This window comes from Meriones unguiculatus, chromosome 3, assembly GCF_030254825.1.
Source record: "Meriones unguiculatus strain TT.TT164.6M chromosome 3, Bangor_MerUng_6.1, whole genome shotgun sequence".
Taxonomy (NCBI): Eukaryota; Metazoa; Chordata; class Mammalia; order Rodentia; family Muridae; genus Meriones; species Meriones unguiculatus.
In genome coordinates this window covers 32,945,687-33,234,044 of record NC_083351.1, presented here as the reverse complement: position 1 = coordinate 33,234,044, position 288,358 = coordinate 32,945,687, and the positions used below count along the sequence as shown (strand labels likewise).

At 41.0% G+C, this 288,358-nt stretch overlaps 3 protein-coding genes and 1 non-coding gene across 15 annotated transcripts; 2 read left to right on the top strand and 2 right to left on the bottom strand.

The window, feature by feature from the left end:
* The first annotated feature begins 2,800 nt into the window (after positions 1 to 2,800).
* P3r3urf (PIK3R3 upstream open reading frame) lies at positions 2,801 to 3,693 on the top strand. Its single transcript, XM_060379801.1, has 2 exons — positions 2,801 to 3,032; positions 3,650 to 3,693. Exons 1-2 carry the CDS (start codon positions 2,801 to 2,803, stop codon positions 3,691 to 3,693), a joined length of 276 nt encoding a protein of 91 aa, XP_060235784.1.
* A 44,872-nt stretch (positions 3,694 to 48,565) lies between these two features.
* Pik3r3 (phosphoinositide-3-kinase regulatory subunit 3) lies at positions 48,566 to 129,557 on the top strand. Of its 2 annotated transcripts, XM_021660605.2 has the most exons (11): positions 48,566 to 49,205; positions 49,495 to 49,604; positions 83,654 to 83,762; positions 87,004 to 87,102; positions 97,800 to 97,980; positions 99,654 to 99,779; positions 113,243 to 113,385; positions 115,243 to 115,419; positions 118,641 to 118,715; positions 119,081 to 119,251; positions 126,102 to 129,557. In XM_021660605.2, the coding sequence occupies exons 2-11, from the start codon at positions 49,499 to 49,501 to the stop codon at positions 126,298 to 126,300; spliced, it is 1,386 nt and encodes a 461-aa protein (XP_021516280.1). In that variant the 5' UTR covers positions 48,566 to 49,205; positions 49,495 to 49,498; the 3' UTR covers positions 126,301 to 129,557. The 2 variants fall into 2 exon arrangements, with proteins under 2 accessions (XP_021516280.1, XP_060235783.1); XM_060379800.1 differs by lacking the exons at positions 48,566 to 49,205; positions 49,495 to 49,604; positions 83,654 to 83,762; positions 87,004 to 87,102 and adding an exon at positions 97,245 to 97,618.
* Mast2 (microtubule associated serine/threonine kinase 2) lies at positions 128,766 to 286,517 on the bottom strand. Of its 11 annotated transcripts, none has more exons than XM_060379797.1 (32): positions 286,344 to 286,517; positions 262,115 to 262,262; positions 258,221 to 258,363; positions 219,680 to 219,711; positions 198,275 to 198,469; positions 179,043 to 179,134; positions 165,231 to 165,306; positions 161,394 to 161,414; positions 158,289 to 158,367; positions 154,840 to 154,994; positions 153,080 to 153,155; positions 149,953 to 150,162; positions 147,420 to 147,521; positions 144,794 to 144,926; positions 144,004 to 144,065; positions 143,428 to 143,513; positions 142,789 to 142,997; positions 141,766 to 141,904; positions 140,283 to 140,415; positions 139,458 to 139,623; positions 138,842 to 138,943; positions 138,521 to 138,643; positions 138,309 to 138,418; positions 137,835 to 137,989; positions 137,463 to 137,737; positions 137,170 to 137,364; positions 136,171 to 136,397; positions 135,889 to 136,011; positions 135,321 to 135,457; positions 135,037 to 135,230; positions 134,472 to 134,756; positions 128,766 to 128,998 (listed from the first exon to the last, which is right to left on the bottom strand). In XM_060379797.1, exons 1-32 carry the CDS (start codon positions 286,515 to 286,517, stop codon positions 128,919 to 128,921), a joined length of 4,437 nt encoding a protein of 1,478 aa, XP_060235780.1. In that variant the 3' UTR covers positions 128,766 to 128,918. The 11 variants fall into 11 exon arrangements, with proteins under 11 accessions (XP_060235780.1, XP_060235782.1, XP_060235771.1 ...); XM_060379798.1 differs by lacking the exon at positions 128,766 to 128,998 and adding an exon at positions 134,186 to 134,320; XM_060379799.1 differs by lacking the exon at positions 134,472 to 134,756.
* Positions 271,280 to 271,419, bottom strand: LOC132653335 (small nucleolar RNA SNORA48). Its single transcript, XR_009591103.1, has one exon. It is a non-coding gene; the product is annotated as a small nucleolar RNA SNORA48 (small nucleolar RNA).
* Positions 286,518 to 288,358: the final 1,841 nt, after the last annotated feature.

Below are 288,358 nucleotides of genomic sequence, written 5' to 3'. Positions count from 1 at the left end.
GTGTGTGTGTGTGTGTGTGTGTTCATATGTACGCAGAGGCCAGAAGAAAGCAGCAGCAGATCACCTGAGGCTGGAGTTACAAATGTTTGGGATCATCACCCCAGTGTGGGTCCTGGGTGTCTTCTGCAAAAGCAGGAAGCATTCTCAACTGCTGAGCCATCTCTCTAGTCTAGAAGCAGATTTTTTAGTTGGTTATTTTTGGGTGGAAGAGAGGTGCCTGAAGAGATAGAGCACGGATGATAATATTGCAGGTAATAAGTCTGTGGGACATACCTGTATCAGCAGCTATTCTGGAGGCTGAAGAAAGAGGATCATTCAATTCTTCAAGTTTGATTCCTTCTCAGAACTGAAACAGATGATGGACTGAGCTTGGCAATTAATGCCTATTATCCCAGCACTCAGGAGGCAAAGGCATGTGGATCTCTGTGAGTTCCAGGCTAGCCAGAGCTACAACCAGACTATATTAATAAAATGTGCCTTTAATATGTAGCATTTTGTTTTGTTTTTCTTTTTCTGTACACCAGTCCTGTGACTTAGACTTTCTTTTTGTTTGTTTGTTTGTTCTAGGATGTTTTTGTCTGTTTATTGTGGGTTTGGGTTTTTTGTTGTTGTAGGTCCCAAGTAGGCCAGCATGGCCCACTGACTCTCTGTGCCGCTTAAGACGTCCTTGAACCCTTGATCCTCCTGGCCTCCACCTCCCACACGCTAGGATTATAGGTGTAGGCTGCCACACCCATTTGAGACTTTCTTTAAGATCCTTATTTTAAATATGAGGAGAAACAGAAGCCCGGGAAGCTTGAGGGCTTGTTAGGGTCGCGTAACTTACGAGTGGTAGATCCAGCGCTCACCCTGTCAGTCTATCTTAAACGTTACTGGAGTCTCTAAGGAGGCAGGCAGTGTGACTTCCGGAGAGCCGGGGAGGAGGCTTTGGCCCAGAGCCTGAGTAAGGACAGAGAGGCTCACAAATACAGTGGCTAAAAGTTAAGGGGGGCAAAGTGGGGGATGTTGGGGCCTCAGCTTTACTAGTTCCTTAGAGACTGAAGGCACAGGAAGGGTGACAGAAGGGAGAGAGAGGGGGCAAATCCAAAGCTCCTCAGCTCCACGAAGGGCAGGGTAGACAGGATCTCTCCTGTCTGCTTCCGACAGGTGAAGCTGGAGTTAGCTCCTCTCGCCCCTTATCCATGGGGCATTTTCTTTCATCTCAGAACTCTGGGAATTCATATTCTTCCATATTCCTGGTTGTTAGTGAATATCTTGAATAAACAAATAAATGGGCATAGAATAGCAAAAGAGAAAGACTCTGGGCTTTCTTGTTTGTTTGTTTGTCTTTTTTTTAAGATTTATTTATTTCATTATGTATACAACGTTCTGCCTGCATATACATCTGAACACCAGAAGAAGGCATTAGATCTCATTATAGATGGTTGTGAGCTTCCATGTGGTTGCTGGGAACTGAACTCATGACCTCTGGAAGAGCAAGCAGGGTTCTTAACCTCCGAGCCATCTCTCCAGCCCCCGACTCTGGGCTTTCAATCTTCCAAGTTATCAGACTTGAACCCAGACCTGCCTCTAATTCTATGACTACAGCTCACCAAGGTGGCTTCCTTGTATAGTCAGATTCGGTCTCTGTGAGTTCACCTACTCATCACATTCCTTTGTAACCACAAGACCAATTCGTGTGTCACTTTTGCAATTATTCGCAGAGGATGCTCACAGAAGTAGACGTTCCAAGTGCCTTACATTTTCAGCTGTGGTCTGTCGAACAGGAGGACTTTCTGCCCTCACAAACATATTTTAACTCTTGTAAACAAGTTTTTTCCAGCAGTCTAATGGCAATCAATATATTTTGCAAAAGATTATGTATTATTTATACAGTGTTCTGTCTGCATGTACACCTGCACGCCAGAAGAAGGCACCAGATCTCATTCTAGATGGTTGTGAGCCACCATGTGGTTGCTGGGAATTATTTCAGGACCTCTGGAAGAGAAGCCGATGCTCTTAACCTCTGAGCCATCTCTCCAGCCCACAATCAATATTTTTTATTTGAATTTTTTAGGTTTTGTTGTTGATGATTATGATGTTGCTGCGCTGAATATTATCTAATCTTCCTAAGCACAAGAAAGCTGTGATATACGTTAGAGGAAATGCTTGTGTTAAATGTTAAATACCCCACTCCCCTCCTTTTTTGTTTGTTTGTTGGTTGGTTAGTTTTGTTTTGAAACAAGGTTTCTCTGTACGGCTCTGGCTGTCCTGGAACACACCAGGCAGACCAGGCTGGCCTTAGACCCTGAGATCCTCCAGCCTCTGCTTCCCAAGTGCCGGTATTAAAGGCCTGTGCCACTATGCCCTGCTTCAGTATTTGTAAATTCAATGTTCAATGTAAACCCTCAACTACCGGGAAGAACAAGAATTGACTTCTATAAATAAGATTAACATTAGACTCTCTGCATAGGTCTGTGGTGGGATTCACTGACATCATGTTTGTAAAGTACTAAGCTTAAGGTCTGTCACGAAGTAAGTGCTCAATAAACATGTGAGTATTGTTAATGTGGATGATTTTTTAAATGATTTCCCGCCTGCCAGCGTTTCCTCCGCACCCCACCCCCTACCAAGGGGCCGTGCTGTGGTTGTCTGGCTTTTGATTGGACTCCAGGATGGGGATTGTGAGGAAGTTTGAGTTCTGTCCGGGTGGGGGTAGGACAAAACTGTCACAAAGAGCACCACCCTTCGGCAGGCTCCATATGTCATAGAGATGTCGGTTGGCTTGGCCAGCAGGACCACTCGGAAGCTCTTTGCAGTCATGGGGCCCTCTCAGCTAGTCCGTGCCCCGCGTCCCCCAGGCATGAGCTCTCCCTACCAGAGGCCAAGTATGGGTGGGACCCGACGCCGGTCTTCCAAGATGTTCAAATGCAGCCGCAGAACATACCGGCAGAAACCCCGAGGCCTAGCTGCCACCAACCTTTCCACGGTGGCCTCAAGCATCGGCGACACCCACACTAACACCACCAGCGTTTGGATCCTCTCGCCTCAAGGTTAGCGGGGAGGGCGGAGCTTTGTAGAGCGGGGGCACTCTCCTGCCCCTGTACTCCAAAGAGCGGTCTGTGAAAGTCCACCCCAAGGGCGCGGCTGGGCTTTGAGGGCACGTGACCAAAAGATGAGAGCTTTAACGAGAAATGATGTGACTCGGGCTGAAATAGAGGGCTTGAGGGAGATGGGTGAGTCCAAGGGGCAGTGGGGTTTTCACCAGTGCAGACTTTCTTTGTGTTTGTGTGTGCGTGCATGTATACATGTACACATGTATGTTTGCATGCAGGTGTAGGCCAAGAAACAGACCACTTTGCATGTCAGGGCCTTCTTTTCTGGAGACAGAGCCTCTCAGTAGCCTGGAATTTGCCAAGTAGGCTAGGCTGGCTGGCCATAGGACAAAAAGGATCCATGGGTCTCTGCCTTCCCAGTGCTGGCATTATCGGCACGCGCCACCATGCCCAGATGTTTTTACGTGGATTCTAAGATCCACCTCAGGTCCTTGGGAGACTAACACCTTACTGAGTTATGTCCACAAATGTGGGATGTTTTTGTTTTGTTTTGTTTTGTTTTTGTGTGTGTGTGTTTTGTTTTTAATATTCTTCCTTCTTTTTTCTCTCTCCAGTTCTCAGACACCTCTGTCAACCTGGGGGCTTTCTGATCCTCTAGACACGCACAGAAGCTTGGCTTGCACTGGACTTGCTGCTCTAGAGGGCTCTTGGTGGTGAACAACAAATACAGTCATTCTGCTGAGGCTGTCTTACCCCATTTCAAAGTGTCTTAACTATGCAGGACATGAGGGTAGGGTTGGGGCTGGATACTCTTAGGGATAAACTTTAGAGACAGCAACAAGGATCACTGTGGACCACAGTGGAAGGACAGGACAAGGTCAGCCAGACAAACCCATCTTTGTCCTCAGCATTTTGATCCACCCTGTGATAAGGGGCTCTCCTGCCTTACACTCCCATAGGCACAAGGCATCTTGGAAAGAATAAGAACCCACAGATAAGAGAGACCGGATGACAGAACCCCACAAGTGCTCTAGTATGAGGTACGCTGGTGCTGGTCAGTGCATAGGTGTGGCTGCTCCTAAGTGACAGGAGAATGGGAACTTAAAGGCAGGTGTGACTAGGGATGCCTTTGTGACTGAATGTTCTTCTGAGAGTGGAGGAGCGCCTGTGAGGCAGAGGCAAACCGAAGAGCTTTTGGCTTCATGAAGAATGAAGGTCAGGAGGGGGAGGGGCAGCCTGCAGGAAGGGGGTGTGTGTGCAGAACGGTTAGTGTATGAGGAGGACATGTCACCTTCAGCCCCCAGCCATCCTCTGAGGTCAGCGTTTTCCAGGACTGCCAGCTGAGCTGGGGCACTCGGGGGTGGGGCAAGGCTGAGTTTGAGCCCAGGAGCAGGGGAGGGAGTTGCACTCTGTCTGGCCTGGGGATTTTCCATTTGGATTTCTGAACGCGTGCCCACGTGTTTAACCAGGTTTAACCACATTTCCGTGGGGCTGCGCCTAGGAGTGGTAACGACATTGTGAGGGTCTTTGGTGTTGATTTGTGCGTGGGCTAGGGTGAGGGTTGGGGGAGTGTGGGTCTTAGTGGGTAATCCCTAAGACCTTTAGTGGCTTATCCCCTGGGCTTTAAGAAGTCTGGCTAGCATCATTACCTCTTGTGAGTGAAAAGTGAGTTAAGTACATGGTCTATAAGCTGGCCAGAGCGTGGGATCCTGAGGGGAGAGCTGGGGCAGATAATTCCCAGTTACACCAGGTCTAGAGAGCCCTGGGCTCCCCGGTGTGCAGACAAGCTGCTGGACCTTAAGATCAGCTAGAAGGTGGCTGGACTGGTGGCCAAGGCTCACGAAGGGGTCTGTACATAGAAACACATGCCATAGTCCACAGGCAAATGTAAACATGTGAATATAAGTGACTCACAGATATACAACGTAATAAGCAAATGCATGTGTCCAGGCGCATGGTAAAAACCGAGACTGCACCAACAAGAATGCCACAGATACCCACCCACCCATTTGCAGGAAACAAACACAGACACAAACATACACCCAGACACAAGTTCACAAGCACATAGACACAGACACACACACACACACACTCACACTCACCAGACTTCCCTACCCTTTCATCCCTGAGGCCAATATCACTCCCCAGTATCACTGTGTGTGCTGTGTGTGTACATGCTCTGCTTATGTCTCTGTGTGTCCGTGTCTTTGAGCGCATGTGTTTCTATGTATGAGGGGGGTGATAAGCAGAGGCAACTCGATGACATCATCTCTTCTGGCTATTTTTAGCTCCATCCGCAATGACTTCTCCTCCATTACCCCTCCCCCTCCAGATTTCTAATTCTCCTCCCACTCCAGCCTCTCGGAGATAGCAGCAGCCAGAGGGTGCCCACTCCTTCGGGTTAGGTGGCCCCTGAATGACTGGGTACGATTCACCTGCTGTCACCCCACTAGAGTTCTTTGGAGGCCGAGAACACCGGGCTCATTCCCAGAAGAGAGGGAGGGGGCTTGAGCTGTGGGGCGACGGGAGCAGGTTAGACCCGGCTGGTCTGCGACTCCTCGACTCCCCGGGCGCCTGTGCTTCTCAGCCTGTAGCTCTGTCAGTGCTTGCTGCGTCGAAGGGAGATGAGACGGGTGAAGACAATGAAAGGGTTTCCTCAGTGAGAGATAGGACGCTGGGAACCCAGCAGCTTCGAGGATGACGTCTGTCTCTTCCACACTCTCTTCTCTCCCCACCTCTCAAAGGTTAGATAACATAAGGGCTCCTGAGGGAGCACACTCCGATTACCTCACACCCTTCCCTCCAGCAATTCCCTCTAGAGATTTCCAGAAGCAGTGCTTCCTTCTCCCTCCCTAGCTGAGTTCCCACTCCACACCAACCCACCAAGCAAACCACGGGCCCTCTGCTCTTCACTTCCACTTTTAGACCCCTCCCTCTGAGTTGCTCTGTGGGAAGGCCACTGTTCTCCATCTGGAGACTGAAGATGGAAGCCCACTGGCCGACACCTTATGGTGCTGGGGGAAGTGGCCCAGGGGAGACGGCGAGCAGGTGGAGGAGGAAGTGTGGCACACTGGGGCAGCTGGCACAGGTGCAGAAGGCACAGCCCAGGCAGGGAATCAGGTGAGGGGGAGGAGAATGGCAGCCTGAGGGGTCCATGCCAGGAGGAGGGCTTCCTGCTCTAGCCAGCCTTGGGCAGCCACCGGAAAATCGGGTTTGGCAGCTTCAGTCCTGGGCTGTGCTGAACTGCTCTACCGGAAGGGTTGGAGGAGGGGGGTCCAGATTGCTCCTGGGAGGTGGCCTCAGGCACGCCATCCTCTTCTGGAACTATGAAGTTCAGGGAACATTCTGAGATCTTTTGGAATGTAGGAAGAATAGTCCTCGGCTGGAAGCACCCTTGTTTTACCCTGAACCCTACTGTGATGCTTTAACAGCCCTGGTTCCTCTCTTTCTTGGCCAGAGAGCTCCCACAGGAAGGGGCTTTTTTTCTGGGAGTCTGACTCAGGCAGGGGGACAAACAGTCAAAGGACAAGGTCTGGCTGAACCAGACAGTCCCTAGGGCATGAGGCTGGAGTTCCCTTGTCACTAGTGGGTCAATCACAGGAAACCCAGCTCCAGGCCCACAATGCAATACTGGTCACCCCACCCTTACCAGCGCCCTGACCCACAACCCCCACTTCCGGCCTCTGTTCCTTCCTCATCTCTGGGGAAGACTGCAGAGCTCCCCAGAGAGTCACCGTGTTCCCTCCCCTGGCACCCTGCCCTCTGCTTAACCCTCCCTCTCCTGTTACCCATTCAGCAACATTAGTCTCCCACTAAACTCTCTTCCAGTGGACTGTGGGGCAAGCCGGGGAGAGGGGACTGTAAAGGAACCCGCTTCTCCTGCAGACGTTGGGTTCCGAAGCATGAAGCGTAAATGGAGCAAGAGCTAGGGTAAACTGAGTGCTGATGTTGAACTTTGGGCTGCCCCATAGCCCCAGGAGAAATGAAAAGCCCTGTGTCTCCCAGCCATCTTCTTCTGGCTTTAGTGGAACCCACAGAAGGAAGTCCAGAGCTGAGACTTGTAACCTGTAGAAAAATAAACACGACAACTCCGGCCAAGTGGGCACTGGTTGTTGTTACCATGTCAACAACAAAATTTCATTAAACACACACAAAGTCATGAAACTCTGGATTCATAGAGTCCACAGTCACAGGATCTTGACACCACAGAAGTTTTACTGTAAAATTTTAGAAGCTAAGGAATCTCCAATGAGGCATCCACTGAATCCCAGACCACACACACACACACACAAAAGTTAGAATGTGCTTAAATTAGAAGTTTGAGGTGTCAGCGAACTTCCACGTTCCACATTTTCTGCTGCAGCTCGTGCATGCGCTCAGTGGCAAAGGCAGACAGCCTTGGGTGCACGAGGTTAGACTGAAATAATAACCCAATAAACTGGACAGGGACAGACCTTGTCCATGAAGACATGTTCCTGAGCACAGGGAAGGGAGTTGCAGGTGGAGACAGAGTGGAACTATACAAACAATGAAACAGCCTAAAGAAAGAATCATGCTTGGGTGTGGTGGACACAGCTCCTGTAGTCCCGGGACTCAGGAGGCTTGAGGAGGAAACCACTTGAATTCATGAGTCTAACGCCAGCCTGAGCTACGCAGTAAGACCTTCGTCTGAAAAAACAAAAAGAAAAAGGAGTGGGGGTCTCAACAAGTACTTTACATTCCAGTTAGTATCCATAGCTAGTATCTCCAGTCTCCCATGAGTGGGGTCAACCTCAGCCAAGAACATTTCTGAAAGTTAGCAGGGTGCTGTGAATTAAAAGTTCAAGGCCAGCCTCCGCTACATACTGAATTTGAGGCAAGCCTGGGCTATAGGAGAGCCTACCTCAAAAACATAAATAAATAATGAAAAGCAAGCCTGGTGTGATGGCACACTCCTGAAATCCCAGTACTCAGAGGGCATAGTTTGAAGTCTAGTCTGTGTAACAAGTTTCAAGCCTGGCAGGGCCAAATACTGAGACCCTGTCTCAAAACAAAACAAATCCATCAAAGCAGGATAAAAAGCATTTCCTAAGGTTAGTTGGAGACCCCTTACTACATGGCAGGTCAACAACCTGTGTCAGGTTGCTTTCTTTGAAAATATACCCGATAAAACATTCTTCAGGCTTAGCGTCTCTGCTAGAAGCAGACATTATTCAGAGATGCTGATCATTGACCTACACGACCCCCACATGTACCCCAAGCAACAAAGTTCGGAGTCCCCACAGCAAGGTCCTGAGAGAGAATCTTGTTGATGGCATCTGTCTGAGGTGGTTCTTGGAGGAGCTGGGCATCAGAAGAAGGAGCGAGCCAACCTGAGGCTCAGAATATATACAGCTCAAGTAGTTCAACGTTTGAGCCTCGGAGCCACAAAAATAATAAATTGATGTTAAGCAAGAATGGAGAATTTTATGTGTTTAATTGATTTTTGAGACACGTTCTCGGTATGTAGCCCTGATTGGCCTGGAACACATTGTGTAGACCAGGCTGGCCTCAGACTCATAGAGATCTGCCTGCCTCTGCCTCTCAATTACTGGGTTAAAGGCCTGTGCCACCACACTCAGTTAATCTTGGAAGAAAAGTTGTATGGGGACCCTTGCAGAGCTTGGGGCTGGTTACTAGTTAACAACAGACACATTTGCCCAGTGTTTCTGGGAAGCTACTGTAAACTCAAGAAGCCAGGAGGAGCAGTTCCAAAGGCAGGCAAATGCCAGGCCCTGCTGGACATGAGAAACGGGCAATGCCAGCTGAAGGTCCTCATAGTCAGCTGCCTGTCTGGGCATTCAGCTCAGTGTCCCTGCTCTGACCTCTGCTCACACTCCCACTTCATACCCTGCCCTTGCTTGTCTGCCACACTACATATTTACACCTGCAGCGTGACCTTTGGCGAAACCTGTCACTTTTCTCTGTAGCACTCGTTTTGAAAACTCTATTTGGTGTGTTTAGACCTCCCTTCCCACCTTCCAACCCTAAGTAGAAAAGAGAAGCTTAGTGGGGAAAGAGGGCCCCTTTGCTTCTCCCGGCTGTTATCAGCTGGCAAAAGCCATGCCCGGCAAGAAACAATTAACAGGTGTGGACAAACTAGAGCCCAACCAAAATCCCAAGCTTGGGATTGAAACAAAAACATAGCATAACAAAGAAACCAAAACTTCTGTTACATCTCTCTGGGCCTATGGTTGGGTCCGTAGGGCAGCATTTATTAAATACGTGTGTGTGTGTGTGTGTGTGTGTGTGTGTCACTATGTAGCTCTGGCTGTCCTGAACTCACTTTGTAGACCAGGCTGGCCTCAAACTCACAGAGATCTGTCTGCCTCTGCCTCCCAAGGGCTGGGATTAAAGGTGTGCACCAGTAATATTATTTAGTGCATTTAATATTATTTAGTCCTGGTTTTGTTTAGAGAAATCCTGCCTCAGAGATCTCTGTGCCTATTCAAAGAACACATTAAACAGCTTCCTGAGAGAATGAAGGCAAACAGCAAGCAGAAATAATGACATTCTTGCATTGATGTGTGTTTTCATAAATCTTATGAAACATCCACAACCGTCACTCTGGTGTTTGGTTTGCTTTGTTCTATAGGTTGGACCCAGGGCCTCTTGAACATGCTAAGTGTACACTTTGCAGGGATTTGCCCCTCCCCCCCTTGAGCAGGCCCTCACTGCTCTGTTAATAGACTAATGGGCTGAAGCTCAAGGAGGGTAAATAGCATGTCTAAGATTACCTGCCTAGAGCGTAACAGAACTGGAATTGCAAGTCAGAGACTATCTGAATTCGAGGACCTTGGCTTCAGATTAGCATTAATTCCATGTGGCTTCAGTAGCTAATGAGAGCCTAAGGATGGGAGCCTCAGGGGGCAGTGGTCCAAGTGGCCAGCTTGAAAGGTGAAGAGCCTCAGCCCAGGTTTGTGATAGGGACTCGGGTTCTTGTGCTGGGGGAGGGGGATGAACTGTTTATTGGAGGTGGCTGGAGACTGGAGTAGGAAACAGGGTGATCCTGAGCTGGTCCTCTGGTATTCATAAGACAGTTGGATACGTGTTGAAGAGAGGCTGTAAGGGAGGCTTCCAGGCTCCTGAACCTGTCTGGTTCTCAGTAGCTAGCCTGGGGCAGCGGGACTTCCCCACTGGGGTGGTATCGTGTTGTGATGAATCTAGATCTTTCACTTTTTTCCGAGGATTCCAGGAATTCTCCATTCCATCAACTCTAAACTTCAAACCTTCAAATTTTCCCTACCAAAAACCTGTCACAGACCTCTAGACCAGTATCCTGCCTGCTCATTGTATCTGTCACTCCTAATTGACTCTGAGCCCAAAGGGTTTGCTAGATACTAGGTTTCTTCTTCTAGCCCAGCACCCCCACATTAATTATCCCACCAAGGAGTTCCCACGTTCTGTCCTACCCCCAAACCCTGGCTGGAGCGGAGGGATTCCTAAGGAAGAGGGAACTCCCATCTCAGGCCCAGGCGCCCTTAGGTCAGGGCCAGCGAGGAGAAGCACTCCCAGCCAGGAACTGGCGCCTGAGCGCCTGCTTCGCCTGCCTCGCGGAAAGAACGCCTTTCACGAATCCGGAACGGATTTGCATCACTGCAGCAAGGGAAGGGCTCAGGGATCTTACAAAGCTCCAAAGCTGAGCTGAGGGAGCGTCCATCCCACCCCAAGCCCACACTGCGTGACCTGCTGAAAGGCCTTGAAACGTGTGCTGTGATGGTTGCTAGTCGCCGCTGCCTGTGATTCAGCCAGACCTCAAGCTGGGCCCAGGGGAGGAAAAAGATTGAGAAGTATGTGTGTGCGCGCGCACGCGCGCGTCCGTGCGCGCACGCTAGCTCAGCACCCCCACACTAGCTCAATGAAGAATCTTCTAGAGTGGTGGAGCACACCTTTAATCCCAGAACATCTAGCTGTGTGGTCTTCTGGGGCATGGGGCATTCGTCTTCGTGACTATCACTGCGCTCCCAAAGCAAAGACGGTGCCGATGCCAAGTCAGCCTCAGCTCTCTGCATGCCTGCCTCAGAATTCTACTCTGCCCATGCCGTTTCTTAGAAAAGTCTTTTCCGCACTGCATCAGCTAAACTTTTGCCAGTTCTTTAAGCTTATCCTCAAAGCTGCCTCTGCTCTGGACTTGGTGGCACACACCTATAATCCTAGCACTTGAAGGAGTGAGGTAGGAGGATTTGCGTTCAATACCTAATTGGGTTTATATAGAACCTGGCAAGTTCCAGGCCAGCCATGAGTACATAGTAAGACCTTGTCTCAAAGGCGGGGGTGGAGTGGGGGAAGAGCAGAATCCTTTCCTGTGGAGTGCCTGGCAGGTGATGGAGGTGGCAGTGGCTGCTGTGAGCCTTTGTCAGGTCCTATTCCGTCTGTAGACCTTGAACTCCTCACTCTTAGAGGCATCTGGATGAGATGACCCCCAGTGCTGCCTCCAGCCCCAACCCTGTAAAACTAGTGAGTTCTTGGGCCTCTCAGTCTCTTTGATGACACAACCTTAGGCGGGTGTCAGAGTATATCAGATGTCTTCCCAGCTCAATCAGCTAATGGAGGCAACTGTGAAGTGAGTTTGGCTACAGAGAACCAACTCAACCCATTCCTGTTCTGAGGACTTCCTCATTTCTCACAGGGGGCCTGCTGGGAGCTGGAAGAAGGGACTACATGGCGCTCCAGTTTCAGGAAACAGAACTGCCAGAACTGTGTACCAGTCTGTGATGAAGGGTGCTTATAAGTACAGGCAGGGAGACACAAGTATTGTCTCCAGCGTGCCAGACCAAGCTTTGTAGCCAGGGACACAGCAGGTGAGCAGTGGTGTCCACAACTGCTCTGGAGGCTGAGGCTAAGGACAGATTATTTGAGCCCGGGAGTTTAAGGGGCAGTCTGGGCAACGTGGTGAAACTCTTTCACAAGCAAACAAGAGATAAGAAAAGAAAGATAGGACAGGAGAGATGGCTCAGCAGTTAAGAGTACTAGCTGCTCTTCCAGAGAAGCCAAGTTCAATTCCCAGCACCCATATGGCAGCTCACAGTCATCTGTAATTCCAGCTCCAGGGGAGCCAATGCCCTCTTCTGTCCTTAGATGTCTGGTGCACAGACATACATGCAAGCAAAATATTTATACACAGAGAATAAAACAATACAGTTCTTTTCATTAACAAAAATTAAGCCGACTTGGTTTTCAGCTCTGCTCTAGCCACTGACTGTTTAGCCTTGGACATTTTTTCAACTTTGACAAATCTCATTTTTTTTATCATAAAATAAAAATAATAGGAATAGGTATACACAGGTTTGTTGTGAGGGAGAAAGGAGTTTAAGACAATATTTACTCAGGGAGGCAGAAGCAGGCAAAGCGCTGTGAGTTTGAGGCCAACCTGGTCTACAAAGCAAATCCAGGATGGCCAAGGCTACACAGAGAAATACTGTCTCAAAAACAAACAAACAAACAAACAAACCCACAACCACCACCAAACAAACAAACAGAACTCCCCCCCAAATACAAATACCAATCAACAAACAAAAGAACAGGATTTTAAAACCATGTTTCCAAAGTAGTAATGAGAACACTTAAAGCCTCCTTTGGGGAATGGTATAGCAAAAGCTCTGGCAGGGCAGAAATCCCAGCCTACCCTAAACACATGATTAGATGCCAGTCTGGAAAACTGGGAAGGACAAGAAGGATGTTAGTGACAGCGGGAATGGCGTGGGCAAAAGGACAGGGGCCGGAGGAAACGGTAACATGTGGGGCGTGGCGTGAAAGGTGAAGCTAGAAAGCCGAGCGGGGACGGTAAAACAGGGTCTCCACATTACCAAGGGTGGTTTTTATTCCAACAGCCCTTGAAGGTCTTTTAGTAGAAGCAAAAGTTGGGCTCCGTGAGAGACCTTGTGAAGGAGGGTGGCATGGCAGTGTCATAGGGAAGGGGGGTAATGGAAAGAATGACAGTGGAGACCTCTGGATGAAGAGAAATGGATAGAGCCAAGAGAGTGACAGATCTCAGTGATGCACTGAATGGACACAGTGAGGAGATACCTTAGTCAGCTTTTTGTCACTGTGACACAATGCCCAAGGTGATAAAATTAAAAGGAGGAAAGATTTGGATCACAGCTTTAGAGTTTTCAGTACAGGGGGCTTGGGGGCTTGGTCCTGCTGCTTTGTATTTGTGGTGGCTCAGTGGAAGGCTGTTTACCTAAAGGCTGCAGGAAGCAAGTGAGAGAAAGGGGATTAGGGACTGAGGTCCTAATCTCTTCGAGAGCACGCCTCCTGTGATGTAAGTGGTCATTGCCAGTAGTGTTACAGGCAGGAAACCAAGCCTTTAACACAGGCATCTTTGGGGGACCTTTAAGACCCAAACTCTGGAGTGTGAGAATGTTGTGCTTATTTCCAGCTTGGGCCTCTGGTGGTGCTATTTTTGGAGATAGGAAGCAGGAAGAGTAACACATTTGGTGGGAAGCTGAGTTAGGTTTTGAACATGTGTGTGGCCATACCAGCAGACAGATCCTTAATAGTCAGGGTCTTCCAGTCTCACCTAGGCAGTTACTGGGTCCAGAGATGGGGTGGAGTGTCCTTGCCTATTGCTGATTAGTTATTCCCTGGCTTTGGCTGACTGGAAGTCTGAAAGGGAATGCCGTCTGTGGTGAGGCTGATGTCACCGTGGGCAGGGCCAGATAGGTGTGTCTGCATGTATTGTTTCTGAGTGCCAGGCTGTTTCTTTGGCTGCGGTCATATTAGCTCAAGGATTGGGTTGTCAGGAGAGGGTGACAACACTCTATACCACCTAATAGCTGAGAGAACTGAGGCTCAGATTCAAGTACAGATATGATGGTTGTGAGATGTGGATAAAGCTCTGTGTATTAGATGACAGGGAAAGTACTAGGGGTAGGGATAGTACTAGGACCAAGGTTCCAAGGTAGAACAGTTAGTCTGGAGGGTAAGTGAAGACCAGGGAAGAAAACGGAGAAAGCATCCTGGACAGAGGTGACACCATTTGTATAACCCTAGAAGCACGGTCTCATTCTTGGACTCCTGGCCAGCAATAACTGGCAAACAGCCACTGCCTGCAGCAAGGAAAAATCTCATCATCTAAGGGGCACGTAGGCAGAATGTGCCCACAGAGCCTCTACAAGGGCAGGCTGGGTTCCTTCAGACAAGCTACAGGCCACACTTTTAGGCATTGGCACCTCAGGATTTGGTCACACAGTTGCAACATTGACAGTTGGAAGCTGGTGCTTATTTATTTCTATATCAGGGTTCAGCACAAGATTATGTTCATTTTCTAGGTTTGATTTTACTTTAAAAGTTGTGTGAGCCTGGCGCCCTGGCACACACCTGTAATCCCAGCACTCAGGAGGCAGAGGCAGGCAGATTGCTGTGAGTTCAAGGCTCTAGAAAGTGAGTCCAGGACAGCCAAGGTTACATAGAGAAAGCCTTTCTTGAAAAACAAAACAAAAAAATAAAACATAAAATAAAAACATTTTGAAAAAGCTGTGTGTGTGTGTGTGTGTGTGTGTGTGTGTGTGTGTGTGTTGGGGTAGGGATTGGGGGCTGGAGAGATGGTTCAGAGGTTAAGAGCACTGGCTGCTTTTCCAGAGGTTCTGAGTTCAATTCCCAGCAACCACATGGTGGCTTAAAACCATTTATAATGAGATCTGGTGCCCTCTTCTGGCCTGCAAGCAGAACACTGTATACACAATAAATAAATCTTAAAAATGGATATAAAAAAAAAACACAATAAGAAAGGTATGGGAGGGGGCGGTGACGACAAGATGACTTAGCAGGTGGGGGCACTTGGAGTTTGATCCCTGGAACTCATATTAGTGGAAACAGACCAGGCTAGCCTTGAACTCACAGTGATCTCCCAGTCTTTGCCTCCTGAGCACTAGGATTAGGTGTGTGCCACCCTTCTCAGTCTCATAAACACATTTTTAAAGGACTGACCTGAACTCTGAGTCTACCTCTGACCTCTAGGTGTGTCTTAGCACTTGAACAACTCCTCTCCCACCGATAAACAAATAAATGTTTTTTTTAAAAAGGCATCATGACATGAAGTGACAGAGTCTGAGAAAGACTGGCACTCTAGGCTTGGTGGTGTGCATCTTTAATCACAGCGCTTGGAGGCAGAGGCAGCTGGATCTCTGATCAAGGTTAGGTAAAGGCCAGATATAGTGAGACTCTGTCTGAAAAAAGGAAGGGATGTGAGTGTGTGTGTGTGTGCACATACCTGCACATGTGCAACAGCCAGAAGAAGACACTGGTGGTCCTTTGTCTTTCTCTGTCTCTCAGTGAATGTCGAGCTAGACCGAGAGCCAGTGATACAACTACCTCTGTTTCCCTCTTCCCCACGGTGCTGGGGTTACAGGTGAGCATTCAACTGTGCCTGGCTACTTATGTAGGTTCTGGGAGTTTGGACTCAGGTCCCCATACTTGCTTATGTACCCATTTTCCCAGCTCTGGGAGGAAGCTTTTTAGGACATAAAAAGTGTTGTTGCTCGTTAGAAATAAACGAGTTCAATGTCCAGCCTCCAAGGCAAAGCTGAACTTGAGGTTGTGATTTGTAATCCAAGCAATAGAGAGGCAGAGGCAGGACTCACTCACTTATTAGCCTAGCCAATCAGCAACTTCAAGGTCCTTTAAAAATTTATTTATCAGGCTGAGAGGAGTGGCGTACATCTTTAATCCTAGCACTCAGGAGGCAGAGGCAGGTAAATCACTGTGAGTTCAGGGATAGCCTGGTCTACATAGTGAGTTCCAGGACATCCAGGGCTACACAGTAGACTGTGTCTAAAAAAAAAATTAAAATTTAAAAATTTTAAATTATTTCTTTTGTGCGCATGTGTAATTTGCCTGCTGTATGTCTGTGCACCGCTTGCAGAGGCCAGATGACATCATTGGAGCTCCTGAAACAGGAGTTGCAAATGGTTGAGAGCCACCATATGGGTTCTGGGGATCAAACCCTGGTCCTCTGGAAGAGCAGCCAGTGCTCCTAACTCTTGAACCATTTCTCCAGCCTCCAAGCCCCAAGTCCTAATGGGAAATATTACTACCTCAAGAAAGTAGGTGGATCCCAGAGCTTTTGAGGCAAACCATGAGTTTGAAGCTGTTCTGGTCTACATAGTGAGTTTCAGGACAGCCAGAGTTATGTAATGAAACCTTGTTTCTATTTTTCTTTTTGCCTGTGTCAGAAGTAGGATTTGAAGAGACCCTATATCATAGATAGATAGATAGATAGATAGATAGATAGATAGATAGATAGATAGGAAGGTGGATGGTTGTTTTATTCTGAAGAACACCTGAAACTGACCTCTGGCCTTCATATGCATGGACACACACACACACACACACACACACACAAAGATTTTAATCAATGCTAGTTAAAAGCAAGCCAAAAAAAAAAAAAAAGGACCCTTTAAAAGATAATGTTGGGTGGGTGTGGTGGCAAAGTCCTTTTATCTCAGCACTTTGAAGGCAGACTCAGGTGGATCTCTGAGTTCAAGGCCAGTCTACATAGCAAGTTTCAGGATAGCCAGAACTACCTAGTGGAGCTACCCTATCTCAGTAATAGTAATAGTAATAGTAATAGTAATAGTAATAGTAATAGTAATAGTAATAATAATAGCGTTCTTTAAAAAATTCTCGTTTATTTGGCATGTTTAGGCCTCTACTTCCCTTCCACCAAGCCCCCAACCTTAAGTAGGAGAGAGAAATGTTAGTCCCCACTAAGAGGGGGCCCAGACCCCTTTGCTTCTCCCTGCTAGTCAGGGTCAAGGGATTCTTTTAGGGCTCCATACCAATCTCCATCAACCGTAGACAGCTGGCAGTTTCCTCCACGCCGCTGTGCCTCAAAGCATTTCTCTCTGTCTGTTCCTCTCTGTCTGTCTGTTCCAAACTACCCCACACCATCTCTAGTCTCTGGCCACATCATCTCTAGTCTCTGGGCTCTGACCACACTGTCTCTGGGCTCTCAAAGTGCTATATGCCACACACCACATGCCAACACCGAACACCACATGGAACCACACGCCAACACTGAACACCACACCTTCTCTTTCTCCACTCTCATATTTATACTTTCAGAGTCCTAGATCACACCCCTATCAGCCACACAAAAGCCATTACAGCTGGCAAAAGCCAGGCTCTGCAAGAGTCAATTAACAGGTGTGGACAAACTATAGCATAACTAAAATCCCACACTTGGGACTAAAACAAAAGCATTTTTATATAACATGCAAAGAAACCAACACTCCCATCACAAATAATAATAAGGAGGCTGATAAAAACAACATCAGCAGTAATATTAGTGATAGTAATAATAATAAAAAAATTCTATCTTTTCATTTCTGGAATTATGGTATGTAACACACACATATAATACATAGTTTTGTGCCTTTTTTTCTTATTGAAAAAAATCATAAAAGCTGTGTGATAAGTGGGTGATGGTATATGCCTCTAATCTTAGCCTTCAGAGGCAGAGGCAGGTGGATCTTTGTGAGTTCGAGGCCAGCCTGGTCTACAGCGCTAGTTCCAGGGCAGCCAACGCTACATAGTAAAAGTCTGTCTGGAAAAACAAAACAAAAAAAGCTATCTAATACTATTTAAAATTCTTTTTCAAAGTCCTAATGACTTCTACTCTATGTAATTATCATGCATTTTTAAAAATCAGATTCTTACTCTTGTTTAGTTTTTGCTATTATAAAAATGTGGATGAAGATCCAGGCATAGTGGTCCATATTTATAATCCCAAAACTTGGAAGGATAAGGCAGATGATTTTGAATTCCAAGTTAGCCTAGGACACTTAAGATAGTAAGCTCTTATCCCAAAGAGAAAAAGAAAAAGAAAAAGCCAGGCAGTGGGTGGCACATGCCTTTAATCCCAGCACTTGGGAGGCAGAGCAGGCAGATCTCTGTGAAATCAAGACCAGTCTGGTCTACAGAGTGAGTTCTAGGACAGCCAAGGTTACACAGAAAAACCCCATCTCAGCAACAACAACAAGAGAGAGAGAGAGAGAGAGAGAGAGAGAGAGAGAGAGAGAGAGAGAGAGATGGCTCAACAGTTAGGACTTGCTGTTCCTGCAAAAGACCGAGGTTCAGTTTCTAGCACCAAAATGGTGGCTAACAACCATCTTTAATACAGTTCTAGGTGATCCAGCATCCTTTCTTGTTCTCTGTGGTACCAATCACACATACAGTGCACATTTATACATGCAGGAAAAACATTCATACACATAAAACAAAAATAAAATCTTGAAGGCTGGAGAGATGTCTCAGCAGTTAAGAGCACTGGCTGCTCTTGTAGAGTACTTGGGTTCAATTCCCAGCCCCTCCCCGACCCATGGCAGCTAACAACCATCTGTAACTCCAGTCCTGGGGGATACAGCACCCTCTTCTGGTTTCTACAAGGCATTGCACACACAGGCAATGCACAGACATACATGTAGGCAGAACATCCATACACTTAAAATAAAAATAGAGGTTAAAGTTGGGCATAGTGGCACAGGCTGGTAATCCCAGCACTCAGGAGGAAGAGGTAGGCAGATTAATTAGAGTCCAGGACAGCTACACAGGTTTGTTTGCTTTTTTTTTTTTAAGAGATTAAAAAATTAAAATATGTTGGGCATGGTGGTGCACACCTTTAGTTTCAGCACCCAGGAAGCAGAGGCAGGTGAATCTCTGGGTCCAGGACAGCCAGGAATACACAGAAAAACCTGTTCTGAAAAAAACAATAAATAAATAATTTGTGTGTTTGGGGCACTGGCTTTTAATCCTAGTACTCAGGAGGCAGAGGCAGACAGGTCTCTGGGAACTTGAAGCCATCCTGTCTACCTAGCTAGTTCCAGGCAGCCTGGGATATTCAGTGAGATCTTGTTTCAAATAATAATAATAACAATAATAGAACAAAAGAAAGAAAGATTCTACAATGAAGAGACACCTATGGTTGGAACTACATGGTTATAGTTCAATTTTTATGAGGATGAAGCAGCAGGATTCCATAAGAGAAGGAATTCAAGGCTAATTTAGAAAACAAAGAGTTTCCTCATCTCAGAAAAGCAAAAAGTTCAGACTGGTGAGATTGCAAGTTTGATCCCTGAAACCTATACAAAAAGAAAAGAAAGAAAGAAAGAAAGAAAGAAAGAAAGAAAGAAAGAAAGAAAGAAGAGAAAAAAAGAAAGAAAGGGAAAAGCATTCATGACTGCACTGGCAAAACAGAGAGATCTTGCCTCAAAAACACCTGACTCCTCCAAATGTTCTGATGTCCACATGTGTGCCACAGCAAACCCATGCCCCCTTCCTTAAATAAATTAAAACAAACAAAGAAAAAACACATTACTACACTGCAGAAATGGCCCAGCACTTAAAAGTGGTCCCAGCACCCACATGGCAGCTCACAACTATCGGTAACTCCAGTCCCAGGTGATGCGATGCTCAATTCTGGTCTTTGTAGGCACTCATGCATGTGGTGTGTGGTCCATCTCCATACATGTGCACAAAACTCTCATGTACAGGTGAACATGGTAGCACGCCTTTAAACTCAGCAATGAGGAAACAGAGGCAGGCAGAGGCAAGCAGAGCTGCGTGAATCGGAGAGCCTAACTCCACTTAGTGAGTTCCAGGCCAGCCAGGATTACACAATAAGACCTGTCTCAAAACACACAAAAACCCAACAAACCACTACCAAACACCAAAACCCAAACATCTACAAAACAGAAAGTAAAAATAAAGCTTAAAAACTGGGCAGCGGTAATCCATGTTTTTTATCTCAGCACTAGGGAGGCAGAGGCAGGCAGATCTCTGAGTTTGAGGCCAGCCTGGTCTACAGAGTGAGTTCCAGGACAACCAGAGCTACTCAGAGAGAAAAAACTTAATTAAAAAAAAATTTTTGTTTATGGGCTGGAGAGGTGGCTCAGAGGTTAAGAGCACCGGCTGCTCTTCCAAAGGTCCTGAGTTCGATTCCCAGCACCCACATGGTGGCTCACAAACACCTATAATGCGATCTGATCTGGTGCCCCATCTGGTGAGCAAGGATATATATATATAAGGCAGAATACTGTACACATAATAAATAAATCTTAAAAAAAAGATTTACTTAAAAAATTGTTTATGATGGTGGCTGGTGAGATGGCTCATCAGGCAAATGCCTTTACCTGATGACTTGTATTCAATCTACAGAACCCACAGGGCATAATGAAAGAAATATTTCTACAAAGCTGTTCTCTGACTCCCACACATAGATATGCAGGCACACACATAAACAAATACATGGAAAAGGCAATGAAAATTTGTGTGTACATATCTTTGTTTATGTTTTATATTATTTTCTACTTTTTTTCTGGAAGTGGAATTACAGATGGAAGGCTAGTAAAAAAAAATATTCCTTTTGTTGTTGTTGTTCCTGTAGACAGGATCCTAGCTGGCATGAAAATTATTGTGTAAATCAGGTTGGCCTTGAACTCGTAGAGATCTGCCTGCTTCTGCTTCCTTGAATACTGTGCCAGTATGCTTGGCTAAAGTGTTGTTTGTCTGTTGGAGACAGTTTTCTTTGTGTAATGGCCCTGGCTGTCCTGGAACTTGCTTTATAGACCATTCTGACCTCAAACTCACAAAGATCCATTTGCCTCTGCCTCCCAAATACTGGAATTAAGGCGTGCACCACCACAGCCAGCATCTAGAATGTTCTGAAGATGCTGGTTGTCTGTGGGGAAAAAAAAAAATCTGTGCATCAATAGTCACCATATAAAGCAGGGTAGGCCCAAGGGAATAACAAGCAGAGTGTTCCGGGAGCCCAGTGGTGAGCTTGCTGGAAGAGGTCACACCTTTGCGGAGAGGCTTTTTTTGAAAAGTTGGACCTGGGTCCTCTGGAATAGCGGCCAGTGCTCTTAAGTGCTGAACCATCCTTCCAGCCACGAGGAAAGGCTGGACACAGTGTGAGCTGGGCACTGGCGCTCACAAATCCAAGTCGTGGCGGAGGGAATGGGAGCAGCCTGAGACGGTCGGCAAGTTAGGCAGTTCGGCTTTACTTTGTTGGTGCCACCAAACCCTCTCAGGCAGGAAGCAAGGGCGTCATAATTATGTCTTCCAGTGATCCCTCCGGCTGCAGCTGGGTTGGGGGAGGGGGAGGGTTGGAGTGGGACAATCCAGGAACCGTAAGAGCTGCCTGAGTGACAGCTGATGGGGCCTTAGGAATGCAAATGGAAAGGATGACAGGATGCAGGGGAAAGGGATGCTGCAGCTATTCCCCTCAGATACTCAGGGAGCACAGAAGAACCGTTCAAACGTGGCCCAATGAAACCGGGCTTTGAACTAGAGGTCAGCTGTTTTCAATTGTGCCCCGAGGATGTGCCTCATAGGAGAGGGGAGGCAGACAAGCAGGGACATGCGTTTGTCTCGGGCGCCCTTCTGTTCTGACCCTGGACAAACTGCAGGAAATGTCTGCAGGTTTGGGCATTTTAGCCATCAGGACCCCCCTCGGAGCTTAGCTTTCCAGAGAGAGGTTTCTTACGGCTCTCAGAACTTGGACTGGAGAGATGGTGGACGGGGTGTTAGCACGTCTGGGACTGCACAGCAGAAAAGGAGGGTGATTCCCACAGAATCCTATCAAAATGCTGGCTGACATTGTAAAGGATATGTTTACCTCAAAAAAGAAGTCAAAGCTCATCCAAAGTTTGATAATTTGGGGAAAGTGCCGAATCTGTTAAGCTGTTTGTTAAATTACTTTCTTTTTTTTTTTTTTAAATCACATTACTTATTTACTGGGTGTGTCCGTGTCACAGAACCAGGTGGAGGACAGAGGACAACCGCAAAAGTTGGTATCAGACTCTGGGTGGTCAAGCTTGCTCTATTCACTGAGCCATCTCACGGGTCCCTTGTACAGTTTTCTGATTCAGAGACTGAGGGGAAGTCTTGTGGGCAGGCTATGGAGAGGAATTGCTGGGAGGGGGCCCAGGAGCTTGTTATTATAACAGTCTAGCTGAGCTTTCTTTCTTTCTTTCTTTCTTTTTTTTTTTCCTTTCAGCTTCAGACATTTTTATTCACATTAGCTAGCTAACTGACAGTTTATCCAAGTGGAGATGAGGGATGGTGGGGGACAGCAAGCTCGTGCCTTATCACACTTCCAGAGGCTGGAGGAGGCTGATAATGTGACTGCGGTGCCAGAGCCAGAGTGTTTGTGTGTTTGGACAGGGCTAACAAACGAACAGGAGCTAATTGATAGGCTCTTGGGCCCTGTGCATGACGGTCAGCTGATCTATTTATAACAGTGTGATAAATGCCCCATTCAGTCCAGGGGCAGTCACGGCTCAGAGACCCAGTCAGACCTTGTTGCCGATCTGATGACAAGTGCATGGGGCAGTAGCTGCGTTACCACAGATGTCTTCTCTGGAGAGGAGTCTCTATTCCAGGAGACAGAGTGTGGTTCTCCACGGCCAGAAAATGTCACATAGGATTCCTTTTTCCATGGAGGAAATCTTCACATTGAGATAGAGCAAGCAATGAATTCTTGCTATTGTCAATTTTTTTAAAATGAAAATGTAAAAAGACAGCAAGCATGATGGCTCATGCTTATAAGCCCAGCACTTGGAAAATGAGGCAGGAGGATTGCCAGAAGTTTAAAGTCAGTAAGTTTCAAGTCAATCTGGGCTACAGAATGAGACCTTGTCTTAAAACAAAACAAAACAAAACAAAACAAAACAAAACAAAACAAAACAAAACAAAACAATAAAACAGGGGCTGGGGAGATTGCTTAGTGGTTAAGAGCACTTGCTTCTGCAGAAGTTCAGTTTCATTCCCAACACCCCCAAGGTGGTTCAGAACCACCCAAAACTACAGGAGCACTTGTGGCCTTTGCACATCTGCCACCATCATGTACACACAGGTACACACTAATAAAGAAATGACTTTGCTTAAGTGAAAGCAAAATCAATGTAATATCTTGGCTTTCTTTCTTTAGAATCCAACCATCTAAGAAGCTTATTTTCTTTACAGTTGTTTGTGTGTGTGTGACATGTGCACACACTGGCCCCTCCCAATCATTTAAGGAAAACCAAAAGAAAATGTGGGCTGGTCAGATGGCTCAGGTGCTATAGGCATTTGCTGCCAAGCCTGGTGGACCTGATTTGATCCTGTAGATCCACATGATCGAAGGACATGGCAGGAGGAGAGAACCAACTCAGGGCATCTTAACCTGAACACATGAACCATACGTGTGTCCCCACAAAAGAAATAGGTAGAGTTACTAAAGACAAAACAAAATAAAACCCTAAACTCAAGTATTGATGAAACTTATTATCAAAGTTGAAGGGCAACACTGATGAGATGCTGAAAGAACACTGAGCCACAAACAACAGGTTGTATTCTTCAAGTATATGCAATTCTGGTTTTGCTTTGTTTGGTTTTTTGAGGCAGGATCTTGATATATTGCTCGAGATTCCCCCAAACTTGTTCTGTGGCCAGACTAGCCTTGAACTCTTTTTCTTTTTCTTCCTCTTCCTTTTCTTCCTCTTCTTCCTCTTCCTTTTCTTCTTCTTCTTCTTCTTTTGGTTTTTTGAGACAGAGTTTCTTTGTGTAGCCTTGGCTGTCCTGGACTCACTTTGTAGACCAGGCTGGCCTCGAACTCACATAGATGTAGGCAAAACACTCATACACATAAAAAAATTTAAAACAACATTAACAATAACAGAAAATGGACAAGTCCAGGCATGGTGGTGCATACCTTTAATCCCAGCACTTAAGAGGCAGGAGGCAAGTGGATCTCTGTGAGTTTGAGTACAGCCTGGTCTACATAATGAGTTCCTGTCCAGCCAGGGCTACACAGTGAGATCCCGTGACAGAAAAAAAGCAAAAACAAGATAGATGGGGCTGGCAAGAGGGCTCAGTGGGTAAAAGCCTTTGTCATACAGGCTGGATACCTTAAGTGTTGTCACATAAAGCTGAAAGGAAGGAAATAATTCCATAAGGCTATCCTCTGACTTCCTGCATGTGCACATGCACACACACACAATAATAATAATAACAATAATAATAAAGTTAGAATATTTTTAATTAAAAAAAGATAGAGAGCAAGAGAAGGAGGCACCTGACATTGACCTTTGGCCATATGTGCACACTTACTCACCTGTATCTCCCCACAGGACGTACCATAGGCTGACACTGCCCATCAATTAACATAGGATACCACAGCCTGGTGAAACAAAACAGTAGTTAGAAGCACTTGCTGCCCTTGCAGAGGACCTGGATTCAGTTCCCAAATCTTACGTGGCAGAGAGCTCATGACTGTCTGTAACTCCAGTTCCAGGGTATCTGATCCTGTTTTCTGGACTCTTGAGAGCACCAAGCAGGACTGTGCTACACACACACACACATGCAGGAGAAACACTCATACTCATAAATAAGAAAATCTTAAAAAAAAAAAAAAAAAGAGGATCCTGGCTGGGTGGTGGTGGTGCGGCATGCCTTTAACCCCAGCACTCACTCACTCAGGAGGCAGAGGCAGACTGGTCTACTTGGGGAGTTCTTGGACAGCCAGAGCTACATAGCAAGGCCCTGTCTCAGCAACCACAAAAGGATCCCTCAGTAAAAGTTGGTGTGGAGTGCAGCGCGTTGGCTAGCAATGTGAGGAAAGACCATTTTGAGGACCTGACATTTGAGCTGAGATTCGAAGGAAAGGAAGGTGGTAGATAAAGGAGCATTTTAGGTAGAGCAGGGCAGATAGCTAAAGGTCCTGAGGCCTCTCTGACCCTGTTCTCTGATGAAGGGCAGAGGCAGAGGTAGAAGGATGGGTGTGTGCTGAGAGTGGTTAGAAGGAGGTGAAAGGAGAGGCTCGGAGACCTTTATGATCAGGCCTCCACTCACCTCTCCTCATTTTCTGACACTTTCAGCTGCTTACACTCTATATTTTGGGCAAATGTGAACTCTTTTGTTCTTCAAACAAGCTGTTCTCTTTTTATAGGAATGAGTTTTGTTCAAACTGTTCCCTCAAGCTGGGATTCATGGCTATAACCATTCTCTCCTTTTTTTTTTTTTTTTTCTTTCAGCAATAGAATTTTGCAGTCGGGCATGGTAGCGGACACCTTTGATTTGCAGCAAAGCAGGAGGGTCTCTATGATTCTGAGGTCAGCTTCAGGTTGACATCAAGCTCTCTTGACCCTCTTGAATGATTGCAAGTGTGTAACCATATGTTTAGTTTGCACTGCTATTAACAGGCCTCCTTTCTTTTGGCTGGTAAATTCCTTCTTCTTTCCTCCATTTCTTTCCTTCTTTTAGTTTCTTTTTCAGACAGGGTCTTACTCTGTATCCTAGGCTGGCCTTGAATTCTGATTGCCCAGCCTCATGAGTGCTGTGATTACAAGTAGGTATTTTGTTTGCCTTGTGAATTCTTATTTATTTGTTTGTTTATTTTCGAGACAGGGTTTCTCTGCCTTGGTTCTCCTTAGCTATAGCTCTGTAGGCCAGGCTGGCCTCGAACTCACAGAGCTCCACCTGCTTCTGCCTCCCTGAGCACTGGGACAGGTGTGCTCCACCATGCCCAGCTGCCTTGTGAATTCTTATTTTTATCTGCTAAAACCAGTCTCTAAGTACCACTTTTCTTATGCTAAGGGGAGTGTCTGCCCTGCATTCGACTCTCACGCAAATTTCTCCAGCAGATGAGCTTTTCCGTCTTTACTTTGTATGTATAGCTGTCCTAGTAGTACTCAATGACCATTGGCTAGGAGGCTAATAAAATGTCACTCTGTGGTAACTGAAGAATCTGTCGTCTACAAGGAGAGACAGACATGGGGTAAAATAATTGTGTGGTGGTCATAAGCCATTCTCTGTGAGAAGTGAGCTGGAGATCAGCACAGCCAGCCATCTTTCATTCTTAATTCCTTCTCAACACCCACATGCAGTTCTATGAAAATAACAAGGAATGGAGAAGTCTGAGTAAACCAGATTTGAGAAACTAACACAGTGGGAAAAAGGAAGTGTAGCAGGACAATGGTCATGGTCACACTCACCTGAAAGAGGCACTTTCCAGCCTCACAAGGACAAAAGACATTATTGCTCCTGGAAGCCAACATCATTTGCTGCATGTGGTCACTGTTGGAGACGGGACAAGGTCTTTAGAGCTTCTGCCACAGAAGATGAAAAGTGGGGCTGCAAGACGACTAACCACTGGACTTCTTGACTTGAGAATCCTTGGACAGTTCATTCCTACAAGTAGTCACAGAAAAACGGGCCAATGATATGTAGGCTATACATCAGAAGTTCTATCTGGAATTAAAAAAAACTTATTTATGTTAATTATTACTTGGAGTATGTGCACATGAATGCTTGTAGAGGCCAGAGGAGTGTATTGGATCCTCTGGAGTTGGAGTTATGGGCCATTTTGAGCTCCTGTACATATTCTTAAGGTCTGAGCCATCTCATCTGGCATTATTAGAAGATGGTTGAAGATTACATTTGGTCCTTAAACTCCTTACTACCTCTAGAAAGAAAGCATGTCATCACTGGGCATGGTAGTGCTCCTTTTTTTTCTTTTTTAGTTATTTGGGACAGGATTTCTCTGTGTAATAGCCCTGGCTGTCGTGGAATTCTCTTTGAAGACCAGGCTGGCCTCAAATCACAGAGATCTGCCTGCTTCTGCCTCCCTAGTGCTGGGATTAAAGGCCTAAGCCACCACACTTGCTGGTAGTGCAAGCTTTTAATACCAACAGAGGTCGGTGGATCTCTGTGAGTTCAAGGCTAGCCTAGTCTGTAAAGCAAGTTCCAGGACAGCCAGAGCTACACAGAGAAATCCTGCCTTGAAAAAAAACAAAAACAAAAACAAAACAAAATTAAAAATAAATAACGAAGGAAAGAAAGAAAGAGAAAAGAAAGAAAATATATCAATATTGAATACAATAACCAAGATAATACTGGGTAATTTGCACATGTAGATGTAAAGACTTACAGTAGCCTTTATGAATTGAGCCAAGAGAACTGTAAGAAACAAAAGACACTGAAAACTTGGGCTATAGATAAAGAGAACTCAGGAGGGAAGGCAGTGCAGCCTCACTCAAGTTTACTAAGCATGCTAACTAGTCTGCAGTTCAAGGAAGTGTGACAAGGAACAGAGATGCCAGTGTTGGATGAGGATTAGAGCTTCTCCCATTAGTAAGGATGCTTTGTTTCATTGTTCATTAGGCACCTTCAGACACTTTGAAGTCATCAGTTCTGGCACTTTACAACTTTGATACAAGATTTTCATCAAAATATGAGTTTTGTGTTTTAAAAATATACTCTACTCCCAGAGTCAGGTGGTGGTGGTGCATGCCTTTAATCCCAGCCCTAGAGAGGCAGAGGCAGGCAGATGTCTGAGTTCAAGGCCAACCTGGTCTACAGAGCAAGTCCACGACAGCCAAGGCTACCCAGAGAAAACTTGTCTTAACCCCCCCCCCACACACACACACAAAGACCGGCTAGAGAGATGGCTCAGAGGTTAAGAGCACTGGGTGGCCTTCCTAAAGGTCCTGAGTTCAACTCCCAGCAACCACACTGTGGCTCACAACCATCTAGAATGAGATCTGGTGCCCTCTTCTGGTATGTAGGTGTACATGCAGACAGAACACTGTATATATAATAAATAAATCTTAAAAACAAACAAAAAATATTCTAGCCAGGCAGTGGTGGCACACACCTTTAATACCAGCACTCAGGAGGTAGAGGCAGGTGGATCTCTGAGTTTGAGGCCAGCCTGGTCTACAGATTGAGTTACAGGACAGCCAGGGCTACAGAGACATTGTCTGAAAAACAACAACAAAAATAATATTCTTGTTTGAATATAAGTTAAGGGTTTATTACAAAACACAAAATGTTAGTTTCTCGTTGTCAGTGGTACAAGAAAACAAAGCTGTGAACTCTTGGTGGATCTGGGTTCCGAAACCCTGTGTGCAGGCCTGGTGGTCAAGAGTGAGACTCAGGAGCACCTGACAGACATTAACTGGCAACCTTTAGCAGATGGTGAAATAACATTGTTATTTTTTAATAAATAACAATGTTATTTCAAGTTTTCAATCTGTATTTTATATGTATTGGTGTTTTGCTTAAAGTATGTCTGTGCAGTGCCTACAGAGGCCAGAAGAGGGCGTTGGATCCCCTAGGACTGCAGTTACAGACAGTTGTCAGCTGTCATGTGGGTGCTAGAGATGGATTTTAGGTCATCTGGAAGGGCAACCCTTAACCACTGAGCTCTCTCACCAGTCCCTCATGGGACGAAAAGATTTGGTCTTCTTTTTAAAATTTTTTGGTTTTTCAAGACAGGATTTCTCTGTGGTCTGGCTGTCCTGGAACTCACACTCCATAGACCAGACTAGCCTCAAATTCAGAGATCTGCCTGCCTCTGTCTCCCACGTGCTGAAATTAAAGGTGTGAGCTACCACCGCCCATATATTCTTGAACGTGCTCAGCATGCCAAAACCACACAGCAGCCCCAGACAAGAAGCCATTGGTCTAATTGCTGAGGACAGGTGAGAGGAAAGACCAGTCAGTTAACCTAGAGACTTGGGAGGACTTGAAAGTTGATGGTATGTGGAAGAAAAGTCACTAGAGTATGAGGAAAAAGATTCCTTGCTCGAGGCCTTCTACGTGAGAGGCTAAGAGATGAGTACCAGATATGCAGTGTGATGGAGGAGCTTGTTAGCATGGCAAGGGGAAGTTCCAAGGTCTCAGGGTTAGTTGGCGAAGGGCTGAATGCTCTGACAGAGGTAACCACAGGGCTGTTCATATACTCTGCTCTGTCAGAGAGGTGAGGAGAAGTACACCTTCATATGAGCTGGGCCTGGACACATCCTCATAGAAGGTCCAGTAGTCAGAGGTCCAATCAATAGGAATTAGATCCTGCATGTAACAAACAGTGTTAGATCTGTTCTAGGATAACTTTTGGACGAAATTCCAGCTGCCAGGATGGTTGTCTAAACAAGCTAATTGTTGAAAATAATACGAGCAAAGAAGGGAAGTCCAGTCAGACCACCAAGTAAAGAAAACTCAGTCCATGCTGTGTGCCCATAGTCTCTGCTGCTCAGGAGGCTGAGGCCATAGGTTCTCTTGAGCCTCGGAGTTCGGGACCAGCCTGGTCAACACAGTGAGACACCAGCTCTTAAAAATATTAAGAAAAAGAAAGATGAAATCATTCAACAGAAGTGACTGTAGATGCCCATCAAGAATTCTGATGATTCACAACTTTCATGTGTGAGAATGAGACAAAAGGAAGATCTAACAGTGGATCTTTCCCAACATTTAATCTTATTACTTTATTTATGTGTATGTCTGCATGCATATATGCATACATATGTGTGCAGCTGCCTGCAGAGTCCAGCAGAAAGCTTCAGATCCCTTGAGTCTGGAGTTGTAGGCATTTGCGAAATGTTAAAATCTGAGTCCTCTGATAGGGCAATAAGCACTCTTAACCAATGAGCTATCTCTCTTGCCCCAGTGGTGGATCTAATAGTAGATCTTTAAGTTCTGGGGAGAGAAGGATGAGGAAGAATAGAAACTAAAAGACAGAACACAGGGGCTGGTGATGTAGCTTAATTGGTAGACTACTTACTATGAAGGAAGCCATGGGCTCTGTCCTCCAGTACTGCATAAAATCAAGCACGGGGAATAGAGATAGCATCATTGGCAAAGTGCTTGCCTCACAAACATGATGACTCCAGTACCCATGTAAAAGCTGGGTGCAGCAGCACAGTTTATAACCCCAGTGCTGGAAGCAGATGGCTAGGGACAGGGGGAGTCTTGGAGCTCATGAGTCAGACAGTCTAGCAGAACTGGTGAGCTCCAGGTTCAGGAGAGACACTGTCTCAAAAACAAAGGTAGGGGCTGGAGAGATGGCTCAGAGGTTAAGAGCACTGGCTGCTCTTCCAAAGGTCCTGAGTTCAATTCCCAGCAACCACATGGTGGCTCACAACCATCTATAGTGAGATATGATGCCCTCTTCTGGCATTCAGGTATACATGCAGAAAGAACATCGTATACATAATAAAATAAATAAATCTTTGGGAGGAAAAAAAAGGATTTACCTAAAATGTTATAAAAAAAAAAAAGGTAGAAACTGGGTGCAGTGGCACATGCCTGTAATCCCAGTATTCTGGGATTAGAGAGGCAGGCAGATTTCTGCGATTTCGAGGCTAGACTGATCTACAAAGTGAGTCCAGGACAGCCAAGGCTACACAGAGAAACCCTGTCTCAAACAAACAAAACAAAAGAATAACACAAAAAATAAGGCAGAGAGCAACCCAGGAACACCTCAGATGTCAACCTCTGGACTTCATTGACATGCGTAGCTACATGTGCAAGTACATATACAAATAGGCATACATACACACATACTAACAACAACAACATTAGGCGCAGGGTCATATGCCTATTATCCCAGTACTTCAGAGATGGGAGCAAGAAGCTCAGAAATTTAAGATCGTCTTTGGCTACATAGCAAGTTCCACAGTAGCTCAGGATGCCTGAGAGCCCACCTTCTAAAACAACAACAAACCCCCCCCAAAAAAAAAAAAAAGCACTGAAAGAGGCTGTGGGTAAGCAGGACTACTAGCTAAAAAGAGATTGTAGCTCTAGCATTCAAGGTTGAAGCACAACAAAGAAAAAGGGCAAGGAATGGGCCTGGAGCTTTAGCTATGTTTAGCTCTCACAAGGGGAGGCTGCAGTCAGGAAGAGCTCACCTTTGTCTGGTGCAGGGAGAATCCTGGGAAGAGGGGTGGCAGCCAGAAAATTGCCAGCTCCTACGAGGCTGTCATTGTTGTCACTACTTTAAAGACAGGAGTCTTGCTACATGGCTCCAGACTGCTTCAAATGTGCAATCTTCCTTCTCCACTTTCTCCACTGCTGAGATTATAAGCATGTTATCACTAAATCCATTTTCCTGAGGTTTCTAACGGAAAAATTCATACATAGAAAGCACCCACGCCATCTCCCATCACACAGGGCCAGATTTAAGCTTCGCACTGATTATGAGCCTTGGGTGAAACTTCTGTGGTATAGACCTTGGTGGCATTCAGGAGAGATAGACACACTGTTGGGGATCAAAGCCAAACTGTAAAGTGTTTAAAGAATACAGGGGCAGAGTATTTGAACGTTCTATCTTCATCTGGTGTAGAAGCCTCAGAAAAAAAAAATAATTGAAGAAAGGCAGGGAAGAGGCAAACACTTCCATTTTCTATTCTTCTACTCAGGGTCCTCCAACTTAAAGGTTTAGTTTGGTGAATCATCCAAAGTTCAAAATGTACAGAGAAGCTATTGCTTACAAAAAGGCTAAGGCAACAGTTTCCTTCCTTCCTTCTTTCTTCCTTTCTTTTTTTGTTGCTCCAAGAATGGAATGTGACTTAAGATAATAGACTTAGGGTAAGCAAAAGCTATAGTTTGAAAATCAAAACTCTATGAAATAACCCAGGAAGTCAGTATTAACTGAGAGGAATGGATTTTGAAATCACCTTAAAGACCCATTGCTTAACTTTATTGTCTCTGGGTTCTCTACATCATAGATTTTATTTTTATTTTATGTGTATGAATGTTTTGCCTGCATGTATGTATGTGTGCCTGGTGCCTGCAGAGGTCAGAAAAGAGCATCAGTAAATCCCACCCACAACTGTATTTAAGGATAGTTGTGAGCCACTATGTGGGTGCTGGGGTTTGAACCTGGGTCCTCTGTAATAGCAACAAGTACTATAAAGTGCCAAGCCTTCCCTTCAGGCCCTTACAGCCCCATTTATTGTGTATGGTTACATGCTGTGGCGCTGTTTCAGGGTTAGAAGACAACTCGAGTTGTTTTTGGTCTTCTGCCGTGTGAGTTCAGGGATTGAACTCGGGTTGCCAGGCTTCACAGCATGTGCCTTTGCCAGCTAAGTCACCTTACCAGCCCCCACATTATTGCTATTTTTATTATTGTTATTATTATTTGTTAACGTAAATGGATTGAAAGAAAAAGAAAACAGTTGGGTTCTAAAGAAAGAAAGAAAAACACATGCCTTTAATGGGAGGCAGAGGCAGGAGAATCTCTGAGTTCGAGGCCAGCCTGGTCTACAAAGTGAGTTCCAGGACAGCCAGGGTTACACAGAGAAACCCTGTCTCAAAAAAACAAACAAAAAACAAACCAGAATAAAACAAACATTCTCTTTAACTAGACTCATTGATTTGTTCCAGAGTGATTATGGTGACCCAATGAGACAAACGTGTCTCCCAGAATTTCTCTGTTACTATAATGGCAAAATTTACATTCTGCTTTGGAAGTGCTTCTTGGGTGGAGCGGAAACCTGATCTGCTAGATCTATCCTTGGGGAAGCATCTAAGGGAAAGAAGACCAAGAATGAGTCAGATTTTTGCTAACACTGTGTTGCTGTGGTAAACACTGACGAAAAGCAACTTGGGGAGGGAAGGGTTTATTTCATTTTACAGGTTACAGGCCAACCAGAAGGAAAGCCAGGGCAGAAACTCAAGCATGAACTGAACAGAAACCATGCAGGAATGCTGCTTCCTGGCTTGCTCCAAAACTTAACTTTCAATTACCTTTCTTACACAGCCTATACCTATCTGCCTAGGGATAGTACTGCCCACAGTGGACTGGGCGCCCCTACATCAATCACCACTCAAGAAGGTGCCCCACAGATATGTACATAGAGTAATATAATAAGGAAACTCTTCAGATGAGGCTCCCTTTTCCCAGACATGTTGACAGCCAAGATTATATGTCATATGTGGTTTGAGCACCTCTACCGCTCTTCCTGAAGTAAACATTTGGCTTTATTTGGCTTAAACTGGGTTTTAGTCACAACTGAAGTCATGTTGTGACAACGATGATACCGGGCCCTATGAGAGACTCAAGCTTGGAAGTGTCCCTTTATAACGTCAACAGTTTTGCTTCATCTCCATAAAAGCTGATGACATGAAATATTACATAGAACATAAACACAGACTATGAAATGATCTATATCGCTGTTGTTGTTTGTACTGTTAGTTCTAGAGGTGAGCCCGCAGCCTGAGGCATGGTAAGTGTGTAGTCTGCATCTGAGCTATACCTGCAGGCCCAGAAGACCCCTAGATAACCACTCCAATTTATGAACCGCCGGAAATTAAAAACCATTCCAACGTTAATGAGCAATCCTTCCAGGCTCCTAAAAGTCTTTAGTGTTCTAACTTTGTATTTGACATTGTCAGGGCCAATCCAGGATACCAAATCAGAAGCTTAAGATACAGAAGGAAGTGACTTCGCCAGCCTATAATAAGAAAGAAATCAGAGCCGGGCCTGGTGGTGGCATACACCTGTAATCCCAGCAATCAGGAGGCAGAGGCAGGTAGATCTCTGTGAGTTTGAGGCCAGCCTGGTCTACAAAGCGGGTCCAGGACAACCAAAGCCACATAGAGAAACCCTGACTTGAAAAAACAAAAAAGAAGGCTGGAGAGATGGCTCAGGGGCTAAGAGTGCTTCTTCTAGCTGCTCTTCCAGAGGTTCTGAGTTCAATTCCCAGCACCCACATAGTGGCTCACAACCGTCTACAATGGGATCTGATACCCTTTGTCATGCAGGCATATATGCAAATAGAGCACTAATTTAAATAAATAAATAAAATGCTTCTTTTAAAAAGTGGGAAATCACAAGTAAATTCTGAGAGAACAGATACGTCGGGTTTTAGACTGTACCCTACTTTTTCTTGTGCTTCCTGGAGCCTGCCTGATTGTTTTTGTACTGATTGTTTTTGTAGGTCTGTTTTGATGTTGTCTTTCCCTCATCTCTCCTCCCTTTTCTTCCTTCCTCTCTTCCTTAACCCCCATCCCTCTCTCTTTCTTAAAGAGGCATCACTGTGTTGTCCAGGCTCATTCCCAACCATTGGGTTAGGGTGGTCTTCCTACTTCCTGCTGCAGAGCAGCTGGGAGCCCAGACATCACCACAAGTTGTTTTGTGAGCACGGATGATGCATTCGCTTCACTAGATACACTCACAGGCTCTTGAGAGTCAGGCTGTGAGGCAGGTCTAGCTGGAAGTTCCTGCCTGTCTTAGATAGCATGCTTATGGTGGCAGTTGACTGTATAGTCCAGAAAGATTGTTATTAGTCAATCTGTGAATGCGAAGTTGGATGGAGTGATAGACAGGACTCACAGCAAGTATGCATACATCACCTCCCCTCCCCCTGGGGAAAGTACTAAAGGCTTTCCAAGGAAGAGGACCAGAATTCAAGACCTGATGGATGGGATTACAGAGGACAGTCTTTGTTGCCTAATATCTGAAATACTGTTCTCATTTTGGAGTACTTCCAAGTTAGATGAGAGGCAGAACCAATGAACTCTGATATGATATTGAATATAGTACCAGAAATAAAGTAATATTTTAGGATTTGGGCTATTAAGCCCGAAATCTCTAATTAGAGATATAGTATACAAACTTAAGTGGAGAGAGTAAAGTCAAAATGATTAATCAAAATAGTTTTCCACAGATGATAGAATTTACAGCAAAAAACACCTCCTTGCTTCTGGCACATTTGTTAGGCATTAGGGCTTGTACCAGGCCTTACACTAGTTCACTAAGGGAACAGAGAATAAAAACTAGACAGTGGTTCATAGTGTAAAGTCAGGGGCTTTGGGATTTTTGAGTTGCAAGTAAAGGAATATATAGTTGGATCATAGTTTATATAAATATTTATATAAACAGTTTCTATTAGGTCTGAAAGAAAAGCAGCCCCGGTTTGGACCCTGTGCCTAGAGGGTCTTGCTTGGGTCCCTTTCTTTAGGAACCATGGGGACAAGGGAAATTATTTACCCAAAGTCTTTGCCTCTCACTTTTGGACCATCCTCAATATCTGGAATTTCTTGCCCTCAAAACCTCTGCTACTTCCAAGAAGTGTACAGGCCCTTCCCCTGGTTGTGTTCTTCCTCTCTCTCTCTCTCTCTCTCTCTCTCTCTCTCTCTCTCTCTCTCTGCTTTTTTGAGACAGGGTTTCTCTGGTTAGCCCCAGCTCTCCTGGAACTCATTCTGTATACCAGGCTGGCCTCAAACTCACAGAAAGCATAGCGTCAGCACCTTAAGGTTGGGAAGGTTAGAAAGAGCTTGGACATATGCACAAAGTCTACTCTTACAGTACAGGATGAAGCCGGAGTAAGAATACAAGAGGTCATCTCTCTGTCTTCTCCATGTCTGCAAGTGTCAGAATTCACAGATCCTTGATTTTTAAATTTGAACTTAGTCTTCTGGGTTTTCATAAAGATGTATTTGATATGATAAGGGGACTCAATCTTTAATTTTATGTTTTTGACATATGGCATGTGGGTCTCCATTAATACTCTTGCCCCAGGTCCTACCAGTGTTACTATAAGAATACAGTCAGGTGTCAGGAAGCTCTAAGCTGATGTCATAAAATTATATTGCTATAACAAAATACCCAAGGGTGAGCACTTTATAAAGAAGATTTACCTTGCCTCCTAGTTTTTAAGGCTGAAAAGCTCAAGCTCAGGCAGTCACATCTGATAAAGATCTATTTTTTAAAGTTTTTAATTAGCATATTTTAATTATACATAATAATGGGTTACACTGTGTCATTTTCATGAATGTATATAATGTATTTTGATCATATTCACCTCTCATTATCCTCTCTTATGCCTCTTACACTCTTACCAACCTCCTCAACTAGTTCTCTTTCTACTTTCAGGTATCTCTGTGTGTACTAGGGTTTTATGCAGGAGGAAGGGTTATTTATAGGAGCACGGGCATTCTACCAGTGGGCACATCACCGAAGAAAACATCTCTCCCACCACAGCAACACTGACCGCTTATAGATCCTCCAGGAGGGGTGAGTCACTGCCTATAAATCCTTAAAGAGGGGTGGGGCCTCAAGAGCCCCTCCCACCTTCATGACAGAGCGTTGGCCAGCTAAAGCTTGTGCAGGTTTTATTCTTGTAGTCACAACTGCCAAGAGTTCAAGAGGGCAACGGCCACGCCATGCCTGGAAGACAGTATTCTGCAACCCTCCATCCCTTCCCTGGGCTCTTACGTCTGTTTTGCGACCACTTCTGAACCTTGGAGTAAAACAGATGTTCCATTCTTTGGACTGAACATCCAACGATCACTTTTTCTCAGAATTTTGACCAGTTACGAGTCTCTGTGGTAACTACTGCTCACTAAAAAAGAAATCTGACCAAAGCAGCACTACTAGACTGCGAAGATCCTTATAGAGTATAACACGACAGAAGGCGTCACGTGGTGGAAGTGTGTATGAGAGCAGCAAGCCTTTGAGAGAGAAAGCAAGAGAGTAAACTGCTTTTATTGCTGAGGAAGCTGTACTCACGATGCATCAACTTATACTTAATCCAGTCTCTTGATATCTAATGGACTCTCTGGAGATGGGCCTCAACCCCTTCCTCGTAGTGCCTCATGACCTAGTTCCCTTCTGCTGGGCCTTACTTTTAAAGGTTCCACCACCTCTCAGTTACATTGTGGATCAACTTTGCAGCACATGAGTTTGTTTCATTATGACATTTTTGTACAAGTGTATACTATACTCAATCATATCCATCTCCCCATAACTCTTTCCCTTTTTCTCTCCTGATGATTCCCTTTTTAATTTTCATGTCTTTTTGTAAAACTCTATATTCCATATATGAGAAAGGAAAAAAATATCCTAGTATTTTTCTTTCTCATTCTGGATTATTTCACTTAACAATATAATAGCAAGACCCGTCCATTAAAAAATATTTATTTATTATTTATACAGTATTATGTACTGCATGGCAGAAGAGGGCACCATATCTCACTGTAGATGGTCATGAGCCACCATGTGGTTGCTGGGAATTGAACTCATGACCTTTGGAAGAACAGCCAGTGCTCTTAACCTCTCAGTCATCTCTCCAACGCCCCTGTCCATTTTTTAAAATTATTTTAAAGGAGATTGGGGACACGGTGATATATGCCTTTAATGCCAGCCCCAGGGAGGGGGAGGCAGATCTCTGTTTGACACCAGGTGGGGCTACATAGTGAGACCCTGTCTCAAAAACTTTAATGTAGGATTTATTTTTATTCTATGTGCACGAGTGCTAGCCTGCATGTATGTCTGTACTTTACAATGTCTGTGTGGCACCTGCAGAATCCAGAAGAGAGATTGGGACCTCCTGGAACTGGAGGTAAGTTGACTATCAATATTATCATAGGCATCTAGGCTGATTCCATAATTTGGCTATTGAGAAGAGTGTCATAATAAATATGGATTCCAGCAGGAGAACTTTGAAGAAACAGACATATTCAAATTAGAGCAACTCAGGAAATTGATTATTCTTTGAATTCATTCTATCCTTTAACAATATCCCATTAGGGTTATTTCCTTCCCTTCCTTCCTTCCTTCCTTCCTTCCTTCCTTCCTTCCTTCCTTCCTTCCTTCCTTCCTTCCATCTTTCCTTCCTTCCTTCCCTCCTTCCCTCCATTTTCAGCATTGGGGATTGAACCCAAGGCCTAATGGGTGCTAGATAAACACTCTGTCATAGAAATATATATATATCCCTAGCACTTTTTTCTATGTACCCTGGCTGGCATGGAACTCTGTGTAGACCAGGATGATCCTGAACTCCTAAAGATCTTGCCTCCCAGGCTTCTACTTTTTTTTTTTTTTTTTTTAATTTTTATTTTGAGACATTTTCTCACTGGACCAGACTGACCTTGAGTTTACTCTGTAGCCCAGGAAGTCCTTGACCTTGTGATCTCTGTGTCTGGAAATGTAGGTGTACTACCAAGTTCTGCCTTCTTTGGTTTCCTTAAGAGTAGTTTCCTTTGAAATTCAGTGTTAGGGGAACATTACCCAGAGCCAACTCCAGGAGCTGACTCTTCTTACAAGTCCAAACCTTTAAAAAGTCTAAATTTTGGGGGTTAGTATTTCCAAATATTTATGAAAGGAACATTAATTAACTTGGGTGGGGTTACTTATGGCTAGGAGCAAAGTCCTGTACAAACCGAGGAGGGACATTTCATGATGAAGTCACCAGAGGTATTAGATGGCCCCCTCTACAATGGCCCCATTGACTCACCAGCCTGGGACAATGGTCTTTACACACTGTCAGGCCATAACCCATAAGCAATGCTCTTTGGGCTACCTGCTCTAGGCAGTAGGGTCCTCGAAATGAACCAATCATTCAGATACACGGAAGAAAATGAATTAAAACATTCTCCAATAAAAGTAAGCCCCTCCCCACAAGGATCTCACTATTAGACTCATTAGACCAAGCTGGCCTACAACTCACAGAGATCCACCTGCTTCTGATTCCCCAGTACTGGAATTAAAGGTGTGCACTAGCTTTCCCAGACCATCAAACCTTTTAAAAATAAATGGGAAAATATTAAAAGAAACACCATGGAGCTGGATATGATGGTTCACTCAGCACTTGGAAGATGGATACAGGGAGATTAGAGTGAGTTTGAGCCAGTCTAGAGTTCTAGGGCCAGCCATCTAGGGTTCCAGAGTAAGAACTTGTCTCAAAACATTAAAAAGGGGGGGGGAGAAGAAGGCCTTGTATTTGTGGTATTGTTTTCCTAGGATTTTGATAGTGTGTTACCACAACTGGCTGGCTTAAAATAATAGAAATTTATTCTTTCATAACATTGGGGGGCTGAAATCCAAAGGTTCAAAGTCAAGATATCAGCAGGATTAGTGCTTTCTGGAGACTCAGAGGGAGAATCCACACCTTCCTCCTAGACTCGGGGTTGCATGTAATTCTTGGTGTTACCTCTACCTTGTGGAGGCATTATGCCAATCTCTGCCATTGTCTTCAAACAACTTTCCAAGTATGGGTGTCTCAGATCTATCTGTCTTATAAGGACATTTGTCATTGGATCTAGAACTCACCTTAAATCTAGAATGAGCTCATTGAAAGATCTTTAATTATACCTTTGAAGACTTCTTTTCCAAGTAAGGTCATATTTAGAGCTTTTTGGCTTAAGGCTTGTATAGATTCTCAGCTAGAACTGGCTGAATTGGTATTGGGGTATAATCATTTTCCTCAATATATTACATGGTCAAAAGAAAAAAATAAAACAAGACAAGACAAGAGAAGTTCTAGTGGTCTGTTATAGAGTTAAAACATTTCAGAGATGAAACAATTCATGGGTGAGATGGGTACTGCCTGATTCTTATTTGCAGGGTCCTAGGAGAGCACTGCAGAAACAGAAACCACAAAGCCAGATATCAAGCTAGGATGCTGGGCTCAATTCCTCTATTGTCTTGGAAAAGAAGACATAATCCAAGGGATGAGTTTCAGTTGTGGTTGGGGAATAAAGCCTGCAGTGAATTCCACAAGAACAGAATCATGAGGTTAAGACTCAGCAGTGAAAAAGGTCAGGAAGAGGCTGAGAGAGTGAAACTGTTAGAGAGGGAAAACAGAGAGGGTCAACAAAGGATGCTATCTTGCCCTGCTTTTAGGACCCTAGGGAGAATGAGTTAGTTCGAAAGCACAGGTCATGGAAACTGTTATTGCTGGTTTCTATAACTCTCCCTTATGAAATGGAGGCTTAGTTAGGACAAACAATGTCTTCCAGAGTGCTCAGCCCAAATTGGTTTACAGGAGAGGCTTTGTTGAAGTTGAAGATGAAAGCTGGTCATTTTGGACCAATTTCCTTTTTTATTTTTAAATCTCTCGCTCTCTTTGTGTTATATATGCAGCCCTGGCTGTCCTGGAACTCACATTGTAGACCAGGCTGGCCTCAAACTCAGAGATCAGCCTGCCTTTGCCTCCTGACTGCTGGGATTAAAGGTGTGTGCCACCACCACCTGGCAATATTGCTTCTCGATACACATTTCTCAGTACTTTAGAAGCCTAGTTCTGAAAATGATGTAATTTAGAGCTTTATACACTCGAAAATTCTAAATGAAGTTGTGTGTAATAGGGATCTTTACTGAGTGTCTCTTGTGCAAGATGATTGTAATTTCCTCCTTCTCCTCCTCTTCTTCCCATCCCCCTTTTCTTCTTGAGATAAGAAAAATCTGACATGAAGCCAGACACAGGCGGTACACGCTTGTAATCCCAGTACTAGGGAAGCAGAGACAAGGAGATCTCTGTGAGTTTGAGGTCAGCCTGGTCTACAAAGTGAGTCCAAGATGGCCAAAGCTATACAGGGAAACCCTGTCTTGAAAAACAAAAAAACAAAAACAAAACAAAACAAAAAAACAAGCCTGGTGCGGTGGCGCATGCCTGTAATTCCAGCACTGGGGACAGAGGCAGGCAAATCTCTGTGAGTTCGAGGACAGCTTGGACTACAAAGCAAATACAGGACAACCAAGGCTACACAAGAGAAACCCTGCCTCAAATAACAACCAAAAAAAAAAAAAAGATAAAAGAAAAACAAAAAGAAAAACCGGACATGGTGGTGTTTATTAGTAATTCCAGATTTTAGGAGATGGTGGCAGGAGGATCAGAAGATCAGAAATTAGCCTAGGCTAGCTTCCAACTGTAGCACTCTTCCTCTCTTGGTTTCCCAGGTGCTGCTATCACAGGCCTATGCCATCATGCCCAGCTTCTCCTTTTTAATTAAAAAAAAAATCTCTGTGAGTGTATTGTATTTTAATCAGATGATTTAAGCTTTTTTGTTTTGTTTTGTTTTTGTTTTCTCTGTGTAGCCCTGGCTGTCCTGGAGCTCACTCTATAGACTAGGCTGGCCTCAAACTCAGAGATCCACCTGCCTCTGGTTGCTGGGATTAAAGGCCTGCTGACCAGGCTTTTTTATTTCACGCTTATACTTTCCTTACTCAGAGATCTTGTAAAAAAAAAAGATTTTATTTGTTTGTTTGTTTGTTTGTTTTATTGTGTTTGAACGTGTGACTGCATGTATGAATGTTCACCGTGTACAACCCTGGTCAGAAGAGGGTGCTGGATACCCTGGAACGGAAGTAAAAAATGGTTGTGAGTCACCATATGGGTGCTAGGAATCTGCAAGAGCAACAAGTGTTAGAAATCAGCAAGCTGTCTCTCCATCCCCCCAAATGATGATCCTTCAATCCTGGAAGACACCTCACTTTGCCAGATCTGCAGGATGATGCCTCTGTAGAGACTGATGTGGAGATTCCAGAAGGCCTTTTGTTTTAATACACATATTGTATAAACCACATGAGATTTTCCTGCTGCTTGCAAAGCAAACTGTTATCTCTGCTCCTAAACTTGGACTGTCTAATAAGAAAACTGGGCTGGTCTTAACCTCAAACAATGAGATATAAATGTAAAATGGATTCTGCATTTGAGACCTGTGGCATTATAGTACAACTAGATATATTCTAGAAAGGTGACACAGACTACAATTGCTCAGAACTACTGAAATAATGACCACAGGAAGTGAACATATTTTAAAGCCCTATATGGAGTTATATTTCAGAAATTAGCTGGTTTGAAAAACAAACAACTCCTTTTCTAGCTGCTGAGCTTTCCTGAATTTCCCACAAACTGCTTGGAATTTTTCAAACAATTCACAGTTGATAAAATAGAAGAATGGCGGAGTTGAGTGTGGTGAAGACCCTGGAGGCAGCCGGCAGAAGGTCACTGTTCCTCTTGGTTCCTGTAACCAAAGAACTGCCTTTTTTTTAATTTTTATTTTTTTTAAATAAATCAGGAATCAGCTGAGGAGCTACAGAAAGCATTAATAGGGCAATTTGAACTTAGAATGCTGTTGAACCTCCTTGGAAGATTTACTTGTAATATTTGCTTATTCACTCAAAGAGCATTTGCTGACCAGTGTGTGCCACACCCATAGCTGGGCATGGGTGACTCAAGGATGTGCTTTCCACCCACAAGAAGTTTTCTTTTTCTTTCTTTCTTTCTTTCTTTCTTTCTTTCTTTCTTTCTTTCTTTCTTTCTCTCTCTCTCTCTCTCTTTCTCTCTCTTTCTTTCTTTTTCTTTCTTGTTTGTTTTCCAACATTGTGTTTCACTGGGTTGCCTTGGCTGTCCTGGAGCTTGCTGTGTAGACCAGGCTGGACTTGAACTCAGACATCTGCCTAACTCTGCCTGCCTCCTAAGTGCTCAGATTTAAAGGTGTGTACCACTACTGCCCAGCTGGCTTTTTTTTTTTTTTTTTAAAGAAAACTTATATTATTTTATGTGTATGGATGTTTTTCCTGCATGTATGTCTGTATACCACATACATGTCTGGTGCTCACAGAAGCCAAAAGAGGGAATTGAATCCCCTGGAACTAGAGTTACAGTCAATTGTGAGCCATCACGTGAGTGCTGGGAATCAAACCTGAGGTCTTCGGAAGAGTGGCCAATGCTCTTAACTGCTGAGCCATCTCTAGCCCCAGAGAATTTTTAAGAATGTTGGAGAGCTATATCTAACAACATATGCTTTAGCACATAGCCCAAGGCTGTTCAGAGGGGCTGGTGTGAGCATAGTCTTCAAAAACTGCAGAAAACGGGGAGTTTGCCACTTTATATTGTAGTATGTCATATGGAGGATAAATTTTTACTGTTCTGATAACTGCAACAAGTACTTCACTATAGTTAATTCTTATTTTATTTTTGAGATACAGTCTCTTGTAGTTTGGGCTGACCTTGAACTCACTAGGTAGCTGGAAATGTCCTGGTACTCCACCCCTGAGGAATTAATTTTTACAGTCAGGCTAATTATTGATAGTTCTTAGGAGACAGGAAGAATTGTGTGAGAAGAGACTAGTGAGGTTGGCAGGAACTAGAGCATCAAATGCCTGCATGGTAAGCTAAGACAACAAACGATTTTCCAGAGGGCAAGAGAAACCACTTGAGTTTAAAGGAAAGGAATGACATGTAGGTTTGTTTTCATTTCTCCCCAGTGCTAGAGACTGAACCCGGAGCGTTGCCTGTGTTAGGGTTTATTTATTATTGTTATTGCTGTTGTTATCTAGCACCATCACTCTAGCTCTGTGGTGTATGGACTAAAGAAGGCAAGGTTAGGAAGAAGCTGTTCAGGTATGATTGAGGGACTGAGGACAGAGCTCGAATGGTAGAACATTTGCCTAGTGTGTATGAAGCCCCGTGTTCAATCCCCAACACTACATACAACCAGTTATAATAAAATGGAATAGAACAAAACAAAACAAAAACTTAAAGGCTGCAACTTGGGCTAGCTTTTTCAATGAAAACTACACACACACACACACACACACACACACACACACACACATGCACACACATCTCTGGCTGCCCTGGAACTTGCTATGTAGACTAGACTAGGCTAAAAGTCAAGAGATCTCCCTGCTTCTGCTCTGCCTCCCAAGTGCTGTGACTAAAGGCATGCACCGCCATTCCGGTTTAAGATATATATTTTTTAATTATTTTATTTTATATGTATGAATGCTTTGCTGCATGTAAGTCTGTGTACCACAAGCATACCCGGTGCCTATGGATCCCCTAGAACTGGAGGTACAGACAACTGTGAGCCACCATGAGTGTTCTGGGAATCCCTAAGAGTAGCCAGTGCTCTTTGCTGCTGAGCCATCTTTCAGTTTCTTTGTTAAAAATTTTCAGGCTTGAAGTTGATAGTATATATTGGAGAAACAGAAATAGAGAGAGCACATGTTTAAATCAGTTATATAAAAAGTTCAAGGAATCCTAACCACTCACAAGCATCCACTTGCTTGCATACATGTCTAGATCATCACTTCTTTGGATTCCCACAGAATTCTGTCAATTTCACTTTCCATACCAGCCATTATTTATTCCTTTGTTGGCCCTGTTAGTATTTATATAAAAATGTACTAACAGGCCCTCCTCTCTGAGTCTGGAGAACTCAGTGTTATGGTTTCTTTCTTACTCATTTTTGTATTTTCAGGTAAAAACATTTGCTAAGTAAATGAAGAGGTGAAACTGTGATGTCACAGAAAAGGCCATGGGCACGTAGCAGAGACCTGGGACTCAAGTCACTGTTCCTAAGTGATTGCATGGCTTTGAACAAGTTCCTTCACTGCTCTGGGTCTCAATTTCCTCATCTGTAAAATGAGAATAAAAATACAACCCTCTTCCCCAGGGTTATGGAGATTAAGTGAGGTAACAGAGCTCACCAGCTGCTTGCCCAGTTTGTGCTCTGCCCTAGCTAAACAGCCTGGACTATTGTTCCTGTCATTTGGATCTCATTTGCTCTGTCTCCTGATGAGAGCCAAGTTGAAATCTGTTGCCTTGTTGGAGGGGACATTTGTAGAAGTGGCGTATATACCATCCAGGTGGCCTCTGTGTTGTTAGAAGGGCAGATATTAAAAAAGCAGAACATGTCAGGGTACAGAGAGAGGTGCTTTTATATCCTTTAGCTGAAGGAGAATCCAAGGTGGGGAGAGTGTGGCAGAGCAGATCTCCATCATATGCTGATGGTCTAAGCCCCTAAGCCTAGGACTTCGTCTACATTTGGACAAGTGCCACTTTTCTAAAGCCTTCTCATTCATCTACTGTCATAATTTCTCAGGGCCTTAGGCTAATATGATTAACTCTATCATGACTATTCAAGTGTTAGAAAAGATGAGGGGAAGTTAAAAAAAATTGCAAATGCCATGTAAGAGAGATGCTTTTAAGAATGACATTAGGCACAGCTATCTCAAGAGGTGTCCATCAGTCCCAGGTGACTTTCTAGAAGACCCACCAACATTGTTCTTTTTCTGCACTATAAGGGAAACTTTTCCATCCAAAAGCATGTGGCTTAGGGCTGCCCTGGAAGTGGTGACTGGTAATTTTAGTGCTTTCTTTGCTTTCCGTCTATTAAGTGAATTTATTCAGCTGCATGGGCTAATTCTCAGAAGGTAAGTGGTCAAGGGAAGGTAATGGGGGGACGGGGAGGAGATTGAGGCCAGTGGAATTCTTCCTCAAAGGCTAAAATCAGTCCTGACGTTAAAGCTAAATGACCTCAAGGAAAAAGGCAGGTTTTCATTTTGCCAAGCATTAAGAAAAAAAAAAAAATGTGTTCAGATGGTACCTTTAATCATGAGTAACTTTTGGCTGAGTTCCAGGCAGATTCTGTTGGTACAGAGAGCTCTGAGATCATTCACTACATTCAGAACACAGAAGAAATTTTTCATGCACTTTTGAAATATAGAGAATATGGGGAATTGAACATATTTGAAGAGCTTTGTAACATAACCATACCACGGTTAAAAAAAGGAAGTGTATCTTATTTATTTGGATTTTAGAAAGGTACAGTTCTATTAAGTGACTTTTTCCCATTCTCAGAGTGTTCCACAATAAATTAAATAGCCTGCCTAAATCGAAAGGCAATCTTCTATTCCAAATATATAAATGAAGGCAGATAGATTTTGTGATTTACCTATGGCTAATTTAAATTAAAGAAAGAAGGGCAGCAAAAGAAAAAAATAAAGTACCTCCTAAAGCAGCAGGTTGTGACCCAGGAGTCTGAGCTCTTAAAGCTGAATTTAATCCACACTCAGGCCAAATATAATCCTCCAGTATGGAAGTGGTCCAAGGACACCAGAGCTAACATTTTCTACCTTTGCCAAAAAGCCAGAGGCAGCTAAATGACACGCAATCAGAGCCTTGATTCTGTTTCTTAACTGAACAAAAGGCAACATCACGTGATAGGCACTTCCCACTAGGGTAGGACCCTGATCTAAGCCCGTCTTAAAGGGAGTGTTCTCTTCTGGACAGCATCATAGCTTCATGTTGCACTCATCCCTTGGAAGTCTCCTATCCAAAGGCCTATGGGAGATTTGGGTCATACACTTTGGTGGCAAGGTTGAATCATTGTGTCTTAGGGTTGTTATTGCAGTGACGAAACACCATTATCAAAAGCACCTCCAGGAGGAAAGGGTTTGTTTCACTCACAGTACCACACAACAGTTTATCATGGAAAGCAGTGAGGGCAGGGACCCAAGCAGGGCAGGAGGGGATGCCATGGAGGGTGCTGCTTACTGGCTTGCTTCCCCAGGCGTGCTCAGCCTGCTTTCTTATAGAACCAAGGACACCAGCCCAGGGATAGTACCACACACAATGGGCTGGACCCTCTCCCATCAATTAAAAGTGAATAAAATTTTCTACAGACTTGTTTTTTTTTTTTTTTTTTTTTTCCCTTAGTTTTTCGAAACAGAGTTTCTCTATGTAGTCCTGACTGTCCTGGAACTCCCTTTGTAAACCAGGCTGTCCTTGAACTCAAAGATCTGCCTGGCTCTGTCTCCCAAGTGCTAGGATTAAAAGTGTGCACCACCACTGGCCCTGCTTAAGGACAATCTTTTTTTTTTTTAGAAAAATTTAAAATGTATTTATCTTTTATTTTATGTGTTTTGGTGTTTTGCTTGAATGTATGTCTGAGAGTGTCAGATCTTGGAGTTACAGACAGTTGTAAGCTGCCATGTGGATGCCGGGATTTGAGTGTGGTTCCCGTGGAAGAACAGTCAGTGCCTTAACCACTGAGCCATCTCTCCAGCCCCCAACAACACTTTCTTGGTTGAGGTTCCCCTCTCTTAGATGTTAGCTGAAACTGTCCAGCACAATTGTCTTATGCCATGTATCAACCTTGAGCGTTTGACTTATACTGTGTTGCGTTTTCACTCCATCTTCCTAAAATATAGAAAGGCCTGGGTGATTACTTTGTACATCAGAAACTGAAACCCCATCACTAACTGATGAAAACTGGTCCAGGCAAAAGCTTCTGTGGAAACACGAAAGCCGGTATCTTTCCCACACATTTGTCTCTTCACTTTCATTTTGTTCAGGAATGCACGGGGACACCTGTGTACTCCAACTTGTCCTAGACTGGTTGTTCAGCCTTTTGAGTTATCAAATGTGAACACTTTCGGTACTCAGATTTGGGGAAGTAGAGACTGCTGGGAAGCCAGCCACAAATTAGAGTTGATCTTCCAACATCTACCTGAAGGAGCAGTTCAGGAGATTAAAATTAATGAGCCCTGCCCTAGAACTGCTCTAGCTTTTGAAATACATTTCAACTCAAGAGACAGAAGAAAGTATCGCCAGGATTCTAAAAGAATTCTGATGTGATTTTCAAATTTGTTTCCTGTCTATATTTCCTGGATTTTTATTCCTTTACTTTGTATCTAGTTTGTATGCATTTTCATTTTGACTGTTTCCTGGGCTGTCTCAACTCAAAACACACCCCCAACTTGAACTCGGCCATCCGCCTGCCTCTGTCTCCAGAGTGCTGGGACCAAAGGAATGAGCCACCACACCCGGCCTAACTCAGGAGACTTTTAAGAAAAGCAGAACCCCCTTAGGAGGTACAGGGTGAAAAGTGGCGACCTTACCAGAGGCCAATCAAGGAACAGAACTACTCAGGATAGGTTTTGCTAGGGCTTAAATCAGGTTGTCAACTCAAACACAATCGGTTTTGTGACTGCCGTGTAAAGAGGAAATAGAAGTTTTTGGCTTCCTCAGACTGTATTGTAGGTCAGGATGTCAATTCCAGGCATAGGTTAGCCATTCAGGGTTCCCCGGGAAGTTCACGAACTGTTTCTGAAATGCATGGAACCGTTCGGCATTTTCACACCGAGGCCGGTCTCAGAGCCCTAAGCTTCGAGGGAGGGGGCTGTGTGTGAGGAAGGGGGTCTGTGAGGGAAACAGAACAGCGCCTTTTTTGGCAAGAGGCTCCAACACCTGTGATTTATCTCCGAAATCACACAGGCACCGTAATTCCAAAAAAGCCAGGCCTCCCCCCGCCCGACCTGGTTGGGGTACCGGAACTGGAGGGCTTGCGAGAGGCCTATCCACCCGAGCAGTTAGTTACTCTGGGTTCAAAAGTCTTTCTGTGGGGAGCAGAACAGCGGCAAAACGGCTCCCCGACAAGCACTCAGGGTCCGGCGCCCGCGGGCACTCGCGGGGAGCCGACGGGCACCTCGTCTGGACGGGCGCGGCCCCGCCAGCGGGTTCGGCGACCTTTGCCGTCTCCGGTGATTTAACACCGGGCTAGGGGAGGGCGAACGCGGCAAGGTGAAGAGGCTCGCGGGGAGGAACTCTGCCCGGAGACTTCCAGCGGAGCAGAAGAGCGCGCGCCCCGCCAAGCGACAGCGCGCCCCGCTCCCGCTCCCCTCCCCTCCCCCGCGGCCAGTCTCCAGGCAGAAGAGTCTCGCGCCAGCCCGTCCTCCCCCTCCCTCGTCCCTGGTCCGGGCGGACCGAGCCACAGCGGGAGCCCCGCCAGTCTCCGGGCAGCCTGAGCCCCCGAGCGCTCGCCCAGCCTGTCAGTAAGCGCCGTTTGCGCCTTCTTTCTTCCCCGCACCCCCTCCTCTTTCTCCTCTCTCCTTCCCCCCCCCTTCTGCCTTTGTCCCGCTTGGTAACCGGGGCCCGACCAATCGCCGCCTCACCGGCCGGCGCCGGCTGCCTCCTGATTGGCCCGCTCGGGGCGCGCAGCCGTCTCCGCTCCTCAGCTGGAGCAGGGCAGACAAAAGACGCAGGCTCGGGCTCCGGCAACCGGGATCAGCCAATCAGCAGCCGCCCCCGCCTCCCGGCCGAGCTCGCGTGCGCCCGGCTCCGACTCCTGGCGAGCGGCCAGCGCCCGGGCCGTACCATTCCGGGCGAGGCCGGGGGGGGCCCGGACAGAGTCGCGCCTGAAGAGTCGGCTCTCACGGGGTGACGGGCAGCGTCGGAAGCCGAGGCGGAGGGAGCGAGCGCGAGTCCGTGTCCGGCGCTCGGCGGTGTTCGCGCGCTGGGCTGGCGCGGGTGGCGGGACGGCGGGGCCGCCGGCTCGTCCCCCCTGCCCGGCGCGGTCGGCGGGGCCCTCGGCGGGGGTGGCCGGGGGGCGGGGGAGGAGGTCCCCTCCGCGCAGTTAAAATGAAACTCTAGTGGCTGGAGCCCGGGCAGAGCGTGAGGGAGCCGGCGCGGTCGGGGTGGCGTCTGCTGCCCGCGCGCAGCCCGGCTGACTGGACTCTCCGGCGGGTCGCCGTCCTGAAGCTGCCGACCGAGCCCGAGTCCCGGTCCCTGAGGCACTCGCTCCCCGCAGACCAGGGGACCCCGAAACTTGAGCGCACCCCCCCTCTGCAAGCCTTTGTCACTCCCCAGCCCTCTCCCAGCGCCTTCTTCTCTGCTCTTCTCTTTCTTTCTTTCTTTTTCCTCCCCTCCATTCTCTCTCTCCCGAAGGACACAAAAGTGGCTTCCGCTGAAAGCTCAGGCGGCGGCTGGAGCTGGTCCCTCCGGAGAGCGATTGTGTGGGAGAGGATTTTCGGGGAGCCGCTTTTTAACACCGCCGCTCTCTGCCTCTCGAGCCTCCCCGTGACCCTCGGAGGTAAAGACCCCGGGGCTTGAAAGTTCGGGGCGTTTTGTCGGGTGCCGTGGGAGGAGAGAAGGGGAGCGAGCACCTTGTTCTCATCCCAGTAGTTGGCTGGACTTGTACTGGCCGTTGGAAACCTCCAAGTGTATTTCCGTGTGGAACTTTTGCAAAAATATATTCAGATTTTTAAATATCAGATAAACGATATATATATATATATATACACATATATACACACACACACATATATATATATGCTCTCTCTCTATATGCTCTCTATTTTCTGACGACCTGCCCCTGACAGCGCGATGTACAATACGGTGTGGAGTATGGACCGCGATGACGCAGACTGGAGGGAGGTGATGATGCCCTATTCGACAGAACTCATATTTTATATTGAGATGGATCCTCCAGGTATTTGGGAGCAAAGTTTTAATTTAATTTATTTTTTATTTTTTATTTTGGGATGGGTCTGATTTGTGTTTAACAAAACCCCGGTGATGTTTTCAGGCCAGAAGTATTCTTGGGTGCGCCAGGTTCGGGATGGGGTCAGATTGCAGTTACAGCTGCAGTAAAACTGCTCTGGCTTACACCTTTAAAGTTTGCAGTTAGGACCCTGGTCTATTGTCCTCAGAAGGTGGGGGTGGAGGGGCTGGAGTGAGGGTGGGAGGAAAAACCCGGCTTTTGGTTTTGCCATTGCATGTCATTCAGGTTTTTGACGGCCCTCCACTTTTTTTTTTTTTTTTTTAATAATTCAAGATTTTTACGTGCAAGGAATGTTTTATAATCCATGCTTGAAGACAGTCTTTCTCTTTGTGGGAATTCCTTAAAGTTTATACTTTAATACAGTTGTCTGATTTGGTTCGTTGTATTTTATCTTGGTTAACTTCAGAAACTGAGTTGCCTTTGTGATTATTCATTTTGAGACTCCGTGTCTCTCTCATAGAAACCAAATGCCGGTTAGTGATTTTCACGGATTGGGCGGTTGTATTCATTCATGGCCTTAGTCTGTGTGTGTGTGTGTGTGTGTGTGTGTTTTAATTTCCTTCTATGCATATAGCGTCTTAGGTCTGCATGCAGTATTTTATTACTCGTTAATTAATTTATGGTGATTTAACTTAATTTTGGGGAGAGAATTGATATAATTTCGACTCTTACAAATAGAGAGAACATTTCTCTTCCCTGTGAATGGGATATAGACATATATGTGATAGGTTTCTATACATGTACGTGTTAACTGTACATATAAATGCATTTTTATTAGAGAGCTTTGTCTGAGGCTGAGATATTTCATGTCTCTGATAGGGTGGAAAAAAGAAAGGGAAACAAAAAAGTTTTTTTTGTTCTTTAAAGTGTGGTTCGTTTTATGGTTATTATAGGTGTCAGATATTCAAATCTTCTTTGCATTTTCAGACAGTGCTTTATGTAATGATTTTGAGTAAGCAGAGGGGCCTTTGTGATTCTTTCTTTTTGAGGATGAATTTGTTGTCTTTTAAAATGTGTTATAGTTAAGCTTACAGAATAAAGTGTTTCAGTAGGGAACCTCACTTATTCTAAGACTATGTATTTTTGGAAACATTTGAAAGGAATGGAGTCCATGCAAGTGTAATGAAGTATAAATGTCTTACAGAGGTGTGTAGCAATTACTTCTTGTGTCCTTGTGAATGGCAAGTTATCTCCTTTAAAAATTAGTGCTAGTGTTAAATGATACCTTAGAAACTAACACTAATACTGAATAATGCTTTTTTGAAAACTCTTAGTGATCGCTAAGAGTTTTCCTCTCTTCCTTTGTCTTAGAACTGTCTTGGTTTACTTTTGTAATTGTGGTTGTAACCCAGAGGCAGCTTTCCAGTGTTTTGTAAAGTTTGTAGGATTTGCCACCCATCTATTGTGTGTTTTCCCCTTTGTTTCCCCCAATGGTAAAGCATAGCTTCTGTTAGATACATTTGTCATTCATATGTTCAGAAATCCAGTATATCACTGACCGATCCTGTAAAGAATAAATGATGCTATTTGTATCTGTAGGGATTATGTATTCACATTGCCTTAGAATCATGCTGGATCATAGAGTATCTTGCCTTCCAGTCATACAAAGGGAATTTGTTGGGCGGGGAGTTGAGTAGGGAGGAGGGGAGAAAATGAAGAAGATACTAATGATTGAAAAATTTTAATCTTGTAGAGAAATATTGGTCAAGTTGAGTTGAATATATTATTTGTTTATTTTTGAGATTAAATCAAAACAGTATAGCTCAGGCTAGGCTATATGTGGTCTAGGCTAGGCTCTCAAACTTACATTTCTCCTGTCTCATCCTCTGAAGTGCTAAGAGTATAGGCATGTGCCACTATGTTTGACCCCAGAAATAATTTTTCAGAAAGCTATTATAATTATACAAAATGTGGGCTTTAAGATGGATGTATAGAAAATTCTGGTTCAAATTGAAATAAACTTTTGAGTTTAAGATATTTATTCTTGAATGAAATTCTGCATACTAAATATTAAGAACACTGAAAATACATTTATGCTATTATCTTTCATTTTACATCCTTACTATAGAGTATGGTTGCTCCTAATAGTATATCAAAAAGAAACTTCTTTTAAATGTGCTGAAACATTGAGTGTAAGGTGAATTTCTTTTCTCCTTTTTTTGGGGGGCGCCACTAGATGGCCCTGTGTGGTGAAGAACTTACTATGTAGACTAGGTTGGCCTTGAATTCACAGAGGTCTACTTGCCTCTGTCTCCCAAGTGCTGAGATTAAAAAGAGATGAGCTATCACACCTGGCCTAAAGTAAATATATATAATTTTTTTTTGCATATGCATTACATTTTCTCTTTATTTTAATTTTCTTGTGCCAGATCATATTTTATTTAAGGTATCAGAAACCATAATAATGACTATAGAACATCTCTTCAACTACCGGTGAGGGAAAAACAAAACAAAACAAAACAGCTAAATAAGACATCTCTTGGCTGGGCACAGTGGCTCACGCCTGTAATCCCAGCACCTGGGGAGGCAGAGGCAGGCAGATCTCTGAGTTTGAGACCAGCCTGGTCTACAAAGTCCAGGATAGCCAAGGCTACACAGAGAAACCCTGACTCAAAAAACCAAAAAGGAAAAACATATATCTCTTTTTTGGTAAAAGCAAGATACAATGATATTTACTTTTTTTCTTTGAGAGTTTTATATAACATGTTTTGACCATATTCAGTCCCTCCTACCAACTATTCCCAGCTCCAACCCCCCTTTCCTACCCATCAACTTTTGTATCCTTTTTTGAAAATAATATGAATGTCAACTTCATTTTGTGTGATAAGTGAATATGTTAAACTATGTTAGAATATGTTGAACTGTGAGTAAATTATCAACAAGATAATTGACAGCATGTTTATATCTTGTCTTTTTCCTAACCTGCCAACTTAACAAAAGTTCTTCCTTCCTGGACTGAGTGAAAGCTTATTGTTTTCCCAGTTTTGTTCTGTCCAGTCTATAGTTTTTGTGGGTGTTTTGCTTGGTATATGTCTGTGCATTACATGTGTGCCTGGGGACCTCAAAGCCCTCAGAGGGCCTCAGAGGGCATTAGAACTCCTTGAGCTGTCGATGCAGATATGAGCCATGCTGTAGGTGTTGGGAATTGAACCCCTGGTCTTCTGGAAGAACAAAAAGGTCTCTTTAACTGCTGAGAGGTCAGCTCTCTAGTCCCCAGTCTACAGATTTATTGTTATAATATCATGTAATGATTTACCTTAAAATGATACAATGATAAATCTTTTAATTTCTTTAAAAATCTTCCAATGGTGCTGGGTGTTGGTGTTGGTGCTGGGTGTTGGTGTTGGTGCATGCCTTTAATCCCAGCACTCTGGAGGCAGGTGGAGCTCTGTGAGTTTGAGGTCAGCTTGGTCCACAGAGTAAATGATAGAGCAGCCAAGTTTACACAGAAAAACCCTCTCTCGGAGGAAGAAAAAAAAAATCTTCTAATGGCTTTTTTTGCCTGTTTAAAAAAAAAGCCCCTTTGCATATTAATCCATCTTTTTTTCTTCTTCCCAATTTTCTAGACCATTTTTTCTCCCGGGGTCCATCATAGCTTTTATAGTAGCTTTCCCCCCCACTGTTATTTGAATGTACAATTTTGTCTTCCTATCATTTCTAATGGTCACTTGTCAAAATGTTATATATGTTTTGAACTCATATCAGATGTCTTTTTCCCCCAGAATATATATTCCCTGATACCTTTGTTAGAAGACATCCTTCCCTTTTCTTTCTTTCTTTCTTTTTTTTTTTTTTTTTTTAGAGTACTTCTTAGATGAAATTTATCATGTTTAAAGTGGCTATAGAATTTGCTTGTTTGTTTTCAGTGCAGGTTTTCACTGTGTAGCCTTGGCTGGCCTGGACTTGCTTTGTAGATCAGGTTGGCCTAGAACTCACATCAATCCACTTGTCCTTGCTTCCCCTGAGTGCTAGGATTACAGGCATATGCCACCACACCTGGCTTACTACTGCATTTATTTATGTATACTTTGTCCTATGGAATTATCTTCCTACTTGGTTGGAAGAGACTTAGTTTGTTTAGAGCCCTGGAAGTAGTAGACAATTTAATCAAAGTATGTTGAATTAATAGATAACTAAGATCACTGTTTCTTTCTAGATTTAGCCTTTTTTGCTTAAGGTCCTTGGTCACCTCATTCCTTGGCTATTGTAGTAGCCTAATTTTTGAGTTAGTTTATTTATTAGGACCCTTAATTGGAATAGTATCAATATTTTGTATATTATGTTGATTTTAGTCTGAACTATAAATACAACAACAAAAAAATTTACCTGTTATTGTGTTAAAACTATCTTCCAAAGATCTTTCCCTCCAACCTATCTTCATCTTTTCTTATTTATTTATTTGTTTATTTTAGGGTTTCTCTGTGTAGCCTTGGCTGTCCTGGACCTTGCTCTGTTGACCAGGCTGGCCTCTAACTCAGGGATGAAAAGATGTGTACCACCACTGCTTGGCTAGATTTCTAGTCTTAAGAATTGTGTCTGAACTTGAGCTGGGCTTAGTGGTGCACACCTCTACTCCCAGCACTCAGGAGGCAGAGGCAGGTGGATCTTTGTAATATGGAGAGGTGGCCCACCAGTCACGAACACTGGCTGTAGCCAGAGCTATATAGTCCGTCTCAAAAAAAAAATTGAATTCAAATGGAGCTTAATGTATTTTTGGAAAATCTATTACATATATCTATCTGTCTGTTTATCTATCCATATATCCTCCCTCCCTCCCACTCTCCCTCCCTCCCTCCTTTCTTCCTTCCTTCCTTTTCCTGTGTATGTGTGGGAGCAGGAGTGCCATGGTGTGCCATGGTAAATTAGATGACAATTTATAAGAGTTGGTTCTTTTTCTCACCATGTGAATCCTGGTGATCAAACTCTGGTTGTCAGGCTTGGCAGCAAGCACCTTACACACTGAGCCGTCTTTGTGGCCTGGGTTTCATATTTTAATGTTCTTGTATTTTCTGGCAGTTGTACAGATACTGTTTACATGAAATGTAAAACTACCTTTGAAATGTTAAGATTGGGCTTAGAAATATAATTCAGTTATTAGAATGCTTGTCTCATATATAGAATACCCTGGATTTGATCCCCAACATGAGGTAAACTGGTGTGGTGTGTGGGTGTGGTGATACATGGCTATAATTCCAGGTAGAGACATAGAATATCAGGTTGTTAGGAAGATCACAGCTACACAGTGAGTTGAGAGTAGCCTGGAATATGAGATCTGTCTCAAAAAAAAAAAAAAAAAAAAGAGAAAATAGTATCAAGAGCTAGGGTTGTGGGCTGTGCTGGCAAGATAAATCATTAGGTAAAAGCTCTTGCTAGCAGTATCCAGCCTGATATCCTGAGTTTGGTTCCCAGAATCCACATGGTAGAAGTAGAAAACTTCCATAACTTGTTTCTGACTTCTATGTGTACACTCCAGCACATGTGCACCTACATATACATGTGGGGACACACACTAAATAAATAAATGTAGAAGAGGAGGAGGAGGAGGAGGAGGATGAAGCTTATTTAAGCTGGGTGTGGGGATGCATGCCATTACTCCCAGCATTTGGGAGGCAGAAGAAGGAGGATCTCTGTGTTCCAGGCTAGTATGGTTTACAAAAGGAGTTCCCTCCTTTCTTGAGACAAAGTCTATTAATGCACTTGGAGCTCACTAGTTGGGTGGGCATGTTGTGGCCCCCCTCCTGGGGGACTACAGAGTTCAGCTGCTTTTATGAGGTACTGGGAATCTGAACTCAGGTCCTATAAGTGACTGAGCCGTCTCTCAGTCACTCAGGCCTTATTTGTGTCTTCTTGTCTCAATATCCAATGCCAGAGTATTTTGTTAAGTCTTTTGTATTCAACCAGTTTCATTTTGTGGCTTAAGTTTTAAAATGTTTATATTTAATGGAGATTTATTTTAATAAAGAAAATAATAAAATGTACATTACTTTTAGTAAGATTTTCTAGTTTAGATTGAAGTTTGTTTTTGGAACTAAGAAATTAGAAATGAGTATGTGTTTTGGAGTTGTTAGTTTAGTTTTATAATGAACCAGGCCAAATGGAGGCTTAATGTTCCCAATGTATTGTTATGCCAGTTAGCTTTGGAATATGTAGAATTTGACATGTGATAATGTAAAATCAACTATTAAACCCTATTAAAGATCATTTTCCAATTTTCTTGCTTATATGCAGAATATTTGTTGTATCTGCATATTTAAAGATTTATTTTTATCTGTTTGGATGTTTTGCCTAAACATGTGTCTGTGAACCACATGTGTGCAATGGTCTCAGAGGCCAGAGGAGGAGGATCACTTGTTGCTGATCACTTGGAGCTGGTGTTTTAGAACTACCGTGTGGGTGGGTGCTGGGAATCGGACTCAGGTCCTCTGGGAGAGCAACCAGTGCTTTCAGCCATTGAGCTATTTCTCTAGCCCCTGATTGTGTATATTTGTAAGTTTATATAAAGTAAGAAAATCATCTGTTTTAATAAAAGGGTCAATAGTAGTGTAAGTTCAACCTATGAAGTTGTACCATTGTGCATGTCCCTTGTCAGTGTGAAATCTACCCTATGATCTGGTGTTGGGGAGTGAAAACAAAGCCAAGGTCAGTACCATCCACCATTGTCTAGCCCTGAGTACCTAGAACACATAGCTGTGTGATCTTGAATTGTGTTAAAATTTTAATTTATTGATATTATTATTATTGTTGTTGTTTTGAGACTGGGTCTCTCTATGAAGTTCTGAGACCCACTTGCCTCTGCCTCTGCCTCTGCCTCCTATGTGCTAGGATTAAAGGCATGTGCCAGCTTGGTCCACAGTGACAGCTCCAGGACAGCCAGGGCTATTACACAGAGAAACTCTGTCTGAAAAAAACAAAAACAACAACAAACCAGAATTTATCTTTCCATGTAACAGGCGTCAGGGTTTGTTGATTTTAACTGCTTAACAGTGTCAGTAAAAAAACCTCCTATTTTGTTCAACTCATATACTGCTCAAATGTTCCATGCTTGAGATTAGTTTAGTTATTAGTCTAGTAGTAAAATGGTTGCATTGATTCTAGACAAACTCACACACAGCTTCTAAAAGAAGAAAGACATCTGCTTCTGTGCCTCAGTTTTCAGAGAGAAGACTCCAGAAACCTTTCCCGGACTTCTTTCTTTTTTGCTCAGAGTCAGGTCATATGCTAGTTCCTGAACCAATCACTATTGATTACCCTTATACTAAATGTGTTTCTGAACATGGAATGGTGTTGGGTACCCCTAACGCATACTATAACCTGAAGGGAGTCTGTTAGGCAGAGGAGGAAATGGATGCCAGAGGAGCAGTCAGCAGTGGCTATGATTTCAAAAACCATAGCTTTCTTCAAGATTATTTTTGTATTGTGCATAAAAAGTATTAGGGAGTTACTTGTTCCCCTTTTTTAGAACTAAAATTTAATGATGAGAAGCCCATTTTCCCTTTTTAAGTGGAGTTCTTAAGGCCAGATAGTATGTATTAAAAGTTAAAGAAAAGGTCGGTGAGGTGGATCAGTGATAGGGCATTTGCTACCAAGCCTGATGACCTGAGTTTGATTCCTGGGATCCACATGGTAGAGAGAGTTACCCTCCAACTTTCACACTTGTGCTATGGCTTGAGAACACACAAATCAATAAATGGGTTGAGGAACAAAAAGGGGAGCTGTGAGAGGTTGCTCAGTGCATAAAACGCTGCTGTGCTGGCCTTGTGACATGAGTTTGATCCCCAGGACCCATGTAGAGGTGGAAGGAGAGAACTGACTTCATAAACTTGTCCTTTGAGCTCTACACAAGTATTATGGTTTGAAAGCTTTACATATACAGCATAGATACTCAGTAAGCCCAATAAACACTGGTTACCAAGTTAAAAAACAAAAACAGGTGTGTCTGTACATGCCTTTAAATCCAGCACTGTACTGGAAGGCTGAGGAAGGAGTTTGAGGCCAGCCTGAACTTCACTGTAAGATGCCATGTCTTGAAGAAGAAGAAAAAGTAAACTGTAAGACAGATCTCCTTTTTTCTTGTCAGTTACTTACTTGCAATATAAGGTGACCTCTCTGGCTGATACTTTTCTCTGTTGAGGAATATAAGGTCTAGAATAATAAAGTGTATTTGTATAGCAACTATACACCAACACCAAGACATGTGCACACATGCACATAACATACACAATCTCACAAACACACAGTGATTTTCTTTTTCTTTCTTTTTTTTTTTTTTTTTTTTTTTGAGATGGAGTCTCTCTCTGTAACCCTGTAGCCCTGGCTGTCCTGGAACTCTCTGTAGACCAGGGTGGCCTTGAACTCACAAAATCCATCTGCCTCTGTCTCCAGAGTGCTGGTATTAAAGTAGTTTACTCCTGTGCCCAGCAATAAAAATAAATCTTAAGAAACAACAACAAAGGCAAGGCATGGTGATGCATACTTTTAATCTCAGCACTCGGGAGGCAGAGGCTGGTGGATCTCTGTGAGTTCTAGGCCAGGCTGGCCTACAAAGCAAGTGCAGGACAGTCAGTGTTCTATTACACAGAGAAACCCTGTCTCAAACAACAACAACAACTAACAAACAAACCCTACAAAACAAAAGAGATGATGTCTGGGTAGTAATGGCATACTGGATGACTTTAATTCTAGCACTCTGGAGACAGAGGCAGGTGGGTCCCTGTGAGTTCAAGGTCAGCCTGCTCTATGGAGTGAGTTCTAGGACAGTCAGGACTACACAGAGAAACCCTGTTTTGAAAAACAAAAACGGGGGATGGGGTGGATAGATATGAAGACAAATAATTCTGTAGGTGGTAGAGCTCTATATCATAGGGCATTGTAAAGCCATTATAGGAACTTTGGCTTTCAAACTTGAGTGAAGGTCCCAGTGAGATGGCTCAGCAGGTAAAGGTGCTTACTGCCAAGCCTGTGTATTAAATTTGATCTCTGGGATCTACATGGTGGAAGGAGAGAATTGGCTCCTTCAAGTTATCCTCTGACCTCTACACTGTGTTATACCTGTACATACGCGCGCAGACACATGAGTGCACACACAATGTAATGAAAACACTTGAATGAGATGAAAAGCCATCAGGGTGTACTGAACAGTAATATACCATACCTGCTTGTAGAGAGTAGAGATTGGTGGAAGTAGAGAAACCGGTGGGAGCTGTGGAAGTAATAAAACAGCAGTTGCATTCTGAATACCAATTATATGGTATGTCACTTCAAAACTGACTTTTTTAGTTTCTTTGCTTTATATTTCTTTATGTGATTTAGTTAAAAAATTAAGCAAAAACTATCTAATTTTTTTTTTACTGTGTAATTTTTATTTTTACTATTTTTTCTCTCAAGTGTTAAGATTCTGATCTGCAAAATTTAATTGCTTAATATGCTTATTGCTTATGTTTGGCCTTGGTTATTTTAGAAAGAGTTGCCGTAAGTTATAGTTATGAACAATTCAGTATAAATCTAGTTTGTACCATAATTTACTTTAAAAGGTAACTTTAAGGGCCTGGAGAGATAGCTCAGTGGTTAATAGTTGTCTCACAACTATTGTTAACTCTAGTTTCAGAAGTTCTAATACCCTCTCTGACCTGCCATACACATGGTACATAGGCATACATGCAGGCAAAACAGCCACATACATAAAAATAAATAAATAAATAATATTTAAAAATTATTTTTTAAAAAGTAACTTTGAAAAGAAAATTTCTCTGAAGTTCTTAGTTTCTCTTATGGATTTTGAAGGGGTGAAGAAATTTGAAGAAACCATGCCCTACAAATTTCATTTTATGTATTGAAGTTGTTAGTATCTTAGAATAACTAATAGATTTATATATTTTCTCTTATTTATATAGTTTTTTACTTATTCAAGTCTAAGTGGAAGGAAGGGAGGAAAAAAAAAGGAGGAAAGGAAAGAAAGAGGACAGAAGAGAAAGCACTCAAAAGAAGAAAACAAGGGCAATTTCATTCTGCATCATTTTACTCAACAGGCCACATGATTCAAACCTGCCCTTCTTTTTCCTCAGAATAGTCTGTCCTCTCAATTCTTTTTGTACAAATCTGCTGTCTCTTCTCACTGCTGTTAACCTTTAAGCTTTCATAACCTCTTCATCTATACTAAAATAACTTCCTAACCAGACTTTTTTTTTTAAAGCAGGGTGTCACTTTGTATCCCTGGATGGCCTAGAACTATGTAAAACAGGCTAGCCTCAAAGTCATGAGCTCTCTGCCTGAATTTGCCTCCCAAGTGCCAGGGTTAAAAGTGTGCACCACTATTCCAGGTCCAGTTTCTCTTTAATTTATTTTTCTTTTGGCAACCCGTTAAATAGTGTTACACAGCTGTTGGGGAGATCAGCCAAGTATATTGAGGGCCTTTTGTGATTTGGACCTCATTTGCCTATCAGACACATCTAACAGACTTTCCACCTTACATATGTTTCAACCAAACTTAAGGTATGTTAACCCACACATGTACTGAGGCTGTTACTTCTCCATGGTCTCACCACTAATACATACATTCCTCCTACTTATATAATTTTCATTTAGTATGATTAAAACATTTAGTCAACCACTAGTTACTAACAGAGATAGGTATTGGAGATTCAGCTATTACTGATTCAGTCCATATTCTAATGGAATTTATAGCCTAATAAGGAGTAAAGAAGCTAAACTATTACTAATAAATATATGATTTAAAGAGGTGGACCAGAAAGATGGCTCACAGGTGAAGGTACTTGCTGCACAGCCTAATGACTGAATTGAATCCCAGAGGCCCATATACATGCATCTATGAAAACATTATACAACAGCAACTTCTTTTCTTTTTTTTTTCTGTTTAGCTGCCATGTTTTGGCTTTTAGAAAGCTATCTGCTTAATTTAAAAGTGCCACTGGTGATTTAGATTTGTGGGATAGTAAGTCAGAACTTGGGGGTTAGTTTTTCTCCAAATAATTATTTACTATGACAGTAACTATCATGTGTCTGACTGGGACGGATCTGAGCTGTCCTTTAGTTCAACAGTGGAACTTTAGGGTTCTGAGATAACGTGTACTATGTGTCTCATACAGTATTTGGGATATTCTACACTAAAAATTATTGTTTATTTGAAATTCAAATTTAGCTGGGTGTTTTATATTTGTATTTGTTAAACCTGGCCGTCCTAATTTAGTGAGAGGCCGTTAACTAGACCACATTTTCTTTATAGTGCTGTGTAACTTGAGGCAGCAGATATGCGAATAAAAAATGCAATGGAGATTCACTAAGACAAGGGACATATAACTGATGTAATTGAAAAGACCAAGGAGAATAAGGGTACCTGGCATGGCATGACCAATGCCGTTAAGCTTTGGCATTGTTTTTCTCCAGTTCTTTTGGATTTACAAACCCTCTCAGCCTTTTTTCAAGTTGGCATTCGTAATGATAAAGGTGGCTGCTGCTTGGCTCCTAGAATAACAAGTATCCTCATTCATAGGAGATAAAGATTATGTTATATAAACATGACACAAAAAGCTTGATCTTGATGGTAAGTAGGCCATCCCCATGTTCTGAAGGGTCACGGTTTTAAAATCTGGGTAGCTTTCTTGTCTAATCAGGAGTTACTAGAACTACTTCAAGGGTCTGTTAAAACGCATACTGTTTGGTCTTACCTTCATGGTTTTTTATTTAGTAGGTACCCCTGGGGTTGAGTTCTAGGAATTTGTAACAAGTGCTTGGATGAGACTGGCCTTGCTAGTCACAAACCACACCTTTAGAACCACTGCTGTAACAAATCAAGGCCACTCCTGGATGTTGGGAAGGCACAAGGTAGTTTGGAGAAATGATAACTATGTCCAATAAAAAGAAAAAAGACTGCTGGTTTTGGGAATCTAGTTTTCTTCCTTTTTTTTTTTTTTGGCAATAGCTTCTTGATTTTTAAAAAGACATTTATTATGTATACAGTGTTCTGCTTGCATATACATCTGCAGGCCAGAAGAGGAAACCAATGGTTATGAGCCACAATGTGGTTGCTGGGAATCAAATTCAGGACCACTAGAAGCTCGGCCAGATAGTGCTCTTAACTTCTGGGCCATCTCTCCAGCCCTACTTCTTGATTTAAAAAAGAAAAAAAAGTTTTCCCCATACCTTTCGTAATCAACGTGGCATAGGTGGAGATGGCCTAATCTGTAATCTAAAGATAGGCTTATAATCCACTCCTGATTAGTAAGGGCAGTTGCTGGGTGATTAGTCACACCAGTGAGTAGGACTGGTGATCTTTGTAGTATGGTCAATGAATATTTTATTTACTATCCTTACTAATCATCTGAAAATGACATGAGCCTGTTTTCAAGGAGCTCAGACTGTGGTCAAGGAGACACGCATGTTAACTATGTGTAGTACTTGCCTTTATAACTCCTTTTCTTTTCAAGCGTACATTTTCATTACATGAATATTGTATTACCTCCCTTACTTTTTAAGTTACATTTTATTTATTTGTGTGTATGTGTATACCTGTAGTGTGTTCTGAGGGTTCAGCCTTGAGGTCAATGGTCTTTCCTTTAATGGTTTTTACAGAAATATGTATCTTGGTGGTGGTTCTACCCTAGAATGTGGACCAGAAAGAAAGGTCCCATTTTTACACAACAAATAAAATACAAAATATATTTTACATCTTTGTTTAGGATTGTATGACCACAAGTAAAGGTATAAAGATATTTTTCAGTTTATGTACTCATTTGGTGAGATGTAGCAAGTGGACAAACAATCTTTGTGTTGTTAAATGGGTGGATATAAAATAATATGCAAATAAGAAGGGAATATAGTTTGGTAGTAGAGATAGTAATATTGAAAACGTAGTTACTAGCTAAGAGAAAGGAGGGCAGAGAAGAAATTGCTATTTTACTTTGAGTAGTCAGAGAAGGTCTCACTAATACAGTGATTAAACCTTATTGTAAAATATGTATGGAAATATCTAAAATATAAGTGTGCAATTTATTGACTTGATATAAAGTGAACAACCGTGTAGCCATCATCCACATAAAGATGTTGAAGATAGCCAGCTTCTCTGAAGTCTCAGGCACTCCTAGTTCCAATTATATACTTTATCTCAACAGGTAATTATTAACTTGACTTTTTATAGTAATTACTTCTAGTTTTTCTTTATAGTTATATCCCTAAATGATGCATATTATTTCTTTCTGCTTTTGAGTTTGTTATACATGGAACTTTAAAGAATGTATTTTCTTAGTCTTTTCATTCAGTATTATCTGTACTGTTTTTTTTCATGAAATGGTAGTTTCTTTTTTGTTAGTATAAGTTATTTTGTTAGTATAAGGTATTAGTTCATTTTTACTTTTTTTTTTTTTTTAGATGGGCTCACTCTGTAGACTTACCTATTTTGGACTTGCTCTGTAGATCAGGCTGGCCTCACACTCACAGAGATTTACCTGCCTCTACCTTCTGAGTTCTGGGATTAAAGGTGTGCTTCAGCATTGACATTCTTCTTCCTTTCATTATATAAGAGTTCTTGTTATAATATTGGTCCACATCTTCCCATCTTAAGTGATTTTACTTTGTTTTTTGAGACTGTTTTTTTATTATGAAGCCAAGACTGGTCTCAGACTTGTGATCTTCCTTCTCAACCTCCTGAGTACTGAAATTATGAGCATGTGCTTACATACTTTATCAACCTTCATTTTAATAATTTTAATCACCTCTCCAGAACCCTTTTAACTGAGTGATGTGACATCTTTAAAAGCTTCAAGGGATGGCATGTGGACTTTTTTTTTGAGGGTAGTTATTCTGTCACTAACTCTAAATTTGAAGATAAAATCTCACCAACCAAGGCTGGACACAATAGTACACCCCTTTAATTTCAGCACTTGGGAAGCAGAGGCAGGCAGATCTCTGAGATTGAGGCCAGTCTGGTCTATAGAGTGAGTGCCAGGACAGGCAGGGTTAAACAGAGAAGCTCTGTCTTGAAACAAAACAAAACAAAGCAGAAAAGTAGTTGGAAAAGGAAGTGAGAATTGGATTGAATACAGAGAAGGTAAGGATGTATGTTCTGTGAAGTATAGAGCCATGAGAGCTGTATGTTTGGATGAGCTGTGGGTATGATGTATCTAGGGTGAAAAGTGTCTGGAAAAGCACTTGAAAAATGAGCCTGGAAGAGTGCTCAGAGGCAAGGCTGTGTAGGGCCATATATGCTATGTTGAGTTCAGATGTTATCCTGTATGTAGTAGGTAACTCTTGAAATAGTTTGCTAAGCTAGGGTGATTAGTTTTGAGACTCAGAATAAGCAATGAGGGGAAGAAAAAAAAACAGGTAAGCCCAAGGATGCATTTTCAAAAAAGAAACAGATTTCTACCAGTATTAAACCCAAGATGATTATGTAAAATAAAGGTAAAGTCTACTGTACTTTTTTGTAGGGAGGACCTTAATATGACAGACTAAGTGAGTAGAACAGAAGTCAGAGTAATAGATTTAAGAATAAATGTGAGGAGAAAAAAGGGACAGGAAATATATATCTCCTTTAGAAAACTTTTATGAAGGAAACATGAAAGTTAACTGGAGAGAGAAGTGGAGTTGAAGAACAGTTTTGTTTTGATTTGAGCAAGGTTCATGTAGCTCAGGCTAGCCCTGAACTTGTTATGTAGGCATGATGACCTTGGATTTAGGATTCTCCTGCCTCCAACTCCTGATTGTTGAGATTACAGGCATGTGCTACTATGCCTGGTTTATGTGATGCTGGTCTCATTCTAGAACTCCATGCATTCTAGCAAGCAGTCTTCTAACAAAGCTACATTCCTGTCCTGAGAAACAGAGTTAAGAAAATTATAGAGCTAAAATTGAAAACAGTGAGACTGTGTGATCAGATGGATAGGAAGGTACTGGATTTGAACATAGGAAGGGATTATTAGTTTAGTGAAGGAAGAGAGAGACCTTTGTCTAACACTTAGAAGGCTGAACTTGAATTTCAAGAAGAATGCAGGTTGGATGACAAAACTGGGTGACAGCAGAATTATTTTTTCTGGTAATGGGCTATTGAGAAAGGAGAAAAAGAAAATAGTTCTTACTTGTAGTTTTGCTTTTTATAATTTCAGGTGCTTATGATCAACTGCATTCTGAGACTATTAAGTGAAAATTTCTAGAGACAGTTGATATTTTAAAATTGTATGTTGTCCTGAACAGTGTAATGAAATCTCATATTATTCCATTTCATCATGCATAGGACATGAATCTTCTGCTTTGTCAAGCATAGGCCTGTTAGTCACTTAGTAACCATTTTGATTATTAGATCAACTGCTGGAATCTCGCAGGGCTTCTGTTTGGCTAACCCTTATATTGTAGCCCAATACTGTAACACAATGCCTTCCTCATTTACCATCCTTTATGCCATTGTTTAGGCATTGTACCATCATCTCGCAGCATTAGAAGAAGGGTAAATATGGTATATGAAGATATTTCAAGAGACCACATTCATAAAACCTTTATTACAGAGTATCAGAATTTTTTGTATTTTCTTAATCTCTTACATTTACTTTCTAAGTTAAACTTTGTCATAGGTGTATCTGTACAGGAGAAGAAAGTATCTGTTAAAGTCAGTTATTGTTTATGGTTTTAGGCATCCATTTGAGATATTGGGATACATCCCTCATGGATAAGATGTGGGTCACTCTAGATTAGAGTGACCACTGATCACTCTGAGGGATAGAAACTACCTCTAGAGGCATATGGATAAATTACTAACAAGACAGTAATCCCAGTTATTGTTAAAAACTGTAATTTGGAAGTGAATTTTCATGAATTTTCAAGATGTTCAGAAGCTATGGCATAGCAGAAACAGGTTGCAGGGATTTTCTGCAGTGGAATGACAAATGAACAAGGAGCTGGCTAGATGCTGTGAGAGAGTGACTGACGTTGAACATTGAGGGAACATTTAAGGAGGTTATGGAATATTCATTTTGGCCATGAGCATTTTATTTTAAAGTTTGTAAGAGTGTTGTTTGTTTGTTTAGTTTTTTGAGACAAGGTTTTTCTGTGTAGTCATGGCTGTCCTGGAACTCATTCTGTAGACCAGGCTTGTCTCGAACTCATAGATTTACCCATCTTTGCCTCTCAAGTGCTAGGATTAAAGGCATGTACTACCACTGCCCAGACATAAAAAGGTTTTATGCAATAGGGAAATAAAGGTATACTTAATGTATAAAATGTTAGTAATGAACAACTATAATATTTTAGAGATTTTAAATACAGTAATAAAAACACATTGTCCGGATCAATGTTGGTCATACCTATTTGCATGTAGATAGTCACTTATAGGAATTATTAATGATACTACTTTATTGATGAAAAATAAAATGTAAGGACTGAAGAGATTTCTGGTTAGGCAAAACATTTGCATACAACCAATTTCTAGGGCAGGCATCTTGCCATGCCTATAATTCTAGCAGTTAGAAGGCAAAGATGGGATCCCTGGATCAAGCTGGCTATCTAGACTAGTCATATCAGGGAGCTCTGGGTCCATTTGAGAAATCCTGTCTCAATAATTTGGAGAGGATGGGGAGATAGCTCAGCATTAAGAGCACTGGCTGCTCTTCCAGAGGGCTCTGGTGTTGGATTTCCAACATGTATGTGGCCCCTAAAAACTGTCTGTCATTCCAGTTTCAAGGGAACTGATGCCCTCTTCTGGACTCTGAAGGTACTGCATACACAGCAAAACATAAATAAAAATAAAGTACTGCATACACAGCAAAACATAAATAAAAATAAAAAAATAAAAAACAATGGAAAAAAATAAAGTGGAGCTGGTTGGTAGTGATGCATACCCTTAATTCCAGACCTCAAAAGGCATAGGCAGGTGGATCTCTGAGTTAGAGGTCAGCCTGATCAACAGAGTGAGTTCCAGAATAGCCAGGACTACAGAAAGAAACTGTCTCGAAAAACAAACAAACAAACAAACAAGAAAAAAATAGTGCACTCCTGTAATCCCAGTACTTGAGGTAGAGGCAGGTGGATCTCTGAGTTGGAGGCCAGCCTCGTCTACAAAGAGAGTCTAGGACAGCCAGGACTACACAGAGAAACCCTGTCCTAAAAAGCCAAAAATAACTAAGTAAAGTAAAAATAAAGTGGAAGGTGTTAGGGATAACTCTGATGTTAGCTTTCATCCATATATATGTACACATATGCCCATATATGTTTGAACACACATGCATATATACCACAGACAGGACCTCACAGAACAGGGTCTTGGCTGGCCTGGAGCTCACCATGTAAACCATCTGACTTCAAACTCAGATACCCTTGCCTCTGCTTTAGTGTTCTGGGATTAAAGATGTGGCATCACCCTGCCCAGCCAATTTGTAGATCACAAGGTTTGCTTCCACTTAGCTGTTGCAGATAATTGGTTATTGATATGGAAATGCTAATGCCACACCCTTATATGACCCTCTTTTTTCTTTTGGATATATTCCTATAAGCAGGATCGATGGAGCATATAATATTTGCTAACTATTGTTTTAGAGTAGGTGATATTTTAAAATTATTTTTAACTGATACATGAAAACTGTACACATATGTGGTAGACCATATGATATCTATTTTAATGCTTAGATCATACCTATTTTTTTAAAAAAAATCTCTTCGTCGCTTTTTCCACTCCATGGCCTTGAGCATGATAGGCAAGTACTCTACCATTGAGCCACATCTCCAGCCCCCACCCCTTTTTAGATAAGCTCTCTCTGTGTAACTCAGGCTGATCTTGTATTTGAGATGCTCCTTTCTTGTCTCTCAAGTGGAGGGATTGTATATTAACATCTTAATATTTTATATGTACATGAAATCATGTTGTATTTGTCTTACTGTATCTTGCTTAACATTTTTCTACTTTCATGCCACAGATGACAGGATTCCTCTCCCTGTTTTTTACTGGTTGAAATTTGTTTAGATTTATTTATTCTGTTTAGTATTTTGCCTTCCCTAAATGTGTGTCTTGTGGCCAGAGAAATTAGAAGAAGCCATCACATTCCCTGCAACTGGAGTTAAAGATCATTATGAGCCTCCGTGTGGGTGTTGGGACTTGAACCCCACCTGGGTCCTCTAAAAGAGAAAAAACAACAACAACAACAACTAAATAAACAAAAAAAACCAACAACAAAACAAACAAACAAACAAACAAACAAAACCCCCTCTTAATTGCTGAAAAAGTCAAACCCAGGTCACCAGGCTAGACAGCAAAGGCTTTTACTAGCTGCACCATCAGTCATTGTTTTTGTCTTTTTTTGAACAGGGTCTTACAATGTATTCTTGACTAGCCTAGAACTCACTATTTAGACCAGGTTGGCCTTGAACTCATAGAGAGCCACTTGTCTGCCTTCTGAGTACTGGAATTAAAGGTGTGAGTCACTATACTTGGCCTAAGTCATTAAATTTTTAAAATTATAAATATATATGATGGGCTAGTAGTTAAGAGTATTGGCTGCTGTTCCAGAGTATCTGGGCTCAGTTCCCAGCACCTGATGAATGTATATTAAAATCGGCTCTTGTTAGAAAGAAAGAAAGAAAATCCCAAACATTTGGTTTTACCAATGAAGACTCAGGAGCCAGAACGTGGGGTGAAAGCCTACTAGCTCAGAGAGGCATAAAAAGCACCCAGTTGACCTTCCTACTCAGCCAGCCTTCCGGAAGGAAAAAGCTCATTCTCCTTCTCCCTGATGTCTTAAATACCCTTCAACTCAATGTCCTTCCTTTCTGTGTTTTCTTGTCAGCTGGTTGCTTGCTCCCCGCCTTGATTTAGGGTTACCTTTATTTAATCCTGTTTACAGAAAGTTCTTGGGTTAAAAGTTTGTGCTAGGGCTTAGCCATACCACAATTAGAAACAGGATTTTACAGTTCACAGTCTCGGGGTTCACAATGGAATCAAATATCCTGCAATATTTATCTAACCCAGATAGACCCAAATAATCAAGATGGAGACTTTAGTTTTATTTAATATTTCTTTTATGTACAATAACTGAGCAATATTACTCCTCTGTAGCCTTCTATGCTAATCTAACTACCTCCCAGCCAAAATCCCCGAGATGCTTGCATTTTGATGTTTGCTCTGCTCCTGCTATTTTCTCATGATGTCTCCTGGACCTCTTCTCACAGTTGAGTGAAATTTTACCCTTCTTCTTGCTGGAAATGGAAGTCCAGTCCTATTTTCTCTTCTGTTCAGTTATTGGCTGATCAGCCTTATTGGCAAATCAGAGTAAGTGGGGAGCAATGTTTCTTCTAACTTAACACAGGAGAGTCTTAGAATAAGCATTACAATGCTGTGTCTGATTGTAACCAGGTATGGGGGCAGAGAAATCAGTATTTGAGTAATACAAGAATAATTACAATAGGGGCTGGAGAGATGGCTCAGAGGTTAAGAGCACTCGCTGCTCTTCCAGAGGTCTTGAGTTCAATATCCAGCAACCACATGGTGGCTCACAACCATCTATAATGATATCTGGTGCCCTCTTCTGGTGTGTCTGGTGCCCTCTTCTGGCACGCAGGCAGAGCACTGTATACTAATAAAAAAATATTAAAAAAAAAAAAAGAATAATCACAATAACATGCCAGCAAGGACCCACATGGTATCTCCCAACCATCCATAACTCCAGCTCCTTTAATTGAATTCCTTTCTGGCCTCTGCAGGTACCAGGCACATATGTAGTGCATATACACATTCTCAGGCAAAGCACCCATATACCTAAAATAAATATTTTGAACGATTATAAATTCTTATGACAAAATTTGTCATTTTTGCTTCTTTTTAAAGTAGTGCCAGTGGTCAGACTTAGGACCTTGCACATGCTGTATAACCTTAGTTTCATTTCATACATTTAAAGTTTTTAGTTTTTTGGTATTGGTTACATTCACAGTGTTGTCAGTTATCAACACTGCTTATTTTAAAACTTAATGGCTGGGTAGTGGTGATTTCAAAGTAAGCGCTTTACTGCGCCATCTCCCCAATCCTAAGGGAGACTGGATCTCAATAAAATATAATAAATAAAACCACAGTCGGGGATAGGGAGTGGTACATGCTTTTAATCCCAGCAGACATAGGTGGATCTCTGAGTTCGAGGCTAGCCTGGTCTATAGAGTGAGTTCCAGCATAGCTAGGGCTACACAGAGAAACCTTGTCTTGAAAGAAAAAAAAAATGGCCTGTATGTATAGATAGCGTTTTGTGTATGTGTTTTTCTGTTGGCTAATTCTTGGTTTGTTTTAACAAAATATAATTTTAAAAGGTACTATTCATTATAGCAGCAACAGGTAAAGTAACAACTGAAAAATAAGTCATAGTATAGGAAAGACAATATTCATGTAATATTCAAGTTCTCTCGGGTAGCATGACTTAAAAAGCCAAATTATTTAATGAAAGTGGTATTGACACCAATGGGAGGTAATGTTTGCTCAGAACCTAACCCTCTGCTTTATAAAGAAACTTCATGTATGTCCCGAGTGCTTAGCAGATGACTTAGGAATTAGACTGTTTGAACAGTTAATGACAATGAAACATTAGTGGAAAAATACATTTTCTACTCAACCATATGTACAAATAGGTTCCTAACAATTGCTTACACACACACACACACACACACATACACACATATATGAAAAACAAAACTTTTAGGAAAAATAAGGAAGTATATTTTTTATTATATGGAGGAGGGAAGATAGTGAAGTTTCTTCATAAGACTTGATATTTGAAAGACAAAGATTGGTAAGTATGGCTATTAAAATTTACCCTGTGCAAGCCAGCATTCTGGCCCATACTTGTAATCCTAGCACTAAAGAGGTCAAGGCCAGAGAATCGATGAAAAATTGAGGCCCACCTGGGCTGCAGAGCGAGACCCTGTCTATAGATAGACAGACAGACAGACAGACAGATAAATAAAAAGTATAGTTTTGGCAAGACAACATGAAGAAAAGGGATGTTCAACCCTTGGGAAAAGATACTAAAATATTTGTGGAGTGTAGAACTGAAAAGAATTAATAATTAGGATATGTGAGGAGTATTTTATATACTTGTAATAGTGATAAAAGGAAAGGACTAGAAATTCATAGAGGCATGAAAAGGTGCTTAAACTTTTTAGTAGGTGTGAAAATGCAGATTAAAACACCACAAAGTGGTTTTTGTTTGTTTTCAGCCTAAGTGTTGGAATTCTATGGTTAAACAATTCCCTTACATCCAGGGCCTCATGCATGCTTGACAAGGGCTCTTCCAGTGAGCTACATTTCCCAGCCTGTTTTAAAATTTTCAACTAATTAAAGTTTTTTTCTCCTAACTGTTGAAATTATATTGCTCATTTTAAGTATGAAGTAGTGTTTGTTTATTTATGTGTATGCATCGTGTCTGTAGGAAACTGTGGATGCCAGAAGAAGGTATAAGATCTTCCTAGAGCAGGGGTTACATGTAGTTTTAACCTCCCATGTGGCTGCTGGGAACTGAGTCTGGGTTGTCTGCAAGAGAAGTGAGTTCTTTTTCTATTTTTTTTTTTTTTTTTTTAATCTTTTCAAGACAGGCTTTCTCTGTGTAGCCCTGGCTGTCCTGGAACTCACTCTGTAGACCAGGCTGGCCTAAAACCTAAGAGATCTGCCCGGCCTGCCTCTCTGTTGGGATTAAAGGCATGTGCCACCACACCAGACTCAAGCACTCTTAACCATTGAACCATCTTTCCAGCCCCATGAAATAGTCTTTTAAAAAGACATATCTTAGAAGAAAAAAAATATGCTGTGCTTGGTGATACCCATCTTTTAATCTCAGCACTCAGAAGGCAGAGGCAGTAGATTGAGTACCAGGCCAACCTGGTCTACATAGTGATTTCTAGGTTTCTACAAAGTGAGACCCTGTCTCAAAAACAAAAACAAAAAACATAGACAAAGATCATCCTTGCCTACTTATGTTCAAGGCCAGTTTGGGCTACAGGAGAAAGCCTGTCTCAAGAGAAAAGAAAGAAAAAAATTAAAGAAAATATATGTCTTCAAAGATAAAATGACACTTTAGTTTTGTTGAGCCAAAAAATTCAACCAACCTACCTGTCAGAAACCACAGATTTCTGCCTTGGTGATGCTAACATACAGTACAGATTCTATGTACTGATTGGCTGTTCTCATGTTTTCATTCAGAGATGAAATGAAAACATAGTGTTGATGTGGATTGGAGGTAGGAAAAGGTTAGCGTTACTAAGGAGCAAAAATTGTTCCATGGGGGGGATTTCATTTGTCTGTGCTTGAGCGAAATTATTCTGTACTTGAGTGCTGCATGGCAAGTATGTTGTGGCAGCTAGGGATCTGAGGAAGATCCTGCTTCACCACTGTTCTTGTAAAAATGTTGATTAAAGCTGTCTATTCTTTCTTATTTTAGAAAGATAAATGTTTTTGTTTCTTCCTTCTGTTCCTACAATTTTATTTTAAGCTTTAAAAAAGTTAAAAACATAATTAAAATAACATTCTTTCTGCCAATATAGCTTCTCTTTCTCCCAGAGTAGCTTGATTAAGCACTTATTTTATCCTAAATATTTCTGTACATAAGCAGTTATAATACTCTGAGCAGTTGTAATTTGCTATTGTTTTCTGCCTTTAAAATAAAATAGTTTTGGTCTAGAGAATATATTTTAAAGCTTGTTTTATTTTATTATTTTTATATTTTGAACCTCTTATAATACCTTGTTATTTACAAATATACACACTGGGATTTTTTTGTTTGTTTGTTTCTGAACAGTGGTTAGTAAAGTTGATATAATAAAATTCAGAATACGGTTCTGCTTACATGGTGAGTCATAATACCATAGCTAAAACTTTCTATTGGAATCTATCATCTGATAAAATATTTCATGTTTGTTGTGTGTCTTTTATTGACAATTCATTTGCTTTTGATGAAATTTAAACTGGATAACTCTTTAGTTTTTTTATATTTAAGTGTACACTAGTACTATACAGCAGAGAAGTGAATGAAAAATTTTCCTTCCTTTAAAATTTTTTTTTTAACATTTTCTTAAATTGAGAGTTTTTTCACATGGAGAACATCTGTGGGAGGGAGGATTTACTATTTGGAGGTTAAACATGTTTTATTTTGTTTTTGAGTCAGGCTCTTACCATGTAGCCCAGGCCTGGAACTCTGAGTTCTCCTGCTAAAGCATGCTAGATGCTGGGATTACAGGTCTGTATAACTAGGCCTCACTAAGAAGTTTTAAAAAATCAAATTTGAGAAATTAAGAAAGGGAAGTATTGACGGACATTTACAGTCTTCTTTAGAGAAGATGCTGGGCCATTTCTTCTGTCATCTTGTCTTTTTGCTTGTTTGTTTGTTTTTAAGATTTATTTATTTATTATGTATACAGTGTTTGACCTGCATGTATACCTGCATGCCAGAAGAGGTCACCAGATCTCACTATAGATGGTTGTAAGCCACCATGTGGTTGCTGGGAATTGAACTCAGGACCTCTGGAAAAGCAGCCAGTGCTTTTAACCTCTGAGCCATCTCATCAGCCCTCTTTCAGCCTGTTTTATAGACATTTTTTTTTTTAACTTAAAAGTTATGTTTATGTGCACAGGTGTTGGCCTGCCTGTATGCCTGTGTACCACGTTGTATGGCTGGTGCCCATGATGCTGGAAGGGGCTTTGGATCCCTAGAGCTGGAGTTACTGAGAGTTGTGAGCCACCTCACAATGGGTACTTGGATTCAAAACTGGGTCCTTTGGAACAGCAGCCATTGCTACTTAACCATTGAACTCCATCACCCCCTGTTTTTTTGAGAGGTCTCATTATGTATGCCAGCATGGCCTTAAATTCATGAACCTTCTGCATTAGTCTCCTGGGTAGTGAGTGCACACACAATATTTAAAAAAAAAAAAAAAAGATTCATTGGTTTGCTTTGTACTTTGAAAAAGCTTCTTACTCATGCATGATTTTGTAATATACGTAAAGCTCTTTGAAAATACTAATACATTGTCTTGGTTACTTTTCTGTTGCTGTGAAGACACTATGTTCAAGGCAGCTTGTAGAAGAGTTTATTTGGGGCTAACAGTTTTAGAAGGTGAGCTCATGTTTCTCACAGTGAGGAACATGGAATCGGCAGGCAGGCATGGCGCTGGAGCAGTAGCGAAGCACTTGTATCTCATCCACAGATAGGAAACAGAGTGAGAGATAGCTGAATAGTATGGGCTTTTGAAACTAAAGTCTATCCCAGGAACACACCTCCTCCAACAAGGCCATACAGCTAATCCTTCCCATACAGCTCTGTCAGCTGAGGCCAATCAAGTACATGAGCCTATAGGGGCAGTCTCATTCAGACGCCACAGACATCCTACAACTGTTGTTTCTTTTCATTCTTGACTGTTAAACAACCACAGTAGTATAGATTGATCATTCCTAATCTGAAAACCCAAATCTGAAATCGCAGACCTTTATTTATTTATTTATTTATTTTTTAATTGAGATAGAGTTCTTGATCTGTGTCCAAGACTGGCCTGGTACTCACTGTAATTCATATTGTACCTGAATTTATGGGTTATTCTCCAGCCTTAGTCATCTAACTGCTAGGATTACAGGTATGAGTCAATTTGTCCAACTGTTTTCCTTTAGAAACAAAGTCTTACTGTGTAGCACAGGCTGACCTCTGTTTCACACATAGTCCAGGCTGCCTTTGAACTCTTAGATTTTACTAAGTGGTCTACTTCCATAGTGATGAGAATACAAGTGTGTGCTGTCACCCTATATTCAAAACCCAAAAACTTTTTTGAGTGTTCATATGCCAAAAGTAGAAAATTTCACACCTAACCTCCTGTGATAGTTCATAGTTAAAAAAGGTACAATAAGAATGTTCTATAAAATTACTTTCAGGCTAAGTGTATATGAAGTGTATATGAATTATATGTTTAGATTTGTGTCCCTTATGCAAGATGTCTTTTTATGTGAATACAAACATTTCAGAATCTGAAATGTAAAACACTTATGGTCCTAGGCTTTTTGGATAAGGGCTGTTCAGTCTGTATCACCATTAATGTATGTGTGTCTGTGTGTCTGTGTTTTTGTGCATGAGTGTATGTTCATGTGTGTTTGTGTGCGTGACAGACTCTCTTGAGCCTAGGCAGGATTCATGTTGATTCTGGGAATCAAACTTAGGTCTTTGAGTTTGTACTTTACTTTTTGAGCCATCTTCTCTGTATCATTTATTTATATATTTTTTGAAACGGGTTTTTGTGTAGCTTAGACTACCCTCACTCTTGCTATGTAGCAGAGGATGACCTTGAACTCTTGATCCTCCTGCTTGCACTCCCTACATGCTTCCATAAGCCCATTTCACCACACCTGGCTCCAAGTCTCACTTTAATGCAAATATTAGAAATTATTATAGTAAGGACAGCATTTCAAGAAAGCTGAAATAGCACAAAAGATAGTCTTCTTTTGCCAGACAGCCAAAGAGCAAATACAGAGGAATGTAGTGGAAGGAAAGTAAACGTGCTGCTCTTTGAACATATCACGAATGATAAGAAAGCAAAATAGACTTCATTTGGTATGAAAAAACTAGAATGGTCTGGATGGAAGAATACACAGACCATTATTTTCCTGTAAGTCAAGATGTAATCCAGAGCAAGTCCCTGACTCGAGTTCTGTGAAGGATGAGAGAAGTGAAGAAACTACAGAAGGAAAGGAAAGAAGTCTGAAAGTAGTGGAGGTTCATATGGTTTTAGGAAAGAACTGTCTCTGTAACCAAAACAGAGTGCAGCAGCATGTGCTGCAGTAGCAGCTGCATATGTAGTCAAGCGAAAATACATGAAGAAGCTGGCTGTAGTAAGTCGGAGATTTTCAGTTTAAATGGAGCTGATGTTTAGATGGTGTCACCTATGGTTTTTATAGCTACAGAGAAGTCAAGTCAGTTCCTGGCTTGAAAGGGCAGGCTCACTATCTTATTAGCAGTGAATGTGGTTGTTGAATTTAATCTGAAACTAATAATTTTCTACTAGTAAGGCAGTAAATCTGTTTATAATGGGTTTTACTGAAAATATTGATGTCTGCTCAGAAAATATTCTTTTCAAAATACTGCTTGTTCGTAATATACATGATTACCTGACAGCCTTGATAGAAATGTAAGATAAATATTGTTTTTATGCCTGCCTGCTAATGTAACATCCATTCTGCAGCTCATGGATCAAAAAGTGACTGCATTTTTTTTTCAGCCTATTTGTTCATAGGTTCTGTAGATTAAGCTCAGGTCACCAAGCTTGTACAGTTAAGTTAAGCTCTTTACCCAGAGATTGCATTTGTAGTGGCTATAGCTATAATAAATAGTGATTCCTTTGATGGATATGAATGAGGCAGGGAAAGTATAAATCCCCTAGAAAGGATTCATTGCTACAGATACTCCGAAAAAAAAGCAAACAAAAACTTGTGGGTGGGCATGGTGGTACATCCCTACAATCCCAGCATACAGGAAGTTGAAGCAAATTCTAGGGCAGCCTATACTATATAATGAGACCCTGTCTTAAAAAAGGAAAAAAAAAAAGTGAATCATGGAAGATAATCAGAATACCAACATTAACAAGAGCTTGGAGGAATTTGGTTCATTTATATGTGACTTTACACATACTTGTACAGTGTTTTACATTGAGGGGTTCAAAACTGCCGCTGTAGTAGAAACCACAAGAGAATTTGCGTTAGAATTAGTTTACTGAGGTGGAGATGTTAGTAAAGATAGTGAGAACATTGAAGTGAGGCAAAGATTTAAGATCTTAGATAATCTTAGTTGATAAAGTGCAGTTTGAGAGGATTTGCTCTAAATTTTATTTTTATCTTTTATGTTTTGAGATAAGGTCTTTCTATATAATCAGCCTTGTCTCATACTCACTTTATAGCTCATGCTAGCTTCAAACTCTTCATCCTCCTGCTTTAACTTCCATGAGTGCTGGGATCACAGATGTGGAATACCATGCCAAGCTTTTACTCCATTTATAAAAGTTCTACTCTGGGTAAAATATGGTTTAACATCATCACATGCTACAGAGAAGTCTTTCCTGAAAGGGAGAGTCGATCAGTATGGCAAACTTTAGAAATTGTTATGGGCCTTCAGCATCAGTAGCTGTCGACATTAAGCTGCTTCTTCCTCTTCCTCTTCTTCCCCCTTCTCCTCCTCTTCCGTCTTCTTTTTGTTTTGTGTTTTATTTTCAAGACAGGGTTTCTCTGTGTAGCCCTGGCTGTCCTGGACTCACTTTGTAGACCAGGCTGGCCTCCAACCTACAGAGATCTGCCTGCCTCTGCCTCTTCCCCTGAGTGCTGGAATCACGTGTGTCACCACGCCTGGCTGGTAACATCAAGCTTCTTATCTTGGATGAAGACTTGCTAAAGCCTTAGGTATCATTACCATTTTTAGGAATATTGTATTTTTTAGCATATCACAGTACAGTGTAAGTTTAACTTAATATAATACTGATGAGTCAAGATGCCTACTGACATGAGTTATTGCAGTGCTTTGTCTGATGTGGCAGTCTAGACATAAACCCATAGGGTCACCAAGTATGCCTTATTCTTGCCCATTTGGAACTTAATAGCAACTGAATATTAACCTCTAACCTCACTCCTGCTAAACTTTAGTAAGCACCATTTTGCTTTATATCTGTGTGGATTCAGCTACTTTGGAGCCTGATGTAAAAGGAATTACATCTTTTTGTGACCAGCCTGTTTCACTTGGTATGACTTCAAGATTCATTCACATGGTAGTATATGTATTAAAGATTTCTTTTTAAAAAAAGATTTACTCTTTTTTTTTTTTTTATAAAAAAATATGTGTATGTGTCTGCATATGGAAATATCAGGCAAGTACAGGTGCTGGTGTAAGCCAAGGGGAATCCAGTGCATCTGGAGTTGTAAGTCATTGTGGGTGGCCTGCTGTGTGTGCTGGGAACGAAGGGTGCAGAGCAACCTGAACCAGTTGAGCAGGTGCACTGGATTTACTATGCTTTACTTTAAAAAGCTGACTTGAGCTGGGTGGTGGCGGCACATACTTTTAATCCCAGCACTCAAGAGGCAGAGGCAGGCAGATCTCTTGAGTTCAAGGCCAGCCTGGTCTACAGAGTGAGTTCTAGGACAGCCAGGTGTACACAGAGAAACCTGTCTAAAAAAACAAACAAAACAAAAAACCCACTATGTGTGAATGAACAAAACTTATTAATGGAAATCTTTGCTGGTTAAAGATAAGGTGCCAGATATCTTTTTTATTGGGGAATCCCCAAATATTTGCATTTTTATTTATTTTTTTTAAAGTTCTGTTTGTTTCTGTAGAGAAGCCCCCTTTACCCCCATTTATATTCAGCGGTTTAAATTTTGCATGGTGTCTGCCTGTTTTAAGCTTTTCCTTATTTCTGTTGTTTTTAGTAGAGGATTCACTTCTCTTCTTAGGTATCTTTGAGTCCATAGCCTCTTTAGCTATTTTTTGTGAATGTGGGAATTAACTGTTCTTGTTTTGTTTCTGTTGCCATGATGACCAAAATAGGAAAAAGAGTTTTACTTTGGCCTACAGCTCCAGGGTATAGTTCATTATTGTTGGGAAGTCAACACAGGAACTTGAAACAGTCTTGGTATATCCACAATTGAGAACAAGGAGAAGTGAATGCAATCATTTGTGCTAGCTTTCGCTTGGCTTGGTTTCTTCGTTCATATATAGTTCAGGACCCCCTATCTAGGGAACGGTGCAACTACCCACATTGAGCTGGGTCTCCTCACATCCATTAGCTTAAGACAGTCTCTCAGAGACATGTCCACAGACCAAATCGATGTAATCCATCCTTGACTGAGGCTCTTTCCCAGTAGTTCTGTTATATCAACCTGACAATTAAAGCTAACCATCAGGGGGCTGGTATGATGGCTCAGTGGTTAAGAGTGCTTGCTGCTCTCTCAATTCCAGGCACCCACATCAGGCAGCTCTTAACAGATGAGGGGATTCATTTTCCTCTTCTGGCCTCAATGGGCCCCTCTACATGTGTGGCACACACACAAATACACACACCTATACGTAGCCCTGGCTGTCTTGGAACTCTCTATGTGCAAGGTGGGATGTGGGGAGAGGAAGACAACTGCCTGGTTACTTGGTGGAACTGGGAAAAGAACTGAAGTCTAACTATTCTTTGAGTAGACACTAAGCCAGTTCTGTTTTGGGGGCCATTCTTTATTTTTTATTTATGTGTTTTATGTATATGAATGCTCTTTCTGCATGTACACCTGCATGCTAGAAGAGGGCATCAGACCTTATTCTAGATAGTTGTGAGTCACCAAGTGGTTCCTGGGAAATGAACTCAGGACCTCTGGAAGAGGATCCAGTGCTCTTAACTCCTGAGCTATCTCTTCAGCCCTTGGGGGCCATTCTTGAATTTTTTTCATCAGAGACATATTGAACCTCTTAATTCCTGCAGGGTATAATAAGATGAATTATATTGCTTTTGGCTGAATTTCCTTTCTTTAGGCTTGTGTTTAATTTTTTGAGCTCTACCAATTCAAATTTGTCTTGTTTCTTTTTCTTTATTAGTTTTGCTGCTGTTCTCTGTTGTCTCCTAGCTGAATCTCTTCACTCTATTGTGTTTAAACTTTCAAAATGTGTTTTATTGCCATTTGGAATTGATTTAGAGAAGAAATAAAGAACCATATGTAGCTTCTCTTCTACATTCTGTGTACTGTGTTCAGGCTACTTTGTTGTTGTTTTCTAAAGGAAACTTCTGTAAAATTTGGACCAGCAGCAATTGCATCACCTGGGAACTTGTAGAAATGCAGACTTCTAGGCCCCAATCCATATCTAGCAAATTGTGTTGCATATTTTACTTTTTTTTATTGTAATGAAATAATGTTTTGTTGTTGTTATTATTGTTAGAGGCAGGGTTTCTCTATGTAGCCCTGACTGTCCTGGAATTCACTCTGTAGGCCAGGCTGACATCAAACCCACAGATCTTTCTGTGTCTGGCTTCTGGGTGCTGGGATTGAAGGCATGTGCCACCACCACCATCCTGGCTAAGAATGTATTTAAAGTGCTGTAACTTGAGAGGGATATAACATATTTAAACTGTTAATCCTTATGTTAAATGGGTAAGTAGAAGAATTTTGAAAATTGAAAAGTTAAACTTTGAACTGTAGCTAGTTTTATAAGCCATATCAAAACCTTTTCAAACAAGAGAGTATTGGCTGGGGAGGTGGCTCATTGCTAGAGGGCCTGTCTTAACTGTACAAGGCTCTGCTTTGATCTCTAGTGCTACCAAATGTTTCTTGTGTGTATAATATCAAGTTCTTCCCTATCTAGTAATTTCTGAAGTCTTACAGTTGTGATTCACACCCTTCCAGCAAACTACCATACAATCAAACAAAAGCTTCGGGGCCTAGGAATATGTATTAGTGTAGTCCCTGCCTAACATGCTCAAGACCCTATGTTCAGTTTCTATTATCACAAAGCAAAAAGTAGCTTTATTACAATATAATTTACATACCATACTATAGATATAATTCATGGACTTTGCATGTAGTGAGTTTGGGGGGAGGGAGGGTGAGACAGGGTTTCCCTGTAGCCCTGGCTATCTTGGAACTCACTCTGTAGACCAGGCTGGCCTTGAATTCAAAGATCTGCCTGCCTCTGCCTCCTGAATTCTGTGATTAAAGGCGTGTGCCACCACTCTGGCTTGTGTCCAGTATTGGGATTCTTAAATTAGTATATTAAATTAGTATATTCAGAGTTGTACAACTATCATCACTGTCAAAATTGAAATATTAGCCTGCAATAAATCTTGTATCCACTAGCAGTCACTCCCTGTTCCTCCTTAATCTCTCAGTCTAGGTTAAAATTGATATATTTTCTATCTCTGTCATTTTGGCTGTTCTGGACAATGGAATCATAATTGTCAGGTCCAAAGGAAATTCCATTTATCAGAAGACTTGTAAATCTCTATTAAGACTGAATTTGGCTGGACATGGCAGTGTATACCTTTAATCCCAGCACTCAGGAGGCAGAGACAGACAGATCTCTGAGTTCATTGCCAGCCAAGTCTACAGAGTGAGTTAGTTCCAGGTCAGCCAGGGATACACAGAGAACTGAATTTAGCAATCAGAGGGAAAGATGAACAAGTAGAATAAGGAAGACGTAGAAAAAAAGACAGTGGAGAGCAGAGGAAGTTTAGAGATAAGAGATTTGTTTGTGTAGTGGGAGAAGTAATTATAATCTAAAAATTTGGAAATCCAGTATGCCATTTTTGGCTGTAAGCTATTGAGGCCAAGCCATTTGCAGTAAGACATCTAGGCTTAATGGAATGTCTGAGAAAAAGAGATTTTAGGAGGCAGCCAGGATCAGAGTAAGAAGACAGGCAAGAGTGACAGAGTAAGCTTCAGGAGTGAGCTGAGAACCATGTGGGGAGGGAGAGCAAGGATGGGAGAGAGAAAGGTAAGTGTCCTGTGACATGAATTTCAATCTGGCATCCCCAGGTGTACCCAGAGACTTGTCAGAGAGAAATGTGTCATATCACAAAGGAGCGGTGTCTCTTTCCATGTGATGGGTGCCCATGAAGGCAAGAGAACCTGCCTGGAGCACAAGAGCCACTTTTTTTTTTCTTTAATAAGTGTGGTTTCCTTTTCTTTTTAAAGATTTATTTATTTTATTATGTATACAATGATCTGCCTGCATACACCTGAATGCTAGAAGAGTGCACCATATCTCATTACAGATGGTTGTGAGCCACCATGTGATTGCTGGGAATTGAACTCAGGACCTCTGGAAGAGCAGCCAGTGCTCTTAACCTCTGAGCCATCTCTCCAGCAAGAGTGACTTTTGTAAAGATGGAGGGAGCTGAGCAAGGAGGCAAGAGTAGAAGGCTCCAGGAGCTGACAGAGACGGCAACTCTGAGGTGACCTGAGCAAATGATAAGTGGCACATGCAAGTCTTGAGTACCTGAGAGAGCAGCTGGAGGGAAGAAGCTGAGGAGGCATACTGTAAAATTTGGAGAGTGGCAGAAGCTAGTGATCCATGGCTCACTTAGGAGGGGCTGGGACCCTTAGAAAGGGTCTATTTATTCCCCTCCTGGGTGTCTTGGCACCAGCTATATAGACCGACAACATGATGACATGGTTTTATGTATGGTTAAGTAGAAGGTTTTTATTGTAGATATGAGAGAGAAACCGGAGGCATCTGGAAGAGTCCAGAGCACAGAGAGAACAATAGTAGACTGGATCTGGCCATGAGAGAATCAGGAGTAGGTTGGGGCAGGGGATTGTTGGAGAGCAAAGAGAGGAGAAAAGGGAGAAAGGAGACAGACAGAGACAGGAGGGGATCAGAAAGAAGAAAGAGAGCAAAGCTGAGTTAAAGGGGTTATGAGGAGAATGAGTAGTTCAGGGAGGGAAGCTCCTTAGCTGGAGAGACGTTAGGGTAGAGGTGAGGTGAGAAGAGCTAAGATGCCAGCCTAGACCTTGAAGTATATAACAGGTAGTTTTGGTACTGATGGAGCCTGGAGGCCAGCCTGCACTTTGGTATGGTAATGGGCGACACATTTGTCCCTTCTGCCTTTTGGAGTTTGGAGAAATGAAGTTCTCTTTGCACCTGACAGTGATATATGTGGTAATGACTGGCCTTGTATGTTGATCATAGTGTTTTCAGCCCATCTATGTTCTACTCTGTATCACTACTTCATTACTTTTATTATTGAATAACAGTGTATTATATAGATATAAATCACAACTTGTCTCAACTCCAGATATAAACTCTTATTATTTCCACTTTTTTTGGCTATTACAAGTTCATCTGTGAACATTATATACAGGTTTTTCTGTAGAGATAATATTTCATTTTTCTTGAATATGTAAAATTGTTGAGCCATCAGGTGACTGTTTGCTCTTTGAGAAGACTGTCGGGCTGTTCTTTAAGAAACTCATTATAGGGGAGTGCCTTCCTTCCATGTTTGTTCTTTTGCTATTCTGTCTTCGAATTATAATTACTCTAATGGGTATAAAATAGTGTCTCACTATGGAATTTTTGTTTCTGTTTTGTTTTTTAAGACAGGGATTCTCTGTGTAGCTCTGGCTGTTATGGAACTTGCTCTGTGGACCAGGCTGGCCTTGAACTTTGAGATCCACTTGACTCTGCCTCTGAGTGCTGGGATTAAATGCATATGACACTACCATTTGCTCATTATGAAATTTTTGTTTGTTTTTGGAGACTGTTTTTTAAAAACTATATACCTCAAACTGGCCTGGAAATATGTATGTATCTCAGGCTGACCTCAAATTCCTATTCAGTCTCCTGAATGTTGGGGAATACAGACATGTACAATCTTGCCCTGTCTCTCTGATTTTGATTTGCATTTTCTTGATGACTGACATGTTGAGCATCTTTTCATATGCTTGCTTTGGCTATGTGTACATCTTTTTTTTTCCAATTGTGTGTGTATATGCAAGTCACAGTATTTTTATAGTAATCAAAAGATGGTTCTCTTTACCTTTATGTGGTCCCTGGCAACTTGGACTTTAGATCACCAGACTAGCTCAACACACACCTTACCTGCAAGCCACCCCAGTCTATATAGTGCATTCCAGGACAGTTAGGATTACACAGTGAGACCCCCATCTCAGGAAGAATAAGAATACCTGAAATCCAATACAGTGACGTATTGCTAATATCCAATATAATAGTATTAGCTAGAGTCTTCCTGTTGTATTAGTCCTTTAATAGCTTTTAGAATTAATTGCTCAGGTTGAAGCTTTACTTGTGTTTTGAAGATATAAAATTTTTCTGAAGTAAAAGTATTTTCTGAGGAGGCAAAAGCTTTATGCCTCAAAAATGCCCTCCTGGCTAACCCTGACATGATAGCTGATTTGACTGGCAGTTGTTAGAATCTTATTTTATATTGGTTAAGGAGCTATTTCTGGATGGGGAAATTAGAATATTAATAATTTTTATATACAAAGTAACAAATTTTTCTTCTAGCTCTTCCACCAAAGCCACCTAAGCCATTGACTTCAGCAGTTACAAATGGAATGAAGGACAGTTGTATTTCTCTTCAAGACGCGGAATGGTACTGGGGAGATATTTCCAGGTAACTAGAATGCTACCATAATTAAATGCAGTGTTTTTAATTGATTATGAGTTAGTAGTTAAACATTTTAATGCTTTATTAGTTATCATTACCATTTTAAAAATTGTGTGTGTGAACCCTCCAAAAGTGTGTTTAGGGGCTGGTACGGTGACTCAGAGATTTAAAGTTGCTTGTGGCCAAGCCTGATTACCTGAGTTCAATCCACTGGATCCTTAAGGTAGAAGAGGAAAACTGACCTCACAACTTGTCCCCTGACCATCACATACATTGTGGCATGTCAGCACACACACACACACACACACACACACACACGCTCTCTCTCTCTCTCTCTCTCTCTCTCTCACACACACACACATACACAATAAAGAAATAAATTAAAGAGTCTTTAGTGTTTTTGGAGAGGACTTGGGCTTGATTCCCAGCACTCACATGGAGGCTCACAACCATCTATAACTCCAGGTCCAGAGAATGCAGTATCTTCGTCTGGCCTCCACAGGCCCTGCATGCATGCAGTGCATAGACAAACATACAGACAAAACACCTATATATAGTAAAAAATTCTTTTCAAACAAAAGCTTCGTTCATTTTCACGGTGAAACAACGGGGAACACTTTGGCTTATGAGTGTGACTGTACTTTCCATATGTGTCAAGGATGAACTTTTGAATAGATAATCCTTATACATTTAAGATAGTGACATGTGATTTAGAATAAAGGACCCTTATTTTAGGTACTTGGATTTCCTTTACCTTTTGTTTGTTTGTTTTCTTTTTTAGATAGGCTCTCATTCTGCAGTGTTGGTTGGCCTGAATTCAATATGTAACTAACAGAGATCCCCCTCTGCCTCCTGTGTGTCATCATGCCTGGCCTTCCTTTCTTCTCTTTGTAACCTAGTCAGGCCTTGAATTTGGGAACCTCCTCACTTAGACTTCCAAGTAACTGGACTTATAGGCCTGCACCACCTGGCTTGGCTCCTTTACCTTTTTCACTCTAAGGCCGTGGCTCTAAAATTTTTGCATGCACAAGTGTCAGTTGAGGTGGAACCCAAGAACCTTTGAGGCAGGGTCTTGCTTTGTAATCAGTGTTGACTTTGAACTGGTTCAAATTTTAGATCTCTTGCCTCAGCCCTTTTAGTGCTGGGATTATAGGTAAATTTCCTCATACCCATCATTAGCTAATTTTGGTGCAGTTTTTTTGTTTGTTTGTTTGTTTGTTTGTTTGTTTTTTGAGAAAGAGTCTCTCTATGTAGCCTTGCTTGTCCTGGAAATCTCTGTGTAAACCAGGTTGGCCTCAAATTCACAGAATTGGCCTGCCTTTGCCCCCCTGAGTGCAGGAATTCAAGGCATGTGGCACTCTATCCAGTTTGATGCAGTTTTAAAATAATTATTTAGTTTTTGAGATCACATTGTTTTCCCCTTCCCTCTCCTCCCTCCAAACTTCCATATGTACCTCTATGCTCTCTTTCAAATTCATGACTTCTTTTTGTGATTTCTTTATATAGCTTATTCTCAGAAATAGACATCAAGGACAGATCTGCTTTTTGGGTAAAATGTGGATTTAGATAGTTTGGAACACAGAGGGAATATATGTATACTCATACATTTTTTTTTCTTAATTTGAACATTTTATCTATTTATATTTTTTTCGCATTAAAGTTTAATGGGTCTCTAATGGTTTGTTGTTTGAGACAGTCTCACTGTGCAGTCCAGTCTGGCTAGAAGCATGCTCTGTAGACCCTGCTAACCTTGACTTAACTCCCCTGCCTCAGCCTCCCGAGTTTCCAGGCTTGCAACACCGTGCACACCTATTATATTTCATTTTCTTAAACCCCAACTGTTTATGTCAAAACAGGCTCCAGTTTGACGCTGCAGCACCTCAGTATATCTCCTTTCTTTCTCTTACCTGTCGTCTGCCCCTCTACTAAATGGTACCCATTCCATTTATTCCTTTTTGCCCTTACCATTTTAAGTGTATTATTGCATTGTTATTAGGTATACTCACATTCTTATCCACATAAGTACCATCTGTCTTCAGAACATTTACATCCTCCTAACCGAAACTTTACCTGTTAAAACAGAAGGTCTCCTTCCTAACCAGGCTTCTATCTTCTGTCTGTAACTACTGTAGATAGTAGGATTGTGTAATAGTCTACATTTGATCTGGATTTTCACTTATTTCAGATATCTTCATAATCCATTCATGTGTCAGAATTTCATTTTTTAAGACTAAATATATTCCAATATTTGTAAGTACCATATTTTGTTTATTAATCTAAATATGGGTATTTGGTGGACATTTATATTATTTACTCATTTTATCTTTGGTGCTGTTGTGAATGATGCTGTTATATTATTTATAAGTAAATAGCTGCTTGAGTTCTTTATTTTTTTTCGGGACAGCATTTCTCTGTGTAGCCTTGGCTGTCTTGGACTTGCTTTGTAGACCAGGCTGGCCTCAAACTCATAACGATCTGCCTGCTTCTGCCTCTGCCTCTGCCTCTGCTGGGATTAAAAGCGTGTACCACCAGGACTGGCGCTGCTTGAATTCTTGCTTTTGATGATTTTGGATATTTACCCAAAAGTGGGATTGCTAGATCGTTTGTTAATTTTGTGTTTTCTTTTTGAGAAGGACTTAATATATTTTATATTAAAATTCAGTAGACCAGTTTTTAGTATTATACAATAAGTGTTAAAATATTTAAGTGCCATTTAAGCTATACTTTAAAATTGTGTTTTACTATAATTCAAGGATCTTTTATGTCCTACATTCCACTGAATAATGTTTCTGAAATTCCTAAACTACAGAAGGAATTTGTTTTTAATATTAATTCAAATTAGAAAGCATGGCATTGATAGGCTGTGAACTTCAGTAAAATTTCCCCTCTGTTCAGGATCAGCTGCCACTGCTGCTTAAAACAATGACCTTCTTCCTAAGCAGCTGGGGGTTTCTTGAAGCTCTTCATGTTCAGACCTGCCTAAGAACGCCCCAACAGCCCATTAGAAACACGATCTGTACAGACAGTTGGAATCTGGAGGAGTTGAGCATCAAGTAGTCTTTCCCTAGATTACATAATACTAGCAATAAAAACAGAAATTGTTTCTATGGAGAGGACCTGAGTGACCGCTGGAGACTTGAGGGTATTGTAACCTTTCATCATGTCTTGATAATAAATAATATGTGAAGACAACCAGTGTTTTAATTTTTTTTCTTTTTCAAATGTTTCCTATAATTTTACTTCTCAGGGAAGAGGTAAATGACAAATTACGGGACATGCCAGATGGCACCTTCTTAGTTCGTGATGCCTCAACAAAAGCGCAGGGGGACTACACGTTGACCCTGAGGTTAGTACTCTGCCTTTCACTGGTTCCTTCCTAGTATGAGTACATGCACAGTTCTGTATTTTATTTAAATCTTAAGTATTTTTTTATATTTTTATTTAATTTAGATATATAATTTTTAGTTTTTCTAACATTTTTAACTTTAAGATCCTTTTTCTGGACCTAAAATATTGAAACATAAAATGGTACCTATTTTAATTTTATATTTTAAATACGTCTAACAATAAAATAAAAAGGCTAAAATTCCTGAATGTTAGGGAATAAATACATTATCTATCTGTTCTTTTATTTCATTAATGAAGTATAATTCATGGGTATAGCTCAAGGTTATTAATGAGCCTAATTCTCTAAGAACTTTTTGCTAATGTGGACTTTAGGAAGTAGAACTCAGCATAGTTCTGACAGATTAGTATATGTAGATAGTAAGATAGTTCTGGCCTGTGTTTTACCTCCCGCGTAGACATGTTAGTATTTTGTAAATGACAGAGAGATGATATATTTATAAGGAAGGGACATATATTAAAACAGGTTAAAAAACTTCATTGGCTATTCCAACATTTAACTTTAAGCATTAGCATTACATAGTTGTAGGCTGGAGAGCTGGCTCACCATCTAATGGCAGCTCCAGAAGATCTGGTGCTCTCTTTTGACCTCTGTAAACACACATGTATAATTTAAAATAAAAATAAAATATTAAAATCACCTAGTTGTAATAAAGTTTTGTTATTTTGTGTAATATTAGTGATTCACTCACTCATACTATAAAGGCTTTATTGTACTAGGCAAGGACTGGGCCGCTACACTGCTACCCCCCAGCTTGCTCTTCTGTATTGAAGCAGTGTCTTACTGTTTAGCTTTGGCCAACCTGGAACTCATTATTTAGATCAAACTGGCCTTGACCTCAAGAGATCCACTAGCCTCTGCCTTCCTGTACTGGAATTAAAGGATTAAAGGTGTGTATGAGGTGTGTGTGTGTGTGTGTGTGTGTGTGTGCACACATACTACCTCACACCTGTGGAGGTCAGAGGGCAACTTTGTACAGTCAGTTCTTTTTCCACCTTCAGGGTACTGTGAAGTAAACCAGGTTACCAGGCTGTGCACTAAATGCGTTTACTCACTGAGCCATCTCACTGGACTCCTAAATTCCCCGCCCCCACTCTACCCTCCCTTCCCCCCAGCGTAGGGTTTCTCTGTGTAGTCGTGGCTGTTCTGGAGCTCTGCCCTTGAACTCAGAGACTCACCAGCCTCTGCCTCTTGAGTGCTGCAATTAAAGGCATGTGCCACCATGCCAGGCTCTAGAAAATGTTTTAAATCTTACTGAAATGCTATTTTATCCCCAAATTCTTAGTCATACCCACCTGCCACTAACATTTATATTATGCAAAAGAGAGATGCCTGTGGGCTGGCAAGATGGTTCAGCAGGTAAAGGTACTTGCTGCCGTGCCTGACAATTTATTTGATTTACTGGACACACATGGTAGAAGAAGGGAACTGATTTCTACAAGTTGTTCCCTAACCTCTACATAGACTCAGTAGCATGTACACACAGAGTGACTAAATAAATACATGGAATACTTTTCCACAGTTATATAACTTAGCTGAAGTTGCAGTATTCTTCAGGAACAAAGGCAAACATTGCTTCCTAGTCTAGGACCACCTTTAGGATTTGATGCTAAAAGGGATAAGGAATGCTGGGTGTGGTGGCACATGCCTTTAATCCCAGCACTCAGGAGGCTGTATCTCTGTGAGTTCAAGGCTAGTCTGGTTTACAGAGGGAGTTCCAGTACAGCCAGGGCTACACAGAGAAAACCTGTCTCAAAAAACCTAAACCAAACCAAACCAACCAACCAAAAGAGTTAGGTTGGAGAGTTAGCTCAGTGGTTAAAAGCACTGGCTGCAGAGGACCTGTATTCAATTCCCAGCACCTACATAGGCAGTTCCTAACCGTCTGTTACTCCAGTCCTAGGGGATCTGACATCCTCTTGTGACCTTGGTGGGAAGCAGTCCTCTTTGAGGTACACATACATATATGCAAGCAAAACACTCATACACATATACTAATGAAATAGTTTTAGAAAATTAAAGGAATCATCAGTATTTCTTAGCTTCTATGGATTTCTCCAGATGTAGAAATTCCTTGAATAACATTACTCAAAAAAGGGCTCTGTGGTCTTCTTTCAGAGATATAGTACCTTTTATTGTTGAACAGTAGTAAAATTTAGAAGATTATGTTTTCATTGGGATAAAGAAAATATTTAGGATCAAGAATATTGATATCCTTAAGACATGGATTTACCTTGAGTTTATAATCCAAGTGAGTAATAGTGGAGTTGGAGAAACAAACATGCCCTAATTGTTTCATTAGTTATTTCAGTTTCCCCTTTTTTCCTCTTTGTTTGTTTTTGTTTTTGAGACAAGGTCTCTTATATATGCAACTCTGTCCTGGAACTTGCTCTGTAGACCAGGCTGGCTTCAAACTCGGAGGTCTGCTTGCTCTGCCTCCCAAGTACTTGGACTAAACATGTCCTCTACTATGCCAAGCTCCTTCTTTTTAACTCTTGTAACTATTGTTCTACTTTCTATCTCTGAATTTTATTATTCTAGATGCCTCATATAAATAGAATCATATAGTATTTATCCTTCTGTCTTGTTGATCCTTTTTTTTGTTTTGTTTTTTGTTTAGTTTTTTGAGATAAGAGTTTCTCTGTGTAGCCTTGGCTGTCCTGGACTTGCTTTGTAGACCAGGCTGGCCTCAAACTTACAGAGATTCACCTACCTCTGCCTCCCAGAGTGCTGGGATTACAGGCATGTGCCACTGTACCCACTTTGCTTATCATTATTAAGTTTAACATCTTTAAGGTTCATATATGTTACAGCATGGATTAAAATTTATTTCCTTTAAGGCTGGATAATATTCTGTTGTATGTGTATATTTTAGTTATCCATTCATTATTTGATAGATACTAGCAAGAAAAATAAACAAGAAAAAATTGTATTACACTTACACAATTCCATTTGAGCCTAGATTCTAGAGTGTGATTTGTTTGTACATTTGCTTTAAGGTTTTCATCCATCTAGAAAAGATTTGGCAAATAGTTGGTTTTCAGTAAATATTTGAATAGAGGATAGACTAAATGAAAGAAGGACAGAGAAGTTTCTCAGAGGAAATGACATTTGAGCTGTCCCTTCATTGGTTATGCTAGGCAGTCAAATGATGGACTTAATTCAGTTAAATAAACAGCTAATCTCAGTGATATTTAATTACATATGGCATCTAACAAGTTAAAAACTTTTGTTTGCTGTAACTTCCACCTGGGAGGCAAAGGCAGGAGGATTATAAATTTAAGCTTACCTGGGTTACTTACTGAGACTATCACAAAACAAGAAGTGAAGGGCAGAGAGGCTGGAAAGATGGCTCAGTAGTCAAGAGCACTGGCTGTTCTAGAGGGCCCAGGTTTATTACTCATCACCCACAAGGCAGCTTACAACCAACCATCTGTACCTGTAGTTCTAGTGTATCTGATGTCCTCTTCTGGCCTGCATGGGTACCAGAGAAGCCCATTGTGCACAGATGCACACTCAGGCAAACACCCAAACTCACTGAAAACACTAAAGCAGGGTGGGCGTACAGCTTAGTGGTGGAGTGCTTGCTAACGTGAACGAGGGCCCTAGGTGCCGCCTCAGTGCTGCCAAAATGACCAAAGAAAGCAAGCTCTGCCTACAGGATCACTTAGGCGGGGAAAGGCAAAAGAAGTAAGAAAGCTGTATTGAACAAGAGTTAAAAATAATAGGGCTTCAAAGAAAATATGTGGGGCTGAAAAAAAGAAAGGGGAATAATGAAAGTTGACTTTCATGTAAGAAATGATAATTTATATGTAGAGACAGGGATATGAATTGTAAAAGGTAACACTAGGAGCAAGAAAAGCCAGAATTGAGAAACTGAAGCCATTTTTGTGAGATATAGTTCCATTTGGCTCAGATTCTGGCTGTGTAAAGTTTGTTAAAAGGAAGTATTAGGGGTAGAAGGTTTGGGAGCTTTGAGAGCCTTGAATTCTAAAATTTGGAGTATATATTTAATATTGTAGGTGGGTGGAGAGAAGTTATGATCAGAATAAATTTTAAAAGAAAGGAGAGGGGCTGGAGAGATGGCTCAGAAATTAAGAACACTGGCTGTTCTTCCAAAAGTCCTGAGTTCAATTCCTAGCAACCATCTATAGTGAGATCTGGTGCCCTCTTCTGGTGTGCTGTATAAATAATAAATCAATCTTAAAACAAAAAGAAGAAATTGGCGGGGGTGTTTGGCTCAGTTTATGAGTGCTTATTTGCTAACATCTGAGAGACCCTGAGTTTGATTCTTAGGATCAGGTGTGCTGATACGTCCCTTTAACTTGGCAGGATACCAAGAGGATCCTAAATTCAAGGTCATACCTGGCTATATAATGAGGCTAACCAGGGCCATATGAGGCCCTGTCTTAAAACAACAAAACAACTAAAGAAATAAAGATATATACTTAGGAAGCTTTTACAAAGGGAGAGGAAGTCATGATTGAATTTAGGATTTATTGCTCAACCATTTAACATTTATTGAGTACTAACTGTGTTCAGTATTCTTCCAGGCAAAGAAAATGACAGTATAGGATGGCCTCTCCATTCTAGTGTTTTTATTCTTGGTGAGAGAAAGGGAGTGAAGAATGGATGACAAAATAAGCACATTAGAAAAGAAATGAGATCACTTCATAGCCTATGAATTACTGCATAAGAGAGCTTGATGCACTGGGGAATGTGGGAATGAGGAATTTCAGAAGTGATTCTGAGGCAGTGACCTCTAAAAGCTGAAGGATGAGAAATCACCAGCCAGGAAGGTGTCCCCAGGGGAGAGAACAACAATAACAACAAACAACAGCAATTTGGAAGAAATTAAATGGCTCTGATGAATGCAAAGACCTTTTTGTGGTTGACTTACATTGTCAAGCAGAATAAGTGATGAAGTTGAAATTAGAATCTTAACAAGCTTTCCAGAAACTTAATGGTCCATGAGAAGGAATTTGAATTTTATTTACAGGTGCAAAAAGATTGGTAAAGGATTATATGTAGAGAAATGACATGATTCAGTCATGGTTACACATAGTCCTAACATAGTGGATCTATCTTTGGAAAGGACTTAAGATAAAAGGTTATGGAGAATTAAGACTAAAAAGAGCTTGATAACAGAATTGGTAGAAGTTGAAAGTGATATTGGTTTGAAATTGCTAGACTTAAGACTGTATGTGCCATTTACAGAAATAGGAAGGTTGAGTCAGATGTTTATTTTTATTTATGTGTATGTCTGTGTATGTAACCTGTGTGTGGGTGCCTGAGGAGGGCAGAAGAGAGCATCAAATCCCCTGAAGCCTCCCAGTGTGGATGCTGGGAACTGAAATCAGGTCCTCTTGAAGAGCATCGATAGAAAGTTCCTTTTTTTTTTTTTTTTTTTTCCCTGAGATAGGGGTTCTCTCATATTATTTCTTGGGTAGACCAGGCTGGCCTTGAACTCAGAGATCTGCCTGCCTCCCAAATACTATAACTGAAGGCATGTGCTGCCACTGGCCAGCAAGAGCCTCTGAGCCATTTCTTCAGCCCTTTCACTGCAATCTTTTTTGAGATTAGTATTGATGTTAGCTCTCTAGAACTTTCAGGAAAAATATATATCTTAAGATATATCTAGAGATAGGGGTTTAATGCTTATGAGACTATCTAGCACCAGAAAAAAGAGCTAGGTACTATATGTGTAGAGTCAACAAAGCTTCAACAGAAGAGTGTATAAAATGATAACTGTAAAAGCTGAGCCAATTTTTTAAGAGAATAAGTATATAGCCAGGAAACAGAGAGAAGAGGAATAGTTTGAGAGAGTAAAAGCAAAGAATAACATCATCAGGATCGTTGGAGAATGATGTATTAAGAAGGAAGGAGTGAGCAGGCACAGTGGTGCACGCCTATAATCCTAGTACTCTGGGAGGCAGAGGCAGGTGGATCTCTCTGAGTTCAAGGCCAGCCTGGTCTACAGAGTCCAGGACAGCCACGGTTATACAGAGAAACCCTGCTGTGAAAAACAAAAACGAAAGGAAAAAAAAAAAAAGAAAACTTTCTCATACTTTTTTTTTTTTTTGCCATAGCTATCAGCTGAGTGCTTTGCCTATCTCCTAGTCTGGTGAATGGTGGCTTTGGTTTGTGGCTACATCTCTGTTTGTGGAATGGCTTTTATCCATCCCTCTAACCTGCTGCTGTCCGTTACTCTGCAAATTATCTTGTCTAAGTTTTAGGACTGCAGCTCAGTGTAGAGCACTTGCTTTGTATGAATGAAACCTTAGGTTCAGTCCCTAGTATAACCCCATCCTCCCCTTCTCCAAATAATTATCCTGTCTTTTTTTCATCTCCCCTCCTCCTCCTTTTAAAGCAAACAAATTTAAAAAAAACTGGGTCTCCCTATGTAGCCTGGCAGGCCTCAAACTGTGTAGACCAGGTTGACCTCAAACTCAAATCTTTGCGGTTATCAAAGATATGTGCCGCCAAACTTGGCCTTATCTTTAATTCATTTTAGTTGGAGTCTTGTACTTATAATTAGCTGAAACCATTTAGAATTTCATTCAAGGTCTTACTTTGCCAAACCCAATGCTTCTTGGATCTGTTGATAATCTTATTTTGGAAACTTTTGAAATGCTGATTTATTTTTAATTATGTGTTTTTGTGTGGGGAAGTGCATTTGAGTGGAAGTGCCTGTGGATGCAGAAAAGGCAACTGATCTGGAGCTGTAGTTACAGGTGATGGTGGGCTCCCTGAAATGGGGCAGAGGACCCATTTCAGTTCCCAGTACCTCTCTTTCCAGCAGCTCACAACCACTTGTAGCTTTAGATCCAGAGGATCTGAAGCCTGTAGCTTCATCAGATGCCTCAAAGTGTGGGTGCATACGCACACACACACACACACACACACACACATACACACACAATTAAAAGATAGTAAGTCTTTAAAAAATTAAAGCCTTACTATAGTCTACAAGCTGTTTCATGATCGTATGTCTCCTCCTACACCACTTACTGTTTTCTCTTTTGACCATTCAGTCCCCAAATCACTGGTCTCCTTGCTGTTTATGTAGCCCTGGCTGGCCTGGAACTTTCTGTATAGAACAATTTGGCCTTGCATGCACAAAGATTTGCCTCCTTCTGCTTCCTGCATGCTGGGATCAAAGGTGTGCACCACCACTCACTAGCCTTTGTTGTTTTTATTTTTATTTGTACTTTTACTTTATTTACTTTGTGTGTGTGTCTGTCTGTCTGTCTGCATGTGTTTCATAGTGTTTTTGGAGGTCAGAGAGCAACTTATGTGTGGTAGCTTTTTCCTTCTAAGTAGGTTCTGTGGATTGAGCTGAAGTTGTCAGGATTGCTGGCAAGGGCCCTTACCTAATGAACCGTCTATATAGCCCTTCTCTAATTTTCTATTTTTAGCCTGAGGCAAGGCGATTGCCACAAGTTTGAGGCCTGTTTGATCTAGATAGCAAGTTTCAGACCAGCCTTTGCTACATTGTAAACTTTGTCTCAAAAACAACCCAAACAACAAAAAAGCCAATCCAAAAATCAGAATATAATGCTCTGGCTCCCTCAACCTCAGACCTCTGAAATGCACATATGCTCCTTTAAGTTCTGTGAGAACATGGAGTGTATTTGGCTTGCTTGTCATTGTGCCCATAGCACTTTGTATCGTTCTTGGTACATAGTAGATGTTTGTAGGGGTCTGCAAACAGCAGGGCTGGCAGAGTAACAATCCAAGTGAGGCAAGAAGGAAATCCAGTTCAATACAATTTAGTTAGCCAGTGCTCCTTCAAATTTGTAATGTGTGACCCCAGGGAAGTTTATTTTAGCCATATTTAAGCACAGCACAATTTTGGAAAAAAAGTTTCTTGATGAAAATTAACTCAATCTTACATGTATAACAAAGCTTAAGACATGTTTATATTGAAACACAAATTACAAAGTACATATGCTCTCAGGAGGGAGTGGTGGTGCACATGTGTAATTCCAGCACTTGGGGAGGCAGAGGTAGGTGGATCTCTGTGAGTTCAAGGTCAGCCTGGTCTACAAAGCAGTCCAGGACAACCAGGGCTTCATAGAGAAACCTTGTCCCCAAAAACAAAAACAAAAACAAAACAAAACAAAAATTATATATGGTCTCTTCCATAAAGATGGGTTCTGTTGACTCAGAAACAATGCTCAAAATAAAGGTCCAGGGAGAATAACTGAGGAAAATGTAATAGCCTGTGGGAGTCAGTATTTGTCTTGCCCAAAGATAACATAGAAGGTCTCTAGGCTGTTGTAAAGTACAGGTGACATTTCTCATAATGATAGGTTTTCTTGACTGAGAAGCTGTTCAAGATCTAGGGAATAAGAGTCTGGGATAAACAAAAATAATAGTCTGGGGTATTCAGGTGACATCTAGCCCTACAGGGGGCTGGAGAGATGGCTCAGCAGTTTAAAGCACTGGCTGCTCTTCCAGAGGTCCTTAGTTTAATTCCCAGCCACCACATGGTGGCTTACAAACATCTGTAATAGAATCTGTTGCTCTCTTCTGGTGTACAGATGAACATGAAGACAAAGCACTAATATACATAAGTAAGTCTTAAAAAAAAAAAAAAGACTAGCTCTACAGGTAGCAAAAGGCATCAGCATACTATTGCTTTGAAGAGACACCATGATCATGGCAGCTCTTATAAAGGAAATATTTAATTGGGACTTGCTTATAAGTTCAGAGTTTTAGTCCATTATCATCATTTCAGGGAGCATGGCAGCATGCAGGCAGAAATGGTGTTGGAGAAGTAGCTGAGAGTTCTACGTCTGGATCCACAGGCAGCAAAAAAAGAGAGACTTTGTGTTTGGCATGGATTTCTTAAACCTCAAAGCCCATCTCCAATGACAACATTCTCCAACAAGGCCATACCTCTGAATCCTTTTAAAAAGTGCTACTCCTTGATGACCAAGCATTCAAATCTGTGAGCCTGTGGGAAGGAACTGTTCTTATTCAAACCCCTCACAAGGTTATTAACTATGTGCATTCCCAGCCCTTGGGGTGGAAAATAGGTATATACCTCTGCAGTTGAGGAGAATTCTCTGTGTGTAACATTACTGGTTTTCCTAGTGCTTTTCTGTGAGTACAAAGACTCCATGCCCTCTGTAGATACTCAGCACATTAATTTAATGAATTTTAAGAGAGAACATCTTGGATTTATTGTAAAAATGTGTGTGTGTGTACACTTATACTAATCACGTACTATTAGATGGTGCTTCTAAAATGTGTTTTGTAGGAATAGTTAGTTAATCATCCATCTAAATACTGACCTGAGCCTTGTGTAGTTTGAATTTCAACCAGTCTATAAATTCAGATGTATCTTGTTTGGTCTTTCCAAGTCCCAGTGGATTATTCATCATGTATAATAAATGCACAACACAAGGCATATATACCCCTCCCCCATTTCATGGTGCTATTAGAAAAATTGGATATAGCATTTTGCTTGCTGTTATATAATGAATCCACTTGATGTGGGTTTAGATTATGCTTTGTGGGACTTACAAAACATTGCTATTTTAATTTTAATTATAAATTCTTTTTTTTCTTTCTTATTTCCCCCCCCCCCCCCATTTCTTTTCTTCTCTTTGATTTTCTTTTCTGGGGCAGGGTCTTGCCTTGTAACTCAGACATAGTAGCCTCACACTTGTGATCCTTCTTCAAAGTGCTAGGATTATAGGCATGAGCTACCCACACTTGGTCTTATAAATGATCCTTTACTTATTTTTTGGATTTGACTAGGTAAATAAAGGTGGTCTGAGGTACTTAAGCATCAAATTATATCTGTAGTAAAACCTTGAATGTATTGGTAATACTGAGATAAACGTTTATGATTCCCTTTATATAGAGATGGCTTTTCCTTCTGCTTAAAGATAGAGAGGTCTTAAAGAGATTGCCTGTGTTCCTCATGAAAAAATTAAAAAAAAACACTCACAAAAGAAATAATTTACCGACATTTTAGTTATTTTAAGTAACATTTTGGGCTAAATTTGTTTATACTGAATATTGTATACATTTGGGTTTTTTTTGTTGTTTGTTTTGTTCGATTTTTGAGACAGGGTCTCTCTATGTGTTCCTTGCTGTTCTGGAACTCACTGTGTAGACCAGGGTAGCCTCAAACTCACAGAGATTCTCCTGCCTCTGCCTGGGATTAAAGGGGTGCACCACTGCACCCATCCCAGATACCTCGATTTTTAATAGCTAAGGTATTTTATGGACAAAAGAAATAGAAGAAAAAAAACGAAAGAAAGAAAAAGGAAGAAAGAAAGAAAAAGTGGTCAGATGTGATGGCCTTTTACTTGGAGACATAGACAGGGGATCTCTACTATTCAAGACAAGTCTGATCCACAAAGCAAGTCCTAAGACAGCCATGGCTACACATCGAGACCTTGCTCCCAAAACAAAACAAAACAAAAGGAAAAAATAGGTAAGAAAATAATATAAAATAATACATATTGTTAAACACATTATATATGCTGTTTAATCCTCTCTGGTCTTATTAGCATACATTTATTCGATATGAACTAAGTTTTTATATCTTCATATGAAATTAGTGTTTTAATAGAATTTTGGGGAAAATACTACAGTTATTGTTTTGTTGTTCACAGGAAAGGAGGAAATAATAAACTAATAAAGATCTATCATCGGGATGGTAAATATGGCTTCTCTGACCCTCTGACATTTAATTCTGTGGTGGAGCTCATTAACCACTATCACCATGAATCTCTTGCTCAGTATAATCCCAAACTCGATGTGAAGCTGATGTACCCAGTATCCAGATACCAACAGGTATGACCAGAGGTATTCTTAGAGCATTATTTCATTGAATTTTATTCTGTTTATCAGGCTTAGTGGTCAAAAAGAAGTCTACTTCACATTTATTTTCCTAATGAATCCTGAGTGTGTTGGTGTATGCTTTTAATCCCAGCTGAAGCAGGTGGAGCTCTGTGAGATTCCAGGCCAGCCAGGGCTATGTGAGACTCTATCTCAAAAAGAAAGGGAAAGAAAAAGATACATTTCCTAAGTAGCATTTTAAGAATTTTAGTTAAGTTTTTTGTTTGTTTGTTTGTTTTTGTTTTTTGAAATAGGGTTTCATGTAGGTGGGCTGCCTTTGAAATCACTGTAGCTGACAGAGACCTTAAACTTATTCCTGAGTTCTAGGATTTTAGGTTTTTGCTATCACACCTCACGTGTGTGTGTGTGTGTGTGTGTAGAGGGGAGAGTGTATCTGAGGTCAGAGGTCATCCTTAGGTGTTAGTACTCAGTAGCCATTCATCTTTTTGTTTTGAATCAGACTTTCATTGGAACCAGGGGTTTACTCATGATCCTAGACTGGATGACCCAGGGATCCACCCATCTCTTCTTCCGTAGCAGTGGGATTCAAGCTGTGGCACCAAGCCTCGCTTTATACTTAGATGCTGAGGATCAGATTCAAGTCCTCATGTTTATGTAATAAGCACTTTACAGACTGAGCTGTCCCTCCAACCCTCTTTTATTTTTTTAATTTATAAATTTTATGTGCTTGTGCAAGAGTGTGTGTGTGTGTTTGCGGGCATGTGTGTGTGTTAGTATCTGTGCCTGCAAAGGCCAGGAGACATGGCATCACATCTCTTGGAGCTGGAGTTACAAGCAGTTGTAAACTGCTGGATGTGGGTGCTGGGAATGACCTTGAGTCCTCTGAAAGCAAGTACTTCCAGCCATTGAGCCATCTCTCCAATCCTTCCAGTCCTATTTCTTTCTTTTTAAAAATTTTGTTATATTTTACTTTAATGTGTATGACTGCTTTGCCTGCTTGGTATATCTGTGCATGTATATATGTGCTCATTAAGGCTAAAAGAGGGCATTGGAACCCAGGAACTGGAGCTACAGATGGTTTTGAAGCCACCATCTGGGTGCTGGGAATCAAACCCAGGTTCTCTGGAAGAGCTCCTTAGGGCTCTTAAGCATTGAGCCATCTCTGTAGCCCCATATTTCTTAATTATAAAAATTATATTTTTACCTGACTTAAAATCTGTTACTAAAATGTGTTTTTCTTGCCTGTTGGGTGGTTCATGCCTTTAATCCTAGCACTAGAGAGGCAGAGGATCACTGTGATTTTCAGGCTAGACAGGTCTACATAGTAAGACCCTGTTTTAAGAAACAGAACAAAGGCTGGAGAGATGGCTCAGGCGTTAAGAGCTCTGGCTGCTCTTCTAGAGGTCCTGAGTTCAATTCCCAGCAACCACATGATCCCTCACAGCACTCTATAATGAGATTGGGTGCCCTCTTCTGGCGTGCAGGCACACATGCAGGCAGACTGCTATATAAATAATGAATACATCTTTAAAAAAAGAAACAAAACGAAATCTTTATAAAATCAGAACAGTTTTGGTGCTTGCTATTAAAACAGGACTTGAAATATAATTTGAATGTAAATAGTCCTGGAATTAATTGCTTCATTTTGTTTTTGTCTGCCTGTGTAGGATCAGTTGGTAAAAGAAGATAACATTGATGCAGTAGGTAAAAACCTGCAAGAGTTCCACTCTCAGTATCAGGAGAAGAGCAAAGAGTACGATAGGCTGTATGAAGAGTACACCAGGACGTCCCAGGTGAGAGCTCTTGTTTGGAATGATCGTTGTGCAATAGTATGGCTGCTGGATCTTGAGTAGTCCATTGGCTCTTCTGTCTGCCGCCTTCATATTTTAGCTGCTCCCATTCATAACTTTTTTGTTACTGTTGTTATTAAAGATATAATTTTCTATCAGTATTAACCAGGGGGTCAGGAATGTGGCTTAATTGGTAGAGAGCAGATTAATGGCCTCTCCTTCACAAAGCCCTAGGTTTGATCCTTGCATCACATAAAACTGGATGTGGTGGTACAAGCCTTTAATCTCTGGCACTGGGCAGTTGGAAGCATCTCTGTTTCTGCCTGCCCATGCCCCCCTTCCCCTTGAGACAGGATCACAGTATATAGCTCTGGATAGTCTGGAACTCACTAAGTAGACCAGGACAGCCTTGAACTCATGGAGATTTATGTGCCTCTACCTGTCAAGTACAATGGTTAGGACTTAAAGTTTTTGCCAATATGCCTTATTTTTTAAAATTTTATATACTGTCCAAGGGTACATTTATATATGATTTATGCCCATTAATGATTATTTTACTCTCTTTCCTTTCAAATCACATAAAATAAAAGGCAGGACTAGGTGTATATGTATTTTCCTGGCTTTGATTTCTAGCCCTGGAAGAAAAAAAACCTAATTTGTTAACTATAATGCCCTTTATTATGAATGGCCATTTCACCATCAATGTAATGTTGATTACTTTAGTGTATTCAATCTGTAAATCTCTCAGTAATGTTTTCTTCACAGTAGGCTCATCACAGTTAATTCATCTGAAAGTGCTAAAGTAGTAAAAGACATTAAAAGACATTGAAACATGAAGTTGGGGTCTAGATACCAGGCACACACATGGTATAAATACATATATTCAGGCAAACACTTGCATAAAAATAAATGTCTTTGACCCTCTGGCTCCTGCAGTTCTTCCTCCGCCTCTTCTGTGGAGTTCTTCTTGCTCCACCTAGTGTTTGGTTGTCTGTCTCTTCATCTGCTTCTGTCAGTTGCTAGATGATGCCTCTCTGATGACAACTGGGCTAGGCACCGATCTATGAGTATAGCAGAATTTCACTTCATTGACTTTTTTTTTTTTTTTTTTTTGCCAGTTGTGTTTGGTTCTATCCTGGGTCTCTGGGCTATCTAGTCCCTGGTTCCTGGCCATTTGGGCAGTGTCAGGTATGGGCTCCCTCTCATGGCGTGGGCCTCAAGTTGGACTAGTCACTGGTTGGCCACTCACCACCATTGCCCCAGCACATGTTGCAGTCAGGACAGATTGTAGGTCGAAGGTTTTGTGGCTGGTTGATATCCCGGTCCCACTACTGGAAGCCTTGGCTGATTCACACTTTATATCCTCCATTACTAGGAGGCATCCTTGCTAGGAGGGGTTGAGGACACCATGATAACAGAATGGATTAGCAAGTCTGTGAATGAATTAGGGTCTGTGAGTTGACAGTCACAGACCCTATATGAGTCAGAGCTAGGTCCTCTGTATAGGCATATGGTTGTGTCTTGGTGTTCTTATGGGACTCCTAGCAGTGGGGGCTTCTCTGACTCTTTTGTCTGCTCTTGGGACCCTTTTCCTACTACTGGGTTGTCTTGTCCAGCCTTGATATGAGGGTTTGTGCTTAGTCTTGTTATCAGTTATGTTTGGTTGATATCCCTGAGAGGCCTATTCTTTTTTTTTTTTTTTAAAGGGAAACATAAGGGGGGACTGGGAGAAGTAGAGATGTTGGGGTCTGAAGCACTCATGAACCAGTAAAGCAAGATCTTTATTTGAATTAGGCAGCAAAAGCTGACAGTCAGGGACAACAGCACAGACTCAGGAGCTGACTGAATCTTCCAACGTTCATCATAGTAACTATTTAAGCAGAAAAATCATAAAGCCATAAGCATATTGCCAAGGTTCAGTTTCAATATTTCATCAATTAGAATCATTTGTTCTTATCCTGGTTAATGACAATCATTATATTTGGTTGTGAGCCTAGCCTTTTGTTTTGTTTTTTGAGACAGGGTTTCTCTGTTTAGCTTTGGCTGTCCTGGACTCACTTTGTAGACCAGGTTTCCCTGGAACTCAGAGATCCACCTGCCTCTGCCTTCCAGAGTGCTGGGATTATAGGCTCAAGCCACTGGCTTGGCTATACTATTATAAAATGGCACATGCCTTTAATCCTAGCACTTGGGAAGCAGAGGCAAGATCTCTATGAGTTTGAGCCCAGCCTGGCCTAAAAAGAGAGAGTTCCAGGGCAGCCACAGCTACATGGAGAAACTCTGTCTTGAAAAACTGACAAAACAAAAAACCAAACATAGAAAAAAAATCATGTTTTGTAGGACAAAAGAAGAATGAGAAGAAAGTTGGATAGCCATCTGCAAAGTTCCCAGCTCTCTTAAAGCTTAGTACTTGAACTTAATTTCACTTTATGATCAAAATGGAGTCTGAAAACAAAATGGTAGTACTTAGGTTAAGTCGCATTTGTTTCCCCCTTGTCTTTGTACCTTGTTTAAATTTTTGATTATCTGTTTCAGAATAGAGGGCATTGTATTGGGTCCTGAGGATCATGCGTTTAACTGCACTTATAGGGCTGTATACAAACTGGACTATGGCATTAATAATACAGGGAGCAAAGATCAAGATTAAAAACAGCAAGTTCTATAAGACTAGAAAGGATAGTTAGCCAGGGGGTTGAGTTGTGGGTTTTTTTTTTTTTTTTTTCAGTCTCTGTTCAGTGAGCTAGGCATCTTTAGGATATTTCTCCTTTGCAGGGGGCTTGGAGGGAAATTCCTCTAGTAAGCCATAAGGTCTGTTTGGCATGGGAGGGGCAACAGTATCATTATGAGGGATTAGGAATAAGTCTTATCTTTGAGGAGTTCTTGGGGTCCTGTTGAACAGTTCATTTTGGTTGGGCATCTGCATTTGACAGGCTTTAGGTGAGTATGATGTACCCAAGACTTTGACAGCAGTGGGAGAGGTTGTAATCATGACACGGGAACCTTTCCATTGGGGAGTCAGAGTCACTTTCTGACGATGTTTCACTCAGACTAGGTCTCCGGGTTGGTAGTCGTAATGCTTCACAGATGGCAGGTCATGCAGGTGACAAAGTGATGGATATAGTCCATCCTGAGTCCTTTGCAATGCCCACAACTGGCTGGAGTAGGGAAAAGCCATCAAGTCAGATTTAATTTTTGGACAGATGGGAGGGGGTCTCCTAAATATTATTTCATAGGGGGTCTGATCTTCATGCTAAGGGGTATTCCTAACTCAGAGAAGGTTGAAGGAACGGACTTAGCATTTCAGCCTGTTAAGGGGGCAGGAAAAGATGTATTCTCTTCTGTAATTACTTCCAGTTGAAATTGGGGCATCAGTTGTCAGAACCCAGGAGGCTGAAAACAGCTGGTCAAAGGCTGGGCAATGAGGCAAAAGAAGCATCTGATCTGAAGGGACAGGGAACAGTGAGAGCAGATGGATAGGGAACAGAGATATAAGTTGGACTGGTTTTCATGAGCTTTCAGCAAGTCCAGTACTCAGCAGGTTGCAGTCCATAGGTATTCCCTAGATTGTTGTAAAGAAGAAAATTCCAACCATTTCATTTTACCAATGAAGACTCAGGAGCTAGCTGCTAGGGTGAAAACCTGCTCGCTTCCAGAGATGCAGAGAAAGCACCCAGCTGAACTTTCTACTCAGCCTGTGTCCCAGAAGGAAAAAGCCCTTCTTAATTAGCTCATTTCCAGAAGGAAAAAGCCAAAAGCCCTTACTTTTTCATACTGTCTAAAATAAATTTCTCTCAAAGTCCTTCCTTTCTGTTTAATCCCTGTCACCTGGTTGCTTGCTCTGCCTCTTGACCTAGGGTTAACTTGATTTAATCCTGTTTACAGAAAGCTCTTGGATTAAAGGTGTGTGCTAGGGCTGAGCCACACCACAAGTACTTGTTTACAGGAAATAGAAAGCTCTTAGGTTAAAGATGTATGTTAGGGCTGAGCCACACCAAACAAGAAACAGGTTTTTACAGTTCACAATTTCGGGGTTTACAATGGGATCAAATATCCTGCAACACTGGATGATGTCTGTAAGCCAAGTGGATATCTGTTGAGACAAATGCAGACTAGGGGCAGAAACTAAAATTTCCTGGTAATTGGAGAAAGGGGAGAATCACAAGACCAGGGGGAAATGGATTCTCAGGAATAGACAGGTGCAGAAACTTAGACTGTACTTATCTGGAGTCCAGTTGGTCTGTGACAGGTGGATCTAAATCTTATGACTGTTTTGATTCCCTGACATTTATATGAACTTTTTGTTTACAAAAGGAAATATATTTGTTTTCCCATTGCATTGAAATCCATATTGTAGAAAAAGCAGTCAAAAGGTGTCTGTAAAACAGTAGGAGATTCATGCCTTTGAGTTCCATCAAAAATGATAGTTTTATGTTTAAAAAGAATGAGAAAAATTCTTTTTTGGTTCAGAGAGCAAGGTATATAGATTGGACTGAGCTGTTTTAGCCCGATGAAAAGCATTCTTAAGTTATACCTAGAAGACAACCAAAGAAAACTCAGAATCCTGAGCTTGTGACTGAGAAAAAAAAGCAGTCAGCTTGCCATCAAATCTTGAACCTCTGAAATCTCAGGGCAATAACAGCATAGAAGGTTAAAGAAATCTAGACTATTCCATATCTCTATATTTGAAATTATTGTTGAGATCCTTAGAACTTATTTAAGCATTTATATCTTTAGACCTTGTTTGGACTTTAAACCTTTTTTTTTTTTTCATTTACCAGAAAATAAGTAGTTATTATTGAGAACAGTCATTGTAAAGTATGTTCTTCTATTGAAAAGTTATATCTAAAACCTGTTTATTCTTTAACATGAAGCCTGTGATCAAGGTAAAACATTTACTTTTTCTTTGATGAGAGACCCAGTAGCTTTAATTAACTAATGAACTAACTAGTGAATTAATAAGGTTGCTGTTGCCTTGGGGGAAGAAGCTGATTGTCTGCTGTTGCCTAACTAACAAAGCTAAGATAGCTTAGCTGTCAGTGTGATCAGAGAATTGGGATGGTTAAATTATAATGACCTATGTATCAATTAAAATGACAGAGACTAGTCCATAGTCCATTACCTAGACAGTCATCTCAGGCTCCTGTGGTCTCCATGGTGATGGATGCAGAGGTATCAGGACAGCATCAGAGACATTATTGTGTAGGAGGAGCATGGAAGAACTGACCGCACCTTGTCTAGACAAAATAGAGCAGTCAGTTCTCCAGTGTCCTGCTTGTCTGTGGTTCAGGCCGGACCCTAGCAGTGGGCAAGGCATCAGGATGGTCTTTCCCAGTGGTTAGTGTTACCATATTCCTGGTGGAGTCTTTTGTCGTTGTGTCCATTGTCTTCTTGGACACCCTGGGAGTCATTAAGAGGATCTAAGAGTCTCTCTGTCATAGTAAGTTTAAATACTGTAAACGCCATCTTTAGCAGATTTCTGACTGGTTGGAGGGCTAGTATCTATCAAGCATATTTGAGTTAAATAATTCTTGTCTGTTTTTGTTACTTGCTTTAAACTATACCTTGAATGCTGGGATCACAGTCGTACACCACCTTGCCCAGCTCCTATGTTACATAATTTTAACCATACCCAATAATTTATAAGCCAATAATCTAACATAGAGAACACGATAAACTCACACATTTAAGACATGTCAGAAACAAACATGTATTGACCGCATACATTTATACATTTAAAACAGACAGACAAAATTTTACTTACTTTCTCTAGTTGTAATTTCAAGGGAGGAGCACCTTGCTATCTGCCGAGTTCTTGTGGGCACAGAGGTTCCGTAGCAGAGCAGCCGTCAGCTTCCCTGCCAGGCGCTTCAGTGTAGTGTCAGAGGGAGTGAGAAGGCCATCATAGCATGCTTCCAGTGGCCCGACTTCCTTCCAGCTGGTTCCACTTCCTAAAGGTTTCCCCTCCTCCCAGGAGTGCCTCCAGGAAGTTGTCATAAAGCCTTTAACATGAGCCTTTGGGAGAATATTCCAGAATCAGGCTGTAACAACATCTGCATTTACTGCAGAAGGTCCTTAACAAGATATTCTTGCCCCTGTCCTCCACATTCTTCTCTCCTAAAACTAGTTTTCAACATATCAGCCTGGGGGGTAATTGCTAAGTGACACTCTTTTGTGTATATGTTTCAGTGCTTGTGTGGAGGGCAGAGGTCAGCCTTGGGTGTTGTTCATTGGGCATTGTCGACTTTGTTCTTTGGGACAGGGTAACTTTCACCGGCCTGAAGTTTGTCTAGTGGACTAGGTTGGCTGGCAGGTGAGCTCCAGGGGTCCATTTGTCTCTACTTCTCCAACACTAGGATCACAAGCACATAACTATGCCTGTCTTGTACATGTGGATTCTGGGGATCAAGTCCAGATCTCCAGTGTGTGTGCCAAGTGCTTTGCTGACTGAGATATCGCCACAGTTTCATGCCCCCTTTTAAAATAAAGTATTCAAAGATAGTCTCCTATAACCACAGCTGATCTTGAACTTATTATATACTTGAGGCAAGCCTGAATTCCTCTTCTTCCTGCCTCCATCTCTTGAATGCTAATATTATAAATACATGTCACCTTATTTTCTAACCTTATTTTCATTAATTTTTTTTTTTTTTGGAGACAAGAGTTTCTCTGTGTAGCCCAGACTGTTCTGGAACTCACTCTGTAGACCAGGCTGGCTTCAAACTCATAGATCTGCCTGCCTCTGCCTCCTTAGTTCTGAGATTAATTTTTAAAAATTATATATATATTCATTTATTTATTTGCATGTCTGTGTATGTGCATACCACAGCATGTGTGGAGGTCAGAGTGCTTTCCTATATTCCTATATTATTCTGTATTCTATATCATTTCTATAGCCCCTTTTTTCTTTTCAACCCTTCTCCCTTCTTCTCCCCTAACACTAGATAGGAGATAAAGAATAGAGGAAAGAAAAAGAGAGAAAGAAATCCCTGAATCTAATCTCCTATACTTTGTTTCTTCCCTGACCAAGGCCATTAACAATTTGCAATCAACCCCTTAAAATGACTACAAACATCTATCACCCATCGAATGACCAAAAACCACCCACCCTATCTTGTTAAGGTTATTCTTACAAAACTGTGTTTCTCGGTTTCTCTCTTAACCGAGCTGTTCTTGTAACTTGGCTATCACACAAATAGTTGAGACTCTATTTTATTATTTTAACAAGCTTCACATCACAAAGAACTGAGCAGTTATTAATTCATTCTTAACCCTCTAAGATAATTTGGTTTCCTCCTGTACATCCCAGAGATACTTGCACTTTGTAGCTTCTGGCTTCAGCTCTTTCTCCTGATGTCTCTTAGACCTTTTCTCCTGGTTGAATTCCCTACTTCTCCTCTAACTCCTCCTCCCCTGGCTGGCAGGAAGTCTAGCCCTATTTTCCCTCCTACTCAGCAACTGGTTGTAAGCTGCTTTGTTGGTATAATAGGTTAGGGAGGAGTGTTTATACAACATTGAGACAGGAGACTCTCAGAACAAGGATAGAAATCAGCATTTGAATGACACAGAAACCCCACCTCTTGGGATGGGGCATCACTCTCTTAAAATTGCTTCCTGCTGATTTGAAACATAGTTTTCCTTTTGGGGGCCCAAGAAATTGGAAAAAATGGTCAAATCTTAAGAAAGCTTTAGCATTTGCTGTCCAGTTACTTTATGCTGTGAAAATGCAGGCTTAAATGAAGTCTTCACTGGAACAGTCTGTGAGGCTGGATCATCTGGGCTACTTGTCCTGTCTTCCTTTTTCTTCAGATGTTTCACTTGTCCAGTGGTCTCTAGATTCCTTAGTTGGATGCTTTTGTTCTCCAGGAAAGATAAAAACAAAATCCTACCCCAATCCTAATTGGGGGGAGGGAGGGGAACCAGGTTCATTTTTTGGTGGGTTATATTTTTCCTAGGAAAAAATGTTTTTTGGCAGTAGAAAAAGTATTATCTCTCAATTGAAATTAAAAAAAAAATCTTTTGAAATTTTGAAGCCAAATTTACCTGTAAGTCTATTTATTTTTAGATTACAAAGGCCATTCACTTTGAATTTCAGCCTGACTTTTGCAAGTGCCTTTTAAATTTAAATTATTAGGCAGGCATGGTGGTACCTGCCTGTAATCCCAGAACTCAGGGAGACAGAGGCAGGCGGATCTCTGTGAGTTTGAGACCACTGGTCTACAATGTGAGTCCAGGACAGCCAGGGATTTGGGGGGTGGGGGGTGGAAGGAAGAAAGGAAGGAAGGAAAGAAAGAGAAAGGAAGAAAGAAAGACAGAGAGAAAGAGAAAGAAAGAAAAGAGAGAGAAGGGGGAGAGAGAGAGAAAGAAAGAAAAGAAAAGAAAACCAATTTTTATGTCATGTCAGTAAGGCAAGTGTACCTTTGGTTAAATTAACATTCAAAAATATTAATTTTTATATTTTTATACCTAGTTTAACCATTTTAAAGGTAGGGCAGTTGGTACCTTTGAAAGACCAACACCTGCTGTATCCTGCTTATGGATGACCTGGAGAGTCTGTGACTGTTCTTGATAATACCTTTTAATATTTTTCTCAGAAACAGTCTTTATTTTGTGGTTTGTTTCTGTGGTTGAAGGAATGTTAATCTGTGTTTCTCATTGCTACAACAAATCATGCCTCCAAGATATTAGCCATGTATGGCTTTATTTTATTTATTTATTTTTTTATTAATACACTTGACCCATCTTGCCCTTTGTTTTATCTGAGATAAAGTTCCAATCCTTAGAAGCTGAATATTTACCTCTTGAAGAGGCCAATCTAGATGCCAAGATTTTGGTGAAATTATTGTTACATCTGCTCCTGTGTCTAAATTGTCAATTTCGGTGCTATTTGTGTTTTCAGCTTTGTTCTCTGATCATTTATAGCAATTTGCCAAAATGCTGGTTTTGTTCTCTCCTGAATTTTTTTTTAATCGGTTGAAGCTGCTCTGTCCTTTATTATCTCCAGAGCAATGTTGTTGTTGTTGTTGTTTTATAAAGTTTTTTTTTTTAATCATTTTTAAAAGATTTTCTTTATTTATTTTGAATGCTGTATTGCATGCACATCTGCAGGCCAGAAGAGGGCACCAGGTCACATCATAGATGGTTGTGAGCCACCATGTGGTTGCTGGGAATTGAACTCAGTACCTCTGGATGAGCAGACAGAGCTCTTAACCGCTGAGCCATCTCTGCAGCCCCAGAGCAATGTTTTTTTAGAATAGCTATTAAATCTTTTAATTACTCTGTGGATGAGTTTCTACAACACTGACTGGGAATGATTAAATTAGATTTGATATGGGGACCTTCAGGACTTCCCCCTTTGGCATTTCCCAATGGCAAATGGTTACCTTGTTTATTCCTTGTTGATCTACATTCATTAGTCTACTGCTGGCCTTTGCCTTCCCGTACCTTCTACATACTCCGGAAGGCTGGGCCCTTCTTTTAGGATTATTTCTAGGAAAAAAAAAAAACAAAAAAAACAAAACATTGTTTCTAGGAATGCCTTGCCTACAGTCTCTTTTCAAGCGGTCTTGCTTACCACAATTAAAATGTCTGCCATTTTGAAATTTTTTAGGATTTATTTTTATTTATCATCATATATACAGTGTTCTGCCTGCATGTGCGCCTGCACCCCAGAATAGGGCACCAGATCTCATTATAGATGGTTGTGGTTGCTGGGAATTGAACTTAGAACCTCTGGAAGAGCAGCCAGTGCTCTTAACCTCTAAGCCACATCTCCAGCCCCCCATTTTGAATTAAATGCTTTTAGAAATTACTTCTTCTATCAGAGTAGCATCATAAAAATGAGAGCCAATATTAGCCATATGTTTAATCCATTCCTCTGTTGGTGCTTATCTTCCTTTAAAGGTCTTATCACTTTTTTTGCATTCTGAATCAGGATTTTCAAAAGCTAAAGATTCAATTAGTATTTTTCTGACTTCTGAATATGATATTATTCTATTTATAGCTGAAGTCAATTTTTGCAAAAAAAAATGATAATAATCAGTGAAGGCTTCTTTTGGATCTTGTATAATTTTAGTTAGTAAATGACAAGCATTTTATCCCAAGCATTTAAAGCTGCTAAATAACATAGTGCCAAGGTGTTGTTAGGGTCTGTGAATTGCCGAAGAAAAACTCCAGACTCAGATGATATGCAAAATCGAAGATTGTTTATTCTTCGGAAAGTTCCAGCATGCAGCTGCTACCTTTGCAAAATGGTGATGACCCAGGAGGGGGCAGACAAATCCTATTTATAGACAGTCAGTTAGGGGAATTCCAGGAATGATTGGATGGCCTGTGCTTTGATTGGTGGGCAGCTAGCCAACAGGTATGGGGCCAATCAGATTTTGTTAGGAGCTTAAGTATTTTCTGAAGCAATTATTAAGTAACTATAGCTGACCCAAGCCAGGTGTCAGGGCCAGTGCTGATTGACTACCTGTTACATGTTCCTAGAAAACAGAAACTGAAACTCAAGCCTAGTCAGGTAAAAGTTAAAAATTAAGCCTGTCATGAAGTCAGACTGGAATTAAGCCCTCTCAGTATGGTCATCAAATTCAAGCTGCCTTTGTAACTCAGCATACTGACCTTCACCTAGCAACTGATCCTGGAAATTATCAGTACTTCTGGCCTGATTTCATTGTTCTATGGCCCTAGCTTCCTCTTTCCACCATGTCTGCCATTGTAACTGAGGACCAGCTTCCAATAGTGATGTTGCCAAGTCCTTCCAGTCTTGGAGGATAATCCTGATCTGAGTTGCCCGTAGATTTAGTATTTGTTTCATATTGGGTGAATGCATACCATTCTATTCCTTAAATCTAACATGTCTATAGGATTTCATTTAACTTCTCTAGAACCTTGGGGGTACTTATCATCCCCTGGTATGTCTTGTATAACTAGATAACTAAGGTTTGTTTTTTAACAACTCTGTGTGTCCCTTTTTAGTTGCTGCCTCCTCCCCCCTTTAGTTTCATTATGTGGTGGTGTGGCAGGCTCTTGTTTAAATTCCTTTGTCTGTGTCTGACTATCTTTCTTAGGTCTTTCTAAGGCTGTCTAAATTCCTGTCTGTGTCTGAGTATTTTTCTTACTCTCATTTATAGATCTTTCTAAGGCTTGCCTAAATTCCTGCGTAAGTCTTTCTAAGGCTTGTATCTTATCAATACACTTTTCTTAGTTTTCTTTTTACTGTATCTCTAAACATTTTTTTCTTTGAGCAGGTACAGAAAGCCACTATGCCTATTAAGGATAAAATATAAAATATGAAAATGATAATAATCATAATCAGTATTGAGACAAATTCTGTTAAGCCATTTAGCTTTTAGTTTTTCATTTTCTACTTATATTTTCTTTTTTCTTTCTTTTTTTGTTTGTTTTTAGAGACAAGATTTCTTAAAAAAAAATTTATTTATTAAATATACAATGTTCTGCCTGCATGTACACCTGCATGCCAAAAGAGGGCACCAGATCTCATTATACATGGTTGTGAGTCACCATGTGATTGCTGGAAATTGAACTCAGAATCTTTGGAAGAGCAGTCATTGCTATTAACCTCTGATCTCTCCAGCCCTAGAGACAAGATTTCTCTGTGTAACAGTCCTGGCTGTCCTAGAACTTGCTTTATAGACTAGGTGGCCTTGAACTCACAAATATCTGACTGCTTCTGCCTCCCAAGTGCTGGGATTAAAGGCTGCACCACAGCGTCTATTTTCTATTTTCTGATTTCTATTTTCGAGTCCTAAAGCCTTCTATTACGGTACTTCCCGTCCTTAATGCTCTCCTTGAGGACTTCCCAGATGACTTGGTAAATCTGATGCTTTTCAGTTTGTTGAAAGCTCTGTCTGTGTGCCACTTGCCACTTGTTGGAGCACCAAAATCTTGTAAAGAAAGAAAATCCCAATCATTCAGTTTTACCAGTAAAGACTCAGGAGCCACATGCTGGGGCGAAAACCTGCTAGCTCAGAGAAGCAGAGAAAGCACCCACCTGACCTTCCTACTCAGCTGACATCCCGGAAGGAAAAAGCCTTTTAACTTATCTCATGCTCCAGATGGGAAAAAAAAAGGCTCTTTCTTCTTCTCCAAGGTGTCTTAAATACCTTCCTCCTTAGTGTACCTCCTATCTGTTTAATCCCTGTCAGCTGGTTGCTTGCTCAGCTTCTTGACCTAGGGTTAACTTGGTTTAATCCTATTTACAGAAAGCTGAGCCACACCACATCCACTTGTTTACAATGAACAGGAAGTTTTTGGATTAAAGATTGAGCCATACCACAATTAGAATTTTTTTTTTTTTTTTTTAGTTCACAATCTCAGGGTTCACAATGGGATCAAATAGCCTGTAATATCTGAGGTCCTCAAAATGTATGGGACTATTTACTTGGAGACTAATGGCTTAACCTAACTGGGATTTTGGAGTAAGTCTATTTTGTAGTTTTTAGTTTTTTATCTTCTTAGTACATCTGACTTTAGCAGATAGTCTCTCTGCTTTTATTTTATTTTTTCCTTCTAATTAGATTACTGGTGAAACTGGAAAATTCAGTATACAGCTTAGTGATGAAAGTGATAATAAGTAGGCTCTACACAGCTCTTCTGGGAATAAGACTTTGAATTTTGGTACATGAACTTTTTATCCCTCCAGTCACTCTTTCAGTTAACTTTTAGGGATTAGCACTGTAATAATTGGTGCACAGTAAAATGATCCTTGTAGTCAAGGTGTTCAAAGTTGGTCTCTTGGCAAATCAAAGGTCTTTCTGTAGTTCTAAGATATATCTCATGTAATGGTTCTTTTTATTAATTTTATAATTTGAAGTGTTTTACATGTAAGTAATAGAAGTGTTGAATAAAGGCTGGTTTTGCCCTGTAATAGAGTCTTATAATCCTTTTTGTTTGTTTCAGATAGGGTCTTATATAATCCAGACTGGCCTTGAATTTATTGTGTAGCCAATCAAGACCTTTTAAGTTGTAGTCCTTGGGTTTCTACCCTCTAATGCTGGGATTACATGTGATAGCATGCTTGGTACTGAGAATCAAACTGAGAGCTTTGTAAAGGCTAGACAAGCATGCTAACAATTGAACGACAGCTGCAGGTCCCCACCTCACCTCCACCAGTGCTTGGGGACTATATCAAGGACCTTTCCCATGCTAGACCTTACTGTACCACTGAGCCACATCTCTAGTCTGCATACTTTATCTGATATGGGATTATAAGCAGAATTATAAGATTTGCTTTAAGATCAAGATTATAAATATCTGATAGAGTGTTTGTGTGTTTGCTTTTTGAAATGGAGGCTCATTTAGCTAAAATTGGCCTTAAGGTTGCTCTATAGGTGATGCTGGCCTTGAAGTCCTGTGCCTCCCAATTCTTGCCTCCAGAGTGCTGGTATTACAGTCATGAACTACCATGCTTAGTTATAAAGTCTGTATTTTTATTTTTCCTCCTCTAGGAAATACAGATGAAGAGGACTGCAATCGAAGCTTTTAATGAAACGATTAAAATATTTGAGGAGCAGTGCCATACCCAAGAACAACACAGTAAAGAATATATTGAGAGATTTCGCAGAGAGGGGAATGAAAAGGAGATTGAACGGTGAGTATACGTAATACCTCCAAGTGAGCACTGAAATAAGACCTTTCTCTTTATTAATAATTTTTCTCTTGTTTGTTTTTACCTTCAACTTGCACAGCCATGTTATATGGAACTGCTGGCTGTTCACACTAATGGTACCAAATGGCATTTCTTCTTTTCTATCTCTGTAAATTCTTTATTCTTACTCATACTAATTCTTTATTCTTACTCTAAAACTTAGGTTAGACATGACCTTTTCCAGAAAAGTCTTCCTGAATTGACTTCGTTGTAAAAGTAACTTTTATGTGTCTTATTTAATCGTTGCCTCCGAAGCTCACTGCCTCCGAAAGCTTCTAGCCTCCCTACAATCTAATCTAGGCCTAGAATGTTTTCAGCCCCTGAGACTTACTGCTGAATAAGCTCACCTTTACTAATTTTTTCTGAACTCTGGCTGGCTGGTCCAACTCCACTGGCTGGCTCAAATTCCTCTTTAGGCTTACTGATTAAATCTGGTTTTTCTCAGTTTCTCACTCAAGAGCTCTTCTTGGCCTCAAACTAACTCCAGCAATCTGTTCTAATCTTCTGGCTTCTTCTCATTCTCTGGCTTCTTCTGTCTTCATGTTTGCCTAGTTTGTTCTCTTTTCAACTTTTCTCTGTAAAACTCTTGTGCCCTATTCGTGAGATCCCCAGAAGACCACCAGGAGTCAAGTCCATTGCAAAACACACAAGGATCTTTAGTTACAGCTTGAGCTGGATTCCCACAGACGCCAAGGCATTGGCATCCAACTGAGAGTCCTGAGCTCTGGATTGTGGGTGATTTATAGGTCTCAGTCCCTCCCAGTACACCCAAAGCAGGGGATTCTAGCTTGGCAAGCTATTCTGTTGGTTAACACAGAAAAAGGGGATACTACCTTTCAAAATTGTTTGCTATTGGAAAGTGCCAGGACCATGAACAGTTCTGGCTTTCTTTGTTCTTTCTTTTGTCGGGGGTGAGGGGAGACAGCTGGCCTTGGGCTTCAGTCCTGTTCTGTGCTGGCCTTGGGTATCAGTCCTGTTCTGGACTGATAGACTGCTGCTAGGGGAGGGGAGAGGCGATTATCTCCAGGATCAGGGTCATCTAGGCCGGTTTCCTGGCAACAGTACCTCTATGAGCACTAAGGTCAGCCCTTCCCTGCAGCTGGCTGGATCTGCCTAGAAGCAGCAAGGCCAACTGGCCTGATAGGTTTTAAACTTTTTATCTCAGTACCCCCAAAACCTAGTTTTTAATTCTTTGGTCTCACTCTCCTTATAAAAACTGTCTCTGAATTCCATCAACTGAACTGCCATAAATTCAACTCTATTGGGCTGCCTCCCAACTTACTGACTCAGCTGAACTGACTCTGCATGCTTCTGTCTCCTGGATTAAAGGCATGCCTGTATTCCACCCAGGTTATACAGACCTAGAAAGTCTTTGGATGTGATCTCTTGCTGGAGCAGCCATGTTTCTGTATTAAAATCCCTCTAGACCTCATACCGTTTCAGTGGCATTTTGTCAGTGTTCATACAGTGTTTGGTCCTGACCCCAGTATAACATGTGCCCATTAAACTGCAAACTCACTAAGAGGAGAAATGGTTGCTTATTTTTTTTCCTAATATAGCCCATAGTCATGCTCTTATGATTCTAGCTGGGAAGAGTGGCACATGCCTATCATCTCAGCTGTTCCAGAGGCTGAGAGGCAAGAGACTTGCTTAAGTCCAGAAATTCAAGAGCAGCCTGTGTAGCACAGTGAGACCCTGCCTCAATCAAACAAACCCCAGAAGATATTTGGACCCTGTTTATGCTTCATGATCCTTCTCCTTTTGTTGTTACTTTAGCCTTAATATGTCATATTTTTACAGAATTATGATGAATTATGATAAATTGAAATCACGCCTTGGTGAGATTCATGATAGCAAAGTGCGTCTAGAGCAGGACTTGAAGAAACAAGCTTTGGACAACCGGGAAATAGATAAGAAAATGAATAGCATCAAACCTGACCTGATTCAGCTGCGTAGGATCCGTGATCAGCACCTTGTGTGAGTAGTCCGTGCTGAGGGACACAACAGCATCAGGGTATTGAACTAGGAAACTAGAAGGTGGTATCTAAGAATTTAGTAGCAGGAGGCCCCAGAGTGGCATGAGTTAGACTGCAGCACTGCACTCCATGCAGACAGTTGGGAGAGCTCAGAAGAAATTAGCAGAGTACTCCAGAGGGAGAGACATGTTGGGGCTGCAGGGGGCTCTGTTATTGAGTTGCTTTGTCTTTTGGTTGTTATTAAGAACGTGGGTATGAACACTCATGTACATGATTTTGTGAATAGGTGTGTTCTTTTGCAGACATGAGAGGAGTTGTGTGGCCGTTGTGTTTGTGGACCCTTCTCCACTGTTTAAAAGGTGGCCATGCTCACACCAGTGGTGCTAGTCAAGAATCACATCTTAATATATTTCTAATGTATTTCTTTCTAACATCTTATTCTTTCCGGTTTGTTTCATTTGAGATAGGGTCTCATTGTGTAGCTCTGGCTGTCCTGAAATTCACTATGTTGACTAGACTGCCCTCAAACTCACAGAAACCCATCTGCCAGTGCCTTCCTGATGCTGGGATTAAAGGTGTGCACCATTACACCTGCCCTCATTTTATTCTTATTTAGAGAGAATATAAAATACTGGTACATCATTCTCTTTCTTTGAAGGCAGCTATATTCACTACTGTCCACCATGTACCTTTTACATAGAAAATATTTAAAGTCATTGACTATTGAAACTTTCCCCATTAGATAGACACACAAATGTGAACACATGTTTCTCTCTGGAACTCACTGTGTAGACCAGGCTGGCCTCAAATTCACAGAGATCTTCCCACCTCTGCCTCCCGAGTGCTGGGATGGAAGGTGTACTTCAGCACCTCCTGGCTAGTGCACACCTTTGATACCAGCACTTGGGAGGCACAGGCAGGGGATCTCTGTGAGAGTTCGAGGCCAGCCTGGTCTACAAAAGAGAGACCAGGAGAACCAAGGTTCCACACAGAGAAACTCTGTCTTAAAAAACCAAACCAAACTAAACCAAAAACAACAACCCCCTCCCCCAAGCAAAACAAAACAAAATAAGACCAAAAAATCACCTAGGAAACTAAGGAGCACAAGATCCTTTGTCCCAACCTCTTGACTGCTATCATTAGCTACTTCCTTGGTTCCTAGTCATTGATTTTTTTTTCTTTCTAGTTGAGAGATAGGTATCTGTGAATCTAATTTTCTTTCTGAGTATGACTACTAACAAACTGCAGCTAACCCCCCTGAATGACCAACAATCACGTATATCACCTTTCAGAGCTCTAGCATTTTTATACCCTCTGAAAAGTCCTCAGAATTCTAAATATCCCACAATCACATAAACTATCTGCAGCTGGCAAAAACCACCCCTCTACTAGAGCACAAGGCAAATCATGGTCAGCTTCTGCAGAGCAGCCCCATAGCCTCACACCTAGGATTAAAACTCTTACAATAGTCCTATGTTCTTTAAAGAAACCAAAATTCTAGAATTCCCCCTACAGAAGCCTACTGTTTTCCCTATGCTCCTCTTTAGCTCTTTCCAGCTTCATCCTTTTCCTCAGTCTGAGACATTAGACCATACAGCCAAGTAGATATATATATATCTATATATCTTGCTAAGTGAGGCAAGGGTGAAAAAAGGATATGTCATTATTATCTTTTTTTTTTTAATCTTAAAACGATTATATAAGAAGGTGGGCAACTTTGTGACTGGGACCAAACCATTTATTCTTTTGTTTCCTTACTTTTCAGAGGTGTCCTAAGTTTCTTCCTAGAAGGGGCACCTTAATTTAAGGAGGTTGGGGATTAAGAGGAAATGGAGAAGTTGAGGAGATGGAGGAGCACTTGTTATAAGCCTAAGGACCTGAGTTTCAGTCTCTAGCCCCCACATAAAAGTTAGGTATGGCCACAGCCATCATTAAACACGGTCCTGGGAGGCAGAGGCAGGTTGATCCTGGGACTTTGTTGAATAGCCAGTCTTACTGAAATGGTGAGCTTTAGTTTCAATGAGAGACCCTGTCATAACAGAGGAAGACATCTGTCATTGTTTCTAGCTAGAGATATTGTAGTGTGACTTACTAAATTTAAGTCTCTTACTCATTGTGGTTGTCTCTTAATAAAGAGATCAGTTTCTTTGAGCAAAGAAAATGTTGGTGCTAAGGCTGTTTAGAGAAAGGTGTCTGAATATTTTGCTAAAAGAAGTGATAGTGTAGTGGGATAGGATAGGATGGTTATGAATAAATCACATTTTACCTCTTTTCTAGCTTCACTCAGTGTCAAAGATGAAATCCAGGTTAACTGAAGGGAAATTATTCCTGAGAAAGTCCAAAAATGTGACTTTTAGATCTATAAAAACTTAGTTGTGATGCCAGGTTATATAGTGTACTTGGGGTCAGTGACAGATACCAAGATGATCCCAGAGTTGTGAAGATTCTCTTAAAAGCATCCCACAAGTAAACATTTACTGTGTATTGATTATCGCTGCTTACACTGTTTAAAACATTGTCAATATGGCCATCAGCAGAAGAGAAATCTCTTTAAAACAACTTACAGTTTTGTGGGGGAGACAAGCATAAACAGTAAAAATATACAAATTTCTCCAGGGGCTCTGAAGACAGTAAAATGGTAGAGTAGGCCTTAGCCAGGACAATTTGGGCAGATGCTCTGAGATGATGTTTATAAAGATATTGAATATTAAGGAAAGGAGCCTTGGTTGTTGATGAGCAAGTGTTTTGTTCTTGTTTTTTTTGAAACAGGGTATTTCTGTTTTAGCCCTCGATGTCCTGGAACTCACTCTGTAGACCCAGCTAGCTTTGAACTCATAGAGATCTGCCTGCTTCTACCTCCCTGAGTGCTGGGATTAAAGGTGGCTCATGAAAATGTTTTCATACTTCACTTTTACATTCCTTTTTTAGGCCATGGGCCTCAGTATGTTTGAATGCAAGTTTGTGTATGCTTCTAGAATAGAGAAGAAAGAAAAGATACATGCCTAATTTCAAGTACTTTTCTGTTTCTTCCTTTTTTCAGGGAAATTGTGGTATTAATTGAGGGAAAAGTAATGGAAAGATTAATTTAGGGAAAACTCTGGCCACTCTTCTTGAGACTAGGAAAAATAAAGGTTCCTAGACTTTTAAAGCCTGTCTGGTTTAAGCATATTTACTTTGTCCATGCAGTTAGTTAGATTCTGACAAAGTCTTCTCTCTTGATAGGTGGCTCAATCACAAAGGAGTGAGGCAGAAGCGCCTGAATGCCTGGCTTGGGATCAAGAATGAGGATGCTGAGGAGTAAGTCCTTCCTGCCACAGGGCTTTCTTCTCAGTGTGAGGTTCCTCCCACCATGCATGTGGAAAGTTGGCTCCCAGGGTCACTTGCAGAACAGAGGACTTTGCACCTCTTTTCAACTGAGTTACCCGAAGAGTACACAAGAGTATACAAATTTGACTGTAGAAAGTCTCCACGTGAAACCTGGATGCATATACTGCCATTCAAATGTCTTAGCTTATTGAATGAGTTGTATAGTTTCTGCACCATAGTAAAGTTGTTTAAAACTAAACACTGATCTAATTTTTATAAAGAATGAGAACATTTTATTAACTCTAGATATAAGAAAACTGATTGCTAGAATAATATCTCAAATATTTAATTTTTAGAAGCTATTTTATCAATGAGGAAGATGAGAACCTGCCGCATTATGATGAGAAAACCTGGTTTGTGGAGGATATCAACCGAGTACAAGCAGAGGACTTGCTCTATGGGAAACCAGATGGTGCATTCTTAATTCGCGAGAGTAGCAAGAAAGGATGTTACGCTTGTTCTGTGGTGTAAGTCTTCTCTGGGGATATGACCTTTTCAGATCTCCATTAATTAATGAAAGTCATCATCATAAAATTGAGATAGAATTAGAGAATGGTGTGATAAGTTATGGTTACCGTCTGTGTTTATCTAATGGCTTCAGGATGTAATGGATTTGAGTCTGGCCCTGATGCATCCTTGCTGTGTAACATGGGCACATAACTTACCTGTCTCCTGTCTAGTCTCACCTGTAAAGCAAAGGGAATAATAATACTTGCTGTGAGGTCAATGCTACCTATTAATGTTATTATGGTAATAATGCCACAGTAAGTCACAGTAGAGAGCAAAGAAAGGTTACCAAGTGACTGCTGTCAAAGAAGGCAAGGTTTAGACAATGATGGATGTTTACCTTCACACATAGAATATAAGTATAAATATAAACAACATGAAAGCAGAGGAGGGACAGCCAAGGCTACACAGAGAAACTGTAATTATTTGGGAGAAACAAGGGGAACAGAAGGCAGCAATGGAATATAATATGATATAATATACATATAATATACATATGTCTCAAAAGCCGTACTGGGGCTCAGAAGGTAAAGGCACTTGCCACAAGCTTGATGACCTGAGTTCAAGGCTCACATGGTATTAGAAGAAAACCAACTCCTTCAAGTCGTTTACTGATTTCCACATGCATGGCATGTATACATAATATGTGTGCCCCAACATAAAGAAATAAATGTGCTGGGTGCCATGGTGCATGCTTTTCATCCCAGCACTAGGGAGGCAGAGGCAGGCAGATCTCTGTGAGTTTGAGGCCAACCAGATGAGTCCAGGATAGCCAGGGCTACACAGAGAAACCCTGTCTCTAAACAAAACAACAACAACAAAATTAATGGAATTTTAAAACCCTTTAAAAAGTCACATGGAAACCCATTATTTTGTGCGTTAACTTAAAACAAAGGAGGGCCAGATAGAAATGATAAATGAAAGGGATTTACAGAGTAGTGAGATTTTAAGCATAAACTATCACTTAGTTCCTAGGCTTCATTTCCTAAAATATCTAAGATAAATAGAATAACTGTGAAATAACTATCATTAGTAGGCCTTTCATGTGTGGAAATGTTTATTCTGGTTGGGGAAAAAGAGAGTTAGAGGTTTGTGGAAGAGGTGTTAGAACTGGACCCTAAAGCATGAATGCTGTCTGAGGAGAAGATGAAGGCAGAACTGCACTGTATCACTGTATTATTGTCATCTAAAAACTGGACTACTTACAGCATCCCAGTTTTGTTTGATTTACTCTGCTTAGGTTGTGTGAGTAGAAATGACAGAGAGGGCAGTGCTTACCACTTCAAGTCTTACAAGAACAAGGAAAAGAGGATGGCAGCATGTCTCCTACAGCTGATAAACAGTTTTAGCAAAGTGGCTGGCTACAAAATTAACTCACAAAAATCACTGGCTCTACACAAATGACAAGTAGAGTTAGAAATAAGGGAAACACTTTTTACAGTTGCCTCAAATAATAAAAATATCTTGGAGTAACTCTAACCAAGAAAGTGAAAGATATGTGTATGATAAAAACTTCATTTAAGTCATTTAAGAAAGAAACAAGAAAAAAATCAGAAGATTCCTCTAGGTTTATGGTTTGGTAAGGATCAACATAATAAAAATGACCATCTCCCCAAAAGCAATCTAACCCACTCCCCATCAAAATTCCAATACAATTCTTTTTTTAATATTTTTTATTTTAATTTTTATTAATTACACTTTATTCACTTTGTATCCCCCCTGTAGCTCCCTCCCATCTCCCCTCCCAATCCCACCCTCCCTCTCCTTTCTTCACCCATGTCCCTCCCCAAGTCCACTGATAGGGGAGGTCTTCCTCTCAAGTCCTTCTGATCCTAGTCTATCAGGCCTCATCAGGAGTGGCTGCATTGTCTTCCTCTGTGGCCTGGTAAGGCTGCACCCCCCCTCAGGGGGAGGTGATCAAAGAGCAGGCCAATCAATTCATGTCAGAGACAGTCCCTGCCAATACAATTCTTTACAGATCTTGAAAGGACAATTTTCAGTTTCATATGGCAACACAAAAAACCTAGGATAGCTAAAACAATCCTGAACAATGAAAGAACTGCTGGAGGTATACCATCCCTGATTTCAAGCTGTACAACCGAGCAATGATAATAAAACCACATAAAAACAGACACATTGAACATTGGGCTTGAATTGAACATCCAGATATAAATCCACATACCTCTGGACACTCTGGCTTTTTTATTAAAAACAAAACAGGTGTCTATGAAGACCCAATGGAAAAAAGAAAGTTTCTTCAACAAATGGTGCCGGGCAAACTGGATGGCCACATGTAGAAGAATTTAAATAAATCTATACTTATCACCCTGCACAAAACTCAACTCCAAATAGATCAAAGACCTCAACATAAAATTAGGTGCACTGAACCTGATAGAAGAGAAAGTGTGGAATAACGTTAAAATCAGTTGGCACAGGAGACAGCTTCCTGAACAGAACACTGCCAGCACAGGCACCAAGATCAGCGATTAATAAATGGGACCTCATGAAGCCGAGAAGCTTCTGCATAACAAAGGACACCATCATTGGGACAAAGCTGTAGCCTACAGAATGGGAAAAAGGTTTTACCAACTACACATCCAATAGAGGACTAATAACTAAAATATAGAAAGAACTCAAAATACTAGATAGCAAGAAAACAACCCAATTTAAAAATGGGGCACAGATCTAAACAGAGAACTCTCAAAAGAGCAATCTCAAACGGCTGTGAAACAATTAAACAAATATTCAACATCCTTAATCATCAGGGAAAATGTAAATCCAAACTACTTTAAGATTCCATCTTACACCTGTCAGAATGGCTAAGATAATAACATAAGTGACAGCTCATGCTGGTGAGGATGTGGAATAAGGGGAACACTGCTCCATTGCTGGGGTAGTGTAAACTTATACAGCCATTATGGACACCAAGTGTGGCTGTTCCTAAGAAGAATGGGAATTATCTGCCTCAAGATCCACTCTACCACTCTTGAGCATATATCCAAAGGATGCTTCATCTCATAGAAACACTTGTTAAACTATGTTCATATATATAATAGCTAGAAATTGGAAACAACTTGGATGTTCTTCAAGAGAAGAAGGGATAAAGAAAATGTGATACACTTACACAGCAGAATATTACTCAGCCATTAGGAAGATGAAATGGTTGGACATGTAATCCTAGCACTCGGGGAGGCAGAGGCAGGTGGATCTCCATGAGTTCAAAGTCATCTTGGTCTACAAAGCAAGTCTAGGACAAAGCAAGCCAAGGCTACACAGAGAAAACCCTGTCTCGAAAAACAAACAAAACCAAAAACAAACATACAAAAAGCAGGTAAATGGACTTAGAAAAAATATCACCTAGAATGAGCTAATCCAGACCTAGAAATATGGTATGTTTTCATTTGTACGTGGATATTAACTGTTAAGTCAATGATAATCAGGCTACAATCCATAGAACCAGAGATTAGGTGTAGAGTAAGGGACTAGGGAGAACAGATAGATCTCATTAGGAAAGGAAAATAGAATAGTGATGGATGGATGGGAGCAGGGGTGGAACAGGAGGATCAAGTGAGGATGGGGAAGGAAGAGGAGACAAGGAAGGGAATATGGGGAGAGAATTAAAATTAAGGATCATTTGAGGGGTTAGATGGAAGCCTAATACAGTAGAAGCTTTCTAAAATACATACATATATGAGATGATCCAATTGAAATTACCAAAGAATTGGAGAGACAAAGCCCCAACTGGCCATTTCTTGTCACCAAATGAAGCTTTCAGTTACAGGATTGGGTCACACCTAATTGAGTTATTGGCCAAAGGGATCCCATGGAGAATCTCTAATCGAGGCTGTTGCCAAGGCCCTAGGTTGTTCTCCACAAACTGGCAGTGAGGCTCTATTGCTGAAGACAGCACCTATATAACTCATTGAATATGGAGAGATTAAATCCATATTTACATGAGATTACATAAAATTGTTACTCATATTGCTTCAGTGTTTTTGGGACGCAGAGTTACTCTGTATGCTACTAAAAGAAACATAAATACCAACCCAGCCACAAACCCTTAGGACTGACAGTGGTGGCCTACCTGTAAGATGTGCTACTGCAGTGGTGGCACAAAACTTGTGGAAGAAACCAATTAATATCTGATTTGACCTAAGGTCCACTCCACACCCAGCACTGCTTGGGTGATCAAGAACCAGTGACTATAGCCCAAGGACCTAGGGTAAATACTACTGTTCTTTAAAAAAGTTAAAAAAGGAGCAATAAAATGACTTCTAAGGACATTCTGCTGTGCAGTACAGATCAGTGCCATGCTTAGCCATTATCGAAGAATCTTCCTGGCTGGGTGGTGGCAGCACAAGCCTTTAATCCCAGCACCTAGGAGGCAGAGGCAGGCCGATCTCTTGTGAGTTTTGAGGCCAGCCTGGTGTACAGAGCAAGTTCCAGGACAGCCCGGACTACACAGAAAAACTCTGTCTCAAAAACCCCACAAAACAGGATTTTTTCATCTGTAGCAGATGTGAACAAATAGTTACATGCAGACATTTAGATTCAGAGAATGAGAGACCTTGGAACACTTAGCCATTCATCAAATTCTTCCCCTCAGGACTCAGGGAAGAGGAGACAGAACGAGTGTAATAGCCAGAGGGCATAGAGGACTTTTAAGAAAACAGAGCCAACTAAATCAACATGATCCAAGTTCATATGAAGTCACAGAGACTGAGGCAGCCATGCACAGGGCCTGCATGGCTCTGCACCAGGGCCACTTTGAATATATTATGGCTTTCAGTTTAGTGTTTTGGGCGATTCCTGAATGTGTAAACAAATAGGTGTCTGTTTCTTGGTGCCTTCTTTTGGGCTCTTGCCCTTCTGTTTGTTTTTTTCTAACTTCATGTGTTAGAAGCCTGTTTATTTCTAATGAGAGACCGAAAGGGAGTGGATCCATATGGAGGGAAGGTGGGAAGGAACTGTGAGGAGTAGAGGGAAGGGAAATTGAAATCAGGATATATTATGTAAGGAAAAAAAAATCTGTTTTCCTTTTTTTTTTTGTTTTGTTTTGTTTTGTTTTTTTGAGACGGGGTTTCTCTGTGTAGCCTTGGCTGTCCTGGACTTGCTTTGTAGACCAGGTTGGCCTCGTCTGCCTCTGCCTGCTTGAATGCTGGGATTACAGGCATGCGCCACCTCGCCTGGCAAAAAAATTCTATTTTTAAAAAAAGGGGGAAAAAGTCAACAAAACACCAAGAAAGCAGCCTCAGTCACACAGAAAAAGCATTATGCATCATGACTAAATAAAAATCATTTCAAGAAAGCAAGGGTGGTTTAACATAGGAAAAACTCAACTAATGTGATACTATAATACTAGGAAAGGGGCCCCATCATGTATGTTCAGTATGTTCACAAGGCATTTGCAAAATACAATTCTTTCATTTCCTAAAACAAGACAAAACAGAACATTTGATAAACTAGGATTAGGGGAGACTTGTATTTAAGAAAGGCATTGTGATTGAGCCAGAAGTGGTGGCATACCTGTCTTTAATCCTTCCTAGGACTCAGCAGCAGAGGCAGGTGGATCTCTGTGAATTCCAGACCAGCCTGCTCTGTGTAGGGAGTATCAAGACCTGCCAAGGTACACCATGAGACCCTGTCTTTAAAAAGAAAAATGTGCTTGGAAAGGAAGAGGCAAAATGGCCTTATAAAGTTGCAGATTACAGCATTGTGTTGTATGTGTGTATGTATGTATCATACACATATATAATTACTTATATTTTTGGATAGGGTCTCATGTACCCCAGGCAGGTCTTAAATCTGTTGTGTATCTGAGTATGACTCTGAGCTTCTGATACTCAGGCCTCTGTTTCCCATGTTTTTGGGTGCTGCCATGCCCAGTTTATAAAAAAATGTATTTCTGTGTACTAGTAATGAATAACTCAAACATGAAATGACACCATTTGAAAATATGAATTGCCTAGGAACTAAACAAATACAAGTTGTACAATGATGTCTGGGAATCATGACTGACAGAAGACTCTACTCAGTGAAGATATCAGTATGCTAATATCTACAGCAGTGGTTCTCAACTTTCCTAATGCTGTGACCCTTTAATACAGTTCATGTTGTGGTGACCCCTAACCATAAAATTTTCATTGCTACTTCATAACTGTAATCTTGCTGCTGTCATGATTCATAATGTAAATACCTGTGTTTTCCAGTTGTCTTAAGTGACCCCTCTGAAAGCTTCATTCAACTTTCAAAAGGGGTCACAACCCACAGGTTGCTGATCTGGAGGCAGTTTTTCTATTACTCTTACACCTACTCAGCTCCTTGAAATGTGATAAACTTGATTTTCTTCCCTCAAAAATATTTAAACTATCAGTACTTCATAAAGTTGATCTATACAATTATCAAACAAGCAAACAAAAAAACTAAAATCCACATTTCTAGCTGAATATTTGCAGAATTAAACAAGATTTTTTTCTAAAATTCCTGTGAAATGCAATATCCAAAGCAATTTCAAGAAAGTATGTAAGTTGTAGGACTACCATCTTGATTTCAGAATTCATGATTGTAAGCTGTAGCAATCAATAGCCATAAGAAATTAAGAGGATAGACATGTTATGGAGTAACAGGAATTGAGGACTGAGAGATTAGGTCTACATTGGTGGTGGTTTTAGCCTCTGAAGTCAGGCCTTTATGAGGCACAGTTATGTTTGATTGACAGGATGCTTCTGCATGTGATCCTTTGTTAACAGTTGCTCTGAACTTTGTCTGTCTACTGTCCCACCTTAGCATTTTTCCCTGGTGTCTTTTCAGTGCGGACGGGGAAGTGAAGCACTGTGTGATCTACAGCACTGCTCGAGGATATGGCTTTGCAGAACCCTACAACCTGTACAGCTCGCTGAAGGAGCTGGTGCTCCATTACCAGCAGACATCCCTGGTCCAGCACAATGACTCCCTCAATGTCAGGCTCGCCTACCCTGTCCACGCACAGATGCCCTCACTCTGCAGATAAGCGAGGGGAAGAGACATGCTCTCCAGCAGTTTTTCCTGCGGTTTTTATTAGACTCTGGTTGAGGGTGTTCTTTCTACGTAGACTGCTTGTTTTGCACAAGTGATTCTGTGAATGTGAAATGGAGAGGCCAAGCAGTAGCTGGCCAGGATTTGGGGATAAATGAGGGGCCCAGGGTCTCTGGACTCAGTTGTGCTGCTGCACTGACATACTAAGCTGGAAGCAGATATTGGTTTCATGGGCGTTTTGTTTTGTTGTCAGGCACCTTTGAAAGAACAGTTAAACTTGTTTGGGGTGGGGGTGGGGTGGGGATGGGGCCTTTATTTGGAAGCCTCTGAAGAGTCCATGTCCTCTTGTCTTCATCTCTGAGAATGGAGCAGGTCATGGTTCTGTTGGGAGTTGTTTTGCTTTGATAGTCTCTCCCCCACCAAATAAGAAGCCAACTCTGGCTTTGTGGTAAAATGGGGTTTGGTTTGGAGGAAGGGAAAAAAAAAACAACCAAAGGAAAATAGGGAGGTATGGGGTTTCATTTACAGAATCTAAACTAAGGAGGTGAAAGACTCCTTTAATTGATGTTACTTTAATTGTACCAATGTAATTTAGACTTCAGCATCTTACCATCTCCTCCCTCTAAAGCACTGTGTTCATAAACCAACAAAGCAGCATCACCAGACCAAGGTCTAAGGCAAGAAGGACATAGTAACTGAATGTACACTTCTGTATCAAAACTTGAAAGAAAACTAGAGATGTGAGTTTCAACAAACACTAAAATTGGTCAGTGTGTTTCCCTTTGCCCTGGCCTTGTTTCTCAGAGATAAGGAATAGAATTATTTTGTGTGGATAGTGAAGTTGGTGCTTATGTGGTGTTTCTTTAGTCTAATGATGTTTGAAACCTTTGTAAGTTGTTTTATGAGTGAAGAAAAGGTGCAATCCAGTGCTTTTAGATGGCTTGATATACCAAATAGAGAACAACATTGTTGTGTGCTTCCCCAGGTTTAAAAGCCAAAACTATACAAGGGTCAATATGCCTTCATTTCCCCTGCCTTTTCTGGGTAGGGTTTAGGGAGCCATAGGTAGCTAGAGGAGGACTCAGTTTATGGTCAGAGACCTCAGTAAATCACAGGCACATGGGCCCTGGTGTCCAGGGTAAAAGGCCCATCATATTACATGTTATTTTATACTGTGGTTGAACTTTTGCCAGAAGAGGGGATAGCATTGGAGTTCAGACTATCTGGGGAAATAATCTACAGGCTTTTCTATTTATTTGCCTTTTATTGTGAGCCTTCCATTAAGGCAGTGGGCATAGTCTGCCCTCATGCTTCAGTAACTGTGATTTTAGGCCAGGAATCTTCTGCTCCATGTGGTTTAGACCTTCCAGCTAAGTGAAGTGAGGTAGAGGGCAGACATCTATTCCTGGCTTCACACTCTGTTAAATGAGTCCAGCTGCTCAGAGCCAATCCTGGAGCCATAACAGGCTCAGTCTGACTCAGCTGGCTGAGCTCAGTGAAGTGCAGCAGACATTCTAGTTGGACAAGATAAGCAGCCTGTACCTGGGTCTTGGCTCATAGGGCTTATAATCAGGGAAGATTGAGTTTGGGGGCCAAAACAAAGATGAATGTGACTTTCCCTGAGCACTTACTCTGGTGACAGTGTCTAGAATGAGCTGCAGTATAGAGGTAGATCAAAAGTTTTAGAAAATCATCACAATGAGGATAGGAAGGAAAGGGCATGTTATTTATTGTTGGCTTTTCTTTGCTGATGCTCCAATATGGAATGAGAGGAAATTGACCTCCCTCAGCCACTGTTGAATTTTTCAAAATTACCAGCTTGAAATCTTGCTCAGTTTACCAAGTAATGTCAGGCTATTTGCTGATTGGCATACCTATGTGACTTCACACCTGATGTTGAAATTGCTGAAGCCATTACATGCTCAAGATTAGGTGCAAGGAATCCCTACCATCTGACACTAAATTTTTAGTTGGTCCTGAATGCTTTTTCCCCCCACAATTAAGTAAAAATGGAATAGGATACACAACTTTAGTGTTGAATAATGTCATTATTTTATAGGCAGACATGGAGGATGTACAGGAGAAAGCATCTTAGCATCTACTCCTAGGCTAGACTGTGGAAAAGTTTTTCAGTCCTTTATTCCTTTAAGTGATCACTTTGTGGGGGCTGAGACCCAGGATCATTTTAAAAATTGGAATTTATATTTTTCTGACAAGTTGCCACATGATTTACTTGATCCTGAGCTGTGGAAATGGCATAAGGACCAGCCTCCTAACAGTAGCCCAGGTGTCTGAGGGAGTCAACATGCTGCTATTTATTGCTCCATGGCTCAGAAGCAGGTATTTTCTTCTTCCCAAGTCTAGCTCAATGTTTTGTCCCATAATCTGGGTCCTGGCATTGTCTCTTTTGATATCTTAACTGTAGTCTCATTGACCGAAGAAGAGGTAAAGATACACGGCTTTTTTTTTTTTTTTTTTTTTTTAATAACAAAACAGTGCTGTTTCTACCTGGCATAGTTGAAGCATAGGTAGGTTATCTATGTTCTTGTCACTGTTCCAGCCATGGATGAAGACATCCTATAGCTTCACTCCTAATACATAGGATCTCCACATTTACTTCATACTCCTTAAGCCAGTGTGACGTCTTCCCTGGCTCCTTGGTGCAAGGTACCAGCTCCATGCATTCTTCTGAGCTAAAAAAATAAAGATAAAAAACGTATCTGAGCAATTCCTTTTTTCTAGGATGATGTCTGCTGCTAGTTAGGACACCAGAGTAGATCTCTGTGAGGTTTCCATGGCACTATAAAACAGAGGGTCCATGTGTGGTCCTTTGCTGCCAATGCTCAGTCTCTACTTACTTAGCTCTAGCCATTTGTGACAGCCAGCCTTGTTTCCTTACAAATCCTCGCATGTAACTTTGGTACCCTGTTGTTTCTTGTGAAGAATCTATTCTGTTGTCTTTGATGTAATAAAAAAAAAATTCATGTAGTTTATGTAAAAATAACTCAGAAGGAAGCCAATTGTATCTTGTGTTGGGACAATTCATAATGTAGTTCCTAGACCACTTTTGCAAATTGTTCTTGTCACCAAATGTGTTTGGACATTGCTGTGCATTTGTGGGGACGGGGTGGGGGAAAGGTAAGGTGGTAAGGTGAGCACATTGTTGGGTTTTTTTGTTTTTTTTTTAAACCTTCTCCAAGACTTCTGGATGGTCTGGCTGACTTCCAGATGCAATAAAGACACGGCAGTGAAGCACCTTTTTGTTTTCTTGGCATGGAGGGCAGTGGGCTTGAGGCCGTTAGGGAGGAAGGGGTTCTGCAGTCTTGGAGGCTAAACTGGGGCACAAGAGGCTCTCTCTCCTGTGAGAGGAAGTCAATACAACAAACCTATCTACCCCAAAGAGCATACAAACTCACTCAAATACTAATTAAAAAAATTAAATGAGAACCATTTCTTCCCCTTAACACCCATTTCAATGTATATTTTATTGGTTTTCATGCCAGAAATAAGCGTTTTCTCATTATAATCTGGGGTTAGGAGAAACTGACTTAGTCTTCTAGTTTGTCACTTTATCCACGAACAAGCTGTAAACTATGGATGATATTTAATCCCTAAACAGTCAAAATTACCTCCTGCCCATTGCTCCTTGAAATCTCCAACAGGACATAGTGTCTTTGAGAGTATTTTCTCCTTTTTGTTAAATCACAATAGGTAGCCCTCTTCCAACCAAGGCCATCCTTCATATATATTTTTGGACTCTATTTCCTTTCACGTCTGGAATATTTTTTTTTCCACTCAGTTCCTCAGGTGGATCATTCCCATTTTACATTTTAAAATGGCTGGGTGTATAGCACTAGAGATAGCCATTTTTCTAGAAGACCCAAGTTTAGTTTCTGGTACCCACATGGCAGATTTAAAAACATCACAGTTCCAGAGGATGTGACACCCTATCTGGCCTTGTGGCACTACATGCATTTACAAAACAAATTGGGTGTCCTTATTCTACTCTTAAACTCTAGTCATACCCTTATCATTTTCCTTTCTTTACAGCAAGAGCTGCCTCAATGGCTATTTCCTCACTTGAAATTTCTCTATGGGTCATTACTCAAAACTGTAACCTCTGAAATGTTAAATAACCAATGTTTCTGTTTTCTTCACTAAATCCACTCCACTACAACCCACTCACCTAATTCTCTTCTGACATGTCTCATCTTTGTGGCTTTTCTAGTCTCACCTTAGGCCTCTTTACTTGGCTTGCTTCCATCCATCACTTAATTCACCTACTTATATCTAGGCAAGACCACTGTAAGATATCTCATATTCAGTATATTGAATGTAGCACATGAATAATGCAGGGTGTGGTGCTCTGAATTAGAATGGCCCCAGAAGGCTCATATCTAAGTACTTGGTCCCAGTTGGTGAAACTGTTTGGGAAGGACAAAAAGGTGTGACCTTGTTGGAAGGATGTCAGTTGGGGTAGGCTTTGAGGTTTCAAGGCTCCTGTGAGTCCCAGCATTCCTTCTCTGCCTCCTGCTTGAGGACCAAGCTGTGAGTTCCCAACTCTTTTTGCTATCATGCTGATGCTCCACTACCATGGATTTAAACCCTCTAAAACCTTAAACCCAATTAAACTAGTCATAGGTTTTGTTTTGAAGACATGGTGGATGTAGCCTTGCCTGTCCTGGAGTTCACTATGTAAACCAATCTGGCCTCCAAACTTAGAGGTACTCCTGCCTCTTGCCTCCTTCAGTGTGCTCTGCCATACCTGCTGGATCTAACTTCTAATTGAGGATCTCATTCCCTATTTCAATTTTTTTTGTACTGGCAGTGTCTACTAAGTGTTGAGGGGCCTTTTGGGTTTCCTTTCTCATTTCACTCTGTATGTTTCCCAGGCAGTCCTTATCTTATGTAATTTTAATTATCACCTATCACCTCATAGTTCCTTGTTGTTGGCAAGTTTGTGCACTATTCCCTGGCGTATGTGAACCACTGCAGCCTCTCTATACTACAGCCAGAGAATAGACAGGCTAAAGCAAACCTGGTACCATGTAACCTGAAGTTGTCTTGAGAAACTCCTCACACCCAGCAATGTTCCACTTGGGTTGATGCCCTTGTATTTATATCACAACATGACTGGTGGCTGGGCTTCCTCCCACTCTCACTTCCAACCTCCTAGGACTGTTTCCAGAAAACTGAAGGGCTTCCTTCCTCCTATCTACCGCCTTCACCTATGCTCTGGTGCTTCTGACATGAGACAATCACTACCTTCTTAAGCCATCCTGTGATCTTCCAGGCAATAACCTGTGACCTGTTTTCATGACCCAGTACAGCAGCTCAGGCTTTGCAGCTAACACATAACAAGAAGTTACACAACTATCAGAAATGAATAAGGAAGGCATCCCAGATGGACCAAATATCCCTTGGAGCCATCAAGTCTTTTAAGCCTTGACATACCAAGCCTGGTTCCCTGTCCTGTGATGCTATGAACTCTGACCTCTGACCGTAGCACCTGATGTACTTCTATTCTGAAAAAGAAGCAAACCATATATAACCCTAGCTACTAGCACATAGCTTTTATGTAGAAAAGCTTCTGTTCATGTTGTATAGGAACCTGTTATTGTCAATCAAATTTCTGGCGTCTTCCCCACACAGAATGACAAAGCTGCAGTAGTCCAGAAGACCAATCTCTAGGTCTTCCAGTACTTCTGTCAGAGGTAGGCATTTGATTATGGGGCAGGTAGCAAAACCATCAGTTCAGTGATTTTGGAATTCTGGCCTTACCAGAGAGAATTTTCCAGATTCTCTACCATCTCTACCACACCACCAAGCTGGCTTCCTACCCTGTAGTGTTACATCCTCTTACCTACCTTACCTACCTCCCTGGGTCCCCTGTATGTTTCCTCTGTCTTTCCCTCCCAAACACTACCTACCAGTACAGTTCTAATCATTAAGGCTGCTCACTGCAATATTTACCAGCAGAAGCCCCAACTTACAACAGCCCAGAAACAGTCTGTCACTAAATAAATAGGCAATTCTGTTTTCATCTCATCTGGCCTCTCAGCACTTTATGAAGCCACTAGACCTTCTATTTTGAAGCTCTTTCCTCTCTTGTACCTTGTGTTTTGAAATGTGTATTGACTGAACTCTGACTGAACGCTGGACCTTTTTGGGGGGTACACATTTCTACCACTGAGCTATACCTCCCAACACCTTGCCTTTAATATTGCTGTGCCAGTGGTGTCATTGTGATAAAATGTAGTTCATTTCCATTTTTATTTCCTTCTGGATACCCCATATATAGCTCAAAGTAAACAAATCCCAAGTTAAAACTCATCGCCTCCTTGTGCTTTTTCTTACTAGGGAGATAAAGGTTCTAGAATCAGAGGCTCAAGGTCTAATCCCAGCTCGGTCCAAACTATATTGCCTTGGGCAAGAAAACTCATTTCTTTATCTATCAAGCTGGAGTATTAGTGGCCACAAATCCTCTTTCAGTGCTCTGTAGTCTCAGAGCTGGTTTGTTCCTGTGGACACTGGTGACTATGCAGGACAGTAAGCCACAGTCTGTCCTTGAACTGCAAGACCTAGTTCCAGTTTGAATTCTTTTTGTTTCTTTGAACATAGTCGGCATATTGTATATGCTACATTATGGCCATTCTTTCCTGAGCCACTCCCTACTCTTACACCAGAAAACTTACTATCCAGCATAGTAACTTGCTATGTCCGAGCTCACTTATTTCACGATTTGAGAAATGTAACTGGATTAGGTTCTCTTCCTGAGACTGGGAATTTAGTTTTTACAATCCCTGCGGCAAAAGGCCCCAGGCTGACAGTCCTGTGTATAATGACCAATGGAAAGAAGCAAACAAAGGCCAAGATGGTTTCCAGGAGGGTGTATTACACAGGTGAGTGCAAGAAAAGCAAACAACTGCTATGTTTGCTTTAAAAGCTCATCTGATGTCAGTGCTAAGTCCTGATGCTTTTGCTGGCCCCCAAGTTCTTGGCTTCTCCAGAGCAGGCTGGGCCCAGTTTCTGGACTCAGGGAGTGGGCTCTGCATGGAATGTCCTGCCTCGTATCTCCTGAGGCATCAGGCACTTCGGTGATGCTCAGGGCTGGTTCCTCTTTCTCCATTTGTTCACATTCAGACTCCCATAACCAGTTTTGGCTGGGGACTTCACGAAGTGGATAGGTCAGCCCAGCGACGCTAGGTGGCTGTGGCTTCTCTTGCTCAGGAGATAGGTTCTTAGAAAGAGTTGGAGCTATGGTGCCTACATCTTGAGAATTAGTTGGTTCACCTGTCCTTGTTATCTTTTTGTTTGGGGATGCCCTGTCTGGACCTTCAATAAGGAATTTCCAGGACCATGTCCCCGGGTTTTCAGAGGTGGAGGTGGCAGCAGAACAACTGGTAGGGGTAAGTTCTGAAGAGCTGGGACAAAGTGCAGCTAGTGCCTGTGTGTGGAGGTGCTGGGCCTTCCAGCAGCCTTCAGAGGGTGTGGGGCTTGTGGGCCCAGATCTGCTCAGGCTAGGGACTTGTAAGGAGTTGGCAGCTTCCTCAAAGGCTTGTGGCCTCCAGGGCCGCCTCTGGCAGCACCCTGGAACTTCTATTTGGGGGGAACCTAGTATCACCCCTGTTAATAGGCCTGAGAATACAGGACCCTGGTTCTTTAGATCCCTGTGCAAGAAAGTATCCTCTTCTCTACCCTCTCCTGAACTTTTAGGGGGTAGATTCTGGCCCACTTCTGGGTGGGGCCCCAATCTTGGCTCCTGTGTGGTTTGGCTGTTCTCAGGCTCCTCATCAGTGTCATCTTCGGAGGAATCTACTTCCCGGATAGCTTCTTGTTTTTGCAGTGACTCTCGGCGTTCAGCTCGATCCTGCCGGAGGGTCCCCAGGGCCCGTGAAGGAGCAGGCTGCAGCACCCCCTTTCCTGGAAGTGGACCTTTCCCAGATAGCACACTTCTGGTTCCAATTACCTCCAGAGGGCTGGCATCCCTGGGTGGCAATTCCTTCTTTAGCTCGCTGTGGGGCAGATCAAGACTATGCTTGCGGGACGGCGCTAACTTCTTCTCAGCAGCTGCCAGTGCAGCCGCCAGCTTCTCAGCAGACTGCACCCTCTTAAGTAGTGGGGAACGGGGTGGCTCTGCACTTTTGGGCCGTGAGAGTTGCCTACCTAGTGGAGGAGATAAGTGAAGTTTGGTAGGAAAGGCCTGAGATCCATGCCCAGACAAGGGTGACGGGGAACGCTGAGGCGAAGCTGCTGCTGCTGGTGGAGAAGGGGTGTGGGCCAAAGGTGACAGTGGGATGCTGCCTGCTGACTTGCGCCGTGGAGAGCGGTACTGGCGCTGGAGCTTGGGTGCCAGACCATGTAGTGAGCTGGGCCGTGTGTGTCCAGAGCCAGCAGGGGAGCTGGGCACACTGGAGCTGGGAGAGCTGCTCTGTGATGAATTCCCTCCCACTTTGGATAGTTACATGGATGGATGGACAAACAGAAAAAGGAACATCAGTGTTAGCTGTTAGAAGTTACCAAGTGGCAAGGCAAAATCCACTTTATACTACTGAAGGGCTAGAGTCCACTTAATCTCCACCCACTCCCCTCCCACCAATTCCTTCTGAGATTTCTGGTTCTTCAAGGGTGGGCTCAAAGAGGTTTAGAGTGGGGCCCATGGGAAGCAGAAGGCTCAGGTTCATTCCTAGTTCCCAAGGGGTGGTTTCTGATTGCAGGGGGACCCCTGTACCTGAGTGTAGAGCATCAGGGGCTACCCGGTAGCCCTGAGGAGGAGATCGGGGAGACAGGCTGTGGCTGTGTGTTGGAGAGCCCGGACCACTCTCCCCTGAGGACAAGGAGCGGTTAAGCGAAGAAAGGCTGCGGCTGGTGTGTAGCAAGGAGGCCTGCTTGGTGATCTTCCGGAACAGGGAGCTTTTTTTTCTGCTGTAGAGATAAGGGCGCATCATACTATAGGCCTGGAACAGGCTATACCCCAGGCTCCTAGAGTAGGCCTCGGGACCAAGTCTGCCTCACCTTTCTTGCCCATCCTTGCCCCGGCTCCGTTTGCTCCTTCTGGCCATCTTGGCTTTGTAGCTGCCTTTCCTAGCTGGCCCCACTTTAATGGATGTGTTCTCCAAAGGAGTTGTTGAAATTGATACCTTGTTTCCACTCTGGGAAGCCAAGCAGAGAAAAGCATCAAACTTTGGCTAAGGGTGACCATTATTTTCTTGTTTTGTCCTCACCCTTCCTGCTCCATAGCTTCAGCTTTTGCTCTTTCATAATAAGCGCTGTTTTCCCTCAGATGATAAAAATGATTCCAAGTGGCACCCCAGAGAGGCTTAGGAATGGGAAGACAGCAGGGCCTCTCCTGTCCTGCTCATTAGTCTAACTTGCAGTTTAGAAGGGCCCCTGGGCTTTGGCCAGCAAAGGTTAATTACCATATGGAGAAAATCCCCTGTACTGAACATTCAAATTCTGCACATCCCTACATCTATCCTTAAGATAGATGTATGTGTACCTGACCTTCCTATTCCCCTTAGCTAGTCCAGGCCATAAGTCTAGGCCAATCACGCACCACACAGACAACATTCCCAGCACTAACCTTCAGAATAAGCTCCACCACTTCTGTATGGACTAGGCCATGCACAGGCTCACCATTGACATGGGTGATGAGGTCACCCTGACGAAGCCCTGCTTCACTGGCTGGACCACCATCCTCCACATGCTGCCCCAGGAAGAGAAAGAGTCTTTAATTTGGAGCCTGGTTCTGCTGCTGTTGAGCCCTGAACACCACCCTTTGGTTTCTGTGAGTAATGTGGGCAGATAGGCTCTGGTGAGGGAGGGCGGAGTAACAAAGCCTGGACAGCAGCCTGGCCCAACATACCCACACCATGTGGTGTACAGTGTAGACATCTGAGTCACCCATGTAGACACGAATGGCTCTCAAGGTGAAGCCATACTTCTTGCCAGCTCGGTGAATGATGATGGGAGGCCTCAAGCTGCCAAGGGCTGGCAAGAAGTCCCTGCTTGGAGAAGAGTCCCTGGATGACGGATTAGATGACTGGGAATGCGGGGACATGGGGCTGGCCAATGGTGAGCAGGCATGGTGTTCTGGAGAAACAGAAACCAAGACTTAGTGATCTTGACCTGGCCACGATCCGAGCCTGGTCCAGGCGACTGATCTCAGCCCATTACTAGTCATGGACAGAGATAGGACTGAGACAGGACTTGAATCACAAAACATCCTCATCTGCACAGAGCTTTTGGGGCTCTGGGTTATGGCACCAACCTAGAGAATAGTATAACTAGCATTTATGTGTGTATGATGGACTACGTAAGCATGCCATAAGCATTTAAACATCACAGTCATCCTGTGAGCTCATTATTTATATCCAATTAAAAATTTTAAATAATTTATTTTTATTTTATGTGAACTGTGTTTTGCCTGCATGTATGTCTGTGTGAGGGTATTGAATACTCTGGAACTGAGTTACAGACAGTTGTGAGCCATGTGGGTGCTAGGAATTTAACCAGAGCCCACTGACCCATCTCTCTAGCCATATATATATATATATGGTGCTATATATAAAGAACTAAGAGTTTCAAGTGTCAGTGTATTCAAGATCAGGAACCTTCAGTGCTGATGATCTGAACATTAGCTTTTTGCCCCAAAGCCTGTGCTGCTTAAGCCACTACAATCCTGCCCTCTGGTGCACATGCATCATATCAACACCAATCTTCAGAGACCTCCACTTGCATGGAAAGGAGGCAGCCTCTCAGATACCTATTTTATACCCCCCCACCGCTGTGCAGAGACCCCTGCAGACCCCCAGCTTCCCATGTCCTTTCTATGAGTTTTACCTTAGTTCCCTGGTAGCCTTACCTGAAGGAATGAGGAGGGAAAGGGCTGTAGCTGAAGCTGACTTGATTACTTTGTTGACAGGGCGAGTGTTGCGCTTCTCTATAGAGTCCCCTGAGAGCAACCGGTGACGAGCCCTTCGCACAGCTAGGTCGCTGATGGCTTTGGCTGCAGCTTCCTCAGCTAGCTGTGGGGGCTCATGGCCTCGTGTCTCCACGGCTGTGGGCCCAAGAACACAGTAAGATCTGCAATAGAGCTCAGCCTCCCTCCCTATCATACACACCAGCCTATGCCTTTCAGCATTATCTGGGCCACACCTGGACAAGACCCACTGCTTTGTCCAGAAGGCTCCTCATCCAGCTTCAGCTGCCTCTCCAACGGTCGTTCAGGAACAGGCCCAGATGAACTGTCTCCAGATGGGGGCGTGAGGACCCATATACCCTCCTGCTGTTGTCTCCGAGGGGTAATACTGGTCTCCTCAGGGCAACGAGGCCCATCTGGGAGGCCTGAACAACGGTGTCGCACTGTCATTGGAGGACTTGAATCACTCTCTGTGTGGGATGACTCAGACACAGACAGCCGCTTCCGTAATCTGTGAAACAGAAGGCCCAGGTAATGTGGGACGTGGACCAGGTGGTTTCTCTCACCTGCCTCTGCTGAGGCTACTTTAGCGAGCCCCAGGTGCTTACATCTCGGGAGAACCAATCACCCAGCTTCGGTCTCGGCTCTTCAGCCCTGCCAAGCCATCTGAGCGATCTTCCTTCTCCTCACTCAGGCTGCGTTTGGTTGGGGGCGGTGTCCGGCGTTCTTCAAGCAGGGACAGCCGCTCCATGCTACTGTAAACCTGTGGCCACAGGAGACACATGGGATGGCTCTGACACGTGTACCTTTAAAGGAACAAAGGCTCTCCCTGGGGTCTGACAGCCATGTATCTGAGGGAACCCTTCCTTTTGCCCCACCTCTCTCTAAGCTGCGTATCTTCAGAAACTGTTCTCCTGACCTGACTGGCAGGGCCTACGGTGATCCTACAAGCCCCTGCTCTATGTAGCCCTAGTCCTCTGAGCTCACGTTCTGGAAGTGGTCCTATCAGAATTCTCTGGGCCTGCCCCTTGGCAGGGTTTCTTCTCCCAATCCCCCAGCAGTCTGGGCTTCCTCAATCACACCTTGCTGAACCTTGGAGAGCAGGAAGAAAACTGTCGGATCTCAAGGCATCCATCCTCACTCACTTCCTCTTCATCCTCAGAGTCCACATGGTGGTACCGTTCTGAACGAGCTGGACCAAATACACAGTTTAATTAGCTCCTAACCCAGGGATGCAGAGTCCTTTCTGGGAACACGCCGTCCATGCTCCACTTCACCCAACCAGCAGTCTTACTGTCAAAGTAGCTGGTATCATCCTCTGACTCCAGCTGAGGTATAAATTCAGCCTTCTGGCGAAGAAGTCCTGTCCAGTCCAGACCCATGAAGAACGGGTGCTGCTTCACCTCACAGGCACTACCTGCAGACAGAGCGGGTATGGGGACAAGATTAGCTGCACGGAAGAAGGCAGGCCTGTGAAGTCTCAGTTTAAGTACTCCTTTGCTGACAGGGGAGTTTTAAGACCAAAAGGGACCTTCCATTGAACCTTAAGGTACAGACACTCAGCCTCTTTGTCCCCTTTCCAAGTGGTGAGAAACAGGAGAAAGGACCAACTTACTTGTCCCTAGTCTTTCTAGGGGGTTCTGGTGAAGCAGTTTGGAAGTGAGGTCTTGGGCATCTGGAGGCAGTGCATCATCACCCTCAGGCCATACAATCTCATCTGAAGTATCATGTGTGAGAGAAAGGAAAAATTGTGGGTAGAATGGGGAGATGCAGAAAAAGGATAGTATAAGGAAGGAGAAAAGCCAGCTTTAGAGCTCCTCAAAGCTTTGCCTAGGACCCCAGTTACTAAAGTCCTACAGGTTTCCCGACTCCTAAGGGAATCTCACAGTCCCTTCATAGCTTGCTCTGTGACCCAGCGTGGGCATTTCCAACAGTAACTTCCCACTCCTGAAGCTCCAGCTCACGGCCATTCTGCTCTACAGGCATAGAACTCACCCTCACAGATATAAGCACAGCACAGAACACAATGACACAAGAGTGACATGAGCACAGAGAAAGCCCCAGGAGGACAAAAAGGATGTGTGCTCATGCATGCACGCACAAACACACACATACACCCAAAGAATCAAAGCCTACCAGGCACACACACTCATTCAGAAAAAAGAGCTCATGAGCCTCCCAACTGTATGCATACAGCCTGACTCCACACTGATCCGGGTGACAGTACCTACCACTGATCACTTGCCCAAAGAGCTCCTCCGGAGTGTCTCCAAAGAAAGGGACGCAACCCACCAGGAACTCATACAGGATTATGCCCATGGCCCACCAGTCCACCGGCTTCCCATATCCCTGACGCAGGATCACCTCAGGTGCTATGTATTCCGGGGTCCCGCATACCTGAGTACAGAGAAGCCAGGCTGGCTCAGTATCCTAAAGACAGCTTGCTGACATGGCAGTAGGGGATGTTCTACTGCTGGGCAGAGAAGTCTCTGAATGAAGAGGCAGTTTACCTTAACTAATAAACAGGACCAACAGCAGTCCCAGGGAACCAGAGTGAAAGCTCTCTGTCAGGAGGGCTTCTGTATTTCCTAATTAACCAAACTATCTAATTCTAGCCCAAACCCATCATTCTCTAAACTCTTACTCTCTTCTGAATCTGCTCTTAGAATGGGCTCCTGCCCCAAACAGAACTCAGCGCTCACTATGGCCACCACACCCTGAAACATCAATCAGAGAGCATCCAGGGACTGCTCTCCAGAAAATGGCATCCAATGTAAATGTGGAGCTACGTTCCAAGAACAGGCCCCAGGAGAGCTGTGCCTCTGGCTGATCTCACATGCTGCTGCATCAGCAGTTAAACCGCTATTTCATCTAAGCCTCATGAAAAATTTTATCCCCCTTTCTCAGGGCTTATCCTGTTTTCAAAATGTGCTACCCATTTCAATGCTTCCCAGGGACTAAGGGCAAAAACCTGGAGTTAATACTCAGGTCACAGATAAAGCAAGTAATTCCTAGACCTTATTTCAATCCCCGAGGTTTTCCCCACGCTTTCTTACCTGCTTGTCTAGGAATTCCCGGGCATCCTTTTCAATGTGGCCCTCATACAAGTTGGTTGTCAAACTCATGAGGCCAATTTTAGAAAGTCCAAAGTCAGTGAGTTTGATATGCCCCATGGATGTAATCAGAAGGCTGTGAGATCACAGAAATAAAATCACAGTGTGATTTCGCAGTTGCCCCTCAGTACTGATTTAGCATTAGCCTCTGCATGGTGCCTAGGGACACAAAATGGGGAGCTAGGCAGCGATGACAGAGCAGCTCTGGCCTTAGGAGCACCACTCCAGTCCCTCCTTGCAATTGCTTTCTTGTTCCACTACATTCTATACCTGAACCGACACTGACAGAAGAGACTTCATCCAGGCTTGGGATCAGTGCGTCACCTAAAGTAGCTGCTACAGTCACTAACAATCCCTCCCCCAAGCGGAGGGCCTTACCATATCCATCTCAGGGAAAGGGAAAATGACAAAATCTTTTTCCATGCCCTTGGATGTCTTGGGAGGGAGAAATTAGAAATCAGAGACTTCTTTACATATTCTGCCTCTATCTGATGCTTAGGGCTTCACCTTGCCACCCTTCTAGTGATTCCCAAATTACTCTCTCTGGTCCTGACTTTTTTTTTTTTTTTTTAAGATTTATTTACTTATTATATATACAATGCTCCGTCTGCATGTATACCTGCATACCAGATCTCACTATGTATGGTTGTGAGTCACCACATGGTTGCTGAGAATTGAACTCAGGACCTCTGCAAGGGCAGCCAATGCTCTTAACCTCCAAGGCATATTTCCAGCCCCTGGTTCTGACTTCTTTAATGGGCTCCAAGTCTGTCCAGCTGCCCAGGCTACAAACTCAAACTATCCCAAAGTCAGGTTTTCTGCCAGGCTCATCATCTGAACAAGAGACATACTCTGTGACCGACTGAGTTCTGTGATGGTCTCCAAACTATTCTGAACTGGTAGAGTACCTCCCCAGCATGGTTTTATCATAATCTTGGTTTTGATAAACAGTACCGAAGAAGAAAAAGGGAGGGGTGGGGAGAGTTATTTCTAGAATACTCAGCACAGCAAATGTGCTGTTTTCATTTCAGAAGGAAGGAATTTGAGACTCAAAACTTTAGTTAAAAAGATTCAGAGTTGGGGCTGGACAGATGGCTCAGTGGTTAAGGGCACCAGCTGCTCTTCCAGAGGACCTGGGTTCAATCCCAAGTAGAACACAGCTGTCTATAACAGTTCTAGGGGATCCTACACTAATGCAAATAAAATAAAAATTATATAAAAAGAGATATTAAGCACATCTGAACACAGGTCTGCATAGTATCAAAGCTATTTTCTATAGTCATTATTACATGTGATTTTTCTTCTGCTTGGTTTCTTCTGTTTCCTAGTAACCATTCTAAGATGATCCAAATATTTTATATCTGTCCCAACTATCAAGAGACTTAAAGAGGAAGTCTTGAACAACAGAACCAGACAGTGGGCATACTTGTCAGGCTTGAGGTCACGGTGCACGATGCCGTAGTTGTGTAAGTATTCCAAAGCCAGCACCGTTTCTGCAAAGTACAGACGCACCATGTCCACAGGCAGGGCCCCGATGTTCTTGAGCAGAGTGGCACAGTCTCCCCCTGTGAAAAGCCCAGGTTACTGTAAGGAAAGGCTATCCTGACCCTGGACCCTGCTCCAGCCAGCTCTCAGGCTTTGCAGTACCTAAGGAAATGACACACAGAACAGCTTCATGGTGGGCCTGTGTCCTCAGCCTTTCTGCTACCAGCATGGGTGAGAAATAGGTAATATGAGCAGGAAACTGATTTGCCAGTGGCTTTCAAGAGTATCATTTAGATGACAGAAGGAAGGAATCCAAGCCTTCATATGTTCCTCATGGCTTGCAGGGATAAGACTAAGGTTTTTAGGATGGATGCCGCATTCAATTAATGCATCTGCTAAAACACTCATGTTTGTTCCCTTCCTTTTTATCCAGCTCATACCCATGGAAGTAAAAGCATGGCTTTGTTCAGGTTCAACTTAAAGCCTTAGGGAAAATATGTTTGGAGCTGTACACAGAGTGAGCGGGTCACAGGCAGGGTGACTGCAAGGCTGCTGCCCCTCTCTAGAGCTCTGCCCATGCTTTTCTTCTAGTCTATCACTGGAGTATGTGACTGGCTTTACGGGTGGCCACTTTACAAGTCATCACACTGATGCAATCTTCTCAGAGCCCCTTGTTGGGCTTTGTGGCTGCTACCTAAAGCCTCTGTTCCTAAGTATGTAGACTTTGGGGAAGACTCTACAGCTGCTGGGCTGCCACATCAGCCCCAGAGTGCCAGTGCGCACCATTCTCACTGTGGCGCTATGAGCTTACTGTGACCAGTGGTCTCAGAGTTCCTAAGCAGAAATGGATGACAACGAGGTCTTGAAAGCCGGAGCCTGAAACTTCACTACCATACAAAGAAGCCGGTCCCTAGTTAGGCCTAAGTCTCAGACTGTACTCTGACAGGTCACTTTCCCCCAGTACCTTCAACATATTCCATCACCATGCATAAGTGACGCTTGGTCTCAAAGGAGCAGAACATGCTGACCACAAAGGGGTTTTCAGCGAAAGTCAGTATGTCGCGCTCCACAAATGCTTGCTGGATCTGGTTCCGTAGGATCAGGTTCTGCTTATTAATCTTCTTCATAGCAAAGCGCTGCCGAGTGGACTTGTGCCGCACCAGAAAGACAGCCCTGGAAAAGACAGCCAGCCCAGCCCAGCCCCCACGGGCTTTCAGCACCTCAATTGTACATTCTTTAACCCCAAAGTGCCTCTTCATCCCACAGGGGTGCACAGAACAACAAAGCTCTTGGGAATGTGTCTACTACTGAGAAGAATCTGGGATTCTGGCCCAATTAACTCTTTAATCTCCTGGCAGACAAGGTCCTGAGGACCCAGTTCAATATTTTCAAAACTAAGAGTGCTACCAAGACAGGCGGGACTCTTGCCTTGGCAAATAATCAATGTTTAGATGCCAGGAGAAACTCTTGACATTCCAGGAGAATTCAAGGAGGGGGAAGGTACACCCTGGGCTATCTTTTCCCCAGTGTATTAGGAATCATACTTTCAGAAGGAAGAGACCAAGGGCTCAAGTACTGGCCACAAAATGACCCATGCCTTTACCCATAGGCGCCATTGCTGATGAGCTTAATGGTTTCAAAGTCCTCTTCAGAGGGGGTCTTTTTAGATGGCTGAGATGCCCCACGACCCTGGGAGATAAAGGAAAAGGAAGGGAGTAAGTATACTTTCAGAATACATATGTTTGGGGAAGCTGTGTAGTCTCAGTCCCTCATGCAGCTGCTGCCCATTCTTTCCCAGGAACCAAACTTCTCATTGTTGGCAGCACCAACTTCCCATCCTCCACCCCATCGATTCAGTATTCCTTCTCTCTCTCTCTTTTTTTTTTTTTTTAAGTCATTTAATGTTATTTTATGTGTATGAGTATTTGCCCACATGTACATAATGTGTGACTGGTACCCATGGAGGTCAGAGGAGGGCACTGGATCTCTTAGAACTAGAGCTACAGGTAGCTGTGAGTCATCAACATGGGTGCTGGGAATTGAACCCAGGTCCTCTGGAAGAGCAGCAGTGCCCTTAACAATCAAACCATCTCTCTAGTCCCAAGATGTTCTTTGAAAGTAAACTTATGGGGCTTCAGAGCTCAGTCTCAAGACTGAGGCAGGAGCTCAGGACCTTTACCTCAACTGAATCATCTGTCTCCGGAGTATCAGGACTGTCATAGCTGCTCAACTGGGCCATTTCTAGAAACAGCAAGGACACCAGAGAAAATTGCATAGCAGTGGTAGGCATTTTGGTAATATGCTCATATCACACAACAGGTACATGTGGGATAAGTATTAATACTTCCTATATCAGCCTGAAATGTAAACCTAACCCTGTGGCTCAATCCTTAATAAAGCACAGATCTCAGACAGGAAAAAAGCCACGTTCTGTTACTCTACTAGGTCTAGAAGTTCAGTGCCATTTACAAGGCCTGACACAGTCTGGAAGAGCTTCTCTCAAACTCGGGACATTTCCTGGACAACAGGGCTGACGGGGGCTTCTAGTACCTATCCTTTAGGCCAAGACTACTTACTGGGGGACGGAAGGGGCAGACAGGAGCTAGACCTGGAAATCCAGGGTTCATGCATGGGCTTATCATGAAGTTAAACTCTAAAGCAGAATTGGACAAGCGCCAAACAAAGGCTTGTAAGGTGGCTAATAGAGAGGGAAGTATGTAGGAGGGTGATCATTTTAAAACAATGTGATTATGGTCCTTCTTTACTGCCCTTGTTTGATCTGAGGCTCTGAATCCAACCTAGCTTGGTCCAAAGCAAGCCTAGCTGGGGCACAGCAGGTAAACGTAAACAGTGACTCCAAAGGAAAGGCTGTGTAATAGCAGAGACCACAGAGTGTCTCCTGCAGCCCTGAGACCCCTGAGGTCATGTTATATCCATGCCTCTTTATAGCCACCAAGCAGCATGCTCACCCTCTAGGGGATCCCGTGTCAGGCCCAGCTGGCTAACGATGTAGCGAGGAATATCACACTTAATTCCATGCCCCTCTTTGGCATGACCCTCAGCTGCTTCTAACAGGTGGTAAAATTCTTCAGGATCAAACTCCTGTGCCAGAGAAAAGAGGCGGTCAGTACATAGAGACACAAGTGGATGCTGCTGTCTTCCTTACATTAAACACTTACCATGGGAAAGAAATTGATCTTCTTTGTGATGGTAGTCCCTGGTCCTTAAACATCCAGAAACATGCTTTACAGATCATGGAACAAAGCTGGCTTATAGATCACCTTCAGATGACTTCCTAAGCATAGTACAGTCTTCCTAGTAATAAGCACAAGACTGTGCTTCAAGACAGGTTAGCCTATTCACCTGTTTCCAAGTCAGCTTCTTTTAGCCAGGTGGCACTGTGAGGTAATGTTCAAGTGATCAGCCTGGAGCACTGCTGATACATACTCAACCACAGCTCACAAGAACTCTGGGCCACAGCCTCAGCAGTGTACACACCTTCAAATATTACTGAACACTTCTTATGTGCAAGGTCTAGAGTGCTAACGCTGCTAAAACATGGTTTGCATATAACAAGGAACTCACTTTTGGGTACCTACGTCATACCCCGGGCTACACTATCAATTCTTTGTGACTTCAGAGAGGAAATGAAGGCGTACATGGATATGCTGACCTGTCACTGACTTGTTCATGGTCACAGAGGTAGGAAGAAGTAGAAATCCAGTATGCAAACCCTCCTGGCTGCAAGCCTGCACTTTACTACAGAACACATGTTTTTTTGGAGGGTGGAACAGGGACTTTCTACATAGCCCTGGCTGTCCTAGAACTTACTATGTGGACCAGGCTCATCCTGAACTCACAGATATCCTCCTGCCCCTGCCTCCTGAGTATGGGGATTAAAGGTGTGCACTGCTATGCCTGGATCAGACTTCACACTCTTTACAAAGAGGAATGGATCTGTAGCCTTTGCTTTATACTTGTCTTCATTCTCTCTGCTCTATTTGGGGACTACATTATTACAACCAAAATAAAAATCTAAGACCTACAGTCCCTTCTACTTCCTGCTCTTTCTCAGTCTCCACCTGATCAGAACATCTACCTCATAAACAATTCTCTAACCTACTTCTTTATTCCTACTATGGTCTGGCTCTGCCTGTCGTCCTCACAATTGCTTTAAGGTCCCTGTGCTGATTTCCCTGGTTCATCTCACACTCTCGGTCGATTCAGCACCCATGTTGAAGCCAAAGTAGTTTGTCGCCCCCCCTTCTACTGCCTTCCTTCTTTCTCCTTTCCTCTCTCCCCCTTCCCTCCTTCCTTTCTGCAGTGCTGGGAATTAAATACCTTTAAGGCCTTGCACATGCTAGGCAAGCATAAATTTGATGGTGCATTTACTAAGAAATAAATGTATTGGTGAATAAATCTAAGAACCAAAATTATAATGGAGTGAAAGAAGCCAGAACATACTGCATTAGTACAAAGGCTAAGGCAGCAACAGCAAAAGCAAGGGAAGAGTTGTCTGGGAAAATGATGAAGAAGAAGAGGAGGGGGAGGAAAAGGAGGACAAGGAGGAGAAGAGGAGGAGGACTACGAGGAGGACATGGAGGAGAAAGGAAGGAGAAGGAGGAGAAGGAGGAGGAGGAGGAGGAGGAGGAGGAGAAGATGACTATCACAAAGAAGCATAGTGACCTTTTTGAAGAGAAATATTATCTTAACCATGGCAGTGAGTATACAGTTATATTTTAGTATTTGTTAAAACACAATGGACTGCATACGTCAAAGGTATGTATTTTATGTAAATTAATAAAAAAAAGTTTATCTAGAAGCTAGATGAGGATACATGCTTATAATCTTAGTACTTGGGGGGTAGAGATAGGACCAAGAGTTCAAAGCCAGTCTCAGCTACATAGCGAATATGAGGCCAGTTGGGGTTACCTCAGATCTTGTCTCAAATAACAAAGTATATCTGACTGTGTCACATTCTAGCCTAACTTTTTAGGCAGCTCCAAATGGCCTCACTTTCTCCATGATCTTGCAGAGTTTACCACCCAGCTTCGCTCTCACTTTTTTAAACACACTACTGTGTTTATGGCCCTCACTAGCCAATTTGCACTCAACTTCCAAGCCACAGAATAAACTGCAGGAACTTTTCACTCATGTTCATTCCAAGAGTAAAATCACTTCCTTCACCAGGCTCCCATCGCACCCTGTGCTGACCAGTTGTGTCATTCACACATCTCCATGCTCTACACTTGCTTAGGGCACAGGGCGCTTTTCAGATTAGGACCCTGAGTGTCCAATGTAAGGTAGGTATTTAGTAATGTGTAACTGAAAGACTAATGAAGAACTCATGGAAACTAAACTGGCCTAGGCTCCTTTTCTGCTCTTTGCCCCCTTAAGGTTCCCATGACTGGGGGACTGATTTAACAAGGGGTAGGCAGACTAATATTTATTACCACCAGTCCCCCAAGTGCTTGTAAATCATATTTAAATAAACAATTTACCAAGAGAAACGTTAATGGTACCGCCAGTTTTGGTAAGATACTTCCTCTACATCCCTAATCGCACCTACACACCCAACCTTCCATACTGACTCACCAGGCATTCCAGGAGTCGAGCTGGGCGGGCAATGACAATCATCAACTTTTTTACCAGCTGTATCACAAAGGCTACATCCGAGCTTTCTGAGCGCTCATGAGCCTACACAGAAAAGAAAGGTTGCTTAAACAATTATCCAAATGTGGTTGGGTTAAACAGGACCAGACTGCATAGAGTGGACTACAGGAAAAAGTATGAACTTATATGCTGCATAGTCAACAGCATATGCCCCCAGGGCAAGCTCTCCCATGCCCATTCCAGGTTCAGCTTCAAACTTATTTTTAATAAGACAGCGTCTCTCAGTGAACCTGTCATTCACTGATTGGCTATGCTGGCTAGCCTGTGAGCAACATGGGTCCCCTCCCTCCTCTAAGGGGTTATGGAAACAGGTTGCCACATCTGGCTTATGACATGGGAAGCAGGGATCCAAACTCATCAGGTCCTCATGCTAATGTGGCAGCCACTTTATTGACTGCCATCTCCCCAGCCCCGTGGCACCCTCTCTTCTCTTAAAGATAAAGTCTTGCCATGTAGCCTAGCCAAGGCAGGCCTCGGTCTCCCAGGTTCTGGTGTCATAGGTGCGTGCCACATATCCGGCAATGTTCTTGGTTAGAGATGTGCACCCCTAGCGCTAACGGGCACCAGAGGCTCAGACACACTAGGCGAGTTCATTTCTAGCGACCCATTGTGTGTGTGTGGACATGCTTGGGCCGTGGTATGCACATGGAGGGGGCTCCTTCCACTGTGTAGGTCCAGGGGATCAAACTCAGGCTGTCAGCCTTGATGGCAGCACCAGAACTTCATTTTTGAACTCAAACAGCTGCTTTTCATAGGGATTTGGCACTCTCAAGTTGTTCTTATATAACATTTATATATAAGTATTCATTTTAAAACCAGAGAAAGAACTTTTTACAGATAGAATTAATATTTTAACATCTTTAAAGATAACTTTCTCACTGTAACTACTGCCTACTGAGTTTTATCTTTAAGGTATAAAGACCGATCTGTTAGTCTTCTAGTATTTAAAAGTGATAAGCAATCATTAGGTTAAATCATCTGTCTCTAGATAAACTCTTTCCTGAAATTCCCTGCTCTTTCTAGACCTACACCAAAGCCCTGTTTGATCATTAGCTCTAAACCCTAACCCATCAATACTACCCTGAGGGGAGTCTAGAGGAGACAGGGTTCTGGGCTACTGAAGTGACATGAAGCACCTTGGAGAATCTCTTTCCTCAAATGTGTTCACGGTATCAGCTGAGTGAGAAGCATCACTTCACCTGCCCTGAGCCGACAGACAGCAAAGGGAATGAGAACTCGAGAAAGGCAGTGCTTAAGGATTTAGTGTATGCTTTGTTTTTTGCCATCTCTAGATTATTTTTCAATTGTTTCCCAGAGACTTCAGAATTTTTATTTTTTTTCCCATTTTACAAGCTTATGTGTATGTGGACATGAATGTAGGTTCCTGCAGAGTCCAGAAGGGGGTGTCATGTAAGGTGGAGCTGAAGTCACAGGCAGTTGTGGTTGCTGGGAACTAAACTAGTCCTCTGCACTCTCTTAACCACCACACCATCTCTCCAGCCTTCTCAGAGATGTGAAGTTTAGTTATTTCTTTTTATGTGTATGAGGGTCTTGCCTGTATGAAAGTATGTATGCATGTATGTTTGTACGTACGTACGTACGTATGTATGTATGTGTTCTGTGTGTACCACGTGCCCAGGGAAGTCAAAAGAGGTTGTTGAATCCCTTGGAGTGATACTTATAAACTGTTGTGAACCACCATGTGGGTGCTGGGAGTTGAACTTGCGTCCTCTGTAAAAGCAGCCAATGCTCTTAACTGCTGAGCCATCATTTCAGTTCCTCCCAGACACTTTTTATACTGGAGACGATCTCATCTTTAGAGGGTATCACCATGTCAATGAAACACCTAGTAATGAACACATTCATCAGATAAGCCCTACTCTTGTTTCACCTGGGTTGAGGATAGTTAGAAAGCTGTGCTTAAGTAAGTGGTTTTCAGCAGAGACAGTTCATATATCCACTACTGCATACTGTATAAATCTATCTGTCTGTCTGTCTGTCTATCTATCTATCTATCTATCTATCTATCTATCTATCTGAGACAGGGTCTCAGGCTGGCCTGGCACTCAGTATGTAGACCAGACTGGCTTAGAATTCACTGGGATCTGCCGCAGCCTCCCAAGAGCTATGATTCAAGGCATGAGCCATCACATTAAATCAACCTCTGCTACACTATCTGATTTCAGTGAAAAGTCAAATACCTATGGATAATACCAATGTAGAATTATTACTACCGATATTGGAAATATAGTGTTGGTTCTAGAAAACCACTCATAGAACTGAGCTCCTCTGAAACCCAGCAGGCTTCTCTTAGTGATGGAGAGGAATATCAGCTCCTCAGCACTAAATCTAGCAAGGAGAGCTGGCGGTGGCCAGCAGCTGGGCAGAGTGGGATCACGGTTAACTTCTGAGTTGCCTTGTGGAAGTTTCATCAGTCCTTCGCCAAGACACTTACATCTTGCAGAAGCTTTTCCAAATTCTCTTGAAGTTCGTAGAAATAGTGTGATGTGATGAGGCCACTCCGAGATTTATCCAGGCAGTCTCGAGCCATCTCAATCACCTGATGATGAATAAAGCTGAGCGCTCCATCCGCCAGGGGCAACACGTTATCTGGAGTGTTACAGGAAATGAATTCGGCTAGTCGCTCTTCCATTTGTGCAGTGGCCTGGGAATAAAAGAAAAGTTAATAATTCTTTTTCAGTCCCAGCTTAGCTGCAGCAAATTCTGATGGATGAGCTCTCTATGTGTCTGACTTCCTCGTGTTACACCGGGAAACCTAATGACTGAAGACAAAAAGGGATCTCTTTAGTTAAGCCAGACAGCCCCAAGACCAGATTCAAAGTCCTCTATCACCTTTTTGCCATATCCTATAGTGCAAGCTTTTTGGTTCTGCAGACATATAAGGGTTGCTAGTCTCTTACTGGCCATATTACATGCCATTGTCTTTGTTGCACCATTCTCTGGGGGTGGCCTTCCTTACACGTTCCTATTGCTCCTCATCTCACCCACGCATCAGGAATCCTCAGGCAAGTCCTGAGAAACAAAGGTTCTCCTTCCTCTGTGTGTCTGACTTGGTAAGCTGACTGGACAAGTCAATACAAAGATGATACTGGTTTCTGAATCTTTCTATGGATAAGAAATTCTGGAAAGTCAGACAGTTTCATCATCACAGGATTCTCATATTTAATGTAAGTTCAAGCTGATTACAACAGGTGCTCAAATATGTACCAAAGGTATAAATCTACCTGGTCTCGGAAGCTAGGTCGGGATGGAGGGTTTTTTTGGATTGCAACATGACCCTGGCCTAGATCTCCAGAAGAGCAGAATAGAGATCAAGCTCAGAGCTCTCTTGGGCCTCTAACTGTGCAGCCACGTGAAAATGACACACATACACTAGTGAACAAGTTAAGAACTGCTTCTCTTAGACTTCGACTCCTTTGTCACCGGGTGATGATTTCTGATTCCCAATATGTTGACACAAAAGTATGTTTATGTGTGGTATATGTACAGAGAGATTTTTAAAAAAGAAATGAGAGCAGCAGGGAGGGAAGGAAGGGAAGAAGTCTTAACAAATTTTCTCTAAAGCCTATCGCAGATGAAGGACAAAGAAATACCTATAAATCCCAACACACAGTGCTAGGTGTTAAAACATAGCTCTCTACAGGCAAGATACAATTCTCAATACTGTACACTCTGGAATGTCATTATACAGTACAACATGACTTCCTAGTAATTTCCCTGCCTTTTCTTTGCTCTTATTCTTGTATCTACTTCAAGGCTATGAAGTGGAGGAAGGCCAGGGAAAAAAGATTAAACAGAGTTAATAGTTACTGAATACTTCCTATGTATCCTGTTAGAAAACCAGTGTTCACTGATCCTCATATGAGACAGACTCTAATAGGATTCTATTATTAGGAGTTGCCGATGAAGCTCAAAGAAGTTAAATAATCTGTCTAGAATATTACAACTAATAAATGGGGCAGAGATGAATGTAAGGTCCTTGTTACAAGGCTCCACTATGGTATGTCATTAATGAAAAGCACAAAGCATTTTTGTCATCTTCCTCAGCTTTCATGTGTATGCAAAAGACTATACAGTTTCAGGAAGGACCTCTGAGAACAGCAGTTACATACCCCATATAGATACAGACAGACAATTCAGAAAGGCCTGGACAGACAGGGGATGAAGGAGGCCTCATACCTCAGCCTTTCCTCTCTCAGAAAGGGCTTCTGATGGCTATCTTGACTACATCTAGAATTAAAACTCTAAAATAGGTGGGCACACCTGTGAGAAATTTTTGATTAATTAAATCATTTGAAGTGGGAAGATCTACTTCAAAACTGGATCTGAGTTTATCTCTGAAGATCTTTATTCCAGATCTTCTGAAGTAAAAAGACCCACTTCTAATCTGGGCCTCTAAATCTAGTCTTCTGCTGGAAAATTCAGTTAAAGACATCACTTTTTGCCTGCTTTTTCTTGCCCTTGGTAGCAAGTCCATTCCTTCACTGTAAGCCTAGTTCTTTGGGATTCTAGCGTATATGGAAGACGAGCTAGGACAACCAACTTCATGGACTGAACAAGTACTCTGATTTGCTTATCATATGCAGCCATTGTTGGATTAGCTGCGTCACAGCCTGTAAGTCATTCTCATAAATCCCTTTTCCATACAGTGAGGTTCATTCTGTACATTCTGTTACTCTATAGAACTCTGATTTGCTTTCTGCAGGAATAGCCTATCTTCAGAAGGCCAAGTATGAATGCACAACAGATGCCTCTTGGTAAGAAATGCAAACTCACACTTGTAGTGACAGGCTTCTACCTAATCTCAGCATTCACAAGGCTGGGAAAGGATTGAGTTTGATGCTGTACCTAGATTATGTATCAAGTTCCATAACAGTTACCCCTACAAAGTAAGACTGACTCAAAAGTCAAAATGGGCAAACAAAACCTTCCACAACAAATAAACACAAATATGCAAATTTAAAAAAAAAAACAAAGGAGGCAAATGGAAGGATAGGGGGAAACAGGTGAAGTGCTGTCCTGGTTCCTTTGGACAAAGGAACTATTTCCCAGCTCTTTTAGGATAGCACCAATCTTTCTTCCCAGTTTGAAACTGCAATCATAAATGTTAGCAAGCAATTCTAGGGCTCCTGCTTCTTTCCCGATTTCTCTTAACTTCTTCTACCAGCTTAGCACCCCTCTGGCTGTGCATATTCTGGGGTGCTACTTAAGAAATCTGTATTAAAAGAAGGTATGACCAGAGGGTAAATCCTGTCAAGGGAAGAGAGGGAGGCTGGGAACAACCTGGAGTCACAAATGCAATGTGCACAGTAAAAATCCAGGCCTGGTTTCTTTCTTTTTCTTTAACATTAGATGTGACATTCTCCTCCACTTACCTCTTGCTCTGGAGTTGAGAAACAAGTTTTGCAAGTAAAGACCTGCGCTTCTCTCCCCCCTGCCCATCTAAATGCTTTTAAAGGAGGTATTCTTTTTGGTTACTTTGTGCTCTGGAGTCTTCCCACTCAGCAGGCTACAAGTACTCATCCTTGGATACTATTTTCTCCTTTAAAATAAATCCTTACCTTTGGGAATCTTTCTTTGTACACATGATTCATCATTATTATTTCACTGTCAAAGGAAACTGGGGACCGTCCAGGACTGAATAAAAGAGAAACAACCATGTTATTTTAATGCCATGGAAAAATATCAACGAGAAATATGGCCATCCTTTGAGTGCCTGAGCCCCAACTGTCTTCAGTATCTCACATATTCCTACATTTATGAAAGCTAAGATTCAGGCTTTCTTTTTTTCTTAGAGCTCCAAGCACATTTGTTGATAGTTTTAAAATGGTGCTATGTGGAAACAGGCTATCCTCTTGCAAGAAGTGTAACTTTCACACAGCTCTCTGCCATGGGTGAGAAAGGGGGGAGGGGAGGAGTTTTACTCAGCAGTCAATCCACCACTGGCTTCTCTAGGATAACCTTTTCCAGAAAATGACTTCCTGTTCTTATAGCTTTGGTTAGTGTGATATGGTATATCCCAACATGTCCTACAAAGCAAATCAAATAAGCAACCAAAGAAAGACTGTATATATCTATTTTCATTTCTAAAACGAGCTACAGCAAATGGGCTACCTTCATTGTCACCTAAAGGATACAAAAGCTGTAATGAGTTCTAAGTCTAGATCTTTTACTGAAGGTAGACAGTAATTTTTCAGCCTTTTAATTATTTTCCATAGTAATCCGTACCTTTCCATTTAGCACATAATGATCACATCTTCTTAAACAATTCAATTCTTGAGTCAAACAGTTAAATACTAAGTTTAGTGCCCAGATTCATGATTTCAGCTGTCAGCTGGGTTAGGTTTAGAACTATCCTCTGGCCTTGCTTTGTTTAGGGACTTCCCTGAATGTCAGTATGACCCTCACAACCTCAACTGGCTTAAAAGGTACCCATAGTGGGGGCTGGAGAGATGGCTCAGAGGTTAAGAGCACTGGCTGCTCTTCCAGAGGTCCTGAGTTTAACTCCCAGCAACCACATGGTGGCTCACACCCATCTATAATGAGATCCAGTGCCCTCTTCTGGCATGCAGGCACACAACACTGTATACAAAAGAAATTTAAAAAAATAAAATAAAAAATAACAAAGGGTACCCATAGTTCAAGAGAATTATGAGACCACCACAATTCAGGTGTTCCTTTATGAAATCAAGAAAATCCCTGGGATCCACATTTCTACTGCATTCTTGATCCGTTGTATCGAACCCCCCAGTTACATTTTCATCAATTTGTGATTCTGAATTGCGTCTCTGAGCACTGGCCAATGACTCCCTGCCACTCCCACAGTGCCAAAATTACCTGATGGGATTCTTCCTGGGAGGTACAGCTCCTCTGGAATTCCAATCTATACTTTAGCTAATTCATCCTTTTCCAGAAACTCAAAGAAAGGAGAACTTAGTCATTAAAGCTATGTTCATTTTCACAACTGATAGTATCATGAATCTCCTTTACTGAATGGAGTCTGGAGGGAAAAAAGAGCCAACTACCCGAAGCCAAAACCGTTGAATGTTATTGTACTTGACTCACTCAAGCTTTGGTTGTGTTTGACCAGGAGTCAGCAAATTACGTTCTATATATCTTTTTTGTACATAAACATTCCAAGGAAGCTAGCCAAGGAAGTAAACTGTTCTGCAACAGTACAGTGACACAGCTGTGACAGAAATGAGTTGACTGCAAAACTTAAAGCATTTACCATCTCAGCTCTTTACAGGACGTATGTGCTGAGCCCTGCACATAAGCTGGGCCCACAGGCACTCGGGCAGTAGGTTGGAACACTCCTTACCTGAGGCTGCGGGAACGGGGACGCATGGCTGGGGACTGCCGTCCCTCCTCATCAGGTACATTCTCTGTGCTAAAATGCTTTGTCAGGAAGTGTAGTTCATCAGCTGTAGGCTGGAAAGGCAACTGATGAAGCTTTTCTTGTGAGGAACATGATGACTAGAAAACATAAACAAACCCCCCAGCAGTAAAGACACATGAAGGGATCTGGTTAAGAGTGCTTCCAACACTATCATAAAGTCAAGAGTTCAGATCTCAGCAACCAGTCGACAAGTTGAGTAGGTAAAAAGCAAATTCTTCAACATAAACTCTTTGCCTTCATTCAATAAAGCTTCTAGCTAGTTGAAATAGCAGTCAATCAACCATGCTTCCTAGCTCTGTAAATATTCCAGGTATGTTCAGGTGCAAGGGCATCGCTTTCTCTTCCCTTTTATAGCCCTGAGAGCACTATGCTGGGGATAGCTCACCAATGTTTTCTTTTTTAGTTGTTTGTTATCCAGAGGAGAAACCGTTTTGCTGAGGTTAGGAAGATTGTAGTGGGATGTCAGGGATACTACAAGGCAAGAAAATCCAGCAGGAAGAAAAACTGCTTTTAGATCTAGACTTAAACATTAGATCTATTATGAAAAGCAATCTCAAGTTTTCAACAGGGCTTAAAACTTAAGAATTTCTGAGAAGGAGCCACTATTCACAGCAGACAATCTGAGGTCGAGAAAGCTGGTGCTCTGGTGGGAATCCCACAGATGAAACCACTCTGTGGCAAACCACATTTCAGGACTCCAGTGCTCTTCCTTTACCTGCCCAGAGATAGGGAAGTTAGACATCACTGGCCCAACTTTCATGTATCAATCAATTAAGGGCTTGAGGTTCAACTACCTAAATCTATTTAGTACTAGCACTTCAATATCAATGGATGGAACCACTGTTGTAGGATCATCAACTGAGAAATGAGCTCTGTCTGTGCCAATAGGACAAGCTTCTCTTATGGAATGTTATAATGCTATACATATAATGTTATAAAGTTCTTATATAGGCACCACAGATATTCATGAGCTCACAGAAGTCAGAAGAGCGTGTTGGATCCCTTGGAAATTGGAATTACAGTGAGTTGTGAACTGCCATGTGAGCTCTAAAAATTGAACCCAGATCCTCTGCAAGCGCAGTTAAGTGCTCTAAAGGCCTGAGCCATCTCTCCAGCCCCTGATGCAAGGAGTCGTTAGGGTGGTTTTCATAGGGTTTTGATTGATTTGTACCTAAGCTGCAAATAGAATACTCACTCTGTTGGTCTCCTTGTGGAGTTCCTGCCCCTCCCGGTTTTTCTAATTTCCTCTTCTTCCATAGGTTTCTTGCACTCTGCCCAAAGTTTGGCTATGAGTCTCAGTATCTCCTTCGATAGCCTGTTGGTAGTCTTTCAGAGGCCCCCTGCGGAAGGCTCCTATCCTGTTCCTTGTCTTTTCCTACTGCCGATGTCTATCCTGTTTGCACTTCTAAGTGAGGTTTCAGCCTCTTCCCTAGGGTCCTCGTTGTTTAGCTTCTTTAGGACTATAGATTTTGATAAGTTTATCCTATATCATATGTCTAATATCCACTTATAAGTGAGTATATACCATATGTATCTTTCTGCTTCTGGGATACCTCACTCAGGATTCCCATAGGCTTGTTCAATTTCCAAGTGGGTTCCCCACTAATGGGAGCAGGGGCTGTCTCTGACATGAACTCAGTGACTGGCTCTCTGATCACCTCCCCCTGGGGGATGCAGCCTTGCCAGGCCACAGAGGAAGATGATCTAGCCAGTCCTGATGAGACCTGATAGGCTAGGGTCAGCCAGAAGGGGAGGAGGTCCTCCCCTATCAGAAGGGACATGGGGGAGAGGAGAGAAGGTGGGTGGGACTGAGAGGAGATGAGGGAGGGGGCTGCAGCTGGGATATAATGTGAATAATTGTAATAAATAAATAAATAAGTAAATATTTAAAAAAGAATACTCACTCAACTGCAGCTGATACGAATCTGGTAGGCAATATAAGTTCCAGTGTGCAAAGCTGATATTTCAATAGGTGTGTGTGACTGCGGCTGAATGCATCTGAGCTCAGCCTAGAGTACACGTTGAGGCTGAGATGCTGTCTCAAAGTGTGAGTGCGGGGAGTATGTAGATCGAGTCTACTAAAGTTGACTGATCAGAAACACTTGTGTTACATATACACACAGAAAGGAACATAAATGTGATTCCCTTTTAGGGTTCACAAAATACCACTTGTTTGAGTGAAGGATTCTGACTAAGATGGTATTTATTAGGGAAACATTTTAAGCTTAACTGCCAAAGACTTCTGGATTAATAGTGACTGGGCCAATGGAAGAAGTAAAGTATTTTTTCTTGTTTGTGATTCATGACTATAGCTAAATGGAGGACAGAAGACAAAAAGACTGACAAAAGAAATGGGGATGAGGTCAGCAAGTTTATGGTTTGCAAATCCTAAAACATTACTTGGTCTTTTGCTGACGAAGTTTGTCAGCTCTACCATCCCAGCTTTGATGAAAAGTTACTCAAAGAGGAGGATGCATTTCAGGATCAATTGTACATATACACAATGAGCATATCAGAGGAAGCTACTGTATAAAAACTGAAACTCTCACTAAAAGAAACGCTTTAGAGACAGGCCCAGCATTTGTTGATATAACAAGCAGTATATAACTACTCTTCCTTTGTAAAAGATTTTAACAATGATGAAGGCTACTGAGCCTTTGGGACATGGAAAAATGATAAACTCTTTATTGCAATCCTACAAATAAGGTTGAGGGAGACAGGGAACCATGCTTATGAGCTCCCCCACCTGATCTCACTGCCAGAGAGAGTTCTTTCCTGAGTTCACTATAGGAGGAACTGGGGAGAGAACTGGCTAATCCTTCTGAAGACCTTATAAATAGAATTATGTCTGTGAAAGTTATCAAGGCTCTTCTCCTCAAAAAATCCTCTCTTATCACCAAGAAACCTCGCTGAGTTTGGAAGGAAATCTGAGTATCATTTTGTAGGATTGGATGGAGAACAATTATCTGTAAGAAAATACTTGCAGAGTGAAGAAGGTATGGTGTCTTAGTTAGGGTTTTATTGCTGTGAAGAGACACCATGACCACAACTCTTACAAAGGAAAACATTTAACGGGGGCTGGCTTACAGATCAGAGGTTTACTCTGCTATCCTCATGGCGGGAGGAGTGGCAGTGTGCAGGCAGACATGGTGCTGGTGGAGCTTAGCGTTCTGCATCTTGATCTGCAGGCAGCAGATGGAAGACTGGGCCACTAGACCTAGCCCGAGCTTCTGAGACCTCACAGCCATCCTCCAGCAAGGCCGCACCTCTCACCAGTGGCATTTTCCATGGGCCAAGCATTCAAACAAATGAGCGGGCCAGCGCCATACCTATTCAAACCACCACTTATGGCTACAGCCCTGGCTACTTACCGAGACAGTGGAGCTAGGAGTGTTGGTTCCATAGCCTGAAGAAGGCAAAGAGGCCAAAGACCAGCGCCGTCCATCAGTCCTACATAAAAAAAGGAGTATTGTGAAGTTCCTATAGGGTCACACTCTGAGCTTAAGGGCCTGCTTGCTCATGTATATTAACATTTTTAAGCAGTTAATTCAGTGTCTTACAACACGGCCATGTTGTCTCTGTGGCATGAGTCCTCACACCTCTGTGCTGTGTGGAGCCCACTCTGATTTTCATTTCAGAGCTAGCTACCAAAATACAGAGCCTATGACTCTGAATGAGAGTATCAGTCAGACGTCTCTGTAGGGAAAGAGGTTTGCCACCAAATCTGACAACCTAAGTTTGAGCCCAGTACCCGTATACTAGAAGATCCTAGAAGTTGCCCTCTGACCATCAGCTGTGCACACACACACACACACACACACAAAATTTAAAGCTTTAAAAAAAAATTGTAATTTAGTTTGTGTGCATTTATGTCTGAGGGCACCTGTGTGACACAGTATGTATGCGGAAATAAGAGGGAAATATGTAGGAATGTTCTTTCTTTTTACCATGTAGGGCCCAGGGATCAATCAAACTTAGGGCATCAGGCTTGGCAAGAAGCATCTACACCTGCTGAACCATTGTGATAGCCCATATACATACATACATACATACATACATACATACATGCATGCATGCAGCTGGGCATGGTGGTGCACATTTTAATGTTAGCACTAGGGCGGCAGAGGAAGGATGATCTCTCTGTGAGTTAGAGGGCAGCCTGGTCTACAAAAATAAGTTCCAGGTTAACCTGGGTTATAAAGTGAGAACTTGCCTCAACAACATTTTTTTAAAAGGGAACATATGTTACATGGGTGGTGAGATGACTCATCAACCAGCTTGGTGCTTGTCACCAAGCTTGACGAGCTGAGTTTGATTCCAGGGACTCAGGATAGAAGGAGATAACTAAGGCCTATGGACTGTTCTCTGACCTAAATTTGTGCTCAGTGGCATGCATGTGTATGCACAATACATCCGATAAATAAACGTGAACATAAAAATACTTCATGCCACATCCCAGACAAGCTTCGGCTCAGAAACCTTCTTCTATGACAGTAAAGCAAAGAATCCAGTGTTGACAGCTTTAGGGGAATACTTTTGAAAATAGCAGGAAGCCTCCCCCAAAGTTATAAACACCCAACACTCACTCCTCTACTCTTTCACAAGGTTATCGCTATTCTTTGGCAAATGTTGAAGACGGCTTATGGGTCCTAATGAAACCTAGGGAGCCTGTTATTATTATTTGCGATTGACTGATATTCACTCCGTGTCTACTTCTTTCTAACTGTCAACACACTGGTCTACGGAAGACCAAAGATCCTTTAGAAGGGGGTGTATATATGAAAATTAAAAAAAAAAAAAGACTTTTGGGAGTTGGTTCTCTTCTTCCACCACGTGGGTTCCAGAGATTAAACTCCTGTTGTCAGGTCTGGCAGCAATGAGCATAAGCTGCTGAGCCATCTTGCTGGTCCTAAAGTATTCTTTTTTGTTTGTTGAGACAGTGTTTCTCTGTGTAGCCTTGGCTGTCGTGGACTGACTTTGTAGACCAGGCTAGCCTCAGATTCACCTGCTTCTGCCTCCCAAAGTGCTGAGATTAAAGGCATGTGCTACCGTGCCCGGCTAAGTATTCTGTCTTTGGAGCTTGGTGATATATCCTTCTCAAATTGAAGTTGAATAAAAACATCTTTGCTACTATTCACTAAATACTTTTTATTTATTTTTATTTATTTTTATGTGTATGGGTGTTTTGCCTGCATGTATGTTTGTGCACAATATGTGTGCAGTGCCCATGAAGGCCAGAATAGGGCTTCAGCTTCCCAGGGACCAGAATTACTGAGGTTGAGAAAAGCCATATGGGTGCTGGGAAATGAATCCTGTTCTGAAAGGGCATCCAGTGCTATTAACCATTAAGCCACATCTCCAGCCCCGACTCACAGAATCTTAAAACATCAACAATGTAGGATTCTTTAGAAGTTAAGCTCCAATGACAATTTGATAGATTTACCTATTTGTTCAAGATCTTAGTTACAGCTGGGGATAGATAAAAAAAAAAAAGAGGAAAACAGAAAGAATTCTTGGCAGGGCTTTTCATTTTCAAATCTTCTTCCTCAACATTATTTAGATTTTCAAGCATGATCTGCAAAGGAAAAAAGTGATAGGGTCCATGCCACATGCAGCTTCATGCTACTCAAGACAGCAGCTCAGGTAAGTTAGAACTCTGCTGGAACTCAGACTCTGGGGCAAACACTGTCCAGCAGGGTGCTAAAACATGATGTTCTTTCTTCTTTGATCTATAAGAAAGCCACTCAAGTACAGGAAAAGAGCTGGGCAAAGATTAGTCAAGTATAACTCAGGAATGGATTTCCTATGCCCTCGTCAATTTTTTTTTTTACAGGTGATTTTCAATCCTTTAGATCAGTGGTTCTCAACCGGTGGTTTGCAACCCCTTTTGGGGTGGAATGAGCCTTTTACAGGGGCTGCACCTAAGAACCTAAGACCATTGGAAACCACAGGCATTTACATTACGATTCATAATAGCAGCAAAATTCCAGTTACAAAGTAGCAATGAGAATAATTGGTCGGGTCACCACACCATGAGGAACTGTATTAAAGGTGGCAGCGCTGAGAAGGCTGAGAGCCACTGCTTTAGATGAAAAAGGACACCACTTGCAAGACAACTGCTTCTCTGGGTAGACTGAAGGGCGGGGACCAAAGTCAGTATAAAATATAACCTCTGGGTGTCTGTTTCCTCTGGTCATCTCGCTGAGAGACTGAGGAAATATGTGAACATAGATTGAAAGTTTAGAAATTATTCAGCAGATAAGCAAATACTGCCTCCAACACATGAGCTCTGAATCTCAGTTCCAACAGGGAGCACTGGGATCTTATATGGCTTCTTTATAGAAAGGCTCAATTTTCACAACCACATTCAGAAAAGAAATCATCACAACCAGTTCTCCTACCAAACACAAAAATCACAAGATACACTGACTGACCATGCAGAGCAGTCCATCTCCCCATCATACCCATTTTATTACCTGTCTGCTCTGTGGCCATGGCTGTAGTGAAAGACATGTTATGAGAACCAAAGGGAAACAGTGTGAGCAAGTCAACACCCAGTATTGTGTATAGCTTAGCAGAGACAAACCTTTTCTTCAAGAATGTGTGGCAGTTGGAAGTGGAATTGCATCACAGATGGTCTAGCCGTAGTATTTAATCAATTCTGTCTTTTCTGTGATATGAAAACAAATCTGATCCTGAAGGGATCCTTACTTTACACACCTGGCAACTTTTCATATATGTTCCACAAAAGGATAGCCTGGGGGCTCACACTCCATGACTACAGCTCAAAGGTCACACTCCCTAGCCCAGACATGTTAGATTACACTGGTTAATACCAGGCTTCAAAGCCCCGATTTCAAGTCTAAATGAAGCAGTTACGAGGGCATCGCCAGCACCTGTCATTCCCTCTGCTTTGACCAGTCGCTGTGTCTTTGTCCCATGCCCAGTGCAGCAGCTACTTCTCAGCCTTCGGATGGGCTGGATGCATTCACCCAGTGGGACCCTGTTCCTTTTCTTTTCTTTCATACAGCCCCATATTCTTTTCCTTTAAAGTATTTATTAGTTTATAATTTTGTCTTCCCTGTCTTTTTTTTTTTTTCAAAGTTGAGGATGGAACCAGGCCCTTCACTGAGCTGAGCCTCCAGCCTCCAGTTTATGACTATGCATGCCTTTGCTTATTCACTTATTTTCTTACACAAACCACTCACTGGACCAATAAGCAATAAGGGCTTATTATTTACCAGGCATCAGTTTTCAACACATTTAAAGTACTAATGATGAAAATGGGATGACCTGATAGAGAACGTTCCGACTGTGTGGTTAAAAAGGTCTCTTTCTAAGGAGAGAACATTTACGATGAGATACGAATGACAAGAATGAGGTCTAAGGGCACAATTTCCTTGTACCAGGACAAGTACATAAACTGTCTGGTAAGACTGAAGTTTCAAAACAGCTAAGTGTATGGCAAGTGTGCCGCCATGGAATAACTGAGCACCCTAAGAGCCTGGCCAAGGTTTGTTCTCAGTAAAGCTTTATTGACTGAATAGGAATGACCCAATGTCACCTATGTGATCTGCTAACAGGTCCTGTTGTCCCAGCTCATATTTAATCTGATGCTAAGTTCACACACAGCCCTTGATTAACCAGATGGAAGTTATGAGATATGTGAGTTCACAGAATAAATCCACATGAGATTTTTTTTTTTTTGAGTGAGGCAACCACTAAATGAGGAGAAGCACCAAAGTTAGACATCAAGCCCCTCTTCGCCTGTTTGTTTTAGACATCATTCCTTCCTGGTGGAAATGTGATTACTAGTGTGTTGGGAGTTGTTCTGATACTTCACTGTTATGCTAACTACTGGCCCTCAAGATCTGGTTGCTGCCTGGATAAACCTATCCTTGTTGTGTAACCTGCCTAAGACATTATGCCTGTTTGGTTGATTAAATGGCCTGTACCTGGGCAGGGCAGAATGGGGTAGGCATGGTTAAGGTTCCTGGGCTTTTGAGGGCAGGAGAATCATGGGAAAGAGGCAGACAGGTAGAGAGAAGGAAGGAGGATGCCACTGCAGATTAACATGGAGAAGAAGAAACCATGCGATCCAGGAAAAAGAACTCAAAGAATGGCGTGGATGGAAAACAACAACAACAACAAAAAACCCACCAAAAATTAAGCAAGTATTTATAAGACTGTAGATGGACAGTAACCTGAAAAAGATGATTAAGGCAACTGGACAGGAACTGAGATCACTGAGCTAACATAGGTAGAAATATCTGCCTGGCCCAAGGTAAGTATGGCAATAAAATCTAACAGGTGTCTGGGTCTTATTATTTGTGACAGCAGGTTAAATAACACCGCCACAATAATCAGAGAGCAAATGACAATAAACATTATATAACCCAACACTTTTTATCTTTTACTACAACATAAGTGCTAGTCCCATCAATCTCGTTTCTGCTTTATTTCTGTTTTTAAAAATTAAAAAAAAATTGATTTATCTTTATTATTTTATGTGTATAAGTGTTTTGCCTTCCTGTGTGTCTGTGCACCAGGCATCTGGGTGCTTGAAGAGGTGGTGAGCCTCTCTGTAGGTGCTGGGAATCGAAACCAGGTCTTTTGCAACAAGTGCTCTTAATCACTGAGCCAACTCTCCAACCTTCTGCTTTATTTTTTGTTTTTATTATTTTTGATTTAATATTTTATTATTTTTTATTTAATAAAATAAAATAATTATTTTATTATTTTTTGAGATATGATCTCAGGTAGACCAGGCTATCTTCAAAAACAATATGTAGCTGAGGATGACCTTCAACTTATTTTCCTCTGCCCCCACCTTCCACGTATTGGGATTACAGGTGTGAATCATTATACCTTGTTTATGTGGTATTTTGTGCATGTCAGAAAAGTCCTCTGTTAAATGAGCTCCAGTCCTCTGCTACAACTTTAAGAAAGCAGTCCCCTCAACCAGCAACAAGCTTACCCCTCCCTCCCCCTGACACTCACACACAGGGTTTCTCTGTATAGTCCTGGCTGTCATGGAACTTGAGCTGTAGTCATGGCTGGTCTCAAACTCATAGAGATGCTCCTGCCTCTGCCTCCCAAGTGGTAGGATTAAAGGCGTGCGCCACTGCTGCCCAGCGAAAGTAGTCTTAATATTATAACTGCTCTAACTCCAAGATGTATTATTATACTCTCTAGCCATTAACAGTTACAAATTGGAGCCTTATTATTTATTTTAAATGGGCTTTTCCACTTCGGACTAAAGACAACTCTAACAACAAAACCTCCAAACTAAGCAACAAGCAAATAACCTCCCTAAATTGAGACAAACTTGAGCTTTGGCTAAAAGAGAGTTCTAAAGTTCTGAAAAAAAGCCACAGTGCACAGAGAGCCTTGGCAAAAGATTTGAAGAGACTGTCAGCATGGATTTCTCCAGGAGACACTTAATGTGCTCTAGCCATGTGTGGAGTTGTCAGGGCTGCTAGGAGAGGCCACAAACAACACTGTATCACTTTCTGACAGGAGAGAAATGGGACTTGCAAATCCTTCCAAGCTCTACAGTCTTTCTGTACCCACACTTGGAACCCCAACTCAAAGCTGAGGTTTATAATCCTAGCATTTGGGAGGCAGAGACAAGGTGGACCTCTGTGAATAGGGCAACCTGTATAGTCTACACAGTAAGTTCTAGGGCAGCCAGGGCCACAGAGTGATACCCTGTTTTTAAAAAAAAAAAACAGAACAAGAAGAATAAAAATTTCAAACGAAAGCTGAGAAGGGATGCTAGGCTGTTTCAGCTTCTTGGATCTAGATGGGATACAAGGTAAGACTGTTACTTTGGATCCTTCCTGACCAGAGTCCATTTTCTCTTCTATCACCTGAGGCTAACTCTCTATTAAGGCCCAGTGTTATGGAATATATTCTTAGGCACCAATGTCTTATGTTTAAGAGTATAAAAAAATGAATATACTTCTATGTTTCTGTTCAGCTGCAAATACACAGTCACTTAGAAAGGAAAACTTGAACAAGATAGTTACAATCTGGGAGAGGACGAAAAAGAAAGAAGTTTTGATGGCTGGCAGTCCAAGGCAACCCAATCCACACGGAGGAGCTGACTTGAAGGAGCACTCTGCCATCTAGCAAGCACAGAGCAGCCAGGTGGCAGTGGTTCATGCCTTAAGCCCCAGTACTCAGCCCTCTGAGTTCAAGGCCAGCATGGTCTACTGAGTGACTTCTAGGAGAGCCAGGGAAACAAAACAGTAACAACAAAAGCACACATATGCCAGTCAGTCACAGAGGAGGGTCTCAAAACAACTTACCTACGGGCAGGAACAAAGGAAAAGTGAGCAGGAGCATTCGGAGAGAAATTCCGGGGGCTGTCCAAGGGACTATTACCTGTGATGGAGAAAGGAAAAGAAATCCTTTTGAGGTTTGCTTTGGGAAGGAGGAGTGAGGATGGGTGGAGCTGGTATCACTTCCTAATAGAAAACCTTTTTCCAGTATTAATCTAGTATATTTCACTATTTTCTCAGGCCAGCTATCAATTTATGACTCTTTATAAAAGTTGACAGCACAGAGATTTTCCCTCTTGCTCTCAAGGTGCCTGTGACAACTTGTATCTCTTTGACATGCATTCTAGCTGTGATTTACATTCTTCCTGGCCTCCCAGGAACAGATCAAGTTACAATATTTCAAAGACTTAAAGATTGTCTTAAAGACAATAGAATGTCTAATCTAAAAGTTACTTGTACATGCATCTTTGCACACTACATCCGAAAAAACTAAACAGAAGTGCACACTTTAAGGGTAAACAGAAGTGCACACTTTAAGGGTAAACAGAAGTGCACACTTTAAGGGTAAACAGAAGTGCACACGTTAAGGGTAAACAGAAGTGCACACTTTAAGGGTAAACAGAAGTGCACACTTTAAGGGTAAACAGAAGTTCTTTGGTAGGAATTCAGGATACTGCGAAATGCCTTGTGCTCCAAACTGGAAGGTCTATAAGGCATGGTCAACCTCCTCAACTACCATTTTCTCAATATGTATCCCTGTAAACTTTGTAACTAAAATATTCAGAACCTCTGAACAAATCTTATACTTTCATTTATGCTAGTCACTGGTATTTCAAGACAGAAGTCCAGGCTGAACTCTCAGTCCTTCTGCCTCAGCCTGGGAGTCATACATAACCTGAAATTTTGATTTTTGAAATGAAGTGTGTGTGTCTTACTAAGCTGCCTTAAGGTGGCCTAAAACTTTTGAATTTCAATGATCCTCCTGCCCTGCCTTCCAAGTAGCTGGGACTATTGAGTTACTACTTAACCAGGTAAGATATGCAAATTTTGAACAAATTATGCATTATGTCAGAAGATCCCAAGAAATAATGCAGACTGACAAGAGGAATCTAACCCCATTACAAATGCATGAAGCAATGTCATTGAAGGAGTGAAGGAAAAACGGGTGACATATGAAACTTTAGAAACAAAGTCTATACGGGCTGGAGAGATGGCTCAGAAGTTATGACTGCTCTTCCAGAGAACCTGGGGTTCAATTCCCAAAACGCACATGGTAGATCATAGCTGTCTATGAGTCCAGTTCTACAGATCCTACACCCTCACACAGACATAACAGGCAAAATATCAATGCCTGTGGGAAATAAAAAACAAATAAATAAAAATTAAAAAAGGACGTTCTGAATCCAAGTTGACAAAGTTGTTTCCTACAGGGTTCAGGTTAAAAATTCTGGCATTGCCATATGTATGCAGTAAATGAATAATGAAATATACGGATGGCAGATGGTAGGAGCTAGATTTCTCATGGTTGGAATATAAATCTACATACCGATCAGCAAGAAAAGAAACAGTAATGATCCGTGCAATAGTGGGTTAGAGTTAGAAACATCAGGATGTACTCATGTTTCAGACGGATACAGATGTTCGCTTACAACTACTTACAGATGTGTATATACACCAGTTAGTGTACATAATAAAACTGTATGTGAACTGTCAGCTCTGGGTGCCTAAGAGAAAGATGGCATTCCAACAGCAAAGCTCTTACTCAAGTCGTGGTTTCCAATACTACCCTCCCGTCCAAAAAGAATTCAAGCGTCTTGAAGAAATACCTGACTCTAAGACGGATATAATAAGCAAAGATGAGCAGGGAACATTTCATAATGTTAGACAGCAAGGGAGTCACAACCAACCACAAAGCAAAAACAAACAAAACAGCACTGACGGGACATATCAGAGGAGAACAAGATCAAGTGATCAACAACCAAAGCTGTAACAATTTAAATAAATAAGATTCAAACTAGAAGATAAATACCTATTAGTCCATATTGATCAGTAAACTAACAAATGGAAACAAGATCAATAAGTATACAGACAACTTAAACAACACTACCATCCAGTTTTACCTAACTGTCATAGAACACTGCAATACAGTAGTAGACTATACATTCTTTTTAATGACACAAGAATTTTACTAAAGAATATCATATTCAGGGCCATTATAAAATGTAACACATTTTAAAGGATTTAAACCATATTTATATTTTTGATCAGCATGAAATTAAATGATAAATTAGTAAAAACAAAACGAGAGAGAGAGAGAGAGAGAGAGAGAGAGAGATTTTTTTGAGACAGGGTTTTTCTCTGTTTAGACCTGGCTGTCCAGGAACTCACTTTGTGGACGCAAACTCAGAGATCCATCTGCCTCTGCCGCCTGAATGCTTGGATTAAAGACGCGAGCCACCACAGTCCAGCTGGGATTTGTTTTTGATTAATTAATTAGTGAGCATGGGGAGGAAGTTTTTGGCCAAAAGAGAAAAAAAAAATCTTCTGTAAGGCGAGGGGAAATGATTCCTTCCTACAGCCTGGTAGTCTAGGAGATTATAAACATTCCCTTTGATGATCCATGTTCCAATAGTCTTCCCAAAGCTATTCTGACCCTACTGTAAACTGGAGGTACTATAATTCAGCTCTGAGAAAAAGCATAAGGCATGTTGAGTAAACTCTTCAACAAGACTTCCATGCTTCTAAAACAATCCCAACCTCTGGGTAGGTCCTTTAGACTGTGTTTTACAAATTTGTGAGTTCCCATAGTTTCCCTTAACGGTTTAATAGTTCATTAGAACAACTCAAAAAAAGCAATCAATTTATTCCAGTTGTATTTTAAAGATATACTAGGGAAGGGTAAGGTCTGTGAGGGAAATCAAAGCTGCAATGCCTGCTCTGTGAAATAAGGAAGTATATATCAGCACATAAATGTGTTTAGAAATTAGGATGCTCTACTGAGCTTTTGTGTCCAGAGTTTGTTTGTTTGCTTGTTTGAAAGTGGGATTTCATTACAGAGTTAAAGTCAGTCTTGAGGCTCATTCTCTTTCCTGGAGGTCAGACTAGCTCAAAGGCACAACTCTGTAACCACATCGTCTCTTGGCAGACCAGTCCAGAGCCTGAAACTAACTTAGGGTTCACCACAAGTCATCACTTTAATAAAACAAGCATTCCTGTTCCAGGAATTGATTTCAGTATATTGCAGATACCTACTTTCATTGCAGTTCTCTATTTTCATTTACATATTTTACCTTAAGAAGTCTAAAAGGTTGTCAATATTTTGATGTTTACAACAAAATTAAAACCATCAATAATTTAAGTTAGACTTACCTTGGGGAAGATTAACCTGTTAGAATGTTCATGTTTTAAAGAAAAAAGAAAATCCAGTGAGGGAAACAGGCTTTTTGGACTTTAGCATGCAATTTAATAGGTGGAAAAGAAGGTTCAAAGACAAGTAATTATAAGAAGTTATAAGGAAAAAGCAATCGCACACAAACAGGAACAGTCAGCGCACCTTGAATCAACTGCTTCCCTTGCAGTCTGGACATGCGGCAAGCACCCATGCGGAAAGCAGCAAGAGCAACAACGCTGCTTCCCAAGGCCATCTGCACAGTCATCCCCCATCTATCCCCTTTCTTCACTAAAAGTCAACATTACCCTGATTTAAATACATTCTCACTTCAGCTTTACGAAGTAGGCATCCACAGAGCAAGTTCCAGGAAGCCGGGACTACAGAGACCCTGACTCACAAAGAGAAAGAGAAGTACATTCAAATTATCTCGTAAAATCACTCTTCAACAACTCCACGTGGCTGCTACAGTAGTTGTTCTTTAATCCTCTCTACCTCTGGCAACCTCTAGGCTCCTTTCTGGTCCTACAGAATGCCCATCCTAGACAAGGAAAGGGAAGTGGCCTTTTGTGTTCTACTTTGTCCATTTTTCAACATTATGTGAAAGAAAAAAAAAGCCACCAATTTATATTTCCCCTTTTAAGGACCTCTCTCTCTCTCTCTCTCTCTCTCTCTCTCTCTCTCTCACACACACACACACACACTGAGGCTGAGGACCATTCAGTAAACCATTACTGGCAGTCACAGAAAAGAATCATCTTGTGACATTATTTTTTAATTTCACAATTTCTAATGAAATTAATTTTTTCATTTATGAATTTTAACTATTTTTTATATTATACTATCTATTTATTTATAAGTGTTCTGAATCTAGAGCCCTTTGTCATGTGTGCCATAATTATCTTCTATTTCACTGCCTTTGGAGTATCTTTTAATAACTAAAAATTCTTAATTTTCAAGTAGTCAAATTATCAATCTGTTACTTGTCAGATCCCAAAGAAAGTTGGGACAAGCCTCAGTCAGCACCTGTGGCTCCCTGTAGCACCTCTCCCCCTGGCTCTTACCCTAAACTTCTCTACCCCAGGGTCTAAGCTTCTATTCCCCCAGCTTCTGATTACTATATAATCCAGTCATTTCAGCCATACACCCTCTTGGTCCCTTTCTCTTGGCCTCATGATCATATATGTAGGCCCAAAGTAGGTGTGGATGCCTTCCTTAATTGTTTTCCACTTGACTTACTGAAGGAATGTCTCTTGCACTCGATAATTGAGCTCTTCAAGATGCCAGGTTCTCTGCAAGAATGCTGGGAGTGCAGAGATTACGGGCAGGCTGAGATGACTGCCGGTCTTTTATGTGGCTTTTGAGGATCCAGATACTTGCTTGACAAGTACTTTATCCACCAAACCACCTCTTCAGCCCTGAGTTTTAATATTTCTTAATACGAATATTCAAATGTCCCAGTACCACTTAATGAAAACAATCTTTTTGATTGCTGCTTTATAAGAAACTTTTGTCTTTTTAAAATTAATCAATTTATTATTTATTATAATTTATTCATTTTGTATCCCAGCTGTAGACCCCCCCCTTGTCTCTTCCCAGTCTTACCCACCCTCCCTCTTCTCCCCCTATGTCCCTCCCCTAGCCCATTGATAGGGGAGGTCCTCCTCCCTTACTATCTGACTCTAGCCTATCAGGTCTCCTCAGGACTGGTTGTATCATCTTCCTCTGTGTCCTGGCAGGGCTGCATGCCCTGCAGGGAGAGGTGATCAAAGAGCAGGCCACTGAGTTCATGTCAGAGACAGTTCCTGCTCCCCTTACTAGAGAACTCACTTGAAAACAGCACTATCGGCTGCATCTGAGCAGGGGGTCTAGGTCCTCTCCATGCATGGTTCTTGGTTGGAGAATCAGTCTTTGCTGGAACCCTCCTCGGCCCAGGTTTTTTGGCTCTGTTGCTCTCCTTGAAGAGCTCCTGTCCCCTCCAGGTCTTTCCCCTCCTCTTCCATAAGGTTCCCTGCACTCTGCTCAAAGTTTAGCTATGAATCTCAGCATCTCCTTTGATACCCTGATGCATAGGGTCTTTCAGACAAAAAAAAACAAGAAAGTGCTGTCATAAGTCAAAGGTCTATGTGGACCGGAAAGAAGAATCCTAAATATATTCTTCCCATTAGAGTTCCTTGTCTCAATTGATGGCATCCTTACCCGTTAACTACCCAAGCATGAAATATGAAGACACTGCACACTAGGTGCTTTAGCCATTCAAGTATTTCTCCATTTCTAATAACCTCTTATACTTTGATAATAGCAATGACCTCTTTTTCCAATTGCTAGCTATGGTCCTCCTTTTGGTAACTTTTAATATTTTAAATCAAATAATTATACATTATGGCAAAAGGTGGCAAGCTGAAAAGAAGTGCCAGTTCTTAAAAAGGTATTTTATGTGTGTATGTGCATAAATCTGCAGAGGCCACAAGGGGGCACTAGATCCTTTGGAACTGGAATTACCAGCCTTTACTAATCATTAACCGTGGATCTGAACTCCAGTCCTCTCCTCATAGATTGAACATAATGACTCCTCAATAGTATAACCCATCTCTTCAAGAACCAGAAAACTTTTCTTCTATCTTCCCACTAATATGGTAAATGCTTACTTTTAGGATAATGTGGTTTTAATTTTCTAGATTTCTATTTGCAATCCTATTAAATCCATTTTTCTATATTATTCTAAAAAGAAATTTAAGCATGTAAACCTTCAATTTTGTGATTCAAGCCTCAACACTTTTTAGATTAAGAAACAACCTTTGGAAAATTTCATGAACTCTCCTTCCAGGAAAATGAACACAGGTATAAGTGTAAGCAAGACAAACATACTCAATTGCTTTTATAACTGCACAGAAGACATCATGCTAAAAGGCCCACAGGACCCCGAAGCACTGGGATCAGAGGTGGAGTTTCAGGAAGATAGGCACAAAGAAGGAAACTGAAACTATGGAGCCAAAGTAAAAAAACAAATAAGTTTAGGGCACAGGAGGAAGGTAGCTCACTGAAATGTTAAAAGTAGGGAAAAAACCTGAGGGTGTAAAGCTGGGAAGCTCAAAATTTTGAGTATACTGAAATGACCAGTAACAAAGGGTGGCGCTGAAGAGAACAGAGTAAGTCAAGTGCTACATGTTTTCACAAAATAAGACAATCTTAAATTGCCAGAGAAGTTGAAGTTCTAGGATAAACACTGCTCCCCAAAGTGGAGACAAAGAAGCAGATGCAAAAAATAAAAATTAAAAATAAAAAAATCTGAATTTATAGACTAGAACTTCAGAAGCAAAAACCTCCATAGAAATCAGAGGAGGAAGCAGGAAGAGACCGAAGACCCAAACTACGATGGTCGGCTTGTCCAAGGCTCAATATAGACTATGGATTGTAAGAGTTAAGAACAACAGGATAATGTGTTTTTTATTTAATAGGCATGAATGCTATGCCTATTATGTCTATGTATCATGTGTGTTCCTGGGACCTGAGGAAGCCAGAGAGGGCACTGGATTTGCTGGAATTAGTTACAAATTTTGTGAGCTGCTATGTGGGTGCTGAGAACCAAACCCAGGTCTTCTGCAGGAGCAGCCAGCACTCTGAACCACTAGCCATCTCTCTCTTAAGCATTTGTAAACTTTGTCCACATGACAGCTACCAGATTCTCACAGTGAATATTTAAGAAAAACTTCATCTGAATTCATTAGGAAAAGGAAAGGACCATTATGAAATAGTCAGGGTCTTCTGAACTTAAGAAAGCTTGCCCGCTGAGGAAACTACTATACTGGTACTTCCTCTGTTAGAAAAGAAATACCCAACTGCGACTCAGAACCTCCTGCCCACATAATCTGGTGGAATAAACCTAAGATGTGCTAATATAAAGCCCAGCAGCATAGACCATCCAAAGACTCAGATTCAATTATACAACTATAGAATAGTTCCCTCCTCATCCTATCAAGAGAAATACTTTTTGATACTAGTAAATCTATCTTTGAAATGTTTAAAAAGCAGTTCATAAGAAATTACATAGGTAAGAAGCTAAATTCTATATAAAGCATGTGGCGGAATTCTCAGTGCTTTTTTTTATTTAATAAAGATTTATTCTTATTTTATATGTATGAGCGTTTTTACCTGCCAGCCTGCATGTATGTGTTCCATATGGTGGTCTGGTGGTCGATGATGCCAGAAGAGAATGTCAGATCCCCAAGAACTAGAGTGTGAACAGCTAGCAACCAAATCTGGGTCCTCGGCTAAACCAACCAGCCATCCCCTCCAGCTTCAGTGTGCCAAGCCTTAAAGTGTATTCGCCAAACAACAGAGCACCAAAACACATAAGGTAAAAATGAATAGAATCAGAAGTGTTAGAAGAATTTCCATAATAGTTGGAAATTTTAATGTCCTTTCAACAGAAATAACAGATCCAGGAGGCAGAAAACTACTGAGGATTTAGTTGAGCTTATCATAGTAAATCATACGAATATAATGAACACTACAATCTATTACATCTACATACTTTTTCATGTTCATATGAAAATTTCATCAAAACAGGCCACATTCTTGGCCACAAAAGCTTAAAAGAACAGAAATCATTTCCTATCTGCTTAGGAAAAAAAAAGTGTATTAAGTTAGAAATCGGTAAAAGAAAGATAGCTGGAAAAGTATACAGATATTATTATACCTTTAAAAACATTTGAAAATATTCTTAATAAAATAAAAACAAAAACACAATTTATCAAAACCTGTGAGATGTGGTGAAGTCAATACTTGAGAGCATCAATGCATATAATAGAACAGATAATCTAAATTAATTCTAAGTTTACACTTTTCAAAACTAGGGTAAAAGCAAACTAATTTATTAATTATTAAGGCAGAAGAAAATAAAATCTAGATATATAATAAAATAAACTGGGCATGGTGGCACACCTCTTTAATACCAGCACTTAGGGAGGATCTCTGTGAGTTCGAGGGCAGCCTGGTCTACAAAGTGAGTCCAGAACAACGTAGGCTACACAGAGTGACCCTGTCTCAAACTCTCCACCCTCCCCACAAAACAAAGAAACAAACAAACAAAAAACCCAAAATAAAAATAGAGAAAAAACAGTATGACCTAAAGTTGGTTATTTGAAAAGACAAACCAATTACCCTCTTATCAAAGTAAGATTAAGGAAGAACACGAGAAAAAGCACAGGAGGGCACAGCAATACACAAATTACTAATGTCAGAAATTAAGTGCTGATTAGCACTAAAGATCTCAGGAAATAAAAGCATTAATAAAAAACATTATGAATAATTCTATGCCCACAAATCTCAATGTAGTTAAAATAGACTAATTTTGTAAATGACATAATTTGACAAAACTGTTCATATAAAAATAGGTAATATGAACAGGTCTAAATCTACCGAAAAAATGAAACCAATAATTCCAAGACAGAAAGCACCAGTTCCAGACAGGTTCATTTGGTAACTTCAACTAGACATTTAAATAAAAAAATTACACCCATTCTTCACAAGCTTTTCCAGAAGAGAGAAGTGGAATGAATACATCCCAGCTTATTCTAGAGGCAGACTTTATCTTAATACTCAAATCAGACAAACACAAAAATAAAAACCACAGACTATTAACTTTCATTAAAGAGATGAAAAATTACCAATACATTAACAAGTGAATCTAGCAATGCTTACTTAAAAAGCACTTAAGTGGGACTTATCTGAGGAATGCAAGCTGGTTTAACGTTTGAAGAAAATCAACAACATAGGCAAAGCAGTGGGAACGCTCAGTGGGGTATGCGATGGCCATATACCATCGTAAACATGTCTAATGTGTCATCAGCAGTAAACTCGAACACAAAACAACTGTCTGGGTAGTAATGATGTAGCAGTGTAACAAATGGGAGGGAACACTGACAATAGAGAAAGCCTTTACATATGTGGGAGCTGAGAATATATACTTTGTTGAGTTTTGCTTCTAGCCTAAAACTAATCTAAAATATAAGGATTACTTAATAGACTATGTATGCAGAAGGCCCTGAAACTAAGCCCAGCGTGTGTGTGCATGTGTGCCCCCCCTCTCTCCTTCTCTCTCTCTCACACACACACAATCAAATAACCCAAAATAAAACAGAACTAAGAAAGGTCCATTTTCAGAAAAGCTAAGTGCTTACTGAACCAATCTTACTAAAACTGTACCTGTTTATAAAATATTTAATACTATGGGCTGGAGAGATGGCTCAGCAGTTAAGAGCTCATACTGTTCTTCCAAGACCAGAGTTCAGTTCAGAACGCTCTGGGGTGGTGGGGCACCTGTAACTCCAGCTACAGGAGGAATCCAACAACTCTGGCTTCCATGAGCACCCATACTCATATAAGAAAAAAAAATACTAAATTGAACTGTATATGCCCCACACAGGTAGACAAGACCACGCAGCGCTCTCAATGAGCCACTCCATTCAGGAAGATTTAGTTCAAATTCTGTCAGAAATCTAGAGATAATCAAGACACAATCATCTCAGACAGGTTTAATCAGTAGTAATTACTGCCCAGTACTCACATTACAGCTCTACGTACAGGGTCTAGATGAGCCAAATTTATTTCTACGTAATGAAAATCCAGGTCAGACACATGCTGAAATTTTACAAAGTTCTAGGGTAGGAGTGTTACTCAATCGAAGCCAGAACCTATTAAAACATAAACACACACACACACAACCACCACCACCACCACCACCACCCACCATCAATAACAGGGAACTAGGTAAGAAAAATGAGATCAAAGGTCAAACATACCTTTAATTCCATGGAAACCTGTCTTCTAAAGTGACAGTTTTTCAGAAAAGCTCCTTAACCAAAGATGACATTTAATCAGAATCCCTCTCAGGATATTGGTATCTAATCAAAGACTCAGTAGACTGCCAGCAAAAAGACAGACCCACAAGACTGGAAAAGTCTAAGAGTCTGAATACCCCCCTACAAATACACAAACACACACACACACACACACACACACACACACACACAAAGTCTGATCCACTTATTTCACTATTTAAATGTCCCTTTTTATTATTAAAAGACAAACAAAGGGCCAGGCTTAGGATAATACCATCCTGGGATTAGGAAATCCAGGAAGCAATCATTTAATGACTTCTCATTCCAAGCCTGCTCCAAGACCATTAACCCTATGTGAAGAGGCTCTGCTGTAAAGAGCATATTTCCACAGTTCTTTCAGCAAAGCTGGGTCTGACTCCCGTGATACAAGCCTAGAACAAAATACCTGGCTAAGTCAAATAAGGTCTTCTGTCCTCCTAGGAAGTAGTGCAAACCTCATTATAAATATATATCTCCCTCAATCAGAAGCAAATAGACCAGCTTCACTATAAAAGTTCATATTCTACATGGAGTTGAGACTGACTACACAGTCATGAGGGCTTAAGTTCTAAAATGTAAAATCAATGTCACTATTAAGCAAACATCCCTCATGTTTTTGTTTCCTTTGATTCTCAAAAGAAAAAAATTAACAGGAGTCTTATAAGGTATAAAAAGCCTCTGTGAGAACTTATTCTTGGGCATGGTAGGTGTTGTGTAACGCTTTCCTCCAGGATCAAAATATTCCATCCTGAAGAGAAATTCTTTAAGGAAGGTAAACAACTCAAAATAGCTCCAGGAAGTCCCTAAAACTGACCAGATCCACTAGGGTCCTCCCTGCTAGTGGAAACAATAAAAGCTGAAAGTCCCTCAAACAAAGCCAAGCTATAAAAAATGACTCTCAGCTGCTCCATCGTAGTATCGAATTCTCCAGTCCAATTACCTAAAATATAGCTAGACAATTGTTTAGACAGATTTGCAGCACAGGGAAAATTCTCATGTTGTATGCTAGTGACTCAAAGTCCAGCATACTTTCATTGACAGCCAAGTTGAGCGATTTGCCATAGGGTATCAATTTGCTCCTGCACGAGGTCAATCCTCTGATTGAACACCATCAAGCCTCCTTTTAGTTGAGCATTAATTCCTTTTTGTACATCTAAGGCATGAGCTACATTGGCTAAAAGGTTATTCAGGGTCTGAGCAGTCTGCACAGTATGACTCCTGGCTAATGCCGCGGTGGTAGCTCCAACAGCCGCCAATGAGATGGCAGTAACAATGGTGGCTGTAATTCCAAGATCCCTTTTCTGTCTGAAGAGAGTCATAGTGTGAGGGGCATCAACGGGCACAGGCACCCAGCGAGGCATGCGAGTAACCAGCTAGTAAATTTACTAGCATTCCAGCATTGGGCAAAAAATCAAGTAGTGGACGCAGGACTAGCCACAGGATTATCAACATGGATTGCTGCAGCCATGAATCATCTGAAGGAATGGGCGGGCATGGGAGCGTTAGCAGGCCTTCTGGTGTTGGTCTCCTTGGTTTGCCTGTGATATATATGCAAGATTAGAGTCTCACAACAGCAGAATGCAGCCATGACCATTCAGGCCTTTACAGCCATTGAAGCAGGACAGTCTCCCCAAGCATGGTTGGCTACCATAAAAAGCTAAAATGTTACGCTCAGGATGCAAGGCTAAGCACTGCACTCAGGGTCAGCCGCTTTGAACCCAGAGAAGAGCATGTCTGATTGCATGCGGGTTGATGCCTCTGAGAAAAAGGTATCGGACGGGTCTGATGCTCTTTGGGTGGATGACACCTAAATGAACATCGGTACAAAGTCCCAATTTATTTCTAATATCAGAGATCAGACCTCTACTCTTGCCTGATGCGTCTAAAACAAAAAGGGGGAACTGTAGAGAGCTGCGTAATGCCGCGCCTTAAAGATGGAGCTGGTTTCTGCCTGCCACCTTCCCGATGGTGAGTGCTCTCTGTCACAAACAATTCCACATTTGGCTAAGGCTGAGGATCTGGCTTGCTTCCATGTATGTGGACCTATCTGCATTGCCCACGTGGCATGCTGGGGTTGGCTACCCAGAGGCTATTTAAGCTGTGGGCTGGCTTTCCCCAGGGTCAGATGATTGTTCAAGGTTCCTGAATAAACTGCATTGAAGAAAAAAAAAATGACTCTCAACCTCGCTGAGCCATAAAGACAATTATGCGACCATACCAGCTGCCTAAAAGAAACAAAACCCAGCAGAGCTGCTTCAAGAGGTTTAAACCAACTAGGTGACCTGGAAGGGATACCCTCCATCCTACTGAGCTGCCTGCAGGCTCTCCAGTGTGCTCCAGGTTCCCAGCCTTTGTCACCTGTGCTGGGATGGACTTGGGTGAAGCAGCTGTCTTTGAGCCATTGCTACTCCTGTAAGTAACCACAATACAACTCATTGGCTCACCAAGTGGACTTTGGAGATACCTGTATTTTGGTCTGTCATGGGATCCCTATTTGGAGTGAGTAGATAGATGTGTTGTGTCTTTCCAGAAAAAAAATGTGTCACACAACAATAGAACACAATGTTATTGGATGGTCATCATATGAAGATGACCCAAGATGAAGCCATATGTGGTAGAAAACATCAGAACAGAGGCTATGGGTCAGAAGACACAGGGACTTTAGAGATGTGCAAGACTAGAAGTAATGTACATAACAAGGAGTCAAAAGCCACTGTACACATTGTCCCAGAGAGCAAGAAAGGCCAGGAACTCCACGTGTGCTGTGAATTTGGTGCTCCAAACCTGCTCCGCCAGGTTCCCTTCCGGCAACTCAGCGGCAGCAGCTTATGTTATCACCCACTGCCCCCAGGAGTTGCTAGCAACAAGAGCACTCCTTAAAAGTGCACTCTGCCTGGAACCCCTGCACAGAGGTAGCCCATGGCAGTTCAGTGTCCAAGGGGGTTCCACAGTAATGGGGACAGGGGCTGTCTCTGACAGGAACTCAGTGGCCGGCTCTGAGAGGGGGAGCAGCCTTACCAGGCCACAGAGGAAGACAATGCAGCCATTCCTGATGAGACCTGATAGACTAGGATCAGAAGGAAGGGGAGGAGGACCTCCCTTTTCAGTGGACTGGGGAGGGGTACAGGTGGGGAAGAAGGAGGGAGGGTGGGATTGGGAGGGGATGTGGGAGGGAGCTACGGGGGGATACAAAGTGAATAAACTGTAATTTAAAAAAATGAAGTTCCCTCTGGACATCAATGTTCTCTCTTTTTCTCTCTCTCCTTCCCTTTCTGTCTTGCTTGTTCCGTCTCTCAGTCTGTGTGTATGTCTCTATCCCTCTCTTACACCCACACTCCCAACATGGTCCTTAGCCCTCCCTCCTCTCCCAGTAAATCTCTTACTCTAGGTCGGTCACATAGTGTGACTCTGCGGTGTTCCTTGGCTCCGACAGGTACCTTTCAATACTTTAGCCTAATAATACTCACTCGTCAGATAATGCTGAACCTACAATGTAACAAGTAGGAAAAAAAAAAAGCTGGTGTCTATGGACATGTTTTATTAAGCTTTTAAAAATCTGCAAGCACTTACCTGTGTGGCCATGGAGTGGGGAGTGTGGCCGTGGTAGTGTAGGTGATGTGCTAGAGGTTACAATCAAGCTTTTGCGGTTACTTGTCCGACAACTGCAAAAAAAAAAAAAAAAAAAAAGATGTCAGTTGTAAGTGTGTCAAGGGCTTTGAATGGTAGTAGCATGCTTCCCTGGGTTGAACAAAACAATGCTTTAAGCTTCACTGCTCAGCAACTGCTATGTGAACCATTAAGACTTCATAATTCAATGTGGTCTACCTTAGGATGCCTTTTGCCAGTGCCCTGACTTCTGTCTTGACTTGAATTTCTCCAGTGTTAATTAAGTTTGCTTCCCAAAGAAACCCAAGAACAGGGGCAACAATCTTGTTCTAAATTGTAAACTCAATTTGGAAATTAGCATGTGTCAAAACACTGCTTTATCGGCTGGTACAAGGCACTCTTCAAGCACATGCGAGGCCCCGAGTTTGAGCGTCAGCACAAATAAACAAAGCAAACACACAAAAAGATACCTCACAAATTCAGTGTTTTGTTATTAAAAAATAAAGCTCATCAACACAGTCTGTTAAACTTTTATTTTTACAAATAGTTAACGGATGAATTACTTAACATCCTCATTTTGGAGTTGTTTCAATAAAACTAAATTTCCTTACAGGTTAACAATGAGCTTGTTTCTCCTACGGTCAGAGAAATTTAAATCACGATGAAAAGCCATTTTACGTAATATTTGTTACTAAAGAGAATTTACAAATGTATTTTAAAGCCAGCCTATCTTTTATTTAAAGCACTGGAAAGGAAAACCAAACACAAAGGCATTAAGAACTCTGCTGGCCGGCTTGCCATCCACACTCCTTCCCAACCCCTTCCCAGATCCTTCTGTGCAGGCTGTTGGCATTACTTATTAAATGAGTTTGTCTAACTACAAAAGGAGAGAAGGAAGGAGGGGGAAGGGAGAAAGAGAGAAGAAAAATTGTTGAGGAGGACAGAGAGAAAAGAAAAGAGACTGTGCTGGGAGCGGGGGCAGTTGCACCTAGAGAAGGTTTGACTCCTGAGAGTAGATCTGAACGGAGATCTGAATGACACAAGATCCCAGAGAATGATAACGATATGGAGAAAAAAAAATATTTGCTATGTTTAAATGTGGCTGGATGTCTCTTTAAAAACCTAATTCACATATTAATTATTCTTAGTCAATCCCCTTTTCCTCATATGCCAACTCTGCCTTTCACTGCACAAACGACAGACACAGTAAAAAAGCTCAGCATGGTTGACTACTTCCTTTGCTGTGCAGGAGCTTTTCAGTTCGTGGATTCCTATTTCTTGTTTTTGCTTTTGTGGACTGAGCTTTTGCTCTGACACCTAAAATATTTCCACCAGGCAGAAGTAGGAGGATCACAGGTAACAGGCAACCCGGGCTACATCACAAGGCCCTTTCTTAGGATGGCAAGATGGGAAAATGGTTAAAAGCACTTTGCTGTCCTAAAGGTCCTGAGTTCAGTTCCCACACCTATATCAGGTGGCTTATAACTGTCTGTAACTTCAACTCCAAGTGAAATCCAATGCCTTCTTCAGGCCTCTGAAAAAACCTGTCCACATGTGGCATTATAGACACATAAAACAAATTTGTGTGAGGAGACTCTTTCTCAAAAATAAGTTAAAGCTAAACCCATACAATAACTTAAATGTAGCCTCTTAGACCAAAGGAAAGTTACAGTAGGTACAAATCTGGACGACTACAAAAAGAAGCCATTAGAAACGTGCATAAATATAAATCTCATGCTCCTGTCAGACTACTTTAAAAGGACTTTATTTTTCTTTTTTCCTTATTTATTTATTAAATCACTTTATAGCCTACTCTCAGCCCTCTCCCTCCTCTCCTCCCAGTTCCACCCTCATGAACCTCTCCCACACCCCCTTCTCCTCAGAGAAGAGGAGGTCCCCAAGAGGTACCAACCCATCCTGGCACCTCAAGTTACAGTGGGACTAAGTGCACCCTCTCCCCCTGTGGCCTGACAATGCAGCCCAGTCAGGGGAAAGGGAGCCAGAGGTAGGCAACAGGGTCAGAGACAGCCCCTGCTCCCACTGTTAGGGACCCACATGTGAGCAAGCTGCACATCTGTTGCCTATGTGTCGGGGGTGTAGGTCCAGCCGGTGCTCACTCTTTCGTTGGTGGTTCCGTCTCTGTGAACCACCATGGGCCCAGATTAGTTCACTCTGTAGAACTTCTGGTCATGTCCTTGACCCCTATGGTTCCCTCAATCCTTCCTCCCACTCTTCTATAAAACTCCCAGAGCTCCGCCTATTGTTTGGCTGTGAGTCTCTGCATCTGTTTCCATTCAGCTGCTGCATGAAGCCTCTCAGTAGACAGTTATGCTGGATTCTTGTCTGAAAGCACAGCAGAGGATTATCAACAGTGACAGGGGCTGGCTCTCTCCCATGGAATCTCAAGGTGAGCCAGCCATTGGTTTGTCATTCCCTAAAACTCTGATCCATCTAAAAGGACATTTTTAAAAGAATTGTCGACTATCTTAGAATTTATAGCATTGAAACTGGAGAGAAGAAACAAAGGTATGCTGTTTCAAAGCTCTTATATTAAATATGACATGGTATGAAGGTAAACTATGACAAAGTACAATTTTATTGTACCATAAATTAATGCAACATACTACAAAAAATAAGAGAGCTGACAAGGTGTCTCAGTGGGTGAAAGTGCTTGCTGCAATGCTTGACAGGATAACCTGAGTTCAACCCCTAGGTTTCACAGTGAAAGGAAAGAACTGACTCTTTGGAAGTTGTCCTCCTCTGACCTCCACATAACACAAACATGCACGGGCACACACAAACAAAAAGTTAGGTCAACAAAGAAAATAAAATAGACTCTCAAACAAAAAATCAGAAAAAGAAGTACAGTTGAACTGAACAGAAAAGAAATGTAAAACAACAGTAACCCTGACTAAACCAATATTCTCATTAAGTATCAATGTTCTAAATTATTTACTTATTATCAGAACGAATGAAATAAGAGAACTTAACAATGCTATTTATTTATGATAGAAAAAGTAAACTAAACAAACAAACAACACAAACCCAAAACAAAAATTCAACCACTAATACCTGAATGATAAACCACAGCACACAAACCATTCTATCCAACAGAAGATTACTCAGCCATAACAAGGAGGGAATTGTTAAATCACACAATGAATCCGAAAAACAGTATCACTGCTTCAAGGCTGCTGCAATTGACATTGTCTTTACTTACAGTGTTTTCCCCAGAGAGTACCTAAGCTCAGTACCTTACCTCCTTCAGATCTTTGCTCAATACATTCTTAATGAATTTCTCCCTAAGCCAGTGGTTTTCAACATTCCCAGTGCTGCGACTATTTAAACAGTTAACAAAATTATTTGTTACTTCACAATTGTAATTTTAAATTTCATAACTGCTATGAATCATAATGTTTTCTGATGGTCTTAGGCGACCCCGTGAAGGGGTCGTTTGACCCAAAGGAGTTGTAAGCTACAGGTACAGAACCACTGCCCTAAGCATTTCATTTAAAATTGTACCCTCCCAAACTCTATCCTCCTCTCCTACTACAGTTTCTCCACAGTACTTACCATCATACAACACTATTTCACACATCCATTTTGTTGTCTGTTTTCCCATTAGACTGAGCTTGAAAGACAGTGACTTTTATGTTTGCTTTGTTTACTGCATGTTGGTAAAGGCCTAAAACAATATAAGGTAGGCTCTCAAACGTTTGCTGAATGAATTGATGAGTATGATTTGCTATAAGAATTAAAATAGAGACAATAATGTTTATATGTTACATGTAAATCAAATTATCTTATGTAAGCTCACTATTATCTAAAAGTGAAAATCCCATGAAAATTACAGGACCAATAACTGATTTGAACTACACTTGCTTCTTTAAACTTTAAAATAAAATATAGAACACTAAAGATCATGTTTCTAGGCCACATGCCTTGTAACAAAGGTACACATAATCTCACTTGGCTAATCTGTAACAGCTACCAGAGAAAGAAGAAAGGTCAGATGCTTTGGTACAGATGCCATGATCAGCTGAGATCCAAAACAAGGAACTGGCTAACTTTTCCTTTTCAATAGGCTTTAGCCACTTCCCCAGGATGAGAAGAGGATTGAGAAGAAAGTACGTGATGTGTGGACAGTCAGGAATACTAAATCAACTGCAACTAACCTAAAGTTCTCTGAGCGGATGCTCTGCTACTAACTACGAAAATCTAGCCAGTCAGAGAGGCCCGGCACTTCATCTTACATGCCTCACTGTGGCCACTTTGATGGACAGTGGCAGCAGGGCCTCAGGCACCCCATGCAGTCCCTGAAACACCATTAAATTATGAAGCAACACAGTGTGGACAGAACACTCTGCTGTGGAATCCTTAAGCACCTCTGGATTTCTAATCCCAGAGGTCTGGTCCCTATTTGAGCACTTGGCTAGTTTCTTTAGGGTCAGGAAAAGACCACTTTTGTTTCATTCAGTGTAAACAAGGTAGAGAACCTGGCGCAATTTCAGGCCAAGCAGTAATAACTAAAATGTCCTTGTTAAGACAATGATATGAAGCTGGGCATGGGCATGGTGGTGCACGCCTTTAATCCCAGCACTCAGGGAGGCAGAGGCAGGCAGATCTCTGTGTACCCTGGTCTATAAAGAGAGTCCAGAGCAGCCAAGGCTACACAAGAGAAACCCTGTGTTGAAAAACAAAACAAAACAAAACAAAACAAAACAAAAAAGATTACTAAGGTATGAACATAGCAGAAAATGTGCCACTTCTTGCTGATAAAGGAGGTATTTTACTTAAACATTATATAGTAATTGCCACTGATGCATTGTTTCTCTTATACAGATCATTTCAATGTTCTCTCTGCCTTCCTCCCTCTCATCTTTATCCCACTAGTGACCTCTTTAAATTATGTAACTTCACCCCTCCACTCAAAACCTTCCGAAGGTAGTAGGTGCAATGTGTTAACTAATTGTTCCTTTTATCTATGATGCCTTCTTCTTCAGCAATACACAGCAAAAACTTCTTATTCGTTTCCCCATTTCCCTATGATACCAGGCCTGTTCTCTTTACTTTCCAGAAGCACTTATCTTCTGACATATTATACAAGCTAACTAAATTGTTAAAAAGTGTCTATTTCTTCTTCTCTACAATAATCCCCAAGAGATATCCTTGTTACTCTGAAATAGTGCCTCCAGCATGGTCAATGTTTCTAATCTTAAACAAATGAAATGTATTTTCATAGCAACAGGGAGGCAGAGTCCTCCTCACTCTAAGCTAGGAATCAGAGAATCTAGAGGGAAGTACAAAATTCCTTTTTCCTCCAAGGCTATTGGCAGCGCTCCTTGAATTAAGCTGCCCATTAGGAAGCATTCTTATCTTACTAAAGTCTAACGTTAACTAGCCTCTTTGTCCTCTTTCTGACAGTGGCTAGAAAGAGGAGCAGCAATTAGGAGTGCTTACTGTTCTTGCAGAGGATGAGAGTTTGGTTCCCAGCACCTCTATCAATTCCAGGGAATCTACCATCCAATACTTCCTCTGTAGACATCCTCCTGTGCGCTCCCTCCCCAACACACATATGATGACAGGATAGAATTTTTTAAAGATATGAATTGGTTTGGAAAGGAGGAAGAGAAGTCAGAAAAAAGTTTATACAAAAGGTCACAGAAACATCGCATGCATGTGTAATAGTCCTAATCAGAAACAATCCAGATGTCTACCAACTGAATAAAATACTATCTGTCCCAAAAGGAAACAACATCCACATGATTAAACTCTAGAATCATTACCCCAAATGAAAGACGCCAGAATCAAAATACTGCAACAATTACACGTATGTGAAATGTTTGAGTTGAGTGTGTTGGTGCATATGTCCAATCCCAGCACTCCAGAGGTAGAGAGATCTCTTTGGGTTCTATCCCAGCTTGGTCTTCATGGTGAGCTCCAAATCAGTCAAGACTACATAGTAAGATCCAGTCTCAAAATGAAATGAGATGAAATAATAATGAAATAATAATGAAATGAAATAAAATAAAATAAAATTTCTTTTCCAAGAAAAAGAAATGTTCTATACATAGAGTATGGTAAAAATTGCTTATTTCTCTAAATGTAGTAAAAACTACCAGGTCACTTCTAACTGCTGTGCTATATAATATGCAAATTACATATTAAAAGCTCCCTTTTCAAGCCCTCTAACCCCAAGCCACATCCCCACTTACTCGTGATACGTTCAGTGGAGTTATGAATTCTCTCTCCTCCCCTTCCTTCCTTAATAATTCAATTTGGAAAGGTAGGGAGGTACTCGACAGGAGTTGACAAATATGTTGAGATGTTATCTGCTTAGAGAAAACAGTGGTGTGGGTGTGTCTTGAGGTGCTGGGCAACCAATGAGGTAAAGAAAGTTTCTGTTTCTTTACCTGACACATGGTCAGTGTGTACAAAAGATTAGTTGTAAGCTCAAAAAAACAAATAATAAATTAAGGAACAATATTGAGGATAATTGGAGTCATGTTGCAGGATATTTGATCCCATTGTCAACCCCAAAACTGTGAACTATAAAACCCTGTTTCTTGTTTGGTGTGGTTGAGCCCAATCACACACCTTTAATCCAAGAACTTCGTATTGTAAACAGGTGATTATGGTGTGGTTCATGCTGCCCTAGAACACATCTTTAATCCAAGAGCTTTCTGTATGAAGGATTTAACAAAGTTAACCCTAGGTCAAGGTCAAGAAATCACCCAACAGGGATTAAAGAATAGGAGGGGCTTTGAGTTGAGGGTATTTAAGACAGCATGAAGAAGAAAGGGCTTTTAGCTCAAGCTCTGGCTCTAGCTTAGGCTTCAGCTCCTCAGCTCCCTGGCTATTTGGGCTGTGAGCTAGCAAGCCTTTGGCCTTTAGTTTTTTGGCATTTTCCTCCTGGGCTGTCAGTTGAGCTGGTGAGCCCTTTGGGGTTTTTTCCATCCAGACCTGAGATGAGGAGGAAGGTCAGCTGGGTGTTTTCTCTGCTTCTCTGAGCTAGGTTTTCATGTCAACATCTGGCTCCTGAGTCTTTATTGGTAAGATAGAACAGTTGGGATTTTCATTTTTGTTTGTAACAACAGAGTCAGGGTTCTCATTAGCAAAAACAGGAATAACAAAAACAGAAGTTACAAACAGAGAAAACTAGAAGAACTAGTATTAAAAGCAGAGGTATCAAGTAAGCCAACAGTTTTAAGATATGTGAAATACATGCACATATTACCTAAAAACAGTATATGCAAGTATCAGCAACTTCCTTTAATAACATTCCCCACTGACAAGAAATATGCATTCTACAGAAATGCTAAATAAAAGGGCTTGTAAGAGGAATGTAAAAGATAAGCCACACAGGAATATAAGGCTAAAGAGGCTGTTTTCACCAGAATGACATATATACTATATAGCAAAAAGACATAGAAACCAACATGAAGGAACTCCCCTGGCCCCAACGGTATAACTTTAGCACCAGCATATATAAGGATATTAACAGATTATGGGACTGAAAGATGGTTTAGCAGCTAACAGGATCCAGGTGAGATTACCAGCACCTACATGGCAGTTAACAACTGTCATTAATGCCAGGTATTGTGCCCTCGATGGGCACAGCACTCAGGTGGTACACAGACAATGCAGGCAACATCCATATATGTAAAAGAAAAATTAAATTTAAAAATATTTTAAAAAATTATACCACATTACTTAAAGTAGCAATCTATTCGGTTTGTGTGATAAAGTGAAAAAAAAAAAATTAACCAAAGGAAAAAAGTTTTTTAAAGTGGAAAAGTATTACTGAGCAACCCAAGTAATAATATACTTAAAGCTATAAGTCATCAATGAGCACTAAAAATCAGTGGGCAAAGTTACTATTCTATATATCTATGTGTCTACGTTTCTTTGTGTCTACGTATCTGTCTATGTATGTATGTGTGCGTGTGTCTGCCCGTCTACCTATTTAGCTATTATCTACCTTTCACTGATTCTTGCTCTAAAACACAGAGCCTTGAACATACTAAGCAAGCCATTCTGCTCCTGGGCGACATCGCCAGCTCAATGGGCCAAATTTTGATAAGGATAATTTAAAATGAGGATAGGACCTTACAAGAAAATTCTCACAAATATGTGTCAATTAGGAAGAGATTAAAAGCACTGGTAAGGCTGTGTGGATACAGGAGTTTGCTCCCCAGCCAAATGGTCTGAATTTTATCTCTAGAACCAGCATGGTGGAAAAAGCCAGAATCAACCTTCCCAAATTGAACTCTGACCTCCACATATGGTATTGTGGCCTGCGTGTTCAACCAAATAAATTTTAAAATGTTTAAAAGTTTTTCTTAAGTTAGCTACGCTGAAAACAAGTAGTCATCACCTTATTCAAATCATCAAGGCTAACTTCATAACAATGGTAAAAAAAAAGATGAAGCTTGTGTAACCTGACTGGATGACATTCCTGCATGAATCTAATCCTAATGAAGCATTAGACAAGCATGAATAGATGAATGTTCTTTTTAAATAACTGGTGATTCCCCCCCTCCCCGTCTTGGTTTTTCAAGAGAGAGTCTCTGTGTGTAGCCTTGGCTGTAATAAAGCTCATTTTGTAGGCCAGGCTGGTCTTGAACACGAAGATCTGCCTACCTCTACTGCTAAGTATTAGAATTAAAGGTGTATGGCACCACCATCTGGCCTGGTTGTTGGTTTTCTAAAGTGTCATGGACATAAACACTGAGAAAGCAAAGCTGCTCCAGACAAGAGAATATAGAGATAATAAAATTCTAACACATGATCATGGACCAGACTTTTAACATTGTATGCATTTCTAGGGTACAATGTGTTTTGATATATGAATAAAACTGTGAAATAAAAAGACCTTATGCTTTTTATGCTAGGCAACTGTTCTATCACCAAACTGGGTTAAACCCCCAATCTTACAAATGGCAATGCTACTTTTTTTCTTTTTCTTTTTTTATGTAGCCCTGACCTCACACTTACTTATGTAACGGAGGATGACCTTAAAATCCTTTCTGATCTTCTTGTCTCCTGAGTTCTAGACCTGTTTTATACAGTGCTGAAAATCCAATCAGAGCTCCATTTGGCTAGCCAGGGTGGTTTGAATGAGACTGGCTCTTATTAGCTCATATATTTGAATACTTGGTCCCTAGTGAGTGAAACTGTTTGGAAAGAACTAGGAGATGTGGCCTTGTTGGAGTGGGTGTCAGAGGGGGTGGAGGGAACTTTGAGGTTTCAAAAGCCCACGCCATTCCCAGTTAACGCTTGCAAGCTCGCTCTCTCTCTCTCTCTCACCCTGCTTGTGGATCTGATATGAGATTTCAGCTACCACTGCAGTGCCATGTCTGCCTATCTGCTGCCATGTCCCTCACCATGATGGTCACGGACCCTAACACTATAAACTGTGGGCCTTCAAGTAAATGCTTTCTGTTTTAAGTTGCCTTGGTCACAGTGCTTTGTCATAGCAGAAGAAAAGTAAGACGCTAGCTAGGTACTCTATTGACAGACTTGCCTCAATATTTAGTTTTCAAAGGGTTTATTTTATTTTAATTAGTTCCTTGAGGAACCTAATTTTTCCTCTTTTAAAAAATAAAAAGTGTCTTGTTTGTCTTCTTTTTTTTAACAGGCAGTTGTGAACCACCATGTGAATAGTTGGAATCAAACCAGGCCCTCTGGAAGTCAGTACTCTTACTGCTAAGCCATCTCTCTAACACCTAAACAATGCTTTCCAAAATAGCTGATCCAGCTGAACATTCAAACCAACAGTACATGCCAGTGGTTCTCTTTGCTCTACATTATTTTTCATCTTTCATTTGTTTTCCCCTTAAGGTCTTGATTTAATAAGGACTTAAGAAAATAGGTTCTAGATAGCAGGCATGAAAATATAGTATCAATTTTGGAAAACAAAGTTATGTTTCTGGAAGATGCATTGAAATACCAGCTTAGTCACAAAAATCCATTGTTAACAATCGTGCTGATCAGGCCGTAAAGCATAAAGCCTCTAACTCAGAGCTGCATTTTGGAGCTACAATTAAATGAGATTGTCTTTGCAGTTGAGAAAGCAACTACTGAAATGATTGGAAAAAAAACTTTTTCCTGAATGAAAAAAAGATTATCAGTTAATTTTTAAAATTCACTTTATTGTTAGAGAAGAACAATGCATCAAAAATAAAAACAAAAATTACAGAATAAGACTTTAACTATTTACTGGAAGTGTTCAAGAGAATAAACAAGGAGCTAAGCTCAGAGCAACAGAATTTATGAATGTGAGAAGGACAAGGACAAGGAGAACAAATAGCACTAGGGAAGAGGAATGAATGCCTCCAGAATAATGAGGTATAAGTTCTAAACCCACTCTGTGCTCAAGAGCTGTCCTCTGTATCCTCAGCCTCTTTCTCATTATCTTGACCGTCTCTAGCTGGTCACCCCCAACATTTATTACCATCATCCAGGGTCCCCTACTCAGCAGCCATCTTCACAGCAGGAAGATGCTGTCCTGCTCCTTTACAACTTAGCACTTTTCATCACTATTGCCTGTTCATCCTTTTTAAATTTTTTTTATTTTATTTAGATTTTATACATATGAGAGTTTTGTCTGTGAGTAAGTATGTACCATCTGTGTGCCTTTTACCTCTGGAGGTCAGAGAGGCATTAAATACTAGGGAATGTATTTACTGATGGTTGTGAGCCACCATGTGGGTGTTGGAAACTAAACCCACGCTCTCTTGGAAGAACAGCAAGTGTTCCTAATGACTGAGCCACCTCTCCATCCTCCTTGTTAGTTCTTTTCCAGTTTTTTTTCACTTTTGGTTTATCTGACTCAGCGTCTCTTCTTTTTTAAAGATTTATTTATTTATTTTATGTATATGAGTACTCTATCTACATGTATACCTGCATGCCAGAAGAGGGCACCAAATCACACTATAGATGGTTGTGAGCCACCTTATGGTTGTTGAAAATTGAACTCAGGACCTCTGGAAGAGCAGCCAGTGCTCTTAACCTCTGAGCCATCTCTCCAGCCCATGAGTCAGCTCTTCCTCCTCTTCTTTAAAAAGCTCATGATCTTATTTTATTGTCTTCATAACAAAATCACTGTAGAACTGGATCGCGCGGCCCTTTCTCTTCTTACCGCCACCCAGTTCAAAATGCTTGAGTCTCTCAAGAGCCCGCGTTCTCTTGGACCTGCAGCTGGGCTCAACACACTCAGGTCTCAGCACAGTCTTCTTTGTAGTTGTAGTCTTTTTTGTGGAAAATAGGCTTAGTCTGCCCCCCATAGCCACTCTGTTTCCTGCCGTAACGCCGCTTCCCCTCCCCTGGGAAAACAAAGAATCCTTGCCCTTCTTGTACTCTATCACTTTGTGGGGTTAGTGCTTGCCACATTTCTTGTGGGTCTTAGGAATGTTCAACATGTTCGCAGGAGCGATACTGGCTCAGAAAGAAAATCTAAGTCAACTTCTCTTTTAAAAAATAATTTTTATTTAAACTTTAGTCTATGTGTATTGGTGTGAGGGTTTCAGACCCTCTGGAACTGGAATTACAGACAGTTGTGAGCCACCATATGTGTGCTGGGAATTGAACCCAGGTCCTCTGGAAGAGCAGCCAGTGCTTTTCACCCCTAAGCCATCTCTCCAGCCTCTACGTCATATACTTTCAACTCTTCAGACTTGGAAGATCACCACTAAGAAATTAAGCTGTCTTGGTCCTTCATGTGCTTTCCAGTACATGCTGATATTTGGAGGGCACACTATCTGAGCATAAACAGGAGATAACTGTGCAGGCTAATTGTACATCCTGTCCTAACAATCCCATTTAGAACCACAGATCAAGTCAAATGGAGAGCCAGACATCTCCTCTGTGAATCATTTCTTAACTGACTCCTCAGTAAATGTAATATTTAAACCCTGTCCAGCAACCATTCTATCATTATCTCCTGGGTTATCAGCCTGGGTATTTTTCATTAACATATTAGATAAAGGCAAAGGCTCTATGAACACAGTAATGACAATTCTGCCATTCAAGAAAATTGCTATATATCATACTTCTTCAATTCAAGAATGTTAGGGGTCTGAGAAGATAGACAAGAGTTCATGAAGTGAGGATATACCACCTTGGTGATGTTACTAGCCAGTGTCTTTGATAATAAGGTTTCTCCCGGACTCTCCTCCCAGGCACTATATGAAATGGCTGGTTGGTGCAGGTAAGTCAGCAATGCAGATACCATTCGATACCATTCAGTCTTTTAATCTTTACAGTCTCTCAAATTTCTTATTTGACAAGTGTGAGATGAGAGCTCATCGTGGTTTTTATTTGCATTCTGTAATAGAGATGAAGAACATTTTAAAAAATACTTTTAATATAGCTACTGACCAATTTGTATGTTTTATTTTGTTTTTTTAAAAAGATCTACTCAGCTGGGCGTGGCACACGCCTGTAATGCCAACACTCCCCAGAGGCAGGCAGATCTCTGAGTTCAAAGACAGCCTGGTCTACAAAGCCAGTCCGGGACAGCCAAGGCTCCAGAGAGAAATAGTCTTGAAAACAAAAACAAACAACCAAAAACATCTACTCAATTAGTATTGTTCAGTTTACTTAATTAGGTTAGTTAATACATTTATCCATGATGGAGATTAAACTTTGGGCAAGCATTTTATCTTTGGGGCTTCACGCCCAATTCTCCTTTACCAACTTAAAAAAAAAATTAAAGAAAAACTAGGGCTGCTTTACTGTTATTGGGTAGTTTAGAGTTCCTTGTGTATATACAGATACATATATGTATTTCCAATTAAGATTTTAAATTTTCTATGTATGGGTGTGTATCATATGCATGGCTGGTTCCAACAAAGGACAGAAGAAGGTACTGGATCCCCTGAGTTACAAAGAGTTCTGAGCTGCCACACCGGTGCTAGGAATTGAACTGAGGTCCACTGAAAAAGAAGCCGGTGTTCTTAAAGCTGAGCCACCTCTCCAGTTCTTCTTTATATTTTTTATATTACTCTCTCACTTATTACATGACTTCTTTTGTAACTCAAACTGGATTGTTCATGTGCTTTATAGAGGCTTTCCTTTTAACACAATCCTTATCTATTTTTGTCACAGCAGATGTTTGTGCTGCAATATGTAGAACAACAGCATACATGTAAGTTGAGGTTACGCGTCAGGTGGCAGTATTTATGAACTTACAACTTGAATGCATACCCTGAGGTGTATGTGTGTATACATACATATCACCATACAAGGATACATCATTCAGGAACTAATTTTTGAATGCATTAGGTTAGGGTGTGAAAGAGCCTAAGCTTGCATTACACATAGTCTGTATTGCATGTTCCTTATTGTGTTTTAAATTTATATGTGCGAAGGCATATATTGTCACACACACACACACACACACACACACACACACACACACACAAATGGTAAAGAAAAATAGAATCACCCCAGTGCTGTGGCCTGTAATTGGAGGCAGAGGAAGGCAGATTTCTGTGAGTTCGAGGACAGCCTGGTCTACAAAGCAAGTCCAGAACAGCCAAGGCTACACAGAAACCCTGTCTAGAAAAACAAAAACAAACAGACAAATAAACTTCAAATTGTATATTAAAAGCAGAGAAAGCAGATATCCTTGTGCTGTTCCTCATTTTAGAGAAAAAACACTTTCGGTTTTTCCCCTTTTAGTACAAAGCTGGCTACTAGTGTGTCACGTGTGGTTTTTATTATGTTGAGGTATGTTCCATTTATTTAAAGTTCTTCAAAGATTTCATCATGAAGGGATGTAGAACTTTGCTAAAGGCCTTTTCTGCATCTACTGAGATAACTATGTGTTTATTTGTTGTATTGTATTTGTATTGTATTGTATTGTATTGTATTGTATTGTATTGTATTTCTGTATGTTGAATCAAGCTTGAATCCCTGAGATGAAAGCTGGGTCATGGCTCCTAGTCTTGCATTTAATTTGCAAAAAAAAATTTGTTATGAGCTGGAAATGGTGGTATACACCTTTAATCCCAGCACTTAGGAAGCTGGGATTAAAATTTAATCTATGAGTTTGAGGGCAGCCTGGTCTATATATGACTTCTGGTGTCAGGCTAGACAAGACTATACAGTGACACCCAGTTTTAAAAACCACAAAATAAACAAAAAAAAATTGCAATTTTCTTGTATCTATGTTCATCAAAGAAATTTGTCTGTACTTTTCTCTTTATTCTTTGTATTCTTATTCAGTTTGGGTACCAGGGTTATACTGTCTTTGAAAAGTAACTTTAGAAAATAATCTTGATACTATTAAAACTGAGGCTTCAAAGATTGCTTCATTTTGGAGGAGGCTCACAAGAGCACCTATCCCTTTGTCATATAAGTCTACAGGAAGTCTCTTTCACCTGTGGCATAGGAAAGGCCAGTGGACTTAAATGGCACCAATGGCTACAAGCTTCAGAAACAAACTACCTATCGATGCAAATGAGAACTGAAGATTTTGTTAGATAGTGTATGGAAAGAAATACCATGCAACAGGAGCTGCTAAAGTGAGAACTCTAACTACCAATATCACTCTCAAAGATTTTTTTTTCCTGTAAGCCAAACAGCTGTAGGAATTAAAAACGGACTCAAAGTTCTGTGTTCTACAAAGTTGTTATTACCAAACATCTATTTAGATTTACAGTTGGGCTAGTGACTATACAGAGATATAACCACCACTTTGGTAATATCAACTAGTGTTATCTATCCTGGTAAAAATTAAATAGACCAATACACATAAATCACTTTATTTCATTTCTGAAACTTTTCTTGCTTTTTTAAAGTAATTAACTTTTGATTATTAAAATTAATTAATTTAATTTTGTGACAAAGACTCAAGTATCATATAGCTCAGGCTAGCCTTGAATTCCAAATCCTCCTGGCTTCACTTCCCAAGTATTGGAAATTACAGTTACAGGAATGTACCACTATGTCCAGCTTTACTACTTTTCTTGATAAAGCATGATAAAACACAATAAAAAATCTGTTACATTCCCACTAGGTTTAACAAATGTGTGAATCAGTCAAACATCAATCTCTGATAACAGAACATAAGCTCAAATATTAAGATTTTTTTTTCTCCAAGATGATGAGGAAACTAAACTAACCAGATTTTACTTTTGTGTCTTTAAAAACCAATCAACCAACCAAGCAAGCAAGCAGCAAGCAAACAACAGTCAGCCAGGTGCAGTGATACATAGCTTTACTTTCTTCCCACTACATAGGAGGCTGAGGCCAAAGAATCACTTGATCCCATGAGTTGCCAGGCTGGGGCAACATGGCTGGCGCTCATTTAAAATAAAATCAGGGCAAGTGTGTAAAACAACAGACACTCAACAGAAGGGAAACTCACAAAATGAGCACTAAGACTGCACCAGCTCACTCACTACCTACATAATATTTCTAGGAAATAACAGATGAAAAGGATACACAAGAGCCCAAAGCTCTCTGAATCAAGGAGAGGCTGAGTCTGCTAGAAGTTTCAAGACAGAGTACCCGAAGGAGAGGACTACAGAAAGAACTATAGAAATCTGCAAAGCAGAGGGGAAGCTCCCCAGGTGTTAGCTGAGGACTAATTACTGAATGAGAATAAGAAAGCTGCCAGAGAAATCAAGCAGGTGACATACTCCTCCACCTAACACATGGATGAACACATTACTTTCCCAGCAGTCTGATCTCAAAACCTTACAATGCACAGAAATCCGGCCAACTACTCAGAAAGTATTACCTTAAAAAAGGTAAATGAATTCTAATTTTTGTTCAAGTCACACCAAACAAAGATTAAAAGTAATCCTGAAAAGGATCCAATGGTTTAATAAGTACATCTTAGAATCTTATGACTGCTTAAAGAAAAAAAAAAAAATCTGTGAACAATCAAAACCATCTCGTCACACATTGAATTAGTATTTTGCAACAAATAGAAAAAAAGGGAAGAAATAACACACTAATATATTAAACAAACATGCAAACAAGTTTATCAGAAAACAATAGCAAATTTAACATTTTTATGTCTATCAATGAAAGATACTGCCTAAGGTTGTACGTTCGAAAACTACACAATTGAGGGGTGTTACTAATCTAAGCCATGTGTCAACACTAGACCCACATTAGGCTGTGTGTGCTACCCCACTCTTTACCTGTGCCAACCTCACAAATGAAGAGTATCCTGAAGGTATAGTCAAGCCGCTAGCATTGTTCAGTATCTAACCCTAATCCTGAGTGACCTGCAGATTTTGACCTCCAAAATAAAATTATGTCATTTAAATCTGAATATCCTGTAAGTAAAACTAACTTAACCTTTTGACTTCTAGTTGCTTTTTTTCTAATAGAAAGCTTGGCATATACATTGTAATCAATCTTCTTTTTATACCCAATTGGCTTCCACCCCCAACCAGCTTCCAAGATAGCTTCTTGGTTCTTTCTGAGCAGTTACTCCCCAGTCTTTATTCTGCTAGTTCTTCATATCTCCCTACCCCCTAAATGTCAGATTGCCCACTCAGTCCTGTGCCATGTCTTCATGTTCTATCAACAGAAACTCACAGATGGCTTCATAAATCACTAATATGCTCTCAGTTTCTAATTATATTACCTGTAACCCACATTTTGCTTCTCTGTCATTGACTATGTAATTAGCCATCCTGCAATTTTCCAGTCTGTTACTTAACTCCAGTTTTCTGGCTATTGAGTCCAAAAATCTTTAGCCATTCCTAACTTACCCTTTTCTCAAACCATACATTGACTCCATTAATAAGTGGAGAACCCTCTCGATTCCATCTTTAAAAAAAACAGTCTGGGGCTAAGGAAATGGCTCAAACGGTGCTTACCACAAGCATAGGACCTGAGTTCAGATTCACAAAAACCCATGCAAAGGCCAGGTGTAGTTGCATGCACTTATAATCCCAGGGCTAGAAAGGTGGAGGCAGAAAGAATCCATTCACTAGCCAATCAGCTTAACTGAATCTGTATTTTGTTCTCTTATTTGCAGCTAAGTTTACATCTCAAAACATAGAGAATGGCTGAAGAAGACACCCAACATCCACCTCTGGCATTCATTCATGCATGAATACTTGCATACTTCTGTTTATGGATTCTCACAAACATGTAAGTACAATCACACCTAAGCTAGATTTATACACTGAGCCATTGTTGCAGTCCTCTTTTAATTACTTTTGAGATAGAGTCTCCCGTACTCTAGGGTGCCCTGTATGCACATACAATAACTATGTATCCGGGTTGGCCTTGAACTCCTGACCCTCCTTGCTTCCAATTCTCAAGTGCTGAGATTCTGGGCTGGGGGCATCATGCCTGCCTCAGAGGAACTTTTTTTTTTAATGTAAAGTAATTTATTATAGATGAATACACAATTTGTTAGTTACAGGCACAATTCCCCACAAGCTTTTACTGACACAGAAATGTGTACACACATTTAGAATCACATGAATGTAATAACTTTAAATTTATGATGAACAGTGCATTATGAACAGTGCATTTAAAACTCAACATAGGACACAACTTTGTAAACTTCTGAACAAAATGGAGAGAAATGTTATGCTAACTTCAATTCATAGCTTCATACTTGAAAACTTCAGTGTATTATTTAGCCAAGACTATAGAGACTGGGAGCCAAACATTGAGCTTGGGTAATCCTGTAGAAGAGGGGGAGGAAGAACTGAAGGAACCAGAGGGATCAAGGACACCACAAGAAAAATCTACAAAATCAACTAACCTGGACCCACAGGGAATCACAGAGATTGAGCTGCCAATAAGAGAACATGCACGGGACAGAGCTAGGCCCTCTGTAACAGTTGTGCAACTGGGTAATTCACTAATTATATATCCATAATTATATTATAATTATATTAACTTTTATATCCATAAATTCTTGAGCTTTAAACAGTTCAATGTTCACTCATCTCACTTTGCATAAACAAATATACAGAAGGGCCTTAAAAACTCCACTTCATCTGGCAGGTCTCATTTCACAGCATTCCCCATCTTCACAAGCTCGGCTGAACTCTACTGCACAAATCACACAGCCCCTATACCAATGGTTCTCAACCTGCGGGTTGCAGCCCCTTTAGGGGTCAACCACCCGTTTCACAGGAGTTGCCTATCAGATATTTAATATGATTTATAACAGTTGTAAAATTACAGTTATAAAATAGCAACGTAATAAGTTTATAATTGAGGGTCACGTCAACATGAGGATATATATATATATTTTTTTTCCTATGTTTTTTGTTTTGTTTTGTTTTTTAGGCAGGGTTTCTCTGTATAGCCCTGGCTGTCCTGAAACTTGCTTTGTAGACCAGGCTGACCTTGAACTCACAGAGATGCTCCTGCCTCTGCTTCCCAAGTGTTGGAATTAAAGGTGTGCACCACTACTGCCTGACTATACTTCTTTCAGTGCTTTTTTTAATGTCACCTATCACTGAGAAGAGCCAACACTGATCCTTATATTTCTACTCTCTCTATCCTGCTTTTATGTTATATATTTACTCATTAACTGTCTCCTTCTGCTATATCTGAAGTTCTCTGAGGATAGTGACTTCATCATTTTGTGGTCACTGACTGGTCTTCTGCACCAAATGCTCCGTCTAAAGATAGCATATATTCAAACAGTGCTGGGTATATGAAAAGTAAGCAGTAAGAAAACATAAGGAAAGCTGTTTTCATCAGTTGAAACAAATCATTTGGCCTGCTTTTAGACTTAAGGGTGTGTGTGTGTGTGTGTGTGTGTGTGTGTGTGTGTGATTTATTTATTTTACTTTATTTATATAAATCTTTTGCCTGCATGCCTGCCTGATCCCCTGTAACTGGGGTTACAGACAGTTGTGAGCTACTGTCTGGGTGCTGGGAATCAAACCAAGGTCTTCCACAAGAGCAAGTGATCTTAACTGCTGAGCCATCTCTCTAGGCCCTATCCTCAGATATTTCTGCTACATAAAATATGGATGTGGTAGTCACAGTCATAGAGTTAAGATGTCCACAAAACTATCTAAGTACCAATATGCTACCCTACTTTCTTCAGAAAGTTTGAGTGTAACAGAAACCTGTGAAACACTTTTACAGCTACTTATCAAGTTCTTCTCATTACTAAGAACGGAGAGACTTAGCTATGATACTAGAAGCCATTGCCAATAGCCAAATCAGTTCATTCCAGGCTTTCTTACCTCCACTGCAGTGTGCGGCTGGAACAGGGACTGCAGGGGCTGCTGTGGGCTTGAGGGTTCAAGAAAAAGACAAGAGGAGAAGTAGACAGCACACAATCAGCACTAAATGGGACTTTAGCCAGGGAGAGGGCTGGAGCCGATGAGGGTGAGAACATGTGCTGATTTATGTCGGCTCCTCGGCAAAGAGTAGAGATTCTGACAAGGTATCATAGTGAAAACAAAACAAACAAAAAAACACGGTCAGTGTTAACTTCTCCACCAAAAAGAAGCATACTCAAAGTGAATTAGTTTAAGAGGCTTAAGAAAAGTGGTCAAAAACCATCCTCAAATATTCTACACCAGTACTAATGTTGGCAAATAGTACAGAGAATAAAATCTACCCCACGGAGAATAGATATATGTACACACACACACACACACACACACCACTTTCAAAACTTCCTTAAGTTTAAAAATTGTAGCATCTATAGTGACTCCAGTATATCTGGATATTTGGTAAACACTCGCATTAATGCATCAAATAACAGCTTCTTCTTTTTTTCTTTGAGACGGGATTTCTCTCTTTGTAGCCCTGGCTGTCATCAAAGTCAGAGCTCCTCTTGCCTCTGCCTTCCAGGTGCAAGGTTTTGGGATTAAAGGCAAGCACCCCCACACTTGGCTTTTAACAGCTTTTAATGCAGCATAACACACTATTTCTACTTAAAACTTTAGTTCCTCAGCTCCCTTTTCCCCTAAAACTAATGTAGCTGTCTTGGTATCTTAGGTGCTTTGGAAGACTATTATGATAATAAGGTTGAAACAGGTGATACTGATTTCTAATTTGCTGTCAGTGGCATAAATGGAAAAGATGATGAAAATAAACTGACAGATTCAAAATACTTAATTTGCTATAGAATTATCATGGCTTTAAACACATATACTATTATCTAAGAATAGTATTTAGATTCCAAAGTTTAAAAAGTATCATAAGAACATATTTCAAAATGTCACAGTCCTGTACTATTATTATAGTTTAGATACAATGACATCTATCTAAATATATTCTATTACACCTATTATACATGTGCACACCCAGAGATACACACACAGACACATTAAATCTTTACCTTCCTTCTCATTATCCCTCCAGCTGAATTCAATTTATTTCTTGGGTGGATCAACAGTTTAGAGATACAGTAAAATAATAAAGTGGAATGCAAATAATGACTCAAAATGATACATGTCTATAATCTCAGCACTTAGGAGGCTGATATGAAAAATGATGAGTTTAAAGCCAGCCTGGCCTCCATAGCAAGGCTTTATCTCAAAAAGAGAAAAGTAAATTATAGTTATACCTAAAATTTTACAAATGCAACATACATATATAAGTTAGAATTTATTAGAACATATAATAAACTATTGTTTTTGTTATCCTGTAAAAAAAAATTGCTTAATTTCAAACCTTTCTTCTTGAGACAGCATCTCACTAAATTGCACAAGCTGGCCTCTAAATTGAGGTGTCCTTACTTCAGCCTCCCACAAAGCTAGGATTATGAGCACCAACCACTAGACTTGGCAGCCTTAAATCTTATCATGTATTGTGAGGTTTATTCATTCTAATGACGTTAACAGGATTATAAAAATCTGTAAAACCCTAATCTCATTTTCATATTGCTCCTAATTACCACTCTGCAAATTAATCGTACAATGGGTAGCCTAAAAGAGACAGGAATGAAAAGAAGAAAGGTGGCATGGCAGTGATGGCACACAGGCCTTCAATCCCAATACATGGAGGCAGCCAAGGGTGGAACTCTGAGTGTGAGGACAGCCTTGTCTACAGAGAGAGTTTCAGGATAGCCAGGGCTACACAGAAAAAATCTTGTCTTGAAGTTAAAAAAAAAAATTAATAGGGTACTTATTAGCTCTTCCATCTGGGCTATTTTTTTTTAATTCATCTCTAAAACAGATACAAGATTCCCAATATAGTGGACCAATATTCAAAGATCTAATTGTTGACCATTTATATTTCAAGTTTACAAATTCCACTTAAAAATTCATGCTCAGCCTAAGTCATATTTATTTTAAATACTACTTCAGTTGATTACGGTTCCTTTTGCTTCTTTTTACTTTAACCTCTGGTTGTTTTTTTTTTTCCTTTCTTTTTTTAAGTTTACCAATATGCTAACTATACTTCAAATGAGTAGCATTTTATAGGGACTAACAGAATTAGTAATTCAGTCAACGAGTATGAGAAAACCTCAACCTACAGAAAGCCACAGTGAGAACGAACAGCAAAGAAAAAAATGTGATCCCTCTGCTCTGAAATTTAAGGCACAGCTCAAAACACATCAAGGAGACATGGACACTAGGATTCTTTCCTTTTTCATCATTTACTCAACAATTTTCTCAACACTTCTTTACTAAATAAACCTGAGTAAGTCTTGGAAAAACCACCCTGAAAATAAAAGCCTCCTCATTTCTTGGCTTTGAAATTTTCACATAATAGTTTCTATTTTAGCCAAAAGAGAAGCAGAATTTAAGGCAAAGGAGCCCAATTGGATCTGGAAGGGAGGCCTGGGGTTAGGAGCTGACAGGCCAAGGGCCAAAATGTAACCTTCCACAGCCTAACTCAAAGGAGGAATTCTTTTTATTTTCCTTTTTCCTTATATTCTCGAGGCTTTTATATTTGTACTTTTGACAATAACTTCAAAAACTTGTTTTCAAGGCAAAGGAAAACTGTTTATTGTTAACCCAGCTTTCCCAAGCACCTAGAAACCCCTAAAATTATACCTAACTCAGTTTCCAGAACTGGAAACACCAAAGTCCCTATGAGAGAGCACTCTTTTGACCTTGAATTCACAAAGTCAGCTTTGCCCCCTTCCTAACAGACATTTCCAAGGCAGAGTCTTCATCCAAGCAAATGAAGGAGCTACTTGGCATTAGTTCTTTTCTGGCACCTGCCAGTTTCAAGTCAGAGACCCCAGCCTCCTTACTGAATCCGCAGGCACGGTGCTCCCAGTCTCTCTCTCCTCCGTTTCATCATTCTCCTGACTACTCAAGATCTGCCCTCTCACACTGGAATCTCAGCAGATAATTCTCTCATATAAGGGGCATTTCAGCCAGTGAAAACTTAGCACGGTTCCCAAAACTCAGGGGGGAACATTAAAATATTTTTCTCAAAGAAAAAAGAAAAGAAAAAGTAACCAGCATGACAGTCAGATTCCCTCACAAAAACTAAGAGCCCAAGAGAGAGAAAAGTTCAGATCCTAAATGAATCAGCTGTCCTCTGATCTGCCTGACAGCATTCACACTCAGCCTGCAGCAAATCAGAGACCCAGAGTGCACCTTGTTCCCTCACAGTCACAAGCACCCTCCCCCACAAATCAGCTGTACCCTCCCACCCTCAGACCTGGCAGCAGCAAAGGCTCTGGCAGAAATTATACATACCAACTTGAAAACTCACACTGTGTCAGAAATACTATTAACCCAGGAGCCATGGGCCAGGATACAAACAGCTGTTGCAGCCGGCAGGGGATTGGATGAAAGCCTCTTACAGATCCCAAATTGGTAAATTAATGAGCTAAGAATAAATAGGTATTTCTGCGACATTATTCATTCTCAAACCCAGGCCTAGTAGAATATAACAGAACATTAATTTTGAGACTCTAAATGTAGTTATTATTCAAATTCTAAAAATGACCAATTTAAATAATCTACATTCCTTAAAATTTTGACATAAATTTTATTCAATTTCCATTATCCTCTTATCACTTCAATAACCTCTGATAAAAAGAAAAAGCTAAGAAAGTAAGTTCAGAAGAGTCAGGCATGGAAACATTTGGACCTGGGAGGTAGAGGCAAAAGATCAAATTCAAGGTCATCTTTCCCTACACAGAAAATTAAGACCACCCCAAGATAACCTCTCGACATAATACAAACAACTGCAAGTCTGGAAACTAATGGAATTTGATCCAATAATTATCATAGAAACCATTTAGATGAAAGACATTCTAGACTTTAATGTAAGCTACTTAAGTATGCTTTAAGTTTCCCATCTATAAAATGAAGATACTTAAGGTCACCAAAACAGATGAATAATATGTGAAAAAGAAACGTGTGCAGCACGGGGAAAGTACTATGGAAATGTTGGCTACTATTATATATCTTTGTATTTTAAAGAAGGAGCTGCATCAAGTGAGGAGTGAGGAGGGCAGGATCAACCTTTTTTAAAAAGGGGAAAAGAAAATACAGTATGCCAGAATATTCACACAGTAAGGGTAAACGCTGCTTTATGAAATTACTTTGTGGCAATTGTTACTGAAGCACATAAAAATGTCTGTGCAAATGTGCGGTGAAGCAAAATATGAGATATATTTCTTATTAAAAATCTAAAACATTTGAAAGCCACTGTTCTGTTTTGTTTTTTTTTTTAAGATTTTTATTTATTTATTATGTATATAGTGTTTTGCTTACATGTACTGCTCACTAGAAGAGGGCATCAGATCCCACCATGGGTGGTTGTGGGCCACCATGTGGTTGCTGGGAATTGAACGTAGGACCTTTGGTAGAACAGCTAGTGCTCTTAATCTCTGAGCCATCTCTCCAGCCCCCACTGTTCTGTTTTAATCACCCAAGCAAATCTACTCTTGCCTAGTAGTTATAGGTACTTACTTTCCCACCACATATTAGCTCAATTTCTGGCCTTCACAGCTTCTTGTTTCAAATTCTGTTCTCTCCAAGTCTTAAAGGTAACTGAATGCTCTCAGACATCTCAACAAGTACTGAGTCCCACTTAGGAAACAGGATCAGTCACAAAAGCCACAGCCTCCTAGGTTCAACTGACAATTGTGGCAGGTCTTTATGTTTCTGCCCAATATTTTTCAGTCCTTTAATACATAAACTAAGGTTAATAATCAAAAAACAATAACTACCTAAAACCAAACAAAGTAAGAGAGTAAGTCATATTAGTAAACTGAAAATCAGGCTCTCAATTTTTATACTTAGTTACCCTGCATATAAATTTTATCAGCCAGATTGCTTTGGCAAAGATTCTCACTCTAGAATCGGTGATAGAAATTTCTGAGCTATACTTTTCAGTAACAATGTCGGACAATAATAGCAAAGTAATCTTTCTCTAGACTGCTTTGCAATACTAACTGCAGGAAAACTGACACAATATGGAGTTTCTTCAATAATACTGAAGATGGAAAATATGTGATTTTTAGCGATTAAGTCTTATCTTATATCCTTTAACATCAAAAAGAATACTCTTACCTTCAGAATTTAACACATTTCCAGAGAGAGTACTTTCAGGTTATTGGCAATAGTCTATGTGCCAATATCCCTGTGCATTTGTCAGCACTGTTTACTGAACTAGTAACAGGGCTTAATACTCGGTACTACGGCAAATGACACATCTAACTTTTTCTGTTCATTCACAGAAATACTTGTGGGTTGTGTTATCACTCAGAGTCAGGAGGAAAGAACCTGTGAAATATACCATTCATGTTAGAGATATGGTAAACATTACAAACAAAAACTAAGCTCCTACATGGCCATCTACACCAGCAAAATGGAATGCTAATTCCACCAAAGAACTTATAGTTCAGGACCTAGGAACATGACTACTCTTTCTTGTCCTCTCCTTAAAGGCATGGAGGGAAAGCTGTCAGAATGTAACTAATAAGCTATGAAACTGGAAACCTGAGGAAGAACCCTGAGAATAATGACAACTTGAGAAACACTGAGGCTGACCAGGTGTGTGAGCACCCGCCTGCAAGCCAAGAGCTCGGGAAATGAGGGCGAGAGTGTCCGCAGTTTGAGCTATTCTCTACTTCAGAGACTCCAAAGCCACCCCAGGAAGCGTGAGGCCCTGCCCCAAACAACCGCATGGACAGACGGGTGGATGAAGAAATAATGAAGAGAGTCACAATCAAGGCCCTGCTTTCTACTGCATAAGAACGACCACAAACTTGGCCACTTAACGCAGCACATATTTACCAGCTTATAGTTTCTATATCAGAAATTCAAAGACAGCCTAGCTAGGTTTTCTATTTAGTGTCTCAAAAACCTGTAATCAAGATGTTATCTGAACTAATTTTTTTCGAAAGGAATCTTGATTTAAAAAAAAAAAAATCCAACTCTAAACTCAGATCATTAAAGACTCCTTTTCCTTGTGGTTTTAAAAAAGACAACAGTAGCTATTTCCTGGCTCTCAACTATATGTTATCTTTACATAGCCTAGAAGAAGCTACTGTAAGTTTCTTTTTCCCTGGTGTATTAGTTACTTTTTCTCATACCAGATAAGAACAAATGAAGGAAGAAAAGGCTCACAGCTTCACTGTACAGTCCAGCATGGTAGAGAAGTCATGGCACAAAAGTGAAAAATACTGTCATGTTGCGCCCACAGTTAGAGAAAGAAGAATGCTAGCTAATGCTCCACCTCCTTCCTCCTTTTTTAAAACTCAGTCTGGTAACCCAGCCCCTAGAATGTGCCACTCACATTTAGGGTAGGTGCTCCTAGATTAATCCATTCTAGAAACTCCCTCACAGGCATACCCAGAAACTTGTTTCAGAGGCAATTCTACATTCTGTCAGTTTTACAATCTATATTAATTATCATACCTAGCCTTTTCCCAACACGGACAGTTGTTTCATTAAATCAGTACAAGCAGCCTATGATGGAGTCTACCGCTGTATTATATATACTGTAATATAGTTAAAAAAATGGCATCCAATGTCCTAAAAGTGCTTTGCTGTATCTTACAAAAGTTCAGTATTTTCAGTGTTGAGCTCAGTTGTCAAAAATGCTCATTTATTAATGACACTGCTTTAGAATTTGTTATCAACTAATGGGTCAACATGGTGTTATAAAAATGTTGATGCCTCGTATTTATTCTAGACTCCCAGAATCACTTTTTTTTTATTTCATGTGTATGGGTGCTCTGCACACATGTATGTCTATGCACTACATGCATTCAGTGTTCATGGAAGCCAAACAAAAGTATCAGATATTTTAGAACTGGCCTTTCAAATGGTTGTTATTCATCATGCAGGGCAGAGGTTCTCTGATGTTCCTGGTCCCACTTCTCCACCTTGCTTCCCCACCTGTAATGGCGTGATCATCTACAATCACAACTAGTGGGTCCAAAGGAGGGGGAGCAAGGCAGGAACCACCAGGGGATGGAGAACTCAGGCGGAAGTGAGCGTGCCTGAGAAACTGACTTCTAAGGAGACAGCTTCAGTGAAATGGCTTTTGAATTGGGGAAAACACTGGCTATTGAAATATTTGGGGAGTGGGTAGAAGCTTTCAGGATGAGTGTACATCACTGGCTTTGGCCAAGGTGCTGGGCATTCCTTATTTGCATGAAAAAGAACTCCAAATGCATGTTGGAATGACCTTATAAGAAGTTTAACCCATGATCTGTCCACCAGACTATGTGGCCTCAAGGGTAGCAGAGGTGTGGTATGGCATGTGCACTGGGGCATGGAAGCCCAGAGTGGGGAGAGAATGCTCCTACTCCTACTGTAATTTGGACACATTTCTACTTCACTCTTGCTCCAGGCTGGCTCCCACTATCGCATGGCTCCCTGGCCACACACTTCTCAAACTGTGGGTCTTGACTGCTTTGAGATCACATGTCAGATATCCTGCAAATCAGATATCTACATTCATTAACAGTAGTAACAGAAATAATCTTATGGTTGGGGAACACAGTATGAGGAACTGTATTAAAGGGTTGCAGTAGTAGAGGGCTGAGAATGACTGAATAATAATGGAGGATAGGAATCAAACCCAAGTCGCCCAAAAGAACAGCCAGTGCTTTGAACCACTGAGACACCTCTCCAGCAATGACCTAACTCTTCCTATATGATAATTCCTAGCTCCTTGTAGTACATATATTGTATCACAGGACTACCATGTCACATATTAGGTTTCTGTCCTCTGCTGTAACTGTTTCATAAATTTATCGTGTTCTATATATCAGCTACATCACTCACTACCTTCAGAAAGAACTATTCTGTAAACCATTGCTCAAATCTTGGGTTGGCATTAAGCTTCTTTGTGTGGATCCCGGCTGTCCTAGAACTTTCACTATAGATCAGGCCTGCCTCTGCCTCTTCAGTGCTGGGATTAAATACATATGCCACCATCACCAGGCTGTTTTGCCTTTATATAGTATTTAAAGACTGGATTTACCAGTTAATTGTATCTTCTTAATGGATTTTTATCAGAATGTTTACATTTGAAAATTATCTTTCAAAGTAAAATAATCATAATTATTTCACATCTTTGTTATCTATAGAGAGCCTTTTTCACAGTGATGTCTGTTTCAAAGCTATACAATCAATTAGTAGCCAGAGTCTGTGTTTTCAGCAAAGAAAGCTTATCTCAGAGCTACATGGCAAAGGAGTCAGCAGGTATTTAAAACTATTGACACGTCAAAGAATAGACGCTTGGGCACAGGCTTCCTGTGGTATCACTAGGACAACTGGAGAACTTCCAGATCATTCCAGTGGACTGAGTCAGAATTTCCAAAACTCTTTGGTAGAGAAGAAGACTGCTAATGTCTGAACTAATAAAATGAAAATTAATATACAGCACTGAATAAGCTGAGAAGGAAAGACTATAGTTACTTATTAGAAATATTCTCCTAATGTTTATTTTTCTAATATATAAAAGAAGCCCATTATCTTCCTCCTTTGGCTATTTATAACCCTTAAGCCTTTAGCCTCAACTCTTGTGTAATGAAACACTGATAAAGTACTTCTCATTCTCTTTGGCTCACCTCCAACCAGGATTGAGAAAGGCTTACTAAGTCTCCTCACTTTTCAAAGCAATATAGTTATCTGAATAGAGGTAATAAAAGTCTCTTCTTTGTTTTAACACTAGAATATAACTGTAAAAAACAGTTACGCAACCAGGGCTTGTCTCTAATGTCACATTTGAGAATGATATTCATTCAGTCAGCTTTAACAAGACACTTTTAAGGAACTACAGATAATTTTGTATGGCCAGTTCAAATAAAACCTTCCCAGAAAAACCAGCCTGGAACCTAGCTTATAGGGCCAAATATAAGAGGGGGAGGGAATGAAGGAGCCGGATACAGCTGGGACACAGAGTTAACAAATTGTAACTAAAAAGAAAAAGAAAAAGAAAAAAAGATGTGAGACCTTGAAAGGAGATAAATTCACCAGTCTCAAGGAGGATTTCTTAGATGTGGCCTCCTGGCTTCAAATTACAAAGAACAGAAGATTTCAAATTTTCATGAAGTTTGTTGTTGTTGTGTGTATTTTGTTTTTGTTTTTGTTTTTTGAGACAGAGTCTCTCTGTAGCTTCAGCTGTCCTGTCCTGGACTCACTCTGTAGACCAGGCTAGTCTCAAACTCAGAGATCCACCTGAGTGCTGGGATTAAAGACACACCTGGCTGAGATTTTTTTTTTGAAGTAAAATTTTTATTTTTTAATTTATGTGCATATGCCTGATTGTCTATCTGTGTACCATGTACATGTACATGGAAGCCAGAAGAGTGTCAGAGCCTCTGCAAGCGTAGTTACAGGTAGCGATGAGCCATCTGATTGCGGGTACTGGAACCATGAGTCTTCTGCTAGAGGAGCAAGTGCTCTTAATCACTAAGGCATCTCTTCAGCCAACAATCTGAGATTTGTTATGAGCTAAAACAAAATTTAAAACACTATAGTAAGTTAACATTCTTGCTAGTCTATGAGAGAGCTAAATTTACCAAGAATCAGCCTACTAGTGTGTGCGCGCACATGTGTAGAATCAAGAGTTTAGATTAAAAGAAAAAAAGCGAGAAAAGAGCAGAGAAAAGGAGGAAAGAGCATCAAAAAAGAGGGGAGGAAAGTAAAGAATCAAATTAGATTACTAGGTATTTCCAAAGAAAGGCTGTGTTGTTGAAAAACACATTCTTCTGTCTACTTGATTCTAGTATTTTATTACATTTAAGCTATTTTTATAACTTACAAGCTACTCATAACTGATGGCAATACAAAGTATTTTGTCTATATCCATGCAAATAAATTCTGAAAAGATACAATAACTTCCCTTTTCCAGAGAAACACCCACTTTTGTAAACACTTGTACACTCATTTTAATCTTTCTTTGATCCATAGAAATCACACTTATTTAAGTTCTTTGAATTGTTATATCTGTCTGTCTCTAATAGGAAACTGTCTGTTTCTAATAGGTTAAAATAATTTAACTTGCCTTTTAAAACACTATTTTTGTGTATATTTTATTTATATTTGTTACTATGTTTCAAGATTTTTACAAAGTTGGGTTTTTCTATAGGAGAGGGGAAATAACCTGTGACTCTTTACAAAAGTGAGATTACATTTCTCATGTTACAGACATAAAACATTGTACTTTAGAGTCTGTTAGCTTAATTTAAAACTTTTTTGTTTTTAAAGATTTATATGGGAGCTAGAGAGATGCCTCAGTGTGTTAAGAACACAGGCTAAGATGGGGTCCCAGCACTAAGGGAAAGTGGACACAAGTACCCATCACTAGCCCAGAAGCCAAGGCCAACTGATAACTTCTCACAAAGGAAAAAAAATGTTTTCTCCAACAGCTTCACTAGGTATATATGGAGCCACAAATCACACTTGAGGGCAGGGCCCATCCCCAGCAGTAGATGGCCAACACAAAATAAATTAAATGGTATTTTTAGAAGTTTTTTTGTTTTGTTTTGTTTTGTTTGTTTGTTTTGTTTTGTTGTCTCTCAATGCTTTGTCTGGGTTTTTTACCCCCTTCCTTCTTTTTTCTTGCTTTCTTTCTCTTTTTCTTTCTTTCTTTACAGGTCTTTTGCCATGTTTAGGTAGGAAGGGAAAACATTGAAAACATACAGGTGGTAAAAATGTATTTCAACAAGGTGGCCATGTTCCAGCCCCAGCAAGCAACAGAACTTGAAAATTTTTACCACATGGTTCTGGCTTTAGAGTCAAAGATTCAAGAAAGAGGTTATAGAATTTCCCTCAATGACTAAGAAAAGCTGGGGCCAGAGGTGCGACAGGGGTGTCTCTTCATGAAGGCAAAGAGAGGTCATGATGTGAAGCTGTGAAAGTAAAGTCTGGATTGCCTTGTAGACCTCACGATGTTGGAGAAGCCATAGTTGTGGGATACCTGCCAAGGAAAGCTGCTCATGTGGTGTGCCAACAAACCTTTCTTAGTTAGGGTTTTATTGCTGTGAAGAAACACCGTGACTATGGCTATTCTTTTAAGAGAAAACATTTAATTGGGGCTGGCTTATATCTTCAGAGGTTTAGCCAATATTCATCATGGTGGGAAGCTTGGCAGCATGGTGGCAGGCATGATGCTGGAGAAGGAGCTAAGAATTATACATCTGGACCCACAGGCAGCAGGATGAGTGAGCCACTGGACTAGCTCCGGCTTCTGAAACCTTAAAGCCCACCCTTAAAAAAAAAATACTCCCTCCCACAACGCCATACCTCCTAATAGTGCCATTCCCTATGATGGGGAATCTGATGGGGGCCAGTTTCATTTAAACCACCACACAACCGCATAGCAGGTCTTTGCTACTTTCTGGGTTCTTCTTTTTCCCCACCCTTTATCCATCCCCCAACCTCTGGTTTCACCCCCGCCCCATAACTAGACAGGAGAGAAAGAAGTACAGAGGGGAGTGTGGCAGGATATTTGATCACATTATGAACCCCAAAATTGTGAACTGGAAAAACCTGTTTCTTTTGGCATGGCTCATGTTTAATTCAAGAGCTTTCTGTTTATTGTAAACAAGTAGTTGTGGGGTGGCTCAGCCCTAGCACACAACTTTAACCCAAAAGCATTCTCTAAGCAAGAGCTAAATAAAGCCTACAATAGGTCAAGAGGCAAAGCAAGCAATCAGTTGACAGGGAGTGAACATAAGTAAACCCAGGAAGGAGAGACTTGAGTTGAAGGGTATTTAAGACAGTATGGAAAAAAAAGAAAGAGCTTTTTCCTTCTGGGACATCAGCTGAGTAGGAAAGGTCAGCTGAGTGCTTTCTCTGCCTCTCTGAGCTAATGGGCTTTCACCCCAGAATCTGGCTCCTGGGTCTTCATTGGTAAAATCAAAAGTTTGAGATTTTAGTTTAAAAACAACAGGGAAGAAGGAAGAAGAGGGGGAGGGGAAGATCTGAATCTAATTCTTCTTGTTTCTTCTTTGAGCATGATTAACTAACTAACTAACCAACCAACCAACCACAATCAACCACCCTGAATGGCCAACAACCACCAACCCCACATATCAGAGCTCTAGCATTAATATACTCTCTGAAAAATTCCCAGAATTCCAAACATCATACATTCACAGAAACTATCTGCAGCTTGCAAAACCAAACCTCTGCTACAGCATGAGGCAAACTGCAGTCAGCTGCTTTGAACAGTCCAAAGCAGCCCACATCCCTGTGTTTGGGATTAAAACAAAAACATGTTCTTACGATTCTATTTTTTAAACAAAGAAAATTCCAGAATTGTCACTACACAACCCAATAGAGAGAAGTGTGCTACTGTCACCAAAGCTGAAAGGAGTTAGAGATTTGAAAAATGCTTTGACATCATGCATGGAGATACAGAGTTTGGAATTTAGCCAGCTGGTGATTTGGTATTGCTTCGGTATGGTATTTCCTCACTATTCACCATTTCTTCTTTTTAAAATGGTAATGTATATTCTACGTCATTGTGTATGTTGGATGTATCTATTTTCTTGTTTTGATTACAGAGGGATTACAGTTAAGAGATTGTCATAAGTCTCAGAAAAGACTTTTGGACTTTTAAAGTGTTGAGACTGTTCTAGACTATGGGGACTTCTGAGGCTGGGCTGGTGGATTTCTGCATTATGATACGGCTACAAGCCTATGGGGGCCAAGGAGTAGGAAGTGGTGGTTTTAACAGGAATGACTACCATAGGCTCATGGATTGGCATGCTTGGCCACCAAGAAATAGCACTGTAAGAAGGCGTGGCCTTATTGGAGAAGGTGTGGCCTTGTGGGAAAACATGTTACTGGGAGTGGGCTTTGAGGTTTAAAATGCTCAAGACTCACGCTCTCTTTCTAATGCCTGAGGATCCAGACCATAGAACTCTTGGCTCCTTCTCCAGCACTGTGTCTGCCTGCATGTCACCATACTTCCCGCCATACTGAAAATGGACTAAACCCCTGAAACTGTAACCCAGACTCAATTAAATTTTTTTCCTTTATAGGAGATGCCACGGTCATAATCTTCATAGCGACAGAAACCCTAACTAATTATGTCTTCTGACACTGTGTTTTTATGGGATTTCTGTGTGTGGGAATTGTGTCTGTTTGTGTGAGGGGTCTGTTTGTGCATTTCCTTTGGCACTTTTTCCTCTTTGTTTTCTCCTGTTCTGATTTTTTTTTATTTCATTTCATATTTATTAATTTAAGATGCCTGTTTGTTTTCTAATAAGAGAAAGAAAAATTATGGGTTTCAGTGGGTGGGTAAGATCTGGGAAGAGTTGGTAAGGGAAGCCACGGTCAAAATATATTATTTGAAAAAAAATTATTTTCAATTAAAAAAAAAACACTATTACTTTATCGGAGGATCCAGTTTAATTCTCAGCACTCACGTGGCAATTCACAACCATCTATAACTCCAGTTCCAGGTAATCTCGCACCCTCTGCTAGTACCAGGAACACAAATGCTGTACAGACAGGCATGTAGGCAAAAACTCCCATACACATAATATTTTCATTTGATAAAAAAACATTTATTATTTTTATAAAAGCATCTGTATGTAGAGGCTGGAGATGGCTCAGTGGTTAAGAGCACTGTCTGACAGCTCTTCCAAAGGACCCAGGTTCAATTCCCAGCACCTACCTGGCAGTTCACAACTGCCTGTAACCCCAATTCCAAGGGATCTGACACTTTCACACTAATGTTCATAAAATTAAATAAATTTTAGAAAGTATCTGCATATATGTATGTCTATCATATGCATGCCTGTAGCTGAAAAAAGACCCAAAAATGATGCTGGATCCTTTCAAACTAGATTGACAGGTATCTAAGAGCTGCCATCTAGGTTTTGGGATCCAAACCAAGATCCTATATAATTACAGTAAACGCTTTTGATGCTGAACTATCTTTCCAGCACCTTCATTTAAAGCCTAATCATGTAAGAAAGGAAAAAGATCCACCCCTCCACCTTTCAGCATATCTATTTTTAAAAGGCTGGGAAAGCAAATGGTATCAGAAAGACAGTCCTTACCAGAAGCCCACTCTGATGGCACTTTTAAATCTTGTACTTCTAGCCTCCAAAACTATGATCTAATTTTGTTGCATGAGCCAACCAGCCGACAGTATTTTGTTACTGCAGGCCAATCAGATTAGTACAGTATAATTCCTTTTTGACATCTGACTTAAGAACAATGAGGGATGAGCTTGAGGACAACTTGGTCTATATACTAAGTTCCAGGCATGCTATGGAGACCCTACCTTAAAGGATGGAGAGACCAGCTTGGTCTACAAAGCAAGTTCCAGGACAGCCGATCTACACAGAGAAACCCTGTCTCAAACAACAACAGCAACAAAAAAGGAGTCACGAAAGATAAATTCCAGAAAACCTAACTTAGTCTGAGTTGTCTAGGGTCTAAGTGTGATGAGGTCAGAGAAGTCTTTCACAATACAATAAAACATGAAGCTGATATTTGAAAAATATAAAAACTACCCAGGTAACATAGCAGAAAGAAAGGGCTAAGGAGATGGTTCAGTGAGTACACTGCCCACCTTGCAAGCACAGAGACCCTGAATCTAGACTGACAGTTCCAACATGAAAGGTCATTATGGGAAAGACGCACACAGAGACACAAAGACAAAACACTTCTCTGACAAACTCTTGAGGACAATAATACAATCCTTCGAAAACTTTCCATATGAGAATATAAGGATACAAAGCAATAAGCAAATTATAAACCACTCATTTCATTGACAACAGTTTCTCTACACTCTTTACAAACTCTTGAGTACTAATTCAATTTAATCAAAGTACATGTGTAGCTGGTGTGTGCTACTTTGTGGGTTCCCTTTTCTTCCGCCCTTCTTCACCCCTTTTCTCTTCCCTTTCAACACCCTAACACTAGATAGGAGTGAAAAAAGGAAAGAGGAAAGGGGGACATTATCTTTAGACAACTTCCTGCTGATCAGGGACATCGAGCTCCTTGGGGCAAGTCTGATCTTTGCAGTCAGGACATCTAATTTCTTCTTCTTGTTTCTTCTTTGTGCATGACTTCTTAAAAAAACTGCAACCAATATCATACAACCATCACTAGCAACCCACACTGCCTCACAAAGCCCTAGCATTTATAGGCCCTCTGAAAAGTTCCCGGAATTCCAAATGTCCCACAACTGCAGAAACTCTGTAGCTGCCAAAATCATGCCTCTGGTAGAGTGTGAGGCAAATCATAGTCAGCTGCTGTGAAGCAGCTTCATATCCCCACAACTGGGATTAAAACGAAAAGATATTCCCATTAAGATTTCTGTGTTTTTTAAAGAAACCAAAATTACAAAATTTTCACTATGTGTGTGTCTTAGGGTTCTTACTTTTCTGGCTTCCTTACTGAAAATGCTAAGCAGTACTTTTGCCTCTGATGACATATTGCCTAAAAAGACTTGTCCAGTTCTAGGTAAAAAAGGTTCCATGCAGCTTCCATTGTCTGAGGAGATGACCAGGAACAGAGATCTGGTAGACATTCACTTCAATTCACATAAGGCAATTAAGTGCTGAAATTACAGTTCCCGTTTAAAGCTATAGAGATCCTGTTAACGGCCAAAGCATAGATTAGTGTCTTTTATGATCTAAATATGGCTTATTCTCTAAAAAACAATGCTGAAATGTGATTTCCAAGGAAACATTAAGGAAGAAGTGGAAGGACGTTCTGAAAATGATTTGGTGGCTAAGAAGAATCAATGCCTTTATCCCTGCACTGGATTTAGTTACTTCAAAAGAAGCAAGGCTGTCACCCCACTTAACCTTTTCTGCGTGTGACTCTCAGTCCTGTTTCTTCCTACCTTGAAGTGAAGCAGCATAAGGTCTACACCAGTAACTGAGCAGATGTTGCCACATATTTTTTTTTAACTTTCTAGGCTCTGAATCAAAAACCAAATCAAAATCCTATACTTTATAAATCAGCCAGTATCAGATATTGCTGCAAGAAAAGAAAACTCTTTAGGACAGTATCTATGTTTTCTCTTCTTTCCAAAAAAAAAAAAAAAAAAATTGTAGTATTTCCAAAGTTAGAGATTAAAAACGATACTTTGGGCTGGTAAACTGCTCACTGTGTAAACATAAGGATCTGACTTTGATCTTTAAAATTTACAAAAAATAAGCCAGGTGTGATGGCCTGCCCACGTAAACGCAACAAGTGGAAAAAGTAGATTTCAGGTTCCCTGGCCAATAGTCTTGTCTAATCAGTGATGTCCAAGCCCATCAGAAAAATCTAAAAAATCTGAATGACACCCAAAGTTAACTGCTGGCCTTCAATATGCACAGGTAACTCATGAACACACACACACATCTGCTCATACAAATATACACAGTACAAGAATACTTCCCATACATGTGTTCATATTGACACACTCATATTCTTGGTAGGGAGGAACTAAAGAACTTCGGGCTTAGCCAACCCTGTCTTTCAAAAAAGTATCTAATTCAAAGATCTAACCTGATAATCTCAGTTACTTTCCAACATACAGCAGATTATCAGTGGACATTTACTGGATGCTCAGTTGTTTAAAGGCAGTTACTATGTCAAAAACAAAACAACAAACAAACAAAATCTTTAAAACAAACAAAAACAGGGGCATGGTGGCGCACACCTTTGATCCTAGCACTTGGGAGGCAGAGGCAGGCGGATCTCTGAGTTTAAGGCCAGCCTGGTCTACAGAGGGAGTTCCACGACAGCCAGAGCTACACAGTAAAACTCTGACTCAAAAAAAAAAAAAAAAAAAAAACACACACACAAACACACACACACAAAAGAAAAAGGGGAGGGATGGGGGAGAAAGACTATTCCTTTATTATTATTAACATTTTCATTATTAACATTTTTAACATTTTCAGACTTGGAGTAGGCTTAACTTCCTTTACTGATGATTAAAACATTTTTTGTTTGTTTTAAAGATAGTTTCTCCCTAAAAGCAAAATTAGCCTAAAAATCATGAGGCACCCTAAGCTTTAGTTTCCTGAATGCTGAAAACAGGCATGCACTACCGTGTTCAACTGGGGCTAACTTTGGTTAGTCCTATAATTACTTCAGAACTTGTATGACCAAAATATTCCTCCAGTACCAAATTTAAAAATATAGATCTTATTTTCTTCCTTTCCTAACTGGAAGCACATATTACTAGAGGCTACCTGCCTTTGGCTTTAGTTTCACTCAATCTCTTTTAATTTTTTTTTTTAATTTCTGTTGTGTGAGTGCATAAATGCCTGTGAGTGCATCATGCTTGTGGAGATCACAAGACAGCTTTAGGGAGCTAATTCTTCCACTATACAAGTCCTAGGGATCATGTTCAAGTCATCAAGCTTGGAGGTAAGTGCCTTTACCCAATGAGCCAACTTGCCAGCTCAGTTTTGTTCAATATTAAGAAATGGAAAATCTCAGAGAGCTTCCAAATAAGAAGGGGTGGGTGGGTGGAAGACATAGTAGAAAATGACCAATTACAAATATATGGTAAATACAATGCGAAAAAGCCACCAACTCCATTACGCACATCCACTTAGGACATCACTCCAACTGAGTCCCAGGTAAGACTCCTTGAACATTCAGGACACTTCTGACACTAGAAATGAAACCTACTATAAAACTAAATTAAGGGAAACAGAGGGGCTAGACAGATAGTCAGTGGTTAAGAGCACTGGCTGATTTCCAGAGGACCCAGGTTCAGTTCCCAGCTCCCACACCTATAATTTCCGGAGTCTCTGACATCCTCTTCTGGCCTCCCTAGGCACTTCATAAACATGGTCCATGTACATACATGCAGGCAAAACACATACATAAAGTCTTTTTAAAAAGAATACATTTTAGAACAAAAGCATAAGCAATGTTACATACATTTAAGTAATCCTAATAGCTTTTATAGAAAGGAAAAGCAGGCGTCATGATCTTCAAAGATTAGGGAACTAAGACAAAATGAAGTGATGTGTCTAAGTTTGCAAGGTCTATCCTGTGATACAGTCAAGTCTGAATCCCAGTGTGACTCATAGCAAAAGTTCCTTTATATTAACCTCTAATGAGCTTTTGTAAAAACAGTTTAAAAAAAAAAAAAAACAACTCAGGGAACAATTTAATCACTAGAGTAATAATACAAAGCAAAATGTCCAAATAATAGTGACAGAATTACCTGTTTAACACATTTTTAAAAATATGTGTGAAGCATACTGGGGACTGGGAAACCAGCTGATGAGGGACAGCAGGGCAAGCAGGGACAGGCCTGGCATGTTCATATCAACCACAGATGGCAAAGAGAAGCCCTTGAAACAGCCCAAGAAGGTGGACTAAAAAGACAAGGCTTTCAAGTAGAGACAAAAGGAGGAGCAGAACAAGTCAGAGGAGTCTTGGCAGACTGTCCCTGCGGAATGTATACAGTTTACCCTTGTTCATCCAAACACTGATTCCTCTACCCCACTAACTGGTTTCAATCTGGATGTTTATTCTAAGCATCTCCTGTCTCAAATTTGTGTAAACGTGCCACTATTTGTTCTCTGTGTTGCCAATAAAAGCCAACCAGTCAATGCTGAGCAGTGCAGAGAATGGGGTGAGACACCCTGGTCCAGTGAGGGGAGAAGAAAGGAGAGGAAGTGCAGGATGGATCCAAGAGCAGAGGATCACGAAACATCAGGGGAAATGAACCAGACCTAGGATATGATTAAAAAGCAAGTATAAAGTGGAAAATCTGAATGGGGGGCAGCTATACTAGCTTGGAGGTTTAAGATGGAGTAATTATCGTGCAGCATTGTGCTCTAGGCTAATTAAATAAATCCCAGTCTCTCTGTGGGGTTATTTGGGTATATAGCTGTTTAGGGAGTAACCACTGCCTTATTAAATATATATCACTATTAAATAAGAATAATCTTTCAACAGAGGAGCTAAAAGCCAAAGCCATTCCAAAAGTACCCCGAGGCCACAAATGGAATTAAGAAATCTGGCAAAAAATAAGTTGTTCCTAGTGATGGTGACACTCTTCCATTCCTATTTAAACATCTGGATTCTCTGTCATAACATGGTTTTCCACCTACAGGTGGAGTGATGTGTTGTCATGGAGTGTGTTGTATATTTTAATAAACTTGTTGTTTAAAAAAAAAAATCACAGAATGGCTATTGTCTACAGTTCTCATTCAGCTACTCCTACCTCAGGTGTGAATTCAAAACAAATCCAAATGTAATCCTGTCAGAGCCTACTGTTTCATCTTTGTTGTACTCCAGAAAAATAAGGACTAACTAGCTGAGCATGTATAGTAGTTCATCACTTCTGTATCACCTTAAATTAAACCAATTCATTCGAAAAGTGGGGAGAAAAGGTATATAATATATGTATATATATTTTTAATAGAAATTTAAAAGATAGCAAATGACTGATAGGTAAAGGCATTTTCCATCAACCCTGACAACCTGAGTTCAAGCCTCAGAACCCACATGATGAAGAGAATGGGCTACTGCCAATTGTCTTCTGATCTGCATATATGAAGTGACATAAGCATATCCATCCACACATATACTAAATAAATCTTTGTAGTATACTTAATAAACAATGACACTGTACCCACTTCATATACAATAGCTCATGTTTTCATAAAGAAAGTTTCTAAGTCATTGTTTTATCACAGTTCTATTTCTTTAATAGTTCCCAAAATTGTGTGTATGTGTACATATATGTGTATGTGTTTTCATGGATGTGGATGTGCATACATGTTTGTGTGTGAACATTTTTATATCCCAACACATGTGGAGGTCAGTGAACAACCTCCAATGTTTTGACAGAATCTCATCATGGTTCACCACTATAAATGCTCAGCTAGCCAGTCCTTATTTTTCTAGGAATTCTCTTGCCTTCGCCTCCCATCTCCCCACAATGACACTGGTAATAAGCTCAGGTTTAGGTGGGTTTGGGAGATTTGACTCAGGTCCCCATGCTTTGTGCAGCAAGCACTGTCCACTGAGACATATCCTCCGCCTCATGTTTTTCAAATTTTGATCCTTAGTCAACCATAGTAGATACTGAAATGAGAGTTAGTTTGGTAAAAGTGTATCAAATAACAATTGATAGGCTTTAACATGGAAATTCTAGTTCAGTAAATCCACATCCTACCATTTCTTCCTCTACACTGCAAGAGATGAAACCTCATGCATGAGCCCCGTCCAAGCTAAGCATGCACTCTCCTACCACTGAGTCACTTCTCCAATACCAGATTATGGTTTTAACAAACATTCAAAGATTCTAATTAGCCAAATCAACAACGAATCCCCAAGAATTCTTTGAAAAAAGGGTAGCCAAACAAGACATTAATTTCTTTCTTTCTTTTTTTGAAGGTTTATTTATTATTTATACAGTATTCTGCCCAGAAGAGGGCACCAGATCTCACCACAGATGGTTGTGAGCCATCATGTGATTGCTGGGAATTGAACTCAGAATCTTTTAAAGAACAGCCAGTGCTCTTAAGCTCGGAGCCATCTCTCCAGCCCTTAAAACTTCTTAAAATTAAAATCCAAGGACATAAGGTACTTTCCAATCTCCACTAACTCTGAATCCAGAATGAAATAAAGAGGAGAGTGACCTGTTTCAGTCTACTCTCTAAAGTGGCTACCCTTGCACCAACTTGTAAGAAGAATCGTTCTCTTTACAGTAGCCATATTGTATAATACAGACACAAAAAAATTTCAGATTTAGTACCCCAACATTCTTAGCTTAATAAATCTACTAAAAGTAAATCCACAAAAGAATATAATTGTGATGAGTATGTAAATGATAGTACTTCTACTACTAGGCAAAATTTGGGTCAGAGAAAGGAACTTGAGGCAAAGAGGTTACTAAAGAAGTCTCTGACCTAATGAGAAACATAGCGGAAAAGATTTTTTTTTAATAGATATGAATGTTTTGCCTATACATATGCCTGCATAACATGCATGTGCCTGCGTGTGCCTGCTGTCCATGGAAGTCAGAGAAGGGTATCCGACCCCTTGGAAGTAGCGTTACAGGTGGCTGTGAGCCACCATGTGTATACTGGAAATTGAACATGGGTCCTCTGTTTTAAACCACTAAGCCATCTTTCCAGCACACAGAAAACAAGACTCTTGAATGAGATTTATACAACAGATATTAACAACAGTTTCTTAATGCAGTTCCCAGTCAGGAGATCATTACAGACAAAACCATAATGGTAAGGAACATCTACTTACAAGCTGCCTCTCCTTGGAAGACTCAATTCCTTCTGAAAAACAAAATACATAAGAATTGCTAAGACTTAAATTGTTGCTTTAAAAGTACTCATTAAATAATTTTTAAAATCTGCATTAGATAAAACACCCCAACTTTCTTCATTTTTAATTACTCATCTCATATGCATTGCATTATTAAAAATGCAATGATTATTAAGTTTATGTCTTAGTTATTGTCAATTGTCATTTCTTTGTTGTAATTTTCATAGTAACTGCTTTCAAAAATCTTTTGCAAAATGTTTGAACAAAAAACATGAAAACTATAAAAACTGAATAAATGTTAATGAAACAGTCAGGGTAACCCTCTCTACTCTTCCCTTCTGAAAGGAAGATCTCACAGATAATTCCAATAATTTTTTTTCCATTAGATGTAACTACATTCCCAAAGTCTTTAGTAAGTCTTTGTGCCAGTCTTTAATTGATAACAAACTACAAAGGATTCATATAATTAGCAGCAATGATATAAAATAAATAAGAGGGGTGAGCTATATTTTAAAATATTTCATTTTCCAGGCAGTGGTGGCACACACTTTTAATCCCAGCACTTGGGAGGGAGGGCTACAAAGAGAAATTCTGTCTCAAACAAACAAACAAACAAATAAAAAAACAAATAAAAAGGGCAAAATATAGGCAAGCAATTATAATACAGAAAATACAAAGCAGAAGATGATTACAGAGACTAGGGAGATAGTTCAGTAAAGTACTCGGAATGAAAGCATGAGAACTTAAGTTAGTTCCCTAGAGCCAACATAAAAAGCTAGATGCTTAATAATCTCAGCTTGCTGGTCAGCAGCTTCTCTAATAGGACAACCTCAGATCTCAAGGGGAGAACCTATCTCAAAAAACAAGGCAGACAGTCCTGAAAAGCAATACTCTCTGGCCTCCATGTTGATGCACATCCTCATCCACCTATGAAACCATATGTAATAACTGTGTGTCCATAATACATGAAAAGACACCTATATTAACTATTAAGAGTCCTATGTTAACTACTAAGAATAGTTCTAGTTAAAGTTTTATATACACCATTACGGTAAGAACCCCGTGATCTGCTTTCAGTGTTTAAAGTCCCAGTTCATACCAGTGCCCTTTTAAGAAATCCTCTCTAAAACTCAATTTTCTCCAATGGAGTGTCACGGGGCAGACTCCATGCCCAGGAGTAGTTGGCAAACACAAAACAGACTATGTTTTGTGTGTGTGTGTGCGCTTTATGTTTTGTCAGGGTTTTCTGCTTGTTTGTCTTGTTGGTTTCTGTTTGTTTTGATTTTCCAGTTTGTTTTTTGTTTTTGAGAGACAGCATGAGAATATAAAGTTGGTTGGGTAGGAAGGAAAGGAAGAAACTGGGGAACGGGAAAAAATATGACAAAAATATATCACATAAAAATGTTTAAATGCAGGGCAGTAGCGGCACACACTTTTAACTCCAGCACTCAGGGAGGCAGAGAGAGGCAAGCAGATCTCTGTGACTTCGAGGCTAATCTGGCCTACAGACTGAGTTCCATGACAGCTAAGGCTATACAGAGAAACTGTGTCTCAAAAAAACCCAAAAAGTTAAAAAAAAAAAAAAAAAATCCAACTGTTAGAGAGAATTCCTTCCTAACGACCGCTCCTGCAGGAGCTGAACCTAGAGTCTTGTCTGTGCTATGCCACCACGCTGTGTCTCCAGGTCACACTTTACTCTTTATTTCACGGCAGGGCCCCTGGTATCATTAAGTCTTCGGTGCTAGCCTTGAACCCATCTGTGTCCTGTGCAGGCTTCAGACTTGCAATACTCTGCCTCAGTCTCCAGAATAGCTAGATTACAGACCTGAGTCATCAGAAGTAACTAGAACTATACCTCATTTGTTATTTTTACGTGTCTGACTATTATGCATGTAGTTAGTCTCATCTATAAATATACCAATATGTATGTGAGGGATTTTCTTGTTTACATTAATATGGGAAGAACCAGTTCTCCATGGTCCTACATTATTCCCTGAGTATGAGTCCTAGACTGTAAAACAGTCAAGGAAGTGAGCTAAATAATAAACATGAATGCTTTTACTTCTCCCTGTTCTCGACTCCAGATGTGGATTAATTCCTGCCCCTTTGGCTTCCCAGGTATGACTCACCCTAACCTGGAGTTGTTATCTCAAATAACGTTATTACATTACACAATACCACGGCAGTATAAAACTGAAACAGAAGACTTCTAAATGGCCAACAAGTGCACAAGAAATTTAGAAATTGTACAATAGTATTACAAAAAAAGACAATACCCCAGTTGCTAGTAAGGATGTGGAGAGAGGTAAACTCTTACATATTGTTCAGATGAATATAAATTAGAACAGCCAGTGGAAAACACGATAATGCTCCCTCTAAAAAATTAATTAAAAGAACTACCACATGGTCCAACAATCCCATTTCTGGGTATATAGTATCCAAAGGATACAAAATCAGTATGTCCAATGGTATCTGCTGTCTGACGAGAATGGCTTCAGCTTATAAAAGCACAAGCCTGACTACATGATTTTAATTCCTAAAACCCAAACAACAGCCAAGGTGCACACCATATCTATCGATAGAAAATAACGAAAATGCAATCTCACACACACGTGAACACACAGACACGCACCATACAATGGAACACTATTGAGCTATGAAAAGATAAAATCCTATCATTTGTGACAAGATGAATGGACCTCCAGATCATGCTAACTAAAAGAAGCCAGACACAGAAACATAGTGATTTTACACATGCAAAACCTAAAAATGCAAAGTTCATCACGTAGAGAGAAAAACAGTGGTTATCAGAGGTGAGAGGGGAGAAGAGGCTGAGGTACAGAGTAGTTACAGTTATAGGAAAAGTTATATTTTGTTCTGCTCTACAGAAAGAGTACTAGTGAATACATATAAACGAGTATACAGCCAATGATACTGTGCTATATAATTCAATATAGTTATAGGTTTTTAATATTTATTTTACATGTGTAGGGGGGTGGGGTGTTGGCGCGCACACACGTGCACACATGTACACACTCGCACCCAGATGTCTCAGAAGAAAGATGGCATCATCAGATCCTATGGAGCTAGAGTTACAGGCAGTTGTGAGGCACCTGACGTGGGTACTGGGAACCAAACTCTGAAAGAGCAACAAGTGTTCTTAAACACTAAGCCACCTCTTTAAGATTTTTAATTTTCTCATTACAAAGAAACAATACATATTGACACACAGATGCCCTAATATTCTAGAGTGATTGGTGTATAATGTAGAAATGAGAGGGTTTTGTTCTGTTTGGTTTCTAGACAGGGTCTTACTATCTAACTCCTGCTGTGTTGCAGCTCACTCTGTTGACCAGACTGGCCTCAAACTCCCGAATACTGGGATTAAAGTGTATCACCACCACAGGCACGTTTAGTATTCTTTAAAGATGTACAATTATAACTTATCAATTAAAAAACTAAGATATAACATAATTACAAAAAACTGTTATTTTATTATTAATAAAATATTAAATAATTATTGCTAAGTATAATCACTGAAAACATTTTCTCAATCTTTTCACTCATCAAATTGTTGCCATGGAGGGTTTTGATTTTGTCTATTTAAATATATCAGACTTTTCTTCATATTATAATCCTTTTTATGTAAGAAATCAATCCATCTAAGACATGAACGTATACACTGAAAGTATGTTAATATCCTGAAAAACATTTTGTTCTATGGAAGATAGAAACATCATATTTATTTCTATAAGGAAATCAGTTACCCCCAAATGTTGCAATTTTGAAGTGACATGCAGCATCACACCCGCCATGTACGCAGGGATCTGTCAGCCGCTGCTGCACCACATGGTTCAACTGCTATAATCTGACAATACATTTTTATACTTGTAAGGCAACATCCATCCTACCTCTTCATTATAGGAGCTCCTCGTAAGGATTAGCTCTTCCATAGAAATTTTCAAATCACATTGTAGATATATGCTTGGACTGACATCGTGTGCAATCTAGAGATGACTTTGAGAGAATTCTTGTATTTACAAAGAACACATTAAATTGCTATTTATATTTTTCTCCATATGTAAAACATTTGTTTTTTGATTATTTGTGAAAGTGGGGTCTGCCATCACTCCAGCTCAACATTCACTGCTTTAATAAAATCCTCTTCTTACTTGCTACATAAATATTATATAAATCTTGTCAATTTCAGGTTAGCATATATATGCTACAATTATAGTATCTTTTTATAAGTTATAATTAACAAAAGCTATATTTCATTATACCACCAATAGCATTTGCCTTCCAACATATATTTTTAAAAAATTCAAACAAAACAAACCACCTAGAATGAAAATATAGAAAAGTTTAAGGTGTGTGTATCCTTGTATTATATACAATACTTATGTGTATAACCCAGATGGCATAGCTAATGTTTGTCTATATTTATTTTATTATTACATAGTTAACCATCTAATCATGTTTTTAATGCAGCTTGCAGCAGATTGTAGAATTCTATATCCATCAGCAAGTATTTTATTAGCAAAGTTAAATTCTGTCTTACCAATATGCAAATACTGAATTGAACAAAAACTAAGTATGTCAATCAGTAACTTTGATAAGTGCACACACTCAGATAACTGAAATTTCTACTCAAATGCAGAACAAGTCTATCAAACCAGAAAGTTCTTGGTAACTAAAGCCCCCAACATTCTTCTGCTCAAAGAAAAGACTATTTTTACTATCTATACTTTTTCTGCCTGCTTGAACATTTTATATGAATGGACCTAGGAAATACCTCTTCTCCCTCTAAGGCCTTACTATGTAAACCCAATGCCTTGAACTCATCATCCTCATACCTCAGCTTCTCAGTATAGGAAGCTTTGTATGTAGGGTTTTATTTTTACACTTAGCACAGTGTATTTAAAATTCATCTATGTTGCTGCATAAAATAGTAACAAATTATACTGTTTTCTCTTGCTTATACACATTTGAGTTCTTTCCAGTTTGGGACTGTTTAACAAGCCTTTTCGTAAATTATGTTTTGTCTTGGGAAAATATGTAAGAATATGGAATTAGTTGGTTATATATGCGAGGTTTTTTTATATGAGACTATAAGTATTTTTAAAGTGACTGTACCATATAATATTCTTATTAATGTATGAGCTTTGACTGCTCCATAACCTAGCTAAAATCTGCTGTACTTACATTATTAATGTAAGAATGTTAAATGTTGACTATTTTATATTCATGCCAATACATTATGTAGTCTTGTACAGTTTAGCTACCCTAATAGATATATACTGGTATCTGATGATGGCTTTAACTTACATTTTCCTGATGACTGGTTGTACAAAGCATCTCTTTTCATGTACTAATTAGCCATCAGTACATATGTAGAGTATTTTAAAAATTGTCGCCTTTTCTTATGTGGCAGATAAAAGTCCTTTGCCACATGTTTTGCCATTGTATTATGAATCTACTATGATTAATCCAGTCTTTATACCAGAATTTTAATATACTTTTCTCTTGCAGGATATCCCCGCTTCCACTAAAGGTGTGCTGTACTAATCTCCTCCATGTCTCTCAATTCAATCCACTGGTGATTATAGCCAGGCAGAGTGAGAGGTACACACTTGTAATCCCAACCCTCAGGAAATTGAGGCAGGAGGAATGCAGGTTAGGATCTGGTATGGACTACATAGAATGTTCCGGGCCAGGCTAAACAAAAAAAGTTGGGAAAAGAAAAGAGAAGTTAAAACAACAAAAAGTTGAAACAACAAAAGAGGAGTTAAAACAACAAAAATGCAGCCAGGCCCGGGCATGGTGGTGCACACCTGTAATCCCAGCACTTGGGGAGGCAGAGGCGGGCAAACCTCTGTGAGTTGGAGGCCAGCCTGGTCTACAAAGTGAGTCCAGGACAGCCAGGGCTACACAGAGAAACCTTGTCTTGAAAATAAAACACAAAACAAAAAGAAGACAAAGAGGAGGAGAAGGGGGGAAGAAGAGGAAGAATTCATTATCATAACTACTTAGTAAATTGTTTAGAATGTTACTGTATAAGCAAATTTGTCTTCTACCAAGACTGAGAATGTTGCATCTTTCCACTTTCCATAATTGCTATAAAATGAGTAAAAGTGCAGAGATCTTTCTTGCCTTGTCTCTCATCTACTCTCAGGGGGAAAGCAATCAACTATGTTGCCACTAAATATTAAGCCAGCTAGAAGTTTTTCATAAAAAACTTTTATCCAATTAATAAAGCTCTTCTCTATTATTTAATTAATTTGCTTAGAAATGTGTATTATTTTAGATGAGAATTTTTCTGTACAGGCCAGACTGGCCTCCTGCTGCCCCAATCTCCGGAAGTACCAAGATTATAGGTTTGCACCATCTATCTGCTTGTATCTTCATTTTTATAATGGATAATAGTATCTAGCTTCCTTTTTATAATGTCTGTCACATTTTTGTATTATAATTATGCTGATTTCCCAAAATGTAGCAAGGAGGTTGCTTCTATTTTCTAAATAAACTTGTGTAAAATGTATGTTAAAGTATAACTGTTCCCACAAAATTGCCAGGAGTCATGCACGCAGAAAAGGCCTGTGGCAAGCAAATGAGCTTCCTGGAGGCAGCCCACTGTTTTGCACAGCTGATGAATGGGTTGCCCGGGTGAAGCATGGTCCCAGGGACTTTGTAGAACAGCAAAAGCTGCATAAAGAGCCTGAGAACCTTCTCATGTCACTGGCACATAAACTGCACTAGGTAGAACAAGTTTGGTACAGATTTATGAACAAAAGTTAACATTCACTCTAGGTCCAGAGATAAAGTCACAGGTCTCGGTGGGCACCGTGGTAAGACAAGCTATGAAGAGAAAATAGATAATTAGCTATACAAAACCACAAAAATAATAGAGGATAGATGACCTGTTTCTTAGTGAACACGGACTATAAACCTTAGCTTGTGACATTAAAAAAACAAAACAAAAAAAAAAAAACACAAAAAAAACCCTTGCTTTAAACTTTCAATGAACTCATGGATAGCTAAAGAATATTTAGTCAGATATTGAGTCTTAATGGAACTAAGTTATCAACATCCAGTCTCCAACTCCTCACTTCCTACCCAGTCTTCAACATTGTAAACACACTCACAGCTCACACACCATTTAAACTACGCTTGCCAAGTTACAAACAATCTAAAGGCAACAAGCCACCCACAATTTTAGCCCACAATTCTTTTCATGTTTGGCGCATGAGTAGCATTCGACGCCATTATTCACTCCTCCATCTTGAATACTTCATGAAAGTAGGAAGAAGTTAGGTTCCTTGACAGAAAATACTAGACCTAGGCCTCTCCTCTGCTCTGCTTCTTGGCCACCATGAGAAGAGCAACTTGCTCCTCTCCTCCACCTACAACATACATGATAGGCTGCCTCACCACAGTCTCAAAAGCAATGGAACCACCCAACCAGCAACAGAAACTTGAAAACCCAGTGAGTCAAAATGCTCTCTTATATAAATTGACCTCTCTCAAGCATTTTGTTACAGTGATGGAAGCCAAGTAACACAACAAATGAATGAATAAATAAGCACATGGTACATGCTATTATCACCATTATCATTATTCTAAGATTCATAATAGGATCCCACCTGCTAATTTGGAGCTATGTTTATGAATATTCTCAACTGCAGTTAAGATCATCAAGACACTTCACTGGCAAAAGAACAACACTATTATCACATCTTAGTTAGGGTTTCTACCGCTGTCATAAAACACTGACCAGAAGCAATTTGGGAAGGAAAAAGTTTACACTTTCAGACAAAGGTCCATCACGGAGGGAAGTCAGGACAGGAATTCAAGGCAGGATCATAGAGGCAGGAACCTTGCAAAGGCCATGGATGAGTGCTGCTTGTTCACCTCATAGCTTTTTCACCCTGCTTTGTTACAGCAACCAGGACTACCAATCCAGAGGTGGCCCCACCTACACCACCTACATTGACCTGGGCCATCCAAAAACCAATACTCAATTAAACAATCTACTGCAGGCTTGCTCACAGGCCAATTTGGTGGGGTTATTTTCCCAGTTAAGCTTTCTTCTTCTAAAATGACTCTAGCTTGTGTCAAATTGACATAAAACTGGCCAGCACATTTCTATAATAGAGTTTTGTAGCTAGTAGTTATTCTTGTAGGCATCAGAAATAATATTTTCAGGAGAAATCATCAAGGAAATCTACTAATACCATTTATTAACTGGCCTTTAAAAAATGATTGCCTAGCCAAGAATGGTGGCACACACCTATAATCCCAGCACTCTGGGAGGCAGAGACAGGCGGATCTCTGTAAATTCAAGGCTAGCCTGGTCTACAAAGCAAGTCCAGGATAACCAAGGCTACACAGTCTCAAACAAGCTCCCAAACCCCAAAAAGGATGATTAGCTCATATATAAGCTCTCCACAACTTTAGAAGCAAGTAAATCTGCTGAATGACTCAGAGTCTGTCTTTCTTATACTGTAATTTACCACACTCCTGCTCTGAACACGGTGGTGTTAGAGCTTCCCTTATTCACAGCCCAAGGTAGAAACTAATGTATTTGCAGCTATGGAACCTCTGAAAAAGTCTAATGAATTTTACTTTTCTTTTGTCTTCTTTTTTAAGAATTACTTACTTATGTGGATCTGTGTGTTGTCCGCATGTACACTTGCAGCCAAAAGAGGTTATAAGGTCCCATGGAACTACAAGTATAGAGAGTTATGAGCCACCACAGGGGTGCTGGGAATTAAGCTCAAGACCTTTGGAAAAACAGCCAGTGCTCTTAACCTCTGCATCATCTCTCCAGCCCAAATTTTACTTTTCTTGACCATTTGCTTTCTCCATTAAATCTCCACGCTATCATCCTGAAAACAGGTTTCAATACACACTCCTTAGCACGAGATATCCCTCATAAATTGAATACTATATCTCCACTTGGTGGCTGTTTGGGGAGAATCTGAAGTGTGGCCTTGCTAGAGGACAAGCTTTAAGGATTTAAGACTCCTGCCATTTCAATTTAGTGCTCTCTGCCTCTTACTTGTGGTTAAAGATGTGAGATCTCAGTTGCCTGCTACTTCTGTCCAGCCATCGTGGACTCTAAAAATAGCCCAAAATGAGCCCTTCTATAAGATGACTCAGTCATAGTACCTTATTGCAGTAACTAATACAAAAATACAGAGAAGTTACAGTATACAATAATATTTTAAAATATGGTTAAGAACACAAATGTATAGGCTAGGCCTTTAATCTCAGCACTCAGGAGACAGAGGCAGGCAGATCTCTGGGAGTTTGAGGCTAGCCTGGTCTACAAAGTGAGTTCCAGGACATCCAGGGCTATACAGTGAGATTTAATTTACATATACAAATATACACAGAAACAGGCAGACAGACAGACAGATAGATATAACTAAGTTCATGTCATGGCTTAATAAAATTTAACCTGGAATTTCACCCATCTCCAAGGCTCAGATGCAATGCTTATAAAAGTCAAATCAAGCACTGCATATGGAAGTGCCTTAATAAATACATGGTAGACGTGCCACTCTCAGATGAGTTTTGGGAACAGCAAAGACAGCCTGATGATCCTAAAAAGCTATTTCTACATGCTATTAAGAGCCCAGGGCCTAGCACCAAAGGAAATATTAAGTTCTGCTGATATGCTTCATAAAATTTTAGTAGTAATTAAGCCTTTCTAAACCTTATTTTTCCTATCTACATTCCTGAAATTAAAAACAAAAACAGTCCAGAATGGTGGCTCATGCCTTTAATCTCGGCACTTGGGAGGCAGAGGCAGGAGAATCTCAATGAAGCCAGCCTGGTCTTCATACCTGTTCCAGGACAGCCAGCAATACATAAAAAGATCCTGTCTCAAAACAACAACAACTATATACAAGTTATTACAAAGACAGAATGAGAAACATGCACTTTAAAACTTTAAGGTTAGACATTTTAGATTCCTATTATTGATGAGAGTTTAAGATTTCCAATCTGACTAACCTGGTTGAGGGACTGCTGAGTAGTTAAGGGATGGTGCTACACTTTCAGGACCAGAGTTCATTTTTTCCGGCCCTACCAGGAGCCTGAAAAGCCTTTACTCAAGCTCTAGCAGGAGCCCATGCCTCTATCATACACTCAAATACACACACAAATTAAAAAACTAAAAAAAAAAGTTAAAAAAATTTTTAGAAAAGATATAACTATTGAAAATGAAATGTTAATCTCTAAAAAAAAATTTTACTATCCCCCAAACTCTACTATATATTGTTTGAAGAGTCCCTAAAATTTCATTACCATTTTAGGCCCTTCAAATTTATGCATTTGCATATTTCCCATTAAAAAAACAAAACAAGGAAAATGGTTTCTGTTTACACTGAATAAAGCAAAAGTCCATGAAGTATATTCTGAAGTTACAGAGAAGACTATACAAACTAAATCCTAAAATCGCTTACTCCCATTCACTTATCCATAAAGCAAAATTCTGATGGTATCATACAACACATAAAATAAGGCCGGGCAGATCAACAAAGAATCACTGACTATATATGTATTACTTAGTATTCAAATAACTAAACACATAAAATATTTCCAAAGAAAGGACAAAGGCCAACTGTTCAAAGGCAATAAATATCCACTATCCCACAAGTAAATATACAATCAAGAGTCACAAGGCTGGTGTTTGTCCTTATGTGCATAGTCACCAGTTAGGAGTAGGTTGATTTGTGATTTGGTTTTTACCCCAAAGTGCCAGAGATGAAAACCAGGGCTTCATTCCCCTACTGAATCACAATCCAATTCAGGTCTATAAATTACACTATTTCTCCCTAAGGTGGTTTCCACCCTGAACATCCCACAGACTTTCTAAGGAATTCTCAGTGTAAAGGCTTTGTGTATGTTTGTCACTGTAAACAAATGCCTAAACAACAAGAAAAAGAAAGAAAAAAGGGAAAAAAAAAACCTTAAGGCAAGATTTACTTTGTTAATGGTTTCAAAGGCTTCAGGTCTCAAGAAAGGTTGGCCTGTATCAACCAAGCACTCACCGTATCTCTGAGACCAACTCCTGTGTTAGTGAGCTTTCTTCTTGCTTATTTATTATTCTAGGCTCACAGGATAGAAACTGGTGTCATCCATACATGACAAACATGGTGCTGACAGGTTTTGCCTTTTTATCCTTCTCCCCTTGTTAAAAAACATTAAATTACATCCCTAAATCTAGCCACCAAGGTCTAATCCCTTATTTGGTCATTTCCTCCTCTGAGGCTGACCACCAAGGTCTAGCTATCAAGTTTTGAAGTCCAGCAATCAAAAGCACCCTTTTGGGTGTTTGACCCTAGTTAACATGCCCAATTAAAATTAAACACCTCATCCTAACAAAAGGTTTCCCTGTACCTCTATATGCCACCGATGTGCCATGGCTGTCTATCTCCTCTCTATCCAGAGGCAGTCCTTTGTTCCTCTGGGGCAAATACATCTCCTTTATGCTGAGATGCAAACAAACGGCCATGTTGTGTTTTCCATCCTCTTTGGCTCTTAAAATCTTTCACTGTGTACCCCTGACTGTCCTCAAACTCACAGAGATCTGCCTGCCTCTGTCTGAGTGCTGAGTTTAAAGATGTACGCCACCACTGCCCTGCTGAGAACCTATTTTCAGTAAAAGAAAAAAATAATTAAAAAAAAAAAAATAGAATGTTTGACATTTCTATGCTTCTTGGGTTTGTTTTTAAGGATGAAAACTGAATCATCCTTTATATGATGATCATGACTTATTAATGGTCACAATGTCTAAAATAAAAATCCCAAGTAAGTTTTAGCAGCAATAATGGTTTCCAGTATGTCTTAAGCAGTAAGTGCTTCTGAACAATGACACTTTAAAAACTCTGATTCCTGAGCAGCACAAGCAGAAAGAGAGGTGACACAAATAAGTTTTTACCTGAGGCCAACTGTTTCCTCTGCACGATAAATACTCTCAACTTAGAACCTGAAGCTAGAGTATCTATGTAATAAAGACTTTATGTTGTTATTGTCTAGTTTTGGTTTGGTTGATACAGTGTATTACCATGAAGCTCTAGCTGTTCTGGAACTAACTATGTAGTTAGGGCTAGCCTCGAACTCATAGAGATATGCCTGCCTCCACCTCCAAAGTGCTGCGATTAAAGGGGTGCCCCGCTATGTTTGGCTTTCATAAAGTCTTCTTTAAAGTTCTGCAATTTTCTCCCAGAAGTTGGAGATCATTTAGTTATTTAGTTGTTTGGCTTGTTTGTTTTGAGACAGTCTCACTTATATAGCCCTGGCTGATTTCAAACCCACAGAAATACTTAGTGCAAGATCAAATGTATATGTAAAACCACAATAGCAGGCTATTCTCATTAACTCTACAAATTAGCACCTTTTCAACACTGTTCTCTTTACCATTCATTCTATATAATACTTCTTTCCTTCTATGTCTCTCAAAACATTTCATAGTTTTCTTTTAATAGACATGTCTCTTTGTAAAGGTTATTTTTTTAGATTTAGAAATTCTGTTGTTAACAGTGGTGATATTTTTTCATATTTTTCTAATTGGCTACTGCTAGTATATTAGAATTTTTTTTTTTAATCTTATGCCTGGTAATTTCCCTCAGCTGTTTTGTTTTGAGACCTGTATCATGTAGTTGATGCCTGCCCCAAATATAACAAAGCTGAGGCTCACCATAAACTCTTGATCTTCCTGCTTCCACCTCCTCAGTGCAGGCATTACAGACTTGTGCCACGATGCCTACCTATCCTAAACTCCCCATCTTCTTTCTGAGAATGGATCTCACGTATCCCAGACTGACCTCAAACTCACTATATAGCTAAGATACTTAGACATCTGACATCACCTCCTGATTATAGGCATAAGAAATCATGCCCAGTTTTTATGTACTGGGGATCCAACTGAAGGCTGCACAAATGCCTGGAAAGTACTCTGCCAACTATATTATATACTTGGCCAACACCTAAGAGTTATTTTAATAAATTTTAATTAGCTCCTTGGAGATTTCTAGGAAACAGTTACCTCAATGGTATCTATTTGTGTGGTTTTTTTTTTCCTTTTTACTCAGTATTTTTGCATTGCTTTATTTTTCATATATTATATTGTCTAGAACAACCATCACTACTACCACCCTGAGACAGGGTTTCTTGGTATAGCCCTGGCTGTCCTGGACTCGCTCTGTAGAGGAGCTGGCTTCAAACTTAGAGATCCACCTGCCTCTGCCTACCAAGTGCTGGGATTAAAGGCATGTGCCACCATCCTCCAGCCACTTTTTAAAAACTTAGTGACAATAGTAAGAACAAATATTCTTTACTTCACTGTTGTGTTTATTCATAATGTAGCTTTGTACTTAGCCAGTTCTCATCATTGGCTATAGAATAGCAAATTAATTAGACAAGGTCCCTTCTCTTGGGGAAATATTTACTATGTTGCTTCCTCTAAGAAACCTGGTTAAGAAAGTTGGTAGGATGAAAGCAGCTTGTATCTTGGATGATCTTTCTAGAAAACTTTTAGACAGTCTAACTTATTTCACAAAATTACATACGTACTTGCTTGGCTAGTACACAATTACCTTCTGTATGCTTAGGGACATAAACCTAAAACTTGCTTTGAAAGTTTTATTTCTTTGAACGACCGAACAATCTAAACCACTGCTTTTCAAACATTGCTTCTATTTCGAATGTGCCAGTGCTGTCTTCTAGAAAATACACCTTAAGGTATTTATACATATATAATGGATATATATATACATATATATATATATGTATGTATATCCATTTAAAACAAAACAGAAACACCCTGCAGCTATGTAAGCTGACAGTTTGGTACTCTCGCTAGACAAAAATAGATTCAAAAGAAAGGACATCAATAAACAAAGTAGCAGATCCTTGAGAATGCCTTTGTCAGTAGAGGGGGAAAAAAAGATGCTTGATTTAACACAAAGCAGGCGAAACAAGAAACAACCAAAAACAGAAAAAAACTAAAATTCACCACCATAGAAAAGGATTACATTTCTGAATCCCAGCAACTAAAGAGAAATGCATTAATATTAGGAAATACAATTAAGTGTGCTTATAGAACCAATTGTTTTTAATTAGCAGCTATCCTTGCACACACACCACTATTTATGAGGGGTCCTTAATACTTCTTAAATGTATTTCAGAATTTCCTGAGACATCAACTGACAAACCACCGAACCAACTGTAGTAGGAAACAATATAACCGGCTGGGGTTTGTGAACTCCAAGCCATACTGGACAATTAATTGCTGAAGAACTCAGTAGGTGTTCCTCTTGGCTTTTGAGTGTTTGCAATACAAAAATATTATTAAGAGCCACAATCATGAGGTTGGAAAGATGGCTCGGTGGTTAAAAGCACTTACTGCTCCATATCAGGACTGGAGTTTGGATCCTGGCACCATCTGGTGGCTCACAAACGCCTTTAACTCTAGTTCCAAGGAATCTCTGATGCCTGCCCCCACCAAACTCTCACTATCTCTGTCTGTCTCTGTCTCTCTCACACACACACACACAAAATAAATGTAAGTATAATCATAATATAATTACAAATGCCACTTGTTTCAACATAAGCTTTAAGTTTACTAATCCTTTATCCTATACATTCTTTCTGAACATACTTAATAAAAAAAAAAAAAGATAACAATAATTCACGGGAATTAAGAGACCCCAAGGTGCTTTTTAGGAGGGTGGGGGACAGCTTTACAAATGTCAAATAAACCAAACAAAAACAAGAGAAACTGTTGTATTTCACATAGACAGACCATACTAACTAGGTTGATCAGCTAGAATTTATACTGGAACCTTCATTGTGTCAGTTCTCAAAAACATTCAGTGATAAGCTAGCTGGCTTGTTCTTTTCAGATAAGAATAGGGCAAGATGATCTGATTTAGAACACAAGATAAACCGAACCAAATTTGAAAGATTTGATGAGTTATTTTAATAGTAAACGTATTCGTGAAAACTCAATTCAGGTTATCTGTCAGTCTGTATTTTTTCTCATTCTTAAATACCTTACTTGCCTCTTCATATACCAAACATCTAGGAAGTGAAGAAGATGGAGGATGGATGGACAGACAGATAAAACAGTCAGGCAGATATAAATGAATGGCATACATGCAAAGCAAAGATTTAGAGAAGTTCTTAATAGTTTATATAGACTCAAATGTTACACACACACACATATGATTTATTATGAGGTAGGGAAAAGCACGATGGTCAGAAACAAAATGTTTGCATCCTCTAACATTCAAAATTAGGTTTGTATCCTACATAGGTTTGATTTAATTGGCGCATTTATTTAATTCAAGGAGCATTTTCTATCAAAAGCAGTGACAGCTGAGTAAGGTGTGGCAGCACCCCCTGTAGTCCTGGCTAAGCAGAAGGCTTGTTAGAGGGTCTCTGGAGCCCAGGAGTTGGGAGATAGAACCTGAGCAACATAGCAAGACCCCATTTCAAGACAAAAGAAACAGAAAGTATCCAGGTCTTAACAAAATTTCTCTAGTCATAAGTATATATGAAAGAATAGTTAGTGACACTCCCTTCCCCCATGCACTGAATAAAACTGCAACAATCTGATACATCTTCAAAAGGCATTAATAGTATTAAAGAGGCAGCTTTCTTTTACTCACCTGTAACCCTCTCCTTCTCAGAATACTGGAATCATCCATAACAAACAGCAGACAAAAAAAAAAAAAAAAAAAAAAAGCCACTCCCCAGACACCAACTACTAGCACCTACTTACTGCTGAATAAAGAGGTAAACGGTCCATTCAGAGCAGCAGACTGTGCCCAGTAACCTAGGACACTGCTAACCCAGCCAGCATCAGGACACAATTACCACCTAATACTAAAAAATACAGAAAGCTCTTACTAGAATCAAAGCAGAACAGAGAAAATGCTTGATATTTGCTTTTCTTTTCCAGACATAGCCTCCTTTGTCTGAAAGTATCTTAAATACCAAGGAAAGAACAAAGGTACTAGGAAAAGCAATTCCAATCTTCTCTCCAGACTTCACTGCCTATTAAAAAGGTTTGGCAAACAAAACAAGAATCTCCACCTACAGCTACTAAGCTCATAAAATCGGTGTCACACTTCCCTTTCCAAAAATAAAACCGTTCTACATCCATTTCTTAGGGTAAAAATTCTTCTGAAATATAAAAACAAAACCATATTATTCTGTTGCCTGTTTTCAGGCTCAAACTGATTAAAAAAAAAAACAGTTACTGTTTTGGCTAAGTCGGCAAAATTGCTCTCGCCCTTTGTACAGACAAAGCGCGTGTCGGAGTCTTTCCACGCTGCCGCAGGCTCTTTGGTTTCTCTGTCGCTGGGCTCGCAGGCCTTCCCTTCCCCGACAGCCCCAAAGCCTCTCCTCCCGCCCCGCCCGAAGCCTGGGCCACCGCTAAGGTTGGCCTCAGGGCTCTTTTCTGTCCTTGGGAGAAGAAAGCTCGCGTGTTGTGAGTTCTGAGCACGGGTGAATTCATCCATCCATTCACTGCTGCCACGGGAAACGCGCCCCATTCCACCAGATGTCTAAAAAGACACCGCGACCAAAAGCTTCGCTTCACCAAGCCATAGTAAGCTCAGAATTATTTCTTTGGTCACTGCTTGCCATACTCAAAGCAGGACTGTAGCCAAGTTCAAAGGTATGTATTCCGTAATTCATGGATCAAGACACACCTTTTTAGATTTCAAGAGCAAGAAGGTTAGCTCTTACAGTACTGTCACTTAAATATGCATAAGTGTTTAAATTTTCTAACATTGTAGAAATTGTTAAAATCCTAAGAAAAATGGAAAACTGAAGCAAGTTGTTGATTCTTCTAATAAAACACATGGAAATTTGTGGAAGTAGGACTCTATTAGCAAGATGATTAGTATATTATCTTTTAATTTACAACCATTGTTCTTCAAACTATAGGACATATTACAAAAAATTACTAAGTTTACAAAAGATTCCAGGAATTAATCCAAGTATGCAACATGGTATATTACTATCTCCCTATTTTGACCGAAAAAAGTATGCACAGAATACCTAAATCAGCCTTTTTTATAACCTGGGAGTAAACAAAGCCATAGTAGAGGGCAGCTTTAGTATGTATCCCACAAGAAGGAAAAGCTGCCCCTTCTATGGCTATGCCAGCTGCAACCAAGTCTGGGGTTTAAAAGAAGCTCTATTTAAAAGATCTTTTTCTGGTCCTCTTATAACTGACTACAGGAACAAGACAGCCTCACTGCTGAAAATAGCACAGAAAGCAAGATGCATCTCTCTTTCATTCATGAAAAATGTTTAAGTCCTTTAACACAACCAGTGTAGTCATTCTTGTGAAAGCTAATAAATCCAACCCCCTTTTTCCATTTGATGCTTTTTAAACAACTTAAGTGCATCTATGAGGAAAACAAACAAGACCTGAGCAGACAGCTAATTTGCATTGGGTATGCAACATGGTATATTACTATCTGCAAAATCACACACTTTTAAAGGCACAAAATCTATCAAAATAACTACTAACAAAAACATATAAATATAAGCAGAAATCAAGATGGAAAAATTTCTAATTCATTCAAATCCCAATTTATAGAAATATTTTTAAGGTACATCATGATAAGCTGTTCAAATCAAGGATTCAAAACTCCTATTCATTTACTAAGGAATCACTTATTAGGCTAATTTCCTGAAACAGAAATGGAAAAAATTATAACAACACCCAATTAGTAACAAACTTTTGAATATATTCTAGAAAAGCTCAGATCCAGAGTGGAAGCCAAAGAGAAGTTAATGAACTAACACAAGTTCTAAATCAGCTAGAAAAAAAAGTGCTACAAAGGTTAAGAGGAGTTATTTCATTACATTGGGAAAACTACAAAAAGACTTCCAAGAAAAATGTCATTTGGTTACTAAATAGTTAATGTTATAGAAAAAAAACAGTGCTTGCTTCTAAAAGGATTTCATATTTAAGAATTGAAAATCTTTCAACTGAGCATGGTGGTACACACCTTTAATCTCAGCTCTCAGAAGGCAGAGGCAGGTAGAATCCTGTGAGTTAAGGATAGCAGAGTCTACAGAGACAAGCAAACACTAAATAACAGCTCCTTCCCTTGATAATTCAGAGGCCACCTTAACACACAAGAGTAAATTATATTCTCCATCCCTTATTGGAACTTAGTCCTTCAATCAGAAAGAATAATGCATTGTTTCTGAACATATTCCTCCTCAAATTCATTCTGACGAAACAGGAATGCAACTGCTTACCTTATAAAGTTGTTAGAAAGGGCCACTGAAATGATAAAGGTCAATGATTTTTTCAAAGTTCTTTTTTGAAATTTATCTTTTATTTCTGTATGTGTACCTGTAGGAGTTTATGTGCACCAAGTTTGTACAGGTGCCCACAGAACTGTCAAATAATATGTAATCAGAGTTAAGAGTTGTTTGTGAGCTGCCATATGGCTGCTAGGAGCCAACCCAAGTCTGCAGCAAGAACAGGCAAGCACTTTTAACCAATGACCCATCTCTCCAACTCCTACTCTTTTATTTAAACATTTGTTTATTCTGTGTGGGGGAAGGGATGTGTGTGTGCCAGCCTGAACACGTTATCTCCTTCAACCATTCTAGACCTTAAACTCAGATCACTGTCAGGCTTGGCAGCAAGAACTTCTCTTACTCAGTGATCTTATTGATGCTTCTTAAACATTTTGAGGATCTGATAGGACAGAATGTAACACAATGACTAAAATTTCCTCTTACAACTTGGATTCTGTTACAGGATATTTGATCACAGTGTAAACCCCAAGATTGTGTTGTTGACTGGGAAAAAAAGAAACAAAACAAAACTGTTTCTAGGTGTGGTGTGGCTCAGCCCTAGCACACAACTTTAATCCAAGAGCCTTCTGATTAAATTAAATAAAATCAATCATGGGTCAAGAGGCACAGCTTGACAGGGACTGAACATAGGAAAAGAAAATCAGAGAGTAAGGGAAAGTCAGAACGGATAGAAAGATGCACAGGAAGTAAAAGGCAGGGGCATTGAATTTGAGGAATTTTTGAGATGGCATGGAGAAGAAGAGTCTTCCTGGGGAATGTCAGCTGCTGGGTGCTTTTTCTGTCTCTCTGAGCTAGCAGGCTTTCACCCCAGAAACTGGCTCCCAAGACTTTATTGATACAAGACTTTATTGAGATTTTGTTAGAATAGGATTCTTTACAACCTAACATTTTATTAAAGTTTATTTTTTTAAATCCTTGCAACCTAATATTTAGTATTAAAATAGTATTTGTAATTACTGATTAAACTACAAGAAAGTGAAGATGAGTTATCAAAGAAGTATAAAGAAACCCAAGACTGAATGGTATAAAAAGAAGCATTGTGAACAGTTAAACAACCTGCCTAGAGGCCCACTGACAAAGAAGATCCCTTGAATTTACAGTTTTGGAAGCCACTGGTATCTTTGTAATTTAAGGGGTGGGTCAGTGGTAGGACCCAACTCCAGAAACAGTGGGCTGCAGAAGGAGTACAAGATGAGAAAATTAAGTAAATAAAAATATCTAGACAGTTTCCACTGAATTTTTAATTAATTTATTCATTATTTCATGTGTCTGAGTATTTTACCTATATGTATATGTGTGTCCCACAGGTGGCTCAGAACCATCTATAGTGAGATCTGGTGTGTAGGCAGAATGCTGTATAAATAATAAATAAATCTTAAAAAAAAAAACATAAAGTAGCAAGTTTGTGGTGAGATTTCTGTCTCCTACAAACTTCAGAGATGCTAAGCCCATGAAGTATTACAAACAATGCTGCCTAAACAAGAATGACGCCAACAGACACGCTAACATGTTGGGGGATCTCACCAGGTCCCACACACAAAGAACTAAAGAATCCTCAGAGTGGGAGCAGGGGAAACAGTCCCCCAAGGAGGAGGTCCTAAATGAGCTATCCAGTATCAAGTGTCAGCCCCAAGGTCATATCACAAGCAACATCACACAGACTGAGCAACATGCATTTATATATTTAGGAATATATGGGGGGAAAGGGGCAGTAACAAAGAACTAGAGGCCATAAATTTGAGAGAGTGTCTCAAAATAAATAGTCAAAGATCTACACAAATGAAAAAGCATACTGTGCTTACCGGTAAAACATAATTTTCACAAAACTCACTATGATTTCATGATCATATAAGAATATCTATTCAATGTGTATGAATGTTTTACATGCATCTATGTCTGTGTACCACATGTACACCTGGTGCCCAAAGAGGCCAGAAAAGGTGTCAGGCACCCTTCTAGAGTTACACACGGTGGTGAGCCTCCATGTGGGTGGCAGGAATAAAACCTGGCTCCCTGAAGAGCAGACAACACACTCAATTGCTGAACCACTTCTTCTCCAGCCCCTCTACTTTGGTTTTTACTCCAATTTTGCATAAAAAGCTCGCAATGCCTTGGAATTTCCTAAATGATTGCTTTTTGTTTAAATGAAGAGACTCCTACTGAAACTCTGAATGAAAATTAAGTACAATGATGACTATGCCAAGATCAGAAACTGAGAACTTTTCACCCCACTCCCTAGGCTACAGATTATGTTAATAATCAATCAGGACTGTATGAGTGAAGCCTTCATAAAAATCCTTGAACTAATAGACCCAGAGAACTCTTAGGGGTAAACATAGGGCAGTGTGACTGGAAGTTGATGTGTCCAGAAAAGGCACGAAAGAAAGTTCCATGTTTGTTCCTGTCAAGAGGCTTGGCTCTGATGGTTGTAAAAGACCAGGTCAAGGGCCAGCAACCTCAAAAATCCATTCAGTGGAGGACAGACATAGTGAAGCAGGCGTTTATTTTGGGTTTGGCTAGACTGCAAAGGCAGCTATCTACAGTATTTTGCCCATTAGAACAGTAGCTTTATGATTTTAAAGAAAAGGACAACAGTAGGAAACCAGAAAATAGGCATATGCTCAGCAATCTGAGTAAGACTAGTTCTAGGTGCATTTTTGGTTTCACAGTGTTCTGCCAGGGTCCTCCTAGCACCAGAAAAACGACCATTTCTATTCTAAGCATGAGATGACTGCATACAGAAAGCTGTAGAAAAGAAGTAAGTCAAAAAGAACAGGTTAATAGGACAAAATGAAGTTACTAAGGATAACAACTGTGCCTTCCACCTTTAAATCCCCAATTTTAAAGGCAGTTGTGGTACATACAATACCCTCTTTATCTGGCTATTAATGTCTTTCCACTGTTACATGCTTTATAATAGATGGGTAAACACAGTATTTCCCTTTAGTTCTCTGAGCCATCCTAGCCAATTATTAATCCTAAAGAGGAATGAGGAGAACCACAGTCAGTGAGTCAGATGCGCAAGAAAATGATGTGGGTGCTCACACCTCAGCCATTAAAGCTAGGCTTACAACCAAAAATAACCTGGGGCTTGACATTTGCTTTTGAAAAAAAGGTACATATTAGATTAAGCTTTCATTTGTGGAATCAAAGGTTAATTTCAGGTGGTGTTTAGACATGAAGTTGAACAATAGTACATTCAGCTAGCTTCTGCTAGAGAATATCAAAAGTGTTCTATGTTGTGGTGAGTATGAAAAAGATAGTTTATAGGCATTTTTCTATCTGATCTGTAAGTTTAATATAATTTTTACATTTACAAAAAAAAACCTTTTCTCTATATAAAAAAGTTCATCCTAAAATTTATATGAGAAGAAATAGAATACTAAAAACTTTTGAAATAGAAGAGAAGAAATAACTACTCCACCTAGTATTAAGATTTACTTTTTGGCTGGGCATAGTGGCTCAGGATATTAATCCTGAGCAATTGGGAGGCTGGCAAATATTTGAGTTCAAGGCCAGCCTTGCCTACAAAGTGAGTTCCAGGACAGCCAGAGCAACACAGAGAAACCCTGTCTCAAAAATCCAAAATCAACCAAACAAAATATTAATTATTTGACTACAAAATGCTAATTATTTGAAAGTATGGTAGTAACAGAATAGTCCATTATGTCAACAGAACAGAACAAAGAAAAGAATCCAGACTTACTTAAGGGCTCTAATAAATAATTTCATACTGTCATCAATAGAGACAGAATAAAAGTTATAGAAGTAGGCGGATAATCCACTTTTAATAGTGGTGTAAAGTAATTCAGGAAAAAAAAAAAAAACAGTCCTGTGGCAGGAGGTAGCTCAGTTAATAGTGCTTGCTTAGGATGCAAGAAGCCCTGGGTTCCATCCCCAGCACAACATAAAATTGAGCCTGTGATTCCAAGACTTGGGAGGTGGATACAGGAGAATCAGTAAATCAAGGTCAGTCTCAGCTACGTATTACGCCTGGTCTACATGAGAGATAGAAGGCTGAATGGATTGAAAGAGAGAGCATAAGCAAAAGAAACAGTCCTTTCAACAGTTTTAGAACAGATACCCACTGTTAAGCCATTGTTAAGAGAATCAAAAGAACTGAAGAGATGGCTCTAGGGGACAGAGAAATGGCTCAGCAGTTAAAAGCACTGGCTAGTCTTAACACTGTACCCAGGGTTCAAGGCTCAGATTCAAAAGGAATATAAACTAAATCCATGTTCATGTTATATATTAAAAAAAAAATTCAAAATATAAAACCATAACACTAGAAGAAAACACAAGAGAACATTTCTAGGATTTTGATTAGACAAGGACATTTTTGATATATCAAAAGCGCAAAATCATAAGTAAAAAAGTTACATATTTGATTTGATGATTGTGAAGTTTCAAGGGGCTAGAGAGATAACTAAGCAGTTAAGAGGACTGGCTGCTCCTCCAGTGGACCAGGTAATTCCCAGCATATACACAGCATTTCACAATTATCCATAACCCTAGTCCCAGAGGATATGATACTGTCCTCTGTCCTTCGTGGGCACTACACACTCATGGAATACATACACACACTCAGGTAAGACACCAAACACATAAAATAACAGCTATAACAATAATGGAAAATAAAACTTTTTGCTATGAAAATTCTTGTTAATGTATTTTTTCACAATTTATTCATTATATATCATGATTGAAGCCCCCTCCCTTAACTCTCTACAATCTCACCCTCCCTCCCTCTTATCCTAGTCCACTGAAAGGGGGAGTCCTCCACCATTGCTACCTATCCATAGCTTGTCAAGTCTCATCAAGACTGCCTAGATCCTCTTCCTCGATGGCCTGGCAAGGCTGCATCACCGGAGGCGAGTGATCGAAGAGCAGGCAACCTAGTTCATGACAGAGGAAGACCCTGTTCCCCTCACTGGGAGATCTACATAAAAACTGAGCTGCCAATCGGCCACTGAGCCTCTGAGCAAAGGGTCTAGATCCTCTCCATGTGTGATCCTCCACTGGTGCATCGGTCTCTGCAGGACCCCCTGGGCTCAGATCCTTAGCTTTATTGGTCTCCTTGTGGGGCTTCTATCCCCTCCATGTCCCTCTATCCCCAACCCCTCTTCTTCCGTAAGACTCCCTGCACTCTACCCAAAGTTTGGCCATAAGTCTCACCATCTGCTTCACCGTTCAGATGACCATCTATAGTAGGCTCCCATCCTGTTTCCTCTCTTCTACCGCTTCTGGTATCTATCCTGTTGGCCACTCTAAATGAGATTTAGGCATCCTCCCTTGGGTCCTCCTTAGTGTTTAGCTTCTTTAGGTCTGTGAAGGTTTCTCTGTGTAGCCTTAGCTGTCCTGGACTCACTTTGTCGACCAGGCTGGCCTCAAACTCACAGAGATCCACCTGCCTCTGCCTCCCTGAGTGCTAGTTGGATTACAGACCTGTGACATAGCACCCAGCTAGGAAAATAATTTTTAAAGAAAGAAAATTAGAAATTTCTACTCATTAAAAGCTATTGTTAGGAAAATCAAAACAAGAACTGAAGAGATGGCTCAGAGGGGAGGAGAGATGGCTCAGCAGTTAAGAGCACTGGCTGCTCTTCCAGAACAACCAAATGGCAGATCACAATTGTAACTTCAGTTCCAGGAGATTTGAACTTCTCACACAGAAATAATATGTAGGCAAAACACCAACACACATAAAATAAAGACAAATCATTTTTGTTTAAAAAAAAAAAAGAGAGAGAGAAATGGCTCGATGGTTAAGAACATTCATTGTTCTTCCAGAGGACAAAAGCTCAGTTCCCAGCACCCATATCAAGTATCTCACAGCCATTCATTCAAAGGGATCCAATGCCTCTGATCTTCTTAGGCACCCACTCATACACTCATACACACACAGACACACCCCACAAGAAAAATGGAGAGACGGCTCAGCAGTTAAAAGCACTTGTTGTTACTGCAGAGGACCCAAGTTTGGTTTCTAGTATCAACCTGATAGCTTAAAACCACCTGTAATTCCAATTCTAGAGAATCTGACATCCTCTTCTGGCCTCCATGGGCAACCAGACATGTAAGTGGTACAGAGACATGCAGGCAGGCAAAACACGTGCATAAAATAAATCTTCAAGAAAAAAAATTTTCAAAAGAAAAACAGGAGTGCAGTGATAAACTAAAGAGGGCATGTAAAAAGGCTAATACAGAGGAAGGGGGGAAAGGATAGCTAAATAACACTAAGAATGCTTGAAAAGGCTACAGAGAAAACTATTTTATAGGCTTAGTTAAAAATACATATAGCCAGGTGTGGTGGTGCATGCCTATAACCCCAGGGAAGCAGAGGCAGGCCGACTTCTGTGAGTTCAGGCCGACTTCTGTGAGTTCAAGGCCAGCCTGGTCTACAAAGAAAGTACAGGGTAGCCAAGGCTACAGAGAGAAACCCTGTCTCAAAACAAACGAAGAACACACAAACACAAATTATATATATATGGGGTTGGGTGGGGGTTTGGTTTATCACACCAAACAGAGTGATAAAATGAACCCCATCCCCAAAAGCCCCAGTGCCAGCATGAAAAATTTCCCTTAGAATTGCTGTTCAGAAGAGTCCACGAGATGCCAAAACAACATAAACTACGCCTCTCCCCTTGGCTGTTTCCTAGAACTTGAAGGTAAGAGCCTGCTGCTGAAAACACCATACAACTTTGGCCTCAGGATTTGGAGGAATCTGACTGAAACTAATGTTGTAACCTCCTTCCTGAGGACTAGCAATCATAGTGCTTGAGGTGCTAGGCAAGCACCTCAAGGAAAAAAGGCAATCAATAGTCTTAGGCAACAGTAAAGTCTATGAACCATAATAATGACCATCAGTTAAGATATTCCCAATGGTGCAAATGTGGTACTATTTATTATCTTGGGGATAAACAACAGCTGTTTAATTAGGCTTAGGGCCCTCTCATGCCCAGAAGTAAACCTAGCCAACTATCTGCTGGCTGGAGAGGTTAAAGACACTTTAAAAGAATCTACTATTGCCATTTCCTAAACCAATGTAATTTCTAACAATAGTCTGAATACTTATCTAAATACACAGATAAATGTGGCTCTTATCCTCATGAAGGAAGCTTATCTTTGCAATAAACAGATGCTAGTACAGAGAACCACAACTGGTCAAAATGCAAGTAAGTGATGATGGGTATCAACCCTAATTGGTACAACTATAACACAATCCTACGCGTAAGACCCAGGAAACATCAAAGAACAGGAGTAGACCAAAAAAAGCCAGAAAAACATGACACTTGCTGCTAGACATTATTTTCTACACATGACCAAAATGCTACACTCACCAATTCTCAACAATATGATTGCCTTGAGACTGGAGATGATGACCCAGCTAAGAGCACTGTCTGTTCTTCTAGAAGACCTGAGTTCCATTCCCAACACCCACACGGTGGCTCACAACCATCTGTAACTTCAGTTCCAAAAGATCTTAGAACCCTCTTTGGGCCTCCAAGAATACTGTATGCATGTGGTACACAGATATACATGCAGGCAAAACACCAGATACATTCAACAGAAGTAGAAAAAATTAATTCAGAACATGGCTACTGTTGCAAGGGATCATATCTGAATAATTACAGCTATGTGATCTGGCTATGTTGGTATAATATTCTTGTGGAATGGTATACAATTTACCCTTGTTCATTCTAACCCCACTGTCTGGCTTCAATCCTTATTCTAAACATCACCTATCTCAAGTTTGTGTAAACATGCTACCATTTGTTCTTTGTGTTGCCAATAGAAACAACCAGCCAATGCTGAGCAATGGAGAGAACAGGGTGGGACATCCTGGTCCAGAGGGAAGGAGAAAGAAGAGAGTGGGAGGAGAGGACCTGGAACATCAGGAGAAATGAATTGTACCTAAGGTATGACTAAAAAGCAAGTATAATGTAGAAATCTGAATGAAAGAAGTTAAGGATGGAGTAATTATTGCCCAGCAATGTGGTCTAGGTTAATTAAGTAAATCCTAGCCTCTGTGTGGTAATTTGGGTATACAGCTGGTTTAGAAATAGCTGCCGCTTAACTAAAAGATATATTAATAATACATATCAGTAATCATCAACATGGCTAGAATACAGACATGCTTTTAATCCCAGTAGACAGAGGCAAGGAGATCTATGAGTTCAAGGCCAGCCAAGTATACAGAAAGGTTCAGGTAAAGAAAAGCTTAGGTCCTACATGGTGGTACACATCTTTAACCCTAGAACGCAGGAGACAGGCATGCAGACCACTAAGTTCTAGTCAGTTCTGTTCAGGCAGTTTGGTTGAGAGTGAGCTGAAAGGTAGCGCAGTGGAGCTGGGAGCTGAGTTCGTGGCAGTTCGGTTTATGGAATTCAGAGACAGTTTTTACTGAGAGTTTTATTAAGAAAGACTGAAGAAAGAACAAGCTAGACATGAGTGAAGAAAGAACAAGCCAGAGAATGAGAAGGAGCCAGAAGATTAAAACAGATTGCTAGAGTCAGTCTGAAGCCAAGCAGAGCAATTCAGTCAGAGGCCAAGAGAGAAATCAGACTGAATCAGTCAGCTAGGGGAGGCATTTGAGCCAGAACAGCTGAGTTGAACCAGCCAGCCAGAGTTCAGAAAGAAGTGGAAAGGGTGAGCTTATTCAGCAGTAAGACTCAGAGGCTGAAAACATTCTAGGCCTAGATTAGATTGTATGAAGGCTAGAAGCTTCCAGGACTACGCCTAGGTTAGCAGACCAGGTAGCAAGCCTCCAGGATGACAATTAACTCATGCACATAAAAGTTACTTTAACAATAATTTAAAAAAACAAAACAAAAAAAAAAAAAACAAACAAATCATGGTTGGGCTGGAGAGATGGCTCAGTGGTTAAGAGCACTGGTCGTTCTTCCAAAGGACAGGGTTCAATTCCTAGCACCCACATGACAGCTCACTGTCTCTATCTCCAAGATCTGACACCCTCACACATATAATGTACATGAAATAAAAAAATAGTTGCTTAAATACTTACACAACAACATCAGCCATAAAAAAAGAATCAATTGTTACATGCAACATTTTCAAAAAATTCTCAAAAAAATTGAAAAAATTTAATGTGAAATATGTTAATACGAAAATATAAATTCTCAAAAAATAAGTTGAATATAAACTGGGCATGGTGCCCACACCTGTAATCCCAGCACTTGGGGAGGTAGAAGCAGGCAGAGCTTTGTGAGTTCCTGGCCAGCCTGAATCCAGGCCAGCCAAGACTACAAAGAGAAACCCTGTCTAGTAAAAACCATAAAACAAAAACAAAAAGTCAGATAAAAATAAGTCTATATAGCATAATTCCAGAAGCCAGGCAGTGGTGGCACACACCTTTGTTCCCAGCACTTGGGAGGCAGAGGCAGGTGGATTTCTATTAAGTTTTTAGAAAGATCCCCTAGGCCTCCAGGGTTTCTGGCAAGGGATGTCATTGGACAAATGCGTGTAGATTCAAGAGAGAAGTCCAAGGTAATCTCTTGCCATTGGGAAATGAAGTGAGGATCTGCCAGCTCCAGGTCCCGCAGCAAAAATTATGAGCTGTTTCTGTCTGATCAACCAGAGGCAACAAGCAAGTACAGAAACTGCAAGTTAGTACTGCTGACCTCATGCACACTACTGAAGGCCACAGATAACCTCTTGCCCTGTCCCCAAAAATTCAATGTTACTGGTATTTATGGTCCTTTGCCTTCAGGATAGATAGTAGGAATGAGAAAGAGCGGATTAACTTCCCAAGGATTCATTGTGGATAAAGACATTATGAATGAAAATTTCAAGGAAGAAATTAAAATCATGGCATATGTAAAAATGAGATAGAATTGCTCAGCTGCTACTCTTTCCCTATATTAAGGGTAAAGACAAGACACTCCAGTACAAAGATCGAGGATTTGGGAAGGTGGAAAATGTGTGCTGTGGCAAACAGTAGCTAACGATCAGAGACCAAATTTAAAATTGCGAGTAAATGAATGGTATTGAAATAGGTTTGGTGCATACAGGAGTTGACATGACTACCATTTCCAAAAGGTCCTGGAATTCAGAATGGCCACTTCAGGAGTTTGTTACAGTTTACAGGAATTGGTAAATTATCTCAAATAAAACGAAGTGTAGGGTGGGTTAAATGTGTGGGACCAGAAGGTAAAATAAGGAAGTTGAGCTATTATGTAGGTGACTTAACCATAAATTTACATGAAAGAGATCTTTTTAAACAATAGGGTACTACAATTAAAATCCCTGCAATCCCAGAGATAACTCATGATGACATTAGGGACAAAATGGTAGATGGTCCTGGAAAAGGTGCATTGATATGTGTCATCAAAAACAGTAACGACTGTGCCAAATGTCCAAACACAGGCCATCACAGGAATTGAGTTTCCATATTTATAAAAGGGACCACTGATAAAATATCAACAGTTCTACCCTTAAAATGGTTTACTGACAAGCCTGTGTGCATAGATCAATGATCCTTAACTAAGGAAAAACTACAGGCACTTGAGTAGCTGTTACAAGATCAGCTGGAAGATCAACATATAGAAAAGTCTATCAGTCCTTGGAAATGACCTGTATTTGTAACAAAAAGAAAATCAAGAAAATGAAGGATGTTAACAGATATAAAAGTGATGAATGAAGTAATTCAACCAAACGGGTCCTTTAAATTCCTTTACCTTCTTTATTACCTAAGTCATGGCCTATGATTGTAATTGTTTTAGAAGACTGATTTCTCAGTGGCTACTTATAATAACAGTGGTCCAGTAAAAATATATAATTGGAAAGTTCTTCCACAAGGAATGTTAAATAGTCAACTTTATGTCAATACTTTGTGCAACAACAAATACATCCTAGTATTTCTAGAAATTCCTAGGGAATTTCCTCAATCTCTTATCTGTCATTACATGGATAATATTTTGTTGGCTGCTTTTGATACAGATACTTTAGAGAAAATGTTTAAGGAAATACAAAAAAAAAAAAAGGCTAGAGGATAAATATTGCTCCTGAAAAACTACAAAAAGAGATTGAATTAACTATTTGAGTTATAAAATAAGTCAACAAAAATTTCGACCATAGAAGGTACAGATGAGTAGCCATCAATGACAAACTCTTAATGATTTTCAAAAATTAATAGGGGATATTAATTGGCTAAAGCCTACATTGGATTAACAATTGATGAGTTAAGTGATGTTTCAAATGTTACAAGGAAATTCGGACTTATACAGTCCAAAATGGTTAACAGCTGAAGGAAAACATTAACTCTGGTAGTACAGAGACTGCAAAATCATAAACTTGATTATATTTTGGTTATTTTGTCTTCAGCTCATACTCCTACTGGGCTCATTATGCAAAAGAAAGCTAGTATTATGGAACAGATCTTCTTAGCACATAAACAAAGTAAAAGAAATTAAACACTTATATAGAAAAGGCTTCTGAATTAATCATAAAAGGTAGAATAAGGCTACATCAATTTTCAGGAACAGACCCAGCCAAAATTGTAATGCCTCTTACTAATCCTGAGATTATATCATTATGGGTAATCAATGAAAATTAGCAAAGAGCTTGTAGTAACTATTTGGGAGAAATTAATAACAAATATGCTAAAAGTATCTGCAGTTTATAAAAAGAACTAATTAGATTCTCCCACATATTATAAAGGGAACATCAATTAACATCAATTCCTGAAGCAACTATATATTGATGAAAATAAGCTGAGAATGGCAGGCTATAAGTCAGACAAAATACAGTATTTCAAAGCCCATATCAGAATTATATGCAATCCTTATGGTATTAGCTTTTCCTGAATCTCTTTATATATTACATAATATGCAAAAAGAGTTGTTTTACATATAAAAACTGCTAAATTTATTCCTGATGATTCAGAATTAACTTTGTTATTTATGCAACTGCAATAGGCAACCAGAAATAGAAACTATCCATTATATATTACTCAAATTCGGTCTCATACAGGTTTGACAGGTCCATTGGCCCAAGGAAATGAGGAAATTGACCAATTACTAGTAGAAAATGTGTTAGAAGCCTCAAAAATTCATGAAAAATAGCATGTTATCAGTAACGGTTTAAGAAAAAAAAATTTCTATCACCTGGCAACAAGCCAAGGAAATTATAAGAAAATGTCCTACTTATTCTCTGTATAACCAAACAATGGTTACCAAAAGAAATAAAATCTGGAAGATGGATGTGTTTCATTTTGCAGAATTTGAAAACTAAAGTTTGTACAACATACCATTCATACATATTTGGGGTTTCATTGGGCAACTTCCTTGATTTCTGAATTGCTGAGAACATGGAGGCTTGGCTTAAAGGTAGTCCAACAAGAATTCCTCCATGTACCATAAGGAGAGTGCATCCCAACAAAGCTCCTACACTCAGGACTCTTCCAAACCTCACCTTACCTAGTTCTCCTTCATGAAGTAGAAGTTTTTGGTTTCTTTGAAGACTCTTGAATCATGTGATATTTTGCTAGAAGCTGTCTTGTGAGAGGGCATGTGGTGGATGTTTTGCTGGAGGCTGGCTTATGAGAGGGCATGTGATGTTTTGCTGTGAGCTCTCTCCTGTGAGGGGTGTGACTTTGGCCAGCTGAGAACATCAGTGGGTGGAATCTGAAGAGAGGAGATACATAGAAGCCCACGGACAGTGAGACATGCCTTTTTGGATCAATATCACTGTGTTGATCTTCACGCTTCAACACTTGACTTCGCAGAGAGAACATTCCAGAGAAGTTCTCGGGGCAATCCAACTGAGTCTTTTGGATTTCACTGTCCCAATCTTCTGAATCATGCTGATTCATGTTGCTGTTTGGTGTTGGCCTTTGGACTGGACTGCTGGTATCCAGACAATGAAGAGTGGACTCATCCCAAAGAACTACTTCTAAAAAGGTCTATAACCCCTTTTACCTAATAACCTTCTTTCTCCCTTACCTCTGGTCAATGGGTGTTTAGGAATCCTAAATAAAGTAGGTTTGGTAAAAAATCTGCAGGTATATTTAGCTTGTTTATCTGTATCCTTAAAATACCATTTATAATAAACTGGACAATATGTAGTTCCTGGGGTTCCATAAGCCTAGCAAATTAATAAAGGCTAAACACACAGTCATGAAAATACAAATTTGTAGCTAGACAGTCAGAAATTCCAGGGTCCAGACAGACAACTAGTATCTAAATTGGAGGCACACACTACAGCACTGATGGGATTGACCCCTCAAAATGTGGGTCTTCAAATGGTCTAGGGCACAGAAGTAGTCTCTGTAGTAGGAGAAACTGAAATGAGTTTTCCCTTAGTAACTTCACCTTAATAAAAAAATGTCAAAATAACAAGGATCCCAAAATAGCATATCATATTCAATATGCATATATTAAGCAAGAGTTCTACCACTGAAATTATATTCCCAGTCCCATTGCAGGGGATATGGGGGGGTAATATTTCTTACAAAATTTATCATGGAGAATTCATTATTAAACAAGTATACATAGTGGTGATTAGGAAAAGAAAAACAGAGGTCTGTGTGACATTATGCCAGGCTGGTAATGACATCCTGAAACAAGATTTTTATATGGACAGGATTATTTCAAGCAACTTTTATAAATCCAGTTAGATATAGCACATACCTAATTTATATCCTAGAAGTTCTTTACTCCTTAAATAACTATAAAATTATTATGTAACAGATACACTTGTGTAACTAGAAACACAACAAAGGAATGACATACTCCTTACCAATAAAAAAAAAAAAAAAAATGACTTCTCAAAATAAGAAAGGGCCAGTGAAGACAGCTCGGGGTTAGGTAAAGGTGCTTGCTGTCCAGTCTGATGATGACCTAAGTTTGATCCTCAAGACCCACACTTTAGAAGGAAAGAACCAATTCTCACAAGCTCTCTTGGAATCTTGGGACCTCCATACAAACATGGTGATAAATGCCTACACGTGCATGTGCGCCCGCACGCGCGCGCACACACACACACACACACACACGCAACCCGACAAGTCCCTCTCAGTACATACTTGAAATATTAGATGAGAGAGAAGTCCAAACATCCCTAAACAAACACATTATGTCAGTGGTTCTCAACCTTCCTAAAGCTTCGACCCTTTAACACAGTTCCTCATGTTGTGGTGACCCCCAACCATAAAATTATTTCATTGCTACTTCATAACTGCTCTGCTATTGTTATGAATCATAATGTAAATATCTAATAAGCAGGATATCTGATATGTGGCCCCAACGGGGTCAAGACTCATAGCTTGAGAACTGCTGCATTTAAGTATTTGCTTCATTAAAGGCTTTTTGCTTATCTGTTTTCCAGACTGTAATTAAGTCTAACCTCTGGCAAGTTACCTCCCAGATAACTATAGCTAGAACAATTCTAGATTGCTTTTAGTTACTTTTTAGGTCCAGAAATTTTATTTGTTTTGAGACAGAGTATTATATATCCCAGCCTGGCTTCTAACTATAAAGCTGAGGAAGAGCCTGAAGTTCTGCCTCTATCTCCTGAGTGCAGGAATATAAGCATGTGCTACTACATCAGGATTATGGAGTGCCAAGGTGACAACCAACGAGTTCCTGCATGCTAAAAAGGCCTCCCACCAACTTGAGATACATCCCTAGCCACCTTTTAGTCACTTTAAAAATCATAATAAAAATATAATTTTTATAAATGTTATATTTTATTACTTTGAAATTGGATGTTGGGGGTGAAGAGATGGCTCAGCATTAAGAGAACTGTGTGCTCTTCCAAAGGACCTGGGTTCAAATCTTGGCACCCACACAGCAGTTCACAGCTGTCTATAATTCCATTTCCAGGGACCTCACATCCTCACACAGATATACATGGAGAACACCAATGTAAATAAAATAAAATTATTTTAAAAAGTTGGATGTTCATTCCATATGATCTTGTTATAAACTAAAAGCTCTCTAGAGGTTTTGTTCATATATAATGACTAACAAATTCTCATTTAGATTTTTTTTTTTCAGATATATCAGCCAGAGCAGGAGGAACATTGAAATACATTTCATATGTGTGTGGGCTTTTTGCTATTTCTGTTGTTGTTGAGGTCCAGCTTTAGTCTATGGTGAGCAGACGGGATACAAGGGATTATTTCAATCTTCTTGTATCTGTTGAGGCTTGCTTTGTGACCAACTATGTGGTCTATTTATGAGATGCTGAGAAGAAGGTAAATTCTTTTGTGTTTGGATGTAAGGTTCTGTAGATGTCTGTTAGGTCCATTTGATTCATGACCTCTGTTAGAGACATTGTTTCTTTGTTTAATTTGTTTTGTTCACCTGTCCTTTGTTGAGAGTGGGGTGTTGAAGTCTCCCACTATTAGTGTGTGGGGATCTATGTGTGGTTTAAGTTTTATTAATGTTTCTTTTACAAATGTGGGTGCCCTTGTATTGGGAGCATAGATGTTCAGGATTGTGGTGGAATTTTCCCTTGATGAGTATGAAGTGTCCTTCCCCATCTCTTTTTATTAATTTTGGTTGAAAGTCTATTTTATCAGATATTAGAATGGCTACTCCTGCTTGTTTCTTGGGTCCATTTGCTTGAAAAACCATCTTCCAGCCCTTTACCCTCAGGTAATGTCTATCTTTGTGACTTAGGTGTGTTTCTTGTACGCAACGGATTTTTGGGTATTATTTACGTATCCATTCTGTTAGTCTGTGTCTTTTTATTGGAGAATTGGTTCCATTGATGTTGAAAGAGATTAATGACGAGTGTCTGTTAGATCCTTTGATTTTGATGTTGGCTGTGGTCATTAAGTTTGTGTGCTTGGTTAACTTTTTGTTTTGCTGTAGTGAGGTTAATTATTTCCTCTGTTTTCAAACAACTGCCTTGGGAAAGATTCTTGGAAAAGAATCTTCACCAACCCTCTATTTGACAGAGGGCTAATATCCAGTATATATAAAGAACTTAAGAAGTTAAACAGCAACAAATCAAGTAATCCAATTAAAAATGGGGTACAGAGCTAAACAGAGAATTGTTAATAGAGGAATATCGAATAGCAGAGAAACACTTATAGAAATGTTCAATGTCCTTAGTCATCAAGAAAATGCAAATCAAAACGACCCTGAGATTTCACCTTACACCCATCAGAATGGCTAAAATAAAAAACTCAAGTGACGACACATGCTGGAGAGGATGTGGAGAAAGGGGAACCTCTTCCACTGCTGGTGGGAATATAAACTTGTACAACCACTCTGGAAATCAATCTGATGCTTTCTCAGACAGTTAGGAATAGTGCTTCCTCAAGATCCAGTTCTACCACTGCTAGGCATATATCCAAAAGACGTTCAAGTATGGACGCTCAAGTACACAACAAGGACATCTGCTCAACCATGTTTGTAGCGGCTTTATTTGTAATGGCCAGAAGTTGGAAACAGCCCAGATGCCCCTCAGTTGAAAATTGTGGTACATCTACACAATGGAATATTACTCAGTGATAAAAAAAACAAAACAAAAAACAAGGAAATCATGAAATTTGCAAGTAAATGGTGGGAACTGGAAAAAATCATCCTGAGTGAGGTATCCCAGAAGCAGAAAGACACACATGGTATATACTCACTCATAAGTGGATACTAAGGAAGCTAATCAGGAAGGAGGACTCTGGCTAAGATGCTCAATCCCCATTCAGAAAGGCAAAGAGGATGGACATAGGAGAAGGGAGAAAACGGGGAACAGGAAAGGGGCCTACCACAGAGGGCCTCTGAAAGGCTCTACCCTGCAGGGTATTGAAGCAAATGTTAAGACTCATAGCCAAACTTTGGGCAGAGCACAGGGAATCTTATGAAAGAAGTGGGAGATAGTAAGACCTGGAGAGGACAGGAGCTCCACAAGGACAGCGACAGATCCTAAAAGTCTGGGCACAAGGGTCTTTTCTGAAACTGATACTCCAGCCAAGGACCCCTCATGGAGATGGCCTGGAACCCTGCACAGAGGTAGCCTATGGCAGTTTACCATCCAAGTGACCTCCATAGTAATGGGGACAGGGACTGTCTCTGACAGGAACTGACTGGCCTGCTCTTTGAACACCTCCCCGCAAGTGGGGAGCAGCCTTACCAGGCCACAGAAGAAGACAACAGCCACTCCTGATGAGACCTGATAGACTAGGATCAGAGGGAAGGGGAGGAGGACCTCCCCTATCAGTGGACTGGGAGAGGGACATGGGTGGTGAAGAGGGAGAGTAGGATTGGGAGGGGAGGAGGAAGGGAGGTACAGGGAGGATACAAAGTGAATAAACTGTAATTAATGAAAATAAAAATAAAAAAGAAATACATCTCAATGCTATAGGAAAGAAGAAGGTAAACGTACCCCCAAACATAATTATCCACCTATTTACAAATAGGTAAATGTACCATCAAATATAAATATCCAGCTGGAAATTTTTAGGCACTGGAATGAAAAGAGCTTGCCGAGGGTTAGAACAGGCGAGTAAACAACTAAGGAAAGAAGAGAACCAGAGCAAAAGAAAGGCAGAGTGCTGAGAGGCCTCCCCTTGAGGCCTCCACCTGTTATTGATTACAGAATCTCCCAGAGATATGAAAATCAGAGAACTGTTCAGACTCCTATAAAATACCACACACTAGGCTGAAGAGATGGCTCAGCACGTAAGAGCACTTGATGCTTTTGCAGAGTTCCTGTGTTCAGTTCCCAAAACAGTGGTTCACAACCACCTGTAACTCCAGTTCCAGGGGATCCAAAAAGCCTCTTCTGGCCTCCCTGAGTACCATGCACACATATGATATTATATATAAATATATTTATATATATTTATATATATAATATATCAATATATGGTATATATTATGTTATATATATATAACATAATATATACCATATATTGATATATTGTATATATTATATAGCTGTATGATATCCATATATATCATATATTCATTTATATAATATGATATATCCTATATCTCACATATGATATATGATGTATCACAATATGTAATATAAATACCACAATATATATCATACATATATATATGCAGGCAAACACACATATAAAATAAAAACATCTTTTAAAAACTCTTTAAGTGCCATTTATTTACATATAAATTAACCACATTCCTCGATATACTTTAAATAAGCTCTAGATTACTTATGATGTCTATTATAATGTCAATGCTATATGTGTTTATTATTGTTTGTAGAATGAAAACAAAAAAATGCCTAGTCCAGTGCTAAGCACAGATAAGCCATCAAAGCCACAGTACAATTGGTGAGGTAAGAATTGTGTGCACAACTCACACTTCATTCAAATGGCCGTAGAGTAGTGCTTGGTATACAGCAAACTCAAGTTTGTCATCTTAAAACTTCCTAAAACTTTCTAAAATACATTTCACTGCAAGTTCAACTCACAGGATTCAGGACTCATGAATATAGAGAACCAACAATAACAAGAATCAAGTCAGTGTAAAAAATAAAGATAATAAAAGTTTTCAGTTTTTAAAATGGGCAAAAAATTCAGACAGAAGATACAGAATGTCCAATAAGCATACGAAAAGATGATTAACATTGTTTAGTTATTAAAGAGATGAGTAAAGTAACAAAATGCTCTCATCCAGATGACTAAAGTCAAAATGACAGATAAAAATGACAAGAAACCAAAACTGTTCAAATGATAGTTACCATGCAGTTATTCCATGCCTATGTAAATGCACACACACACTCATGCAAGAGAAATAAAAACACGTGTCCACATAAAAATCTATACATCAATTTCATAGCAACATTATTCATAGTTGTCAAAAGGTACCAAGTACCTAGCAAATGATAAATACACAAAATATGATATATCTATAACAAAAGAATATTATGTTAAAACAAAAATTCAATACTGACACATCCAATATGAATGAACCTTAGGAAAAACATCTGAAGTGGGAGGAAAAGACAATCATAAAGGCCACATTTCATATAATTTAATTTATATGAGAATAATCAAAGCCATAAACTGATATGCAGAACAAGAAAAGCTATTGCTGTAGAAAATACATCTGTAGCTGCCTAGAACTAGGAAAACTGCATATGAGAAAGTGATCTTAAAAGGCTGCAGTGTTTCTTTCTGAATGTTCTAATACTGAATAGAATGAGAGCTGCACATATCTGTCAAATACACGTTAGACAAACAGTATGGTGTAAATTATGTACCGATATGTTCTATTTTTAAAAAACATAATTCAGAAATATAGTCAGCACTACATTTCCAAGAGTTCTGAATTCAGTGGTGCCAGGAAATCCTTTGATCCAAAGATTCTACCTGATATAGAAATTGTTCCTTCATCTGCCCCCACTTCCCAGGACAAGCAACAGAGAGAACATTTTGACCCAAAAAGTTTATCCCAAGATATAGACAGCTAAGATTACATTCAAAGTTTTCTATTGATGTGTCCTCAAAATCACTAACATTCCTTGACAAGCAGAAGACTATCAGATTAGCAAGATGGCAGGCGATGGAGTGAAGACTAAATTTCTTAACCTTTGTGAAGACCTGCCTACCACAGAAAGCCTAGACAAAGAGAAGACAAGGCTAAGTGAAATGACTCGGTGGTTAAGATCAATTATTGCTCTCCAGGAAACCTGAATTCAGTTCTTGGCAGCCACTTCAACAGCTTATTACCATCTGTAACTCCAGATTCAAGGCATTTGACACCCTCTTCTGACCTCCACTGGTATCCCTACCCACACACAAAATAATTAAATAAATCTTTAAAATGAAAAAAGTACATTCTTTTATCCACAAAGTGTCCACTATCAGCCAGAGCAGCAGACAGAAGCAACACAACTTTATATGATCTTTAATTATTTATACATAAGGTTTTCCCAGGAAACATTCATTAATGTTACAAACACACTTGCCAGTTGCTACACAGAGAAACTCTAGTCTTCAAAAACCAAAAATAGTTAAAAATCATACTCAATTATTCTCTTGATAATCACTAATCGGTACAAGGTATAAAGAGATCAGAACATATGTAATTAAAATTTCAAACTTATTCACTTTGAGAAATTACTATCCTAAAAATGAAAACAGAACAAACATCAATGATAAGTGTGGATCAAAGATTCATTCCTAGAGCAACCTCAAGTCTTTACACTTACCAAGCCAGCAGTTAGGGAAGGTGCAGACTGTCCAAGAGATTGGTTTCTCATTCTAACCAGGTTTGATGCTTCTCCCGTAGACTGCCAAGTTACCTGTCCCACACTGCTGTGTACACTGCTGGACAAAGGGAGCAGCTGCTTACCTTCAAACACAAGGCAAAAAACGTTCATATAATTATATGTTGAAAAATGAATGAAAGAATAAACACAATGAGGTCAGGTGGAAAATAATATTGTTGACACAAACCAAGAGAGGAGGCTCATCCTTATCCATGTTAGAATTTGAAAGACGTGCAAATGGAATAACTAAAGCAGGTCGAGTATACTCAGTTCTCAGTAATACTCACCACCATGTTAACGCCACATTTTAACCCTTAAACTAGCAGTCTTAAAAGGTTTTGGTTTTTGTTTGGGGGGGGTGTTGTTTTTTGGGTTTTTTTGAGGCAGGGTTTCTCTGTGTAGCCCTGGCTGTCCTGGAACGCACTCTGTAGATCAGGCTGGCTTCACACTCAGATATGCCTGCCTCTGGCTCCCGAGTGCTGGGATTATAGGTGTGCACCTCTGGCTTAAGAGTTTTCTGAGCTCTCCTACTACCCTCATCAAGTGCAATGAGTGGTACAGAAATATTATTCCAAACAAGTCTGAGCCTTGGGGGCTGGAGAGATGGCTCAGCAGTTCAGAGTACTGTCTGCTCTTCCAGATGTCCTAAATTCAATTCCCAGCAATCACATGGTGGCTCACAACCATTTACACTGGGATCCGATGCCCTCTTCCGTCATGCAGGTGTACATGCAGATAGAGCACTCATATACACAAGTCTGAGCCTTGTGATTTCAACTAAGTCTATACTGTTCTCACCAGATTCTATGTGCTCAATCCAGGTTTACCAACTACATTAACTGCACTGAGAAATCCTGCCTCAAAATTAAAAAAAAAAAAAAAAAAAACCAAAAACCTCTTAAGACTGCTGGGCCAGCTAAAGCTACATAGCAAGTATCAAGCCAGTCAGTCAGGATAATAAAATAAGATCCTGTCTCAGGGGTAAGGAGGGCAAATAAATAAGTCACCTAAGTACCTAGAATTTCAATGATTTTTTAAAATAATTTTTATCAAGACTTACTTATTTTCTGTATATGCTCTATCTGCATTTACCCCTGCATGTTTACACATCCCAGCACTGATGATTGTGAGCTACCATGTGGCTGCTGGGAATTAACTCAGGACCGCTGGGAGAGTGGACAGAGCTCTTAAAACCACTGAGCCATCTCTCCAGCCCCTGAAATGCAATGACTTTGCAGGAGATATTTACCAGTCCCATTTTCTCCTTTTCTTCACATCCTTCATATGTCTGCAAACCAAAATCAATGTGATTGTGTCATTTATTTCCTTTAAAAGCCACCTGATGGCTTCCCCAATGTTTAAAAATTAAGTCAAACTTTTCATCATCTTTAAAAGAACTCCAAAATTCAGAGTATTTTTCTGGCCTCATCTCCTCTTTTCATAACCTTCCCTCACCCAACTTCACTGTTATGCCATGCATTTTCCATTGGCTTTTATCTTTTTTGTTGTTGTTGTTGTTGTTTTGTTTTGTTTTGTTTTTCAAGACAGGGTTTCTCTATATAGCCTTGGCTGTCCTGGACTCACTTTGTAGACCAGGCTGGCATCAAAGTCAGAGATCCACCTGCTTCTGCCTTCCTGAGTATTGGAATTACAGGCATGCGCCACCGGGCCCAGCTACCTGGCAAAATCTTAGAGGTTTCTTGTATTTGTTGTAAACAAAACATGATGTAATTCATTTGGCTAGCAATCTGGTAAACACACCAAACAAAGAAAAATAAAATGCAGGAGAACATAAAGATTCAGGACGACCACAATCTGCGTGGCATGATGACGAACAGCTATAATCCCAACACTTAAAATGAGAAAGCAGGAGAACTGTCTGACACCAACTTGGCTTCACAGTGACTCTGAGAACAGCATAAGCTATACCAAAGCCTTATACCAAACCAGCACCACAGACAAAACAAAAACACAATTTAAAAACCATGACTTCAAGGGCTGGAGAGATGGCTCAGTGGTTACAAGCACTGGCTGTTCTTCCATAGGACCTACATTCAATTCCCAGCACCCACATGACAGCTTACAGCTGTCTGTAACTCCAGTCCCAGGGCTTCTCATATCCTCACAAAGACATACAGACAGACAAAACACCAATGCACATATAATTTTTTTAAATGATATATTAAAAAGAAAAAAATAATGACTTCACTTTGACATACTTATTTTATACCCAAACTTTTTGGTTTTCTTTTTCTTTTTTTTCAAAACAGGGTTTCTATGTAGCCCGGGAGGCCTGAAACTCAAGAGATTTGTCTGCTTCTGTTGGGATTAAAGGTGTACACCAGCACCACCCAGGATTATACTCAAATATTTTATAACTATTCTATTTTGTTTTTTAAAAAGAAAAATAAGTTGTATTTGTAAAGCCTAATTATCTTGTCAATGATCTAAATGTCTTTCAATAAAGCCCTTGAGTAAAAAAAAAAAAACTATAATAAAGCTAAGGGCATAACTCAGTGGTAGAGAGCTTCTTTAGTCCAAAGCGTTAGATCCCCCTCAAAATGGAGTTACAGATGATCATGGAGTAGCATGTGCGTGTAACTGCTGCACCATCCATCTAACTCCAGTTTGGTTTTTTTTCTTTTTATATTTATCTGTTTCTTTCTTTCTTTGTGTATTTTTGGTATTTCACGACAGGGTTTCTGTGTGTAGCCCTGGTTGCCCTAGAACTCACTCTGTGACCAGGCTGACCTCAAATTCAAGTGATCTACCTGCCTCTATTTTAATTCTTAATTCAAACCTCTATTTATAGGACTAATGAAATGGCTCTCGGGATAAAGGAACTTGTAGCCAAGCCTGATAAGTTCAGTGTTCCTCCAAATTAGCATGGTACAGAGATCTAACTCCTAAAAATTGTCCTCTCATCTCCACAAGCAAGCCATGGCATACATATATACACATACACAAATTAGTATGTTTAAGTTATCACGAACAATAAGATAACACAGCTCTTAAAAGATGAGTAGGGATCCATGAAAGCAGAAATAGCAAAATAAAAATGACAGCACAACAGTGAGACAATAAAGGCAAGGGGAATATGACCGAAAAGAAACTGAAAGAAAAGGAATTGAGAACTGTTCACTATAGGGGAAGAAGCGCAGCAGGACATTTTTTTCTCTACTAGTCATACTCTTTCCCCCCCACACACAGTTTACTGATTAAAATTATACTGTATTTTAACTGCTTTCTACCTAGACCAAGACTTCTTTTACAACTTTGTATCTTGGATTTTATAATTGCCTTTTCTTTGGAGGAGGGGAGAAGATAATTATGAGATTTTGCTAGGGTTATAGCTCAGCAGCAGAGCATCTGCCTACCATATACAAGACCATGGGTTTTTCCAACATGGCTGGGGGGAAGGGGGAGGGGAGGTAGAAGTGGGGAATGGGCAGATCGGGTGAGAAGAAAACAATATGAGATCTACAGAGTTGTAAAAGAAGCAAAAATCATACTGGAATAGGCAAGAGTAGGAGCTGCCTAACAACTATTTATAATGTTCAGGTGTCAGCATTCAGAGAATCTACGAAGCAGTAGAAAGAAAAGAGGCTTTCCACAGTGTTCTGTGGGAACCTATCGAAGAAGAGGCTGTACAGATGCCAAGTCAACTGATGTATCTTTATATATTTAAACAACACAGTCTCACAATTATCCCCACCCCTACTCTTTGGTTCTGGAGAGTGAACCCAGGTTCCGTGAATGCCAAGCACTGTGCACCACATACTAATATGCCCATTCCCCGACATTCCATTTAAAAACAACAAGTCTGGTATTTACCTGACAGAGAACTGGCCAGGCTTCCTCTCCGTAACTTACAGTCATCCTGACTAAGTTGTCGCTGGAGTTTAACTTTTCCAGTAGGTGAAAATATGTCAGGATTACTAAGCTTCCTGAAGAGCAGGGGACTAAGTCCGGTAACCATATCCTTCAATAAAAAAAAAAAAAAAAAAGAAAGAAAGAAAAAGTGAAATGTGACTCTTTAGTATCTTTTCTAAAGAACTTTATATAAAACATCCATCCAACATTCATTCCAATAGAAAAATAGCATTAGAGCTGCGTAGAGAGATGGCTTGGCTTGGTTAAGAATATTATTAGCTGCCCTTCCAGAGAACCAGGATTCAATTCCCAGCATCCAAACGGCACCTCACAACCATCTGGAACTCCAGTCCCAGATGATCCAGTGCCCTCTTCTGGCCTCCACAGGAACTGCATGCACATGACATGCATGCAGGCAAAATACACATTGAAAATAAACAAATTTTTAAAGTACCAATTTTTAAAAACATTCATTCAGTTTTTGGAGGGTGTACACATATGGCACAGGACAAGGGTAGAGTCAGAAGACAACTTTCAAGAATCTATTCTCTCTTTCCATTATGTGGGAAGGGGGGAAAAAACCTCAGGTCATCAGGCTTAGCAGCAAGTTACCCTTACTTGCAGACCCCTCTTGCTGACCCAAAAAGCACTGCAATAAACACTTATTTACAAATATCTGAGAGGTTAGCTTGAAGTCTTTTGGGAAAATACCCAAGAGTGATATAGCTGAATCAGAAACATATGTCTTAAATAAAGCTTAGTGTACTGTTCAAAGACGTGAAAGATTAACTACAAGATGCCACAGGAAACAATGAAAGAATCATCTCACAAGACGACTTAAGACATTTTGATATAATATGCTTACTCATAATGAATGCAGTTCTAACTGTTTGCTTAATTCTGTCTCTCTCCTCTCCCCCTTCTCTCTCTCATCACTACTTCTATTACATAAGAATACAAGAGACCAAATCTGCTGACACTTTGAGTTCAGGCATCCCAGCCTCCAGAACTGTTAAAAAAAAAATGTATATTATTTGTAAGCTAACTGACATAAGTATTTGTGATAGCAACACAACTACATTAAGACAGAAGGACTGGGGATACGGAGGGATGTCCCAGCAGGTAACAACAGTTACAACTCTGGCAGAGTTCAGTTCCCAGCACTCACGTGGAAAACTCCACAGGCAGACCAATAACATGAGGAGGTCAAAGAAAAACCTGCAGGGGTCAGTTCTCTTCCTCCACCGGATGAGTCCCAGGAATCAAATTCAAGCGGGCCATCAGACTTGGTAGCAAATGCCTTTACCCTCTGAGCCAGCTCAAGCATGGAATCTGGTTTGAAAATAAATCACTCCGGGGTCTGGAGAGATGGCTCAGTGGTTAAGAACACAGTGTGCTCTTCCAAAGAACCTGAGTTCAACTCCCAGCAACCCACATGGTAGCTCACAACTGTAACCCCAGTTCCAGGGGATCTGATGCCCTCAAACCAACAGACGTAAAATACAATTAAATAAATTATTTTTAAAAATAAAACCACTCCAGTCATGTTTTCAGGGCATTCCGTTTATTTGTTTGCTTTCAGAACTTTCAGTTTGTTCATTTGCTTGTCCTTGCCTTCCGCCACTGTTCAGTATCTAATTCTGTATCTTCCTGTGCTTTCTGCTTACTGCAGTGTGTCTTAGTTTAAGAGATTTTTAGTGCCTGATAGAAAGATGCTGAAGAGCCACTTGTCCCATTATCCCAACAGGGTAGAAGTAACCAGGGGAACACCTCCTTGTAATTGCCTCACCTGAGAAAAAATCTACAAAACATACCCCAGTGTTCAAGGGAAGAAACTTTATTGGCTTAGCCAGAAAGAGGCACATAAGGGTAAACTACTCAGTAATGAGCCTCCTCATGTTCCCAGAAGTGTGTAGGACAAGCCCAAGATTCAGTGGAAGGAAGCAACCCTCGGGCTCAAGAAATTAGCTAGTCTGACAGGCAGCACATAAACCTCATCCAACACAGATTTTAAGTCTGTAGAGGAAACTTTTTTTCTAAATATAAAACAAAGGAAAAAGAAATTATTGAAAAACTCTGCCAGTTGGTACTCTGGCGGATTTTATATATAATAGCTGTATTGACTCAGGTTGCAAATACTTGCAAAAATAGAAAAAAAATCTACTTAAAGATAATCTGGCTGTAGATTTTCCTCAGCAGGAAACACTGATATTCCTGAATTAGGTTTTATGGTGTTTTTATTCCTGTTTTTATTTTTGCTATCATGCATGGAAAACCTACTTTAATGAAAAGCATCTAAAAAAAATGAAACTGGCAATTTCCATAAGTATAAGAGTTTTTGTTTGTTTTTATAATTTTCTTTTGTGCGCATTGCTGTTTTCCTGCTTGTATGTATGTGTGAGAGTGTTGGATCCTCTGAACTGGAGTTATAAATAGTTGTGAGCTGCCGTGTGGTTGCTGGTAACTGAACCTGGGTCCTCTGGAAGAGCAGAGTCATCTCTACAGCCCCAAGAGATTTTTTAAATTTCATTTAGGTTAAGAGATGTTAAGCTGGGCTGTGGTGACACACACCTTTAATCCCAGCACTTGGGAGGCTAAGGCAGTCAGATTTCTGTGAATTCCAGGCCAGCTTGGTCTACAGAGTGAGATCCAGGACAGCCATGGCTACACAGAAAAACCCTCTCAAAAAACAAAACAACAATAACAACAACAAAAAGATGTTAAAAATACCTAGGAAATAAGAAAGCTTTACCAAGTACATGCCTTTACTCCCAGCATTCAGGAGACAAGAGGCAGACAGATCTTTTGAGTTTAAGGCCTTCCTGATCTTCAGAGTGAGTTCCAGGACAGCCGGGGTAGACACAGAAACCTTGTCACACAAAACAAAACAAGGAGGAAAAAGAAGAGGAGGAGGGAGAGGTAAGGGAGGAAAAGGAGAAGAGGAAAAGAGGAAGAAAAAGGAAGACGGAAAAAAAAAGGAGGAGGAGGAGGAAAAGGAGATGGAATTTTCAGGTACCTAACTATCCTTGGCCTCCAACTCCAATCTAACCATCTCTAATCTAACTTCTTCCTTCTTTGTCTCCACAGAGAACAAAACTGAGTATCAAAGACTGTTAAGGCCTGGGGGAAAGAAAGGATATTCAAAATTTCCACGTATAAAGGCATCTTTTTTTTTCTCTCTAATTAACTCTATAACCAGAACAGACTCAAGCTTATATAACAAGCTACAACTTTTTTTCTTACTTTTACTGGGCCTTTCTCCCATCTCAGAGAGAGATAAAACTTCCTAGTTTGTTTTCATAAATACACCTATTTAATGTAATTGTGTCATGTATTTCATGATCACTGTTTTCCTGTATGTGAAGTTTTTTTAATGCATCACTATGAGTCTAAAATAGCATAGGCAGGGACTAGAAAGGTGAGTAACTGGTACAGTGCTTGTCTACATGGCTCAGCTGATAAGAGCACTGGCTGCTCTTCCTGAGAACCTGGATTAGATTCCAGGTACCCACATGTTATGACCATCAGTAACTTCAGTTCCTGGGCATCAAATGCCCTCTTCTGGCCTATGCACACCAGCCAGACACATGGTGTACAGATATACAAGGAGGCAAAATACCCATACACATAATTTTTTTTTAGTTGTTTCTTTTTTCGTTTGACACAGGGTTTCTCTGCATAATCCTGGCTGTTCTGGAACTCACTCTCTAGGCCAGTCTGGCCTCAAATTCAGAGATCTGCCTGCCTCTCCTTCCCAGTCCTGAGATTAAAGGTTTTCATTACCATGCCTGACCTTAAAAAATAGAAACAAACAAACAAAAAAATATTCTAAAACAGTGAGGAAAAAACTTCATCTGCTAATAAACTTCCTCAAAATAGCTAAGTAAGAAAAATCTATGGCCATTATATTTTTATACTGTTTTAAAACTTAATGTGGTGGTGCACTCCTTTGCTTCCAGCACTTGGGAGGCAGAAGCAGGAGGATCTCTATACATTCAAGGCCAGGCTGGTCTACAGACCAACAGCCAGGGCTAAACAGAGAAACTCTGTCTAGGAAGGAAAAAGAAACCACTTGGCAGGGCTGAGACAGGGCATGGGGTATGGAGGTGCATGCATCTACTTCCAGACTGCTGCTCTCACCCCAGGCAGATTAATCTGAGTTTAAGGCTAGCCTGGTCTACAGAGGGAGTTCTAGGACAGGGCTAGAGGGACGACTCAGAGGTTAGTTATACTGTGCTCACAGAGGACCTAAATTTGTCTCAGAGCACCAACATCAGATAATTCACAACTGCCTGAACTCCAGGGAGATCCAGTGCCTCTGCCCTTCACATACACCTGCTCTCACATACACATACCCACATGCGCATACATAAAAAGTAAACATTTATTGTATACTGAAATTACTGTTCTAGACATGCCTAATTTCAGGTGTGTGTGGTGTGGTGTGTGTGTATGTGTGTGTATGAATATACACATTTTGGGGGTGATTTTTGTAACAATGCTACTGCCTCTTTAGAAAAACACAGCTTTTCACAGGTTGGTGGTTATCACACACTTGTAATCCCAGAGCCAGGTAGATCTCTGCCTTTTTAAGGCCAGCCTGGTCTACAGAGCAAGTTCCAGAGCTGCTGGGGGGAGGGGGGAGAAGAGAGGGAGAGAGGGAGAGAGGGAGAGAGGGAGGGAGGGAGGGAGGGAGGGAGGGAGGGAGGGAGGGGAAGGAAGGAAGACCTTATTTTTCAAAGTTTTTTCAAGAAGAAAAGAAAAGAAGAAGAGAAAAGAGAGAAAGAGAGAGAGAGAGAAAGAAAGATAAAGAGAAAGAGAAAAAAGAGAGAAAGGAAACTGAGTTGAAACACAGGATAAAAACATTCAATATAATCAACCGAGAAGATTGAAAACCATAGAATCTCGAGAACCTGTAGAATTCTAACAAAAAGATCCAAAGTCCACATCATCACAATGTCAAAAGAAAGCAACACGACAAGCTGATATGGTACTAGAACAAGCAGTCACTTTCTCCAAATGTACCAAAGACCAATACACCTATAAATCCAAGAAGGTACGTGAACGTCAAACAAAAGAAAACTTTAAAAAATACATGAACGATATATAACAATAAAATTTCTGGAAAAGCATGTACTGGCTACTTTTGTGTGTCAACTCAACTCAAGTTAGAATCATCAGAGAGGAAGGAACCTCAAATGAGAAAATGCCTCCATGGGACCCAGTTGTAAGGCATTTTCTCACTTACTAATCAAAGGCCGAAGGCCTAGCCCATGGTGGGTGGTGCCATCCTTGAGCTGGTGGTCCTGGGTTCTATAGAAAGCAGACTGAGCAGCAAGCCATGAGGAACAAGCCAGAAAGCAGCACCCTCCATAGCTCCTGCACCAGCTCCTGTTTCCAGGTTCCTGCCTGCTTGAGTTCCTGTCCTGTTTTCTCCAATGATAGACTATGATCTGCAAGTGTAGGCCAAAGAAACCCGTTCCTCCCCAATTTGCTTTTGGTCACGGTGTTCTCATCACAGCAATAGAAACCCTGACTGAAACAAGCATAAACAAAGAGAAAAGTATGAAACAGCTGGAAGAAAATCATACTCTAGGGAGAAATCACCTGAACGACAAATTTCTCATTAAAAACTGAGTTGAAAGGAAGTAGAATCCTTATAAAATGCTGAAGAAAAACAAGTCAGCCCAGAAGCAACACACATGAAAATATCCTTTGAAAGATAGCAGAGCTTGTTGACAGCAGACCTAGTCTAATAGAGTTGCTAAGGGAATTTCTCTAAACAAAAGAGAAACAATACAAGAAGAAACCATAGAAAATCATGAAAAAATAATAATGTAGATAAATAAATAATTAGCTTTTCCTTCTGAAGTCTATGGTTTTAGATTTTATTAAAAGGTGGCCTGGGAAGCTGGCTTAACTGGCAAAGTGCCTGCTACACAAGCATGATGAAATGAGTTCTAATTCCCAAAACCCACATAAAAAGCCAGGCTTCAGCTAGGCTTGGCGATACATGCCTTTAATCCCAGCACTTGGGAGACAGAGGTAGGTCAATTTCTGAGTTCAAGGCCAGCCTAGTCTACAAAGCAAGTTCCAGGACAGCCAAGGCTACACAGAGAAACCCTGTCTTGAAAGAACAAACAAATAAAAAGCCAGGCTCCAAGACTGCAACCCCAGCATTAGCTGGGTAGGAACAGAGGGACAGAGAGAGATGAATCCCTGAGGTTCTTCTCCGTCAAATCAAGCTTACAGTTCAGTGAGTGGCCCTGTCTCAAACAGGAGTGATGGAGACAACTGACATCCGTCTCATACTTACACTAGCCAGCACATACACCACACAAACACAGCATAACACAATACAACAAATATACTACCAAAATGAGGTGGGTTTCCTATATAAATGGTGCACTTTTAATATATATATATATTTTTTTTTTTACATTTAAAGGTATATGGTTGGGTTCACTCTTTTTCTCCAAACATACAGTATTTTTTGTAATTATTTAGAAATTTCATACAATGCACCCCAATCATACTCACTAATTCCTTCCAGGTCCAACCTCCCAGGCTTGAGTCCTCCTCCTCTCAAAAAAACCTAAACACCAAGTCCAGTTTATATTGCCCATACTCAATGGAGGATGCCCTTTAAAGACAAACGAGTCCTTGCCCATCTCCCACTCCCACCAGGAGCTGTCAGTTGTAAAGAGCTACACTTCAGCATCTTTATCACAATTTTTAAGAACTCTCAATATCTTCCTGTCTGGACTGTTTCTTTTTTGTGGGGGGGAGAGGGTGTTGTCACAGAAGCCTTCTATGTCTCTAATTCTCAATTATGAGTCTGCAGTCATCGATACTACTGTGAAAGAAGCTTCATCTCAGGTATCTTGTGGCTCAGAGAACCACTCTGCACTACTTGGCAATAACATGCTCCTTTGCCCGCCACCACCCTCCCATACCTGTCACTTCCTCTGCCACAAGCAGTCCTACTGCTCCGCCACCCACTCTACCATCTCTCTATCACACATTCATTTATTAAAGAGGCATAGCAAACTGCTGAGTGTCACACAGTAATTTTTTTCCCAAACAGCTTTACATGCAAATACTTTTTGCAACGAGTCATTGGTCTGGTTCAAGGTTTCTAAAGCAATATAAATACTAGACTATCTCTAGCTATCTCATCTGTGGATGTTCTGTGTTTTCCAGAGTCAGAGTGCTCTTGCAGCTGGGCAGTACTTTGTGAGGCAGGGGGCAAGATTCATGAGCGCTCCAGGCTTCTGCACACCTACCTGCCCTCAGCTCCAGACACCTCACTGGCCCCCTGGACAAGACCACTGTGCTCCCATCCCATGATCAGCACTTTGGGGCCTCACTCATCTAACCCCAGAAGGGTCACAGGCCAGCAACCAGGTGACAGTAGCAGCAGCTGGTGGTAGCCTGGGCCTCTCAGCAGGCAATGACATGCTTCTTTGTCCCCTGAAGTCATGCTCCCATAACCCATATCAATCACCCAGGTGGCTGCTAGTTCTGCTTCTTTCCACCATCTTTTTTTTCCAATTCCATGGAATAATTTTTTTAAATTTTTTACTGATACTTTGTAAGTCTCATATCACACCCCCAGTCCTGTTCATCTCCCTATCATCTCATATCCGGCCCTTTGCTCCTGCAACCTTCCCCCAAAATAAAACATACACACACACAAAACCCGAAGCATAGAAAACATCTCATCGTGGAAGCTGTATGTCACAGTGTGTCCCCATAGTATATCCCTCTGTCCACACATCTTCACTTGCAAATGTTCATTACAATGAGTTATTGGTCTGGTTCAAGGTCTCTGGCTTCTGTGACACCATCAACATTGGATCCTCACCAGGGATTATTATCCTGTTGTTGCCCTGTGTCATGGTGATTTCTGCAGCTTTGGTTCAATCAGCAGGACCGGCCTTTTCACTTGTCCCAACTGTTCTCAGATTTTGGAGTGAACCAACTCAGAGCCCTGCATCTGAGCCAGGCTGTAGCTGAGCTGGTCAACCTGCTGGTTGCTCTCCCCTATCTGTACCACCAGGGCAAGCTCTTCAGTACTGATCTAGTTAGGCCACCCATTACCACCATGGTGAGCTCTCCAGTTCTCATGTCTTCAGGGCAACTCACCCTCACCCATGCCTCCAGAGCCAGCTCCACTGTGCTACCTAGTCAAGGTACAGGGCCCACTTTCCCAAGTGCTACAGCCTGAGAGGGGATAGGTCAGCCTTCCCCATCCCACATCCATAGGGCTGGCTCACCCATGCCCCCAACTCACACACTCTCACCATCCCAGGGCCAGCTGCCCCAACTGCTGAAGGTGGCGAAGAGCAAGAGGAAGAGGGCATCACATGCACACACATGTGCATGCACATGCCCACACCCCCTTGACCAGGACCAAGGGGGTGCCCAGGCAAGGTACAGGGCCCACTCCCTCGAGTGCTGCAGCTGGTGAGGAGCAAGCCTAGCTCTCCCACACTTATGCCCTGTGGTCAGCTTTCCCAACTGCTGGAGTCAGCTCTCCTACTCTCACATTCTTGGGGCCGGCACATCTACACCCCTGCCACCAGGGCCAGCTCCACTGAACTGCTTAGATGAAGCAAAGAGCCTGCTCTCCCAAGTTCTGCCCCCAGTGAGGATCGGGGACAGCTCAGCCCCTGGACATCCACATGTTTCTCAGTGGCTGCCCCAACCATGGACATCCCTATGTTCTCCAGGATTGCTATTGCTGCTGCTGCTGCTGCTGCTGCTGCTGCTGCTGCTGCTGCTGCATAGCCACAAACCCAGACAAGGCCCTCAGCAGAAGCTTGAGCTAGGACCTCACCATGACCACTGGTGGTGGGGCTGGCCACTAACAACAGTCAACTCCTCTCCACCCTTGAGTTTCCAGTTCTCTATTCTTAATGCTTAAGCTACTCCACTTCTCTTTCTCCTATCTGTCTACCACATAACTGCACACTGTGGTGGCTCCCACTGGCAGGCCCCTGGGAGACATCCTTTGTCCAAACTGCGTGGTGGTGATGGCGGCGGCAAGGAAGCAAGGCGTGGCAGTTTGTAGGTCTCTATCTGTCTTCCTCCTCCCGTATTGCACTGGATTTGATTTGACTTTTATACGTCTGAGGCATAAAACAGCTTCGGCCACCAAGCCAGGTATCAAGCTAGGATAAACAAAGGACTGTGTCTGCTCTGCCTGACTGATATAAAAACAACACTACCAACAAGGTGTCTCTTTGCCCAGGGAAGGGGAAACTACTTTTTAAAACCATCTTCCAGAAAGAGCGTTTTTCAGCTGTTCTGGAGATATTGCCAGCTCTGCAGGCTCATCCTCTATTGCTACACCTCCCCCAAAGCCTCTAATACTCTCTCAGGCTCCCTGGAATAACTCAAGGGAGCTGCTGTTTTGTTTTGTTTTGGTTTTTTTTTCTCTAATTCATTCTTCTAAGATTTGTTGTTATTTTATGTGCTTGAGTGTTTAACCTGCATATATGTATGTGCATGACATGCATGCCTAGTGCCCCAGAGGCCAGAGGAGAGCATTGGATCCCCTGGAATAAAAGGTTAAGATGGTTATAAGCTACCATGTGGATGCTGGGAATTAAACCCAGGTCCTGGGGAACAGCTAGTGTTCTTAACCACTAAGTCATCTCTTCAGCCCTAGGACAGTCATTCTTATTTCAAATTCAAACCTATTATGCTATAGAGAATTCTAACTTCAAAGCCTGCTTTTTCTCCATACTATATTTAAATGATATAAAGAATTCTAAGCAATCAATTAGAAAAAGAGAAAAAGAAAGAAAGAAAAAAGAGCAGCAAAATGTTTGTTAAAATACTAAGATGCAGCAGGTTAAGAACCTGTACTGCTCTTGCAAAAGACATGAGTTCCATTCCCAGCACCCAATGTTACATGGCCTATTCCAGCTCCAAGGAGATCCAATGCCTCTGGCTTCTATGGGTGCCTGTACACACATAGACATACGCCAACAAAGACATACATACATTATAAAAAGTAAAATAAAAATATACTAAGATGGTGTTTAGACACAAAAAGTACATAAAAAGTAACAACCTGGTAAGAGTTGGCAAGGACATAAGGAAGCATTATTGATCAAAATACGAATCGGAAGCCAGGCATAGGAGTTCACACCTTTGCTCTCAGTGCTCAGGGGGCAGGGGCCAACCTGGGCTACACATGCTGTTCTAGGCCAGCACAGACTGTCTCAAAATAAATAAATACACAAAAATATATGCCAACACATGTTTGGTATAAACACATCAAAAACAATTTAAAAATAGCACCCAAAAAGAGAAACTCTTGGAAATGTACAAAGAAGATAGACGCACATGTCAGCTTATTTACTACAGCACTATAGTAAAGAAGACGGACATGCCCTAAGGGACAGCTATCAGGAGAGTGAACAAATTGTCATCTATTCAAAGTACACCCAGAGATGGTGGCACATCTCTTCAACCCCAGCATTTGACAGGCAGAACAAGCCTGGTCTACATACAGTTTTCCAGGTCAGCCAGGGGTATAAAGACGGTGTCTCCAAAAAGAGCTAGAGAAAGGATGAATGAATGAATCAATCAAAGTATTACTACATATTAAAGAAACTGATTTGACTTTAGTAACACAGATGAAGACTGGCAAACCAAATCCTATCTATCTGTCAGGCCCAGCCAGGAAGCCAAATGTATTTTTTTATGTTTTAAAGTTGAAAAGAGAATTAAAAGAACACTACTTCAAGAAATATTATCAATATGAAAAATATCAAAATTATATGAAACTCCAACTTCAGGCGCACTATATAACTTATTGAATCAGTTACACTTTTTCTTTTTCTTTTCCTTCTCCTATCCCCCAGGCTAGCCTCAAACTCTCTATAGCTAAGGATGACTCTGAACTTCTAATCCTCCTGTCTTCATCTCCTGATTGTAGTACACCATCACATCTGTTTTCACAGCGTTAGGGATTGAGCCCAGGGCTCCATACACGCTAGGCAAGAACCCTACCACGAAGCTACATCCCAACCCCTGTAAGCTAATTCATCTGCACTATGTTACACGGACTATCACAATCTAACAACAGTCAAAAATCAAGGCCTCATGAGTGTGGGGGTAGTCAAAGATCTACTGTAGCAAAAGCAAAGAGAAAGAAGTTTTTTCAGATTTTCTATCAGGCTTTGGGGCAAAGCCTTTTCTTTTCTTGTATCTAAAAGGGATGTGACTCAAAATTCTGTGGGCTATGAAAGAATAAAAGGAAACTTTAAAATTCTACAACTACACTGAGGTTTGCGGTCCACAGCAGAGAGTGGCTAGCTTGAAGTTGAAAAAAAAAAAAATTCTCTTCCTCCTGAGCATCTACATAATGTTCTCAGCTCTCTAACAGTTAGCTATAGGCCTGTAACTGAATCTGGAAGTCAAATACAAGTGAAAGTGATTATGCTGGCTCATCATCCACTTTCCTCAAGTGACCCTGCAAGAACCTGGATAGAGAATGGGAAAGTGTGTATCAGTCTGGGTCATTCCGAATGTATCTGTTACAGCAACCAGTGTTCCCTAACTAATATAAAGACCAAAGCCTGAGCTAGAACAACAATGTCCCTTTCTTTTACTAGTAAAAGGCAAGAACTAAATATCCCAGGGCTACCTGAACAAAATCATATTAATAACATCCCTTTGAAATAACTTTTAAAAGTATTACCAAACATATCTAAATGTCCTGCTTCATAAATTATTCCTAAACACCTAACAGAAAGCCTAACAATACTAGAAAGTAGCTCTGCTTTGGTGAAATACAGGCAGATGTACTATGCAGTGAATTAGTCTCCACTCAATTAAGGATTAAAGGATTTTGTAAGAGCTCAACTTCTCCCTCCGTGAGCCCTCCTATACTATAGTTGTCACAGCATACCTCAGAATTTAGAAATAAGGGCCTCTAGAAGTTTGATCTTAATTACATTCTCAAATCAATGGAAATATATCCCATTCTAAGACATTTCTTAATAGAGAAAACTATACTGAAGGGAAAACATACAATTTAAAGCCTCTATTTCAAGAAATATACAGTCCATGTATGGAAGTCAGAGAAAACTTTCAAGAGTTGGTTCTCTCCATCTTTTTTGTTTTTCAATTCAGTGTTTTATTCACGTTTTCCGCAGTTTTTCCTTCAGAATCCAGAAACCTACTCAAGGGCTATAGGATCATTCCATGAGATGGCAAGGATATTCACCTAGCTTATTAAATGCAGAGACTACAGGCATACACCCACGATACCCACCAAGGCCCTATCTTTAAAACAAACAAGCAAACAAACAAGAAGTGAGCCGAGCATGGTGGCACTTTAAATCTCAGCACTCAGGACCGTTTCTGCTGTAATTCATTCTTCAAGCTAGATGGCCCGTGAGTTTCTACGTTGTCTCTATTTCCATCGACCATCTTGCTCACTGAAGTGCTATAATTACGAATCTGTTTTTTATACTGGCTCCAGGTTCTCTAACTCTGGTCACCAGGCTCACACAACAAGTACCTACCGATACCCCCTGAGCCATCTCACCAGCCCAGCATCTGTTACCTCGTTCACTGCATGGGCAATCATGAAATATTTATTACCTTTTGTAAAGAATACAAAATTCAAAAAGCATGGAGGTCAGAAAAACAAATTACTAAAATTACAAATTACTAAATTACTAAAGAAGCAAATGTTCTAATGTGGAAGAAAAGCAATAAATACCAAAACTGTGACTATAATGTCAATTGAAGATAAGAATACAAAGAGAAAAGAGAGTGACCACAAGTTATTTTGGAAAGGATAGTCAAAGTTTCTTTAAGAAGTATCTCAACAGACAAAAATGAGAAAACCAGCTGCACACATCCTCTAGAAATGGGAATTCCAGGTATAGAAACCGTAAGTGGAAAAACTCCTAAAGCAACAGTAATTTTTTAAAGTGTTCTCAGGTATACAGAAATGCTTAACATAATTGGGGACCACCAAGGCAGCCAGAATGACTACAGCAAGTAAACAAGAATGAGGACATACGGCCAAGGGCCAGATTAAAAGATTCTTCTAGGACAAAGTCATCAGCACTTTGGACTTTGATCTACATTATGATGGAAACAACTGTAAAGTTTTTAGTAGAAAATTGACAAGCTCTTACTTAAGGTTTTACAAAATGATTTTCTATGTGCAAAATATCACAGAAGGAAGAGACCAATAAGAACAGAACTAGAAGATGAGTTAGGTGACTGATAGTAACTTACATGAAAGATAAAACAGGGTAAGACTATACACTCTGTAGTTTGTTTGGTTTTTGTTTTGTTTTGTTTCTTGTCTTTTGAGACAGGCTCTCTCTGTGTAGCCTTGGCTGGCCTCGAACTCACTGCTTCCCAAGTGCTAGGATTAAAAGCGTAGAGACCATCTCGAGTGGTTTTGTAGTGTGGCAGAATCAAATAGGGCAGTTTCCTCAATCTGAATGTTGTACCTAACAGACTGAATGTGAAATGAAAGGTTAAGAACAGAATCACAGGGCTAGAAGATTGGCTCAGTGGATAAAGGCACTTTTCACACAGCCTGAGACCTGAGTTCCATCTTTAGATTCCACGTGGCAGGAAAGAATTAATTCCCTCAGCTTGTCCTATGACCTTTACATGTATGCAGAGGTACAAGCATATCCATATACATATATACAAACACACTGCGGTGCTCTGAATGAAAACTGGCCCCCACAGGCTCATAGGGAGCGGCACTATTGAACGGCGTGGCCTTGTTGGAGGACATGTGTCACTGAGGGTGAGCTTTGGGGTTTCGCTCTCCCTTCTGCCTGTGGACCCCATGTGAAGCTCTCAGCTCCTCTCCAGCACCATGTCTCTGTCTTGCATGCTTCTATGTTTCCCACTGTGATGATAGTGGACTATCAACCTTTGAACCTATCAACCAGCCCCAATTAGTTTTCTTGGTCGTGGTGTCTCTTCACAGCAATAAAACCCTAACTAAGACACACAGATACACAATAAAGAAGTCTTATAAAAAGAAAAATAATGACTCAAATCAGTACTTGTTAGGTTTAAGTAGGTGAATTATGAATAAATTAAATCTGCTCTTCAGTGAGTCTCTGACCCACCTGGGCAACAACAAAGTCTATGGAAAAGCTGCTCATCTGTTAAGAGAGTTCCTGCTGCTCTGCCAGAGGAGTGGAATTCAATGGCCAACACGACAAACTCCACAGACACCTGAACTCATGTGTACATACACACACATACACACATAAATTTTTTAAACTATGACAGCTTCTAAGACTTGGTCAGAATAAATTAGTGAATATGAATGGTGGTGCTATTTGGTAACATGGGAAAATTCAGGACAGATAGAGGCTGGGAGGTGAACATTGAAAGTTTCAATGTTTCAGTGGGCAAGCTAAAAAGATGGCTCAGTGATTAGAATACTGGCTGCTCTTACAGAGGACCAGGGTTCAATCCCCAGCACTCACATGTTGACAAGAATCATTCAGTGAAAAATAAAAATTATGTAAATATAATTCAAATTATAAATATAAATATTAAAAAATTAAGAACAAACTTAACTTTTTTTTTAAGGATAAGCCTCATTACACAGCTTTAGCTGGCCTAGAACTCACTGGTTTGTGCCATCACACCTGGTAAAATTTTTATTTAACACATAATGATGCAAATTCATGAGGTACAACACACTGTTTCAATACATGTCTATGGTGTGTAATAATCAAATTAAAACAATAAACATAGCCATCACCCAGAATAATTATGGTGAAAACATAAAACTTTCTGTTTTTAAATATGCAATACATTGTTAACTGTACCTTACAGCAGAGAAAGCACTAGAATTTATTTCCAGCTGCAACTTTGTACCACTGACCAATCTCTCCCTGTTTCTCCATGTCATCAGCCTTTAGTAACCACTGTTTCCTACTTCCATGAGACTGGCTTTGTCAAATTCAACATGTGAGACGACATACTACTTGTCTTTGTCCTTGAAGATTAGCCACTGCAAATTATAAGCTTCCATCTTTTCATTGATTAATTGTGTGTGTACATCTATCAAATTTTAACTGCTGACAGAGAAGTTGATTCCCTATGCTACTTTCTCTTACATATACAGATTTCATTTCTTTAAGTATATAACCCTACATAGTAAGATTTCTGACCTTATAGAGGTTCTCATTTTAGTGTTTTGTTTTACATATATAGTTCCTTATATATTCTGGATATTACCCCCAAATGAGAAAACTAGCAAGTCTTTACCCATTCCATAGGTTGTCTCTTCACTGTTCCCATTACTGTGTGCAGCTTTTCAATTTGATGTAAGCCGTTTCTCTATTTTTGCTTTTGTTGCCAGAGCTTTAGCTTTTCTTATCTAAAAATCCTGGCCTGGTGCAGTGTCATGAAGAATGTCCCTCACCCATTTTTCTAGTAGTTTCAGGTTTTGTATTTAACTCTTTAATCCATTCTGTGTTGATTTTTGTATATGGAGTTAAGGGGTTAAAAAAAAATGGGTCTAGTTTCTTTCTGGATATCCATGTCCAGACTTTACAGTACCACTTATTAAAGAGATTGTCCTTTCTTCAATACACATTCTTAGCATCTTCATCCAAAATCAGTTACCTGTAGATGCCTAGATTTAAGCTCTAGGTTCTCTATTCTAGTTTACTGGTTATATAAATGTCTATTTCTAGGACAATTTCATGTTTTGATCATCATAGCTTTCTAAAGTTTATTATTATTCTTTTAGATTTATTTTATTTTATTTATTTTTTTTAGTATATATGTACATATCTGTATGTTTTGCTTGCATCTAAGTATGTGTACCAGCTATGCGAAAATAACCTACAGAGGTCAGAAGAGGGCATCAGGTCCCCTGGAACTGGAGTTGTACATGGTTATGAACCACTGAGTCCTGGGAATCGAATCAGAGTATCTACAAGAGTATCAAATGCTCTTAACTACCATCTCTCCTACATACTTTCTAGAATATTCTAAGTATTACAGTGCCTCCAACTTTACAGGAACAAAACTCTAGGGTTTGGCCTTAGATAAGTAGGATCAGCAAAAGAAAGGAATGTACTTAAGTATGCATAAAAGTTGATTGATTTAAAAATAAAATTTAAATTTATATTATTTTGTACTAGAGACAAGCCATTGTTTTCCTACGTGTTTTTGGAGGTAGTGGCGGTGTAAAGGGTGGTTGCAAGGATGTAACAAAAGGCAGAATGTTTTATCATGATTTTTATGCCAGTGACTTTGAGGCAAATTGTAAGCTGGTACCAAGAAAGAAAGATAAATTAATAAAAATAAAACAAATCAACAGAAAAGGGCAGAACTAAAACACTGATTTGTTTTCTTTTATTCCATACTAATTAAGCATCTACTATATACCTATGAGTGGATAAAATATATTACAAGCCCGGCAGTGATGGTGCATACCCATAATCCCAGCACTAGAGAGGCAGAGGCAGGCCGATCTCTGAATTCAGGCCAGCCCGGTCTACAGAGGGAGTCCCAGGACAGGCAAGGCTGCACAGAGACCCCTGTGCCTCAAAAAAGCCAAAAACAAAACAAATCAAATTTCAAAGGCTTAGAGACATACCAACAAAAAGAACAGCCTCTATGGAGTCTTTTTGTGGATAAGATGCTGACAGCCAACAGCTGCCAAAATAGTTCAGTTGAGAGTAGGACTGAGACACTGACATCCAATTAGGATATCCACTGAGCAATCACCTATGTTTCTAACAAATCTTCAAACAAATAACTATGCTTCAAGTAGTTATTTTTGTTTATACTGGACTTGAGTATACAAAGGTAAATGTAACAGTGTGGACTTCTAAGAACTTACTACTAAGAGAAACAAGATAATCTCAGCAATCCATGATAAACAAAAGCACAGGCACTAAGGATAAAGGGGAGCATCTAAAATCTTTACGTGAATAATTCAAGTACACCTTGAATGTCAAGGTCTTCAGGTGTTCAGGTAATAATGGCTCTGAAGATATAGAAATGACCAAGTTCTGGTATAACAGTGCATAGAAGTGTGACTGCCAATAACACACAACAGACATCCAAAGCTAGAAAACGGTTTTGTCGTTATTTGAAAAAGGATCTGCATAGCACAGGCTGGTCTACAACCTATGAGCCTCCTATCTTAGCATCCCAGTACCATACTGCAGCTCTATAGCACTGGCTTAAAAGAAGATTTTACATGTTTCCTCTCACACATATACACATACACAAACACTGTTTTTTGTTTTCTTTTTAAAAGGGTGAGGACAGCAGCAGGAGAAATAGCTCAGAGGTTAAAAGCACTGCCTTCAGTTCCCAGCACCCATACCGGACAGTTAAAAAGCACAGATAACTTCCTGGGCATGGTGGCGAGTGCCTTTAATCCCAACACTCAAGAGGCAGAGGCAGGCAGATGTCTGTGAGTTTGAAGCCAGCCTGGTCTAGAAAGTGTATCCAGACAGGGCTCTGTTACACAAAGAAACCCTGTCTCAAAAAAACAAAACAAGTACCCTTAACTCTAGCTGGAAAGGATCCAATACCTTCATCTGGCTTCTGAAAACACCCACAGACACCCACATACACATATAAATAAAAATAATTTTGTTAGTAGGCATGGTGGCACATACCTTTAATCCCAGCACTCAGGAGGCAGAGGCAGGAAGATCTTTCAATTCAAGGCCAGCCTGGTCTACACAATGACTTCCAGGACAGCCAGGAGGATTAACAAAGAAACCCTAGAGAGATAGTTCAGTGTTAAGGGTATTTGCACTTTTGCAAGAAGACCAAGTTCAGATCCCAGCACCCACATCAGGAAGATCACTCCATGTCCAAGGGATCCAGGATCCTCTCTGGTCTCTGCAGGCACCTATTCACATGTATGAATATACACAAACACAGACACATAAATAAAAGTTGTTTTTTGTTTGTTTGTTTTTTAATGAACACTAACTCTGTCTTGGAACATACAGGGAACTTCCGGGAACAGGACTTCCAAAAGGCAAATGTCTGGAAGGCTGTGGGGCAAGGCCACTTTTGCTGCATATAAGTGGGGTCCCCAAAACAAAACAAAACAAAACAAAAAAAGCTCTTCTCAAAACTGAAGGTGGGGCTGGAGAGATGGTTCAGAGGTTAAGAGCACTGGCTGCTCTTCCAGAGGTCATGAGTTCAATTCCCAGCAACCACATGGTGGCTCACAACCACCTGCAGTGAGATCTGGTGCCCTCTTCTGTCAAGCAAGCATGCATGCAGGAAGAATATTATATAAATAATAAATAACTCTTAAAAAAAAAAAAACTGAAGGGTGTTCATACCCAAGATAAAACCAAATTTTGCTAAGCATAAGATGCGCTTTTATGTTTAAAGCAAAACAAACAAACAAGAGTGATTCTAACAAAACCAGAGTAAACTAGACACGGGAAACTACACCTATGGAAACTGTAGCACAGGTCTTGCCAAATTCCAAAGGAGCCTTCCTGTAAAGGCCACTGGACACATAGATTTAAACTAATGGGAAGCAAATGAATAAAAATGGATTTTTGAGCCGGACAGTGCTGGGTACATGCCTTTAATTCTAGCACTCAGCAATCAGAGGCAGGCAGATCTCCAAGTCTGAAGACAAACCAGGACTACACAGAGACACCCTGTCTCAATAAACGAACAAAAAACAAACAAACAAAAAGTTGAATAAATTCTGCTAAAGCATTGCAACAAGCAAGGAGGAGTTCATACATGTGAGTTACAGTAGGGACAGTGGGTAAAGGCTTGAAAGGTAAAAAAGCATAGCCTAACGGTGACGGACTCAGGACAAGGGAACAAAAGATGGCAAAGATCAGAGTTGTGATTCCCATTATAATAACAAACAAACAAACAAACAAAGGATATGGAGAGAAACACATTTCAAGGAGAACAAAGCTATAAATCTACTTTAATTATGTAATAACTCATGGGCCTCTGGAAGTCCCTAACTTATTCCTAAATACAAATACTTAGCAATTTAAAGTATAGTATATACTGTTCCCAAACATAAGAAATGGAGAGCAAAAGGGCTGGAAGATGGTTCAGTTGGTAAAACATTGCTGTGCAAGTGTAAAGACTTCAGTTCAAATCCTCAGAACCTGCAGAACTTAGAACATGTGTCTGCAATCTATTTCTACTGGATGAAGGACAGAATCACAAGAATAAGAACAGCCCCTCATATAGATATGGCCTTGTTAGAGGAAGTGTGTCACTGGGAATAGGCCTTAATATCTCTCTCTCTCTCTCTCTCTCTCTCTCTCTCTCTCTCTCAGAAATTGTTCCAGCACCATATTTGCCACCATGATCCCTGTCATGATGCTAACGGACTAATAAACCTCTGAAACTGTACTCAAGCCCCCAATTAAATGCTTTCTCCTCTAAGAGTTGCCTTGGTCATGGTGTCTCTTCACAGCAATACAGCAATAGAACAATGACTAAGACTAGCTTGGCTCACACTAGGAAAACAACTAAAAGACCCTATCTCAAACAAGGTAGAGGGCAAGGACAGACACTCAAGATTACTTCTAACCTCCACAGGTGCTTCTTGACAGCTGCCTACTCACTTCATTTGCCAAGCACTTAGGTGGTAGAGACAGGAGGATCAGTTCAAAATCATCCTCAGCTACTACAGAGTTCCAAAGCCATTCTAGGCTAAATGAGACCCTGTCAGGGGTTGGGGAGGATGCCATTTATTGTATTAATGAACAGGATCCATCTAGCCTCTTAAGACACTGAAATTTGTGTCTTTTCTCTTTTTTTTTTTTTCCTGTTTTCTGAGACAGGGTTTCTCTGTGTAGCCTTGGCAATTTGTGTCTTTTCAAACTCTTAAGCTCTTACAAGTTAGAAACTGTCACAGTCACTAACAAATTATAAAAATCAAACATGGGTGGTGGCAGCAACACACAACTTTGATCCCAGCACTCAGGAGGCAGAAGCAGGCAGATCTCTCTGAATTCAGACCAGCCTGGTCCACAGAGTGAGTTCCAGCACAGGCAGGGCTCTGCTACACAGAGAAACACTTGTCTTAAACACAAAACAAACAAACAAGAAATCAAAAATGGTAACACAAATAGACTAGGGAGAGGGGTCAGTGGTTAAGGCACTTGCTGCTGAGCCTGACAACCTGCGTTTGAGCACCAATGACACACAGTGGAAACAGAACCAACTCCCACAAGTTGTCCTCTCACCTCCATGCACGCATTATGGCACATGCACAGTAACATATGGTGCTGTACAAACACACACACTCACAGATAGAGACAGACAGACAGACAGACAGACAGATAGATGGTATTTTTGTTAAGCTTAAAAAAATTAGACATGATGGCACACACCTTTAATCTCAACACTTAGGAGGCAAAGGCTGGCAGATCCCTGTGTTTGAATCCACCCTGACTTAATATAGTCAGTTCTAAGCCAACCAGGGCCATACAGTGAAACCTTCTTTTGTTTTGGAGTTTTGTTTTGTTTCTCTTTTTGTTTAGCTTTTTGAGACAGAGTTTCTCTGTGTAGCCTTGGCTGTCCTGAACTCACTTTGAAGACTAAGCTAGCTTCAAACTCAGAGATCAGCTTGCCTCTGCCTCCCCAAGTGATGGGATTACAGGCATGTGGCACCGAACTTGACTTGTTTTGGTTATTTTGGTTTTGTTTTCTTTAAAAAAGGGGGAGCCAGCGGGCAAGGTGACCTATGATCCCAGCACTTGTGGGGCAGAGGCAGGCAAATCTCTGTGAGTTTGAGGCCAGCCTGGTCTACAAAATGAGTCCATTACAGCCAAGGCTACACAGAGAAACCCTGTCTCAAATAAATTAAAAAAAAAAGAAGGGGGGGCAAAGCCAGACAGATCTCAAAGGCTCACTGGCCAGCACAGCCTACTTGGTGAGCTCTAATACAGTGAAAAATCCTGTCTCAAAAAAACAAAATGGGAGCTGGAAAATGGCTCAGCTGTTAAAAGTACCTGCTGCTCTTCCTGATGGCAAAAAAACATTAAGCACAAAGCTAGCAATGTAGATCTAAAAAGAAAGTCAGGCCTAAAGACTCAACTGACTTTAGTAGGAGGTTCTATGTTTGAATGAAATTTATGAATGTATATATTATGTACATTTTATTCAATGTATGAAGAAAAACTAAGGACATTTGCTCCTCATCCCAGTACTTGTGATGTATGAGCTTGCTACAGAATGGAGTACAATAAAGAAGCAAACTAAGAACCAAGGACATATCTTCAAGGAATGTTTTAAAAACAAGAAGGAAAAAAACACAGGAGAGCTCTCCAAGAAACACGAGTGAGCTGAGTCTCACAAGGAGGGAAAGTGGCAAGAGGAGAACACATGGTCAACAGGAGCAAGCAGTTCACATACCTTGAGAAGATGAAGACTAAGGAAAAATGTCAGATTTAATTATATAAAAAAAAGTTCTCTGAGCCATTCACAGAATTCTCTTTGTAACTCTTTCATAATGAGTCTTTTCACAAGTAGCCACACCCTATTTTAGGTTGCAAACTAAATTTTAGTACAGCTACACTGTGGAAAATTATACAACAATGAAAAAGCAAAGTATCTCTATAAAGAACAACACAGAAGAGTACACAGAAATTAAATGAATGAAATAATTCAGTAATAAGAATACAAACATAACTGAGCACTGTGGCCCACGCCTGTAATCCCAGCACTTGGGAAGACCAGAGGCAGGCAGATTTCTGTGAGTTCAAGGCCGCCTGGTCTACAAAGGGAGTCCAGGACAGCCAAGGCTACACAGAGAAACCCTGTCTTGGAAAACAAACAAACAAAAGAAAAAAAAATCATGGGCTGAATGAACCTTAGATTTATGCACTAAACTAAATCTCAATTTAAAAGGCTAGCCACAGGGGCTGGTAAGATGGCTCAGCAGTTAAGCGTACTGGCTGCTCTTCGATGGGACCCAAATTCAATCCCCAGCACAGACATTGCAGCTCACAACTGTCTGTAACAACAGTTCCCGGAAATCCAGCACCCTCATACACACACAAACATACAGGCAAAACATCAATGCATATAAAATATAAAATACAAATAAATAAATAAGCAAGCAAGCCAAAAAAGGAAGTTACTCATGACCTTGAAAGCAGTTTGGGGGAAGCCACTAAGTATACAAGAAAAACCATGTTAGGATTATATATACAAAGTGAATTGAGACAGAATACAACTTTAAGAAGGCTGCTGGTATGGCAACAAGATAAAGCATATTAGGAGAGAGGAAATTATAAATTTTAAGAAAATTACAATTTTTATTTTATTTGAGCTGTAAGACAGAGAACAATATAACCAAGCTTTTTAACACAGAGGAGTGTGTTACTTCTCTCTCTGTGACTGCTAAGGAGGGACTCGTAGGGTGTGGTGGTACAGGCCTACAATCCCAGCACTGGGGAGGCGGAGGCGGTGAAATCTCTGAGTATTTGAGGCCAATCTGGACTACAAAGTCCAGGACAGGCAGGGCTTTGTTAAGAAAAACCCTGCCTCGAAAGAAAGAAGGAAAGAAAGAAAGAAAGAGAGAGAGGGAGGGAGGGAGGGAGGGAGGGAGGGAGGGAGGGAAGGAGGAAGGGAGAGAGAGAAGAAAAAGGAGGGGACTGGTTGCTTTTGCAGAGGGCATAGGTTCAGTTCCCAGCAACCACCAGCAGCTCACAACTGTCTGTAACTCTAGTTCCAAGAGATACGGTGTTCGCTTCAAACTTCCAAACTATGTGAGGCACTAACATACATGGAGGTAAACACATGTGAAAATAAAAACAGGACCTTCATTAAAGAGGGGAAGTTGGGGCTGGAGAGATGGCTCTGCTTCTGGCTGCTCTTCCAGAGGACGGGGTTCAATTCCCAGCACCCACATGAAAGCTCTGTATCTCCAGTTCCTGGTAATCTGACACCCTCACACAAAGATACTTAAATACAAAACACCAATGCACATAAACACTAAAAATAAATCATTAAAATTTATTCAAGAAAGATGGGAGGGTGATCCAGCAGCCTTGAGCACTTCACTGAAGCATGCAAGTCAACTGTACCCAGTAAACTAAGTCAGAAGAGGAAAAGTTTTGAACAGGTACTAAAAAGTGATTTACACGAATCAGCAGCCTAGAAGCCATGGCAAAGACCCAGGGCTCAGAGAACAAAAAGTGGGAAAATAAAGGCGGGGGTGGGGAGGAATTAAAAATCATAGGCTAACACAGTATATAACTCAAAGTGTACAATAATCCCTAGGGAAGTTTATTTTATATGAGGAGCAAGAGGTAGGACCTGGAACTCTGAAGACTCAAAGATGGGATTTCAACCAGGTCTGAAGCAGGGCTGTCCCTGGAGTTCATTACTACAGAAGCATTTTTTCCTACAAATCCAACAAGATCAAGGATCTTCCAATGTCCTTTGCCAATCTCCCATCACTGAACTTCCAACCGCTGTCCGTGGCGGCCTATCCTTTTCTGATATTGCTGACCTTTATTCCCTACTCATGAATTCACCTATCACTGTCTAATAAATTATATAAACACATCCTGTACATTCGGAAATCCCACGAGTACTTTTCACATTTCCATCTCTTTTTCCCACTAAGGATAAACCTACGGATTCTCTCCGCAGCACCGGCCTTGAGATTGCACACATGCAGGTACTTTTTAAAGTGGTTTGTCTTGATGAGGGGAATGTTAACGATTCTGAATACTTGTCTACGAAAGTGTAACGATCACCAAATCAGAATGCTTAGGAATGCCCCGTGGGGATAAACTCTAAGAACAGCCAACACTTATCAAACTGGCATCCCTCCCTTAAACTAGTCACCCCTCTTATAACCCAATCTAGTAAGCCTACTTCTTGCTGCTCATTCACCCTTCCTACATTCCAGCCCATCTCCTCTCCACCCAGAACCCCGGACTAAAAATGCCCCCAAGAACCACGTTATTCATTCCTCCGACCCGCCCTTCCCCATGTCCACTGCAACCTCAGGCCCCCACCTTCATTCCTCCACTCCCCTTCCCTCAGCTTCTTCTGGCCTCCCACTCCTCCTAACCGACTCAGTCCCCACCCCTGAGCGCCGCAGCCCAGCCCTCCCGCGAGGTCCCCTCCCCCACGGCGCCCACCCCGGCCCGCCGACCCCGGCCCGCCTTACCTGCTCCCTGCTGTCGTGCCCCGTAGGCCCGCTCCGCTCCTCCAGTCGCTGCCTCCCGGGCGGCGCTCGCCGGCGCGGGGGCAAGAGCTGCGGCAACTCGGCCGCCCGCGGAGCCGCATCCTCCCGGCGGGCGGACGGCGTCTGCAGCCGCTCGCGACAGCGGCTCCGCTTCATGTCGGCGTCTGGGCCCCGCGGGCGTCAGCACCGCGACTGCGCCGGCCTGGCTCGGCCCCGGGCCGCAGCGCTGCCGCGGCAAGCCCGGTCCGCAGCCACCATGGCCCGGCGGGCGCTCCGAGCCACCCGCACCCGGCCCGCGGCGTCTCCGCGCTTCCGGTAGGCTCGGGCGCCGAGACCTTCCCGGCGCGCCTCACGGAGGCAGCATAGCCGCCGCGCCCTCCTCCGCCCGGCACACGCTCGGCCGGCCACCCGCCGCCGCCGCCGCCACCGCGGGCCCCGCCGCCAGCCGCCGGCCCGCCAGCCCGCCGCCTCCCGCCCCGCCCCTCGCGCGCGCGCGCACACGCCGCGCCCGCCCGCCGCGCACGCGCCGGCGAACGGCCGCGAAGACCCGCCCGCGGACGCGCCGCGCGGTCGGCGGCGGAAGAGGGCGGGGCTCCCGGCGCGCCCGCGGCGGCCCATTGATGCTCCCATTCATCCCTCCGGTGTAAAGCAGGCGCTGTCCGGGCCCGGGAAATGCAAACGACCTCCCGTCGCACCGGCGAGGCCAGCCCGCTGTTGGCCAGCCGAGGCTCACCCAGCTCTCGCCTCGCGCCTCAGAGACAAGTCAGCTCGTCCTCGCGTTTCAGATGAGGAGAAAGGAAACGAGCCCGAGCACCCGCATACCGCTAGTCGCACACACTATCTTTGACCCTCCCAGACAGCCAGACAGTTCGTAAAGTCCTGTAAAAGAAGTGATGTGTGTGTTCGTGGTTTCGGGGACTACAAAGGCTTCCGGAATATCTGGGCTTCTCCCTGACAATGAAGTCATCCTGTAACCACAGTCCAGCCCGCTGCAGCTTGGGCAGCCTGACCTGCCCCTTCCAATGACTCATCCGCTTAACAACACGTGGCAGACAGTTCAGCCATGCCTGGCTTCAGCTGGTTTGCCACAACGCTGTTTTTCCTCTTTGACCTAACCAGAGTTCATTTCCAGAAGCCTTTCCTGCCTGTTTCATCCATTTGTCATTGGCCTCCTCCCTGAATCCTTTCCGAGTAGTAATAACGGCTAGTCCAGTGGAGCCTACTGGATTCCCGACACTGCATTCAGTTCACTTACACACAAAGAAGAGGTCAGTAGTTACAGTTTCCATTGTACAGCTGAGGGAACAGGCTGAGTTACAGTGCAAAGAGGACTCAAACCTATGTCTGAGATACCAGAACCGACACACAGAACCACGGTGTGGGACAATCCATGCAGCTTGCTGCTTGCATTCCCTGTCCCAGGTCCTCCCATCCATCCGGCTGCCTCCAGCAGTAACAAAGCCATCCTCAGTTCCTTCTTTCTGGTTCTCGCATGTCTATTAATGAAGAAGCTATTGCTCTGGAGCCTTACTATTTCTCCAGTCGGCCTTCTTTTGTCATCTCATGGGCATTAATTCATATCCAGTTTTGCCTTCCCTCACCTGTTTGACTGGGAAAATCTCCCAGCTGGTTCCCATGCATCAAGTCTTATTCTCTTAGGAAACACTTTCCCAAAGGCTCTCATAATGAACTTTGTAATACTGTCTTGCTTAGAATAGTAAAATAACTCTCCAGATGAAGTGTTTGCTTTCTAAGAAGGCAAGGCCATCACCCAAAATGGACTCTCTGCCTAACTCTCTCTTCTATCAGCCCCTGCTGTTGTTAACACTATTTATAGTTATCCCTGCTACAGGATAGGGCCTGCACATTCTTGCTTACAAATAACAGAAACACTTGCTGAATCTGGAATGGCCATACAGAGAAGATTAGAATTCCTTTGCCTAGGGGCTAGAGATACGAGCTTAATACTAGAGTTCCTGGCTATCTTGAATGAGGTC

Coding starts and splice junctions, on each gene's coding strand:
- P3r3urf (XM_060379801.1), top strand. CDS start 2,801: ATGGGGCCCTCTCAGCTAGTCCGTGCCCCGCGTCCCCCAGGCATGAGC. Junction 3,033..3,649: donor TTGGATCCTCTCGCCTCAAG/GTTAGCGGGGAG, acceptor TTCTCTCTCCAG/TTCTCAGACACCTCTGTCAA.
- Pik3r3 (XM_021660605.2), top strand. CDS start 49,499: ATGTACAATACGGTGTGGAGTATGGACCGCGATGACGCAGACTGGAGG. Junction 83,763..87,003: donor TACTGGGGAGATATTTCCAG/GTAACTAGAATG, acceptor TTTACTTCTCAG/GGAAGAGGTAAATGACAAAT. Junction 119,252..126,101: donor TGTTACGCTTGTTCTGTGGT/GTAAGTCTTCTC, acceptor GTGTCTTTTCAG/TGCGGACGGGGAAGTGAAGC.
- Mast2 (XM_060379788.1), bottom strand. CDS start 286,517: ATGAAGCGGAGCCGCTGTCGCGAGCGGCTGCAGACGCCGTCCGCCCGC. Junction 138,419..138,520: donor TGATACCAGCTACTTTGACA/GTAAGACTGCTG, acceptor TATTTGGTCCAG/CTCGTTCAGAACGGTACCAC. Junction 136,398..137,169: donor TTCCCTCCTCATTCCTTCAG/GTAAGGCTACCA, acceptor CTGTTTCTCCAG/AACACCATGCCTGCTCACCA.